This window comes from Haemorhous mexicanus, chromosome 3 (genome assembly GCF_027477595.1).
Source record: "Haemorhous mexicanus isolate bHaeMex1 chromosome 3, bHaeMex1.pri, whole genome shotgun sequence".
Lineage (NCBI taxonomy): Eukaryota > Metazoa > Chordata > Aves > Passeriformes > Fringillidae > Haemorhous > Haemorhous mexicanus.
Window position 1 is genome coordinate 117,256,210 of NC_082343.1, and position 280,268 is coordinate 117,536,477.

The 280,268-nt window shown below is 51.2% G+C and overlaps 10 protein-coding genes, 2 long non-coding RNA genes and 1 pseudogene across 25 annotated transcripts in view; 3 read left to right on the plus strand and 10 right to left on the minus strand.

Annotated features, from left to right (window-relative positions):
- Positions 1 to 5,647: 5,647 nt before the first annotated feature.
- Positions 5,648 to 30,528, plus strand: LOC132325638 (interferon-induced very large GTPase 1-like). 3 transcript variants are annotated; one of them, XM_059843176.1, is made up of 3 exons: positions 5,648 to 5,785; positions 8,411 to 8,600; positions 19,353 to 30,528. In XM_059843176.1, the coding sequence occupies exon 3, from the start codon at positions 19,355 to 19,357 to the stop codon at positions 26,711 to 26,713; it is 7,359 nt and encodes a 2,452-aa protein (XP_059699159.1). In that variant the 5' UTR covers positions 5,648 to 5,785; positions 8,411 to 8,600; positions 19,353 to 19,354; the 3' UTR covers positions 26,714 to 30,528. The 3 variants fall into 3 exon arrangements, with proteins under 3 accessions (XP_059699159.1, XP_059699158.1, XP_059699160.1); XM_059843177.1 differs by having other exon boundaries at positions 5,686 to 5,785; positions 8,499 to 8,600; XM_059843175.1 differs by lacking the exon at positions 8,411 to 8,600.
- Positions 8,859 to 17,898, minus strand: LOC132325639 (uncharacterized). Its single transcript, XR_009485995.1, has 3 exons — positions 17,005 to 17,898; positions 14,456 to 14,524; positions 8,859 to 10,611 (listed from the first exon to the last, which is right to left on the minus strand). It is a non-coding gene; the product is annotated as an uncharacterized LOC132325639 (long non-coding RNA).
- Positions 30,529 to 41,351: 10,823 nt separating the features above from the next.
- Positions 41,352 to 67,533, minus strand: SELENOI (selenoprotein I). The gene is made up of 10 exons (XM_059843194.1): positions 67,341 to 67,533; positions 52,969 to 53,037; positions 52,572 to 52,680; positions 50,276 to 50,350; positions 48,708 to 48,970; positions 46,780 to 46,888; positions 45,290 to 45,338; positions 44,720 to 44,900; positions 43,763 to 43,945; positions 41,352 to 41,485 (listed from the first exon to the last, which is right to left on the minus strand). Exons 1-10 carry the CDS (start codon positions 67,386 to 67,388, stop codon positions 41,420 to 41,422), a joined length of 1,152 nt encoding a protein of 383 aa, XP_059699177.1. The 5' UTR covers positions 67,389 to 67,533; the 3' UTR covers positions 41,352 to 41,419.
- A 2,368-nt stretch (positions 67,534 to 69,901) lies between these two features.
- Positions 69,902 to 146,681, minus strand: LOC132325644 (interferon-induced very large GTPase 1-like). Of its 4 annotated transcripts, XM_059843184.1 has the most exons (4): positions 146,563 to 146,681; positions 144,423 to 144,611; positions 92,639 to 92,818; positions 69,902 to 81,020 (listed from the first exon to the last, which is right to left on the minus strand). In XM_059843184.1, the coding sequence occupies exon 4, from the start codon at positions 81,016 to 81,018 to the stop codon at positions 73,711 to 73,713; it is 7,308 nt and encodes a 2,435-aa protein (XP_059699167.1). In that variant the 5' UTR covers positions 81,019 to 81,020; positions 92,639 to 92,818; positions 144,423 to 144,611; positions 146,563 to 146,681; the 3' UTR covers positions 69,902 to 73,710. The 4 variants fall into 4 exon arrangements, with proteins under 4 accessions (XP_059699167.1, XP_059699169.1, XP_059699168.1 ...); XM_059843186.1 differs by lacking the exon at positions 92,639 to 92,818; XM_059843185.1 differs by lacking the exons at positions 144,423 to 144,611; positions 146,563 to 146,681 and adding an exon at positions 94,782 to 94,904.
- On the minus strand, positions 124,215 to 158,984 carry LOC132325754 (interferon-induced very large GTPase 1-like; annotated as a pseudogene).
- Positions 154,252 to 172,094, minus strand: LOC132325642 (interferon-induced very large GTPase 1-like). Of its 2 annotated transcripts, XR_009485996.1 has the most exons (4): positions 171,960 to 172,094; positions 169,825 to 170,013; positions 159,978 to 168,580; positions 154,252 to 158,923 (listed from the first exon to the last, which is right to left on the minus strand). XR_009485996.1 is itself a non-coding variant. In XM_059843179.1 (3 exons), the coding sequence occupies exon 3, from the start codon at positions 168,576 to 168,578 to the stop codon at positions 161,250 to 161,252; it is 7,329 nt and encodes a 2,442-aa protein (XP_059699162.1). In that variant the 5' UTR covers positions 168,579 to 168,580; positions 169,825 to 170,013; positions 171,960 to 172,094; the 3' UTR covers positions 154,252 to 161,249. The 2 variants fall into 2 exon arrangements, 1 of the variants encoding a protein (XP_059699162.1); XM_059843179.1 differs by having other exon boundaries at positions 154,252 to 168,580.
- Positions 172,095 to 179,641: 7,547 nt separating this feature from the next.
- LOC132325643 (interferon-induced very large GTPase 1-like) lies at positions 179,642 to 198,812 on the minus strand. 5 transcript variants are annotated; one of them, XR_009485997.1, is made up of 3 exons: positions 198,742 to 198,812; positions 195,213 to 195,395; positions 179,642 to 180,629 (listed from the first exon to the last, which is right to left on the minus strand). XR_009485997.1 is itself a non-coding variant. In XM_059843180.1 (3 exons), exon 3 carries the CDS (start codon positions 193,966 to 193,968, stop codon positions 186,640 to 186,642), a length of 7,329 nt encoding a protein of 2,442 aa, XP_059699163.1. In that variant the 5' UTR covers positions 193,969 to 193,970; positions 195,213 to 195,395; positions 198,742 to 198,812; the 3' UTR covers positions 182,430 to 186,639. The 5 variants fall into 5 exon arrangements, 3 of the variants coding, with proteins under 3 accessions (XP_059699163.1, XP_059699164.1, XP_059699166.1); XM_059843180.1 differs by lacking the exon at positions 179,642 to 180,629 and adding an exon at positions 182,430 to 193,970; XM_059843181.1 differs by lacking the exon at positions 179,642 to 180,629 and adding an exon at positions 182,430 to 193,970 and having other exon boundaries at positions 195,213 to 195,308; positions 198,742 to 198,808.
- A 224-nt stretch (positions 198,813 to 199,036) lies between these two features.
- On the minus strand, positions 199,037 to 205,465 carry LOC132325640 (protein aveugle-like). The gene is made up of 4 exons (XM_059843178.1): positions 204,844 to 205,465; positions 204,113 to 204,211; positions 202,819 to 203,080; positions 199,037 to 201,794 (listed from the first exon to the last, which is right to left on the minus strand). Exons 2-4 carry the CDS (start codon positions 204,170 to 204,172, stop codon positions 201,790 to 201,792), a joined length of 327 nt encoding a protein of 108 aa, XP_059699161.1. The 5' UTR covers positions 204,173 to 204,211; positions 204,844 to 205,465; the 3' UTR covers positions 199,037 to 201,789.
- Positions 205,466 to 206,024: 559 nt separating this feature from the next.
- Positions 206,025 to 223,639, minus strand: HADHB (hydroxyacyl-CoA dehydrogenase trifunctional multienzyme complex subunit beta). Of its 3 annotated transcripts, none has more exons than XM_059843191.1 (16): positions 223,528 to 223,639; positions 221,331 to 221,574; positions 220,936 to 220,977; positions 219,936 to 220,032; positions 218,887 to 218,931; positions 217,906 to 218,005; positions 216,666 to 216,753; positions 215,039 to 215,226; positions 212,705 to 212,885; positions 210,788 to 210,909; positions 208,696 to 208,775; positions 208,572 to 208,619; positions 208,169 to 208,256; positions 208,013 to 208,087; positions 207,214 to 207,378; positions 206,025 to 206,586 (listed from the first exon to the last, which is right to left on the minus strand). In XM_059843191.1, exons 2-16 carry the CDS (start codon positions 221,395 to 221,397, stop codon positions 206,551 to 206,553), a joined length of 1,422 nt encoding a protein of 473 aa, XP_059699174.1. In that variant the 5' UTR covers positions 221,398 to 221,574; positions 223,528 to 223,639; the 3' UTR covers positions 206,025 to 206,550. The 3 variants fall into 3 exon arrangements, with proteins under 3 accessions (XP_059699174.1, XP_059699175.1, XP_059699176.1); XM_059843192.1 differs by lacking the exon at positions 223,528 to 223,639 and adding an exon at positions 223,398 to 223,520; XM_059843193.1 differs by lacking the exon at positions 223,528 to 223,639 and adding an exon at positions 223,303 to 223,404.
- A 54-nt stretch (positions 223,640 to 223,693) lies between these two features.
- HADHA (hydroxyacyl-CoA dehydrogenase trifunctional multienzyme complex subunit alpha) lies at positions 223,694 to 251,227 on the plus strand. Of its 2 annotated transcripts, none has more exons than XM_059843188.1 (20): positions 223,694 to 223,820; positions 229,431 to 229,472; positions 229,558 to 229,628; positions 230,713 to 230,846; positions 231,992 to 232,130; positions 233,342 to 233,461; positions 233,544 to 233,646; positions 237,759 to 237,881; positions 238,505 to 238,623; positions 239,468 to 239,524; positions 242,180 to 242,289; positions 242,551 to 242,685; positions 243,247 to 243,418; positions 244,731 to 244,817; positions 246,238 to 246,378; positions 247,447 to 247,515; positions 247,734 to 247,929; positions 248,266 to 248,380; positions 249,187 to 249,332; positions 250,685 to 251,227. In XM_059843188.1, exons 1-20 carry the CDS (start codon positions 223,733 to 223,735, stop codon positions 250,828 to 250,830), a joined length of 2,313 nt encoding a protein of 770 aa, XP_059699171.1. In that variant the 5' UTR covers positions 223,694 to 223,732; the 3' UTR covers positions 250,831 to 251,227. The 2 variants fall into 2 exon arrangements, with proteins under 2 accessions (XP_059699171.1, XP_059699172.1); XM_059843189.1 differs by lacking the exon at positions 223,694 to 223,820 and adding an exon at positions 226,593 to 226,647.
- Positions 251,228 to 251,853: 626 nt separating this feature from the next.
- GAREM2 (GRB2 associated regulator of MAPK1 subtype 2) lies at positions 251,854 to 258,856 on the minus strand. Its single transcript, XM_059843195.1, has 6 exons — positions 258,745 to 258,856; positions 257,219 to 257,359; positions 255,532 to 255,662; positions 253,719 to 254,813; positions 253,060 to 253,223; positions 251,854 to 252,958 (listed from the first exon to the last, which is right to left on the minus strand). The coding sequence occupies exons 1-6, from the start codon at positions 258,854 to 258,856 to the stop codon at positions 252,106 to 252,108; spliced, it is 2,496 nt and encodes an 831-aa protein (XP_059699178.1). The 3' UTR covers positions 251,854 to 252,105.
- A 5,064-nt stretch (positions 258,857 to 263,920) lies between these two features.
- RAB10 (RAB10, member RAS oncogene family) overlaps positions 263,921 to 280,268 on the minus strand; it is a 48,617-nt gene continuing 32,269 nt past the window's right edge. The window contains exons 3-6 of the mRNA XM_059843196.1: positions 274,306 to 274,444; positions 267,612 to 267,701; positions 266,499 to 266,600; positions 263,921 to 264,349 (exon numbers count right to left, since the gene is read on the minus strand). Of these exons, the coding sequence (XP_059699179.1) occupies positions 264,266 to 264,349; positions 266,499 to 266,600; positions 267,612 to 267,701; positions 274,306 to 274,444 (415 nt within the window). The 3' untranslated portion in view covers positions 263,921 to 264,265. The remainder of the gene's footprint in view (positions 264,350 to 266,498; positions 266,601 to 267,611; positions 267,702 to 274,305; positions 274,445 to 280,268) is intronic.
- The window catches only part of LOC132325650 (uncharacterized), a 50,464-nt gene continuing 36,882 nt past the window's right edge, over positions 266,687 to 280,268 (plus strand). Inside the window, exon 1 of the long non-coding RNA XR_009485999.1 lies at positions 266,687 to 266,820. This is a non-coding gene — a long non-coding RNA (uncharacterized LOC132325650). The remainder of the gene's footprint in view (positions 266,821 to 280,268) is intronic.

Here is a 280,268-nt window from a genome sequence, read left to right on the forward strand (position 1 = left end):
GTCTTTCAGGTGCCAAAACCCAGTTTCAGGTCTGTATGAGCTTTCTGCAGACATCATTATCAAAGGTCGTAGACGCTGCCATGAAATCTTAGGGCGTGATCTGTAACTATTGTCATACTGGTACAACAATGGTCATTTGAGTGGTGTTTTCAAAACAATCATGAGCTGCAATCTGCTTTCTCTTCCTTTACAGGTCAAATAGCATATCATTTACCTTCTCGTCCTATTTTGAATTTCACTAAGAGGATTCCCTTTCAGGGGAAACAACTTTCTTTGCTCTTCTGTGTCAGTGGAAGGTGAGACAGTTTTTACAGATGGATCAGGAAGAACTGGAAAAGCTGCTGTAGTCTGGAAGAAGGATGACCGCTGGGAATATGAAGTAATGGTTTGATAAAGGTCTCCTCAGTTAATTGAACTTTGTGCTGTACTCTTGGCCTTTACCTCATTTCCTAGTTCTGTAAATATATTGACTGATTATGTTGCTAATTTAGTGAAGCAGTTGGATCAAGCTGTGTTGTAGAATGTAAAGGAGAAACCATCATTTGTTACCTTGTTGAAATTGTGGACTGTTATTCGTAATCAAAAGCGTTCTTATTTATTATGCATATTTGTAGCCATACATCTCTACGTGGATTTTTTGTTGAAAGTAATGCCTGTGTGGATTCCCTTGTGGCTGCCTCAGCAGTAAAAATGGTGCCTAATGTGTTACAGCAGGCTGTTCTATCTCACCAATTTTTTCATCAGGGTACTAAGGCACTACGACAGCAATTTAAAATATCACATAGTGAAGCAAAGTCAATTATTTCTTCTTGTCCTGATGGTCATATGTCTCATGTTTCACAATATTACAGTACTAATCTAGAGGTTTACTCCTTTGCAAGAATGGCAAACAGGTGTTACAAAAATGCCTGAATTTGGCTGTCTAAAGTATGTTCACATTACAATTGACATGTCTTCTCATGCCACGGTTGCCTCAGCATTGGCAGGTGGAAGAGCTCGGGATGTTACTCGTCATTTTTGCCACGCCTTTTCCATCATAGGCGTTCCATCACATGTAAAGACAGATAACGGCCCCGTATATGTTTCAAAGAAATTGCAAGTGTTTTTTCATGCCTGAGGTGTTGGTCATTCTACTGGTATCCTTCATGCTTCGACAGGCCAAGCAGTTATTAAACGTGCTCATGGTGTGTTGAAGCGCCAGGTACAAAAACAAAAAGGGGGAATGCAGAGGGAGTCGCTTCAAGTGAGATTAGACAAAGCCGTCTCTGTCTTAAACTTTCTACGTCCTTTGCCTGACTTAGAAGTGTCTCCTATATTCTATCATTTTTTGTCTTTGAGTTCAAATAGCCACACTTTCAGAAAAGTATTAAGGTATGGGTAAAAGATTTAATCACGGGAAAGTGGACTGGCCCAGTGGAATTAGTAATATGGGGAAGAGGATATGCATGTGTTTTAACAGAAAATGGCCTTCCTTGGGTTTCTGCCCTTTGTGTTAAACCTTATTTGAAGCACACAGAAAAGGACAGGATGGGTGGTTCTACAGTGGAAGTAAAATGAGTAGGTAATTGCATTGGTTATTAGGTGGATGGAAGCATGGACCCTCAAGAAATGTATGGTAAAGATGGTAATTCGACACTGAGTAGAGGGAGTTATAGGCTTACATTGAAAATCCAAAAGTTAAGCTAGTTGGTGTTACTTTTGCTTCTTTTCCTTGAATACTCTTATAGAGAGATTGGTAGTACGCAGAAATGTGTCTTGTACCATTTCCTTTTGCAGGGCACCGACAGTCCCAAAATAGGGGAATTTGGTGTACCTAAGGGAAGAACTCGATAAGAGACCAATAAATACTTTTTCTCGGAAAGATTTAGATGTCCTGTGGCTGCTATCTTGGTGCGGTCCTCTCTTTAAAAAAAGTATCTTGCAAAGCATTGTTTCTATTTTAACATTATGTTATAAACTAAAACTATATTTAACACCCTACTTAAAAAAAAAAATACAACATAACTTTCTAACCTAACACATATAATATTCATTTTAATATTTGCAAAAGCCAATCATAGAATACACATTTTTCACAGTTTGGAAAGTATTACAACAGTTCATGGGCACTTTAGGATCCTGGAGAAAACAGGTACCTGGATTTTCTGTCATTGCTCATGAAGCTCAAAACTGGGCAAGAAGATAAAATTAGACAGCTTCAGAGCAGGTATTGGTTTATTTAGTGCTGGGACTGAGGGGGATCTCTCCGCCAAAAACTCACTCAATCTTCTTTAGCCTACAGTTACATTTTAAAAGTCCTTCCACTCAATGTCACAACTACAACATATCATTAGCATATTCATAATTGCATAAATCTGTGTCATGGTTTTACAACAGTTTGTAGCTTTTGCGCATGCGTCAGTTCCGTCTGTGGTGGTCGTCAGTCTTCTTGTGGTCTTTTGATGAAGGCTTCTGTAGTTGTCCTCACATTTGATCTTTCTAGCACTATCTTCACTGTATGCCTGGTGCTTCTTGTTTTTCAGTCTAACTTGTTTTTAGCTAATTTTGCAATTTGCAAGTTCCATTAAAACTTGCTATCTTGCTCTTGATGGCGTTTGTTATCTCCCTTGCCGTGTTATCTTGTTTGCCCTGTTATCTTGCTTTCTTTGTTATCTTGCTTGCTTTACCTGCACTTCTTGTTGCAATATTATTTGTGGTTAACCTTTTGGTACATACTTAGGTTTCAATCCCCCCTTCCTTTTTCCTTTTGTGAATTCTTTCACAAAATATCGTGTGCTTATTCTCCAGAAATATGTTCCTCTTTCTACTCTATATTTTAAGTTATATTTCTTCCAATTATCATAACACATTGTGGTTCACTGTTACACCACAAAAAGCACTGGTTAAATATAATGATTATTCTTAAAAACAAGATCCTTATAAATAATTGTTTTAACCAATTTAGATCAGGGACTCAAGATATAAATGTCTCCCATCAATGAGTTTGACCAAGATGTATCATCCTTTGTTACTTCATGGAGTATCTTTGCATGTTGCCAGAGTGTATGAATATTTGTTGTTATTTGCCCTCATTGATCTATGTAACTACAACAACTGATATTTATCAAAATACAGACTCCTCCCATTTGTTCTGTGATCATATCTACTACCATACTGCTTTGAAATACTACTCCTTTTAAAGAATTCATTTCTATTTTACACCATCCAAAGGCATCTTCTCTTGAGTTTGTAATTATTTCCACCTCTGCTGAGATGTTCACTATTGCTTTTTTTAAGTGTACAATTCCTAAAGTTGGGAATAAAGCTCTGACAAGGCTGTGAAGGCCTGTATTATATCCAGTCAGAGGATTAGAAGGTATACTTTGACTAAATTGGTTTTTCCAAATTTCTCTAACGATTCTTGTAATTAAACTAGTATGATTTATAACTTTTATAGGTGGGACGAGATATACCATTATTGGAATAAAATCCCAATATTGCTGGGTGGAACGTGCCTGGGCTCGTCCAGCCCTAGTGCTCCGAACCAAAGGCGGCAGCTGTGGTGTTTCACCTCAGAGACACCTTTGGCTGGCTGGAAGTTGCAGTTAAGCACTCAGAACAAGTCCAGGCATTGTAGAAACTCAGTTTACCTCTAGTGGAAAAGGTTCAGGCGACAGTGAAGAGGAAAGAGAGAGGATTCCGCCGGAGGGTTAAATCCAGAGTTTTATTCCAGGGTCACAGAGCTCTGAATCTTGGTAACGGCTCCAACAGAATCCCGACCGCATGGTTTCAGTGTCTTTTAAGCCCAAAGGGAGGGGGGAGGGAAAGGATAGGTGAGCCACCAACCAAGTGAGAGGGGGAGGGTCTCAGGGGACAATGACACCTGCACAGGCCAATGACCCCAGGTCTGAGAAGCATCTTTTGAACTTCTGCCAATCACACAATGCCCTTGCTGGTATGTAGAGCTTGACGGACATCACTTCGGAAAGGGGGCAAGGGGGAGGGGAAGGAAAAAGTTGGCACATCTGAGGGACAGGATACTGTTTCACACTGCAACATACCATTGTACACTGACCTCTCCAATTTCCAGGTAGCTACTCAGGGCTATTCCATTTCCACAAAGACACCAAAAGCCATCTGGCAAATCACAGCTAGTTGTGATGCTCATGTTGGAATTGTTAGCATGCCTTGCAAACAAATGGTCATGTGTTGTGGTTTGACACTGGCCCAATGCCAGGCATCCACCAGAGTTGCTCGCTCACCCTCCCCTGACACACCTGAGCTCCTGCACATGGCACATGTGCAACCCCTCATCCACAGGCCTCTAATAACCAGGGCTGAAACAAATCAAAAGTAAATTGGCTCCTCACACAGTGACATGTAGGGGTTCAGTGGACAGGGGTTCAGTGGAGGGGGGTGGTTTGTGCTGCAGTGAGACCTGGGATGCGGGGACAGATGTTCCACGAGTCTGGGAAGGGGGGATTGCAGTGAAACCTGGGTTTTGGGGTGGAGTTCCAGTGAGACATTGGGGTTTCAAGGTAGGGGGAACTCTGCAGTAAGACCCCAGTTTGGGGGTGGTTGCAGGGAAACACAGGTGTTATAAAGAGTTATGTAGTAGTTGGCTCACTCTTCAATTTCTTTGCTTTAAGTTTGAAATTGCAATTGTTTGCAAATAATTATTGTACGTTTTAAACTGCTTTTAAATATGATAAACTTTGTAATCCCTTGTGGGCAGGATAAATGGGGAAATGAGTGTAAAACTGAAAGCAAGGCTTTCACAAGATGTAAGAGGGCTTGCAAAAGATGTCTTTTAAGATATGCTTGCTATTGCAAAATGTATATCCACAACAGCATAGGCAGAGAGCAGAAGAATATAAATGGAAAAGTATCAAGCTTAAGCTGGCATCAGAAGACCAATGTCTGCAACTATTGAATTGTGGAAACAGTGCAATAATCTGGAGCAAGATTGTAGTCAACAAGCCCAAAATAAGTCTACAAAATCATCTGAGGAAGTAACACAACTGTAAAAACTGCAGACTGAAGAAGGAGGTGGGCCACTGGCTTTGCCATGCGCCCAGAGTACGCTGTAACTCTTGCTTTATGTATTATCCTTTATTATAACTTTTTTTAATTCTTAAAATTTTGAAAGAGTGATCTTCATTTTTCACACAGGGTTTGTGGGGATGGCTGCAGTGAAACCCTAGGCTTGTGGGTTGGGGGGCTGCAGAGAGACCTGGGGTTGTGTGGCAGAGGAATTGCAGTGAGTGAGAGCCGGGATTTGGGGGGCTGTGGGGGCAGCAAGGAGCAGTGTGGTGAAGGTGGGACCGTGTGTGACATGGGACCCCTCCTTGCTGGAATGATCAGGGTGTGACTGGGAGCTTCTGCGGTCCTCTGGCAGTGGAAAGCCATTCCCCCTTGTCATGTCCCTCCAGGCCTTTCTCCAAAGACCCTCTCCTCCTTTTTTTACATTTATGTGTATCCAACTATCGCAGTTTACAATATTATCACCAGCAGTCAGCACAAGAGTTAAGTGTCATTGTCTGCAACTGTCACGGCTGCAACAGTGTTGACTGTGAGCCAACTCAAACCATCGCTGTTGTGGAATTTGGACCATGTCACGTGCCTCCAAAAAGATGGTTTCACTTCCACTACTCTGCTGCAGTAAAAAGCCTGATTTCCAGGAATTACTCCGCTGGCTCTGGAACGGAGATGGGAACCCTCCACCCACTGGAGAGGCAGAGCTGGATAAAAAGGGGCTGGAGTGGGCTTCTCCCAGCCCGGGAGCTGTGGAGCCCAGAGGGAGAAGGTAGGGGATGGGGATGGGGATGGGGATGGGGATGGGGATGGGGGTGGGCATGGGCATGGGCATGGGCATGGGCATGGGCATGGGCATGGGCATGGGCATGGGCATGGGCATGGGCATGGGCATGGGCATGAGCTGCGGGGCTCGGAGCCAGGAGCAGCATCTTGTTGCTCTCCTGCCTCCTGTTCCCGGTGCTTTGCCACTGCTGAGGAGATGGCAGGGCAGGAGAAGATGAGGCTGAGGGCAGCGGGCAGGCACTGTGTGCTCCCAGCGTGGGCTGCAGGAAGCCGCCTCTGCTGGCACCGCTTTGGGGGAGCTCAGGGGAGCCGTGTGCGCTGCGGGGGCTGAGCTGGGAGGGGGTCGGGGTCAGAGCGGTGGGAGCGGAGCGACGGGGGGAGGAGGAGGGATGCGGGGGATGGAGGGGCACAGTGAGGTCTGCAGAGGTGCAAAGGCTGTCCCGAGAGCTGGCAGCGGGGCTGGCAGTGGGGCTGGCTGGGCACAGATCCCCTGCGGATCCCCTTCCCCTCCGCCAGCCCGTGCCCCTCCGGCCGGGAAACGCTCCCCGCAGGCGGGGCCGACCCTGCCCGGCCCGGGCACCCCCAGCCCCGCGCTGGGGCCGGATGGCTGCACTCCCCTGAAGGCAGGAGCCGGGGGGATCATTCCTTTCCTTGCCCATGCAGGGAGGGTGGGATTCTCCTCTCTTGCAGTCTAAGCACCACCCAGAGCGCTCTGGTCCCTGGGACAGCCCCACAAAGGCAGCGGTGTTCCCGGAGCCCCTTTCCCTGGGACAGGGCTGGGGAAAATGCTCTTGGGGGCTGTTCCTGTGAAACGGGGTGCAGGCATTCCCATGGCAGGTCCTGCTGTCAGCCTTGCTGCTTCCCTCCTTTGCTTCCAAGGAGGAATTCAGTCCCGAGTTATGCCCTGAATGTGCTCAGTGCCTCTCTGCGGGCACTGACACAGTCGCATGGGGCTTTTCCCCTATTCCTGCGGCAATGCAGGAGGCTGTGCAGGGAGTGCCAAGGGTGCCTGGGGGCAGGCTCAGGGTGTGGCTGGGCTGGAGTTAATGTTGTTCAGGGCAGCCTCTGGCTCCTGAGACTGAACCAGGTCTGGCAGTGCTCCAGTGGGACAGAATTTGGGAGAGGACAGGGCTGGGACAAGTGGCTCAAGTGGAAGAGCTCCAGCAGTGACCCTGAGCCAGCAGTTCCCATCCTGAGCAGCTCTCCTGCACTGAGGTTCTGCTGCCCAGGGAGCAACTGGACATGAGCCTCTGAAAAATGCCAATCACTTGTGTTTAGAATTTTAAAAGTTTATTAGTAAGAAAATGGGTATAGAAATAGTAATATAATTAGAGTAATAAACATTTGAACTATTGGGATTAGGACATTATGAAACAATAAAAACAAAGGGTTATGGATGGTCCGGGTGCCTTCTCCTGGGCAAAATAATCTCGAAAATGGACAATCGTTAACAGAGGATTAACCCTTAAAAGCAATAGCCTGTTGCATATTCATATACCTCATACATGATGCATAAATTCCATTCAAACACGGGATTCTCTCTGGTCTGTGTCAGCTTCTTCCTCTTAATCCTGACGGCATCTTCAGGACTGAGCAAGGTGGGAAGAAGTTCATTTCTTCTGATAACGGAGCAATAAATTCTTTTTCTCTGAAAGATTTAGGTGTCCTGTGGCTGCTCTCTGGTGCGAGTACCTCATTCCTTTCTTAAAAAGTATCCCACATACACAGCTTCTATTTTAACTGCCAAAGTTACATTTTAACTACAAAACTACATTTACCATACTATTAAAATATTAATACAGCACTACTAATCAATACAACATAATACATGTAGTAAATATCTGCATAGACCCATACAATATGCACTTTTCACATGAGCAAAGAAAACAATTGAGGTCTGACATCCCTCCTGAGCTCTGCCAGCACACGCCCAGCTTTGTTCTGCTGCTGAACTGCCCTTATCAGAAGCCAGCAGCTTTTCCTGTTTCTGCTGTCTCCCTCCTGTTCCCATCCTGCTGCTGGGAGCACAGGAGCTGCTGGGCGGCTCAGTGCCTGCTGGGATCCAAGCCCAGCTGTGCTTCTCCCCCCTCTGCAGGGCCCTGAGCTTCCCCCCAGCAGCAGCTGTGTGATGTGGGCAGCGGTGGGACCGGGCCCTGCTGCCCCATTTTCAGGGCTGTTCTCCTGGCTCTGCCCCCTCCTCACCTTGTCTGCTGCCCCCAGAGCACAGATGTTCCCTGGACAGCCTCTCACCCATCAGCACCCCCAAGTCCTTCTCCTCAGGGCTGCTCTCAATCCATTCTCTTCCCAGCTTGTGTCTATGCCTGGAATTGCCCTGACCCATGGGCAGCACCTGCACTTGGCCTTGGTGACCTTCAGGGGCTTTGCTCTGTCCCACCTCCCCAGCATGTCCAGCTTCCTTCTGGTGGGGGAACATGGATGCAGGTCCCAGGTGAAATCCTGCTCTGGGTACCTTTCCAGAAGAGTCCTGAGGAGTCTTTGCTGCCTGGGCAATCCCCAGTGGAGGAGAAGGGTTGGCCTGCAGTGCTCCCTGGAATGAATCTGCTGTGCTCATGGGGTCACCTTCTCCTGACTCTCTGCTCTTCTCCTTTAGGATTTTGGGCCTTTCCTTCCTGCTGCTCTTCCTCCTGAGTTCTTGAGGTGGCTCCCTTCTTCTTCTCCACACCTATCGTGTACCCCAGGTCTGCCACTGCCACTGTGCTGTGTCCCCTGAGCTGGAGCCCTCGGCTGCCGGTGTCTGCTGGAAAGCCAAGGCTGGGAGCAACGGGAGCATCTGCTGTGAGGTGGGTGAGGGGAACCAGAGCCCAGAGCCCTTGCACACATTGCCCAAATCTGCAGGGATTCCCAAGGGAAAGTGATGCAATCACTACAGTCTTTAGCTAGCTCTTTTAGAACACCAGCAGCCATACCAAGGTTTATGGAACAACTCCAGGACAAATTCACCAGGAGCTGAACTTCAGAGCTGCGGCTCTACAGTGGGATTAGCTTTACAAGTGTCAGGGAGAAAAGTAAAAGAGTCAACGGATCCTCTCCACCACATATTCCACAAAATCTTTAATCCAGAGATGCAGAAGCAAAAGGGAAAGAGCACAGCTCTGCAGTGGTTTATATACGGGCCAAAACTGGCGGGCAGATACAAACAGCCAGCCAATGGGATAACCTTAGGGGAGGAGTGATGGGAGTGGTTTATAGAGCCAGTTCCAAAGAGAGCAAAGGGGAGGAGAAAGGGGAGTGGTTTACATCAGGGTGGATACAATTTAGGGAGATACCAACTTGGAACAACATAGGGAGAGCTTTGGAAGCAGCCACCGTCAGAGAATCCAGATTACAAAACTGAAAACTGGGGTAACACGAACACTAACTGCAATATCTCCCCCATCTTTTTTAAGAAGAGGAAGGAACGGGATTACACTCTGATTTTGGGCATAACTCGTACCACCATTTGGTTGGGAGGCTGTCATCGGGAGAATCCTTAGTATCGGGCTTATTGGTATAGGGGTTTTCAGAGTAAGGAGCATCAGGGCTCTCAGTAACATTAATTTCAGGAGGGGAAAAGGTGAGGGGTGCAGCAGTGGAAAGGCAACATCTTGTTAAAATAGCAAAGGGTATTACAATAAGCAAAACAATTACATTAAACCAAACAATAGATTTAACAATGTAAGAGAGCCACCCAGTCAACCCCCACCCTTAGAAGATGTTCCCCTGGCAGTCCTCAGATTCTTTTTTGATATCAGTTATCCATTCTTGCATTTCTCGCAAGAATGCGCGGACGTCTGGTGCCTTTGATGTAGGTTGAGGCAGCAGAGACCTTCAAACTCTTGACATTCATGTCCATGCAGCAGCAGCAGGAAGTCAATAGCTGCCCAATTTTGTAGAGCAGCTTTCCTAGTGATTTCTTTGTCTGCTAGGAGGTCACTGATTGCGGTTGTTGTTAAACTGGCTTGTTTCACTACCCAACACTCAAGGTGGCCCAATTCACCTTGTGCTTTAGCAGCTGCAACCCATGGTAAAAATAAAGTAGCTCTTTTTAGCCTAGACCAATAAATAACAGTGTTTTTCTAAATTATCAATGCTTCACTTTTGGATTCTCAAATTGTTTTTCTGTTGTTAATTCATAATTTGGGTTTGGTTGGGAATGAACAGCATAAACAGCCCAAATGTGCACGGACCTCCGAGCAGGCAAGAGGGGATACCTGCTCAAGCTCTATCCCCACAAATGAGAAAAGTACCTTTTCCTAGCCTCTTTGGTCGGTGGTCCTCTGTGGACACCATCTTAACATACTCAATCTTATCACACCACCTGTTGTCCTGGCAATCTTTTTTATACTGGAGGACATTGGTGTACTGTTCCATGTGGTGCCTTGGTTCGTAGACAAACTGAATGCAATAGGTTGCACTTGAAGACCCTAAAACTTCAGGTTCTTGTGGTTCACTGTTCATGTCAAGCAGCTTGCCTACCCACACTCACCACAGCATGAGGGGGCTCTAAATGGTTCATAGGTCATGCTTGGTGTTCAGTAAACTATGTGGGTGCTTTCTTTGCTATTTACGGTTTTTTAATGTTCTTTCAGGGTACTCCTCGGGTTTAAACGGGACCCCCATTAGGCAGGTTGACATAGGATTTTCTACTGCTGCTGTAGACAAGTAGATGTGGTCTTGCTTAAGTGCCTCTGCCAACATAACCCAGACATTTTTCCTGGGTTGTGGAAGGATCCATGCATCAGAAGACTGGTTTAGGGTGAATCAGATGAAACAAATTCCAATGAGGGCTGGCCTGGGGAACATGGCTTCTTCCTAAAATAGTATAAAGTTTAACAAGGATTATTTAGCATTTCATAATCATCAATGAACACATTAAGTGACGGAAAATCAGGGTAGAAGGGGGAATTTGGGTCTCCTTTTCCACCCAACAGACTTTTCCTCCTTTTAGCTGCTACCACATCTTTTTCAGCGTCAGGAGGCCTGTTAAGGTGTTTGGTGACAGCATTTCAACCATTTTTGTGGGATCCACTGCAGGTCTAGTGGAGTAGACATGCAGGCATACCCACGTCCCCACGTTACCAATTACAGGGTCCTTTAGTTTTGGATGTTTGTGGGTCCTGAATGAAGATGGGCAGATGTTCTTCGTATCTGTGATCTCCATACGGCAGAGAGCATCCCCACTGGGGGATTCAGATTCTCAAAAGAACAGTTTAAAAAGTTAACAGTGAAGAGAGCTTTGCAAAGTTTGGCCTGAGGCATTTGTCCTTGGTGCCCTCCTGTTGACATTCTAGAACCTGTTTAAGTGACCAGTGTGCTTGCTCAACCACACCATGACCTGTGGGGGAGTGAGAGGTGTGAGATATCTTATGTTCAACTCCCCACACCTGCAGGAATTTGTTGAATCCCTTGGAAGTGTAGGCTGGGCCATTGTCTGTCTTAATTTCTTTAGGGACCACCAACACTGAGAAAGCCTGCAGCAGGTGTTTCTTTGCATTCTTGGCCTTCTCTTCTGTGTGGGCAGAGGCATAGGTTGCCCCAGAGAAAGTGTCAATAGAGACATGCACACGTATTTCAGCCTGACAAATTCAGATATGTGGGTGACATCAGTCTGCCACAATTCACAACTGCCCAGCCCCTGGGGTTAACCCCATCTCCTAATCATAGAATGGCGGTTGACTGCCAGTTGGGACAGGTCGCCACAATGGCCCTGGCCTGATGTTGCTTCTGGTGGAATTGGTGGACCAGCCCTGGCCCATTCTGATGGAACATCTGATGGCTCATCTTTGCTTGCTGGAAAATGTCAGGAAGCCTTGCTAGATCTACAGAGGCTATAGCCAGGGAATCTGACCTTTGATTTCCCTCCCTCAGCCACTGGTCCTGGCAGGTTGGTACGTGATCTCACATGCATGACATAAAATGGATGCTCTCAGTCAGAAACAGTATCAATTAATTTTGAGAGTATCTTGAAGAGAGTTTGGTTCAAGACCTCTTTCAAAATTGCATTCTCTGCCCTAGCTACTATTCCTGCTACATAAGCTGAGTCATTAACTAAATTGAATGGCCCAGAAAACCTCTCAAAAGCTCTAAGGACAGCAGCCAACTTAGCTATCCACAGAGACCCCTCCACATATTCTACGTCTGTTTCCCGCTGCTGAGTTTGAGGATCCTTCCAGGTCATTAGTGACTTATGGGATACTCCAGACGCATCAGTGAAAACTATCAGAGCCTTGAGTGGCCTCTGGCTCCTTTTCTCTCTAGGGATCAAATAAAACTTTTCATGAAACTATTGGTGGGCAGGAGCTTGGACAGAAATCTTTCCTACTTACCTATCCAATGCAATTTGAAGGATCTAATTTTCTCTTAATAGTTGTTCGAACATACCTGCTGTCAACTTCTCTGGAGATGCTGTATCCTCAGAGAGGCCGATTGGCAGATAAATGCATGCAAAATCACATCCAGCCAGTTCCAGGATCCTTACTCATGCTTTCCTGACCAGCTGAGCCATCAGCTCTTGTGGCCTTGTTATACTCTTGGACTGATGGTGACTGAGGAAAACCCACTTTGTGATCAAGAGAGGGTCCCTCTGGTCCTGGTCCCATTGGACTACTAAACCACGTAAGTGTGGCAATTTTCCCAAAATGATAAATTTGAATGGCAGGTTTGTTTTACAATGGTGGGACTGTCTCTCTTTCAGAGCTTTTTTACTTTCTTTAAGGCAAGCTTTGCCTCTGGAGTCAGGGTCCTGGGAGAACTTAGCTCCTCTCCCCCTTTCAATAAATTGAAGAGAGGGGCTAGGTCTTCTGTTGTCATCCCAGCCAGGGCCTGATCCAATTTAAAGACCCCCACAAGCAGTAGAGGTGCGCTAATATTTTGGGATCGCTGTCAATAGCCAATTTTTGATGAACAATGGTCCTTGCAGCAATCTGAAGCCCCAGATACCTTTAAAGGGGCACCCTTGAATTGCAAAAAAAGAAAACAAACTCCATAACTTTTGTAAAATTTATAAAGCCAGTATGTTTATTACAGCACTAGACACATGTGGGGATCACTCCCCTTAAAAAGACGTGTGTACCTCTGGGAACTCCAGATCCTTTTTTATCTCCCTTACTAATCCATATGCATGGAATTTCACAATAGCTTCATACATATTAATTTTACTGATTTCGTGTTATACTTGCAGCTAGTTTTTCATCAGAAAGTACAGAAAGAACTCCCGGGTCACCCTGCCCTGTCTCCCGCAGTCTCTCCATCTGTTTCAGAGTTCAAGGGGACCTCCCTTATCTCTGTCCTTTGTCTGAAGCAGCTTCTTAGAGCACAGGTTTTTTTGTGAGAACAGGTGGTCAGACCAAACAGCTATGTTTGCAAGCTACAGACTTAATTCAAAGATGTCACCTAAATCAAAATGGATTTCTGCTCTAGAAAATTTCCACTCTGTCTCACCCTTTGTACTTTTTCCTCCTGTAATTCAAAACTGGCAGTTATCAAAACATTGACCACTTGGTCAAGTGTGTGTTGGAGCATATTGTCACTGGGAGCACACACAAGCACAGCATCCATATAGTGCAGGATGATGGCTTCCCCCACCTTGGCATCTACAGGAGACAGCAATGAGGCAATGTACCATTGACAGATGGTAGGAGAAGCTTTCATTCCTTGTGGCAACACTTTCCAATGGAACTGCCTCATGGGAGCGTCCTGGTTTTGTGTTGGGACCAAGAATGCAAAATGTGGGGCGTCAGCTGGGTCAAGAGGAATTCTGAAAAAACAGTCTTTAATATCAAGAACTCCCGGATTCCAATTTTGGGGAAGCATCACTGGGGAGGGCATCCCTGATTGAAGGGGTCCCGTGTTGACAATGACTTCATTTATTTTTCTGAGATCATGGAGGAGCTGCCACTTGTTCTTCCCCTGCTTTCTAATAACAAAAATTGGGGAGTTCCAAGGGCTGAATGTTGGTTCAATGCTACCTCGAGCCAACTGCTCCTCCATGAGTTCATTGAGCGTCTACAATTTTTCATTGCTGAACAGACACTGAACTACCCATACTGGCTTGTTAGTGGTCCAATTCAGCTTCTGGATAGGACACTCCACAATGGCTGCTCTTAATAATCCCGAGGGTTTTTTGAGATTTCAATGGGTACCCCGCATTGTGACATGAGGCCCCTTACCCACAAGGAAACCTGGTAAACTGCAACAAATGGTCATATATTAGCTAATTGCCTGTCTGGCCCCTCAAATTGTACAACGGTGTTTGATGTTCTTGAGCGGCCCCTATGCCCTGTATTTTGCCTGCTACATTTTGTAGTTCCCAATATGACGACCATGCCCTTTCGGGGATGATTGTCACATCTGCTCCTGTGTCTAACAAGCCCTTCATCCCTATCCCATCCGAGCCTTGCTGAATGTGGCAGGGAATCATAGGCTTATCCTCACCCACCACTTCTGCCCAGTAAACTTCTAATGCTTGATCATCTACTGGGATCTTTGCTGGAATAGGAATAGCCTGGGCAATGAACTGGCCCCTGGCTAGGTAAAATAGTGGGTGGATACAACGTGCCAAGAGAAACAACACCACACAGATTTACTAAAAGCATCACCAGAACGATCTCAATCTCAGGTGGTGTGTGGTTGGTATCACCCATGACAATATACTTACCACCAGGTTCTAGAGGCATCGATGTTTCCCCCAGTGGTTTGTCATCTATCAGCATCCAAGCTTCGGGACCTGAAAAACTTTTTGTCAGATGTGAGAAGTAGCAGCAGTGGCTGAGGCAGCCACACTTTACTGCAACTGTCAATATTAGCTGAGTCTGTGTCACGTCCAGTGTGGGTGTCACGTCCAGTAATGTTATGCAGTTCAGTTTTTATTTGTCCCACTCTCCCTTGCCCTTGGGACCCTGCTGTATTTACTTTTATACGTGAAGCAGGATCTCGCTGCCCCACTAGTTTTTTTGTAGTGGGTGCCCCTCCCCCATGGTTCTCTTTTGGTTCTGTCCAAGTGGGCTGGTATGCTGGACAGGATTTGGCCAGCATCCCACCCTGCAGCAGTAACAGGTTAGTGGTCCCCATCAAAAGGGTGATGTGCTGACAGCAGCAGTGGTGGTCACTGCAACAGTCCTGCCCAACACCTGCACTCTATTCCAGTCGGCTGCTATGAAGTTCTTGGCGCATACCTCAATAATAGATGTTAGCGAGGGTGGAGGGTCAAGCAGCATCCCTCTGATGATTTGCTGGTAGGCCTCGTTGGCATTGGCCTTTGCCATTTCCAGGAGAATCACCAGTGTGACTCTGGGTCCTCCACCTGTCTTTTGATTTGCACTTCCAATCTCTTAATAAGATCTATAAAAGGTACTTTGGGCTGCTGTCTGACGGCAGCAAAGCTGACATGGGACCCATGGGAGGGAATTTGCTGGAATGCCCTCTCAGCAGCTCCCTGGATTAAATCTAAAGTCAGCACAGCCAGCACATTGGCTCAGCCCATTCCCCCTCGCTGCACAGGTGGTCCATAGTAATAACATTTCCAGTTGTGTCATGCGAATGATTTAGAATCTGCAAAAGGTCAAAAAGAATTCCCCACAACGATTTCTTCCATGCCCCCTCCCACAGCAAGTGTTCTGCTAGAGAGACAAGGCATGAAATCAAATCCTTGAGATTGTGCGGCACTAAGATATTATAGGAGAAGGTAGCTCTAAGCAAGCCTTTAAAATACTCATTCCCCCTCCCAAATTCTTTTTGTGCCTTGCAAATTTCTTTTTTACTTTGGTAGGAGAGGGGCTCCCATACTCAGAGCAAACCTTCTTGGCCATCACTAAAGGTCACTGGTGCAACAAGAGGAAGAGCCTTTTGTTTTGTGTTTAGGGGTTTTGGCCTGTAGCTTTCAGTTTTCACATTGTGGGAACCAGAAGAAGGAGCCTGGGATGCAGGGGGAGGGGCATGGGAACCGAAAGTAGGAATGGGGTGATTACAATGGAAGCTGATGCTGGGGGAGAAGGGAGGGTGAGGGGCAGGGCTAGGGGCAGAGCAGCAACATGAAGGGGCGAGGACTTTGGGAGGAGGGGCTGACGTGGGGGAAGAGGGACCTGGGGGAGGAGAAAGGGGAGGGGTTGGGGAGGATATTGGGAAAGGCTGGAAGAAAGGGGTTCTGGGGAAGGGACACATATGACTGAGACCCAACCACGTGGTCGCCACCATTTTGAGACCCGACCATGTGGTCCCCTCCATTTTGAATCGGGGTAGGGAGGGGATTGGGAAAGGCAGGGAAAAAAAGGATTGTGCGAGAGAGGAGCATATGTCTGAAAAATGACCTTGTGGTCATCACCAGTTTGTGCTCTTCAGGGCCCATTTTGAGGAGCAGAGAAAGGCTTAGGAGTTCGTGGGGAAGGGGAATAAGCTGGGGGAACTTCAAACCTAACAATTTTTGGGGTTTGAACCGGGGCAGAGGGTTTAGGAGAAGGAGCCTTGGCAGTTTGGACATTTCTGCAGAGCTGGGGTGCTGAGGGAGATGCAAAGAGCCAGGGGGAGTCAGGCTTGCCTAGCCACCCTGCTTGTCTGCTTTCTGTGACTCCCCTGGGGTAGGACAAATGGGCTGGGGAGGGGGGAGGGGATAGCTGAGGGAGATAGCTGTGGCTGTTTCTCCCTTTCCATTTTCTCAACTAAAGCAAGTCAGAATAAAACAAAAAGTGGGATCAATTTGGATAAAGAGGTGTCCCCCTGGTTCATCAAATCAGTCAATTTTCTTCCAACCTTGTTGCAAAAGGGGATGGAGGTTACATTCATGGGGGACACTCGGAGGAAGTGAAAGAACAGCCAGCAGATTATTCCTTTAAATAACCCTTTAGAAAAAGGCTTTTCCCCAGCTCTCAAGATTCCTGCAAGCTGGGTAAAAATCCCTCTCTGCTGTGCTGACAATTTAACACCCATGATAAGATATTTACTTGGGTCAGCTCAGCAAACTCTACCTTTGACTACAACAGAAATATTAACTAAAATAAAATAAAATAAAATAAAATAAAATAAAATAAAATAAAATAAAATAAAATAAATACAACAAAACTAAATTAAATTAATTTAAATTAAAATAAAATAAAAATCTAGAAGCAGCTCAGGGACAGAACACCATCCCCTTCCCATGCTTCCAGGGGCATCAGGACACAAAGCAAAAATGTCCCTCCTGGTCTCACCCATTTCCCCCCAGGGAATACTTACCACTACTGCCTGGATTAGGGGAGCTGTAGCCAAGGTCCCTCTCCTAAAGATGGTCCCTGGTGTTTTGGGGATTACCGTCTCCATCCCTGGAGCTGCTACCAGAAAGAAATCAGCCTGCTTCTTACCAGGGTAGCTAATGACCAAGTCCTTAAATGCAGTCACCTGCAAGTGACTGCACAAGTTCTTCCATGAGGTCTCAGACTGATCAGGAGGCCTCACGTTGGGCGCCAGCTGATGCAACCACTGGAGTCTTTAGCTAGCTCTTTTAGAACACCAGCAGCCGTGCCAAGGTGTATGCAACAACTCCAGGACAAATTCACAGGAGCTGAACTTCACAGCTGCAGCTCTACAGTGGGATTAGCTTTACAAGTGTCAGGGAGAAAAGTAAAAGAGTCAACGGATCCTCTCTGCCAGATATTCCAGAAAGTCTTTATTCCAGAGATGCAGAAGAAAAAGAGAGCACAGCTCTGCAGTGGTTTATATACAGGCCAAAACTGGCGGGCAGATACAAACAGCCAGCCAATGGGATAACCTTAGGAGAGGAGTAAGGGGAGTGGTTTATAGAGCCAGTTCCAAAGAGGGCAAAGGGGAGGAGATAGGGGAGTGGTTTACAGAATTAGTTCCAAAGAGAGCAAAGGGGAAGAGAAAGAGGAGTGGTTTACATCAGGGTGGATACATTTTTGGGAGATACCAACTTGGAACAACATAGGGAGAGCTTTGGAAGCAACCATTATCAGAGAATCTGGATTATGAAACTGAAAACTGGGGAAACAGAAACACTAACTGCAGCAGGAAAGCTGCCCCTGAAGGCTCTGGAAGGGTGCAGGAGCCCAGTCCAAGCCCTTGGCATCAATACCTGTGCTGATAAGAGTGTTGTGGCCTTGGTGGGACGGTGACACATGGCGTTCGTGCATCTGAGATATAACACATGACAGACCACATTGTTCATCAGCCAAACAGCCTGTTTTATTGTTCAGGGCTTGCTTTTATAAGACATTCAAAGCTCCCAGCTCTAAACCGCCACGGGTCTAATCTCCATGCCCCCTATACTATGAACCAGTCAAATACTTGTATTTTAGGAGACTTCTTATTAGTTGAAACCTCTGTCAGACAGCCCAGAGGCCGGTTTATGGGAGGTGGCTGGGTTTCTTATTTATAACTGGATTAAAACGCAGTACAAATAAGCTTGTACGGTAACAGGAGAGAAGCTGAATGCTCAGAAGGATTTTTTGCAAGGAATAAATCTCTCCAGGATCCAATTGAACTGAGACCAGGACACTTTTCAGAGTTGTGTGACAGAGTCAAAACCCCCAAAAGTTAAAAGGCAGGTGCCCAGTTGAAGGTTTGCAGGCACTTTTCCTCTTGTCACCAGAGATTTTGAACTTGGTGGCTCCGTAGTAGTTGAAGCCAAGACTGCCACCAAAGGGCACCTGCCTGACGAGACCCTCTGTGCTAATGAGCAGAAGGTCACAGAGGGCACCTCTCTGAGTTGGGTCCCAGCATTTCCAGTCTCTCCTGAAGGGCCGCCAGGATGTCCCAGGCACAGCTGTGGGCAGGGACAAGGTGGATTTTCCCCTGCACTGGGGTGGGGCCCTGAGTGTGCCAGGAAGCAGCTCCTGGGAAGAGGCCAGAGAGGGGCGAGGGAGGGGCTGTGCTGGCAGCTGGAGCAGGAGCACAGCTCAGACCCCCTGGGGGGCATGGTGGGAGAGTGTCTGGGGAGTGTGGGGTGCCCATGGAGGGAGTGTGTGAGCACTGCCTCTGGGTGCTGGCAGCAGCAGGCTGGGCCAGGCAGCGAGCAGGGCAGCCGAGGGCTGGGCAGAGGGTGCAGGATGCAGGCAGGGCTGTGGGATGGGCAGAGGGGCTGTGCCAGTGCTCCAGGGAGCCAGGAATGCCCCTGGCTATCTGCACTTGTAGATTGAGGAGTTCTGCAGGGAGGATGTGGGTGATGGTGAAGGCAGCACCTTGTCCAGGGCAGGTTGTGTGGTTCAGTGTGTGTGTGTGGATGTCTGTGTGTGTCTGTGTCTGTGTGTCGGTGTGTGCATGTGTCTCTGTGTGTCTGTGTGTCTGTGTGTCTGTGTGTGTGTTGTACATCTCTGTGTCTCTGTGTATCTGTGTGTCTGTGCAATTTCTGGGATACACAATCAGCATCAGGGTTGATCCTGCGAACAGGTAAGCAACAGGCACATCCAGGGTGCTGAGAAGGAGACCCTGCCTCTTGTGCCATCCCAGGCCTGGCTCCAGCAGCCAGGTGGGAGTAATCCCCAGGGCTGCAGCTGCTGCAGAGCCTCTGCCAGGAGCCTGGGGCCTCTGACAACACCTTAGGGAAAGTCTCTGTTCTTCCTCCACAGCCATGGCTTTGCAGGAGGACACACAGGAAGAGGATGCAAAGGCCCAGCTCCTGGCAGAGGCATTCCAGAAGGAAGGACTGGATGCTGGATACTGGCTGCCTAAAGCTTCACAGATCCTGGGAATCAAGTGCAGAGAAGCCCTGCAACATCTGGAATATAAAGACTACCTCAGGCTGGAGTGCGAGGTACGGCACCCCTGGGAGAAAAAGGCACTCCAGAAACTCCTGAACATAAGAGATGACAAAATGACCACTAAAGGGGTGCAGAAGGAGCACTTGGAGAAGACAAAACAGAGACAAGATGAGGCCAAAAAAGCTCTGAAGGATCTGACAGAAATGCACAACAGCCACAGCCACAGCCAGGATACTCTGAGGGAGAAAGCAGAGACCCTGTGGCGAGCCATGGAGATTCCCAAAGAGTTCTGGCCACCAGCAGAGAAACCCTTAGCAGATATGCTGGAGAGCATCCAGAAGCAGCTGGAGCAGCAGGAGCAGTCAGCAAGCAGGAGGGAGAACATCCCTGACACAGAGGTGCTGAGGAGGGCGTCAGGGGGACTGGCCCTGCAGGGCATCTACAGAACCAGCAGCCCTGAAGATGTGCTGGCAAAGCGAGAGCAGCTCCTCAGGGTTCCTGAGGGATTCCAGCTCGCCGGTCCGGAGCAAGGATCGCTGCTTGAGAGGAAGGAGTTCTCCTCCTCTGCAGCAGAATCCACTTTCACCAAGTCCATGGAGCAGCTGGGGTTCAGCATGAGCGTTTCTGCCAAATGCTCATTCTGGGGGTTTAATCTGGGAGGGAGTGTAGATCACAGCAGCTTCTCGCAGTCACAGGACACCCACCAGTCCCGCTCTGAGCAGAGCTACTTTTGCACCACCATGTACCAGTACATCCCTCTGGCCTCCTGCTACTTCCAAAGGCATCAGCTTCGCCTCTCGGATGCGGCTCTGCGGGAGCTGCAAGGCATGGAGCAGCTTTTGAGCTTCAGTCAGGAAGAAGACAACCGTACCTTGGTGAAGATGTGTGAGAGCTTCTTCAGGAAGTTTGGCTCCCACATAAACCAGGGTCCCCTCCACTTTGGGGGGATATTCTGGTGGAAGGTGTCTACAGAAGGATTCCAAACTAAGAAGCAGGAAGAGATAAAACGACAAACTTCTGAAGCACTGAACAGCTTTGTTGGGGCCAGCTGGGCTGGTTTCTGGGCCAGTATAGAAGGGACCCTGGATGTTTCCAAATCCAGCTCACAGGCTTCTGTCCTGGGGAGAGCCAGAGAGAGTTCTCATACAGCAATTCAACTCTATGTGGCCAACACAGGGGGCCCAGCAGACACAGCTTCCCTTCCTCAGTGGAAAACTGGGCTCGTGTCTGATAACACAACGTGGTGCGTTATCGACCGTGGCTTTCAGCTGATCCCAGTGTGGGAAGTCATCTTCTATAATCACTGCGGGGATTTTAAGTCTGTTGGCCAGATGAGCAGAGCCCTCAGGGCTGGGTACAAAGCGCTGACGAATCAGAGCGTTGGCACCATTTTTGGAGAGGAACTGGGCAGTGCAGTGCAAGAGGCCAGAGATTTCATGAGGACTGTGAAGGCCTGGGAGGTGGCAAAAATGGATGAAAGGAAGCTGCTCATGCTGATGAGGCTAAAAGATGATCTGAGTGCAAAAACCCAGAACCCCAGTGTGTGGATCAACCTGTGCCTGTCAGACAAAGCCCTGCAGGACCTCCTTGTGAACACCGTGCGGAGCTGCCAGGAGTCACCTCCAGAAAACACCACCTTTATCAAGGTAATGTTGAGGAGTCTCCTGAATCCTCATATCTACTCTGTCAAGGACTTCCCTGAGGCTTCCTTCATTATGCAATGGATCTTCCAGACTGAGCACCCTCTTCCTGGACCTCCCAAGGTCTCTGAGCTTCAAGAGCTCATCCAAACACTGCAGCAAATGAAGGAGCACATCTATGCTGTCACCTACGCACCAGGAAGCTCTGCTCCTGCTGTTCATGAAGCAAAGATAAAAGCCACCCAGACCAGCAGCCTCGCCATTTATTCCTTACTCCAGTCTCTCCAGGAACAGGCTCAGAAGGACATGGAACTGTTGGTGCTCTTGATTGTGACCAGCACAGGGTACCAGGTGGAAAGCAGCACTTTTCAGCACCTCCTTGGACACCCAGAAATTCAGTACATGGCCAAGGAAATGGAAGCGGCACATGAGGAGTATGTGAACCTGAAGGAGCAAGATGCTGACAGAGCTGAGGCCTTTCTCGTGCTGACAGGTCTGACCGTGACATCTGAAAGTCAAGAGCTGTCCCTTGAGCAGAAGAGGGAGCGTTTAGTTTTCATGGAAGATCAAATGAAAGGTTTGTGGTCCACACGGATAAAGAATCTCCTCCAAAAGCACCATGGAGATGAAGATTGGGAGAGGCTGGAACGGGACTTGGACTCCTTGATCAGTGGGTGCTTGGATGACAAATTGGATGAACAGAGGATGCAGAACATACTGAGTGACCTGGAAGACACTTTCCCAACACCTGAGCCCTCCTGTCAGTCCCAATCCAAGTCAGACAGCAGCAAATCCAGAGAAAATGAAGCCATTGCAAACCAGGAGTTCCTGCAGTTGCTCAAGCGCCTTGGACTGGAAAGTCACTATCCAAGAAAACTGGGGATGGGAGATTTCCACACCATCTGCAAGACATCTCTGCAGGACAGCCAGCCCAGCCAGGACAAGGAACTGCCATTTTACTTCTTGCAAAAGCTGTTAACTGTGGATTACCAGGTGAGGTACCTGACTTGCTGGGAAAGGAGCAACACAGGCCTTGCACCTGTGCCACAAACCACAGAACAAGCTGATGAACCGTCAGATTCCATGGCAAACTTTCTTGAAAATCTGATGGAAGCAGCCCCTAAACACGTGAGCAGGGACAGCCATGTGCACCCCATGGACCTGCAGATGGCCATTTTCCATTGTGCTGATGACTTCCTGAGACAGACCCTGGCAACCAAGCTGGCCTTCTGCCAACTGGCGCTGCCTCTGCTGGTGCCCAGCCCGAGCACTTCACGCATCGAGTTCCCGCTCTACGCCCTCAGCCAAATTCAAAGGAGCTGGGAAGAGGTGGAGAAGGTAAGAAACCAGACCAGAACCAAGAGTTTCAGCAACAAACTCATCTTTCAGGCACAGGCACCCATCGTGTCCTTCATCCGCATTGGCAGCTCAGCCTCCTCTTCCAAGTCCCAGCTCCTGAATGCTGTTCTAAACAAACACAAACACAACACTTTCTTCGACCGCCACTGCAGAGGCAGCACCAGAGAGCGTTTGCTGATGGAAGGGCTGGTGGAGATCGCCTGGTACTGCCCCCGTGGAAGCCCAAATGACACCTTTGAGCGCTGTGTGGCTTTCTGTAACCTGCATGGAGACGCCAGGGATCATGGAGCACAGCTGCAGTTCCTGCAGGAGATATCTGCTGTCAACGTGGCTCTTGTGTCTGAATGGAAGCACATGGACAACAGGGGGAAACAGCTTCTGCAGAACCTGTTGCAGTCACAAAGGCCTTTGGTTTGTCTTCTCACAGAAATAGAGAATGCTGCAGCTGGACAAGTCGGCAAAAACATAAAAATAGGGATCAAGAACAGAAACGAAGCAGAACTGATGGACGAGATGACCAAGACAATTGGGAATCTCCTGGAAGGGTCTAATCCATGCTTCAGCCTGGAGGCCTGCATGGACAAAGCTCGCCAGCACGGATTCATAGTGGATGTAGATCAACCTGCATGTGTGACAGCCAAAGCCAAGGCAAAGGAGCTGGTGGAGCTTCTGAAGAAAGAGAAGCTGTCTGAGATCAAATCCCACCTGCTGCCACTTCAAGGAAAACTGTGGTACCAGTGGTGCCAAAAGGACAAAGAACTCACTCGCTTGCAGGAGAAGAGGAACAAGAGCATTGAGCATCATCGCAGCCAAATTGAAAATGAGAAGAATGCAATAAGAAGAAAGCAACTTAAACAAGCTTTCCCTCTCAACCCACTGATGAAATCATTCCTTGGCTTTCTTCAGGCCCAGCCAGCAGATACCAAAAAATACTTCCTGCACTGGATGAAGGTCTTTATGGATGAGCTGTCCTGTGGTCGCCTTGAAGAACTGAGGAGAGATTATCACAATTTATGGTCTGAAATCCAGACAGGAAAAAAAAGCAAGAAAAAACCCAGTGGCAATGATGAGTTTCTGAGGCGCTTGGATGCCCTCTCTGATGAAATCAATGATTCATCCATTGGCCTGGAGCACCTCCTGAGAGAGGTAGGGCAGATTTATGAAGCTGTGCAATTAATGAACACAGAGAAACACTATTTCTCCAAACTGCCAGAAATTGCCGCAGATCTCATGGTTTCAGGGTATCCCATGGAGCTGATGGATGGGGACGCTTCTTACCTGCCCTTGCACTGGGTGGGAGCAATCTTTGACAGCTTAATTGAGAGGCTGGGGGACAAACGAGTGTTTGTGCTCTCCGTGCTCGGCATCCAGAGCACAGGCAAGTCCACCCTGCTGAATGCCATGTTTGGTCTGCAGTTCAACGTCAGCGCAGGGAGATGCACCCGCGGAGCCTTCATGCAGCTGATCCCAGTGGGAGAGGAGCTGCAGCAAGACTTGGGCTTTGATTTTGTGCTGGTGATTGACACAGAGGGACTTCGTGCCATCGTGATGGCCAATAAACAGTCTCTGAAGCATGACAATGAGCTGGCCACCTTTGTCATTGGTGTTGGCAACATGACGATGATCAATATCTTTGGAGAAAATCCATCAGAAATGCAAGATGTTCTCCAGATCGCTGTGCAGGCTTTCCTGAGGATGAAGCAAGTCAATCTTTCCCCAAGTTGCCTCTTTGTCCACCAAAATGTGGGAGAAGCAACTGCCAAGAAGCAGAACATGGAAGGACAAAGGAGTTTGCAGGAAAAGCTGGATGAAATGACCGTGGTAGCTGCTCAGCAGGAATTCTGTGATGTCTCCTCCTTCAGCGATGTCATTGGCTTTGATGTGAACACCCACATTCACTACTTTGCTCACCTGTGGGAAGGAAACCCCCCAATGGCACCACCCAACCCCACCTACTGCCAGAATGTCCAGCAACTGAAGAGCAAAATACTCCTGACTGCCAAGGATTCACAGCGCAGCATTTTGAGGCTCTCAGGCCTTAGAGTTCGTATTGGTGACCTCTGGAATGCTTTGGTGAATGAAAACTTTGTGTTCAGCTTCAAGAATTCCCTGGAGATTGCTGTGTACAGGAAACTGGAAAGTGCCTTCAGTCAGTGGACCTGGAAGCTGAGGAGTCACATCTTAGATGTACAGATGAGATTGGACAACAAAATTCGGAATGGGGACATGCAGAATGTCACCATAAAAGACCTTGAAGGGCTGGTGCAAGAGACAAGTGATGCCATTGAGAAAGAAGTGGAAAAGTATTTCAGGGAAGACAGAGACTGTGAGACACTGATCCAGTGGAAATCAAGCACAGAGCTGAAGCTGAAAGACCTAAAAGAGACTCTTCTTCATGAAACAAAAAAGAAATGTGAGACTCTCATTGAGCTCAAGAAGGAGCAGAGGAAACTGGATGCAAGGAAGTTGGACTATGAAGATGAGCTGCTGAGAAGGAGTCGGGAGCTGGCTGTGAGTCTGAAAGGGAAGAGCCTCAGTGAGAGAGAACTGGAGAAGAACTTTACTCTTGTCTGGAACGAGTGGATGGCTGAAGTCTCCCGTGCTGCTCGTCCTCCAGAACGGGTGGATATTGATGCAGAAATTGAAAATGTCCTTGTGGAGCGGTTTAACGAGCCGGGTATCCATGAACGGATTGCGTCTTTTCCCAAAGGAAGCGGATTTTCTTTTGATCCAGAGAAATACATCATGAAGAAAAAGTATTTACGCTATATCCCTGATCCCAGGAACTTTTTCAATGTTGGTGCAATCAACTTTCAGCACATCACAGACAACGTCATCGCACGTGTGAGAGCAAATATTGCTAAGAAAGAAGAGGAGAAACGCGATTACAGTCAAAATTTTATTCATGAAATACTCAATGAAGTAGAGGAAGCTGTCAGGTCTGTCCCCAGCAATGCACCCTGTAGTTTTAACAGAGATTACAGCATAGATTTGTCTCTGTATCTGTGCAGAATGGCAGCAGAAAGGTTTAAAGCCATGCACAAAGCATTCCAGAAGGCAAATGACCCGGTTGCGTACCTGAGCAGCAAGAGAGAAGATTTCTTCCGGTGTTTCCAGATTTCCTGCCAAGGAGCCACTTCGATCACAACTTTTGCTTTTCTCCTTTGTCACAAGATTGAACCAGCTCTTAGCCGGGCAGTCTATGAGAAGACAGCTAAAGCCATCGCTGAGGACATGCAGGGTAAATTCCCAGATTTCCAGGGCAGCAGAGCCAATCTGGAAGTTTGCATCCTGAAATACCTGGCAAAAAATGAAAATTTTGAGTATTTCAAATGTTACCTTATGCGTCCAGAGGAATGTTTTCAGAAATACATTGGAATACAAGTTCAGAGTTACTGTTTAGATGGGAGCAGGAGGCTGAAGACCTTTTTAGATGACTCCTTTAATAATCTCTATCGAAACATCCTGACAGCTATTTCTTCATCAACCCAAACTGTCAAAGACAGAAAAGACAGAAAAGACAAAGTCTCTCTTTGGCTGGATGAATTTTGTAGGCAACTGACTGAGGTGATCAACTTGCCCAGAAGTGACCTGAAGGGCATCGAGCACCAGGAGGTCACAGACATTGAGTTCCTGAGCAGTGCCATGGCAGAAGCTCTGGATAACCTGAGGGACAAGCTCATGAAAGAATTTCCTGATGCTGACCTGAGCTCGTTTTCAAGGCAGCCTCACACCATCCTGGCAGAGCATTTTTCAGGGTGCTGGGCACAGTGTCCCTTTTGTGGGGCTGTCTGCACAAACACCATGTGGAATCATGATGGAGACCATCAAGTGGTCTACCATCGACCACGAGCTTTGATGGGAACCATGTGGCATGGCACAAACAACCTGGTCATTGATATTTGTTCCAGCCTTGTTACAAGTAATCTCAAATTCCGGTTTGATAACAACAAATGGATCCCTTACAAGAGATACCGGGATGCTGGACCTCCTGCTTCCACTTGGAAAATTCTTCCTGATTCATCCATGCAGGCGTACTGGAAATGGTTTGTGTCTCATTTCAGGACACAGCTGGAAGATTTGTACAGTGGGAAATTTCAGGGCAAAGGAAAAATCCCTGAGGCGTGGGGGAGAATTACCAAGCAGGAAGCACTGTCTGCGCTGGAGAAGCAAGGATGTGTTAGGCCACATCCTTGGGGACTGAGAAGCATAAGAGCTTTGCAGTTCTGAAAAACTTTACACCAGGATCTCTGCGAAATGCAGTTACAATGATGGTGCTTTCAAGCCACATGCAGACAATTGTATCCCATTCTTACCAAATTTCATGAAATAAGGTGCTTTACTGCAGCCTTTGCTCATTTCTTCATGAGAAAGCCAGAATCGTCCTGCCTTTTTGCCATAAACATTTCCCTCAGTTTTGTCCTAGAGCCAAACCAAACCCACTCCTTGGGGCAATTGACCTCCTGGCCAAACCTAAGCCCAATGGCAGGGACTGGGCAAAGGCAGCACTCAAAGCAACCCTTGGATCAGCTGCTGTGAGACAAGAAGGGACAGTGCCCCAAAGGCAGGTTTCCTGCAGCAAGGAGCTGTCCTGCTCAGAGAGAGGCCTGCGGGACCTGAGGCCAGCTCCATGCTGGCTGCAAGCTGGGATGCTTGGCTTTTGGGTGTCATCCTTCCCTCCCTTCTTGAAGCCTCCTGGATCAACTGAGGCTGTTCTCCCAGCAAGAGCTGTTGTGCCTGCGGGCTCAGGAAAGCAGTGACGCCACCACCCTGGGGCTCAGGCAGTGCTTTCACTGCCTGTCTCAGAGGTGCTGTGTCTCTGTCCAGCGCAGCCGCTCCTGCTCAGGTGCCTGGGGCTGCTGCCCTTCCCTCCAGCCCTCAGCCACAGCAGGAGCTGCTCCTGCCCTTGGCCTCTCTGCTGAGCAAAATCCTTTGGAATGCCCCATGTGGAGAATCCTGTCTGCCAGCACCTTCTGCAGCAGCCCTCAGGGCAGTGCTGGTGCTGCCCAGGCAGTCTGGTGGCACTGGAGCTCTGCTCTGGAGAAGGTGGCACCAGCTGGCTGTGTCCCAGGGAGGTGTGGGGGCTTTTGCTGTGCAGGTACTGCAACCCCACTGGGCAAAGTGAGGGCCAAGCCCTCCTGGAAAGCTGCTGAAGGGCTGCTTCAGCCTCATCCCCTGCAGGCTCTGTGTGAAAAATGCATATTATATCATTGGATCTTTGCAAATGTTAAAATGAATACTATATGTGCTATGATGGAAAGTTATGCTGTATTAATCTCTTTGTAGTAGTGTGGTAAATCAAGTTTTTAGGCGATAGCATAATATAAAATAGAATCTATGTGATGGAAGATACTTTTCTAACTAGATCCAGGAATGGATAAGAGAATCAAGAAATTATTCTCACAGACATAATAGCAACAAGACACCAAAAATCCCAAGAGAAGAATGATTGCCTCCTTATTGGGAAGACTCAGACTTTGAGCGACCAACATGATTGATTTACAAGATGAGGGGAGGAGTTGACAATAACCAGAAAACACCCTTTGTTTGAAAATATTTTTTGCATCATGTATGAGATATATGAATATGCAACGGGCTATTGCTTTTAAGGATTAATCCTTTGTTAGTGAGGTGAGCTTTTGCTTGGCAGAAGGAGTAAAACACACCCACACGTCTGTAACTCATTACTTTTTATTGTCTTTTATTGTCCTACTCTGATTGTCCAAATTCTTATTACTCTAATTTGTTATTACTATTTTTATAACTATTTTAATTCTATGAAACTTTTTAAATTTTAAAAGAAATGATTGGCGTTTTTCACACTCTGCTAATGAAGGAGTTGATTTGGACTGCTCTGTGTCTCCTTTGTGCTCAGGGGAGACACAGCTGGCGGTGACTCGAACTCTGTGTGCTGCAGACAGGCAGGGGACAGGGGTGTGAAAAATACATATTATATGTATTGGCTTTTCACAGATGTTGAAATGAATACTACATGTGTTATGTTGGAAAGTTATACTATATTAATCTCATTTAAATAGTGCTGTGTTAATCTAAGTAGTGTAGTAAATAAAGTTTTTAAGCTATAGCATAATATTGAAATAGAAACTATATAAGATACTTTCTGTAACTAACTCAAAAATTAAAAAAGATGACCAAGAAATTCTTCACATTATCCTATCTAGATAAAAATAACAATGACACCAAAATCCCAAGAAAATAATTATTACCTGCTTATCAAGAAAAGTCAAACTTCCAAAAACCAAAAAAGTGAACTTACAAGATGTGGCGGTGGGGGGGGGAAGCTAAAATAAACAAAAACAGTCTAATTTGAAAAGAATGTTTAAATCACATATAAGATATATGAATATACTATGAACTATTACTTGTAAAGAGTAATCCTTTATTAGCAAAGTGTGCCTTTCAGCAAAATACCAAACACCCAGACACCCATAATTCTTTACTTTTTATTGTCTCTTATTGTCTTTTATGATTCTGATTTTCATTATCCTAATTTTATTGTCCCAATTTTTACTACTATTAAACTTTTGAAATTTTAACAAAAGTAAGTAGCGTTTTTAACATTAGGAAAGACAGGCACCCGATGCCCACACCACCCGTGACCATCTCCCATCTTTTCCCCTTGCCTGGGCTCCCAATCACCATCTCCCAACCACCACCTCCGGAGGGTTCCAAGCCCACTCCAGGCAACCATGGAGCTGCAGGGGAGCCACTGTGGCCCCTCTGACTCACTGGGATCCAGCAGCGCCCCCTGGAGCCGCGGGGATGTCACTGCAGCTTCCCTGCCTCGACTGAGTCAACAGCGCTCCCTGCTGGTTATGGGTGTAACTGCACCAAAGAGAAATTTATGGGTGAGAAAAGGCTGGTTTTGGTTGCTGTTTTTTTGTTCCTGTAGTTGTTGCTGTCTATTATCAATGCCTTACAAAAGGGATGGCACTACTCTCAGGCTAAAAATAATTTATTACTCAGATAAACATCAGCCTCAAAGGCCGTCAGATTTTAAAGGAGTAAATGGTCAGCCATAGCTCAAAGTAGTCACAGGTTTCTTCTTTACAAGGCAATACATAACATTCTAATCCAATGGAAAGTTGTCACAAAGTTTGTTTAGTTTTTCTAAGCTATCACCTTTCCATAATTCTGCTGCACTGTGGATACTTTTAATCCAATGGGCTACCATTACGTGTACACACTTACACTTCTATTATAACAGCTAAAGTCTTACCTTACTCTATACAATTACATTACTACACTATAAAACCCTTCACACATTTTACCCAATGCAGTTTCTCACTTACTTAAGGCATATTCTTACTTACAACTACAGAAACATAAGTTTATAATTTTTCTGCTTAATGTCTGTGTACTTTTATTTCTACATCTATCCAAGCTTCTTCCAAGGCTGCAAATCAAACCCTTCAGTGTCTGTGGTAGTTTCTAAATTTACATTTCTCACAGCTGTTGTTGCTGTTTGTCTTGTTATATCTATATCTATGTCTATATCTATGTGTCCTAGGGTGACTGTTATCGCCATTCGTGTGTGTAATTTATGCTGGATATTATGTTCTGTGCCGTTAAGACTGGCAGAGTGAGAGGATTTTTTTGGGCCTCTTATCAGCCACTCAGCGAGACATACAGATAGCACCACGACTTAGTGCTGCTTTTCTGCTTTTTGCCCTGCTTTTTGCTTTTGCGCTTGCTTCTGCTTCGCTTCTGCTTTGGTTGCTCTTGCTTTTTTCCCCCTCTTCTCATTAGTTGATTTGGCCAAACAGTCCAAATTCCTTTCTGGACTACTTCCCCTGTGTGGACCTGCCGAACCTGCTCTGGACTGGGATTGGAACCACCGATTTGGAAACACCGAGCAGCTGCCCCAGTGCCAGAGGGACTGATAACAGCAACCACTCCCCAGGAGAGACTTTCTGAATTTGTCATCTTTTTCAGAGCGGTGAAAGAGTGGTGTCATCCAGTATTGTTCATTTTGTGTGCCGGGTGGTGCTGTGCTTGTCAAGTAAACAGGTTCTTTCCACCTCTCTCCGAGGAATTCCTCCCGAACCGGTTGGGGGGAGGGGCCGTGTGGGTTTGTTTTTTGGAGAAGCCCTTTTTGGGGATTCTCTCCCAAATTTGCCTTAAACCAGGACACTATGTCTATATCTAATCGGTATCTATATCTACCTCTATCTTTCCTAGTAAAGAACACGTATTCCTTTCCCCATATCTTTGCCTAGAATTCCCAGTAATTCCAAAGTTAGACTAATTTAGAGTGAGGGGTTCATCTTTCCATTCCAGGAAGGTTCTCACCTTCCTCGGCACGTATCTCTCTGTTAAACCAGGAGACTCTATCTTTCCAGCTTCAAGACAACACTCTCCTGTAGCTCAAGCTGAATAAAATCTTTCAAGCTTTTCCCCCCAGTAACCCCATGGCATCTTTAGGCACTACACCACCATCCTTCTGCTGTACTGGATGGTGGTGCAGTGAGAAATAAATCGACATCCGGTACTGTATACCATTTTCTTTCCCAGTGACAAAACAATATTAATTATAATAAGGTGGTAAATATGAAACCATTCTTTGGCTATTTTTCTTCATCGTCTAACACACAGATTGGACACCAATAATTACACTATTCAACCAATTGTTTTCTTGCCAAGGAATCTCCACCCACCCCCTTTCATCAGCATTTCAACATACAGCCCAAAGGGAAGTTCTTTAGAATTCCCCCTTAAGTAGATTGACCTGATGCCATGATGCAAAACTACAACAATATAAAATTTACCACTCACACACCACAGAGCTTGAAACAAGGCATCTGTGTAAGCTCCCTACAAAACAGCCAGCACAGCTTTCAGCACCTTGGGAATGAGACTACAGAAACCCATAATGTGCCTTCCCTTTACTCCTCCTTTGAATCCAATCCTGTGAGGATTTTCCACCATGATTTTGGACAAGTGCACCCTTCATTCCATTTAGTAATGCTGTAAAATCCCAGGGGCCTTGCCCTGAACTCAGTAGATCCAGAAAATGGAGGATCTCCCCAAAAAAGCTTTCAGTGAGTGATGGAGTCCTCTCAATCCTGTGAGCATCAGAAGCACTGTCCCATGTGGGTCACCAAAAACTGTCACCAAAATAAACCCTCTAAACCCCAGTGTGCATTAAGAAGGAGCATCACTTTATTGCAGCGATGGGTGCAGGGGGATAACCCCACCTAAAGTGCACCTAAAGTGCCTGCCTGGCTCAGGGGGTTACCGGTGTTCATTAACCTGAAGTCTCCATATTCATTAAATAGGTGGTTATAGGATATTCCAAGATCTTCCTTATTTGTTTGGGTTTTTTGGGGTTTTTTTTCTGTTTTTTTTTTTTTTTTGTCTTGATGTCTTCTTGGGGGTCCTTGGGGTTCCTTGGTGATGTTCCATTTGTGGTGTTTTTTACCCAGGTTATGTAATGTTGCCAAAGGTGTTTCTGACCCAAATGGGTTGGGCTGGTTTGACTTGTTCCAGAGCTCTCAGCATTCCACCACTGTTACATAACTTTCCATTGGTCCTGCCTTCTGCATAAGTGATATACAATAAGGCTGGACATCAGGAGGAAATTCTTCCTGGAAAGGATGGTCAGGCCTTGGAAGGAGTTGTCCAGGGAGGTTTGGAGTCCCCATCCCTGGAAGTATTGCAGCAAGGACTGGACATGGCACTTGGTGCCCTGGGCTGGTGACAAGGTGGGAATCAGTCATGGGCTGGACGTGGTCTCAAAAGGTCTTTTCCAACCTAAATAATAATGTAATTCACTGATCCTATATATGCAGTGTGATTTCACTCAAGCTGCTCTGTTCAATGGCCTTCCTGGACACCAGCATGACGGTGACAAGTCTGTACTTCCCTGGATCCTCCTTTCAGCCCCTCTAGTAGACGGGTGTTGCATTGCCCCACCTCCAGTTTTCTGGGACCTCACTAGTGAGCCAGAATGGATAATAAATGATGGAGCATGGCTTGGGGAGCTCTTCCATCAGCTTCCTCAGCTCCCTGGGATGAATTTGATCCAGCCCTGTAGACTTTTAAGCGTCTCAGCAGGTCACCAGTTGCCTCCTCCTGGATTTCAGTGATGTGCTCTGCTCCCCATCCCTGGCTGCCTGCTCAGGGACCTGTTTGCCCCCAGGATTATTGGTCTTAATATTAAAGACTGAGGCAAAAAAGGCATTAAGTACCTCACCCTTTTCCTCTTCTTTGGTGACAATGACCCCCTCTGTGTCCAAAAAAAAGGATGGAAATTTTCCTTGGCTCTCATTCAGTTGTTGATATATTTATAAAAATGTTTTTTCTTACTGTGAAAAACATTAATCACTTGTTTTTAAAATTTTAAAAGTTTAATAGTAATAAAATGGTTACAAAAATAGTAATAAAAATTAGAGCAATAAGAATTTGGACAATCAGAGTTTGGACAATAAAAGACAATAAAAAGCAAAGAAATATGAACATCTGGATGTTTCCTGGGCAATTAAACCCCAAAAGCACACGTTAACAAAAGATTAATCCTTAAAAGCAATAACCTGTTGCATATTCATACATCTCATACATGATGCATAAATTCTTTTCAAACAAAGGGTGTTCTCTGGTTATTGTCAACGCCTCCTTAATCCTGTTGGTGCCTCAAAAACGAGAAGGAGGTGAAAGAAAATTTGTCTTTTCCAATAAGGAGGCAATAATTATTTTCTTGGGGATTTAGGTGTTTTGTTGTTGTTATCTCTGTGCAAATAATTTATTATCTCATAGCTAGTTTAAAAAATCTGACAATATATACTGTCTGTTTTAACATTATTTAAAATGCTAAAACTTTATTTACCACACTACTTAAAAAAGATTAATACAGTAATACTAATTTATACAACTTAATATCTGCAAAGAGCCAACCATATAATATGCACTTTTGACATTACCTTTCCCAGCAGTGCCCAGACTGAGCTTTCGCCTTTCTAATTTTCTCTCTGCATGACCTAACAAGATCCTTACACTCTTCCCAAGCTCCCTGCCCCTTCTTCCAAAATCATGAGTTCCCCTGAGTTCCAAGCTCCATGTTCAGCAGGCTGGTCTCCTCCCCATCTGGCTCATCTTTTGATGGGCAGCTCTCATGCCTTTAAGTTTTCCTTCTTAAAGCACATCCAGCCCTCCTGAACCCCTCTGAAGTGTCACACTTCAACAAGTCCCTGAGACTGACCTGCATTTTTGGGGCCTGGAGCACACTTGCTAAAGGAGCTAAGAAAGAAACGTGAAGGACAAGTCTTTGTTTGGAGATCTAAGGGAGGTCTACCACTTTTAAGAGGGTCCAGAAAAGACCCAGAAGAGCGGAGTGCACAGGGCTAAATATGGGGGAAAGGGGGTGGATCTGAGGGAGAAGGGCCAATGGGAGCAGGGAAAAGGGGTGCAGGGGAGGGGCAGCAAATAGAAGAACCAATGGGATGATGGGGCGGAGCACTGCAGCAAACTGGGGCCAATAGGGATTGAGAAAGGGGAGAACATTCTAGGGGATATACATATATGGTGAACAGGGGCTGGGCTGGGGTGGAACAACTGGGAGAACCAATGAAACTTGAAACATTAACATGTCCCTGCAGAGGCCCATGGGAGGGAGGCTCTTCTCACCCTAATCGGCAGGGGAGTTTTTCCTACCTTTTCTCTGCCCCTCAAGGATTGAGCTGTTGTAGGCTCAGTGGTAGAATTTTGAGTCTCCACATTTCTGAATTATTAAAGATTGTTTCAGTGGGGACTCTCTGAGTCAGTATCCTAGTCAAGGCAAAGCCTATCCCCTGGAAGTTGAAGGTTTTGTTGAAGTCCAAGGTTTTGTTGAAGCCTCTCCTTATTTCATGGAGAATTGAAAATTTCAGTCAATTGGTGGTCACTGTGCCCAGTGTGAAAAATGCATATTTTATGATTGGCTTTTTGCAAATATTAAAATTAATATTATATGTGTTATGTTAGAAAGTGATGCTGTATCAATTTTCTTAAATAGTGTGTTAAATATAGTTTTAAGTTATAATGTTAAAAAAGAAACTATGCCATGTAAGATATTTTTTAAAGAGAAGAATGAGGTACTCGCACCAGATGGCAGCCACAGGACACCTGAATCTTTCAGAGAAAAAGAATTGCTCCATTATCAGAAGAAACAAACTTCATCCTGCCTTGCTCAGCCCTGAAGATGCAGTTAGGATTAAGAGGAAGAAGTTGGCACTGACCAGACAGAATCCTGTGTTTGAATGGAATTTATGCATCATGGATGAGCTGTATAAATATGCAACAGGTTATTGTTTTAAGGGTTAATCCTCTGTTAACATGGGTTCTTTTTCGGGCTTATTTTGCCCAGAAAGAGGTACCTGGACTGTCCTTAACTCTTTGTTTTTAGTATCCTATTGTCCTAATCCTAATTGTCCAAATTATTATTACTCTAATTTTATTCCTATTTTTATAACCATTTTATTTCTATTAAACTTTAAAAATTTTAAAAACAAGTGATTGGTGTTTTTCACAATGGGCTTCCCCTGATTCTTACCTGTAGGCACTCGACCTTATGGAGTGTCCAAGGCCAGGCTGGACAGGGCTTGGAGCCCCCTGGGATGGTGGAAGGCATCCCTGCCCGTCCCTTTTCACCCCAGCCATTGTATCAATTGATTGTTCAGTGACATTCAGGAGGTGCAAACACAGGATCGCCTTCCTGCCTCCCCCCGAGCTGCAAACATCCCTGCCCAGGCAGGGCTGGAATCCATCCCTCACCTTCGGGTACCTCGATTGCTACAGCAGGATTCCTGTAGTGCTCCTGCAGCCCTGGGGCTGTCACCAGGAGGGTGGGAGTATTCCCGAGAAGGTGGGAGCAGCCCCGGGAAGGTGGGAGCAGCCCGTGGACGTTTGGAGCTGGTCTGGGAGGGTGGGAGCAGCCCCAGGAAGGTAGGAACATCCCCAAGAGGGTGGGAGCAGCCCCGGGAAGGTGTGATCAGCCCTAGGAAGGTGGGAGCATTCCCGAGAGGGTGGGAACAGCCCCGGGAAGGTGGGAGCTGGTCTGGGAGGGTGGGAGCAGCCTCAGGAAGGTAGGAACATCCCCAAGAGGGTGGGAGCAGCCCCGGGAAGCTGTGATCAGCCCCAGGAAGGTGGAAGCATTCCCGAGAGGGTGGGAACAGCCCCGGGAAGGTGGGAGCAGCCCCAGGAGGATGAGAGCTGGTCTGGAAGGGTGGGAGCAGCCCCATGAAGATGGGAGCAGCCCCGGGAAGGTGGGAGCAGCCCGAGGGCGGTGGGAGCTGGCCTGGGAGGGTGGGAGCATTCCCGAGAGGGTGGGAGCATCCCCAAGAGGGTGGGAACAGCCCCGGGAAGATGGCCTTCCCCTCCCGTGAAGGCGGGAGCATTCCCGAGAGGGTGGGAGCATTCCTGAGAAGGTGGGAGCAGCCTCGGGAAGGTGGGAGCAGCCTCTGGAAGGTGGGAGCAGCCTCAGGAAGGTGGGAGCAGCCCGCACCGCCGGCACCCGGTGCGCTGCCAAAACCTATTGTCAGTCGCAATCCCTTAATGCCATTACACCTACCGCAGCAATCCGCTTAGGGGAACCAGTGGAGAAGCTGAGGAAGGAGAAGGCATGGCTTAAATACACCTAGGCTTTATCCCGGGGAGAAGCGCACGGCCCAGGGCACGGGAGAGGCTGCAGGGCTCCTGGGCCCTGCTCAGGGCTGGCTGAGTCAAGGGGTTCAGTTAGAAATATAATTAGTAAAGATCATCTACTGTGATTAGAGCTTAACAAGAAAATCAGTCGGTACCAGGTGGGGATAACTGAAACAAGGTTGGCAATGACAGGTGAAGTATTCCAAGAGTGCAGGAGCCATAAATACCACTGGCTTCTAAGAAGGAGAAGGGGTTTGGACTGTGACAAACAAATCAAGGAGCCCTGCCAGCTTGACACGGGTGAAGAGTTTACCACGAGGAAGATGTCTTACTTCCTCCCCAGAAGTCATTGACCCAATTAAAGAGGACAACTGCACAGCTGTAATGGATATGCAGCTGATTATATTAGAAAGCATAATGATTATGTATTATGCATCCTTAGAAACCTCTTGGATATGTAAAACCTTTTCTGTATAGAGAGCAGGAGGCTGCAACTCCTCCCACATGGCTTTGGAAACGATTCCACATGCATCCAGCGCTGTAATAAATACAATGTATTACTTCTTTTATTATTAATAGTACTATTAATTAGTAACTAACAATAATACTATTTATTACTTCTTTTCAACTTTAGTTAGTTGAAAAGTCGTCTGTCTGTGCTTCACTGGCCACCAGCCTGCAGCCTCCTCTGCTGCTCTTGGGACAGCTTCACTCTCACCCCGTGTCACTGCTGTCACCTGTGTCACTCGTGCTGCTCCCCAGCCCAGCTGCTCCCCCACATCCTGCAGATGTGTTCTGAGAGCTGGAGCCCCTCTGCCATGGAACAAGGCTGGGACACCTGGGGGTGCTCACCTGGAGAGGAGAAGGATCCAGGGAGAGCTCAGAGCCCCTTGCAGGGCCCAAAGGGGCTCCAGGAGAGCTGCAGAGGGACTGGGGACAAGGCAGGAGGGACAGGAGCCAGGGAATGGCTCCCAGTGCCAGAGGGCAGGGCTGGATGGGATCTTGGCAATGAGGAATTGTTCCCTGGCAGGGTGGGCAGGCCCTGGCACCAGGGGCCCAGAGCAGATGGAGCTGCCCCTGGATCCCTTGCAGTGTCCCAGGCCAGGTTGGACAGGGCTTGGAGCCACCTGGGACAGTGGAAAGTGTCCCTGCCCATGGAATGAGCTGGTCTTGAGTGTCCCTCCCCACCCAAATCACTCTGTCACTTGATGAATCCATCTCTGCTCACTGCCCTCCAGCCCATTCCCTGCTCCACCTTTTCCTCTTCACCACGTTCAGCAGAAAGAAAAGACAAACACCAGTAAAAGGTGTGGAAAATTTTATTCTTTACTGAACTTTATTAGTTTTCTGTTTGGCTTAAACACAATAAATATTTCAGCAGTAGCATTGAACAGACTGGAATTCACACCCACTGCAGTACCTGAACCCCCAGACTCTGGACTCTGGGAAAGCCATCGGGGCCCCTGGGATCACAGCACCTCACTGTGGGCCACTGCCAGCACCAGTGTCCCCTTCAGCCCAAGGGACAGGAGGAGGAATGTGTCCCTGCTGGCAGGGAGGGATGGGGGCAGATTTTGAGGTCTCCAACCAGCTCTGACCAAACGGGCTCTGCAGGTGCTGCGGGCTGAAGCAAATTACCCCAAGAACTTCTGCTCCTGGGGCAGGGATGGATGGCCCAGCCACTTCCTTGGAGACCAACCTGGGGACTTCTCCAGACAGGTCTGACCACACCTGGATGGGCCAGAGGGTCTTTTCCACAAGCAAAGAGGTCAGCATAGCTCCCACTGTCACCATGGAATCACTGGGGTTGGAAAAGCCCTCTGAGCCCATCAAGTCCAGCCATTCCCAGCACAACCAAGGCTAAAGTGCTGTCCCATGTCCCCAAGTGCCATAAATTCACAGGGCTTTGAAATCCCTCCAAGGATGGGGGCTCCACCCCTGCCCTGCACAGCTGTGCCAGGGCTGGACAGCCCTTTCCATGAAGGAATTATTCCCAATATCCAACCTGAGCCTGCCCTGGCACAGCTTGAGGCCATTTCCTCTTGTCCTGTCCTTGTCCCACCAAGAGCAGCCTCTGTGTCACCTCAGCCACTGCTTTGACGCAGCTCAGAGGTAGAGGTGGGCAAAACCAGGAGGAGCCAAGGCTGGTTTCCCAAAAGCAGCCCTTCCCTAGGGACTTTCCAGCTCTGTCAGAAACAGGCATGGATGCTCTCAGGGAAGAGTTTAGGGCCCTCACTGGAGCCAAGATCAAACCAGCTCTAACTCTCAGCTGCAGATCCTTGACCGGCCAGGAGGTGACACCAGGCCAGCTCTATTTAAGGAGCTTAAAGATGTTCCCAGAGCCTCAGGAGCTCCCACTTCCAGTGCACTGCTCCTGGCTCTGGCAAAGCCTTGGGGCAGGGGGCTATGAGGAGAGGCAGCTGCCAAACCCCCCTGTGACCAATCACAGGCTCCAGGAGAGCTGGAGAGAGCATGGAGGGACAGGACCCAGGGAATGGCTCCCAGTGCCAGAGGGCAGGGCTGGATGGGATCTTGGGAATTGGGAATTGTTCCCTGGCAGGGTGGGCAGGCCCTGGCACCGGGTGCCCAGAGCAGCTGGGGCTGCCCCTGGATCCCTGGAAGGGTCACAGGCTTGGAGCAACCTATCCCTGGAAGAAGAGACAACACAGATCTGCTCTGAGGCACCAGGCAGGAGGAGCTGAGGAGCCAGGACCTGCCCTCTCCATCCCCAGGAGCACACCCCATGGGAAGGACAGAGCCCAGCCAGTGACCACCAGCACAGAACATCCCCCTCAGGGGCTGTTACCCAGGAACACTTTAATTCTTGAGACCTAAACCCATGGGGCAATAGAAGGGTTGGTTCTCAGCTGCCACACAGGGTTTGGTCTCTTTGTTTCTATTCCCCTCTCAGAATCCAGGAGCAGAAATCACTGGATTTCTGAGAGCCAAAGGAGAACCCCCCTCCCCAGCAGTTGACTGGGCACTGGGATGGGCTCTGCTCCATCCCTGTCCCCATCAGGTACAATCCAGCCCAAACCCCAGCGCTGATTTAAGGAGATTTTTTATACTTTCAAGGTGCAATAAATTAAGGCACCAAAGAGCCAGAAGTCCCCCAAGACAAAGCCTGTGCAGAGGAAGCAGTTCCAGTTTTGGAGAGGGATGTTCTTCCTACACACCAAGACTTAAGCTCAGACAACTTCTCCCAGCCTCAGCAGCATCCAAGTCCTCAGGGGCCAGTGATGGCCATGGGAAGAGACAGGACAAGGCAAGTGCCAGGTTTGGGAGCCCAGAGTTCAGTTGGAAGCCTGAGGGAACAGCTCAGTTCTTTCCTGCTTGGGCAAACACAAAACTAGACAGAAAATCATCCAACATACACAATTTTTCAGTGTTGCCAGCCCAGCTCTGCCATTTGCACAAGTCCCACAGGAAGCTGTGTCCCAGCTGAAGATTCCCTCTGATTCCTGTGCGAGCAGGACTTAAATTTATATCCATAATTCTATTTCATTAAATAGCAGGAGTCAAAAACTCAGGTACAGCCCAAGTCATTTGTCCATGGAGGGCTTTTTTTTTTCTTGCTGTACAACATCAGTAAAATGGATTGGAGGAAGCTACTTTATTAAATAAACTCCGAAAACCATCGGCCCCCTCTCCCAGCCCTGCCGCAGCCGTAGGGACACGTGAGATCCAGAGCCTCCCACGAGGGATGGCAGCCCTAGGAAGGGCCCAGCTTGCTCCTCACAGGCTGTACTGTGACCAGGGGCTGACCAGGGGTGACCAAGACTCACCAAGGGCTGACCAGGGGCTGCCCAAGCAACCCACGAACTCACGAGATCAACCTCAGGGCTTCCAGTCTTGGCATGACAGTGATTCCATTTCCAAAAGAAAAAGCATTAAATAGCAGTTACACGTTGAAGGCTTCCCAGAGCAGGAAGAGGCTTCCCCTGCAGAAGGAAATTGCTCTGACCAAGCTGTCAGATGCCCCACGTTGCACAACAATCAGTGTCTGAAGGAATTTGTTCCCATGGTAGTTCCACCTGCACGATTGGCTGTGCTTGTTCTCTTCCGGATGCAGCCTTTCCAGAGCCTGGGTTTAAGCTACACTCTTCATTCAAGCACAGGTCTTCATTGAATCAAGCCAACAGGAAAGAAAATCAGCATTCAGTCTTCACCACCCCACTCGAAGTCAATTATAAAAACAAATTAAAAAATAAAATCAACGCAAACACATCTCTGACAAGTGGACAGTAAACAAAGAGATGCCTGGATGAGACACGCGGGTGCTGGGGACAAAGAGAGGGAGAGCTGAAAGGTTTTCACCCCTAGGAGCATCATGAAGGTGCACACATGACCAACACAGGGCTTCAAGTGCTTCTCCCAGTGGTGGAATTGCAGTTGAGAAGGGCCAGGCTGTTCCTGGCTGTGGAAAAGGGGTTCAGGCAGCAGGAAAGGACCCACAGAGCCAACCCACGAAAGCAAATCCATGATGGCAGGAATGGGGAGAGCTTGGATCTGTAGTCTCAGCCAACTTCCATAGCCCAGACCCCATTCCCAGACTGGGAACACACATGGACACACAGGAACATGTTGAGATGTGATCCCAGGTACCACACAATGTGCAGAAGCCACATTCCCACTCCTATGGGAAACTGAGCCCTGATTTTCCAAACCCCCCATTTAGGATTGAACCACAAGCTTTGAGTGTCTTTTTTTCACCCCCCTATAAAAAAAAAAAAAAAAAGACAACAAACGTGCTAGCAAGTGTTTGCCCAAAAGCAGGAAGGCAGGACAGAATGTGGGAGAACTGTCACCATCTGCTCCCAAAGTACCAGCCCAGCACAGGGGCTGTCCAGACAGCAGCACAGGGGACAGCCAGGAACTACCCCCACCACCAGGATGTCCCCCTGCCCTTGGAGGAATCAGCTGTGTTGCTTTTGGGGTCAGGCCAAGGTGCTTTGCTCAGGTAAAGCCTTTGCATCCCCAGGCAGCTTTCCCTGAGCAAGGGCCGGAGTCAGAGGCTTCTCTGGGAACATTCAGCTGGTCTAAGGTACAGTAACGGTGACCTGAAAGGCTCCTCCTCCTCCAGCTCCACCCAAAACCCGAAGCTTGCAGGGATGGAAGAGCAGCAGGAGCCGCCCCAGCCCGGCCCCGCCCCAGCTGCAGCAGGTCCCGCGTGTCCTTGGCCCTGTCCAGAGGATAGTTTGATCTGTGGTGATGGCTGAAGTATTTACAGGTATGTGCAGCAGGTATTTACAGTCCTTCTGCAGCCCGCAGGCCGATTTTCTCCTCCTCTGCTCCCAGTCAGTCCGGAGTGGGCTTCCGTAGGGAGAAGGGCCGGATGTTGAAGTGCCTGCTCAGCTGGCTCACCTGGGGATGAGGCAGACATGGGACTGGGTTATCCTGGATCCTGGGGGGTTATCCCGGCTCCCAGGCATGAGCAGCAGAGCAGGCAGAGCCCCAGACCTGCTCCTTGTTCCCACCAAGCCCCTGCCAGCCATTGTGCCCACCTCACCCCTGCTCACAAGCCTTGCCCAGCCCCATCCCTGTCCCCAGGCACTGGTTCCTCAGGGAACAGCCCTGCTCCCTTTCCAGCCTTCCCAAACACCTGGGAGCAGGCTCACCCTCTGTTTTTCCCCTCCACAGGGGCAAGAGTTGGGAATGCTGAGCCCAGGTCTGCAGGATTTTACCCTCCTCCTTCATTATTCTGTTTAAATTCATTTGATCACCTCAGATATCTCTATAAAATATTCCTGAATCCATTCAAAGTGTGAGCTGGATAATTTACTTCCTACAAAAGGAGGCTGAGCTTGACACAGTCAGGGCAGAGGCTTTAATCCTAATCATTCTTCCCAAATTCAGAGCAGTTTGGGATTATGCCCCAATCCTAAAGTCTTTAAAGGCTCTTCAGCTCAAAGTGAAGAGGAGCTGGCACAGATGGGCCCTTGGAAAGGCAGAGGGAGGGAAAGAGGGAGCAGAGAGGAGCAGAGCACTGGGAATCTCCCAGGAGGGGATGGGCAGGAGGATTACACCACCAGCTCAGCCCCATCTCCAGCTGTGATTCCAAGACCAAATTTATTTAAGCTTCTTAGTAATTCAAATCCTTCTTGCCCAGAAGCCTCATTACACTAATTGGAAAGACAAGGCAACCTGGCTATTACTCCTTGGCTGTAATTACAGCTGGGACATGACTCCAAAGGCTCTGGGGTGGAACTGGGGCTCCCAGGGGAAGGGGCTTCCCAAGGAGGGTGTCCCCACTTCAGCTGGGACACGTGGCCCCTTGTCCTACTTCCTCAGCAGCTTCCCAGTGGGACTCTGGGCTTCTCCAAGTTTGTTCTCTCTGTCAATCCAAACTCAGAGCATGAGAAGGAAACCAATCCCTGGATTTGTGCACAGATGGACAGGAGGAAGGGAGGCCCTGGAGCTGCTGTGTTCCACTTCTCCCAGCAGCAAAATCCCCATGCCAGCCTGGCTCTCCCAGCACCTTGGAAAGCTCAGTGGGAGATTCAGAGCCCCTTGCAGGGCCTGAAGGGGCTCCAGGAGAGCTGGAGAGGGATGGGGACAAGGCATGGAGGGACAGGACCCAGGGAATGGCTCCCACTGCCAGAGGGCAGGGATGGATGGGATATTGGGAATTGTTTCCTGGGAGGGTGAGGAGGGGCTAGGATGGAATTCCCAGAGCAGCTGGGGCTGCTCCTGGATCCCTGGCAGTGCCCAAGGCCAGGCTGGACACTGGGGCTTGGAGCACACTGGGACAGTGGAATGTGTCCCTGCCATGGCAAGGGTGGCACTGAGTGGGCTTTGAGGTCCCTCCCAACCCAAACTATTCCAGCATTTTGTGCTTGGTTTCCAGCTCTTCTGACACACCCCAGGGAAGGACAGCCTGTGCCACATCCTGTGCAGTTCCCTTCAACCCAATGCAACCTCCCCAAGCCTCTCACAAAGAATCCACCCCAAATCCCACAGGTTCACAGAAAACTCAGTTTAACCCTGGCAGTGCCCAAGGCCAGGATGGACACTGAGGCTAGGAACACCCTGGGACAGTGGAATGTGTCCTTGCCATGGCAGGGGTGGCACTGAATGAGCTTTCTTGCTCCCTCCCAACCCAAACTCTTCCAGCATTTTGTGCTTGGTTTCCAACTCATCTGACACACCCCAGGGGAAGGACAGCCTGTGCCACATCCTGTGCAGTTCCTTTCAACCCCGTGCAACCTCCCCAAGCCTCTCACAAAGAATCCACCCCAAATCCCACAGGTTCACAGAAAACTCAGTTTAACCCTGGCAGTGCCCAAGGCCAGGATGGACACTGAGGCTAGGAACACCCTGGGACAGTGGAATGTGTCCTTGCCATGGCAGGGGTGGCACTGAATGAGCTTTCTTGCTTCCTCCCAACCCAAACTCTTCCAGCATTTTGTGCTTGGTTTCCAACTCATCTGACACACCCCAGGGGAAGGACAGCCTGTGCCACATCCTGTGCAGTTCCCTTCAACCCCGTGCAACCTCCCCAAGCCTCTCACAAGGAATCCACCCCAAATCCCACAAGCTCACAGAACCATTCCCAGCCATATTCCCAGTTTCACACAGAGCACTCCCTGCCCCAAGCAGCAGCACTCCCAGCCACAGCCCAGCCCAGGAGGTGTCACCTACCACGACCACTCCGTAGTGGATGTGTGCCAGGGTGAGGAAGGCTGTCAGCAGGTACAGCAGGAGCGTTTCACTGCCTGGAGCCAGCCCAGACACCACCAGGAGCAGCACGGCCGCGATGGGCAGCAGCATCCAGTTGAGGGGCTGGCATCGTGTGCTGCTCATCTGGCACACGATCAGCTGGCACTGAGGGGACAGGGACAGAGCCTGAGCCTGCTGTGGGCTCTGGGAGCAAGAGATGTTTGTCCCCAGAGCAGAGGGGATGGTCACTCATATGATTTGGCACACTGTCCCCTGTGCTGGCACTGCTGGGGCACTTCCAGTGCTGGGGGCACCTCTGGGCCCCTCCTGACAGGAGGGACCTGGAGGGGCTGGGGCATGTCCAGGGAAGGGAATGGAGCCCCAGGAGGGGCTGAGGGAGCTCAGCCTGGAGAAAAGGAGGCTCAGGGTGACCTTGTGGCTCTGCACAACTCCCTGACAGGAGGGGACAGCCAGGGGGTGTTGGGGTCTGCTCCCATGGGACAGGGACAGCACAAGGGGAAATGGCCTCAGGCTGGGCCAGGGCAGGCTCAGGGTGGACATCAGGAGGAATTTCCCAATGGAAAGGGTTGTTAAACATTGGAAAAGGCCCAGGGCAGTAGTGGAGTCCCATCCCTGGGGTGATTTAAAATCCCTCTGGATGTGGCACCTGGGGACATGGAGCAGGGGTGACCTTGGCAGTGCTGGGGGACACTTTGACTCGATGGTCTCAGAGGGATTTTCCAACCTTAACAATCCCATTATTCTACCACTAGGCAGCTAAATTAAATTTTGACCAAAAATTTAGTCCTCCCATTTTAAGTTTATCCCCAAAAGGAGGCAGGATCTCCTTTCCCATGAGCACTTTGCTGCTCACAGCACATGTGAAAACTCAATTTAACCAATTCTCCAGTCCCTCAAGCATAAAGCAGAAGCTCTTACAGAGATGTTGGCAAAGGCTGTTCCAACCATGAAATAGAAGAGCCTGGGCTGGACCTCCAGGATGTCAGTGGGGGACAGGAAGATCCAGGTGGTGCAGAGCAGGAACAGCAACACCGGGGACACCAGGGGCAGCAGGATTTCATACACAGAGTGGTGCTTCAAGGTGTTATTCTTATAGGCCCTGAAACACAAGCAAAGAAAGGAAAATACATGGAATGACTGAGAAATCCCTGGTGCTGCCTGCAGTAAGTACCTGAAGGGGCTCCAAGAGCTGCAGGAGGACTGGAGTGATAGGACAAGGGAGAATGATTTCCCACTGCCAGAGGGCAGGGATGGATGGGATATTGGGAATTAGGAATTCTTGGTTGTAAGGGTGGTGAGACCCTGGCACAGGTGTCCAGAGCAGCTGGGGCTGCCCCTGGATCCCTGGCAGTGCCCAAGGCCAGGCTGGACAGAGCTTGAAGCACTCTGGGACAGTGGGAGCTGTCCCTGCCCATGGCAGGGGGTGGCACTGGATGAATTTTCCACCCCCTTCCCACCCAAACCCTGCTGGGATCCTACAAAACTCACTTGTAGAAGTTGTACAGGCTCATGGGCAGGGTCACAGTGAGGGCACAGGCTGGAAGAGAAAAGTGCCATGTTAGTGCCCCAGGGCAGAGGGGACACCCCATGCACCCCCAAACAGGAGGCTCTGGTTGGGCTCTGCTTTAAATTCCCTGCACCAAAAATAGCTCCTGGTGCCCCAGGAATAGCTCAGCACATTTGGAAGTAGCTGCTCTCAAGTCTGGCCCAAGAGCTGTAATTAAAAGTTAAAGTCTGCTGTAAGTTGAAGGCATTTCCATTTGAAAGGGCTGCATTAAGGAGCTCGGGTTTGTGCTTTAAACAGTGACAAAGCTTAATTATAATACAACTCTAATGAGACACGAGTGCACACTCCTCAAATGACGTGGCTGGGCACAAAAGTTTTCACAAGAAAGACAATTTGCTGTTTCTCTGGCTGTGTGCAGACACTTCCAGTGTCCACATTGCCAAAAAGTTGTCATTCAACTGGATAAATGATACAAAGCACCCAAATAACTGAAAAATCCTGACCTAAATCAGAACCATCAACACTATCCATGATATTCTTGAACAACTCCTTCCCTGTTTATCCAGCAGAAGGTGTGTGAACAGAGCTGGAAATATTCCTGCTTTAATAACCCAGCTCCTCTCCCCCCTGTGGGAACTGGGCTCAATTTCTCATATAGGAAAAAGCACATTCATTATTCTTGTTAAGTCACACAGCTGTCAAAGGAGAGCTGGGAACATCTACCTGATAAAAGTGCAAGTACATTTAACACACCAATTAACTCAAAATTAAGCAATTACAAAGAACACCTGAAGGGACACAGAAAATAAACTGAGCAGAACTTGTGAATTAGGCAAATGGCATTGAACATCAGCTCAGCTCTACCCTTTGCAGTGGCTTATTTTGACTGACCACAGGAGAGTGAGGCTGGGCCTTTATTTCAATTTTATTACTATTATTATAATGATGTAATGTTCAGGTGGGTGGATGGAGGGCAGGATCCCCAAACAGCAGAGCTCCCACCCACCTGCATGGCTGCAACCTCCCTCCCACGCAGTGTTTGGGCTCTGGGGTGAGAGGGAGCCCCAGAGCAGCAAAACAAAAGTGTCCTGACCCCTCCAAGCCAGCCCAAGGCTGGGGAGTCTCTACTGAGAGCCAGGTCCCACCACCCCCTACACACTGGGCTTTATCCCCTGGAAACTCTGGGTTTACCACACTGGTTTTACCCCCAGGCTCTCACTGAGGACAAACTAAGCTTGTCTGGAGTGAAATCAGCCCAGGCAGAGCAGTGTTAAGTTCTCCAAAATAACTCTGCAGGAGACAACCCTGTTTTGAAATCCTGGGAAAGGTTTTCAGGCTGTGAGAACACCCTCAATTAGTCACTTCAACAACAGCCCGGGGCAGCAAACAGAGCAGTGTTAGCAGGTCATTAGCAGGGGGTTTGGGAAAAAGGTGAAGTTTAAAAGACAGGCTTCAACATGGAGTTTCTTACCAATAATCATTGCAGTGAATAGGTCTCTATATAAGAAATTAAACAGGAAAGGTGCATACCAGGCCTCAACTCCCACAAAGGCTGTCACTATGTAGACAATTGAAATGGTCTGAAAGAAAGCACAGGACAAGCAGGGGTGAGAAATGAGATGGGCAAGTCTGGCAGCACTTGGCTGGCAGCACCTGGGCTGGCAGCACCACAGGTGTGCCAGGCAGCTCCAGGGAAAGGCAGCTCTAAGCTATGACATGTTCAGTCCTACCCACCAGCAGGAAGGAGACAAATAAAACAAATCCACAAATATCCCACGTTACCAGGTGTAGGAAGGGCGAGCTGCTGAGCAGGGACTGGACTGGGAAGTGCCCATGCCCTGTGCTGGCACTGCTGGGGCACCTCCAGTGCTGACAGGAGAGACCTGGAGGGGCTGGAAGGGAATGCAGCTGGGAAGGGAATGGAGCCTCAGGAGAGGCTGAGGGAGCTGGAAAAGGGCTCAGCCTGGAGAAAAGGAGCTCAGGGGGACCTTGTGGCTCTGCACAACTCCCTGACAGGAGGGGACAGCCAGGGGGGGTCAGGCTCTGCTCCCAGGGAACAGGGACAGGACAAGGGGAAATGGCCTCAGGCTGGGCCAGGGCAGGCTCAGGTTGGACATCAGGAGGAATTTCTGCATGTGAAGGGTGGTCAGGCCTTGGCAGGGGCTGCCCAGGGACATGGTGGAGTCTCATCCCTGGAGGAATATAAAAACCACGTGGAAGTGGCACTTGGGGCATGGGCCAGTGGTGGCCTTGGCAGTGCTGAGGACATGGCTGGACTCGATGGTCTCAGAGGGTTTTTCCAACCTCACTGATTCCATGAGGAGGACATGACCAGGAGATGCAGGAGAGATGCCCTGGCACAGCCTTGAACTCTCGAGGTGACCAAAGCACAGGTTTTACACAAGTTGCAGTGACCCCAGAGGGGTCATTCAAGGACTCTTCCTTATCCATCTGCTGCTGGATTACAGGGAGAAGCTCACCAGGGCTATTTCAGCTTTAATAGTCCCCTGAAGCTGGGTGGAACACGCTGCTCTGCCCTCCACCCCTGCCTTTCTCCAGCAGGCAGCTCAAAGACCTGGGTTAAGCAACATTTTGGGAAAAAGGATCAGAGTACAGTCAGGGACCAGCTCTGGTCTCCTTGTAGTAGGAGAAATGATTATTCCAATTAATGCAGCTGCATTAATTGAACTCTCCTTCCAACTTGCTGCATTTCCCACCCAGCATGTGACAAACCAGAAGATAAATAAATGGACATAAGATAGTGAGTTAAAAGGAAGAAGCTTCTTTACAGTGAGGGTGATTGACCAGAGAAACTGTGGCTCCCCCATCCCTGGAAATGTCCAGGGCCAGGCTGGACAAAGCTTGGAGCAGCCTGGGCTGGAGGAAGGCACTGCCAGCAATCCAGGTGAGCTGCCTCATGCCCAGGTCCCAGTTCTCTTCAGGAAGAGCTTCCTGCAGAGAATTCCTTAAGGAGGGATGGACACACCAACATTCCAAGTGGTCCATCACCATCAGTCTCAACACCCACTGCCCAGGGACCATGGTCTGGAGGGACACCTCCCCAGGAATCTTTGCTTCAGGAACAGCAATTAACAAGCCAATTACCCCTGCTGAATTTTTGAGCCAGATCTTGGTAGTGCCAAAAGGCATCCCAAACTTCCAGGCTTTACCCACACTGGTACCACGTAGAGAACTACATAAAGCAACAATTCTAGTGGGCAAAACATGCAGGAACCAGGGAGAGGAGAGCCAAGGCCATGTCCATCCCTCAAGCCTCATCTGTCATGGAGAGTCCCTGTCCATGGACTGACTCCATGACTGACAAGGCTCTGGATCCACAGCAGAACACCCCTCAGTGGGCAGCACTGCACCCAGCAGCTTCTCAGGGCATGAACTCACCACCTGGCTGACGTCATATCCCCAGGGCAGGAAGAGAATCCCTGTGTTATACTTCTCCCAGTGGGAGAGGATGAAGGAAAACAAGACCACCCACAGCAGGAGGTAGAGCACGAAGACGCTGACGCCGGTGGAGCCCCGGCCGAAGGTGGAGTACACGGTGACCACAAAGTACACACAGGCCCAGCTGTCCAGGCCGTGGTCAAAGAGCTCTCCCAGGGGGGTGCTGGAGTTGGTCCGGCGTGCCTGCTTCCCATCAACACCATCTGGGAAGAGGGAGAGAAACATGGATGATGTGTTAGCCTTTGAGCCAGATCTTAGGAGCTCTCAGAGAAATACATCACACCTGAGATAGCCCAGCTACCCAGAATGGCATAAAATTGTCAGGATGGCTTCTGAGGTAGTGTTGGAAACAGAAAAAGGTTCAATAAAAGGCAAAATAACAAAGCTCTTACAGAGAAAAAACGAGCCAGGGGCAAGAGGTTCTTGGTCCTGCTAAAACACCCCACAAAAGTGATTATTTCCTTTGTTCTCTTCCTTTTCTAGTGAATTATGTAGGTGGGACCTCTTGGTCTCTGTCTAATCAGACAGCACCAGGTCTGAGGTGAAGTCCAAAAGGTCCTATGAGGTGTCTTTTGTACCAAACTGGGAGAGAAACTTCTGGGCTTTTTGCCTTTTTAAGCAGATAAAGAATAATTTAGTCACTCCATCAACAGGGGGCACATTCCTGCACATGGAGCTCTCCTGGACACTCCACACAAAGCAATGGGCCAGGGAACAGCAGCTTTCCCCACCTCCACCCTCAATCTGTGAGTGGACTTCCCATCCCTGCTCCATGGAAGGCTGGAAAATGCAACAGTCTGAGGAGATTTTATTTATTTCCTTTATATTCCTCAAAGCAGCCTCTTCCTGTGCCTAAAGAAGGTCCAAGAGAGCTGGAGAGGAACTTGGGGCAAGGGATGGAGGGACAGGACACAGTAAATGGCTTCAAAGTAGAAAAGGGGAAATTTGGGTGGGATATTGGGAAGGAATTCTTGGCTGTGAGGGTAGGGAGGCCCTGGCACAGGCTGGCCAGAGAAGCTGTGCCTGACCCTGGATCCCTGGAAGTGTCCAAGGCCAGCCTGGATGACGGTTGGAGCAACCTGGTGTTGGATTAGGCATGTTTACATAGGCGTGTTTTGTTTGTTTACAAACAAATACATACTATGTGAACCTTTATCAGACTTTAATAATTCTCTACAAATTCACTTCCCACATTTGGGATAGTGGAAAGTGTCCCTGCCCATAGCAGGGGGTAGAACCAGAGGGTTTTGCAGGTCCTTTCCAACCCAAACCATTCTGGGATTCTCTGATTATTTAAAGCAGACCCAAGACAGTTTCACAGTTCATCTCAAAGTCAGTCCCAGTATCCTCCTTTCCCATCAGATGCTCAGGGACAACTTCCTTGTCTCCACACTGCAAAGCAGCTCCCAGAAACTGCTCCTGGCAAGAGCACAGAATCTAAAATTTCCCACGGGGAGAGAGGGGACAACACAACCACAGCATGAGTGGGTGACCCTGAAAACTCTTACCTAACGTGTAGGCCATGAAGTTGAGGAGCCCCACCACGATCCACACGCCATTTGGAACGTGCTGGTGATCAGGAGCTGCAGGGATCAGACAGACCAGAGTCAGAACAGTTCAGGATGTGCTTCCTGAGGGTTTTTTTTGGCCCAAAAAGCACAGCCACAAGGACTCAAACAGTGAATCTGGGATGTGAGCTTTGCAGGATGTGATGGCAGAGCTGCCCCATAACAGCTCATGAAATGAGGTCAGTGAGGACTTTGCCTTTCAGGATGTATTTGTCCATTGCTCCCAGCTCTCCAAAATCATGGGGTCTGAGAACTGGGGCCAGTTCTGTAGTGCCACTGCAGGCTGTGTGGAAGTGTGTGCAGAGGACACTCCTCAGTCACTGGCTCACAGAGCATCAAGGGAGCCTCTTTGATGTGGCAACTCCCTGCCCCCGCAGGAACATGCCAGGATTCCCCGCCCAGTCTCCAGTCCCATCCTGCCAATGGAAACCGAGCTCTTCCCTAACAGCACCTCCACCTCCTCCAGCACGGCTCAGGCAGCGAGCCAGCAGAGCTGGCTGCACCTCACCCCATACCCACACTTGCACATCAAGGCTTTGTGAATTTCCTGGGATCACACCTTCAATTTCTCCTCTGGTGGACAATGTTTTATTTTGTATCATGAGAAAAACGGAATGAATGTAACCATGATCCAGATTCAAGCTACTATCCAAAATAAAACATATTTTGAGAGTTTCAGCATGCTGATTAATACCCACACTGTGTTGGTTGTGGTAGAAGCAGAGTAACAATTCATTCTTCTTGTCCAGCACCTTTCTCCCCTGTTAATATTTACTTCCTAATGGATATCATGGTAGGCTGCAATCAGGGAGCCCAAAGGGGCACTGGAGAAGGGCAGGAAGAGGCATGGATCATTGGCAGCAGGAGGGCACAGGGAGGTCTCCTGGGGGAACAGTGATCCTGTGAAATGCCACCTCCTGTTTCCTCAGGATGGTGCCCTTCCAGCAGCAAAGGGAGGGAGGGCATCACATCTGCAAAGCCATCCAAGGAGGAGGGAAGGCACAAAATTCTGGAACAGCACCAGAAAAAGTTCTCTGTCCAAGTAGGACATGCAAAACATTTATGTGAAAGGGTCCCAAGCCATGAGCTTCTCCATCCTTCCAAAGCCAATTTTTGAGAGGCTGGGAGAGTTGGGAATGTCCAGCCTGGAGAACAGAAGGCTCCAGGGAACTCTTAGAGTCCTTCCAGGGCCTAAAGAGCCTCCAGGAGAGCTGGAGAGGGTGGGACAAGGGCCTGGAGGGATAGGACAAGGGGGAATGGCTTCCCACTGCCAGAGGGCAAGGATGGATGGGACACTGGGGCCTGGAGCAACCTGGGATAGTGGAAGGTGTCCCTGCCCCAGCAGGAGGTGGGACTGGATGGGCTTTGAGGTCCCTTCAACCCAAACCATTCTGGGATTCCATGATTCTGGATGTCTGACGTCCTGGGGGTTTCCACCTTGAGCTACTGACAGCTTTTGTTCTCGTGGACCATGGACCTTAGCAGCCCAAACCCTGGCCAACAGCCACAGGTGCCACCCGAGCCTTCAACAGCTTTGACTTATCTACCAATAAAGGCAATCCCAAGAAAGCAGGTTTCTGCCATGATGGGTGCAGTTTAGAACTACACAAACTCTCCTGAGCAACCTAAACCAGACCTGGCAGGGTCTAAGGGAGAGAAAAACACAGAGGAGAAGCTCCTGAGAATTATCACACTGCATTAATCCTTTCCCTGGGATTCCTCTATGTGCAAAGAACACGACTGAACTATTGGATTCACAGACAGATGAACATGGGGACTGTTAGAAAGTTTAAAGCTGTGAATGGTGAAGCTCAGAAAGAGGATTTGAGGCCTTGTTAGTCTGATGTGGTGGTGGTTTTGCCAAGAGGTGAACGAGCTGGGATGTGAAAAACAAGGCTCTACCTGCTGATTTCAGGGAAGCAGCACTTCCTAACATTTTCCTGTTAGATTTTCAAACAAGGGCACTGGGTTGTTTGCTCTGCAGGCAGAGCCAATTCCAGCCCAAGATTCCAGCTGTCTCCTCCTCCCTGTTCCACCCGCTGGCAGCCAGAAACACCTTTCCCTGGCAGCCGGAGGGAAGGTGTCACACCCTGACAAGTCCTTGTCACAAAATCCAGCGAGTTCAATCCCCTCCTCTGTCTCAGTCACTTTGGGAAGGCCCAGACCCAGAGGCCTCACCAATCCCCAGCAGAGGAGGTGACAGATTTCCCACCTGACCAGGAACATGCAGCCTTACCAGAAGCATAAAAGTCAGGGTCGAAGTATGCCATGAGGAAGAAGTTGAAGACAAGCAGCAGGAAGCCAGAAAACGTTATCAAATTTGGGGCCAGCCAGGTAGGGAAGATCTATGGGAAAGCAGCAAAAGAACAGATGAACTCATTAAAACATGGACTGCAGAGCAGGCACTGCTCCAGCCATGGTTGCACTGTCTGGGTGTTAGACAACACTGCCAGGAGCAGCCGGAGCATCCCGGGGCAGCAGGAAGCGTGGGGCTGGGATGCAGGCATTCAGGGACTGGGGGCAGGCTGCAGGCAGCCCCTCCCTCATTAGTGGCACCACAAACGAAGCAGCTGATGGTGTTACAGAGCTGACCTGGGCTGTGCTGTCCTGCTCAGGGTGGGACAGGGACTCACCTTGACGATGGTGTTCCAGAAGGGATGCATGACATACAGGGACAGGGGGTTGCTGTCCACGGCGCTGTACTGGGAAAGGGAAACAAAAACCAACAGTTAGGGCTCCAGCAACCTGCAGAAACAGCCAGACATCTGGAACCTTCTGAGCCACATCCTGTGTGGAACCCCCAGGGAACTCCTGATGTACCCCCCACCCTTCAGAAATGCCAGCTCCAGCTGAGTGGACACAAGCAAGGAGCAAAATGCTGATTCTTTTAACTGCTTCCAACTGCTCTGCCCCACATGGATGAGGAGAAATGCTCTGGGTCGTACCCGCCAGTAGTGCCATCTGTCACCTACTCTGCTGTGACCCCTCTGTTCCCTTGCTGGTCCCAGTCTCCATCCTCACTTCCAGCACTGGGACTGGGAGCCCCTTGAGCAGGGTGGGTCTCAGAGGGCCCCTCTTCACTGAGGAGCTGAGATTTCACCAGCGGCAGCTTTGGGAATAGGGAGGGAGAGCTCTTACCCTTCACCCCATCACTTTCACAACATTTGAGGTGCTCAAGGTGTGTTTGTGGTGGGGGAAATAAAAATAGAAATAAAAATCAAAGATCTAGACAAGGCATGAAACAGCTTCCAGATAGAAAGTTAAAATTTGACATAATTTGGCTCTAGAGAGCAGCATGAGCCATTATCTACTCTCACAGCTCCTTCCAAACACAGATTACCCTGGTTAAAGTCCTCTTCTCCCAGGAATACTTTGATAAGAATCCCAACAATAATTCCACAGGCTACCAAACTCCTGGGCTCACATGCTCGGTGCTGGGCTGGGCAGAACCTGCTTGGGACAGCACCCACCTGCTTGAGACAGCACCCCCAGCTTCAGCCATCTGCCCGAGTCCAATCCCAACCACAGAATCCCAGAGTGGTTTGTGTGGGAAGGGACCTTCCAGAAACTCCAGTACCAGCCCCTGCCATGGGCACCTTCTATTGTCCCAGGCTGCTCCCAGCCCCAGGGGGATCCAACCTGATGGGGGACCAAGGCCCAACCTGGCCTTGGGCACTGCCAGGGATACAGGGGCAACCACAGCTGCTCTGGGCACTCTGTGTCAGCACCTCACCCCCTCACAGCCAAGAATTCCTTCCCAATACCCCACCCAAATCCCCTTTTCCACTTTGAAGCCATTCCCTGTGTCCTGTCCCTCCTGCCTTGTCCCCAGTCCCTCTCCAGCTCTCCTGGAGCCCCTTCAGGCCCTGCAAGGGGCTCTGAGCTCTCCCTGGATCCTTCTCCTCTCCAGGTGAGCACCCCCAGCTATCCCAGCCTGGCTCCAGAGCAGAGGGGCTCCAGCCCTTGGAGCAGCTCTGTGGCCTCCTCTGGACTCATTCCAACAGGTACCACATTTGGTTTGGTTGGTAAAAGGAAACCACTCAGCAAAGAGCAGCTCCAAGTAACCCCCCCCAGCCCACGGCCTCAAATCAGCCCTTGTCACTGCACCCATGGATTCCTCCAACCTGTTCCTCTCCTTGTCTGCATTCCCTACTTTTCCCTGGAAGCAGAGAAGTGATGGGAAAAGGCAAAGCAACACCCCCCAAGAAACACACCAGACCAAGAAGAGATAAGGGACCAAGATGGGCCTCACCGGGGTCCCATCTTACAGCATTTGCTCCCTCCTGGGTGAATCCCATCCTTGGCAAGGATTTCTGCACCCCCTCCCAGCCCTCTCTGTGCAGGGTCTGTCCATCTCCCTGGGATTCAGCCCAGTTGTGTCCCTACAGGAGCAGCAGAGCAAGAAGCAACAAAAGCCAAAGCCGTATGGAGGCAACTCTAAGCCACAAGGAATTTCCATCTCAGCTTAATGCAATTTTGGGGGGCAGAATTCCAAATGCTTTACAAGATAATAGGATTTTGAAGCACCAGTTAGGGGAGGAGGAGAGACTGATTTAATCTCATTATCCACAAAACAGCCTGGAACAAGAAAACAGATGCAAGGCTTGGAGTGAGGCAGGAGAAGAGCTCCAGAGCCTCCGTGACCGTGCTTGGAAGGTACCTCAGGGAAGTTTCACCAGACTCATGGCTTGGGAAGTTTTCCTCTCTCCCTGCAAGGACTGGGGATAATATTCAATAAACAGCTTTTCCTCATGGCCACACACGTTCCCACCTTGCTTGCAGAACTCAAAGAGCTGGCAAGAGCAGTTTCTTGGAGAAAGGGCAGCTGCTCTGCAGAGGTTTGCTGATGCAACCATGGAACCATGGAATACTCTGGGTTGGAAGGCACCCACAGGGATCATGCTGCCCCTGCCCAGACCCCCAACAATCCCACCCTGTGCATCCCTGCTAGTGCTGTGCAAACACTCCTGGAGCTCTGGCAGCCTCAGCGCTGTGCCCATTCCCTGGGGAGCCTGGGCAGTGCCCAGCTCTCTCTGGGGGAAGAACCTTTCACAATATCCAACCTAAACATCCCTGTCACAGCTCCAGTGGTTCCCTTGGGTCCTGTCCCTGTCACAGACATCAGAGCTGCCCCTCAGGAGGAAATTGTTGACATCCATGAGCTCTCCTCTCAGTCTCCTCTCCAGCTGAACAAGCCAAGTGCCATCAGGCACTCCCTATGTGGCCCCTCCAGACCCTTCCCCATTGGGTCTGTGCCCCTCTGGATGCTCTCACACAGCTTTAGATCCTTCCTATGCCCCCCAGCTCCTGCCAGGTTCCAGCCAGGACACTTGTCTGTGTGCTGAGCGAGGCCAGCCATGCTGTGCCCACTCTGGGGACACCCTGGGGCACAGGGACAGAACCAGGGCTGGTTCTGGTGCCAAGCTGGCTGCCACCCTAGGGGACAGCACTCTGGACAGCCAGGACACGGCTGCCTGCCCAGGACAGCTGCTCCCAGAATACCAATGAGCTGCCAGGCACCTTCAGGGACAGATCCCAAGAGCATCTTGGCCATGCCCAGCCTCCTCCAGCTGCTTTTCATTGTCAGGGTCTTCCTTATAAACATTACTAAAGTTGTCCCTTCCACCTCTTCATCTGTGAAGCCCCAAACCCAGCAGTGTTGGAGCCTGGCACTGGCTCCATCATTCCCTCACCTCATCCTCACTGGAAATCAGTGTCACCTTCTGCATTTTGGACCTCCACACACTGGTCTAGTGCCTCACATCCCTCTATAAATCGTTCTTCTATAATGACCAATGATTCCCACCAGCCTGGACTCTAGATTTCTGCCCCTTTGCCCCCTTTTCAGGGAAAGAAGATTAAAGGAAAAGGAGAAGTGCCCTAAGGAATTTCATACATCCCAGTCTCCTTCCCAAAGCAGCCAGGCATTTGTAAATGGCCCTGCTCTAAAATAGCTCTGTGCTCACAGACACAGCTTCTCCTCACAGCTGCAGGGAGGAGCCAACCAGCCCAGACAGCTCCCTTGGGATTGGGGTCAGAACTCCTCAGGGAAAGAGCAAAACCAGCAGCAACAATCACTGGCAGCACACAGGAGCCTCCTGTCCGTGCCAGGATGGCTCCAGGGAGCCAGAGGCACCCCAAGAGTTGGGGACAGGCCCAGTGGCTGTGGTGCCATTGCAGATGAGCTGGCTGGCATCGTTATGGGATTTACAGACACAAATGGCTTGTATGGCTTTAACCCAACATTAATCCTGCAACCAGGACACCTCTGGGAGATCCAATTACGTGTCCAAAGAGGAAAAAAGTACAGATTTATAGCCCAGATTCTACTAATGGTCTTCCTGTCCCGGAAGAAAACAATTCTGCTTTGAAGTAATCTGGTTACCCGGAGTCAGCAGCAGCCCAAACACTGCCACAGAACCCTGGAGAAATATGAGCTGGGAGGAACCCACATGGGTCACCAGGTCCAGCTCCTGGTCCTGCCAGAGGACATGCCAAAAATCCCACCATGTGCCCGGTGGGATTCACACCATCACCACTGTCTGGGCCAGCAGTGTTAGGGCGTGACACCCAGGTGGGTTGGGGCAGCACAGCACTGGTGGCACCTGTGCTGAGGACAGCAAACAAAGATGGATTTGCACATCTCATCTTGCTCCAGGCAGGATCAGGGCACTCAGCAGAGCAGCTAGAGCAAGTCCACAAGGCTGCTCCCTACAAATCTCCTTAAATACAAAGAGGGCACAAGGCTAAGAACCTTCTCCCCTCAGGCTCAAGATAAGGCAGGAGACAGAAAACTCAACCAATCCCAGCAAATGGAAGCAAGCAGAGCTGTGCCAGGCAAAACAAGGCACGTTTGCCCTATGCCCACCCTTGGCCAGCGTGTGAGGAGTCACCTCACCCTTTAATGGTACTGATTAACTCGAGCCCTGTTTGCCTTTTCCAAGGTCACTTCTCAGCTGGCACCAGAAGGGAGAGTGTTGGCAGTGCAGAGCTGCACCCACCACACGAGCCCATGGGTTTGGAAGCTGCAGGAAGGATGTGGATGTCCTGGCTGTGTGTCCCAGCTGCAGCTTCAGCATGTCCCTCCTCCTGCCTGGGTTGCACTGTGCAGGGTTCAGACATCCAGCAATGAAAGATGCTCCAAAACACAGCACAAAGTCACAGAATCACTGAGGCTGGAAAAGTTCTCTCCAAACATTGAGTCAAACCATCCTCTGGTACTGCCAAGGCCACCACTGCCCCATGTCCCCTGGTGCCACATCCGCAGGGCTTTTAAATCCCTCCAGGGATGGAGACTTCAGCACTATCCTGGGCAGCTGTGCCAGGGGTGGACAGTCTTTTCCAGGAAGAAATTGTTTCCAATATCCAACCTGAGCTTGCCCTGGCACAGCTTGAGGACATTTCCCCTTGTCCTGTCCCTGGCTCCTGGCTCCTCCCTCCTGTCAGGGAGTTGTGCAGAGCCACAAGGTCCCCCCTGAGCCTCCTTTTCTCCAGGCTGAGCCCCTTTCCAGCTCCCTCAGCCTCTCCTGGGGCTCCATTCCCTTCCCAGCTCTGTTCCCTTCCCTGGACATTCTCCAGCCCCTCCAGGACTCTCCTGTCAGGAGGGGTCCAGAGCTGCCCCAGGATCCAACCTTCTCTTCCCAAAGCTGCCTACAAGAATTACAGCAGAGAATTACCCTCTTGTTGGCAGGAGCCCAGGAGCGAACACCTGCAGGGTCCCAGCAAGGCCAGAGCCCCATTCCTCAATAAGGAACTGCCACACTCAGCAGAAGTCTCCCCAGCCCCCATAGCATGTGCTAATTCATTGGGAAAACCACATTCCTGCCCTGCCAACACACTCTGATATCCACGGCCTTGCTTCTCAGATATCAGCTGGGAGATTCATGAAATCCCAGATTGCTTTGGATTGAATGGACCTTAAAGGTCATCCAGTGCAGCCCCCTGTCATGGCAGGGACACCTTCCACTAGCCAGGGTGCTCCCAGCCCTGGCCTTGGGCACTGCCAGGGATCCAGGGACAGCCCCATCTGCTCTGGGCACCCTATGCCAGGGCCTGCCCACCCTCCCAGGGTAGAATTCAGTGTAGTCTCTCCCTCCAGCAGAGCAGCTCCAGCAGGCTGTGGCTCTGTCCTGGCACTGGAATCAGCCCGGGGTGGGATGGAGCTGACCAGGTCCTGACCCCATCCCATTGTTGTGTTGGTGCAGGGGAAGTCATTTCCCCATGGATACATCAACACTTGATGTTGATGGCAGGCTTTGGCAAGCAGCCTGCCAATTCCAGCTGCATCCAGGAGCTCTCTCAGTTTGGGAACATCAAATATCCATGAATATGGGTCAGCACTGCTTCTGCTGCAGTGGGAGGTGATCAGCTGCACAGGGCTGCACAGATGGTGAGCTCAGGGCTGGGAATGATGAACCTTCAGGGATGCAGGTAGGAGAGGATCAGTCAGCAATGAACCTCTGGAGTGGCAATGGAGGGATCAGAGTGGTGATTTGGGGGAGGGGAAAAAAAAAAAGCAGAGTCAAAATGCAGGAAAAGGAAACTTGTTACAATAACACTGGGACAGCCAGAAGAATTTCCTATGTTGCCAGAGCTGGTTTGGGCTTCAAAAAAACAGGGGGGACATACTTGAGAGGGGGATCAGACCAGCTCTGTGTGCCCAAAGAGAACAGGAGGGACCAGGAGAGCAAGGCAGTGACAGCAGAGAAGGCAGCAGTCTCTCACCATCCCCAAACTTCCACAGCCCTGTGCCCTTCCCAAGGGCATATCCCAAAACCTGCTTCCTGCAGGGTCAGTGAGCTGCTCTGGCACCTCCAGGTTGGGATGCCCCTCACAGAGGCCATGAGCCTCCAGGGAGATCAAACACTGGCAAGACTTCAGCCTCTCTGGGGAACAGGATTTGATCCCAACCCACCAACCACGAGAACAGGACAGGGAGAATGGCCTTAAGCAGAAGGAGGGTAGGTTTAGATTAGGCCTTAGGAAGGAATTATTCCCTTTGAGGGTGGGCAGGCCCTGGCAAAGGGTGCCCAGAGAAGCTGTGGCTGCCCCTGGATCCCTGGAAGTGCCCAAGGCCAGGCTGGATGGGGCTTGGAGCACCTGGGACAATGGAAGGTGTCCCTGCCATGGCAAGGCATTGGAATTAAATCATCTTTAAGTCACTTCCCATCCAAACCAGTCTGGGATTCTGTGATAATGCACAAGTCAGTGGAAGAAAAAAGAATTTCTTACAATCCCTAGAAAAAGAAATCAACTTGAACTTTTCTATTCAAGGAAGACACAAGCCCAAACACATCAGGAGATGATTCCAAGTAAAGAAAGGCACTGCAGGGAAGCAGGGGCAATGCTACCCCCAAGTTTCAATGTTTTGCAAAGGTTTTAACCTGTTTTTGCAAAGCACATTTCTGCCTCTCTCTCATCCTGTCTCACAACAAAGAAGAAATTCACAATTAACAGGAAAAACCCCACACTTGACATCCAGCTTTGTGCAAGATGTGGAGCAGAGCGAGTCACTGACACAAAGCCCTGTAACGTGGCCACTTTTGGAGCCAGCCACGGGAAGTGATACTTGAATTTCCACAATGCCCTCCCAGTTCTCTTCCAAACCCTCTGGACAGCCAAAGACTTGCTGTTCATTAGCAATGAATGAGTAACTTTTCTGATGGAATTCCCTGTAGCCAAGACTCAACAGACAGCAGTAAACATTGCAGCAAACTTTCAGTGCAATTAAAGAGCCCCAAGATGGGCTGACAAGCAGCCCACGCTCTGTTTAAGTGATAGCTCTGCACACCTTGCAACACTCAAAGCATAAACTGGGACCCAGCTCTGCTCTGCATGCCAAGGAGAGAGTGCTGGAAAAGCCACACAGCCAAAGGCACCAGCAGGCTTAGCACTTGTCACCACTTCTACTGCTCCATCCTCTCCACAGGCCCGAGGCTGCTCATCATGGCCCCTCCGTGCCCACACTGACAGCTGGGATTGGCAATGCAGCTTCCTGCTGCTCCACTGGGCTCACATCCATGAGAAAGGCACCTGCTTTTAGCAGATGTTCCCAGCCACCAGCTGGGAACAGCAACCTCCTGCTTCAGGTGGGCCCGAGGATGCAGGATGTGTGCAGCAGGCAGATGGGCACAGCAGGAGCTGTGTCCTTTACCTGCACCCCAAGGGAAGAGCCCAGTGGGCTCCTGCTGTGGGACAGGACAAGGAATCCAGGAAGATGGACAGCACCTGGCTGTGTGTGCTGACACCTGGAAGCCCCCAGTCCTGGGCTGATCCCCCAGTGTGGGCAGCAGGGGAGAGAGGATTCTGCCCCTGTGCCCAGGTGAGAGCCCACCTGCAGAGCTGCCCCTGCCCTGGGGATTCCAACAGCACAAGGACCTGGAGCTGCTGGAGAGAGCCCAGAGGAGGCACCAGAGCTGCTCCAGGGCTGGAGCCAGGCTGGGAGAGCTGGGGGTGCTCACCTGGAGAGGAAAAGGATCCAGGGAGAGCTCAGAGCCCCTGGCAGGGCCTGAAGGGGCTCCAGGAGAGCTGCAGAGGGACTGGGGACAAGGCCTGGAAGGACAGGACCCAGGGAATGGCTCCCACTGCCAGAGGGCAGGGCTGGATGGGATCTTGGGAAGGAATATTCCCTGGGTGGGTGGTGAGGTCCTGGCACAAAATGCCCAGAGCAGCTGTGGCTGTTCCATCCCTGGAAGTGTCCAGGGGAGGTATGGCAGCCAACACAACCACAAGCTGCCTGTGCCTGGGTGAGTCATTGTCTCATACAAAAACCCACAAAGGTTTGAAGTTCCTCCTGAAAACCCTGCAGGACCCAGTGGGGACTGAAGGTGCAGTAGGTCCTGACCACAAAGAGCTTCATTACCACCACTGTGTGGCTAAAATAGGCCAGTTTGGGAATCCCCCACCAAACCATGGTTCAGTACCTTTGGCACCCTGTAGAGCAAAGGCCACTGCTCAGAAACCAGCAGCACCTCAGCAGCAATTTCAGGGCTGCTCTGGGTGAAGAGATGTAAACACAGCCAGAGCAAGTGGCACCAGCTCATCACTCATCAAAACCTTCCAGCACGTCAGAAGTGTCCCTAGAAAGCAGCATAAATCCCTTCCCCTCATCTCATTGCTTAGCACAGGGGAGAAGCTCAGCCAAGGCTCGTGAGCTGAGTCGCTCCCAGTTAATCCATAAGCACTGCTGCTGTCTCCTCCAACCACGGCACTTTTCAGACCACGAGAGCTGCAAGGGACACGCTAAGCTGGGCAGTGGTTCAAACCCCTAAATTGTACCAACAGAAAAGGAGAAGAAAGAAGAAAACCACCTCTAACTTGGAAATTACAGAGTCTAGGAGGTGCTCAGCAGGTGCCAGGCAGCACCTTGGGAAGCTGCATGTGTTTAAAGGCAGGCACACACCCGGCTGTCTCAGAGCAATTAAAAGAGCCCTTGGGGAAGGAGTTAAGTGATTCCAGAGCTGGGCTCAAAGGCTTCCCCTCCTTCTCACCCTTCCTGCTGTGGAGAAGCTGAGCTGGCAACCTGAGGGGTGGCCTTTAATCACTGTGGCCTTGAGCTTCAGGGCCACAGCCCAGCAGCAAAATGCTTCCCTTCCTGCTTCCCTTACTCCCAGTGTTGTTCCATCGGTCTGAGCTGCCATCGGTGGTTCTGAACACCCTGCAGAGATCTCTTCAGGGCTTCTGTTTGCAGAGCAGCCTAGAGAATCCTGCCAGGAACAGCTTCCAGCCATCTGCTTCCCACAGCCCAGCATCTGCACAGCCCGGCTCCCTGTGGCACTCCAAGTCTGGAGGATGGGATTTCTGGTTGAGGGGCAGAGCACCCTCTTCTTCAGGGCACAGATGGGACCAGCAGCTGGGTTCCCACCTGGAAGAAGGGTGCAGGAAAGGGAAGAGAGCATCCAGAAGGAAAATGCTTTCCACAATAAATGGAAATCACTGAAGCCTGACCCTTGGGTGCATTCAGTGCCCCAGGTCCCCAAGCTCTCCTCTGAACATCCTTTCCATCTAACACTGGAAATGAGGAATAGAGTTGTTTCCCTGTAAGAAATCTCTTTAACAACTTGAATCATCAAATGTGGGAAGGATTTTCAACAGATGGGGCCTGCCAATACCATGGATCAGAGGCCCATCTGCTGCTCCCCCACCCAGGATTCCCACCATCCAAATAGATGTAGTATCCATACTTTTCCCTCCTTAGAGTGTCAGCTCTAATAAACAGCATTTCAAAGGGCATCTTTAGGTCCCTTAAGGCTACCATCAGCTCCTGCTCAGACACAAGGACACAGAATGGAAGGGTTTGAGGGTTTTTGGAGCAGCAGCTTTGCTATAAAAGGTCCTTCCCAAGCTTCATTTCAGTTTCCTCTTGCTGAAGTCCTGTTAGTCCCAGAAGCTTCTGGAGTGAGCCACCAGCATGGTCCACCTTTGGACTCAAACATGACACGTGTCATCACCTTCCCTCTCCATTTCTCCTATGCCTCAGGTAAGGAGTGGCATTCCCACCTCCTCCTTTGCTGGCACTTGCCCCAGACCAAGATCCCTGAGGAAAAGATCCCAAGAATGCCTGAGGCCCACGTGGCATCATGGCAAAGCCTCATACTTGTGCTTCCACCCAGCTTACACTGGGAGGAAACCAGGGTAGCAGACACTCACATGCAGCCAGAGCCTCCTGCACAACATTTGTCACCTTAGCACCTTCCCTTATCCTACAGGACCTGGATCAAAGAGGCACAAGGGATCACAGCCACTGGAATTGTCATCTGTGGCTCCATCACACCAGAGACACCCTTTGGGGTAGAGCTGGTCAACACAGAGCCACAAGCAGCTCAGACAAGGCTGGGAGAGAAAAGGCTACAGAGAAGGCAGGGAGGCAGGGCACGTGACTGGCATACAAAAAGACAGGGACAAACCATCAGAGCTGGCAGCAACTGCCAAGGACACGTGAAGCTGCAGAGCTGTGTCCTCACTTACAATCATCAAATCCCAGAATACTTTGGATGGGAAGGGATCTTAAAGCCCATGCAGGGCCACCTCTGCCATGGCAGGGACACCTTCTACTGTGCCAGGCTGCTCCAAGCCCCAGTGTCCAGCCTGGCCTTGGACACTGCCAGGGATCCAGGGGCAGCACCAGCTGCTCTCTCCACCCCACGCCAGGGCCTCCCCACCCTACCAGGGAATAATTCCTAATTCCCAAGATCCCATCCAGCCCTGCCCTCTGGCAGTGGGAGCCATGTGTCCTGTCCCTCCAGATACATGTCCAAAGTCCCTCTCCAGCAGAGGAAGCACAGCAGAACTGACACCTCTGTGAACACTCCCGAGGGCCCCATTTCCCCCTCTCCCATGCATTTACAGACAGAGGTTGCCCAGAAGCTGGACACAAGGCCATCTGCAGACAGCTGTTAAGAACTTGAGCTCTGGCATGCAGCTGCAAGTTTCCACTCAGAAATTGCAGTGCCTGGCTGCAGCTTTCTTTGCAGGGGACACCCCACACCTGACAGTTACAGAGCCTTGGGGTTTGGCAGGGGACATCCAAAACCCAACCAGAGCAGGGTGCCTGGATTGCTTTTCCCTTGGCATGTGGACACACAAATCCAGCTCCACGGCCTCAAAACAAGCACTGAAGTCTGGATATCGAGACCTCCAGCCTGCCAGGACCAGCCATCACCTGGGCCAGGCTGACAAGTCACAAGTGCTGGAGCAGACACAGCTGGCATTTGTCCGGCCTCAGGGGGAGCCTCAGCAGCTGCCAGGCAGGGCTGGGACACATCACCTACAGAGCATGGATTGGGTCCCTCCCTTCCCCATTTAGCTGAGCCTGTCTCCAGAAGGATCTTTCCTACATGGAAAGAATTCCCTGCTGCAGGAGTGTTACAGGCACAGAATCCCAGGATCACTGAGGTTGCAAAAGACCTCAGTCCAGTCTGTGACTGATCCCTACCTCGTCCCCAGCCCAGAGCACTGAGCGCCACATCCAGAAATTCCTCGGACACCTCTGTGTATGAGATTCCACCATGTCCCTGGAAGACCCTGCCAAGGCCTGACCACCCTTTCCAGGAAGGAATTCCTCCTGATGTCCAACCTGAGCCTGCCCTGGCACAGCCTGAGGCCGTTTCTCCTTGTCCTGTCCCTGTTTCCTGGCAGCAGAGCCTGATACCCCTGGCTGTCCCCTCCTCTCAGGGAGTTGTGCAGAGCCACAAGGTCCCCCCTGAGCCTCCTTTTCTCCAGGCTGAGCCCCTTCCCAGCTCCCTCAGCCCCTCCTGGGGCTCCATTCCCTTCCCAGCTCCATTCCCTGGACACGCTCCAGCCCCTCCAGGTCTCTCCTGTCAGGAGGGGTCCAGGGCTGTCCCCAGCACTGGAGGTGCCCCAGCAGTGCCAGGACAGGGACAGGCACTGCCCTGGCCCTGCTGCCACACCAGAGCTGGCACAGACCAGGGGCCAGTGGCCTCTGGCACACCTGAGCTCATGTCCAGCTGCTGGCACCAGCACAGCCAGGAAATCTCATCCAGCACCATTAAACCATGACCCCCTCTCTGCCAGCACTGCACCTTGTGCTGCACGGCTTCCTCGGGCTCAGGACCTCCTCAGTGTCCCTTCAGAAGCAGCCAGAGAACCGTTCCCTCTCTGTCCCTGCCAGCCTGGGACAGCAGGAGCACACTCCTGCCTCGCCCCCAGCCAGCAGGAACGTGCACACTGCAAACTGAAACCATCTGCACTCCTGACTCCATGGCAGGAGTGACCCAGCCAGGGCTGGAGAAGGCTGGGGATCATCCTGCATGAAGCTCCTCTGCTCCTGCTCTCTCAGCTCCAGGGACACCAGCTCCTCTCCAAGGACAGACTCCTTCCCTACTGGGGACAGGTTGCCTCCTCCACATTCCCTCAAATCCACTTGTTCTTCCCCAGTTTGCTGGTGTGTGGCCAGAGAGCTTCTGCCAGGCAAAGCTCAGAGGCTGAGGCACAGCCAGGCCCTGGCACAGGGTGCCCAGAGAAGCTGTGGCTGTCCCTGGATCCCTGGAAGTGTTCCAGGCCATGCTGGATTGGACTTGGAGCAACCTGTGGAATGTGGAAGGCCTCCCTGCCCATGTTGGGGGGGGAGTGGCACTGGATGAGCTTTAAGGTCCCTCCCAGCCCCATTTGTGAGCCTGACAAGGTAACCCAGCTTTGGAAGCTGCAAAGGGCAGAGCATGCCAAGCCTCAATGCCTAAACCAAGGCTGGAATACGTGACCCACTACTGAGATTTGTGCTGGATCAGCCACTTTCCCAAGGCTAAAATAGCCAGGAACAAAGCTCCCCAAGGAAACAAGACACGGAGCAAGCAAGGAAGGCAGCAGGGCAGAGACACAAAATGAGCTCAGTAGGTGCTCTTGGAGCACTAAGTGAACCCACCCACTCCTGTCCAAGTCTCTACTGACTCAGTAAAGCCACAGGCTCTGGGGCAAAGCTCCTCCTGGTCTTGGGACACTGCTCCATCAGAGCCTTGCTCCCACATTCCAGCCCTGTGTCCCCAAAGCAAGGCCAGGGAGCACCCCACCAGTGCCTAACTGGGGACAGGGAGTGGCTGATGCTTTTGTGCTGCATGGAACTTTCCTCCTCACCCTGGGTGCCTTTCAGGGTTCTGCTCCCTGATTCAACTGCAGCAGCATTTCTGTCAGAGGTGCCTTCAGGAAATAAGCTGGCAGCAGTTTTGGTCCCTGCCACACGATCCAGAAGGATGTTGAAGTTGGAGACCCCCTTGTCCCTGCACAGGTGCTGAGAGGGACAGAAGCAACCCCACCAATCCCTCCAGCAGGACAGGAAACAGGCTGAACATCCAACAGCCTCCCTCTTGGAGCAAAAGAACTGTCTTTGCGGGAGCCAAACCAGTCCCTTTGGGAGGCCTGGCTCACAGCTGAGTGTTTTGATTACCTTTCTCCAGCACCCACACAAACCTACAGTCGTTCCCTGCCTTTCTAAACACGCAGACATTTTCCTGATGAATCCCCACACAGCCAGGCTTCCACAGGGAATCTCGTGCACCCTGACACATCATCCCAAGTCACTCTCCCAAATCCATTTCTCTCCACCTCACCAGGGTGCAAGAGGACTGTGAGCAAGCCCTAGACACCCCAGCCTCCATGGATGGCTTCAGGAGGAGCTGTGCTCCCTGAAGGCCTCCCTGGACCCCAGCCCAGGCAGAGGAGAAGCTCCCAGTCACACCCTGATCATTCCAGCAAGGAGGGGTCCCATGTCACACACGGTCCCACCTTCACCACATTGCTCCTTGCTGAACCCACAGCCCCCCAAATCCCAGCTTCCACTCACTGCAATTCCTCTGCCACACAACCCCAGGTCTCTCTGCAGCCTCCCAACCCACAAACCTTGGTTACACTGCAGCCATCCCCCCAAACCCTGTGTTTCCCCCAGCCACCCCCAAACTGGGGTTCCCCTGCAGAGCTCTGTACCCTGAAACATCTCAGTGAAGCCTCACCTCAAAACCCAGTTCCCCTGCAATGCTCCGTCCCCAAACTCCAGGTTCCCCGGCAGTCCCCTGCCACCATCCCAGGTCTCACTGCAGCACCAACCCCCTGTCCCCAAGCCCCTGGGTGTCACTGCAAAGCCACCAAACCCTGCAGCTCACTGCACCTCCCACCCCTTCCGGGTGGCTTTCAGGTCTCACTGCAGCCCCCCAAAACCTCGCACACCGCTGCAAAACCCACCCCCCATCCCAAAACCCCAGATCTCACTGCAGACCCTCCCAACACTCGGACCGCCCTACACTTCCCCCTCTCTCCCTTCAAATCTCAGGTTTCACTGCAGCCCCTCCCTCCGCCCCAAACCCCGGGATTCCCTCCACATCCCCTCCCCACACCCCGGCTCTCCCTACAGCCCCTCCGGAGATCCCACTCCGGCTCCATGCCCCGCTGCAGCCTCCCCTCCTCCGTGCACCCCAACCTGCCCTCCCAGCCCCGGCCGCCCCTCAGCGCCCCCCTCACGGCGCCAGGCCCCGAGCCCGGCCCCCGTCAGCGCCGCTACCTTGTACTTGCTGAAGCCGGCGAGCTGCTCGGGGCTCACGTACTCCATGCTGGTGCTCCCGCTGTTGCCGCTGCCGCCGTTCGCAGTGCTACCGGCGCTCCCGGTGCCGCTGTTCCCACCGCTCACACTGTTCCCGGGGCCGTTCCCGCTGCTCCCGGTGCCGCCGCCGCCGCATCGGCCCACCCGGCGTGGCAGTGACGTCACCGCACCCCGCCCCGCCGCGATGGCGCCGCCTGGCGGCCGGGAGGGCCCCACGCGTGAGGGGAGCCCGAAAAGCGGGAAAAGAGATCCCAAAAAACACATCCAGGCCTGGCCTGGGTCAGCGTGGAGCGATTCTCTGTGTCCTGGCACTGCAGCCCTGCTAAGAAGTCTCTCTTGGATCTCCTTTAGGGGCCAGAAAGGGCTCAAAGGTAGCCCTGTGCCATTCTCATCTCCCTAAGTCCTCATGGATTCCATGTGGGAAGAGACCCTGAGGCCCATCCAGTGCCACCCCCTGCCATGGGCAGGGACACCTTCCACTGTCCCAGGGTGCTCCAAGTCCCATCCAGCCCGGCCTTGGACACTGCCAGGGATGGGGCAGCAACAGCTTCTCTGGGGAGGGAGGGAGAACAAGAGGAGGAAGGAAAACTAAGAGCAAAATTGGTCTTCTCAGACCTCCCCACATGCCCTTCCATCTCCGTGTTATAAATGAAGTCCCATATGTGTAATTTAATAAACCACAAACTTAAAATTTAGCAGTGGTTTTAATTTCGATAGAATAATACAATAAAATATAATCCAGTTGTTACAAAAAGAAATTTGGCAGTGGTTCGGATAAAACATAAGCAAAATCCGATCGATCAGGGTACAGGGAGGGCTTCCCACCCCGCCCACGCACAAAGGCAAAAGCATCCAAACACAACTTATATACGGTATGCTAATATATATTCATAGTGAAAAATGCTAACCAAAGAGTTAAGGACGTCCAGGTATCTTTTCTGGGCAAAATAAACCTGAAAAAGGACCCACATTAACAGAGGATTAACCCTTAAAAACAACAACCTCTTGCATATTCATATACCTCATACATGATGCATAAATTCCACTCAAACACAGGATTCTATCTGGTAATTTTCAGCTTTTTCCTCTTAATCCTGACGGTGTCTTCAGAACTGAGCAAGGCAGAATGAAGTTCGTTTCTTCTGATAAGGGAGCAATAAATTCTTTTTCTCTGAAAGATGTTGGTGTCCTGTGGCTGCTGTCTCACTGTGAGCCCTTTCTTTGAAAAAAGTATCTTACATAGCATAGTTTCTATTTTAACATTATGTTGTAACCTAAAACTATATTTAACACACTACTTAAGAAAATTAATATAGCATAACTATCTAACATAAGACATATATTATTCATTTTAATATTTGCAAAAAGCCAATCATAAAATACACATTTTTCACAAGCATAAGCAAAAACCAATTGATTGGGGTACGGGGAGGGTTCCCACCCTGCCTCACATACAAAAGCAAAAGGATCCAAACACAGCCCTTATACTCTATGATAATACATATTCATCAATATTCTCCCATAAATCTCCTCCTGTTTTCAATTCTTCAAATCTACATCACCATACCACACAGTGCATGCTCCACTTGTTTCCAAGGGGTCTTCTGGATCTTCACTGGTCTTTTCAGAGGAATGCTCATTGTCTTCCTTACTGTCCTCTGAATAACCTGGCACAAGCCCCAAGTCTTGTGTTATTGAAGCCAGTATTATATTCCAAAAATAAGGCTTATTATTTCATAGACACATGGAATAATTTCAGTTCTGTTCCAGACAATCCCACGGAGGGACACTTTGGCCAAGGAGTCGTGGCAGAGACAGGGAAAGGTGCAGAGAACAGTCTGGCTGTACTGGAGAGGGAGCTGGGACAGCTGGCACAGGTGAGGGACCCTGCACCCTCTTGATACTCCAGCCCAGGCCTGATGCCACCCTCCCTTGCTGCACTGGGTCCTTTCCACTGCCTCCCTTGTGGCACTGGGCCCCCCCACTCACTGCAGTAGCTGCACTTGGACATTCTCCACGCAGCCCAGGAGGTGACACCATGGCCAGGGGCACCTCCACTCCCTGTCTGGCTCCAGGAGCCGGCCCAAATCCCCTCCCAGCCCAGGTGTCCCCAGTCCCTGGCACTCAGCCCATGCAGCACAGGCTCACACGGCCCAGCTCTGGCTCCTCTCACTGGCTCTGGGTCTGCTTGGCCAGGGCTGGGCTTGGCAGAGTTTGGGCCCGTTCCTCTCTTGTCCGGCAGGTTCCCAGCTGAGCAGCTCCAGAGCAGAGAACCTTGCTGGGATCAACCTTCTCAGCCCTCTGTGTGTGTGACAGGCCAGGCTTGGTTTTTCCAGCCCTGCCTCCCTTGGCACCTGCCACTGACATTGGTTTCCCTGGGTGTTGTGGCTTGGGGCTTCCTGCCCTCTCTGCTGTCCCTGCAGACAGTGAAGCTGCTCCTGGAGCAGAGACCCTGAATGGAGCAGAGCCTCTGCTGCCACACCCCCTCCACCAGTGCCACCCCTGTGAAAAATGCCAGTCGCTTTGTTTTAAAATTTTTAAAGTTTAATAGCAATAAAATGGTTATAAAAATAGTAATAAAATTAGAGCAACTAGAATTTGGACAATCAGGGTTAAGACAATACAGGATAATAAAAACAAAGAAATATGGATAGTCCAGGTACCTTTTCCTGGGCAATTAAGCCCCCAAAAAGGACCCCCCACTAACAAAGAAATGCAATAGCCTCTTACATATTCATATATCTCATACATGATGCATAAATTCTTTTCAAACAAAGGGTGTTCTTTCATTATTGTCAACTTCTCCTCCTTAATCCTGTTGGCACCTCAAAGACGCAAAGGAGGTGGGAGAAACTTGGTCTCTTCCAATAAAGGGGCAATAATTCTTCTCTGGAGGATTTAGGTGTCTAGTTGCTGTTATCTCTGTCCGAAGAATATCTTGAATATCTTATCCCTTTCTTGACCTAGTTAAAAAAAGTATCCCACACTGCGCAGTTTCTACTCTAACATTACGCTATAACCTAAAATTATATTTACCACATTACTTAAAAGATTAGTACAGCACAAAAATAGATTAATACAACATAACTTTCCAACATAACACATATAGTATTCATTTTAATATCTACGAAAAGCCAATACATATAATATGTATTTTTCACACCCCTGTCCCCTGCCTGTCTGCAGCATGCAGAGTTCGAGTCACCCCCAGCCGTGGCTCCCCTGAACACAAAGGAGACACAGAGCAGTCCAAATCAACTCTTTCATTAGCAGAGTGTGAAAAACGCCAATCACTTCTTTTAAAATTTAAAAAGTTTCATAGAATTAAAATTGTTATAAAAATAGTAATAACAAATTAGAGCAATAAGAATTTGGACAATCAGAGTAGGACAATAAAAGACAATAAAAAGCAAAGACTTACAGACATCTGCGTGCATTTCACGCTTTCTGCAAAAGCCCACCTCACTAACAAAAGATTGATCCTTAAAAGCAATAGCTGTTGCATATTCATATATTTCATACATGATGCAAAAATTCCTTTCAAATGAAGGGTGTGTCATGGTTTGACCCTGGAACAATGCCAGTGCCTTTATGAAAATACTTTCTCTCTGGTGTCTACTGTGAGATGGGATCAGAAATAGAGCAAAGCAGGCTCCAGCTTAGGAATAAAAGGAAATAAAACTTTATTAACCTGCAACTATATGTAAAGAGAAACACATGCCGAACTCAGAATGAAAACCTTCCAAAAACATTCCTCCTCTCTTCACCAAATTTCTAATAAATCTGCCCCTCAGATTATCAACTCTCAGTCTATCTCTACTCTTTAGATAATCAATTCTTAGATCATGAACGACAGAGGAGTCCTTCTTGTACTATAGACTTCCCCTGGAAACACAGTTGGAACCTCTTGTGTTTCCATGTCACACATGGCACCGCCCGGAGATCATTTGCCATCGTGATATCTTCCTTCCATGCCCAGTGCTCTGACCACTGTGCATGGACCAGAGCTGCTTCTAGGGTTCCCTTTTTAAGGATGCTTTACCCAGTTCTAAAAAAAGCCCAGTCTCTCACTTTTGGGACACCTGTCCCCCCCCAAATTCACCCCCTGGGGCTGAGGGATCTCGAGAACAGAGATCATCTTCTTCCTTGAAGACAGAGGGCACCACCACCCTCCTCACCCGTCATCTCTGTTCACGCCACTCCTTCACATCACATCACTACACTCTCTTAGCTCCAAGCCATTGCCTCCCCCTAAATGCAATCTCTGTGTCACAGGAAAAATGGTTCTGTCCATGGCTATACAAGAAAAGTCCTGCAAAAGGCCACTCTATCACCTCTTCTCACCTAAGATTCTTCTCAACTTCTCTCGTGGCCCATTTCTTCTTATCTCATCTCTATCTCTCTTCTCATTCAACTCCAGGAGGATCAGCATTTGTAAGGTTCTTATCATCGAAGAAAAGGGTTAAAAATCTCAGGTTCTGCCTGTGTAGAACTCCTACAGCTGCCCTGCTGGGCACCTTCTCACCTCACCCCCACCCTTCTCTTTCTTGGCTGACTGTGCTATCAAATTTGAAGGTGGCCCAGGCACAGACACCAGCTCAGGCACAGACACCACAGGTTGGGGGCGGGGAGAGGGGGGCTGCCCGATGTCTCTCTGGGTTCCTCCACCCTTCCATCTTGCAGGGGCTTTCACCTCCCTTCTCTGTCCAAGACCCTGGCCTACCTCATCCGGCCACATGGCTTCCCCTCCCGCACGCAGGCTGCAGCTGAGCAGGGGAGCTCTGACCTCTTTCATGGATGGAACCCAAAAGAGCTTCCCCCTGGGAGTTCTCAGCTTTTAACCCTCCTGTGTTCTCAGAGGCGTATCTATGTCCTCAGTGGCCACACCAGGTGACAATATTCAAATCTGAGCACTTATTGGTTTGACCATAGCATCCCAAAAAACTCACTTCCTCTCAAACCAGGACATGGTGTTTTCTGGTTATTGCCAACTCCCCCTCTCATCTTGTATATCAGTCATTTTGGTCCCTCAAAGTCTGGTTCTTCCCGAAAAGGAGGCAATAATTCTCATGGGATTTTTGGTGTCTTGTTGCTGTTATCTCAGTGCAAAAGAATTTCTTGATTCTCTTTAACATTCCTTGAGCTAGTTAGAAAAGTATCTTCCATCACATAGATTCTATTTTATATTTTGCTATAGCCTAAAAACTATATTAACCACACCACTACAAAGAGATTAATACAGCATGACTTTCCAACATAACACATATAGTATTCATTTTAACACTTGCAAAGAGACAATGATATAATATGCATTTTTCACACAGAGCCTGCAGGGGATGAGGCTGAAGCAGCCCTTCAGCATCTCTCCAGGAGGGCTTGGCCCTCACTTTGCCCAGTGAGGTTGCAGCACCTGCACAGCAAAAGCCCCCACACCTCCCTGGGGCGCAGCCAGCTGGTGCCACCTTCTCCAGAGCACAGCTCCAGTGCCACCAGCCTGCCTGGGCAGCACCAGCACTGCCCCAAGGGCTGCTGCAGAAGGTGCTGGCACACAGGATTCTCCACATGGGGCATTCCAAAGGATTTTGCTCAGCAGAGAGGCCAAGGGCAGAAGCAGTTCTGGCTGGGGCTGAGGGCTGGAGGGAAGGGCAGCAACCCCAGGCACCTGAGCAGGAGCGGCTGCGCTGGACAGAGACACAGCACCCCCGAGACAGGCAGTGAAAGCACTGCCTGTGCCCCAGGGCAGTCGTGTTACTGCTTTCCTGAGCCCACAGGCAAAACAGCACCTGCTGGGAGAATGACCTCAGTTGATCCAGGAGGCTGCAAGGAGGGAGGGAAGGATAACACCCAAAAGCCAAGCATCCCAGCTTGCAGCCAATGTAGAGCTGGCCTCAGGTCCCACAGGCCTCTCTCTGAGCAGCACAGCCCCTTGCTGCGGGAAAGCTGCCTTTGGGGCACTGTCCCTTCTTGTCTCACAGCTGCTGATCCAAGGGGTGCTTTGAGTGCTGCCCTTTGCCCCGTCCCTGCCCTTGATCTCAGGATAGCAACAAAGCCAATTGCCCCAAGGAGTGGGTTTGGTTTGGCTCTAGGACAAAGCTGAGGGAAATGTTTCTGGCAAAGAGAAAAGAAGATTGTGCCTTTCTCATGAAGCGAGGGAGCTGTTGAGTAATGGATGCAGAAATGTGCCTTCTTTCATCAAATTTGGGAGCAATTGAATAGTATTGTCTTTTCTGGACTTGAGAGCATCATCATTGTAACTGCATTTTGTGGAGAGCCTAGTACAAACCCTGGTACAAACTTCAAAGCTGTTGTTCTTCCTCCCCAAGGATGTGGCCTAACGCTTCTCCAGATCAGACAGCGCTTCCTGCTTCGTAACTCTTCGCCACGCCTCAGGGATTTTTCCTTTGCCCTGAAATTTCCCATTATACAGAGCTTCCAGCTGTGTCCTGAAATGAGACACAAACCATTTCCAGTATGCCTGCATGGATGAATCAGGAAGAATATTCCAAGTGGAAAAAGGAGGTCCAGCATCCCGGTATCTCTTGTAGGGGAACACTTCATTGTCACGAACGCTAAATGTGCAGTCACTTGCAACATCGCTGGAACAAATATCAATGGCCAGGTGGTCTGTCTCATGCCACCTCCATCCGTTCAAACCTTGTGGGCGATGGTAGACCAGCTGATGGTCTCCATCGTGATTCCACATGGTGTTTGTGCAGACAGCCCCACAAAAGGGACACTGCTCCCAGCACCCCGAAAAATGCTCTGCCAGGATGGTGTGAGGCTGCCTTGAAAATGAGCTCAGGTCAGCACCAGCAAATTCGTTCATGAGCTTGTCCCTCAGGTCATCCAAAGCTTCTGCCATGGCACTGCTGAGGAACTCAATGTCTGTGACCTCCTGATGCTCAATGCCCTTCAGGTCACTTCTGGGCAAGTTGATCACCTCAGTCAGTTGCCTGCAAAATTCATCCAGCCAAAGAGAGACTTTGTCTTCTCTGTCTTTTCTGTCTTTGACAATTTGGGTTGATAAAGAAACAGCTGACAGGAGATTTTTATACAGAATATCAAGGGAGGAATCTAAAAACATCTTCAGCCTCCTACTCCCATCTAAACAGTAATTCCTAACTTGTGTCTCAATGTAACTCTCACAAAACTGTTTTGGAGACGTAAGGTACTGCTTGAAATACTCAAAATTTTCTTCTTCTGCCAGGTATCTCAGGATGCAAACTTCCAGATTGGCTCTGCTACCCTGGAAATCTGGGAATTTGCCCTGCATGTCCTCAGCAATGTCTTTAGCTGTCCTTTCATAGACTGCACGGTGAAGAGCTGGTTCAATCTTGTCACAAAAAAAAACAACAAAAGTTGTGACAGAAGTGGCTCCTTGGCAGGAAATCTGGAAACATTGGAAGAAATATTCTCTCTTACTGCTCAGGTACACAACTGGGTCATTTGCCTTTTGGAATGCTTCGTGCATGGCTTTAAACCTTTCTGCTGCCATTCTGCACAGATACAGAGACAAATCTATGCTGTAATCTCTGTTAAAAGTACATTTTCCATCGCTGGGGACAGAGCTGACACCTTTCTGTACTTCATTGAGTATTTCATGGATAAAATTTCTACTGTAATCCCGTTTCTCCTCTTCCTTCTTAGCAATGTTTGCCTTCACACACGCTATGATGTTGTCTGTGATGTGCTGAAACTTGATCATATCAGCATTGGAAAGGCTCCTGAAACCTGGGAAAATGCCAAAATACTTTTTCTTCATGATGTGTTTCTCTGGATCAAAAGAAAACCCTCTGCCTCTGGGAAATGATCTCAGCCGTGCAGGGAAACCTGGCTCCTTAAACTGCTCCACAAGGACATCTTCAATTTCTGCATCAATATCCACCCGTTCTGGAGGACGAGCAGCACGGGAGACTTCAGCAATCCACTGGTTCCAGACAAGAGTAAAGTTGTCCTTCAGTTCTCTCTCACTGAGGCTCTTCCCTTTCAGACTCACAGCCAGCTCCCGACTCCTTCTCAGCAGCTCATCTTCATAGCTCAACTTCCTTGCATCCAGTTTCCTCTGCTCCTTCTGGAGCTCAATGAGATTCTCACATTTCTTTTTTGTTTCAAGAAGAAGAGTCTCTTTTAGGTCTTTCAGCTTCAGCTCTGTGCTTGATTTCCACTGGACCAGTGTCTCACAGTCTTTGTCTTCCCTGAAATACTTTTCCACTTCTTTCTCAATGGCATCACTTGTCTCTTGCACCAGCCCTTCAAGGTGTTCTCTGGTGACATTCTGCATGTCCCCATTCCGAATTTTGTTGTCCAGTCTCATCTGTACATCTAAGATGTGACTCCTCAGCTTCCAAGTCCACTGACTAAAGGCACTTTCCAGTTTCCTGTACACAGCAATCTCCAGGGAATTCTTGAAGCTGAACACAAAGTTTTCATTCAGCAAAGCATTCCAGAGGTCACCAATACGATCTTTCAGGCTCGAGAACCTCAAAATGCTGCACTGTGACTGCTTCTTGGCAGCCTGAAGGATTTTGCTCTTCAGTTCCTGGACATTCTGGCTGTAGGTGGGGTTGGGTGGTGCCATTGGGGGGTTTCCTTCCCACAGGTGAGCAAAGTAGTGAATGTGGGTGTTCACATCAAAGCCAATGACATCGCTGAAGGAGGAGATGTCACAGAATTCCTGCTGAGCAGCTACCACGGTCATTTCATCCAGCTTTTCCTGCAAACGCCTTTGTCCTTCCATGTTCTGCTCCTTGGCAGTTGCTTCTCCCACGTTTTGGTGGACAAAGAGGCAGCCTGGGGAAAGATTGACTTGCTTCATCCTCAGGAAAGCCTGCACAGCGATCTGGAGAACATCCTGCATTTCTGATGGATTTTCTCCAAAGATATTGATCACAGTCAAGTTGCCAACACCAATGACAAAGGTGGCCAGCTCATTGTCATGGTTCAGGGATTGTTTATTGGCCATCTCGATGGCTCGAAGTCCCTCTGTGTCAACCACCAGCACAAAATCAAAGCCCAAGTCTTGCTGCAGCTCCTCTCCCACTGGGATCAGCTGCATGAAGGCTCCACGGGTGCATCTCCCTGCGCTGACGTTGAACTGCAGACCAAACATGGCATTCAGCAGGGTGGACTTGCCTGTGCTCTGGATGCCGAGCACGGAGAGCACAAACACTCGTTTGTCCCCCAGCCTCTCAATTAAGCTGTCAAAGATTGCTCCCACCCAGCGCAAGGGCAGGTAAGAAGCGTCCCCATCCATCAGCTCCACAGGATACCCTGAAACCATCAGCTCTGCTGCAATTTCTGGAAGTTTGTCAAAATTGGCATTCTTGGAGTTCATTAATTGCAGAGCTTCATAAATCTGCCCTACCTCTCTCAGAAGGTGCTCCAGGCCGATGGATGAATCATTGATTTCATCAGAGATGGCATCCAAGCGACTCAGCAATTCATCATCGCAACTGGGCTTTTTCTTGCTTTTCTTTCTTGACAGGATTTCAGACCATACCTCGTGATAATCTCTCCTCAGTTCTTCAAGGCGACCACAGGACAGCTCATCCATAAAGACCTTCATCCAATGCAGGAAGTATTTCTTGGTGTCTGCTGGCTGGGCATGGAGAAACTCGAGGAATGATTTCATCAGTGGGTTGAGAGGGAAAGCTTGCTCAAGTTGCTTTCCTCTTATTGCTTTCTTCTCATTTTCAATATCGCTGCGATGATGCTCAATGCTCTTGTTCCTCTTCTCCTGCAAGCGAGTGAGTTCTTTGTCCTTTCGACACCACTGGTACCACAGTTTTCCTTGAAGCGGCAGCAGCCGGGATTTGATCTCAGACAGCTTCTCTTTCTTCAGAAGCTCCATCAGCTCCTTTGCCTTGGCTTTGGCTGTCACACACGCGGGTTGATCTGCATCCACTATGAATCCGTGCTGGCGAGCTTTGTCCATGCAGGCCTCTAGGCTGAAACATGAATTAGACCCTTCCAGGAGATCCCTGATAATTTTTGTCAGCTGGACTATCAGTTCTGCTTCGTTTCTGTTCTTGATCCCTATTTTTATGTTTTTGCCGACTTGTCCAGCTGCAGCATTCTCTATTTCTGTGAGAAGACAAACCAAAGGCCTTTGTGACTGCCACAGGTCCTGCAGAAGCTGTTTCCCCCTGTTGTCCATGTGCTCCAACTCAGATACAAGAGCCACGTTGACGGCAGATATCTCCTGCAGGAACTGCAGCTGTGCTCCGTGATCCCTGGCGTCTCCATGCAGGTTACAGAAAGCCACACAGCACTCAAAGGTGTCATTTGGGCTTCCACGGGGGCAGTACCAGGCGATCTCCACCAGCCCTTCCATCAGCAAACGCTCTCTGGTGCTGCCTCTGCAGTGGCGGTCAAAGAAAGTGTTGTGTTTGTGTTTGTTTAGAACAGCATTCAGGAGCTGGGACTTGGAAGAGGAGGCTGAGCTGCCAATGCGGATGAAGGACACGATGGGTGTCTGTGCCTGAAAGATGAGTTTGTTGTTGTAACTCTTTGTTTGGGCCTGCTTTCCTGACTTGTCCACCTCTTTCCAACTCCTTTGGATTTGGCTGAGTGCGTAGAGCGGGAACTCGATGAGTGAAGTGCTCAGGCTGGGCACCAGCAGAGGCAGCGCCAGTTGGCAGAAGGCCAGCTTGGTTGCCAGGGTCTGTCTCAGGAAGTCATCAGCACAATGGAAAATGGCCATCTGCAGGTCCATGGGGTGCACATGGCTGTCCCTGCTTTCAGGTTCAGGGGCTGCTTCTGCCAGATTGCCAAAAAACTGTTCAAAGTTTTCTGACTGTTGGTCCTCTTTTGCTGTGGTTTGTGGCAGGGCTGCAAGATTTGGATTGCTGTCATCCCAGCAAGTCAGGTACCTCACCTGGTAATCCACAGTTAACAGCTTTTGCAAGAAGTATAATGGCAGTTCTGTGTCCTGACTGGGCTGGCTGTCTTGCAGAGATGTCTTGCAGATGGTGTGGAAATCTCCCATCCCCATTTTCCTTGGGTAGTGACTTTCCAGTCCAAGGTGCCTCAGCAACTGGAGGAACTCATGGTTTGAAATGGCTTCATTTTCTCTGGATTCACTACTTTCTGACTTGGACTGGGAATGACTCAGGGCCTCAGGTGTTGGAAGAGTGTCTTCCAGGTCTTTGACTATATTCTGTAACCTTTGTTCATCCCATTTGTCATCCAAGCACCCACTGATCAAGGATTCCAAGTCCCATTCAAGCCTCTCCCAGTCTTCGTCTCCATGGTGCTTTTGGAGGAGATTCTTTATCCGTGTGGACCACAAGCCTTTCATGTGATCTTCCATGAAAACTAAACGCTCCCTCTTCTGCTCAAGGGACAGCTCTTGACTTTCAGATGTCACGGTCAGACCCGTCAGCAGAAGGAAGGCCTCAGCTCTGTCAGCATCTTGCTCCTTCAGGTTCACGTACTCCGCATGTGCCGCTTCCATTTCCTTGGCCATGTACTGAATTTCTGGGTGTCCAAGGAGGTGCTGAAAAGTGCTGCTTTCCACCTGGTACCCTGTGCTGGTCACAATCAAGAGCACCAACAGTTCCATGTCCTTCTGAGCCTGTTCCTTGAGAGACTGGAGTAAGGAATAAATGGCCAGGCTGCTGGTCTGGGTGGCTTTTATCTTTGCTTCATGAACAGCAGAAGCAGAGCTTCCTGGTGCATAGGTGACAGCATGGATGTGCTCCTTCATTTGCTGCAGTGTTTTGATGAGCTCTTGTAGCTCAGAAACTTTGGGAGATCTGGGAAGTGATTGCTCAGTCTGGAAGATCCATTGCATAATGAAGGAAGCCTCAGGGAAGTCCTTGACAGAGTAGATATGAGGATTCAGGAGGCTTCTTAACTTTACCTTGATAGATGTGCTATTTTCTGGAGGTGACTCCTGGCAGCTCCGCACGGTGTTCACCAGGAAGTCCTGCAGGGCTTTGTCTGACAGGCAAACGTTGATCCACACACTGGGGTTCTGGGTTTTTGCATTCAGATCATCTTTTAGTCCCATCAGCATGAGCATCTTCTCTTCATCCGCTTCTGTCACCTCCCAGGCCTTCACAGTCCCCATGAAATCTCTGGCCTCTTGCACTGCACTGCCCAGTTCCTCTCCAAAAATGGTGCCCACGCTCAGATTCGTCAGCGCTTTGTATGCAGCCCTGAGGGCTCTGCTCATCTGACCAACAGACTTAAAATCCCCACAGTGATTGCACAGGATGACTTCCCACACTGGGATCAGCTGAAAGCCACGGTCGATAACGCACCATGTTGTGTTATCAGACACGAGCCCAGTTTTCCACTGAGGAAGGGAAGCTGTGTCTGCTGGGCCCCCTGAGTTGACCACGTAGAGCTGAATCGCTGTATGAGAACTCTCTCTGGCTCTCCCCAGGACAGAAGCCTGTGAGGTGGATTTGGAAACATCCAGGGTCCCTTCTACACTGGCCCCAAAGCCACCCCAGCTGGCCCCAACAAAGCTGTTCAGTGCTTCAGTCGTTTCTCGTTTCATCTCTTCCCGCTGCTCAGCTCGGAATCCTTCTGTAGACGCCTTCCACCAGAATATCCCCCCAAAGTGGAGGGGACCCTGGTTTATGTGGGACCCAAACCTGCTGAAGAAGCTCTCAGACATCTTTCGGAAGATGGCCTTGTCTCCTTCCTGACTGAAGCTCAAAAGCTGCTCCATGCCTTGCAGCTCCTGCAGAGCCGCATCCGAGAGGCGAAGCTGATGCCTTTGGAAGTAGCAGGAGGCCAGAGGGATGTACTGGTACTTGGTGGTGCAAAAGTAGCTCTGCACAGAGCGGGACTGGTGGGTGTCCTGTGACTGCGAGAAGCTGCTGTGATCTACACTCCCTCCCAGATTAAACCCCCAGAATGAGCATTTGGCAGAAACGCTCATGCTGAACCCCAGCTGCTCCATGGACTTGGTGAAAGTGGATTCTGCTGCAGAGGAGGAGAACTCCTTCCTCTCAAGCAGCGAACCTTGCTCCGGACCAGCGAGCTGGAATCCCTCAGGAACCCTGAGGAGCTGCTCTCGCTTTGCCAGCACATCTTCAGGTCTGCTGGTTCTGTAGATGCCCTGCAGGGCCAGTCCCCCTGACGCCCGCCTCAGCACCTCTGTGTCAGGGATGTTCTCCCTCCTGCCTGCTGACTGCTCCTGCTGCTCCAGCTGCTTCTGGATGCTCTCCAGCATATCTGCCAAGGGTTTCTCTGCTGGTGGCCAGAACTCTTTGGGAATCTCCATGGCTCGCCACAGGGTCTCTGCTTTCTCCCTCAGAGCATCCTGGCTGTGGCTGTGGCTGTTGAGCATTTCTGTCAGATCCTTCAGAGCTTTTTTGGCCTCATCTTGTCTTTGCTTTTTCTTCTCCAAGTGCTCCTTCTGAACCCCTTTAGTGGTCATTTTGTCATCTGTTATTTTCAGGAGTTCCTGGAGTGCCTTTTTCTCCCAGGGGTGCCGTACCTCACACTCCAGCCTGAGGTAGTCTTCATATTCCAGATGTTGCAGGGCTTCTCTGCACTTGATTCCCAAGATCTGTGTCACTTTGGGCACCCAGTATCCAGCATCCAGTCCTTCCTTCTCAAATGCCTCTGCCAGGACTTGGGCCTTTGCATCCTCCTCCTGTGTGTCCTCCTGCAAAGCCATGGCTGTGGAGGAAGAACAGACACTTTCCCTAAGGTGTTGTCAGAGGCCCCAGGCTCCTGGCAGAGGCTCTGCAGCAGCTGCAGCCCTGGGGATTACTCCCACCCTGCTACTGGAGTTTGGCCTGGGATGGCACAAGAGCCAGGATCTCCTTCCCAGCAGCCTGGATGTGCCTATTGCTTTCCTATCTGCAGGATCAACCCTGAAGCTGAGTGTGTACCCCAGAGTCAGCATAGACACACAGAGACTCAAACACAGGCATAGAGACACACAGACTCAGAGACACAAACACAGACACAGAGACACAGAAATACAAACACAGGCACACACAGACTCACTCAGCCACACACCCTGCCCTGGACAAGCTGCCTTCACCATCACCCACATCCTCCCAGCAGAACTCCTCAATTCTCAAGTGAAGCTAGCCAGGACCATTCCTGTCTCCCTGGAACACTGGGACAGCCCCTCTGCCCATCCAACAGCCCTGCCTGCATCCTGCACTCTCTGCCCACTCGTTGGCTGCCCTGCTGGCTGCCGGCCCAGCCTGCTGCTGCCAACACCTGGAGGCAGTGCTCATACTGAGGCAGAGTGGAAATTTTCCAGAGTAGAAATCCATTTTGATTTAGGTGAAATGTACATCTTTAAGTCTGTAGCTTGCTGCTTAGTCTGACTGCCTGTTCTCGCGAGGGGCCTGTGCTTCGAGGAAGTGCTTCAGCAGAAGGACAAGGGGGCGGGGTGGGGAGGGTGGGGGGCTGCAGACAGAGCGGGGCAACCTGACCCAGGAGTTCTTTCTCATAAAGAAGAATTAGAGGCAAGTGTCAGGAGAAATCAGTGGAATGAGTATGTATTAACCTATTGTGAAATTGGATGCATATGTATTTGGGAGGGAGATAAAAGGGGATCTGGAGTTCCCAGAGGTACACATGTAATTTCAGAATTGAGAAGTCAAGGTGGTGTTTGGACAGCAGGAGCGAGGTCCAAAGCTGGCAGAGACGCTGAAAACATCCGTCACTCCTTTCCAGAGGAAAGAGGTTCCTGAACTAACCCCTTTGGGAGGGGCTCACTGGGAGAAAGCTGCCAGTAGGGGCGGCTCAGAAAAGAAGATTTATAATACCTTATTGCAGTTAATGCTGTTTTAAAATGGGAAGGTAAATGGGATAAGGTCCCGTATGCTGATATGTTTTTCACCTTAAAGAATCACCTGGAATGGCAGAGTGACTGTGGGTTCAGGGTCCCCTCTGACCCACTGGTGTTAGCTCTTGAAAAAGAAAACAAAGCAAAGAGAAAGCAAATCAAACGTGTTGTTCAGCATTCAGCGTAAGATAGCAATGTATGAAATCAGACAAAGTTTATCATGCTGAAATGCAAAGCGATTACAACTCACAAAATGAGTACATATGATTTGTTAAAGGCTCCTCCTAAGGTAAGGGAAGAAGGATAAGGAGGACCTCCCCAAAAAGGGAAGACGACTCAGGCTCCAAAGGTATACCCACACAAACCCATCCCCCTCCTGACAGTCCAATTTCATCCAGAACTAGGAGGTAACAGACCCCTCTGCGAAAGGCAGTGAGACCAGAAGAAAGGAAAAGTGTGGAATTTTAGTTAATACAGGGGCCACATATTCAGTTTTAAATAAAGCTTTAGTACCTGTGGAGAATTATTATGTTGTAGTGTGGGGAACAACTGGCCAGTCTGAGAAGGCATACTTTTGCAAACCTTTAAAGTAACATGTCTATTTACAAGTTTTTGTATATGCCCAATTGGCTAAACATTCTAAAACGGGGAGGTTACTCTGGAGGTAAATGATCAAAAGTATATAAAGCTGTTAGGTTTAACATTAATAGCCACTGAAATTAGGAAGGAAATTAGTAAAGAGATATTAGGACAAGTATTTTCGGGGGTATGGGCCTCTGATGTACCAGGAAGGGTGAAGAATGCCCCCCACAGTAATCAAGCTTAAGGGACACAACCAGTGAAAATTAGGCAGTACCCCTGAAAAAGGAGATAGGGAAGAAATCCTGAAAGGTGCCTTCTTTTGCCTCCCTATCCATGAAGCCAGCCAGAAAGTTTTTGCATTTGAATGGGAAAGCCCTAAAAGTGGGCACAAACCACAGCTCACATGGTCCGTGTGTCTCAAGGCTTCAAAAAAATTCCCCCACTCTGATTGGAGAACAACTTGCAAAGATCCAGAGTCCTGGGAAGCTCCACAGGAAGAAGGAAGGCTACTGCAGTACGTGGACGATCTTCCAGTAACCACTCAGACAAGGGGGAAGCATGTAAGCCATTCAAATTTCCTAGGACTCCAAGGATACAGAGTACCAAAGAAAAAGGCACAGGTAGTGAAACAGAAAGTAATCTACCTGGGATACGAGGTCAGTGCTGGGCAGCAGACTTTAGGGCAGGCTCACAAGGAAGCCATGTGCCAAACCCTGGAACCCCAGACAATAAAAGAACTCCAAACCTTCTTAGGCATGGCAGGGTGATGCCAGCTGTGGGATTATAAATATGGACTGCTCCTCAAACCCCTCTATGCTCTTATTGCCAATGGAAACAGAGATCTCCAGTGGACAAAGGAAGCCACACGGGCCTTTCACCAGCTAGAGTGCCCTCATGTCAGCTCCACCCCTGGGACTTCCAGATGTAAGTAAACCATTCTTTCTATTTTCCCATGAAAAACAGGGAATTGCCTTGGGAGTACTGGCTCAAGACTTGGGTCCATACCGGAGGGCAGTTGCTTACTTCTCCAAGCTACTAGATGCAACAGCCAAAGGATGGCCAGGTTGCCTCACAGGTGTAGCAGCAGTCATGCTGAATATTTAAGAAGCACACAAGTTTACTCTGGGACAGAAAATGACTGTGCTAATGTCCCACACACTGTCCGCAGTACTGGAAGTAAAGGGCAGCCACTGGCTTTCACCACAGAGGTTCCTGAAATACCAGGCCATCATGGTAGAGCAAGATGATGTAGAGGTACTGGTGACTAATATTGTCAACCCAGCTTCTTTTCTCAGTGGAAATCAAGGAGAAGCAGTACACCACTGTAGCTGTGTGAAGTCAAAGTTTGTCTCAGGTGTCAATCACCTTTCCTCTCCCCCACCCTGATGCATGCTGGGTGCTGTCTGTCAGTCATGGCATTCCAGAGGGGCATGAAGTGATTGGCAGAGTTCAAAAGATGCCCTGCATCCCTGGGGGTCCATTGGCCCACACCGGTGTCCCTCGCACCTGAGACCTGCCCACCCTGCACCTGGTTGGTAGGTTCCCTACCCCTCCCCTCCCTCTCTCACGCAGTTGGGGTTTCTGTTAGTAGTTGTTATGGGATTCAGAAGACTGCCATCTGAATAAGGTCTGGATCGAAACTCTGGCAGAACCCACTGTTGGGGAAGATTAAACAGGAAAGCCTTACAAATATGATTGCCTGGCAAAAGATTTTGAGACTATAGAAACTATAAGCGAGATTGGAATGAAAGCAAGCTTTGAGATCCCTTAGTTACTGAACAACAGGAAAACAATGGTGTGGCCGGCTGAAGGTAATCCCCTTTTGATGATACAATACCCTCTGCAAGCAGGCAGGTCCAAGGGTCAGAGCAGACCCTGCCAGCTTGGCAGAAGGGGTCCGAAGAGTAGTTTTTAGGGTTTAAAATGTAGCAAGCACAATATGGTAATGTAGTGATTCTTATAGGCTGTATGTAAATGCTATAGGATTTGTATGTGGTACTAGACTGGTTAGTGAGAATCAGAATATTCAACACAGAAGATGATTTATTGTATTGTAACGGGAACTTCGCTCTCTTGCTTTTGCTCTTGTTCTCTTGCTCTTGCTTTTACTCTTGCGCCCTTACTCTTACTCTTGCTCTCACTTTTCTATGCTCTTAGCTCTTGCCTTTTACGTTATTAGCTTCTCATTCTCTCTCTTCTCTCAGGCCTGCTCCGAGCTGCAGCTGGCAGCTCCCAGCAGGGCCCTGTACCCACGCCCTTCGCAATAAACCGCAAGTTCCACGACTTGGCTTCAGAGATCTCTCGTCTCCGTCCATCCCGACCGTGCTAACCCCCAGTCTCGCCTACAACCCACTCCTTTCTTCACCTCGCCTTAAAGCATCTGCACAGAAGGTAAACCGGGGCTTTTGCATGTCTGAACTTGTCTCCAGGCCAGCTGCAGCATCCAGCTTAGCCAGAGGTGTCTCTGAGGTGAGTACACCGCAGTGCCGCCTTTCGGTCAAGCAGCAGAGGCTAGACAAGCCTGGGCAAGCCCCATCTGGACATATATCGGAATTTATTTCAATACAAGATTGCCTGGAGACCATTGAAGCTACCTCCAGCCATCCAGGCTTGAAGGACACTCCTCTGGACGATGCAGAGACCTGGTTCACTGACAGGAGCAGCTACGTTGCCAGTGGAAAGCGACATGCTGGGTGTGCAGTGACCACCTGCAGAGAGGTAACAGAATCCAGACCCTTACCAACCTCTGCACAGAAGGCCAAGATAATTGCACTGAGACGTGCTTTGGAAATGGCAAAAGGAAAGAGAATAAACATCTATACAGACTCGAGGTATGCATTCAGAGTTGTGCATGCACATGAAGCCACTGGAGAGAGAGGGGACTGCTGACCTCACACGGAAAGAAGAGACAATCTGGCTGCTGGAAGCAGTTCAGCTGCCTGAAAAGGTAGCAACTATGCATATTAAGGCACACCAGAGAGTGAGCTCAGAATTGGAGGAAGGAAATGAGCTGGTGGGAGGAGAGGCAAAGAAAGCAGCAAAAGGTGAGGTAATTATGGACAGATTTTCCTTGAAGGTAAACCAGAATATAATAATACTAATCAAAAGGGACATACAACACAAGGGGTGGGCTACCATTGAAAGGGAGCTGGTAATCCCTTCCCATTTGTGTGGTCACTAGTAAAGGAGGAGCACCAGAAAACACACTGGGGCCTAACTACGTAAAAGCTTTTATAAAGTGTGGCTCCTTTCCCAGAATGACCAAGGCTGCCAGTGTTACAGAGTGCTTTGAAAACAAGTGTTGACTTTTAAGTAGTAGTTTCCACAGGCTTTCTAGAACACATATATGATTGAAAGAATTGTTGACAGGAATTTATATGCCACTATTACTAAGGTAAACTGACAGTGAGATCCTTGCCTCCAGACTAACCCCAAGAATACCCCCAAACCAAAACTAGGTCAGATTGGGAAGGGTCGTGGATCCAGAGAGCAGTGGCAAACTGACTTTTCAGAACTCCCATGGAAAGGGATGTGTCAGTATTTATGAATATTGACAAATACGTTTTCAGGGTGGCCAGAAGTGTTCCCCACCTGAACTGCCAAGGCTTGAGAGATGACCAGAGTAAACAATACTGCTTTCAGAGTTCCAGCCACAATACCTATTTGGTGGCTTTAAGTAGACAGCTTGGAGAAAATGGAAAACGTGACTGGAACTCAGAGCAGGGAGCTAGATGGACCAGTACATAACATACAGCCTGGGGATTATGTATATGTTAAGTCTCTTACAGAGAAGACTTTGGAACCACAGTGGGAGGGACCATTCCAGGTGCTCCTCACCACCTTCACCGCAAGCAAGATCAAGGAGCAGAATGCCTGGATCCACCACTCTCGAGTGAAGAAGGACCCAGAAGCCTCTTGTAGAGTGACACCAGGAAACAATGAACTGAGACTAAAACTTACTCGGGCAAAATGAGTATATTGTGGCTGGGGGTAGTTTGTAATTTCATTTACAGAATTGTTTTGTATATAACTATAACTGGAGTCTTAGAATTAGAGAGTACCTCTATTCAAAGTGATGCTGAATGGCCTTGGTCCCAGGCTTTTAATCAGTATACTGGATCCATGGGAGAACCTTCTGAGATAAAAGATTTAAACCTATCCACTGTAGCGATCCACGGAGATCAGGTATATGAAGAGCAGGAGTGGCAGGAATGGGAACTGTGGACACTTCAAGGGATCAGAGGAGAAGAAATCAAGATAGGGTGCTGGGTAGTCAATGGGACCACTCATGAGAGACCAGATACAATTAGTGTCTCAACCTGTATAAAGGCACCAGGAAGTTTGTGATAGCCCAAGCAAATCAGACTGTTGGTGTAATTTCACCTTAATACAGCCTGTAGAAGTGAATTGCCTTTGGGCTCGTGATGCTGTCAGGCTCTCGTTTAAATTTAGAATAGATACTACAGTTTTTAAAATGACAGGACCTTATACAATTCACACCAGTACTCAAGCAGTTCAGACCCAACCCAAACTTGAACCTGAAGTGTATGAAATAGGACCATACCTGGTAAGGAATATGGGTGAACAACAGCTGTTGTTCAATCCAGAATGGTCTCTCAAACGTGTTGAGTTGCTAATGCAAATTAACATCTCAAAAATCCAACCAGCCTCTTCCTCTTTCCTAAGAACATCCTTTGAGGGCTGGACAACATGGTTACAAAGACAAGTATACCTCAGGAGCAGAATAAGAAAGGATCTAACTGGGATATTAGGGACAGGATTGAGTGTGTTGAATAGAATTGATTCAGAAATACTGATGAATAAGCTGGCCACTTCAACAGGTGGCCTAGCAAAATTGAAGCAGCCTTTACAGTCCTCTCTATTGGCATTAGGAACTAGCCAGTGGCAGATTTCAAAAGTCCTCCCGAAGTGGGAAAAGGCCAGGGACCAAGACCACAAGTTAATAGTAGAAGTGCTTAGTACAGTTCAAAATAATGTGTCTTTAGCTTGCAGTTGTATACTAGCACAGTTATAGATGCAAGCAACAGCAGCTCTGATCATACGGGAAGGGGGTGAAGGTAATTTTCCAGCTGAAATTCGGAAAGCTGTCTAGGATAATGCAACTGATTTTGAAAGGAAGTTTCAGTCCTGGTGGACTATGGTAAATTTCAACTGATCCTGCTTCTAATGTGGCCACTGCCTTTGTGCTTACCATACGTAATGCCACTGTTTACGTTATCCTAGTGGGTAATGCAAACAGTGGCATTTAGTATGGTAAGCACAAAGGCAGTGGCCACATTAGATGATCCATTAGTGATCCATCATTGAACATTAGATGATCTATTAGTGATCCATTAGTGATCCATCATTGCCACATTAGATGATCCATTAGTGATCCATCATTGCAAAGGCAGTGGCCACATTAGATGATCACATTAGTGATCCATCATTGCACTAGGATTAAATAATGAAAAAACAGTGCTCCACCCTTCTGAACATAGGGTGTGGGCACAAAAGGTGAATGAAAAGTGGCAAACAGTAAACTTAGAATCCTGTATTACTAAGGAACAACTAGGATTCATTTGTGAAAGCAATACTATTAATGCCCAAGATGTGTGTCTAGACACTGAATTTGCCGCTTCGAGATTCTTCCAGTCACTGATCAGAAAACTGTGCTTGTATATACTGGTAAAGGTTGTGTGTGCTTGAGAACTGCTTGTGCTATTGTAAAAATTGATAACAACGATGTTATTTTGTCTAGTAGAAATCATTCTAACTTTTGTATTTGTAATTTTGTTAAGATTATCAAGTTGGATTTTTCATACCTGGCCCCAGTGACATCCCACCTGTTGATTAAAAGAAATTACACAATGTATCACAGACTATCACCTACTCCTATTGGAATGGACCTCACATTGGTAAAACAATTAATTAAACACCAAGACCTGCTGGAGATCTTGAAGAAAATCCAAGAAAGTGGAGAGAAAACCCTAATTACTGTCCAATATGATACAAAAGAAATAACCAGAATTCTGCAAAGAATAAAACAAAATGAAGATCATCACTGGTGGGATGTAATCTTTGGCTGGTCACCAACTGCAAATGGAATCTTTAACCAGTTGTGTCATCCCATTGTAGTTTTGTTAATATTAGTTGGAGTAAGTTTAGGGCTATCTTTATATTGTTAATTTGAAATTGGAGAATACTACAGCGAGTAGCTGTGTTAACCTCCTGTGTGACTCTGTCCAAAGTTCCTCTCATCTGCCTCACGATCGTCTTTGGGGACCACTGAAGAAAAGACCGCCATCTGAAATCTCTGGCCCTGTTGGAGAAAGTTACATGCCAAGGGCCCTGAGACCTGAGCACAGTGCTAAGCTACTGTTTACAGGTGTGTTTGCTGTATGCTACCCTGAACCCAATGGAAAGAAGAAGGGGCCACCTTGCCCTTTTTGCAACAATAGCCTTGGAAGTTGTCCCACCTCTCAACCTGGCTGAACATCTCCTGAGTTTTGGGTGGTCCCCCACAGAAGACCCCTCTCACTCATTTGCAACCACAGTGACAGACAGGCTGAGATGTAAGAAGCCTCTCCATCAAAAACCGAGACATGAAATCCCTAGGTGAAAAGGGCCCCCCCCACTCTTTTCAAGGACTGGGACTGAAACCCCCAACCCAGAGGAGGTGTGCAGGGGGAGGCAAGCTGACCAAAGCAAGATGGATGTTGCAGGTACAAGCAGTGGACCCAGAAGACAACGGTTCTCGCCCACTGCTGAGAACATGGACTGTGGGTACCCTTCTCTAAACACCATTCTTTCCCCCCGAAGATACAATAGACTACCTCTGATTAGATTTCAAGATTCATCCCCTTCCCCCATCAAAAAAGAGGATATTAAGAGTTCAGATGAACTGCACTCCTGAGATCTCCCCAGACGTGACCTGGTGAACTCCATCGGCTGGACATGGAAGGACTTCACCATAATACATTTGGTAGCGATATACCTTCCTTTTTCTCTTCCTCCCTCTTTTCCTTATTTTTCCCTTTTTCCCCCAATTCCTCCCCAACACATTTTGCTGTGGTTATTCAATAAAGATGCAATTGTTTTGATTATCACAGCAAACCCACTTGTGCCTTGTCAGCTTTTTGCACCCTGAGATCAAACCCACAAACCATCACAAAACCCGTCCCTAAGGACAGATTGTGACACCTCCTTATCAAATGTACATGGTAAAGCATTAAAGCATGCTTATTGTCATAGGAATTTATACTAAGCAAAAGAATTTACTTATTCCTTTTAGGAAAGGGAGAAATGAGGCAGAGTGGAAATTTTCTAGAGTAGAAATTCATTTTGATTTAGGTGAAATGCACATCTTTGAGTTAGGTCTGTAGCTTGCTGCTTAGTCTGACTACCTGTTCTCGAGAAGGGCCTGTCCTTGGAGGAACTGCTTCAGCCTAAGGACAAGATAGAAGGGGGGAAGTGGGGGCAGACAGCACGGCAACCTGACCCAGGAGTTCTTTCTGAAGAATTAGAGGCATGTGTCAGGAGAAATCAGTGTAATGAATATGTATGAACCTATTGTGAAATTGCATACATATGTATTTGAGAGAGAGTTAAAGGGGATCTGGAGTTCCCAGAGGTATGCATGTCATTTCAGGGGAATGATTCCCACATGCAGTCCAGCACTGTAACAAACACACCAGCTTTACAACTTTCACGAAGTTGTGGAGTTTGTTTGTTTCTGCAAATCAACACACTCCCTCCATGGGCACCCCACACTCCCCAGACACTCTCCCCCCATGCACCCCACGGGCTCTGAGCTGTGCTCCTGCTCCAGCTGCCAGCACAGCCCCTCCCTCGCCCCTCTCTGGCCTCTTCCCAGGAGCTGCTTCCTGGCACACTCAGGGGCCCACCCCAGTGCAGGGGAAAATCCACCTTGTCCCTGCCCACAGCTGTGCCTGGGACATCCTGGTAGCCCTTCAGGAGAGACTGGAAATGCTGGGACCCAACTCAGAGAGGTGCCCTCTGTGATCTGCTGCTCATTAGCACAGAGGGTCTCGTCAGGCAGGTGCCCTTTGGTGGCAGTCTTGCTTCAGCCACCGCGGAACCACCGAGTTCAAAATCTCTGGTGACAGGAGGAAAAGTGCCAGCAAACTATCAGCTGGGCACCTCCCTTTTAACCTTTGGGGGTACGGGCACTGTCACACAACGGAGAATTGTCCCAGTCTCAGTTCACTTGGATGAACTGGATGAGAGATTTGTTCCCTGCAAAAAATCCTTCTGAGCATTCAGCTTCTGTCCTGTTGCAATACAAGCTGATTTTTTCTGCATTTTAATCCAGTTCTAAATAAGAAACACAGCCCAGTTCCACAAACCAGCCTCCAGGCTGACTGACAGAGGCTTCAACAAATAAAGTCTCCTCAAGTACCAGCATTTGACTGGTTCAGAGTCTAGGGGGCATGGAGATTAGACCAAGGGCTGTTTCAAGCGGGGAGCTTGAACTTCTTATAAAAGCCAGCCCTGAACAAGAAAACAGGCTGTTTGGCTGATGAACAATGAGGTCTGTCGTGTGTTGCATCTCAGATGCACGAACACCAGGTGTCACTGTCCCACCAAGGCCACAAAACTGTCACCAGCCCAGGTATTGATCCCAGGGGCTTGGACTGGGCTCCTGCACCCTTCCAGAGCCTTCAGGGGCAGCTTTCCTGCTGCAGTTACTGTTTCTGTTTCCCCAGTTTTCAATTTTGTAATCCAGATTCTCTGATAATGGTTGCTTCCAAAGCCCTCCCTATATTGTTCCAAGTTGGTATCTCCCTAAATTGTATCCACCCTGATATAAACCACTCCCCTTTTTCCTCCCCTTTGCTCTCTTTGGAACTGGCTCTATAAACCACTCCCCTTACTCCTCCCCTGAGGTTATCCCATTGGCTGGCTGTTTGTACCTGCCCACCAGTTTTGGCCTGTATATAAACCACTGCAGAGTAGTGCTCGCTCTCTTTTACTTCTGAGTCTCTGGATTACAGGTTTTCTGGACTCTCAGGCAGAGAGTTTCTGTCAGCTCTTTTACTTTTCTCCCTGATGCTGGTAAAGCTAATCCCACTGTAGAGCCGCAGCTCTAAAGTTCAGCTCCTGGTGAATTCATCCTGGAGTTGTTCCATACACCTTGGCATGGCTGCCGGTGTTCTAAAAGAGCTAGATAAAGACTCCAGTGGTTGCATCACTTTCCCTTGGCAGTCTGTGCATGTGAGAAGTGAAACCCTGAAGACAGGAGCTCTTTTTCAGAGTGGCAATTGCTAGTTGACATTGATGAAGTTGATGGGGTCTTAATTTGAAGTGTTGGTCTGTTGTTGAATATTGAATGTTAAAATTCTGGGACTTGGCTTTGGTTGCCACTGTTAAGTGTTACTATCTTACCCTGTATTTGTATCCCTTTCCATCGGGAACCACTTCCTCTGCTCCCAGAAGGACCAGAAAGACACCCGGACTGAATTTAATGAGGAACTGCTGGTACTATATGGACCCTCTCAAAAACAACAAACCAGCACGTAAACTATGATTTTAACCCAGCAGAACCACAGGAAATCACCCACCATTGACCAGAGCCGGAGTCCGTCCTGTCACCAAACCTTTAACAGCACTCAGTTTGGATGACACCCCTAAACTACAAGCCAACTGTGTCTTCCTAAGCCTCTTGTGAGGATGGAAGCTCCATGCCAAGAGACAAAGCTGCACTCCTCCTCCTCAGCATCGTCCTGTGGGAGCAGCGGAGGTGCGCGCGACCCCTCGGGTTCCCCACACAGAGCTGTTTTTAATAAAGGCCTTTATAAAGGAGCTGGTATCCTGGCCCTGTCTATTACACTGCAGATTTGGGCAATGTGTGCAAGGGCTCTGGGCTCTGGTTCCCCTCACCCACCTCACAGCAGATGCTCCCGTTGCTCCCAGCCTTGGCTTCCCAGCAGACACCGACAGCCAAGGGCCCCAGCTCAGGGGACACAGCACAGCAGCAGGCCTGGGGTACACGGTGGGTGTGGAGAAGATGGGAACCCCTTGAGCACTCAGGAGGAAGAGCAGCAGGAAGAAAAGGCTCGAAATCCTAAAGGAGAAGAGCAGACAGTCAGGAGAAGGTGACCCATGAGCACAGCAGATTCATTCCAGGGAGCACTGCAGGCCAACCCTTCTCCTCCACTGGGAATTGCCCAGGCAGCAAAGACTCCTCAGGACTCTTCTGGAAAGGTACCCAGAGCAGGATTTCACCTGGGACCTACATCCATGTTCCCCCACCAGAAGGAAGCTGGACATGCTGGGGAGGTGGGACAGAGCAAAGCCCCTGAAGGTCACCAAGGCGAAGTGCAGGTGCTGCCCCTGGGTCAGGGCAATTCCAGGCACAGACACAAGCTGGGAAGAGAATGGATTGAGAGCAGCCCTGAGGAGAAAGACTTGGGGATGCTGATGGGTGAGAGGCTGTCCAGGGAACATCTGTGCTCTGGGGGCAGCAGACAAGGTGAGGAGGGGGCAGAGCCAGGGGAACAGCCCTGAAAATGGGGCAGCAGGGCCCTGTCCCACCACTGCCCACATCACACAGCTGCTGCTGGGGGGAAGCTCAGGGCCCCGCAGAGGGGGGAGAAGCACAGCTGGGCTTGGATCCCAGCAGGCACTGAGCCCCCCAGCAGCTCCTGTGCTCCCAGCAGCAGGATGGGGACAGGAGTGGGATAGCAGAAATAGGAAAAGCTGCTGGCTTCTGATAAGGGCAGGTCAGCAGCAGAACAAAGCTGGGCGTGTGCTGGCAGAGCTCAGGAGGGATGTCAGACACCAATTGTTTTCTTTGGGCACATGTCCAGCTGCTCCCGGGACAGCAGAGCCTCAGTGCAGGACGCCTGATCAGGATGGGAACTGGTTACTCAGGGTCACTGCTGGAGCTTGTCCACTTGAGCCACTTGTCCCAGCCTTGTTCCCCCACAAATTCTCTCCCACTGGAGCACTGCCAGTGCTGGTTCAGTCTCAGGAGTCGGAGGCTGCCCTGGACAACATTACCTCCAGCCCAGCCACACCCGAACCTGCCCCAGGCACCCTTGGCACTCCCTGCACGGCTTCCCAGTGCCGCAGGAATAGGGGAAAAGCCCCATGCGACTGTCAGTGCCCACAGAGAGGCACTGAGCACATTCAGGGCATAACTCGGGACCGAGTTCCTCCTTGGAATCAGAGGGAAGCAGCAAGGCTGGCAGCAGGACCTGCCGTGGGAATGCCTGCACCCCGTTTCACAGGAACAGCCCCCCGAGAGTGTTTTCCCCAGCTCTGCCCCAGGGAAAGGGGCTCTGGGAACACCGCTGCCTTTGTGGGGCTGTCCCAGGGACCAGAGCACTCTGGGTGGTGCTTAGACTGCAAGAGAGGAGAATTCCACCCTCCCTGCATGGGCAGGAAAAGGAGTGATCCCCCCGGCTCCTGCCTTCATGGGAGCGCAGCCATCCGGCCCCAGCGCGGGGCTGGGGGTGCCCGGGCCGGGCAGGGTCGGCCCCGCCTGCGGGGAGCGTTTCCCGGCCGGAGGGGCGCGGGCTGGCGGCAGGGAAGGGGCTCCGCTCGGGATCTGTGTGCCCGGCCAGCCCCACTGCCAGCCCCGCTGCCAGCTCTCGGGACAGCCTTTGCGCCCCTGCAGCCTTCACTGCGTTCCTCCATCCCCTGCATCCCTCCTCTTTCCCCCGCCGCTCCGCTCCCACCGCTCTGACCCCGGCCCCCTCCCAGCTCAGCCCCCGCAGCGCACACGGCTCCCCTGAGCTCCCCCAAAGCGGTGCCAGCAAAGGAGGCTTCCTGCAGCCCACGTTCGGAGCACACAGCGCTCGCCCGCGTCCCTCAGCCCCCTCTTCTCCTGCCCTGCCATCTCCGCAGCCCTGGCAAAGCACCGGGAACAGGAGGCAGAAGAGCAACAAGATCCCGCTCCCGGCTCCCAGCCCAGCAGCTCATTCACATCCCCATCCCCATCCCCATTCCCAACCGTATCCCCATCCCCATCCCCATCCCCATCCCCGTCCCCGTCCCCGTCCCGGTCCCCGTCCCCATCCCACCTTTTCTCCCTCCAGGCCCTGCAGCTGCCGCGCTGCGAGAAGTCCCGCACAGCCCAAACAGCTCTGGCTCCCTTGGAGGGAGCTGCTTCCCCTTTTATCGGTTCACTGGGGGAGCAGCTCCTGCTTTCCCGTAAATCTTGTGCTTTCCTGCAGCAGTGTAAAAGTGAAACTGCTGCTGCCTGGTTTGGGATGAAAACGTTTTTGTGAGAGGTGTTTTTTGAGGATGTTGGAGGTCTTTTGAGGTCTTTTCCGACCTTAATGATTCTATGATTCCATAGATGGCAGCAGGAGCTGGGCAGAGCCTGGGGCTCCTGGCTGGAAACCACCCACACTGCTCCCCTTAGCCTGGATCATGGAATCCCAGAACTGGGCATCCTGTGCCAAGGCCTGTCCACCCTTACAGGGAGGAATTCCTAATTCCCAGTATCCCATCCTGGCACCCCATCAGGCACTGGAAGGGGCTCTAAGGTCTCCCTGGAGCTTTGTCCTCTCCAGGTGAGCACTTCAAGCTCGGAGGAGGAGAGGGATGGAAGGTGATTCTTGTTGGTTCCATCACATCAGCTCTGTGCTCTGAACAACCCAGGGACACAGAGACAACCTCCAAAGCCATCAGCCCTGGAGCTCATGCAGGAATTCTTCCTTGGGAGACTTGTGAGGGGCTGGGATGGAATTGCCAGAGAAGCAGTGGCTGCCCCCTTCCAAGACAGGGACACCTTCCACTGTCCCAGCTTCCTCCAGGCACTGTCCACTGGCCTTCCTTGGACACCTCTCCAGCAGAGGAAGCACAGCAGGAACAGAGCCTGGCCACAGCTTTCTTGGCAGGGGACACTCCACACCTGACAGGAACAGAGCCTAGATGTTTGGAGAGGACATCCAACACCCTACCCAAGCAGGGTGCCTGGATTGCTTTTCCCTTGGCATGTGGACACACAAATCCTGCTCCATGGCATCAAAACAAGCACTGGAGTTTGGATATGGAGACCTCCAGCCTGCCAGGAGCAGCCATCACCTGGGCCAGGCTGACAAGTCACAATGCTGGAGCAGACACAGCTGGCATTTGTCTGGCCTCAGGGGGAGCCTCAGCAGCTGCCAGGCAGGGCTGGGACACATCACCTACAGAGCATGGATTGGGTCCCTCCCTTCCCCATTTAGCTGAGCCTGTCTCCAGAAGGATCTTTCCTACATGGAAAGAATTCCCTGCTGCAGGAGTGTTACAGGCACAGAATCCCAGGATCACTGAGGTTGCAAAAGACCTCCCAGACCCTTGAGTTCAGCCTGTGCCTGGTCCCCACCTTGTCCCCAGCCCAGAGCACTGAGTGCCACTTCCAGGCCTTCCTTGAACACCTCCGTGTATGAGATTCCACCATGTCCCTGGGCAGACCCTGCCAAGGCCTGAGCACCCTTTCCATGGAGAAATTCCTCCTCATGTCCAACCTGAGCCTGCCCTTGCACAGCCTGAGACCATTTCCCCTTGTCCTGTCCCTGTTCCCTGGGAGCAGAGTCTGACCCCCCCAGCTGTCCCCTCTTGTCAGGGAGTTGTGCAGAGCCACAAGGTCCCCCCTGAGCCTCCTTTTCTCCAGGCTGAGCCCCTTCCCAGCTCCCTCAGCCTCTCCTGGGGCTCCATGCCCTTCCCAGCTCTATTCCTTTCCCTCCTGTCAGGAGGGGCCCAGAGCTGCCCCCAGCACTGGAGGTGCCCCAGCAGTGCCAGCACAGGGACAGGCACTGCCCTGGCCCTGCTGCCACACCAGAGCTGGCACAGACCAGGGGCCAGTGGCCTCTGCCACACCTGGGCTCATGTCCAGCTCCTGGCACAGTACACCCAGGAAATCTCATCCAGCACCATTAAACCATGACCCCCTCTCTGCCAGCACTGCACCTTGTGCTGCACGGCTTCCTCGGGCTCAGGAGCTCCTCAGTGTCCCTTCAGGAGCAGCCAGAGAACCGTTCCCTCTCTGTCCCTGCCAGCCTGGGACAGCAGGAGCACACTCCTGCCTCACCCCCAGCCAGCAGGAACGCGCACACTGCAAACTGAAACCGTCTGCACTCCTGACTCCATGGCAGGAGTGACCCAGCCAGGGCTGGAGAAGGCTGGGGATCATCCTGCATGAAGCTCCTCTGCTCCTGCTCTCTCAGCTCCAGGGACACCAGCTCCTCTCCAAGGACAGACTCCTTTCCTGGCACCTGTTGCCTCCTCCACATTCCCTCAATTCCACTTGTTCTTCTCCAAATCGATGGTGTGTGGCCAAAGAGCTTCTGCCAGGCACAGCTCAGAGGCTGAGGCACAGCCAGGGAGTGGCACAGGTTGCCCAGAGGAGCTGTGGCTGTCCCTAGATCCCGGAAGCTGTTCCAGACTGGGTTGGACTGGACTTGGAGCATCCTGGGACAGTGGAAGGTGTCCCTGCCTGTAGCAGCGTGGTGATTTAGATGGTGGATGCTGCTGGCTGCTTCCCAATGAGCATCTCCTGTGGAAAGGCCGCTTGGGGAGGCATTCAGGCAAAGCAGTGCACACACCACACTCACACTTCACTCTCAGTGAAGAGAGGCAAGAAGGGCCTTTTGTATGATAAATCCCAGTGAAGGTTTATTCTAGCACGCCAAAGGGAAATCAAGGACAAAAGACCTGGCCATGTGGTGTGCACAATGATAAGCAGGGGTCAGCAGCCAAGGATCTGAGGGCATGGGGGTGGTACAAAGGGCAGGACAAAGGGCATTGCCCTACCGGGGAGACAGGGCCGGACAGCAGGGATACCACAACAAGCGAGGAGACAGGGAAAGGACAAACCACGAGCATTTGGGACATATGGGGAAAGTAACTGAGGTGAACCACAGTGTTGGGAAGGCTCCATGGAGCAAGTCTTTTCTTTCAGCCTAGGTGGAGACTCTGTGGTATATTCTTGCAGGGCAAGGCCCTGGGGATTTCCCTGAGGGGTTCAAAGGATTCCACAAGGGGGATACCAAGGACAGCAAGTTTTCCCCCATATAAGAAGCTGTATGATTTTTCACTCCTGATTTTTAAAACAGTGTTCTCTCCCTATATACAATAAACAGTCTTTACAGAAAGCTTCCAGTTTAGTTATATTGGTGCCCATCTGATGGAGAAATTTCCCATCCACTCACAAGGCTAGCCTGTTCCTTAGCCATTGGTGACAGGACTTCCTCAACGATCCTTGAAGCCGACCTTCAAGGTATGGTTGAGAGACATTGCAGGTCTAGGATTGTTTTAGGAGATTGGAAGTCCCTGTTTGGGCATCATTTGCAACGTATAAATGGTGCAGAGTCCCCAGATGTGGTGCATTCTGAAACATTCATAAAAAGTATACATAGCTTTATATTACTTTCACTATCAGGTTAGAATAGTGCGAGCCTGGATAGCCAATAGTATAAATGTACAAATGTCTGCTAACCAATAATATCCCTGATTGATTCCCTACTAGCAACATCAGCTTTTTTCCGTATGACAAGCACTTGTATAAAAATTTACTCTGAAAAACTACCCTGCTTCTGCAACTTGTCCCATTTTAGAAACTTTATTACATCTTTGCTGCCATGACAAAAGAGTTCTTTGTTTTCTAGCTAAAAGCTCTTTGTTCTCTTATTACAGGGCCCACACAGCCCTCCATACCGTAGAGCTCCCCAGCTGGGAGAAGCCCATCCCACCCTCCTTTTTCCAGCCCTGGCTATCAGGTGGGTGCAGGGTTCCCACCTCTGTTCCAGAGGCAGCAGGGTAATTCCTGGAAATCAGGCTTTTTACTGCAGCACAGTGTGAAAGTGAAACCATCCTTTAGGAGGCAGATAATTGACTTAGAGTTGAAATTCCACACCAACTCACAGTCAGCACTCATCTGTTGCAGACCTCTGACCCTTAACTCCTGTGCTGACTGCTGGTAACAATATTGTAAACGGTGAGAGTTGGATATGCATACATGGAAAAAAAGCAGGAGAGGGACTTTGGAGAAAGGCCTGGAGGGGCAGGACAAGGGAGAATGGCTTTCCACTGCCAGAGGGCAGGGATAGATGGGATATAGAGAAGGAATTCTTCCCGGGGAGATTTGTGAGGAGCTGGGACTGAACTTCCAGAGAAGCAGTGGCTGCCCCATTCCAAGACAGGGACACCTTCCACTGTCCCAGCTGTTACTGGACGTGACATCCACACATGGTTAGGGTTTAAGAAGAAAAAAGTTTTTTATTCTGCATATTCTCTAGCTTATATACTCTTAACAAAGTGTCATCTTAAGTTATTACCTACATCTCAATAACTCATTATATTCCTCAGTGCAAAGCAATTAATGTCAGTATAATTGGGAAATGTTTTATAGAAATTTACTAAGGGGGCTCATGTGCACATTTACTTAGGCACATAGTCTAGCTTACAAAAATTTCCATGTATCTTTTCTGATTTGTTTCCATGCTGATGGCCTTGCCTTCTTCTTTGCTATGGATACACTCGAAGATCAACAATGATTATTTCTTCTATTAACTCCGCTTTGCTTGCAAGCCAGCTGTCAAGCCCCTCCATACTCAGCATCCTCCAGGCACCATCCAACCTGGCCTTCCACGGACACCTCTCCAGCAGAGGAAGCACAGCAGGAACAGGGCCTGGCTGCAGCTTTCCTGGCAGGGGACACCCCACACCTGACAGGAACAGAGCCTTGGGGTTTGGAGAGGACATTCAACACCCAACCAGAGCAGGGTGCCTGAATTGCTTTTCCCTTGGCATGTGGACACACAAATCCTGCTCCACAGCCTCAAAACAAGCACTGGAATTTGGATATGGAGACCTCCAGCCTGCCAGGAGCAGCCATCACCTGGGCCAGGCTGACAAGTCACAAGTGCTGGAGCAGACACAGCTGGCATTTGTCTGGCCTCAGGGGGAGCCTCAGCAGCTGCCAGGCACGGCTGGGACACATCACCTACAGAGCATGGATTGGGTCCCTCCCTTCCCCATTTAGCTGAGCCTATCTCCAGAAGGATCTTTCCTACATGGAAAGAATTCCCTGCTGCAGGAGTGTTACAGGCACAGAATCCCAGGATCACTGAGGTTAGAAAAGACATCTCAGACCCTTGAGTCCAGCCTGTGACTGATCCCCACCTTATCCCCAGCCCAGAGAAGTGAGTGGGATGTCCAGTCCTTCCTTGGACACCTCCAAGGATGAGCCTCCTTCACCTCCCTGGGCCGCCCCTGCCAAGGGGTGCACTGACAACCATTCCCATGGGGAAATTCCTCCTGACATGCAAACTGACCCTGCCCTGGCTGAACCTGAGGTCATTTCCCCTTGTCCTGTCCCTGTTCCCTGGGAGCAGAGCCCAACATCCCCCAGCTGTCCCCCTGCCTCCTGTCAGGGAGTTGTACAGAGCCACAAGGTCCCCCCTGAGCCTCCTTTTCTGCAGGCTGAGGCCCTTCCCAGCTCCCTCAGCTTCTCCTGGGGTCCATTCCCTTCCCAGCTCCATTCCCTTCCCTGGACACGCTCCAGCCCCTCCTGGTCTCTCCTGGCAGGAGGGGCCCAGAGCTCCCCCCAGCACTGGAGGTGCCCCAGCAATGCCAGCACAGGGCATGGGCACTGTCCTGGCTCTGCTGCCACCCCAGAGCTGGCACAGACCAGGGGCCTCTTGGCCACCTGGGCACACCTTGGGTCCTGTCCAGCTGCTGCCACCATCACCCTCAGGAAAACCTCTCTGGCTCCATGAAAGCATGGCACCCTTTTGTGGTGTCTAACAGCTGGCCTGGAGACTTCACAGTTTTGGATTACTCTAATTATTACTCATCAAGTCTACGCTGTTAGGGAAAAGAGGTAAATATCCTTAGAAGGAAGGCACTGAGAAGCCCAGGGATTCAAATTCAAACAGCAGACAGCAGCTGATCCCCAACAAGCATGGACGGAAGCAGCCTTTGGCCAGTGAGCTGGGTGGTAACCAAATTCAGCCAATTAGGCCAACTGCTTGGGGTTTGAAAACCATATAAAAGGGAAGAGCACTTAATAAAATTTACTGTTGCCACATGAACTACGGAGTGCTGTGTGCCAATTGAAACAAGGGGTGATCCTGATGGGATTGACAGCAGCCTGCTGCATGGAGAGTGGGCAGACAGAGCCCAGTGGAGCAGAGGCTGCTGAGCTCCCAGTAGCGAGTAGTACTGCAGAGAGTATGGACCACTGTAAATAGAAAAAGTGTCTGCTGGGGACTTGGAGACCTGAGTCCCAATGGAGGAAAAAGCTGTGGAACAGGTATGGACTCTCTTTTTACGTGTACGGCATAAAGTATGAAGAACAGGCTCTGCAAGCCTTGCTCGTGTGGTGCAAGAACCTTGGACTAGACACAACCAATAAACACTTTTTAATGACCTGACAACTGATGCTGGACATCTGAAAACAGATGAAAGCAACAGCAGAGGTGCTGTGGGCCCTGTCTGCTGGAACATCCAGCAAGGCTGGAGGATGAGGTGGAGTGGTAGGGGGAGTGAATGCCATCTCAGACGTGTGGGTAGAGAGGACGGGTGAGAAGCCAAGGGGGGAAGCGACCATTATCCAAGCCTATTACTCCTATGGCTCTGCCCCACCATGCTGCTGCCAGAGCTCCCCCACTTCCACCAGCATTGGCAGCATCTGCATCACCCGTGAGTGCATCTGTGCAGTGCCTGGGATTGCCTGCACCGCACCTGGCCCGTCCGTGCCAGCGACTGATTGGGCAGCCCATCCACAGCCTGGCAGGCCCACTCAGGGCATCAGCATGCAGGTGGAAGCCAGACTTGAAGTGGCAACTGGCATTGGAAGTGCTGGTGAGGAGCTGAGAACATCTGAATCCAGAAATGCTGGTGGGAGATTGTCAGCACCCGGGACTGCAGGATATCATACCATGCCTCGTACACAGCCAGGGCTCAAGAAGCCCGAGAGATGCTGCAGCAGCCAGAGCCTGAGGGGCTTGGGGATCCTGTCGACTGTGGGCAGCCCTGGGGAACAGCAGAGCAGAGCAGAGCTGCACACCACCAGGAGCTGCCCCAGGATGGGTGCTGAACCACACTGCCTAGCAACCACTGTCTGCAGTCGGATGCCAACACAGCGCCCTGAACCAACCATGGCCATGCTGAGAACCACTGTCCTGGTGTTCTGAATTGCAAGGCAGGATGTATTCTTTTACCATCTGTATGGCAGTTGCCTAGGTGTTAAGTGGGCAATTTCCCCTTATCTCTCTCCCTGAGAGATCACAATCACTCCTCCCTCAGCAGGGGGCATCCCGTGATAAGAGGCTATTGAATGTCACTGCATGGCTGATAAGAACTGTAACATCCCATTGTGAGATGCTCCGCCCAGAGGGAGGAGCCGAGCATTGCTATCCAGATATAATCAGGAGATTCTGACACACCAGCACAGCTTCTCCACTGGATTCACCAGAGGAACAGCAGCTGCTTCTACTTCCACGGATCTGCGGAGGAAGAATCACCCTTTTTCTACAGGACCCCCTGCTCCAACAGAACCACACCTGACACCTCAGGAGGACTGCAGCCACTTTTCCAATTGGACTGCTGCCAGCACCCTGACCAACAGGGTGTCAGGTTGAGTTCTGACTCTGTCATTTTAGTGTACTGCATTGTTTTTATTTTATCATTTTATGTTTTTTCCCCCCTTCCCTATTAAAGAACTGTTATTTCCTGCTCCCGTATATTTTTTGCCTGAGAGCCCCTTAATTTAAAATTCATAGCTATTTGGAGGGGTGGGGAGGGTTTGCATTCTCCATTTCAGGGGAAGCTCCTGCCTTCTTTAGCAGGCACCTGTCTTATCCAAACCAAGACAGATTTTGGCGCCCAACGTGAGGCTCGAGGGCACAGAAACAAAAAGGGAATAACAGTTCTTGAGTAATCTAATTTTTTATGCCTATACAAACCTCATCAAGTGACACCATGTGGTCCAGTTTACCCTGGTTTGGGTGACACGTGATCATGGCTGTATTTCTCCCATTTGTAGGCCCTTATCTTAACATGGGTCCTATAACCAAGGCTACTGTGGCTATTATCCGGTTTGTCTTATGGGTGGATAAGGTGAGGAATTCATGGATTTTTAACTTCCTCTGGAAGGCAGGCACATGGATTCACAGCTATCACACCTTAACTATGTGTTTTTGGGGTTACTTTAATAATGGCACCTGCTGTAAGGAAATGACACCAGGGGAAATTATCTCCCAACCCTTTAATCACCTCTTTGGGTCCACCCCACCAGTTTTTGAAGGGTTCAGATCCAATCTAAACATTAATGATATCATACAGTGGCTGGTGTTGCTGATAGGCCTGTTCTATTTAGCATTTAGAGAGAGAGAGAGACTAACCTGGATAACTACCCTGACACCTACATCAGAACCTAACACGCCACCAGAGTCCAGGGATGCTGTTGCCCCAGAGCCTACTCCTACCCCACAGCCCGCCCCAGATGTGAACTACCCAGATTGGGTGGGGGGTCTGGTGAAGGAGATACATGAGATAGGCCAGACGCTGAAGGAGTACACTTCCCCAGCTGGTGTAGAGCCCTCCCCCTGCCTTGAAGAGAGAGAATCTAATAGTGCAGCAGCAGAACCCATAGATGTTACAACTGTCCAGGTTCCAGCTGAACTGCAGAGGCAGTCACAGCCAGCAGCAGTTGCCCCTGTAGAAATAAGGAGATCTAAAACAAAAGCAGAGCACCCAGATAGGGGAGGGCCCTCACAACCCACAGGGGAGCCAGAGATTGCGACCATCACCGAGTCCCTGACTTATGAAAGTCTCCGTAATCTACACAAAGACATTGTACGACGGGGACGTGAGGCTTATACAACCTGGCTACTTCGGGTCTGGGACCTTATGGGTACAGGTGTGCAACTGGATGGTGGTGAGGCAAGGAATCTGGGACCCTTAACTCAGGACTCCGGTATCAATCAGATTTTTGTAAGGGAGCCAGGGTCCCTTTCCCTCTGGGAGCGGCTTTTAACAAGTGTCGGAGAGAGATTTGTCCACAGGGAAAGAATGCAGGAGCAGCACCACAGAATGCACTGGAAGACTCTTGAGGAAGGGATCCAACAGCTGAGGGAAGTGGCAGTATTGGAGGTACTCTTTGGGAGGGATGGACAGCATGATAATGACCCCGACCAGGTCAGGTGCACAGGGCAGATGCTGTGGAGTCTGGCAAATCTGAGGCCATCTCAATACACCACTTTCATTGCAATGATCAATGCGATACCAACCGAGAGACAGTGGGTTCTGTGGCAAACAAGCTTAGAAATTATGAAAGTATGATCAATGGCCCCATGCAAGCTCATGTCTCTGCCATGGTCCAAGAACTCAGAGAGGAGATGAGGGAGATGAGGGAGGTGGTAAGAAGGAACAATTCCCATATTGCACCAGTGCGAGTCACAGGCCCCAGAGTTAGAGCCCAACATTTCCCACCTAGAGAGAGAGGGTACACCCCACGGGCTGACTTGTGGTTCTTTCTGAGGGACCATGGGGAAGACATGGGAAAGTGGGATGAAAAACCCACTTCAGTCCTGGCAGCAAGGGTGCGTCAACTCAAAGAGGGAAACACTAACCGAGAGAACTCCAGTAAAGTGAAGGTAGCCTCAACCTCCCATGACCGAGCTGCTGAGTATGATCCGTCAGATCCCCTTGAGGGTACCTCTACCATGTATGCCCAGGGAAGAAATAATAACCAGGGTTAGGGGGGCCCTGCCTCTAGCCAGGGAGAGGCACGGGAAAATCGGATTTTCTGGACAGTGTGGATCTGATGGCCTGGCACATCAGAACCACAAAGGTACGATGCTTTAGTGGATACTGGTGCACAGTGTACCCTGATACCATCGGGACATGTGGGGGCCTAACCTGTTTCCATTGCCGGGGTGACGGGGGGATCACAGCAATTGACCCTTTTGGAAGCTGAGGTGAGCCTGACTGGGAAAGACTGGAAGAAACATCCTATTGTGACTGGCCCAGAGGCCCCATGTATTCTAGGCATAGACTTCCTCCGGAATGGCTATTACAAAGACCCAAAAGGACTCAGGTGGGCTTTTGGCATAGCTGCTGTAGAGGCAGAGAACATTAAGCAGTTGAACACCTTGCCTGGACTGTCAGAAAACCCATCCGCAGTAGGACTGTTGAATGTGGAAGAGCAACGAGTGCCAATCGCCACCTCGACGGTGCACCGCCGGCAGTATCGGACGAATCGAGACGCCGTGATCCCCATCCACAAAATGATCCGTGAGCTGGAGAGCCAAGGGGTGGTCAGCAAGACTCACTCACCCTTTAACAGTCCCATCTGGCCTGTGCGCAAGTCTGACAAAGAATGGAGATTGACTGTGGACTATCGTGGCTTGAATGAAGTGACTTCACCACTGAGCGCTGCTGTGCCAGACATGCTGGAACTCCAGTACGAGCTGGAGTCCAAGGCAACAAAATGGTATGCCACCATTGACATTGCTAACGCGTTTTTCTCCATTCCTCTGGCAGCAGAGTGCAGGCCTCAGTTTGCTTTCACCTGGAGGGGTGTGCAGTACCCCTGGAACCGACTGCCCCAGGGGTGGAAGCACAGCCCCACCATCTGCCATGGACTGATCCAGACTGCACTGGAAAAGGGTGAGGCCCCAGAACATCTGCACTACATCGATGACATCATTGTGTGGGGGAACATGGCAGTGGAAGTATTTGAGAAAGGAAAAAAAATCATCCAGATTCTGCTAGAAGCCGGTTGTGCCATCAAGAAGAGCAAAGTCAAGGGACCTGCTCGAGAGATCCAGTTCCTGGGAGTAAAGTGGCAAGATGGACGGCGTCAGATTCCCATTGAAGTCATCAACAAGATCACTGCGATGTCTCCACCAACTAGCAAGAAGGAAACACAAGCTTTCCTGGGTGCCATAGGCTTTTGGAGGATGCACATTCCCGAGTACAGTCAGATCGTAAGCCCTCTTTACCTGGTCACCCGCAAGAAGAACGAGTTCCACTGGGGCCCTGAGCAGCAACAAGCTTTTGCCCAGATTAAGCAAGAAATCGCTCATGCTGTTGCCCTTGGCCCAGTCAGGACGGGGCCAGAGGTAAAGAACGTACTCTACTCTGCAGCCGGGAACCATGGTTTGTCCTGGAGCATTTGGCAGAAGGTGCCTAGGGAGACTCGAGGCCGACCACTGGGATTCTGGAGTCGAAGCTTCAGAGGGTCCGAAGCCAACTACACTCCCACAGAAAAGGAAATCTTGGCTGCCTACGAAGGAGTTCAAGCTGCCTCAGAGGTGATTGGCACGGAAGCACAACTCCTCCTGGCACCCCGACTACCGGTGCTGGGGTGGATGTTCAAAGGAAAGGCTCCCACCACCCACCATGCCACTGATGCTACATGGAGTAAATGGATTGCCCTCATCACACAGCGCACCCGTATTGGAAACCTGAATCGCCCTGGGATTTTAGAGATAATTACAAACTGGCCGGAAGGTGAAGATTTTGGTCTTTCTGATGAAGAGGAACAAGAGCAAGTAACACGTGCCGAAGAAGCTCCTCCATACAACCAACTCCCAGCAGAGGAAACACGCTACGCTCTTTTCACTGACGGTTCCTGTCGCATCGTAGGGTTGAACCGGAAGTGGAAAGCAGCCGTATGGAGCCCCAAACGACAGGTTGCTCAGGCTATCGAAGGAGAAGGTGGATCAAGTCAACTTGCTGAACTCAAAGCTGTTCAGCTAGCCCTGGACATTGCTGAGAGAGAGAAATGGCCAAAGCTCTATCTTTATACTGATTCGTGGATGGTAGCCAATGCTCTGTGGGGCTGGCTGGAAAGGTGAAAAAAGGCCAACTGGCAGCGTAAGGGAAAACCAGTCTGGGCTGCTGAGGAATGGAAAGAAATTGCTGCTCGGTTGGAGAACCTACCTGTGAAAGTCCGCCACGTAGATGCCCACATCCCCAAGAGCCGGGCTAATGAGGAACATCGAAACAACGAACAGGTAGATCAAGCAGCAAAAATAGAGGTGTCGAAGATAGACTTAGATTGGCAACATAAGGGAGAGTTGTTCGTAGCTCGATGGGCCCACGATGCCTCAGGTCATCAAGGTAGAGATGCCACCTATAGGTGGGCACGAGACCGAGGAGTAGATTTAACCAAAGACAGTATTTCTCAGGTTATCCATGACTGTGAAACGTGTGCTGCCATCAAGCAGGCCAAGAGAGTGAAGCCCCTGTGGTATGGTGGGCAGTGGTCCAAGTACAAGTATGGGGAGACCTGGCAGATTGACTACATCACACTGCCCCAGACACGCCAAGGCAAGCGCTACGTGCTGACCATGGTGGAAGCCACCACGGGATGGTTGGAGACCCACCCTGTGCCTCACGCCACTGCCCGGAACACCATCCTGGGCCTGGAAAAGCAAGTGCTGTGGAGACATGGAACCCCTGAGAGAATTGAGTCGGACAATGGGACCCATTTCAAGAACGGCCTTATCAACACCTGGGCCAGGGAACATGGTACTGAATGGATATATCATATCCCCTATCATGCACCAGCTGCTGGGAAAGTTGAGCGGTGCAATGGACCACTCAAGACTACCCTGAAGGCACTTGGTGGGGGGACTTTTAAAAATTGGGGGATGAACTTAGCAAAGGCCACCTGGATGGTCAACACCTGAGGGTCCATCAATCGAGCTGGTCCTGCCCAGTCTGAACCCCTGCACACTGTAGATAGAGATAAAGTCCCTGTTGTACACATGAAAGGTATTTTAGGAAAGACTGTTTGGATTACTCCCACCTCAGGCAAAGAAAAACCCATCCGTGGAATTGTTTTTGCTCAAGGACCTGGTTACACTTGGTGGGTAATGTAGAAAGATGGAGAAAGCCGTTGTGTACTACAGGGAAGCCTAGTCTTAAGTGAGAACTGTGTGTAAGGATTCATTGTGATGCAGATGGAAATAGAATAAGGGGTGGATAATGTTCTGGATTGCAAGGCAGGATGTATTCTATTACCATCTGTATGGCAGTTGCCTAGGTGTTAAGTGGGCAATTTCCCCTTATCTCTCTCCCTGAGAGATCACAATCACTCCTCCCTCAGCAGGGGGCATCCCGTGATAAGAGGCTATTGAATGTCACTGCATGGCTGATAAGAACTGTAACATCCCATTGTGAGATGCTCCGCCCAGAGGGAGGAGCCGAGCATTGCTATCCAGATATAATCAGGAGATTCTGACACACCAGCACAGCTTCTCCACTGGATTCACCAGAGGAACAGCAGCTGCTTCTACTTCCACGGATCTGCGGAGGAAGAATCACCCTTTTTCTACAGGACCCCCTGCTCCAACAGAACCACACCTGACACCTCAGGAGGACTGCAGCCACTTTTCCAATTGGACTGCTGCCAGCACCCTGACCAACAGGGTGTCAGGTTGAGTTCTGACTCTGTCATTTTAGTGTACTGCATTGTTTTTATTTTATCATTTTATGTTTTTTCCCCCCTTCCCTATTAAAGAACTGTTATTTCCTGCTCCCGTATATTTTTTGCCTGAGAGCCCCTTAATTTAAAATTCATAGCTATTTGGAGGGGTGGGGAGGGTTTGCATTCTCCATTTCAGGGGAAGCTCCTGCCTTCTTTAGCAGGCACCTGTCTTATCCAAACCAAGACAGATTTTGGCGCCCAACGTGAGGCTCGAGGGCACAGAAACAAAAAGGGAATAACAGTTCTTGAGTAATCTAATTTTTTATGCCTATACAAACCTCATCAAGTGACACCATGTGGTCCAGTTTACCCTGGTTTGGGTGACACGTGATCATGGCTGTATTTCTCCCATTTGTAGGCCCTTATCTTAACATGGGTCCTATAACCAAGGCTACTGTGGCTATTATCCGGTTTGTCTTATGGGTGGATAAGGTGAGGAATTCATGGATTTTTAACTTCCTCTGGAAGGCAGGCACATGGATTCACAGCTATCACACCTTAACTATGTGTTTTTGGGGTTACTTTAATAATGGCACCTGCTGTAAGGAAATGACACCAGGGGAAATTATCTCCCAACCCTTTAATCACCTCTTTGGGTCCACCCCACCAGTTTTTGAAGGGTTCAGATCCAATCTAAACATTAATGATATCATACAGTGGCTGGTGTTGCTGATAGGCCTGTTCTATTTAGCATTTAGAGAGAGAGAGAGACTAACCTGGATAACTACCCTGACACCTACATCAGAACCTAACACGCCACCAGAGTCCAGGGATGCTGTTGCCCCAGAGCCTACTCCTACCCCACAGCCCGCCCCAGATGTGAACTACCCAGATTGGGTGGGGGGTCTGGTGAAGGAGATACATGAGATAGGCCAGACGCTGAAGGAGTACACTTCCCCAGCTGGTGTAGAGCCCTCCCCCTGCCTTGAAGAGAGAGAATCTAATAGTGCAGCAGCAGAACCCATAGATGTTACAACTGTCCAGGTTCCAGCTGAACTGCAGAGGCAGTCACAGCCAGCAGCAGTTGCCCCTGTAGAAATAAGGAGATCTAAAACAAAAGCAGAGCACCCAGATAGGGGAGGGCCCTCACAACCCACAGGGGAGCCAGAGATTGCGACCATCACCGAGTCCCTGACTTATGAAAGTCTCCGTAATCTACACAAAGACATTGTACGACGGGGACGTGAGGCTTATACAACCTGGCTACTTCGGGTCTGGGACCTTATGGGTACAGGTGTGCAACTGGATGGTGGTGAGGCAAGGAATCTGGGACCCTTAACTCAGGACTCCGGTATCAATCAGATTTTTGTAAGGGAGCCAGGGTCCCTTTCCCTCTGGGAGCGGCTTTTAACAAGTGTCGGAGAGAGATTTGTCCACAGGGAAAGAATGCAGGAGCAGCACCACAGAATGCACTGGAAGACTCTTGAGGAAGGGATCCAACAGCTGAGGGAAGTGGCAGTATTGGAGGTACTCTTTGGGAGGGATGGACAGCATGATAATGACCCCGACCAGGTCAGGTGCACAGGGCAGATGCTGTGGAGTCTGGCAAATCTGAGGCCATCTCAATACACCACTTTCATTGCAATGATCAATGCGATACCAACCGAGAGACAGTGGGTTCTGTGGCAAACAAGCTTAGAAATTATGAAAGTATGATCAATGGCCCCATGCAAGCTCATGTCTCTGCCATGGTCCAAGAACTCAGAGAGGAGATGAGGGAGATGAGGGAGGTGGTAAGAAGGAACAATTCCCATATTGCACCAGTGCGAGTCACAGGCCCCAGAGTTAGAGCCCAACATTTCCCACCTAGAGAGAGAGGGTACACCCCACGGGCTGACTTGTGGTTCTTTCTGAGGGACCATGGGGAAGACATGGGAAAGTGGGATGAAAAACCCACTTCAGTCCTGGCAGCAAGGGTGCGTCAACTCAAAGAGGGAAACACTAACCGAGAGAACTCCAGTAAAGTGAAGGTAGCCTCAACCTCCCATGACCGAGCTGCTGAGTATGATCCGTCAGATCCCCTTGAGGGTACCTCTACCATGTATGCCCAGGGAAGAAATAATAACCAGGGTTAGGGGGGCCCTGCCTCTAGCCAGGGAGAGGCACGGGAAAATCGGATTTTCTGGACAGTGTGGATCTGATGGCCTGGCACATCAGAACCACAAAGGTACGATGCTTTAGTGGATACTGGTGCACAGTGTACCCTGATACCATCGGGACATGTGGGGGCCTAACCTGTTTCCATTGCCGGGGTGACGGGGGGATCACAGCAATTGACCCTTTTGGAAGCTGAGGTGAGCCTGACTGGGAAAGACTGGAAGAAACATCCTATTGTGACTGGCCCAGAGGCCCCATGTATTCTAGGCATAGACTTCCTCCGGAATGGCTATTACAAAGACCCAAAAGGACTCAGGTGGGCTTTTGGCATAGCTGCTGTAGAGGCAGAGAACATTAAGCAGTTGAACACCTTGCCTGGACTGTCAGAAAACCCATCCGCAGTAGGACTCTTGAATGTGGAAGAGCAACGAGTGCCAATCGCCACCTCGACGGTGCACCGCCGGCAGTATCGGACGAATCGAGACGCCGTGATCCCCATCCACAAAATGATCCGTGAGCTGGAGAGCCAAGGGGTGGTCAGCAAGACTCACTCACCCTTTAACAGTCCCATCTGGCCTGTGCGCAAGTCTGACAAAGAATGGAGATTGACTGTGGACTATCGTGGCTTGAATGAAGTGACTTCACCACTGAGCGCTGCTGTGCCAGACATGCTGGAACTCCAGTACGAGCTGGAGTCCAAGGCAACAAAATGGTATGCCACCATTGACATTGCTAACGCGTTTTTCTCCATTCCTCTGGCAGCAGAGTGCAGGCCTCAGTTTGCTTTCACCTGGAGGGGTGTGCAGTACCCCTGGAACCGACTGCCCCAGGGGTGGAAGCACAGCCCCACCATCTGCCATGGACTGATCCAGACTGCACTGGAAAAGGGTGAGGCCCCAGAACATCTGCACTACATCGATGACATCATTGTGTGGGGGAACATGGCAGTGGAAGTATTTGAGAAAGGAAAAAAAATCATCCAGATTCTGCTAGAAGCCGGTTGTGCCATCAAGAAGAGCAAAGTCAAGGGACCTGCTCGAGAGATCCAGTTCCTGGGAGTAAAGTGGCAAGATGGACGGCGTCAGATTCCCATTGAAGTCATCAACAAGATCACTGCGATGTCTCCACCAACTAGCAAGAAGGAAACACAAGCTTTCCTGGGTGCCATAGGCTTTTGGAGGATGCACATTCCCGAGTACAGTCAGATCGTAAGCCCTCTTTACCTGGTCACCCGCAAGAAGAACGAGTTCCACTGGGGCCCTGAGCAGCAACAAGCTTTTGCCCAGATTAAGCAAGAAATCGCTCATGCTGTTGCCCTTGGCCCAGTCAGGACGGGGCCAGAGGTAAAGAACGTACTCTACTCTGCAGCCGGGAACCATGGTTTGTCCTGGAGCATTTGGCAGAAGGTGCCTAGGGAGACTCGAGGCCGACCACTGGGATTCTGGAGTCGAAGCTTCAGAGGGTCCGAAGCCAACTACACTCCCACAGAAAAGGAAATCTTGGCTGCCTACGAAGGAGTTCAAGCTGCCTCAGAGGTGATTGGCACGGAAGCACAACTCCTCCTGGCACCCCGACTACCGGTGCTGGGGTGGATGTTCAAAGGAAAGGCTCCCACCACCCACCATGCCACTGATGCTACATGGAGTAAATGGATTGCCCTCATCACACAGCGCACCCGTATTGGAAACCTGAATCGCCCTGGGATTTTAGAGATAATTACAAACTGGCCGGAAGGTGAAGATTTTGGTCTTTCTGATGAAGAGGAACAAGAGCAAGTAACACGTGCCGAAGAAGCTCCTCCATACAACCAACTCCCAGCAGAGGAAACACGCTACGCTCTTTTCACTGACGGTTCCTGTCGCATCGTAGGGTTGAACCGGAAGTGGAAAGCAGCCGTATGGAGCCCCAAACGACAGGTTGCTCAGGCTATCGAAGGAGAAGGTGGATCAAGTCAACTTGCTGAACTCAAAGCTGTTCAGCTAGCCCTGGACATTGCTGAGAGAGAGAAATGGCCAAAGCTCTATCTTTATACTGATTCGTGGATGGTAGCCAATGCTCTGTGGGGCTGGCTGGAAAGGTGAAAAAAGGCCAACTGGCAGCGTAAGGGAAAACCAGTCTGGGCTGCTGAGGAATGGAAAGAAATTGCTGCTCGGTTGGAGAACCTACCTGTGAAAGTCCGCCACGTAGATGCCCACATCCCCAAGAGCCGGGCTAATGAGGAACATCGAAACAACGAACAGGTAGATCAAGCAGCAAAAATAGAGGTGTCGAAGATAGACTTAGATTGGCAACATAAGGGAGAGTTGTTCGTAGCTCGATGGGCCCACGATGCCTCAGGTCATCAAGGTAGAGATGCCACCTATAGGTGGGCACGAGACCGAGGAGTAGATTTAACCAAAGACAGTATTTCTCAGGTTATCCATGACTGTGAAACGTGTGCTGCCATCAAGCAGGCCAAGAGAGTGAAGCCCCTGTGGTATGGTGGGCAGTGGTCCAAGTACAAGTATGGGGAGACCTGGCAGATTGACTACATCACACTGCCCCAGACACGCCAAGGCAAGCGCTACGTGCTGACCATGGTGGAAGCCACCACGGGATGGTTGGAGACCCACCCTGTGCCTCACGCCACTGCCCGGAACACCATCCTGGGCCTGGAAAAGCAAGTGCTGTGGAGACATGGAACCCCTGAGAGAATTGAGTCGGACAATGGGACCCATTTCAAGAACGGCCTTATCAACACCTGGGCCAGGGAACATGGTACTGAATGGATATATCATATCCCCTATCATGCACCAGCTGCTGGGAAAGTTGAGCGGTGCAATGGACCACTCAAGACTACCCTGAAGGCACTTGGTGGGGGGACTTTTAAAAATTGGGGGATGAACTTAGCAAAGGCCACCTGGATGGTCAACACCTGAGGGTCCATCAATCGAGCTGGTCCTGCCCAGTCTGAACCCCTGCACACTGTAGATAGAGATAAAGTCCCTGTTGTACACATGAAAGGTATTTTAGGAAAGACTGTTTGGATTACTCCCACCTCAGGCAAAGAAAAACCCATCCGTGGAATTGTTTTTGCTCAAGGACCTGGTTACACTTGGTGGGTAATGTAGAAAGATGGAGAAAGCCGTTGTGTACTACAGGGAAGCCTAGTCTTAAGTGAGAACTGTGTGTAAGGATTCATTGTGATGCAGATGGAAATAGAATAAGGGGTGGATAATGTTCTGGATTGCAAGGCAGGATGTATTCTATTACCATCTGTATGGCAGTTGCCTAGGTGTTAAGTGGGCAATTTCCCCTTATCTCTCTCCCTGAGAGATCACAATCACTCCTCCCTCAGCAGGGGGCATCCCGTGATAAGAGGCTATTGAATGTCACTGCATGGCTGATAAGAACTGTAACATCCCATTGTGAGATGCTCCGCCCAGAGGGAGGAGCCGAGCATTGCTATCCAGATATAATCAGGAGATTCTGACACACCAGCACAGCTTCTCCACTGGATTCACCAGAGGAACAGCAGCTGCTTCTACTTCCACGGATCTGCGGAGGAAGAATCACCCTTTTTCTACAGGACCCCCTGCTCCAACAGAACCACACCTGACACCTCAGGAGGACTGCAGCCACTTTTCCAATTGGACTGCTGCCAGCACCCTGACCAACAGGGTGTCAGGTTGAGTTCTGACTCTGTCATTTTAGTGTACTGCATTGTTTTTATTTTATCATTTTATGTTTTTTCCCCCCTTCCCTATTAAAGAACTGTTATTTCCTGCTCCCGTATATTTTTTGCCTGAGAGCCCCTTAATTTAAAATTCATAGCTATTTGGAGGGGTGGGGAGGGTTTGCATTCTCCATTTCAGGGGAAGCTCCTGCCTTCTTTAGCAGGCACCTGTCTTATCCAAACCAAGACAGATTTTGGCGCCCAACGTGAGGCTCGAGGGCACAGAAACAAAAAGGGAATAACAGTTCTTGAGTAATCTAATTTTTTATGCCTATACAAACCTCATCAAGTGACACCATGTGGTCCAGTTTACCCTGGTTTGGGTGACACGTGATCATGGCTGTATTTCTCCCATTTGTAGGCCCTTATCTTAACATGGGTCCTATAACCAAGGCTACTGTGGCTATTATCCGGTTTGTCTTATGGGTGGATAAGGTGAGGAATTCATGGATTTTTAACTTCCTCTGGAAGGCAGGCACATGGATTCACAGCTATCACACCTTAACTATGTGTTTTTGGGGTTACTTTAATAATGGCACCTGCTGTAAGGAAATGACACCAGGGGAAATTATCTCCCAACCCTTTAATCACCTCTTTGGGTCCACCCCACCAGTTTTTGAAGGGTTCAGATCCAATCTAAACATTAATGATATCATACAGTGGCTGGTGTTGCTGATAGGCCTGTTCTATTTAGCATTTAGAGAGAGAGAGAGACTAACCTGGATAACTACCCTGACACCTACATCAGAACCTAACACGCCACCAGAGTCCAGGGATGCTGTTGCCCCAGAGCCTACTCCTACCCCACAGCCCGCCCCAGATGTGAACTACCCAGATTGGGTGGGGGGTCTGGTGAAGGAGATACATGAGATAGGCCAGACGCTGAAGGAGTACACTTCCCCAGCTGGTGTAGAGCCCTCCCCCTGCCTTGAAGAGAGAGAATCTAATAGTGCAGCAGCAGAACCCATAGATGTTACAACTGTCCAGGTTCCAGCTGAACTGCAGAGGCAGTCACAGCCAGCAGCAGTTGCCCCTGTAGAAATAAGGAGATCTAAAACAAAAGCAGAGCACCCAGATAGGGGAGGGCCCTCACAACCCACAGGGGAGCCAGAGATTGCGACCATCACCGAGTCCCTGACTTATGAAAGTCTCCGTAATCTACACAAAGACATTGTACGACGGGGACGTGAGGCTTATACAACCTGGCTACTTCGGGTCTGGGACCTTATGGGTACAGGTGTGCAACTGGATGGTGGTGAGGCAAGGAATCTGGGACCCTTAACTCAGGACTCCGGTATCAATCAGATTTTTGTAAGGGAGCCAGGGTCCCTTTCCCTCTGGGAGCGGCTTTTAACAAGTGTCGGAGAGAGATTTGTCCACAGGGAAAGAATGCAGGAGCAGCACCACAGAATGCACTGGAAGACTCTTGAGGAAGGGATCCAACAGCTGAGGGAAGTGGCAGTATTGGAGGTACTCTTTGGGAGGGATGGACAGCATGATAATGACCCCGACCAGGTCAGGTGCACAGGGCAGATGCTGTGGAGTCTGGCAAATCTGAGGCCATCTCAATACACCACTTTCATTGCAATGATCAATGCGATACCAACCGAGAGACAGTGGGTTCTGTGGCAAACAAGCTTAGAAATTATGAAAGTATGATCAATGGCCCCATGCAAGCTCATGTCTCTGCCATGGTCCAAGAACTCAGAGAGGAGATGAGGGAGATGAGGGAGGTGGTAAGAAGGAACAATTCCCATATTGCACCAGTGCGAGTCACAGGCCCCAGAGTTAGAGCCCAACATTTCCCACCTAGAGAGAGAGGGTACACCCCACGGGCTGACTTGTGGTTCTTTCTGAGGGACCATGGGGAAGACATGGGAAAGTGGGATGAAAAACCCACTTCAGTCCTGGCAGCAAGGGTGCGTCAACTCAAAGAGGGAAACACTAACCGAGAGAACTCCAGTAAAGTGAAGGTAGCCTCAACCTCCCATGACCGAGCTGCTGAGTATGATCCGTCAGATCCCCTTGAGGGTACCTCTACCATGTATGCCCAGGGAAGAAATAATAACCAGGGTTAGGGGGGCCCTGCCTCTAGCCAGGGAGAGGCACGGGAAAATCGGATTTTCTGGACAGTGTGGATCTGATGGCCTGGCACATCAGAACCACAAAGGTACGATGCTTTAGTGGATACTGGTGCACAGTGTACCCTGATACCATCGGGACATGTGGGGGCCTAACCTGTTTCCATTGCCGGGGTGACGGGGGGATCACAGCAATTGACCCTTTTGGAAGCTGAGGTGAGCCTGACTGGGAAAGACTGGAAGAAACATCCTATTGTGACTGGCCCAGAGGCCCCATGTATTCTAGGCATAGACTTCCTCCGGAATGGCTATTACAAAGACCCAAAAGGACTCAGGTGGGCTTTTGGCATAGCTGCTGTAGAGGCAGAGAACATTAAGCAGTTGAACACCTTGCCTGGACTGTCAGAAAACCCATCCGCAGTAGGACTCTTGAATGTGGAAGAGCAACGAGTGCCAATCGCCACCTCGACGGTGCACCGCCGGCAGTATCGGACGAATCGAGACGCCGTGATCCCCATCCACAAAATGATCCGTGAGCTGGAGAGCCAAGGGGTGGTCAGCAAGACTCACTCACCCTTTAACAGTCCCATCTGGCCTGTGCGCAAGTCTGACAAAGAATGGAGATTGACTGTGGACTATCGTGGCTTGAATGAAGTGACTTCACCACTGAGCGCTGCTGTGCCAGACATGCTGGAACTCCAGTACGAGCTGGAGTCCAAGGCAACAAAATGGTATGCCACCATTGACATTGCTAACGCGTTTTTCTCCATTCCTCTGGCAGCAGAGTGCAGGCCTCAGTTTGCTTTCACCTGGAGGGGTGTGCAGTACCCCTGGAACCGACTGCCCCAGGGGTGGAAGCACAGCCCCACCATCTGCCATGGACTGATCCAGACTGCACTGGAAAAGGGTGAGGCCCCAGAACATCTGCACTACATCGATGACATCATTGTGTGGGGGAACATGGCAGTGGAAGTATTTGAGAAAGGAAAAAAAATCATCCAGATTCTGCTAGAAGCCGGTTGTGCCATCAAGAAGAGCAAAGTCAAGGGACCTGCTCGAGAGATCCAGTTCCTGGGAGTAAAGTGGCAAGATGGACGGCGTCAGATTCCCATTGAAGTCATCAACAAGATCACTGCGATGTCTCCACCAACTAGCAAGAAGGAAACACAAGCTTTCCTGGGTGCCATAGGCTTTTGGAGGATGCACATTCCCGAGTACAGTCAGATCGTAAGCCCTCTTTACCTGGTCACCCGCAAGAAGAACGAGTTCCACTGGGGCCCTGAGCAGCAACAAGCTTTTGCCCAGATTAAGCAAGAAATCGCTCATGCTGTTGCCCTTGGCCCAGTCAGGACGGGGCCAGAGGTAAAGAACGTACTCTACTCTGCAGCCGGGAACCATGGTTTGTCCTGGAGCATTTGGCAGAAGGTGCCTAGGGAGACTCGAGGCCGACCACTGGGATTCTGGAGTCGAAGCTTCAGAGGGTCCGAAGCCAACTACACTCCCACAGAAAAGGAAATCTTGGCTGCCTACGAAGGAGTTCAAGCTGCCTCAGAGGTGATTGGCACGGAAGCACAACTCCTCCTGGCACCCCGACTACCGGTGCTGGGGTGGATGTTCAAAGGAAAGGCTCCCACCACCCACCATGCCACTGATGCTACATGGAGTAAATGGATTGCCCTCATCACACAGCGCACCCGTATTGGAAACCTGAATCGCCCTGGGATTTTAGAGATAATTACAAACTGGCCGGAAGGTGAAGATTTTGGTCTTTCTGATGAAGAGGAACAAGAGCAAGTAACACGTGCCGAAGAAGCTCCTCCATACAACCAACTCCCAGCAGAGGAAACACGCTACGCTCTTTTCACTGACGGTTCCTGTCGCATCGTAGGGTTGAACCGGAAGTGGAAAGCAGCCGTATGGAGCCCCAAACGACAGGTTGCTCAGGCTATCGAAGGAGAAGGTGGATCAAGTCAACTTGCTGAACTCAAAGCTGTTCAGCTAGCCCTGGACATTGCTGAGAGAGAGAAATGGCCAAAGCTCTATCTTTATACTGATTCGTGGATGGTAGCCAATGCTCTGTGGGGCTGGCTGGAAAGGTGAAAAAAGGCCAACTGGCAGCGTAAGGGAAAACCAGTCTGGGCTGCTGAGGAATGGAAAGAAATTGCTGCTCGGTTGGAGAACCTACCTGTGAAAGTCCGCCACGTAGATGCCCACATCCCCAAGAGCCGGGCTAATGAGGAACATCGAAACAACGAACAGGTAGATCAAGCAGCAAAAATAGAGGTGTCGAAGATAGACTTAGATTGGCAACATAAGGGAGAGTTGTTCGTAGCTCGATGGGCCCACGATGCCTCAGGTCATCAAGGTAGAGATGCCACCTATAGGTGGGCACGAGACCGAGGAGTAGATTTAACCAAAGACAGTATTTCTCAGGTTATCCATGACTGTGAAACGTGTGCTGCCATCAAGCAGGCCAAGAGAGTGAAGCCCCTGTGGTATGGTGGGCAGTGGTCCAAGTACAAGTATGGGGAGACCTGGCAGATTGACTACATCACACTGCCCCAGACACGCCAAGGCAAGCGCTACGTGCTGACCATGGTGGAAGCCACCACGGGATGGTTGGAGACCCACCCTGTGCCTCACGCCACTGCCCGGAACACCATCCTGGGCCTGGAAAAGCAAGTGCTGTGGAGACATGGAACCCCTGAGAGAATTGAGTCGGACAATGGGACCCATTTCAAGAACGGCCTTATCAACACCTGGGCCAGGGAACATGGTACTGAATGGATATATCATATCCCCTATCATGCACCAGCTGCTGGGAAAGTTGAGCGGTGCAATGGACCACTCAAGACTACCCTGAAGGCACTTGGTGGGGGGACTTTTAGAAATTGGGAGATGAACTTAGCAAAGGCCACCTGGATGGTCAACACCTGAGGGTCCATCAATCGAGCTGGTCCTGCCCAGTCTGAACCCCTGCACACTGTAGATAGAGATAAAGTCCCTGTTGTACACATGAAAGGTATTTTAGGAAAGACTGTTTGGATTACTCCCACCTCAGGCAAAGAAAAACCCATCCGTGGAATTGTTTTTGCTCAAGGACCTGGTTACACTTGGTGGGTAATGTAGAAAGATGGAGAAAGCCGTTGTGTACTACAGGGAAACCTAGTCTTAAGTGAGAACTGTGTGTAAGGATTCATTGTGATGCAGATGGAAATAGAATAAGGGGTGGATAATGTTCTGGATTGCCAGGCAGGATGTATTCTATTACCATCTGTATGGCAGTTGTCTAGGTGTTAAGTGGGCAATTTCCCCTTATCTCTCTCCCTGAGAGATCACAATCACTCCTCCCTCAGCAGGGGGCATCCCGTGATAAGAGGCTATTGAATGTCACTGCATGGCTGATAAGAACTGTAACATCCCATTGTGAGATGCTCCGCCCAGAGGGAGGAGCCGAGCATTGCTATCCAGATATAATCAGGAGATTCTGACACACCAGCACAGCTTCTCCACTGGATTCACCAGAGGAACAGCAGCTGCTTCTACTTCCACGGATCTGTGGAGGAAGAATCACCCTTTTTCTACAGGACCCCCTGCTCCAACAGAACCACACCTGACACCTCAGGAGGACTGCAGCCACTTTTCCAATTGGACTGCTGCCAGCACCCTGACCAACAGGGTGTCAGGTTGAGTTCTGACTCTGTCATTTTAGTGTACTGCATTGTTTTTATTTTATCATTTTATGTTTTTTCCCCCCTTCCCTATTAAAGAACTGTTATTTCCTGCTCCCGTATATTTTTTGCCTGAGAGCCCCTTAATTTAAAATTCATAGCAATTTGGAGGGGTGGGGAGGGTTTGCATTCTCCATTTCAGGGGAAGCTCCTGCCTTCTTTAGCAGGCACCTGTCTTATCCAAACCAAGACATCAAGTCATAGTTGTTAAAACAAGGAAGAGGAAGTGTGGGGAAGGCCCATGAAAGCCTTGGATGTTCTTAAAATCCTCAGTCTCGTTCAACATGACCTAAGAGGCAGACAGTTACCGGATGTAGGATGTTGTCAACAATTGTAAGACAATTATTTCACTTCAGTCTGAAGAGTCAATTAATTTAAGGGCATTATTAACAAAAGGACATGTAAATTTTTAATTATACACCTGGACATGACGTGGAAGACCAAACTGCAACAAGACAGCAAAATGTTATTTCTGACAGTTTTTTGAATGTTATCTCTTACAATTTTGAATGTCACCTTTGATAATTTTTTGACTTAACCTGTTTGTAACTTTTTAAAGTTTGATAAATTCAACCATAGATATGAACAGTGTGCAGCACCCTGCAAAACTGCTCATTTTTGATAGCTCCTGGACATGCTTGCAAAATCTTCTGAAGGTATGATGTGGGATAGACCGACTGCTGGCAAGGTTAGGCTTGTTGAGTTGGGCAAAGAGCCTCGTTAGAACTGGGCTTGTAATCTGTGCCATGTTTGTTATCCTTTCTGCAAGGGGCCCTGCAGAGGGATGACAGACACTGTCTTTGTATTTAAAAACAAAATCGGGGGAAATGTCATGGCTAACATCTGGCCTGGAGGCCTCACAGTTAGAGAGAACCCTAATTATAACTTGACAAGTCTGTGCCATTAGGGAAAAGAGCTAAACATCCTTAGAAAGAAGGCACAGAAAAGCGGGGGGGGTTCAAATTCAAACAGCAGATGGCAGCCAATACCAGCAAGCAGCCATTGGCCAGTGAGCTGGGTGGTAACCAAATCCAGCCAATCAGGATCAACTGTGGGGTTTTTGAAAACCCTATGAAAAGGAACTACACTTAATAAAATTTGCTAGTGCTGCATGAACTATGGAGTATCATGTTCTGTCCATCTCACCTGCTACACCTTTTCTCCTAAACTTATCTTTAAACCAAACCACAAGGAATAAAGAATGCCCTCAGGCAGAGAGAATGAGTCCTTCAGTGTTAGAGCCGGTCCTGCAGGAGGTTCAAATTGATGTGGATGGTGCATGAAGAGGACCCAGGAATCATCCCAGCTGAACCCTGGGTTGCACTAAAGCTGGGGAATGAAGAAATAGATTTTTGATAGGTACAGGAGCAACAGATTCACTTTTGAATACATGTAAAGGAAAGCTTAGTCAGAGACAACAAATGTAGATGGTGAGACACGGAATAAGGAGAAAAGGCCGTTATTCCAACCATTCAAATTCAAACTTGGACAAAGGTGCCTAACCCAACAATTTTTGTATATGCCGAACCGTCCTGATCACCTTTACACTAATGAAAATACAGTGTGGGATCCTTGTAATAATGAACTGAGGGAAATATGATTCTTTACCTCCCTCAAGTTCACTCCCCTGGGCTGGTTAATTAGATGTGAGCTATAGTGCTCACCTTGATTTTTCTGGTTGTTTGAGGGGCGTCCCCAACAACTACATATGTCCCATGTTAATGTACATACTCAGGAGAAAAAACATTTGGGATTTCAATTGCTTTACCTTCCCCAGTAACCAATATATTTCTTTAGCTGTCATTTGGAGTTGTGGGTGCCTCCAAAGCATGGCCTACAAATACATTCTTACTCAAGGGTACAATGCCCCAGCAGGAAGTGTCTTTGAGGGAGGACATTTGTGCCCCAATATCTGTGAAAAAGGTTGTTGGGGCTTTACTAAGAGCACTAGCACAAGTGATTAGTAAATCTCCTTTTGAGTTTTTAGTAAGCCTTCTGATAAAAAGCCACCCTTCATCCCTTGGCTCACCTACTTGGGATGAAGAACCAGGTTTCCCTACATCTTTTGTTTTTGTGGATCTTCTAAGGGAGAAGCTATTGTGGGATAGGAATGTTGGCTGGTTTCTCCTTTTTCAGCCAACCTTTCACTAATAACTCCAGGCTATCTCTAAGCTGATCATCCATAAGTGTTTTCGGGATCCCCTCTTGCAAACCAGACATCCAAAGACTATTTCTTTTTTTTTTTTTTTTCTGTGTTCATCACTCCTGTTTACTTGTCTTCCCTGTCCAGGAGAAAATGCCACCTTTTTGGGAATTGTCAGGGGAATTGTTTTCCATTCACATCCATCACACAACTGATTTGGAATCAGTTTTACTGGGAAGCAACAGACCCTATTTTCTGCCATAATTCTTATTCATAATTCATCATCAATTCTTCTGCCACTTCTCTCCAGGCCCAGATTTTATGCTGTCTGTGACTATGATCAGGAGTTATAGCCCCTTGCAGGGTGGCAGCAGCTCTTTCCCCATTTGTGAGGCTTACTATCTGACCTTGGAGCTGAACACCCAAAGGTTTTTGGGATTCTGGAAGTCCTCTGACAAGTGGAGTGTTTATTTCAGAATCTACTAGTATCACCTTGGGCGATTCACGTTGAAGTTTTAATCCTCAGTCATGCATCATTTGCAAACAGGTAGCTTTTTGCACATTCTCTGCTCTTTCATCAGTAGGTCCTGTTGTCACCAGGGGATCTCCCCTTTCCAGTGGATTTAGTTCCCCAGCCCTGTAAGCTGCTCCCTGTCTAAGAGACCAGGGAGCTTGGTTGTCTCCTGCAGTCAGGAAGATTCTGAATCCCCAATACCATTCAGCCTTTTTATTTGACAATAAATGCGAACACCTCCACTGAGGGACACTCTCCAACATATTTCTCAGAGTCCTTAGAGGTTTGACCATATTAATTTATAACATAGCTAATTCAGTAGCCGTGTATGGGACATCTTCAGTTGATATTTGAGATGATTCATCCTTTGAGCTCTCAGACACATATTCATTTTTAATTACTGGCCCTTATTACCTAAATCAGTTTGAGAGAAAATTTTAAACACAGTTTTGATTATCAGAAAGCAGCCATTCATTATTGCAGCGCTGGTTACTCAGGGAATACTCCCTCTAATCGAGAGTGCTGAGCATGGGGTGACCAGAGTTGTTCTCATACCCACTGATTGCATATTCAGTAGCTATTCTGGCTTACTTGATGGATATGTATTACTTTATTTTACATATTCACACCCCTTATCAGAAGTTGGTAAGTGAGGGCTATTAGCTACTCCTTTGTGTGGCTTAATCACTGGCTATTGATTATTCCCCTCCCCAACAACTTATAATGATAACAGGAAAAAATTCACTGATAAGCTGTAAGAGATGGTCCAAAGTTTCCCTCATTTGCCTCACAACCATCACAAGGACAGAGACTGAGACCCTGAAAACCCCGACTGGAGTTCTGGCCTGACTGAGGTGGATGCTCGCCAAGTGATTGTTTGCAGGTGTGCTTGCTGTGCCACCACAGTACATTGCTTGGAGAAGGGACTGGCAAGTAGCGGCTTGCTGTGTACCCTTACACCTTTTCCACGACCCCACTCATCTCAATAGCCTATGAATCTCCCCACCTCTTGGCCAGATGCCACTTGCTTTAGAGAAAGACTGTGTAAAGTAACTTTCTCTGAGATAACTTTGGTGATCACCCATGGAATGAGGACAAATCTATTGGCTGGGCCATGAGGATTTCATCTCTTCATTGGTAGCTATATCCCCCTTCTCCCTCTCTTTTCCTTTACTTTGTTTTCCTTATATCTTTCTCTCTCTTTTGTTGCAAAACTGTTGTTGGTGCTCAATAAGAATGCAGTGTCATGATTAAACAGAAAGTCCCCTGCTGTGTATCTGTTGCACTCTGAGATGGGTAAAATGAACCGGCATGACCCCCACTTGTAGTAGTGGATAGTGACATAAGCCTAAACAGATAACTGGGACCCAGATAACTAGGAGAAATGAGGCTTGCTCTTTATAATTTTTAAAAGTTTAATAAAGGATAATATGGGACAAATGAACAGCACTGGGTGCCTGGCAATGGCCAAAAGCACCAGTTAACTTAAAACAATTTTCTTATATACCTTTTCATTACATTGGTTGAATGCATATTCTGGAGTATTATGCATATTCAAACCTTCCTTTGAGTTTACATGTTCCGGGAATTCTTTTGCTTGGTTCAACCCTTGACCCGCCTTCTTACTGTATGTTCCATACTGCAGATGAAATTTATATATTTTATTTCCTCACCAGCCCCCTGTTCCATGGTTTGACAGTTCTTGATAGCCAAAGAGTCAGTGGTGAAGTCCTTCTTGCATTCTTTTTTTCGATCTTTATTAACCTGTTCTTTTCAATGTTATCTTATCATACAGATAAAATACTCCACAAGTACCTGAAATCAATATTAGCTATTTCACACAATTATCTGAGTTATTCTCACCACTGTCAGTTAGTGACACAAATAAAAGCAATAGCTGCTTCTGCAACAGTTAATAATACACAGCACATAGTCTCTATTTTAATATTTTGCAGTAGTCTAAACTGTATTTATCACACCAAAATATATAATCTATACTGGGATTAGGGTAAAAAGGCTGACAAATTATACTGTACAAAAAGCAGTTAAGAAGTGATTACAAACTGTACTATATCAAAATAATTTGCAAAAGCCAATATGATAGGGAAGGGCAATGACTACATAGTTATTTCTTACAGACCACAGCACTCCAGTAGCAGCACACTGACCCCAGGTGTGCCAAGTCCCTGGCACTCGGCCCATGCAGCACAGGCTCACACTGCCCACCTCTGGCTCCTGTCACTGGCTCTGGGTCTGCTTGGCCAGGGCTGGGCTTGGCAGAGTTTGGGCTTGTTTCACAGGTTCCCAGCTGAGCAGCTCCAGAGCAGAGAACCTTGCTGGGATCAACCTTCTCAGCCCTCCCTGTGTAGGGAGGACATTCTGTGCTGTTCTTGTGAGCTAGCAAAGGCCTCCAGAAGATAAGGAAGCCCTGTATTTCTCCTGAAGGAAGACACCAAGGTTGTCACCATGGAGACAGGATGAAGGAGAGAAAGTTAAGAGATATGGACTCTGGCTAGCTCACAGAGTGACGTGGCTCCCCAGTTACCTACTGGGAACTTTGTTTCTCTTTTATGAGCAATGGGCCCTGTATGTGTATGCTGGATGGGTGTCAGTGTCTTGAAAAAGTATAAAAGCGATGTTGCTAAAATAAATCTTTCTCTTGCACCTTTTGATGGAGTTGTGTACTTTTGTACTGTGTCGTGCTCTATAGCGACATTCCTGTGTGTGACAGGCCAGGCTTGGTTCCCAGCCCTGCCTCCCTTGGCACCTGCCACTGACATTGGTTTCCCTGGGTGTTGTGGCTTGGGGCTTCCTGCCCTCTCTGCTGTCCCTGCAGACAGTGAAGCTGCTCCTGGAGCAAAGACCCTGAATGGAGCAGAGCCTCTGTTGTCACACCTCCTCCCCCAGTGCTACCCCCTGTCCCCTGCCTGTCTGCAGCACACAGAGCTCGAGTCACCCCCAGATGTGGCCCCCCTGAACACAAAGGAGACACAGACGAGTCCAAATCAACTCCTTCATTAGCAGAGTGTGAAAAACAGCAATCACTTCTTTTAAAAGTTTAAACGTTTGACAGTAATAAAATAGTCATAAAAATAGTAATAAAAAATTAGAGCAATAAGAATTTGGACAATCAGGGTAGGACAATAAAAGACAATAAAAAGCAAAGAGTTACAGATGTCTGGATGCATTTTACTCTTTCTGCCAAGTAAAAGCACACCTTGCTAAAAAAGGATTAATCCTTAAAAGCAATAGCCTGTTGCATATTCATATATCTCATACATGATGCAAAAATTCCTTTCAGACAAAGGGTGTTTTCTGGTTATTGTCAACTCCCCACTCATCTTGTAAATCAATCATCTTGGTCGCTCAAAGTCTGGTTCTTCCCAAAAAGGAGGCAATAATTCTTCTCTTGGGATTTTTGGTGTCTTATTGCTGTTATCTCTGTGAAAAATTTCTTGATTCTCTTATCCATTCCTTGAGCTACTTAGAAAAGTGTCTTCCATCACATAGTTTCTATTTTATATTTTGCTATAGCCTAAAAACTATATTTACCACACTACTTATAAGAGATTAATACAGCATAACTTTCCAACATACTTGTAGAATTAATTTTAACATTTGCCAAGAGCCAATGATATAATGCGCATTTTTCACACAGAGCCTGCAGGGGATGAGGCTGAAGCAGCCCTTCAGCATCTCTCCAGGAGGGCTTGGCCCTTCCGTTGCCCAGCAGGGTTGCAGCACCTGCACAGCAAAAGCCCCCACAGCTCCCTGGGACACAGCCAGCTGGTGCCACCTTCTCCAGAGCACAACTCCAGTGCCACCAGCTTGCCTGGACAGCACCAGCACTGCCCCGAGGGCTGCTGCAGAAGGTGCTGGCAGAGAGGATTCTCCACATCGGGCATTCCAAAGGATTTTGCTCAGCAGAGAGGCCAAGGGCAGGAGCAGCTCCTGCTGTGGCTGAGGGCTGGAGGGAAGGGCAGCAGCCCCAGGCACCTGAGCAGGAGTGGCTGTTCTGGACAGAGACACAGCACCCCTGAGACAGGCAGTGAAAGCACTGCCTGAGCCCCGGGGAGGTCGTGTCACTGCTTTCCTGAGCCCAGAGGCACAACAGCTCTTGCTGGGAGACTGGTCTCAGTTGATCCAGGAGGCTGCAAGGAGGGAGGGAAGGATGACACCCAAAAACCAAGCAGCCCAGCTTGCAGCCAGCATGGAACTGGCCTCAGGTCCCGCAGGCCTTTCTCCAATCAGGACAGCTCCTTGCTGCGGGAAAGCTGCCTTTGGGGCACTGTCTCTTCTTGTCTCACAGCAGCTGATCCAAGGGATGCTTTGAGTGCTGCCCTTTGCTTTGCCCTTGTCCTGGCCCTTAGGCTCAGGATGGCCACGAGGATGATTGCTTCAAGGAGTGGGTTTGGTTTGGCTCTAGGACAAAGCTGAGGGAAAAGTTTATGGCAAGAAGGCAAGAGGATTCTGGCATTCTCACGATGAAAGGAGTTATTGAACAAAAGGCTGCAGCAATGCCCCTTATTTCATGAAATTTATTAGGAATTTAATAGCATCAGCTACATGTGGCTTGAGAGCGCCATCATTGTAACTGCATTTGTGGAGACCCTGGTACAAAGTTCCCCTAAACTGCAGAGCTGTTGTGGTTCTTCCTTCCCATGGACGTGGCCTAACACTTGTCCAGCTCCGACAGTGCTTCCTGCTTGGTAATTCTCTGCCACGCCTCAGGGATTTTTCCTTTGCCCTGAAATTTCCCATTGTACAGAGCTTCCAGCTGTGTCCTGAAATGAGACACAAACCATTTCCAGTATGCCTGCGTGGATGAATCAGGAAGAATGTTCCAAGTGGAAAAAGGAGGTCGTGCATCCCAATATTTCTGGTAGGGGATCCCTTTGCTGTTACCAAACATGAATTTGAAAATAGTTCTAACAGCACTGGAACAAGTATCAATGACCAGGTGGTCTGTCCCAGGCCATGTGATTCCGATCAAAGCTTGAGGGCGATGGAAGACCACCTGATGGTCTCCATCATGATTCCACATGGTGTTTGTGCAGACAGCCCCACAAAAGGGACACTGCGCCCAGCACCCTGAAAAATGCTCTGCCAGGATGGTGTGAGGCTGCCTTGAAAAAAAGCTCAGGTCAGCACCAGCAAATTTGTTCATGAGCCTGTCCCTCACATCATCCAGAGGTTGTGCCAAGGCACCGCTCAGGAACTCAATGTCTGTGACCTCCTGATGCTCGATGGCCTTCAGGTCACTTCTGGGCAAGTTGATCACCTCAGTCAGTTGCCTGCAAAATTCATCCAGCCAAAGAGAGACTTTGTCTTCTCTGTCTTTTCTGTCTTTGACAATTCGATTTGATGAAGAAACAGCTAACAGGATGTTTTGATACAGATTATTAAGGGAGGAATCAAGATACATCCTCAGCCTCCTACTCCCATCTAAACAGTAATTCCTAACTCGTGTCTCAATGTAACTCTCAAAAAACTGTTTTGGAGACATAAGGTACTGCTTGAAATACTCAAAATTTTCCTGTTCTGCCAGGTATCTCAGGATGCAAACTTCCAGATTGGCTCTGCTGCCCTGGAAATCTGGGAATTTCTGCATGTCCTCAGCAATGTCTATAGCTGTCTTCTCATAGACTGCACGGTGAAGAGCTGGTTCAATCTTGTCACAAAGGAAACTAGCAAAAGTTGTGACAGAAGTGGCTCCTTGGCAGGAAATCTGGAAACATTGGAAGAAATCTTCTCTCTTGCTGCTCAGGTACACAACTGGGTCATTTGCCTTTCGGAATGCTTCTTGCCGTGATTTAAACCTTTCTGCTGCCATTCTGCACAGATACAGAGACAAATCTATGCTGTAACCTCTGTTAAAAGTACATTTTGCATTGCTGGGGACAGAGTTCACACCTTTCTGTACTTCATTGAGTATTTCATGAATAAAATTTTGACTGTAATCCCATTTCTCCTCTTCCTTCTTAACAATATTTGCCTTCACACACGCTATGATGTTGTCTGTGATGTGCTGAAAGTTGATCACATCAGCATTGGGAATGATCCTGAGATCTGAGAAATAGCCTAAATACTTTTTCTTAGTGATGTGTTTCTCTGGATCAAAAGAAAACCCTCTGCCTCTGGGAAATGACCTCATCCGTGCATGGATACCCGGCTCCTTAAAGTGCTCTACAAGGACGTCTTCGATTTCCGCATCGATATCCATCTGTTCTAGCGCAGCAATGGAGACTTCAGCAATCCACTGGTTCCAGAAAGAGGTAAAGCTGTCTTTCAGTGAGACAGAATTAAGTTTCATTGCTTTCAGAGACACAGCCAGCTCCCGACTCCTTCTCAGCAGCTCATCTTCATAGCTCAACTTCCTTGCATCCAGTTTCTTCTGCTCCTTCTGTAGCTCAATGAGATTCTCACATTTCTTTTTTGTTTCATGAAGAAGAGTCTTTTTTAGGTCTTTCAGCTTCAGCTCTGTGCTTGATTTCCACTGGACCAGTGTCTCACGGTCTTTGTCTTCCTTAAAATACTTTTCCACTTCTTTCTCAATGGCATCACTTGTCTCTTGCACCAGCCTTTCAAGGTGTTGTCTGGTGACATTCTGCATGTCCCCATTCCGAATTTTGTTGTCCAGTCTCATCTGTACATCTAAGATGTGACTCCTCAGCCTCCAGGTCCACTGACTGAAGGCACTTTCCAGTTTCCTGTATGCGACAATCTTCAGGGAATTCTTGAAGCTGAAAACAAAGTTTTCATTCAGCAAAGCATTCCAGAGGTCACCAATACGATCTTTCAGGCTCGAGAACCTCAAAATGCTGCACTGTGACTGCTTCTTGGCAGCCTGGAGGATTTGGCTCTTCAGTTCCTGGACATTCTGGCTGTAGGTGGGGTTGGGTGGTGCCATTGGGGGGTTTCCTTCCCACAGGTGAGCAAAGTAGTGAATGTGGGTGTTCACATCAAAGCCAATGACATCGCTGAAGGAGGAGACATCACAGAATTCCTGCTGAGCAGCTACCACGGTCATTTCATCCAGCTTTTCCTGCAAACGCCTTTGTCCTTCCATGTTCTGCTCCTTGGCAGTTGCTTCTCCCACGTTTTGGTGGACAAAGAGGCAGCCAGGGGAAAGATTGACTTGCTTCATCCTCAGGAAAGCCTGCACAGCAATCTGGAGAACATCTTGCATTTCTGATGGATTTTCTCCAAAGATATTGATCACAGTCAAGTTGCCAACACCAATGACAAAGGTGGCCAGCTCATTGTCGTGATTCTGGGACAGTTTATTGGCCATCTCGATGGCTCGAAGTCCCTCTGTGTCAACCACCAGCACGAAATCAAATCCCAAGTCTTGCTGCAGCTCCTCGCCCACTGGGATCAGCTGCATGAAGGCTCCACGGGTGCATCTCCCTGCGCTGACGTTGAACTGCAGACCAAACATGGCATTCAGCAGGGTGGACTTGCCTGTGCTCTGGATGCCGAGCACGGAGAGCACAAACACTCGTTTGTCCCCCAGCCTCTCAATTAAGCTGTCAAAGATTGCTCCCACCCAGCGCAAGGGCAGGTAAGAAGCGTCCCCATCCATCAGCTCCACAGGGTACCCTGAAACCATCAGCTCTGCTGCAATTTCTGGAAGTTTGACAAAACTCACATTCGTGAAGCTCATTAAGCGCAGAGCTTCATAAATCAGCCCTACCTCTCTCAGAAGGTGCTCCAGGCCAATGGATGAATCATTGATTTCATCAGAGAGGGAATCCAAGCGACTCAGCAATTCATCATTGCCACTGGGTTTTTTCTTGCTTTTCTTTCTTGACAGGATTTCAGACCATACCTCGTGATAATCTCCCCTCAGTTCTTCAAGGCGACAACAAGACAGCTCATCCATAAAGACCTTCATCCAGTGCAGGAAGTATTTTTTGGTATCTGCTGGCTGGGCCTGGAGAAAGCCAAGGAATGAATTTATCAGTGGGTTGAGAGGGAAAGCTTGTTTAAGTTGCTTTCTTCTTATTGCTTTCTTCTCATTTTCAATTTGGCTGCGATGATGCTCAATGCTCTTGTTCCTCTTCTCTTGCAAGTGAGTGAGTTCTTTGTCCTTTTGGCACCACTGGTACCACAGTTTTCCTTGAAGCGGCAGCAGCCGGGATTTGATCTCAGACAGCTTCTCTTTCTTCAGAAGCTCCACCAGCTCCTTTGCCTTTTCTTTGGCTGTCACACACGCAGGTTGATCTACATCCACTATGAATCCGTGCTGGCGAGCTTTGTCCACGCAGGCCTCCAGGCTGAAACATGGATTAGAACCTTCCAGGAGATTCCCAATTGTCTTTGTCAGCTGGACTATCAGTTCTGCTTCGTTTCTGTTCTTGATCCCTATTTTTATTTTTTTGCTGCCTTGTCCAGCTGCAGCATTCTCTTTTTCTGTGAGAAGACAAACCAAAGGCCTTTGTGACTGCCACAGGCCCTGCAGAATCTTTTTCCCCCTGTTGTCCATGTGCTCCCAATTGGACAGAAGAGCCACGTTGACAGCAGATATCTCCTGCAGGAACTGCAGCTGTGCTCCGTGATCCCTGGCATCTCCATGCAGGTTACAGAAAGCCACACAGCGCTCAAAGGTGTCATCGGGGCTTCCACGGGGGCAGTACCAGGTGATCTCCACCAGCCCTTCCATCAGCAAACGCTCTCTGGTGCTGCCTCTGCAGTGGCGGTGGAAGAAAGTGTCGTGTTTGTGTTTGCTCAGCAGAGCGTTCAGGAGCTGGGACTTGGAAGAGGAGGCCAAGCTGCCAATGCGGATGAAGGACACAATGGGTGTCTGTGCCTGAAAGATGAGTTTGTTGCTGAAACTCTTTGTTTGGGCCTGCTTTCCTGACTTGTCCACCTCTTTCCAGCTTCTTTGGATTTGGCTGAGGGCGTAGAGCGGGAACTCGATGAGTGAAGTGCATGGGTTGGGCACCAGCAGAGGCAGCGCCAGTTGGCAGAAGGCCAGCTTGGTTGCCAGGGTCTGTCTCAGGAAGTCATCAGCACAATGGAAAATGGCCATCTGCAGGTCCATGGGGTGCACATGGCTGTCCCTGCTTGCACATTCAGGGGCTGCTTCCTCCGAATCATCAAAAAACTCTTCAAAGGTGTCTGCGTGTTGGTCCTCTTTTGCTGTGGTTTGTGGCAGACCTGTAAGTTTTGGGTTGCTGTCATCCCTGCAAGTCAGGTACCTCACCTGGTAATCCACAGTTAAAAGCTTTTGCAAGAAGTATAGTGGCAGTTCTGTGTCCTGGCATGGATGGCTGTCCTGCAGAGATGTCTTGCAGATGGTGTGGAAATCTCCCATCCCCATTTTTCTTGGATAGTGACTTTCCAGTCCAAGGCGCCTGAGCAACTGGAGGAACTCCTGGTTTGCAATGGTTTCAATTTTTTTGGATTTGCTGCTCTCTGACTTGGATTTGGACTGACTGGTGGGCTTAGGTGTTGCAAAAGTGTCTTCCAGGTCCCTGAGTATGTTCTGCATCCTCTGTTCATCCCCTTTGTCATCCAAGCACCCACTGATCGAGGAGCCCAAGTCCCCTTCCAGCCTCTCACTAGTCTTTGTTTCCACTGTGCTTTTGGAGGACATTCTTTATCAGTGTGACAACAAGCCTTTCCTGTGACCTTCCACGAAAACTAAATGCTCCCTCTTCTGCTCAGGGGACAGCTTTTTACTTTCGGCTGTCACAGTCAGACCTGTCAACAGAAGATATTCCAGATGTTGCAGGACTTCTCTGCACTCGATTCCCAGGATCTACATCACTTTCAACAGCCAGTATCTAGCATCCAGTTCTACCTTCTGGAATGCCTCTGCCAGGAGCTGTGCCTTTGCATCCCCTTCCTGTGTGTCTTCTTATGAAGCCATGGCTGTGGAGGAAGAACAGACTTTCTCTAAGGTGTTGTCAGAGGCCCCAGGCTCCTGGTGATAGCAAAATATTTTAAAATCATAGAAAATCTGGGAAGTTAGAAAGAAAGCTAGGCTTAGTAGGCCCTGGGAAAATGTTAAAGGTAGGCCCTGGAAATTTTAGGCCTTGTATTTGCTCGATCATATGAAACTGCACCTGTGTAGTCAGTATATGATAAATGATATAATTGTTAGATGCGATTAGATATAATTATTGTTTAAAGAATCATGAGAAACTATGTTAGGGGTTTTAGGGCGATGTGAGAGTCTGTCTGAAATATCCCTCATCTTCCTCACAACTGTCATTGAGAGACCGCTCAGAAGACCCCTTTGTCCCTTTCCTAGCCACAGTGGACACGCCAAGCCAGGGGGTTTCATGACCTGAAAACGTTGCTAAGTCGTTGTTTCCACAGGTGCAGTCTCCTGCACGCTACACCGAACTCAATGAGACGAAGGAGGCACTGTATCCTTTTCACAACAATAATCTTGGACGCTGTCCACCTCTTGGCCTGGCTGGACTTTTCCTGAGCTTTTGGGTGGTCTCCCACAGAAGACCCCTTTCGTTCATCTACAACCACCATGACAGACAAGCTGAGATGACAGAAGCCTCTCCACCAGAGAAGACCCCGAGAAATCCCCATGTGATAAAAGGCCTCCCTCACACTTTCCAAGGACTGGAGCCCCCAGCCCAGGGACGGTGCACGGGGGGAGGCCAGCTAACCAAAGCAAGATGGATGACTGCATGTACGGGCACTGAACCACGAAAACAATGGCCTTCGTTCATTGCAAAGTGGACTGTGTGTACCCCCTTTCCAAATACCATTCTTTCTATAAAATAGATTTGGTTTCATAATAATCCCCTTCCCCCTCATCAAGAACAGTATAATTAGGGTCCCGAATGGACTGCCTCTTTGAGATCTCCCTGGGACGTGAACTGGTGAACCTCTTCAGCTAGACACCGAAAGACCTCCACCATTCTCACGTTTTGGTAGCTATAACCGCCCCCCCCCTTTTTCTTTCCCTTCCTTATTTTTCCTTATTCTTCCCTTTTTCCCCTAATTCATCCACAACGCATTTTTACTGTGGTTGTTTTAATAAAGTCCATTGTATTGATTAATCTGCAAACCCACTTGTACCGTGTCAGTTTTTGCACCCTGAAATCAATCTAAAAGAACCTCTATGAAGCCTGTCCATAGGGACGGCTCGTAACAGGGGATCACGAGAAATCCATGCTTGGATGAAATCAATGTATACAATAGAACAATGTAAGTTTAATAATTAATATGTAAGTTATATAAAGATAGAATATAAAAGATGTTCAGCTCGAAACCATGTTGGGTCAGATTTGCGTCTGTGTACCTCTGAACCCAGAGCTCTTTAATAAAAGCACCTGCATATAATCATTCCGTGATTATGTGATTCTGAACGCTAACATTTTTGGCGACTCTAGATGGGACCGTGTTAGTGCTGCTGAGTGAGTTTGTGACCTGATCCCGCTCCAGCCGGCACTGAGGGATTCTCGGGGAGCCCATCGGCCGTGGCCGTCTCCACTGCTCACAACATCTCCAGGAGAGAGGTAAGGTGCTTTTACTCTGGTCTCGTTGCCTGCCAATAAGACGCAGAGAAAGCTATGCTTGGTCGGGCTAAGGAATTCCTGATGGTATTGCCTAGGTGCCATCCGTTAGACAATCGCGAAAGCATTGCAACCTCGGCATTTGTGGTGTATTGAGTTGTAATATGGAGAAGCTTAAAGGGATTTTAGGTGGCAATGCCCCCATACCACAAACTTCTCCTTTGGGGTGCTTATTAGCACATTGGAAACAGGGTATTTTGGGGAAGAGTTATGTAAGGCTAAGTTGAGTGATTATTGTAATACATGGTGGCCAGAATATGTCTTGGAGGATGGGTAAAAGTGGCCAAAGAATGGGTCTTTGCAGTATAACACCATTTTGCAGTTGATGTCATTTTATAAGCAAGAAGCAAAATGGGACAAGGTTCCATATGTTGATTTGTTTTTCTATTTGCAAGGTAAGCCAGGATGGCAGGTTGAATGTGGATTAATGGTGGTTAGAGCATCTGCAAGTGATAAGTGTGGGGTTTGTGGAAAAAAGAAACGTTATCTGGAACACTTGGTGTTGAAAGTAAGTCTGAGTAGGAAAACGATACAGATGTTGATTTACAGGTAGCTTCAACAAGACCAAGAGAAACTAACCCTATCCCGCCTGCTTCACCTGCCCCTATTCCACCATCTGCTCTTACTTCACCTAATTTTATCTTGCCCGCTCCTACTTCACCCTTCTCTTTTATCCTCCTCTCCCGCTGTCACCTGATCTCTCTTCCTCGGGAGATGATCAAAATCTGTGATACAAGGAAGGGGGAGGATGTAAGTGAAGGAGATAGCAATAGTAGAGGTGAATCAGTGACACCAGTATCTCACAGGACTCAAAGTCGGTCAAAGCTTGCCCGGTCTTGGCTAGAAAAGACCTGGGCAGACAAAAGCAGACCGTGATTTCTCCCTTGCGACAAGGAGTAGGAGTGGAGGGGCCAGTGTTTGTAAAAGTGCCTTTTTCTCCTGTGGATTTAGTAATTTTGAAACAACCGGCTGGGACTTATAGGGAAAATCCTGATAAATTGGCACGGGTCCTAAAAATGGTTATGAAAACTCATAATTCAGATTGGCATGATATACAAGCAATATTACATACTTTAATGGATTCTACTGAGAAAGAGATGATACTTAAGGCAGCCAAGGAGTGGGCAAGGGAGGATATCAGAAATGGACTCATAACAGGAACTCTAGATGATAATTTTCCAACTGAGGATCCAGGGTGGGATCCTAATGCACCTGGGCATATGCGGAGGCTGAAGAAATATCAGGAGTGGGTCCAGACAGGAGTTCAGAATGCTGTACCTAAAACTGTGAATTGGTCTAAACTGTATGAAGTCTGACAGGAAAAGAAAATCCCCTACTGTGTTTTTGGAAATGCTTAAGGAGGCAGCAAGAAAATATACAGATCTCCAAATAGACACAGGACAAGAGAAGGTTCAACTCGCTCTCATATTCCTGGGCAGTCACAAGATGATATCAGAAGGAAAGTGCAAAAATTAGAAGGGGAGGAATTAAGGAATCTGGATAAACTACTTGAGGTAGCCTGGAAGGTATACAATAATAGGGAAAAGGAGGCTGGTAAAGGCAGCAGCAAAATCTTTTAGCAGTAATATAAGGAAAAGGGAACCCAGATTTCAGAGGACCTGAGAGGTGGTTGTGGACTTGGTAAAGGTGGGTTTGGCAGGGACAGGGGAGGACCAGTCATGCAAGGGTTAAGCTTAAATCAATGTGCATACTGCAAGTAGGAGGGGCATGGGAAGAGACAATGCCCAAGCAACCCCAACAACCAGCTTAACCAGGGCAATCAGTGCCAGCAGGAAGACATTGCCAAGGCTATGGTACTAGGAGAATATCACAGCTGACTAGAAATGAATCAATCCACGCAGGAACCTTTAGTAACTTTACTATTAAGTGATAGAGAGTTGAAATTTCTGGTGGATACAGGGGCCATGTATTCTATACTAAATGATTTGCAAGGGCAAATTGAGGACGAGCAAACAACAATAGTTGGGGCCACAGGGAAGGAGGAAAATCGGTCATTCTTGTAACCCTTAGATTTGTGGTTTGGGAGCAAGGTTTTAACGCATTAATTTCTTGCATGTACCTGAGTGTCCAATTCTGCTTTTAGGGAGGGATTTGCTGGCAAAGCTTGACGTAGTAATAACCTTTGAGAACGGGGAACTTTTAATTAAAATACCTGAATCAAAGACGGGACAAATTTTAATGATCAAAGAAAAAACGGTCCCCTCTATCCCTGGGGAAGTAGAAGATGCAGTGATCCCCTCTGTATGGGAAACAGACATACCAGGAAAATCTAACTTGGCACAGCCAGTGCATGTAGAGTTAAAAGAAGGGGCGAGAGCTGTACAGGTCAAACAGTATCACATAAAACCAGAAGCACGGCAAGTAATAGCAAAGGTTATTGATAAATTCTTGAAATACCAAATTCTAGCGGAATGTGAATCAGAATTTAAAACACCAATATTTCCAGTGAAGAAACCAAATGGTGAGTATGGATTAGTACAGGATTTGAGAGCAATAAACAAAATAACAAAGGACATTTATCCAGTGGTAGCAAATCCTTACACATTGCTGACATCCATAAAAGAGATATAGAAATGGTTTACCATAATTATCTAAAAGATGCCTTTTTTTGCATACCCCTTGACAAAGAAAGTAGGAAACTGCTTGCCTTTGAGTGGGAAAATCCAGGGAACAGAAGAAAAACCCAGTTTACCTGGAGACAACTTCCACAAGGCTACAAGAACTCGCCGACCCTCTTTGGATACCAAGTGGTGAAGGGGCTGGAGATTTGAACTGAGAATGGGCAAGTACCAAGAGACCAATACCTGTTGTTGCTATATATTGATGATATACTGATGGCTGCAGAAGAAAAAGCAACCTGCATAAAGGTAACAATTGAGATTTTAAATTCACTGGGAATAGGAAGTGTCCTGGTTTGAGAGGAAGTGAGTTTTTTGGGATGCTGTGGTCAAACCAATCAGTGCTCAGATTCGAATAATGTCACCTGGTGTGGCTACTGAGAACATAGATACGCCTCTGAGAACACAGGAGGGTTAAAAGCTGAGAACTCTCAGGAGGAAGCTTTCTTGGTTCTGGTCTGTGAAAAGAGGTCAGACCTCCCCTGCTCAGCCATGGGCTGGGTGGGGGAGGGGAGGCCACGAGGCCTGAGTGAGGTAGGCCAGGGCCTTGGACAGAGAAGGGAGGTAAAGGCCCCTGCAGGATGGAAGGGTGGAGGAACACTGAGAGGCATCAGGTAGCCCCCCCCCACCGGGAGAGAGAGCCTGTGCCTCTGCTTGTGCCACCTTAAAATTTGATAGCACAGCTTGGCTGAGAAGGAGAAAGGGGGGTGTGCAGCGAGAAGGTGCCCGGCAGGGTCAGCGTGGGAGTTCTAGACAGGTAGAGCCTGAGATTTTAACCCTTTTCTTAGATGATAGAAACCGTACAATTGCTGATCTTCCCGGAGCTGAATGAGAAGAGAGATAAAGATGAAGTAGCCGGAGATGGGCAAGTGTGATGCAAGTTTGTGCAAGTGAAAGATGTCCGAGAGAAGTTCAGAAGAATCCTAGGTGGGAGGAGATGATGGACTGGCTTTTGGCTGGACTTTTCTTATATAGCCATAGACAGAACCATTTTTCCTGTGACACAGAGACTGCATTTAGGGGGAGGCAATGGCTCGGAGCCAAGAAAGTGCAGTGTTGTGATGTGAAGGACTGCGTGAACAGAGCCAAAGGGTGAGGAGGGTGGTGGTGCCTTTGATCTTCAGTGAAGGAGAAGATCTCTGTTCTTGAGACCTCTTGGCCCCAGGGAATGAAATTTGGGTGGGAGAGGTGCCCCAAAAGTAAGAGACTGGGCTTTTTTTAGAACTGAGCATAGCATCCTTAAAAGGAAACCCTAGAAGCCTCTCTGGTCCATGTGCAGTGGTGAGAGCACTTGTTCCAGATTACAAGGCAAGATGTATTCTATTACTATCTGTATGGCAGTTGTCTGGTGTCAAGTGGGCAATTTCTCCTTATTTCTCTCCCTGAGTCATCATAATCACTCCTCCCTCAGCAGGGGACATCTGCTGATAACAAGCTATTGAATGTCACTGCATGGCTGATAAGAACTATAACATCCCATTGTGAGATGCTCTGCCCAGAGGGAGGAGCCAAGCATTGCTATCCAGATATAATCTGGGGATTCTGACACCCCAGCAGGGTGTTTCTCCACTGGATTCTCCAGAGGAACAGCAGCTGCTTCTACTTCCACGGATCTGTGGAGGAAGATAACACCCTTTCTCTACAGGACACCCCCCCCACCCACGCCCCGCTCCAACAGAACCACACCTGACACTGCAGGAGAAGGACTGCAGCCACTTTTCCAACTGGACTGCTACCAACACCCTGACCAACAGGGTGTCAGTTTGAGTTCTGACTCTGTCAGTGTTGTTCTAGTGTACTGCATCATTTTATTTTATCCTTTTTTATGTTTTTTTTTTTTCCCTTCCCTATTAAGGAACTGTTATTTCCTGCTCCCATATTTTTTGCCTGAGAGCCCCTTAATTTAAAATTCATAGCAATTTGGAGGGGTGGGGAGGGTTTGCATTCTCCATTTCAGGGGAAGCTCCTGCCTTCTTTAGCAGGCACCTGTCTTTCCAAAGCAAGACTGCACTTTACATGGAAGGAAGATGTCATAATGGCAAATGTTCTCTGGGCGGTGCCATGTGTGACATGGAAACACAAGAGGTTTCAACTGTGTTTCCTGGGGAAGCCTATGGTACAAGAAAAACTCCTCTCTTCCTGATGAACTGAGAATTGATTATCTGAAGAGTGGTGATGGACTGAGAGTTAGTGATCTGAGCGGTGGTAACTGAATTGAGAATCCAAGGTTTCGTCTTACTGTGATGTGTTGGAAATTTGGTGGAGAGAGGAGGAATGTTTGGAAGGTTTTCATTCTAAGTTCTGTGTATTTCTTTTATGTATTGTAAGTTAATTTTTTTTTTTTCCTTTTATTCCTAAGCTGGAGCCTGCTTTGCTCTATTTCTGATCTGGTAGACACCAGGGAGAAGGTATTTTAATGGAGGCACTGACATTGCGCCAGCATCAAACCGTGACAGGACGTTATAAAGAATCCAGAGAAAAGGCACAAATTGCCTGACAGACTGTGATCTACCTGGGATGTGAAATTTCACAAGGGCAACGAAAACTAGGTACTAACCCTATCCAGGCTATTTGTGCCATTGCCCAGCCCCAGAACCTACACGAGCTGTGAGTCTTCCTCAGGATAGCAGGATGGTGTCGCTTGTGGATCATGGACTATGGACTGATTGCAAAACCCCTGTACGAAGCCCAGAAGACGCAGCTATTCACCTGGGGCAAACCACAGAAAGAAACCTTCCTAAAATTCAAAGAAGAACTGACAACTGCTCCAGCATTAGGGTTACCTGATCTGTCTAAAGATTTTCACCTGTTTGTACATGAAGGGCTGTGCCTAGCACTGGGAGTCCTGACCCAATGTCTGGGAACCTGGAGAAGGCCGGTGGGCTACTTTTCCAAACAACTTGACAACATAAGTGCCGGGCGGCCTCCATGTCTACGAGAAGTCGCAGTCACTGTGATGCTGATATAAGAAGCCAGGAAGCTTACTATGGGAAGGCACATAGATGTCTATGTACCACACATGGTAACCACTGTCTTAGAGCAGAAAGGGGGCCATTAGCTATCTCCAAGCAGGATGATAAAATTCCAGGTAGTCCTGACTGAGCAGGATGATGTCACATTAAAGACAACTAACCTTCTGAATCCAGCTTTGTTCCTAGGTACCGCAACTGAAGAAGGCCTATTAGAGCATGACTGTGTAGAAGTAATGGAGTACACCCACTCAGCAAGAGAAGACCTGAAAGACATCCCGCTAGAGCAGCCAGAGTGGGAGTTATTCACAGATGGAAGCAGCTTCATGGAGAACAGAACCAGATACACTGGATATGAGCTCGGCTTTGGAACACCCTCACGTGGAATAGGCCGCTGACTCTCAAGAATCCAGTTCATGACATACATTCAGGAGATGAGGTGTACATTAAAAATTGGAACGAAGAACCGCTGAAAGAAAAGTTGACTAGACCCCATCAGGTACTGCTGACCACCTTTACAGCAGTCAAAGTAGCCGCTGTGGACCCCTGGATTCACTACACCCAAGTGAAGAAAATCCATACTGGATTACGAACTGTGTAAACTGTGGAACCAACAAGGCTGCAGACAAGATGTGTTTAATTGTTCCAAGAATGTTATCAGTAATTGTGCCAATGCTTATTTTATGGTTATTGATGTCTTTGGGATGTGAAATGCAAAAAGATCAACTAACCACTCTTCATTCTAGAATGAAGAGGGGAGTACTGACAGAAACACAGGTGACAAAGGTCTCCAATGCAATTTGGACCAAGAATGTAATAATTGGATTAGTCAAAGACTTTGCCAAAATGTAAAACACCAGCAGAATAACTGCCTGTCTGCCAATACCGAGAGAGAGACCCAATAAGTTGGGGAATCTTAACGTCAAAATTACCTGAAATAAAAAAGTACAAAGCAATTGTTACCAGAGTCAAAGCAAATAGTCAAAGAAACCTAGAAAGTAACAGGAGAGTGGATGAGGCCTTCTGAGGAAACGGGACTGTATTTTAAGTCATGGCAGGGTAGGACAAATCATAGAGTGGTGGGTTAAAGATCAAGACATCACAAATTGGGAATGCTTTCTGCCACACTATAAAAAGATTACAGAGAATGTTTCAGAAACCACTCTGGTATGGAAGTGTGATGCCAAAGATCAGAAAGGTCAGACAGAGCCTTGGGACAGTGCGTGGTTGTCCTAGGGTGACGTTAGGATGCTGTTATCCCCATTCGTGTGTGTGTAATTTATGCTGGATATAATGTTCTGTGCCTTTAAGACTGGCAGAGTGAAAGTTTTGTTTTGGGCCTCTTATCAGCCAGGCGAGACATCCAGATAGCACCAGGACTTAGTGCTGCTTTTTTGCTTTTTGCCCTGCTTTTTGCTTTTGCTCTTGCTTCTGCTTAGCTTCTGCTTTGGTTGCTTGTGCTTTTTTCCCCCCTTCTCATTAGTTAATTTAGCTAAACAGTCCAAATTCCTTTCTGGACTGTTCCCCCGCCCCCATTTGGACCTGCCAAACCTGCTCCGGACTGGGATTTGGAACACGGAGAGAGAGTTTACACCTTGTGACTGCAGCAGCTGCCTCAGCGCCGGAGGGACTGATAACAGCGACCACCCCCAGGAGAGACATTCTGAATTTGTCATTTTTTCAGAGCAGTGGAAGAGTGGTGTCATCCAGTATTGTTCATTGTGTGTGCTGGGGGGTGCTGTGCTTGTCAAATAAACAGGTTCTTTCCACCTCTCTCCGAGGAATTCTTCCCAAACCGGTTGGGGGGAGGGGCCGTGTGTGTTTGTTTTTTGGAGAAGCCCTTTTTGGGGATTCTCTCCCAAATTTGCCCTAAACCAGGACAGTGGTCTGTGAGTATACTTCAAAAATTCCAATATAAGGCAAACACCCTTTTGGTGTATTCAATGGGAAGGCTCTGAGAATGAAACAGACCCAGCAGTAATGAGCACTGCCACCATCAGCAGAACAAAGGCAGACAAAGCAAGTTGGTGGGCATGTAATAAAACTTATGACTGCACTTCTGATGTTATAGAGATAAAACAGATGCCACCCCTGGTAATAGCCCTACAAATTGGTTGCGCCTGCAGAGGGATCAAACATAAACAAGGTAAAGTGAATTACAAAATAGTCATAGGATGTACCAGGAGTACAATCTGAAGTCCAGGGCAATTTGTATGGACAACAAGTGATGGCACCTGGACAATACATCTGCCTTTTTGGGGAAGTAAAAGAAATTACCTTGGGCATCCCTACTTTATGTCCAATTTGGAAAAAGTCCCCTTTTAATGGAAAACATGAACTTCTACAGATAAGAACAAGACAAGAGGTTCTAGACAATGAAAATCCGGATGACACTTGGCAAGATCCCTATAGTGGAGTGAAATTTGGATGGGCCCTAGAGTCTTTGCTGGGTCCTATAGTAAACTACTTCTCTACAGAATAGAGAAATGTTGTACAAAGTTACAGGTCAGGTAGATAGACTAGCAAGAGTCACCGGGGAAGGATTTAAAGAACTAAACGTACAATTACAAGCCACCACAAAAATGACTTCACAAAATCGACTGGCTTTAGATTTGCTGCTCTCGAAAGAGCATGGAGTGTGTGGATTTTTACAGGGATGGATTGATCATTGCTGCGTCCACATCCCAAATGTAACTGCAGATGTAGAATATGACATCAATCAGTTGAAACAAATAGAGCATGAAGCACAAGAAGAGGAAAAGGATTTGACTACGAGCTGGTTAGGCAAAATCTTCAAAGGGTTAAGGTGGAATGTGAGTTCATGGATTAAATCTATCATTGAGAGTGTGATAATCTTACTAATTGTATTCTTAGCAATTTGGTTGGTTTACAGCATTTTAAAGGGAGAAATACAGAAGAAAACATCCTGGAACCGAAAAATAATAAAGACACTGACACAAGATCCACGCCCACTATCTTCTGGTTCTTCAGTTCGTGACAGCATCCATGACAATCTTTACATCAATCATGGATTTGAAGAACATCAAGTATAAACTCAGAAACAAAGGACTGTATCAAGTGAAAACATTTGCACTTATAGTGAACTGAAAATGCTTTAAAAGGGGGGAAAATGATAGCAAAATATTTTAAAATCATAGAAATATTGGGGAGTTAGAAAGAAAGGCTTAGTAGGCCCTGGGAAAATGTTAGGCCTTGTATTTGCTAGATCATTTGAAACTGCACCTTTGTAGTCAGTATATGATAAATGATATAATTGTTAGATGGGATTAGATAGAAGTATTGTTTAAAGAGTCATGGGAAACTATGTTAGGGGTTTTAGGGGGATCACGAGAAATCCATGCTTGGATGAAATCAATGTATACAATAGAACAACGTAAGTTTAATAATTAATATGTAAGTTATATAACGATAGAATATAAAAGATGTTCAGCTCGAAACCATGTTGGGTCAGATTTGCGTCTGTGTACCCCTGAACCCAGAGCTCTTCAATAAAAGCACCTGCATATAATCAATCTGTGATTATGTGTTCCTGAATGCTAACACTGGCAGAGGCACTGCAGCAGCCGTGGCCCTGGGGATTGCTCCCACCCAGGCTTGGGATGGCACAAGAGCCAGGGCCTCCTTCCCAGCACCCTGGATGTGCCTATTGCTTTCCTATTTGCAGGATCAAGCCTGAAGCTGAGTGTGTACCCCAGGGACAACACAGAGGCACAGATGCACACACACAGAGACACACACGCAAACAGAAACACAGACAGACATGCACAAACAGAGACACAAATGCACACACAGACACAGAGAGAGGCACACAGTGACTCACTCAGCTACACAGTCTGCCCTGGACAAGGTGCTGCCTTCACCATCACCCACATCCTCCCAACAGAACTCCTCAATCCACAAGTGCAGATAGCCAGGGGCATTCCTGGCTCCCTGGAGCACTGGCACAGCCCCTCTGCCCATCCCAAAGCCCTGCCTGCATCCTGCACCCTCTGCTCAGCCCTCAGCTGCCCTGCTCGCTGCCTGGCCCAGCCTGCTGCCGCCAGCACCCGGAGGCAGTGCTCACACACTCCCTCCATGGGCACCCCACACTCCCCAGACACTCTCCCCCCAATGCACCCCAGGGGCTCTGAGCTGTGCTCCTGCTCCAGCTGCCAGCACAGCCCCTCCCTTGCCCCTCTCTGGCCTCTTCCCAGGAGCTGCTTCCTGGCACACTCAGGGGCCCACCCCAGTGCAGGGGGAAATCCACCTTGTCCCTGCCCACAGCTGTGCCTGGGACATCCTGGTGGCCCTTCAGGAGAGACTGGAAATGCTGGGACAAACTCAGAGAGGTGCCCTCTGTGACCTTCTGCTCATTAGCACAGAGGGTCTCGTCAGGCAGGTGCCCATTGGTGACAGTCTTGGCTTCAGCCACCACAGAGCCACTGAACTTAAAATCTCTGGTGACAGGAGGAAAAGTGCCTGCAAACCTTCAACTGGGCACCTTCCTTTAAACCTTTTGGGTTTTGACTCTTGTACACAACTCTGAGAATTCTCCAAGTCTCAGTTCACTTGGATACCAGAGAGATTTATTCCCTGCAAAAAATCCTTCTGAGCATTCGGCTTGTGTCCCACCAAGGCCACAACACTGTCATCAGCACAGGTATTGATCTAAGGGGCGTGGACTGGGCTCCTGTTCCCTTCCACAGCCTTCAGGGACAGCTTTCCCTCAGGAATCCCTGCAGATTTGGGCAATGTGTGCAAGGGCTCTGGGCTCTGGTTCCCCTCACCCACCTCACAGCAGATGCTCCTGTTGCTCCCAGCCTTGGCTTCCCAGCAGACACGGACAGCCAAGGGCCCCAGCTCAGGGGACACAGCACAGTGGCAGCAGCAGGCCTGGGGTACACGGTGGGTGTGGAGAAGAAGATGGGAACCACTTGAGCACTCAGGAGGAAGTGCAGCAGGAAGGAAAGGCTCGAAACCCTAAAGGAGAAGAGCAGACAGTCAGGATAAGGTGACCCATGAGTACGGCAGGTTCATTCCGGGGAGCACTGCAGGCCAAACCTTCTCTTCTCCTGGCAACTGCACAGGCATCAAAGACTCCTCAGGACTCTTCTGGGGAGGTTACCAGAGCAGGATTTCACCTGGGACCTACATCCATGTTCCCCCACCAGAAGGAAGCTGGACATGCTGGGGAGGTGGGACAGAGCAAAGCCCCTGAAGGTCACCAAGGCCAAGTGCAGGTGCTGCCCCTGGGTCAGGGCAATTCCAGGCACAGACACAAGCTGGGAAGAGAATGGATTGAGAGCAGCCCTGAGGAGAAGGACTTGGGGGTGCTGATGGGTGAGAGGCTGTCCAGGGAACATCTGTGCTCTGGGGGCAGCAGACAAGGTGAGGAGGGGGCAGAGCCAGGGGAACAGCCCTGAAAATGGGGCAGCAGGGCCCTGTCCCACCACTGCCCACATCACACAGCTGCTGCTGGGGGAAAGCTCAGGGCCCCGCAGAGGGGGGAGAAGCACAGCTGGCCTTGGATCCCAGCAGGCACTGAGCCCCCCCAGCAGCTCCTGTGCTCCCAGCAGCAGGATGGGGACAGGAGTGGGATAGCAGAAATAGGAAAAGCTGCTGGCTTCTGATAAGGGCAGGTCAGCAGCAGAACAAAGCTGGGCGTGTGCTGGCAGAGCTCAGGAGGGATTTCAGATACCAGTTGTTTTCTTTGGGCACATGTCCAGCTGCTCCCGGGACAGCAGAGCCTCAGTGCAGGACGCCTGATCAGGATGGGAACTGGTTACTCAGGGTCACTGCTGGAGCTTGTCCACGTGAGCCACTTGTCCCAGCCTTGTTCCCCCACAAATTCTCTCCCACTGGAGCACTGCCAGTGCTGGTTCAGTCTCAGGAGTCGGAGGCTGCCCTAGACAACATTACCTCCAGCCCAGCCACACCCGAACCTACCCCAGGCACCCTTGGCACTCCCTGCACGGCTTCCCAGTGCTGCAGGAATAGGGGAAAAGCCCCATGCGACTGTGTCAGTGCCCGCAGAGAGGCACTGAGCACATTCAGGGCATAACTCGGGACCGAGTTCCTCCTGGGAAGCAAAGGACGGAAGCAGCAAGGCTGGCAGCAGAACCTGCCGTGGGAATGCCTGCACCCCGTTTCACAGGAACAGCCCCCCGAGAGTGTTTTCCCCAGCTCTGCCCCAGGGAAAGGGGCTCCGGGAACACCGCTGCCTTTGTGGGGCTGTCCCAGAGACCAGAGCGCTCTGGGTGCCGCTTAGACTGCAAGAGAGGAGAATCCCACCCTCCCTGCATGGGCAGGAAAAGGAATGATCCCCCCGGCTCCTGCCTTCAGGGGAGCGCAGCCATCACGCCCCAGCGCGGGGCTGGGGGTGCCCGGGCCGGTCAGGGTCGGCCCCGCCTGCGGGGAGCGTTTCCCGGCCGGAGGGGCACGGGCTGGCGGAGGGGAAGGGGCTCCGCTCGGGATCTGTGTGCCCGGCCAGCCCCACTGCCAGCCCCGCTGCCAGCTCTCGGGACAGCCTTTGCGCCCCTGCAGCCTTCACTGCGTTCCTCCATCCCCCGCATCCCTCCTCTTTCCCCCGCCGCTCTACTCCCACCGCTCTGACCCCGGCCCCCTCCCAGCTCGGCCCCCACAGCGCACACGGCTCCCCTGAGCTCCCCCAAAGCGGTGCCAGCAAAGGAGGCTTCCTGCAGCCCACGCTCGGAGCACACAGCGCTCGCCCGCGTCCCTCAGCCCCCTCTTCTCCTGCCCTGCCATCTCCACAGCCCTGGCAAAGCACCGGGAACAGGAGGCAGAAGAGCAACAAGATCCCGCTCCCGGCTCCCAGCCCAGCAGCTCATTCACATCCCCATCCCCATCCCCATTCCCAACCGTATCCCCATCCCCATCCCCGTCCCCGTCCCCGTCCCTGTCCCCATCCCACCTTTTCTCCCTCCAGGCCCTGCAGCTGCCGCGCTGCGAGAAGTCCCGCACAGCCCAAACAGCTCTGGCTCCCTTGGAGGGAGCTGCTTCCCCTTTTATCGGTTCACTGGGGGAGCAGCTCCTGCTTTCCCGTAAATCTTGTGCTTTCCTGCAGCAGTGTGAAAGTGAAACTGCTGCTGCCTGGTTTGGGATGAAAACGTTTTTGTGAGAGGTGTTTTTTGAGGATGTTGGAGGTCTTTTGAGGTCTTTTCCAACCTTAATGATTCTATGATTCCATGGATGGCAGCAGGAGCTGGGCAGAGCCTGGGGCTCCTGGCTGGAAACCACCCACGCTGCTCCCCTTAGCCTGGATCATGGAATCCCAGAACTGGGCATCCTGTGCCAAGGCCTGTCCACCCTTACAGGGAGGAATTCCTAATTCCCAGTATCCCATCCTGGAACCCCATCAGGCACTGGAAGGGGCTCTAAGATCTCCCTGGAGCTTTGTCCTCTCCAGGTGAGCACTTCAAGCTCGGAGGAGGAGAGGGATGGAAGGTGATTCTTGTTGGTTTCATCACCTTAGCTCTGTGCTCTGAACAGCCCAGGGACACAGAGACAACCTCCAAAGCCACCAGCCCTGGAGCTCATGCAGGAATTCTTCCTTGGGAGACTTGTGAGGGGCTGGGATGGAATTGCCAGAGAAGCATTGGCTGCCCCCTTCCAAGACAGGGACACCTTCCACTGTCCCAGCTTGCTCCAGGCACTGTCCAACCTGGCCTTCCTTGGACCCCTCTCCAGCAGAGGAAGCACAGCAGGAACAGAGCCTGGCCACAGCTTTCTTGGCAGGGGACACCCCACACCTGACAGGAACAGAGCCCTGGTGTTTGGAGAGGACATCCAACACCCAACCAGAGCAGGGTGCCTGGATTGCTTTTCCCTTGGCATGTGGACACACAAATCCTGCTCCATGGCATCAAAACAAGCACTGGAGTTTGGATATGGAGACCTCCAGCCTGCCAGGAGCAGCCATCACCTGGGCCAGGCTGACAAGTCACAAGTGCTGGAGCAGACACAGCTGGCATTTGTCCGGCCTCAGGGGAAGCCTCAGCAGCTGCCAGGCAGGGCTGGGACACATCACCTACTGAGCATGGATTGGGTCCCTCTGTTCTCAGTTTAGCTGAGCCTGTCTCCAGAGGGATATTTCCTCCAGCCAAAGAATTCCCTGCTGCAGGAGTGTTACAGGCACAGAATCCCAGGATCACTGAGGTTGGAAAAGACCTCTCAGAACATGGAGTCCAGCCTGTGCCTGGTCCCCACCTTGTCCCCAGCCTAGACCACATCCAGGCCTTCCTTGGACACCTCCAGGCATGTGACTTCACCACCAACTTGGGCAGCCCCTGCCAAGGCCTGAGCACCCTTTCCATGCAGAAATTCCTTCTGATGTCCAACCTGAGCCTGTCCTGGCACAACCTGAGGTCATTTCCCCTTGTCCTGGGAACAGTGCCTGACCCTCCCTGGCTGTCCCCTCCTGTCAGGGAGTTGTGCAGAGCCACAAGGTCCCCCCTGAGCCTCCTTTTCTCCAGGCTGAGCCCCTTCCCAGCTGCCTCTGCCCCTCCTGGGGCTCCATTTCCTTCCCAGCTCTGTTCCCTTCCCTGGACACGCTCCGGCCCCTCCAGGTCTCTCCTGGCAGGAGGGGTCCAGGGCTGCCCCCAGCACTGGAGGTGCCCCAGCAGTGCCAGCACAGGGACAGGCACTGCCCTGGCCCTGCTGCCATCCCAGAGCTGGCACAGACCAGGGGCCAGTGGCCTCTGCCACACCTGGGCTCATGTCCAGCTCCTGGCACAGCACACCCAGGAATCCTTCTCTGGCACAATTAAACTATGACCCCCTCTCTGCCAGTGCTGCACCTTGTGCTGCACGGCTTCCTCGGGCTCAGGAGCTCCTCAGTGTCCCTTCAGGAGCAGCCAGAGAACCGTTCCCTCTCTGTCCCTGCCAGCCTGGGACAGCAGGAGCACACTCCTGCCTCTCCCCCAGCCAGCAGGAACGTGCACACTGCAAACTGAAACCATCTGCACTCCTGACTCCATGGCAGGAGTGACCCAGCCAGGACTGGAGAAGGCTGGGGATCATCCTGCATGAAGCTCCTCTGCTCCTGCTCTCTCAGCTCCAGGGACACCAGCTCCTCTCCAAGGACAGGCTCCTTCCCTGGCACCCGTTGCCTCCTCCGCATTCCCTCAAATCCACTTGTTCTTCGCCAAATCAATGGTGTGTGGCCAAAGAGCTTCTGCCAGGCACAGCTCAGAGGCTGAGGCACAGCCAGGGACTGGCATAGGGTGCCCAGAGAAGCTGTGGCTGTCCCTAGATCCCTGGAAGTGTTCCAGACCAGGCTGCATTGGACTTGGAGCATCCTGGGACAATGAAAGGTTGCCTGTGGAAGAGGATGGGGGAGGGAACTGGATGAACTTTAAGGTCCCTCCCAGCCCCATTTGTGAGCCTGACAAGGTAACCCAGCTTTGGAAGCTGCAAAGAGCAGAGCACGCCAAGCCTCAATGCCTGAATCAAGGTTGGAATACCTGACCCAGTACCAAGACTTGTGCTCTATCAGCTACTTTCTGAAGGCTAAAATAGCCAAGGACAAGATCTGGTTTGGCACAAGTAGACAGGAATGACGTGGGTCCCATGGATATGACTGTATGAAGCAGCCAATGGGTAGGATCACAGCAGTCCTGAGCTCCATCCACGTAGTTCCAGGGCTGGCCCTGCTCCCAGGAAACCCACAGCTTCCTCTGTGGTCCTTTCATCTGGGGGACAGCCCCAGAGCTTGCTGTATGCATTGACAAGTCACCACTGCCTACCAGGACCCCAGCCCAGAAGGAGGAGAAGCTCCCAGTGACACCCTAACCCCTTAAGAAAAGGTGGTGTTCCATGTCGCACATGCTCCCACCTTTACCACACTGGTCCTTGCTGCACCCACAGCCCTCCCAATCCCAGGTCTCAATGCAAGCCCTCTGCCACAAAATCCTGGTTCTCTCTGCAGTCCCCCCAACCCACAAACCTCCGGTCTCACTGCAGCCATCCTCCCAAACCCTGTGTTTCCCTGATACGACCCCCAGTCTGGGGTCTCACAGCAGAGCTCTCCATACTGTGTTACCCCAATGTCTCTCTGGAGCCTCACCCCAAAACCCTGGCTTCCTTGCAACTCCCTGCCATGGTTTGACACCGGCCAAAAAACAGGTACCCACTAAGAAAACTACTGACTCATGCTCTTCTGCTATAGCTGAGCAGAGGAGGGGGAAGTGTGGACATCAGTAGACCAGCTGAGGAGAAGCTCACCACCCTCCCCTGGAGGGACAACCCTTAAGCAACAACCTCGTAGTCATGGTGAGGCCAAAAATCTTCCCCCAGAATGCATTTGCTGTATGTTGATTCTAAGTATCCCATTGGCCCTTCCCCTTTGTTCCAGCCCTGTGCCCTCATCTCATTCATTCTGATGTTCTGTGCACCTCCCACCACTTGCTATCCCTATATAAATCCCTGCTCTGTCTCTGCCTGGAGAGTTCTTTGTGTCTGGACCCATTCACAGTAGGAGCTCCATAAAGACTCTCCGTGGAACCCCATATGAAGACTCCGTCCCTTCCTTCTGCGTCGCTCATGGCTGAAATCACCCAAGAGCTGAAATTACTCAGCAAGAATGAGATGTGCCCGTGCACCCAGGACATCTTTTTTAAACACGCTTCTATGGGAAAGTCGGGGCATTCTACCATCTCCACCTGCAGTGACAAGTGGCACCCGAACAGGTACCCTGCTTGAGGGGTCCCTGGAGAGGCATCTCCACCAGCCTTGTGCTGCTGGACACAAGCTGCTTTCAGGACAGCCACTTCCTTGAGGAGAACCACTCACGTTCTAGGGAGTGTTATCTGAAGGGCAACCAGGACCCTCCAAAGAAGCCAGAAAAAACCCAAAAGCTGGTCGATGAGCGACCACCCACCCACCGGGTTTAGTTTGACCCAAAGAAAGACGGTGAGTTTCATATTTATTGGGGTCACCTTTTTCACTTTTTCTTTCTCCTCTTTTACTGCTGGGTGTGGGAGAGAAGCCTGAGGATAGGAAACCAACTTACTTGTCCTAAACCTAGCCTTCCTCAAAGGGATGTTTATCTCCAGGTTGTGGGTGCCCTTGTAGCAGGGAAATTAAGGTTTTCTAAGGGGAATCTTAAGAGATTTATATCCTTTACCATAAGAGTCTTCTTTCTAATTTGTTTGGGGAAGTTTTACTTTTTGTTTCACCTTATTTTTAAGTCAATGGTAAAAATGGGGAGTGTTTCGGGGAGTGATTTGGGAAAAATTTCAGGTCTCCAGTTCAAAACCCCTTCCCCTTCATCCTCTTCCTAAACCCCTAAACCCCTAAGCCCCCTTTCCCTCTAGAGGCGCAATTGGCTGGAGGGTGTTGCTACTCAGCACAGGGTTGCTACTGCCTCCCTGATGCTCCCCCATCCCCTCTCTCCCCTTGCCAGGATGACACTGGCCATGTCGCCTAGGACCTTCCCCTCAACCTTGTCCCTAGGCCCATTTACCCTGCTCCATCTCCCCATGCTGCTGTTATCCCACAAAATGGCACTGGCAACATGGCCAGCCTCACCATCTTGTCTCCTTCTCTTCCAAGTTTTCCCGCCCTCGTGTCTTAAAATGGTCACTTTCCCACCTCTCCTCTGCTTTTTCCTCTACCCTCCATTGCGCTCGGCTCCTCCCTTCCCCTTGCATCGATGGGTGTAACCATGTCAGGACCCTCCTGTGGTGGTTTCAGTTCGAAACTGGGCAGAAACACTAATTTTGTGTAGTGGTTTTGGTTCACCATTTTCAGATTTCCCCAATTTTGAGATTTCCTAACTAATGAGTTTATGAGTGTGGTGAGCTTCAGTGCTGGTTAATCACCAGTGCACTCATTTCCTGCTGTGAGACAGGGTTAGGAGAAAAAGGCAAAGTAGGCTCCAAACTTGAAAAGGGTATAAAGTAAATTTTATTAAGAGTAACTAAAAGGAAAAAAAAAAGTAGTAAGAATCAAAACAAACCCTTCAGAACCCTTCTCCTCCCCCAACAACTTTTTCTTTTCCACTGATAATGTAAAGAAACAAAACTTAAAATTTTCAGTCAGCTTACCACCTCTAAAACAGTCTTTTTTCAGTTTGCTTAGGGAGAGAAGTCCCTCTTGTTAAGGTTAAGAGACTTCTCCACAAGAGGAAAAAACAGTTCTCTTGTGGTTCTCAATTTCATCACAAATAGCAGCTGCCCAGGGACCCATGCCATTGTGAAGTCTCTCCCATTTTCCACAAGCCTTCACACAGCTTGTCTACAAGCCGTGTTAACTTATGGGGTACTGTTTTAAAGATGAGCTGTTCAAAGGCAAAAGTTCTCATTATCTATCTCTAAAATCTTCACCCCTGTGAACAGAAATCTTCTTCTTCTCCAGGAAGCACAGGACTACTCTTCTCTCTTTCTCCATTCAAACTTCTCATAGGATCACAGTTGCTATTTCAACACCTGCTTACCTTAGCATGGAGGCCTTTGCTCGATATCAATTTGAACACTTTTATCTCCCCGTAGTTTCATGCATTATAAAGAAAAAAGAGTCTTTTCTCCATAGTTTACAATAGGATTTAAGCTCCAAAAACAAGGCATCTCCTCACCCCTCCCATCTGGGACTTAACTTCTTCTTCACTGACCTTGTGTCTTCATGCAGCTCCTTTACATGCTTGCATCTTGATGGCCACCTGACCCCGGTGGAGCTGGGTGCTCTAGATGGCAGCTGGGGGAGGCAGCTTGGATCGAATCAGCCAGGCCAGAACTCAACAGCATTTCCCTCTCTTGTTCCCCATTGGCTGAGATACTTAACAGGTACAGACTCCCCACATCACCTCATACATACCCCCTTCTAATGTGTTCCTGCCCCCGCTTTCCTTCTTCCTTGTGTCTCTGTTCTTTTTCTTTAAGTCCAGGGATTTAGTACAGCCTTCAATGAATAACAGTCTGTGTCAATTAGTGGAATTCCTCTGGAATTTATTGTTCATCCCATTGCTTCATTCCCCTCTCAGTATCTGGCTTTATTCAGCAGCAGGCCCACTGTTTGTTTGTAAAGACACCTCCTTCTCATTCCTTTCACAACCAACCAGGACACGGGAATCTTTTGACCAGATATCAGAGATTAACCATTTTTGTATGAAACATGCAATTCCAAAGGCTACAATTTTGTCAGAATGGTATCACGTAATCCAAGGAAAGAATGAGTCTCCTTCCAATTTCCATCAATGAATAGTTGATACAGATGGGAAATTTGCTAGCATGGACCCTGACAGACGAGATTTGTTACAAATGGCAACCACAATTATGGGACAATTGGCTCCAGTCATTACGAGGAGGTTTGTAAAAAGGAGCCACAGGGGCTAGCTTCTTAGCTGGATAGCTGATTCCCCGTAGGGTCAGAGCGCCCCAGGCAAGTAGCATGAGGCCAGATATCTCAGCCCTTCGGGGGCTAAGTGCCCTAGCCCAGACTACTGCACAGCTGTGGCCACCTTAGCAAGCTCAGTGATTGTCAGCTCTTAGTGATATCAGCTCTTTTATGGTTTCAGCTCTTTAGCTTGCTCTAGGGGCTCTGGCTGAACGTGGCTTTCAGAAGAGCAGACTGAAGAGAGAGAGATGAGAAGGCAGGCTTCAGAGTGTTCCACAATGGTTTATTCTGAGGGATTCGCGAAGGGTCCAAATGCAGCTCTTTTAACACAATGGGCCAAGACAGCCCCTTTTATAGGGTTGGGGGGGCTTGGAAACTGACCAATTGTAAGGGTTAGGGAAACTAGCCTATGGGGTCACAGAGAGATAAACAGGCCTGGAGGACCGGAGTGAAGACTTCTGGTTCAATTCCTCTGACTTAGCATATTCTTATCTCTAAGTATTTCTCCATGGGGCCTTAGGTGGCCCTGTGCCTGCTACAGAGGTTACAGAGACTGGAGGCAGAGGACTCTAGAAACGTAAATAAATTGTTAGAAACTGCATGGAAATTATGTAATAACACAGGACTGGCTTGATGAGGTAAAGATGGAGAACTCATGGCTGCAATAATGGGTCCCAGAGGGAGAGAGGAGTTGTTGGGGAAGAGGCAGAACATGTTGAAGATGTTTTCAGTGATGACCATTAGGAAAAGATCAGTGTGCTATTTGCAAGGGAACAGGGTGTAGGGGTGATTTTATGATGATACTCTATTCCCTTATTTTCTGCTCTATGCCCAGAAATGGTGCTTTAAGGTGGGTCCAGAGAAGGGACAGTGATGCCTTAGGATTCAGCTTTTACATTTTTTCAATCCTGTTTTGCTTTAGGGTATAACTCGAAAACTCCAGTAGCCTGTCAGCTACTGTTCTCCCATTTTATTCAGACAAAACAATTCCTCTAGGCCTTAAAATCAAGAACACCCTACTGTCTCAGGCCCCAAAAATCATAAACAAAAGTGACTTGGGGAGGAGCAAACTGGGGGTAAATGACTTTATTACCTGAAGCTGTAATTGGAAGATTAACCCCTGATATGTAAATGGACCAAACTTATAACTGTATGAAAAACTTGTGACCATTGTCCATCTTGGGTGTAGCCTCTGGGAAGCTTCTGAGTGCCCATGGTGTCACTATTTAAGTCCTTTAATGTTGGCAATTGAGAGACAGGACTCCCCATAGATGTTAGCAAGAAATTGTTTATTGTTCATACAACGAAGCCATGAAGTTGTCTACTATTATCTCTAGAGCTGGGTATATATAATCTAACAGCTTTAGATAAAATTTTCCACTGCCAAGCAATAATCACATTACTAATGTTTCTTAGCTACATTGCTTAACCCCAAGCACCTGCAGCCTTATATGACTTACTTAAATCACTACATTCCTTTTTGCTTCCCCTCTTACATAACTGTTTGAACTTCCCCTGGTTTCTTCCCCACAAGAGCCAGGATGTCTGGACCATCCATCATCTCCACAGTACTCCCTGCTCCACTGCCCAGCTGCCTCCCCATACTTTAATAAATGCCTACTTTTATTTTCTTAATCTTGCCCAACATCTGTTCCAGGTAGCCCCTCCAAGGCACCAACAAGAGCCTTGGGGCTTTTGCGCAGGCTTGGTTCCAAGCCTCACTCCCTGGTGTTCTTAGATGCCCTGTGACAGCATTACTTTGTTGCTAGCTTGGTTTTTTGTTAGCTGAAGCAAGAAGTTTACATTGCTTAGCTGGCTTGGTTTTTTGTTAGCTGAAGCAAGAAGTGTTTTTTCCTTTTTCTGGTCTTGCAGAAGCTGCAGCAGCAACCCTTGAGCAGTTTTTTTTTCCTTGAACTGTTTGGCTTTGTGTTGCAGTGTGATTTCATGGTTTACCCCAGAACCACGGGTTTCTCCCCTGAAGATTCCCTCCCAGGTGTGTCAGCCACCTCTCCCTTCCCCACCCTGACCCCTGCCAAGCACTGTCTGTCAATCCTGGAATTCCAGAAGGGCATTGAGTGTTTGGGCAGATTCTAAAGATACCCTCTACCCCCAGGGGGCACTAGGCCATCCAGGTGTCCTTTGTCCCTTGAGACCTCTCCCATACCTGGTTGGTGGCTTCCTCCCCCTCTCCCCCAGGTAAAGGAGCAGCAACCACGCAGTCAGAGAGTTCTGTTGGAGGAGTTGCTGGATTCAGAGACCTGTGGGCCAGAATAAAAGCTCTGGATTTAAACCCTCCATCAGAACCAACTCCTTTCCTTCACTACCGTCTTAAAGCTTCTCCATCAGAGGTAAACCTGAAAAACGGACCCTGTTACAGGAGGAAGCTCCATCCCACAGCCACCGGAGCCCCGGCATGCCTGGACTTGTCACCATGTGCTCAGCTGCAGCATCCAGCTAGCCAGAAGTGTCTCTGGGGTGAAACACCACAGTTGCCACTATTTGGTTCAGCCACAGGGGCCAGACAAGCCAAGGAACATCCCGTCCACAATATTGGTAATACCAATAGCTTTGTTTTGGTCAAAGATCAGGCAATAAACATGAGATGCTCAGTAGGACCTGAGGGAGCTGCTCTGCCTGGCCACAGACCTCAGAAAAAGCTGAACCAAGAAAAGAAAGGACCCTGAAACTGAGAGCTGCTGCAGAAGGTGCTGGCAGACAGGATTCTCCACTCGGGGCATTCCAAAGGCTTTTGTTCAGCAGAGAGGCCAAGGGCAGGAGCAGCTCCTGCCGGAGCTGAGGGCTGGAGGGAAGGGCAGCAGCCCCAGGCACCTGAGCAGGAGTGGCTGGGCTGGACAGAGACACAGCACCCCTGAGACAGGCAGTGAAAGCACTGCCTGTGCCCCAGGGTGGTCATGTCACTGCTTTCCTGAGCCCACAGGCAAAACAGCTCTTGCTGGGAGAATGGTCTCAGTTGATCCAGGAGGCTGCAATGAGGGAGGGAAGGATGACACCCAAAAGCCAAGCAGCCCAACTTGCAGCCAGCATGGAACTGGTCTGAGGCCCTGCAGGCCTTTTTCCAAGCAGGAAAGCTCCTTGCTGCAGGAAAACTGCCTTTGGGGTGTCAGATTTTAGCCCTTTTCTCACCCAGAAATGGGGTAAATGAGAGGCATTTTAAAAACTTTTCATTCTGTTTTTCAGTTTCATATGAAGGGTGAGAATACAGATGCTCCAATTCATTCTATCACAATTAGAAGCTGACTTTTTCTTAATTACAAAACATTATAAGCGTTCTCGGCTTATTTGGTTTTGCTACACTATGCTGTAGATGTCTTAAAGCCAATTATTTAAAACTACCCATTATGGGTGCTCTTACAATGCATTTTTTATAGTTCTATTTCTCTAAGGTATCTACTCTTATTTGCAAGAGTATCTTTCAAAACTTTTTTCTAGCTCTATTTCTCTCTCAACCATATCTGTCTTATTCTATAGCATTCCTAAGTTAGCATTTCTTATCTCAAAGTTTGCATACAGATGCATACTGTGTGGGCCTTTTGTCAGGCCTTGAGAACTCTCCTCAAATCTCTTTCTCACATTTCCCCTCTCTCTTGGATAGACAAAACTTTTTTGATGGCCTTGTTCATCATTTTTCATGCACAGTGAAGTACACTAGGCACTATTACTAACATTGCTACAATAACTATGAATACCTATAAACCTATTTTGCAAAGTTCTTTTAGCTAAGGTGTAAAACTCCATCTTTCAAACAAGTCATCTATGTATGATCTATCGTTTGTTTTAATTTGATTTGTGGATGGACATTGAATGGTCAGAAAAGGTCATACAACACAGTCCTTCAAAATCTTCAAAACTATGTTTATGTGCCAGTAAAGGAAAATCCATGGCAGCTCTGTTCTGTAAGGTTGCAGGTTTGACAGCACTAACATCTGTCATCATGTTACTAATTGCAATGGAAATAGTATTGACTTCTTTGCTAAGCCAACGCCCCAATTGGTTTAATTGTTCTAATGTCGCGGTGAGGGAGGCTTGGACGATCAATATGAGTGATCAGAAAGCTTCATTTATTGATTAGAGCATCAGACATTTATGCACAACAAGTAATAAGCTCATACATATTCTGTAAGTTAGGCAATCTATTGGTCATACTATAGATACCAGTTCCCCTCTTACTTCCTCATTCCTTACGACTTACATCTTCTTTTTCTCATGTCTCTCTCTCTCAACTACAGCATCTTGTTATCATAATACAGCTATGCTCAAGGCCACAGTGTCCCTGCAGGTACAGGGACTCAGATTAGCTGGGTCCGGTACTTTTCCAATTCTTGGTCAGCTATCCAGAGCATGTCTACGTGGCCTTTGTCACGTAACCAGCCCTCCACAATTCCCCTGTTTTCTTTTTGCAGGAGCAATGTTTGATTAAATGCAGCAGATATCATTCTTTGTACCATATTTTGTAAGCACATGCAAAAACAAGGCAAAACTAATATTACTAACAAAGCTATAATGCCTACTATAATGCTAGCCTTAACAATAGAGCATAGCCATGATCTCAGGCCTAAAGATTTGAGCTATTTATCAACACCAAAGCTCGATTCTACTTGTAAGTTTCCAGTTAATCTCTGCAACTTAGAGAGCTGGGAGTACAGTCCACTCATATCTTTGGGCAGGCCTTTCTCGATTCAACACAGGCTGGGTAAAAGCAAAGCCCTGCTTATCTGCCTCATGCAAGGCGATGGTGAAGAAGCAGTCTTTTAGATCAATAATGAGGAGGGACCATCCTTCAGGGAGCATTGCAGGATTAGGCAGTCTGGGCTGCAAGGCTCCCATACTATGGATCTGATCATTGACAGCACATAGATCATGCAGGAGCCGATATTGGCCAGATTTCTTTTTGATCACAAAAATAGGAGTATTCCAAGGACTAACAGACAGCCGGCGATGTCCTTGGTCAAACTGCTGCTGTACCAGCTTGTGTGCCTGAATGAGACTTTCCCCTTGTAAAGGCCGTTGCTCAACTCACACCGGGTCCTCTGTTTTCCATCGGAGTGAGATCAGGAAAGTCCATGCAATGGCCGTCCCTATAAAGGGAGATCTGTGGTAAGGACCATTCCCAACTGTGCCAACACATCGTGGCCTAGCAAGGCGTGGACACCCTCAGGGAGCGGTATTACAGAAACTGTACAGGTGACAGTCTTTCCCTCTATAATAATCTTCAGCAGAGGGGATTTCCGTGCAAGCGGGAGTCCTCCTACTCCTGCACTACTCCTGCAACTGTGGCATTTGCCGCGTGGGTGGACCACCGGGGTGGCCATTTCTGCGTCCCGATGATACTGACGTCTGCGCCAGTGTCTAGGAGCGCAACCAGGGTGATGGTTTGACTCTGATACTGAAAGTCAATATGTTTTTTAGGACGATGCTTTAAGTCCACTGTTAACAATGCCATTGTTCCTGTGGAACCAAAACTACCTTCACCACGTCACTGCTCGCCAAGTGGTAAAGTTCGTCCGGTTAATTGAGGCAAGGGGATCAACTGAGCAATTTGTGATCCAACTGGAATGAACAATGGTGGGAATAGCGTTTGTGCCATTATTTGTATTTCACCTGTATAATCAGCATCAATTAATCCAATAATAATAGTAAGTCCCAACATGCTGGCAGACGAGCGTCCAATTAATAAAGCTCCCACTGGTTGTTCACCTGCTGTAACAGGCCCTTTGACCCCTGTTTGGATACGTTGCAGATTGCAGTCTATTAAGGTACAGTCTATTGAGGTCGCCAGGTCCAAACCGAGGCTTCCACTGCTTGCAGGGCGGAGGGAGGAGGCGCTTGTGCTGGGAAGGCGCTCGACTTCTGGGCCACCACTTGTGTCGGAGCGGGGCGACCCCTCCCGCTGGGCTTCCCGTTTCCCGAGACGTGCCTGCAAGCTGAATCATTGTGTCGGACTTGCAGCGCCGGCACCACAAAGCTCCCATTGTGCAATTCCATGGCGCATAGCCAGCAATTCCACAGCGGAAGCATCAGAGTCGTGATGGTCCTTTTTCTTTAGGCCGATTTACTGACACTTGCAAGGGGGCAAGGGCAGCCAACACCTGACTCTGCGTCGCCTGCACCTGCTTTTTTAAACTACTTCCCAATTCTCTTACTGCCTCCACAAACATAGCCTGTGGCCCCACCAGTATCTGAGCCATTTGTTCTACAGCCTCCTCAACAGTCCAGGTACCAGGGAGTGTGACAAGTATACTCTGAGTGGTGGGATTGCACATTGCTTTAGTAGTGCTCCGTGCATATAGCATGTCTGAATAGCATTCGCCACTCTGTCAATAAACAAACCAAACGGCTCTTCTCTTTCTTGTTTAATTCCCATGTATGAGGGAATACCCCCTGGGGATTTCAGCTTATCGAGCTCCACCCGGGCTAACCTCATAGCCGTTCATTAGCAATTCACACTGCCTCTGGGTCAAGCATTTCTTGTGTTCCTTCCCCACTGTCCCCTCCCGCCAGAGGGGAGGGCCAATCCCCCACTGCTAGTGGTGGCGCGGATGGGGCGGCTCGGGCAGTTGCTGCCGAGGCTGTCCCCACCAGCAAATTCACCGTGTTAATTGATGGGGGCAGGGGATAAGAGAACGTAGACGTTGAGGCCCCGCTATTCTCACTAGGAACAGGTATTCCCAGTCGAGTGGAGGCTGCTCGAGCAGCCTTCTGCTCTGCCTGGTATTGTTTTAGCGCATTAGCAACTATTCGCCAAGTTTTAGATAACTTCTTTGCAGTTTTACAATCATCTAGCAAAGCTTCCCACAACTTATCCCCAAACCTACACCACTCTAAATCCTCAAAGACCTGGTTGGGATCTGCAAAACACCCTTTTGCAACTCCATATGCAAACAATCCCGGGAGCTCTTTTCCCAGGTCAATACCTTGTAATCCCCGCTTTTCTAAAAAGCATTTAACAAGATCATACGCCACTTGTCTCTCCATTACCTTCTAATCTAGTCGTCAGCGCTGTTGCAGCCCTTGCAAGACGTCGGCAGTGCTTAGTCAGCCAAGACCCCTCTCTAGGGTCGCTTGGGGCCCGGAGCCCAGGTCTTTCGCCTCCCATGCTGCGTCGGGACCGACACGGATACTGCACCAGACTGTGGCTCGGAGGATCAAGCCCTATTTAGGGTCCCTGTTTGGGCACCATTATGTCGCGGTGAGGGAGGCTTGGACGATCAATATGAATGATCAGAAAGCTTCATTTATTGATTAGAGCATCAGACATTTATGCACAACAAGTAATAAGCTCATACATATTCTGTAAGCTAAGCAATCTATTGGTTATACTATAGATACCAGTTCCCCTCTTACTTCCTCATTCCTTAGGACTTACATCTTCTTTTTCTCATGTCTCTCTCTCTCAACTACAGCATCTTGTTATCATAATACAGCTATGCTCAAGACCACAGTGTCCCTGCAGGTACAGGGACTCAGATTAGCTGGGTCCGGTACTTTTCCAATTCTTGGTCAGCTATCCAGAGCATGTCTATGTGGCCTTTGTCACATAACCAGCCCTCCACATTCTAATGCCTCAGCTGAGAGAAGTTAAGGTAGAAATATAGCTGACATAAGTTTTTTTTGCATGGCTCTAGGGTTTGAAATTGCTATTACAGTTTTCTTCATAATGATGGGTAAATCTTTTTTCTCTATGTTTTATCTTCGTAGCTTTTTTTAACATTAAGTGCTATCACAGTGAGCTGTCCAATGCAACATGGGCCACTTTTAATTTTGGAGGGAATGCCTTGCCAGGCTCTATCTCTACAAATGGGCTAATATCTTTTTGGCAATTGCTGTGGGGACTCATCTAGGTCAGCAATTTCACCCTAAAGGAACCCTGGGGGAGTACAACTGCACCACAAGCTTGAGTTTCTGTACAAAGGATGATAGGGAGTAACATTTAATTGTGGATCTCCCTGGTACTGAAATTCAGCACAAAATTCCATTGCTAATGAACCAAGAATTTCTAATTCTTCAGGTTCAGAAGGTGCTTTAAGAAGATCAGGCAAGAAGGCAAGAGGATTCTGGCTTTCTCATGAAGTGGTGTTGCTGAGCAGCAGCCACAGTAACATTATTTCACCAAATTTGGGAAATGTTAGATGCCATTATGTGAACATGGTTTTAGAGTATCATTATTGTATCTGCATTTTGTGGAGAGCCTGGTACAAAGTTCTCCTAATCTGCAAAGCTGTTGTGGTTCTTCCTCCCCATGGGCGTGGCCTAACGCTTGTCCAGCTCAGACAGTGCTTCCTGCTTGGTAATTCTCTGCCACGCCACAGGGATTTCTCTTTTGCCCTGAAATTTCCCATTGTACAGAGCTTCCAGCTGTGTCCTGAAACGAGACACAAACCATTTCCAGTACACCTGCGTGGATGAATCAGGAAAAAATTTCCAAGTGGACAAAATATCTCCAGCGTTACAGTATGTTTTGTAAGAGATCCATGGACCACCACCAACTCTAAATCTGCGGTCACTTACAACAAGGCTGGAACAAATGTCAGTGACCAGTTTGTATCTACCACCCTTAACCATTAAGATCAATAGATTTTTCCACCATGTAAATGCCATGACAACTTGTGGGCGATGGTAGACCACCTGATGGTCTCCATCATGATTCCACATGGTGTTTGTGCAGACAGCCCCACAAAAGGGACACTGCGCCCAGCACCCCGAAAAATGCTCTGCCAGGATGGTGTGAGGCTGCCTTGAAAACGAGCTCAGGTCAGCACCAGCAAATCCTTTCATGAGCCTGTCCCTCACATCATCCAGAGGCTGTGCCATGGCACTGCTGAGGAACTCAATGTCTGTGACCTCCTGATGCTCAATGCCCTTCAGGTCACTTCTGGGCAAGTTGATCACCTCTGTCAGTTGCCTGCAAAATTCATCCAGCCAAAGAGAGATTTTGTCTTCTCTGTCTTTTCTGTCTTTGACAATTCGGGCTGACAAAGACACAGCTGACAGGATGTTTTGATAGAGAATATCAAGGGAGGACTCTAAAAACATCCCCAGCCTTCTACTCCCATCTAAACAGTAATTCCTAACTCGTGTCTCAATGTAACTCTCAAAAAACTGTTTTGGAGACATAAGGTACTGCTTGAAATACTCAAAATTTTCCTGTTCTGCCAGGTATCTCAGGATGCAAACTTCCAGATTGGCTCTGCTACCCTGGAAATCTGGGAATTTGCCCTGCATGTCCTCAGCAATGTCTTTAGCTGTCCTCTCATAGACTGCACGGTGAAGAGCTGGTTCAATCTTGTCACAAAGGAAACTAGCAAAAGTTGTGACAGAAGTGGCTCCTTGGCAGGAAATCTGGAAACATTGGAAGAAATATTCTCTCTTGCTGCTCAGGTACACAACTGGGTCATTTGCCTTTCGGAATGCTTCTTGCATGGCTTTAAACCTTTCTGCTGCCATTCTGCACAGATACAGAGACAAATCTATGCTGTACTCTCTGTTAAAACGACATTTCCCATTGCTGGGGACAGAGTTCACGCCTTTCTGTACTTCATTGAGTATTTCATGGATAAAATTTCGACTGTAATTCCGTTTCTCCTCTTCCTTCTTAGCAATGTTTGCCTTCACACACGCTATGATGTTGTCTGTGATGTGCTGAAAGTTGATCATATCAGCATTGGGAATGCTCCTGAGATCTGAGAAATAGCCTAAATACTTTTTCTTCATAATGTGTTTCTCTGGATCAAAAGAAAACCCTCTGCCTTTGGGAAATGACGCAATTCGTGCATGAAAACCTGGCTCCTTAAAGTGCTCTACAAGGACATCTTCAATTTCTGCATCAATATCCACCCGTTCTAAAGGAGGAGCAGCACGGGAGACTTCAGCAATCCGCTTGTTCCAGACAAGAGTAAAGTTGTCCTTCAGATCTCTCTCACTGAGGCTCTTCCCTTTCAGACTCACTGCCAGCTCCCGACTCCTTCTCAAGAGCTCATCTTCATAGTCCAACTTCCTTGCATCCAGTTTCCTCTGCTCCTTCTGGAGCTCAATGAGATTCTCACATTTCTTTTTTGTTTCAAGAAGAAGAGTCTCTTTTAGGTCTTTCAGCTTCAGCTCTGTGCTTGATTTCCACTGGACCAGTGTCTCACAGTCTTTGTCTTCCCTGAAATACTTTTCCACTTCTTTCTCAATGGCATCACTTGTCTCTTGCACCAGCCCTTCAAGGTGTTGTCTGGTGACATTCTGCCAGTCCCCATTCCGAATTTTGTTGTCCAGTCTCATCTGTACATCTAAGATGTGACTCCTCAGCTTCCAGGTCCACTGACTAAAGGCACTTTCCAGTTTCCTGTACACAGCAATCTCCAGGGAATTCTTGAAGCTGAAAACAAAGTTTTCATTCACCAAAGCATTCCAGAGGTCACCAATACGATCTTTCAGGCTCGAGAGCCTCAAAATCCTACGCTGCGACTGCTTCTTGGCAGCCTGGAGGATTTTGCTCTTGAGTTGCTGGACGTTCTGGCTGTAGTTGGGGTTGGGTGGTGCCATTGGGGGGTTTCCTTCCCACAGGTGAGCAAAGTAGTGAATGTGGGTGTTCACATCAAAGCCAATGACATCGCTGAAGGAGGAGACATCACAGAATTCCTGCTGAGCAGCTACCACGGTCATTTCATCCAGCTTTTCCTGCAAACGCCTTTGTCCTTCCATGTTCTGCTCCTTGGCAGTTGCTTCTCCCACGTTTTGGTGGACAAAGAGGCAGCCTGGGGAAAGATTGACTTGCTTCATCCTCAGGAAAGCCTGCACAGCAATCTGGAGAACATCCTGCATTTCTGATGGATTTTCTCCAAAGATATTGATCACAGTTAAGTTGCCAACACCAATGACAAAGGTGGCCAGCTCATTGTCGTGATTCTGGGACAGTTTATTGGCCATCTCGATGGCACGAAGTCCCTCTGTGTCAACCACCAGCACAAAATCAAAGCCCAAGTCTTGCTGCAGCTCCTCGCCCACTGGGATCAGCTGCATGAAGGCTCCACGGGTGCATCTCCCTGCGCTGACGTTGAACTGCAGACCAAACATGGCATTCAGCAGGGTGGACTTGCCTGTGCTCTGGATGCCGAGCACAGAGAGCACAAACACTCGTTTGTCCCCCAGCCTCTCAATTAAGCTGTCAAAGATTGCGCCCACCCAGCGCAAGGGCAGGTAAGAAGCATCCCCATCCATCAGCTCCACAGGGTACCCTGAAACCATCAGCTCTGCTGCAATTTCTGGAAGTTTGTCAAAATTGTCTTTCTTGCAGTTCATTAATTGCAGAGCTTCATAAATCTGACCAACCTCTCTCAGAAGGTGTTCCAGGCCAATGGATGAATGGCTGATTTCATCAGAGATGGAATCCAGCTGCTTGAGCAAATCATTGTTCACACTGCTTTTTTCCTGGTTTTTTTTTTCTGTCAGGATTTCAGACCATAACTTGTGATAGTCTCTCCTCAGTTCTTCAAGGCGACCACAGGACAGTTCTTCCATAAAGACATTCATCCACTGCAGGAAGTATTTCTTGGTGTCTGCTGTTTGGGCCTGGAGAAAGCCAAGGAATGATTTCATCAGTGGGTTGAGAGGGAAAGCTTGCTCAAGTTGCTTTCTTCTTATTGCTTTCTTCTCATTTTCAATTTGGCTGCGATGATGCTCAATGCCCTTGTTCCTCTTCTCCTGCAGGTGAGTGAGTTCTTTGTCCTTTTGGCACCACTGGTACCACAGTTTTCCTTGAAGCGGCAGCAGCCGGGATTTGATCTCAGACAGCTTCTCTTTCTTCAGAAGCTCCACCAGCTCCTTTGCCTTTGCTTTGGCTGTCACACACGCGGGTTGATCTGCATCCACAACTAATCTGTGCTGGCGAGCTTTGTCCATGCAGGCCTCTAGGCTGAAACATGAATTAGACCCTTCCAGGAGATTCCCAATTTTCTTGGTCAGCTCTTCCACCAGTTCTGCTTCATTTCTGTTCTTGATCCCTATTTTTATGTTTTTGCCAACTTGTCCAGCTGCAACATTCTCTTTTTCTGTGAGAAGACAAACCAAAGGCCTTTGTGACTGCCACAGGTCCTGCAGCAGCTTTTTCCCCCTGTTGTCCATGTGCTTCCATTCAGACACAAGAGCCACGTTGACAGCAGATATCTCCTGCAGGAACTGCAGCTGTGCTCCGTGATCCCTGGCATCTCCATGCAGGTTACAGAAAGCCACACAGCGCTCAAAGGTGTCATCGGGGCTTCCACGGGGGCAGTACCAGGCGATCTCCACCAGCCCTTCCATCAGCAAACGCTTTCTGGTGCTGCCTCTGCAGTGGCGGTGGAAGAAAGTGTCGTGTTTGCGTTTGCTCAGCAGAGCGTTCAGGAGCTGGGACTTGGAAGAGGAGGCCGAGCTGCCAATGCGGATGAAGGACACGATGGGTGTCTGTGCCTGAAAGATGAGTTTGTTGTTGTAACTCTTTGTTCTGGTCTGGCTTCCTGCCTTCTCCACCTCTTTCCAGCTCCTTTGGATTTGGCTGAGGGCGTAGAGCGGGAACTCGATGAGTGAAGTGCATGGGTTGGGCACCAGCAGAGGCAGCGCCAGTTGGCAGAAGGCCAGCTTGGTTGCCAGGATCTGTCTCAGGAAGTCATCAGCACAATGGAAAATGGCCATCTGCAGGTCCATGGGGTGCACATGGCTGTCCCTGCTTTCAGGTTCAGGGGGGGCTTCTTCCGAATCATCAAAAAACATTTCAAAGGTGTCTGATTGTTGGTTCTCTTGCTCTCTGGTTTGTGGCACGGATGCAAGGTCTGTGTTGCTTCTTTCCCAGCAAGTCAGGTACCTCACCTGGTAATCCACAGTTAACAGCTTTTGCAAGAAGTAAAATGGCAGTTCTGTGTCCTGGCTGGGCTGGCTGTCCTGCAGAGATGTCTTGCAGATGGTGCAGAAATCTCCCATCCCCATTTTTCTTGGATAGTGACTTTCCAGTCCAAGGCGCTTGAGCAACTGCAGGAACTCCTGGTTTGCAATGGCTTCATTTTCTTTGGATTCACTGCTGTCTGACTTGGATTGGGACTGACTGGGGGCTTCATCTGTTGTGAAAGTGTCTTCCAGGTCACTCAGTATGTTCTGCATCCTCTGTTCATCAAATTTGTCATCCAAGCACCCACTGATCAAGGATTCCAAGTCCCGTTCAAGCCTCTCCCAGTCTTCGTCTCCATGGTGCTTTTGGAGGAGATTGTTTATCCGTGTGGACCACAAGCCTTTCATGTGATCTTCCATGAAAACTAAACGCTCCCTCTTCTGCTCAAGGGACAGCTCTTGACTTTCAGGTGTCACAGTAAGACCTGTCAGCAGAAGGAAGGCCTCAGCTCTGTCAGCATCTTGCTCCTTCAGGTTCACGTACTCCTCATGTGCCGCTTCCATTTCCTTGGCCATGTACTGAATTTCTGGGTGTCCAAGGAGGTGCTGAAAAGTGCTGCTTTCCACCTGGTACCCTGTGCTGGTCACAATCAAGAGCACCAACAGTTCCATGTCCTTCTGAGCCTGTTCCTTGAGAGACTGGAGTAAGGAATAAATGGCCAGGCTGCTGGTCAGGGTGGCTTTTATCTTTGCTTCATGAACATCAGAAGCAGAGCTTCCTGGTGCGTAGGTGACAGCATAGATATGCTCCTTCATTTGCTGTAGAGTTTGGATGAGCTCTTGAAGCTCAGAGACTTTGGGAGATCTGGGAAGCGGTTGCTCAGTCTGGAAGATCCATTGCATAATGAAGGAAGCTTCAGGGAAGTCCTTGACAGAGTAGATATGAGGATTCAGGAGACTCCTCAACATTACTTTGATAAGGGTGGTGTTTTCTGGAGGTGACTCCTGGCAGCTCCGCACGGTGTTCACAAGGAGGTCCTGCAGGGCTTTGTCCGACAGGCACACGTTGATCCACACACTGGGGTTCCTGGTTTTTGCACTCAGATCATCTTTTAGCCTCATCAGCATGAGCATCTTCTCTTCATCCGCTTCTGTCACCTCCCAGGCCTTCACAGTCCCCATGAAATCTCTGGCCTCTTGCACTGCACTGCCCAGTTCCTCTCCAAAAATGGTGCCAACGCTCTGATTCGTCAGCGCTTTGTATGCAGCCCTGAGGGCTCTGCTCATCTGATCGACAGACTTAAAATCCCCACAGTGATTGCACTGGATGACGTCCCACACTGGGATCAGCTGAAAGCCACGGTCGATAACGCACCATGTTGTGTTATCAGACACGAGCCCCGTTTTCCACTGAGGAAGGGAAGCTGTGTCTGCTGGGCCCCCTGTGTTGACCACGTAGAGCTGAATTGCTGTATAAGAGCTTTCTCTGGCTCTTTCTGTGACAGAAGCCTTTGAGCTCGATTTGGAAACATCCAGGGTCCCTTCTACACTGGCCCCAAAGCCACCCCAGCTGGCCCCAACAAAGCTGTTCAGTGCTTCAGAAGTTTGTCGTTTTATCTCTTCCCTCTGCTCAGTTCGGAATCCTTCTGTAGATGCCTTCCACCAGAATATCCCTCCAAAGTGGAGGGGACCCTGGTTTATGTGGGACCCAAACCTGCTGAAGAAGCTCTCACACATCTTCCGGAAGATGGCCTTGTCTCCTTCCCGACTGAAGCTCAAAAGCTGCTCCATGCCTTGCAGCTCCCGCAGAGCCGCATCCGAGAGGCAAAGCTGATGCCTTTGGAAGTAGCAGGAGGCCAGAGGGATGTACTGGTACTTGGTGGTGCAAAAGTAGCTCTGCTCAGAGCGGGACTGGTGGTTGTCCTGTGACTGCAAGAAGCTGCTGTGATCTACACTCCCTCCCAGATTAAACCCCCAGAATGAGCATTTGGCAGAAACACTCATGCTGAACCCCAGCTGCTCCATGGACTTGGTGAAAGTGGATTCTGCTGCAGAGGAGGAGAACTCCTTCCTCTCAAGCAGCGATCCTTGCTCCGGACCGGCGAGCTGGAATCCCTCAGGAACCCTGAGGAGCTGCTCTCGCTTTGCCAGCACATCTTCAGGTCTGCTGGTTCTGTAGATGCCCTGCAGGGCCAGTCCCCCTGACGCCCTCCTCAGCACCTCTGTGTCAGGGATGTTCTCCCTCCTGCCTGCTGACTGCTCCTGCTGCTCCAGCTGCTTCTGGATGCTCTCCAGCATATCTGCCAAGGGTTTCTCTGGTGGTGGCCAGAACTGTTCGGGAATCTCCATGGCTCGCCACAGGGTCTCTGCTTTCTCCCTCAGAGCATCCTGGCTGTGGCTGTTGTGCATTTCTGTCAGATCCTTCAGAGCTTTTTTGGCCTCATCATTTCTCTGCTTTGTCTTCTCAGAGTTATGCTCTTGCATCTCCTCACACGTTTTGTCATCTCTTATGTTCAGGAGTTTCTGGAGTGCCTTTTTCTCCCAGGGGTACTGTACCTCACACTCCAGCCTGAGGTAGTCTTCATATTCCAGATGTTGCAGGGCTTCTCTGCACTTGATTCCCAAGATCTGTGTCACTTTGGGCACCCAGTATCCAGCATCCAGTCCTTCCTTCTCAAATGCCTCTGCCAGGAGCTGGGCCTTTGCATCCTCCTCCTGTGTGTCCTCCTGCAAAGCCATGGCTGTGGAGGAAGAACAGAGACTTTCCCTAAGGTGTTGTCAGAGGCCCCAGGCTCCTGGCAGAGGCTCTGCAGCAGCTGCAGCCCTGGGGATTACTCCCACCTGGCTGCTGGAGCCAGGTCTGGGATGGCACAAGAGGCAGGGTCTCCTTCTCAGCACCCTGGATGTGCCTGTTGCTCACCTGTTTGCAGGATCAACCCTGAAGCTGAGTCTGTATCCCAGAGACAGCACAGACACACAGAGACAGAAACACAGACACAGAGAGACATACACAGAGACACACACAGAGACTACCTTAGCCACACAACCTGCCCTGGACAAGGTGCTGCCTTCACCATCACTCACATCCTCCCTGCAGAACTCCTCAATCTACAAGTGCAGATAGCCAGGGGCATTCCTGGCTCCCTGGAGCACTGGCACAGCCCCTCTGCCCATCCCACAGCCCTGCCTGCATCCTGCACCCTCTGCCCAGCCCTCGGCTGCCCTGCTCGCTGCCTGGCCCAGCCTGCTGCCGCCAGCACCCGGAGGCAGTGCTCACACACTCCCTCCATGGGCACCCCACACTCCCCAGACACTCTCCCCCCAATGCACCCCAGGGGCTCTGAGCTGTGCTCCTGCTCCAGCTGCCAGCACAGCCCCTCCCTCACCCCTCTCTGGCCTCTTTCCAGGAGCTGCTTCCTGGCACACTCAGGGCCCCACCCCAGTGCAGGGGAAAATCCACCTTGTCCCTGCCCACAGCTGTGCCTGGGACATCCTGGTGGCCCTTCAGGAGAGACTGGAAATGCTGGGACCCAACTCAGAGAGGTGCCCTCTGTGATCTGCTGCTCGTTAGCACAGAGGGTCTCGTCAGGCAGGTGCCCTTTGGTGACAGTCTTGGCTTCAGCCACCACAGAGACACTGAACTTAAAATCTCTGGTGACAGGAGGAAAAGTGCCTGCAAACCTTCAACTGGGCACCTTCCTTTAAACCTTTTGGGTTTTGACTCTTGCACACAACTCAGAGAATTCTCCAAGTCTCAGTTCACTTGGATAGCAGACAGATTTATTCCCTGCAAAAAATCCTTCTGAGCATTCGGCTTCTGTCCCACCAAGGCCACAACACTGTCATCAGCACAGGTATTGATCTAAGGGGCGTGGACTGGGCTCCTGTTCCCTTCCACAGCCTTCAGGGGCAGCTTTCCCTCAGGAATCCCTGCAGATTTGGGCAATGTGTGCAAGGGCTGTGGGCTCTGGTTCCCCTCACCCACCTCACAGCAGATGCTCCTGTTGCTCCCAGCCTTGGCGTCCCAGCAGACACCGACAGCCAAGGGCCCCAGCTCAGGGGACACAACACAGTGGCAGCAGCAGGCCTGGGGTACACGGTGGGTGTGGAGAAGAAGATGGGAACCCCTTGAGCACTCAGGAGGAAGAGCAGCAGGAAGGAAAGGCTCGAAACCCTAAAGGAGAAGAGCAGACAGTCAGGAGAAGGTGACCCATGAGTACGGCAGGTTCATTCCGGGGAGCACTGCAGGCCAACCCTTCTCTTCTCCTGGAAACTGCTCAGGCATCAAAGAATCCTCAGGGCTTTTCTGGGGAGGTGACCAGAGCATGGTTTCACCTGGGACCTACATCCATGTTCCCCCACCAGAAGGAAGCTGGACATGCTGGGGAGGTGGGACAGAGCAAAGCCCCTGAAGGGCACCAAGGCCAAGTGCAGGTGCTGCCCCTGGGTCAGGGCAATTCCAGGCACAGACACAAGCTGGGAAGAGAATGGATTGAGAGCAGCCCTGAGGAGAAGGACTTGGGGGTGCTGATGGGTGAGAGGCTGTCCAGGGAACATCTGTGCTCTGGGGGCAGCAGACAAGGTGAGGAGGGGGCAGAGCCAGGGGAACAGCCCTGAAAATGGGGCAGCAGGGCCCTGTCCCACCACTGCCCACATCACACAGCTGCTGCTGGGGGGAAGCTCAGGGCCCTGCAGAGGGGGGAGAAGCACAGCTGGGCTTGGATCCCAGCAGGCACTGAGCCCCCCAGCAGCTCGTGTGCTCCCAGCAGCAGGATGGGGACAGGAGTGGGATAGCAGAAATAGGAAAAGCTGATGGCTTCAGATAAGGGCAGGTCAGCAGCAGAACAAAGCTGGGTGTGTGCTGGCAGAGCTCAGGAGGGATGTCAGACACCAATTGTTTTCTTTGGGCACATGTCCAGCTGCTCCCGGGACAGCAGAGCCTCAGTGCAGGACGCCTGATCAGGATGGGAACTGGTTACTCAGGGTCACTGCTGGAGCTTGTCCACGTGAGCCACTTGTCCCAGCCTTTTTCCCCCACAAATTCTCTCCCACTGGAGCACTGCCAGTGCTGGTTCAGTCTCAGGAGTCGGAGGCTGCCCTGGACAAGATTACCTCCAGCCCAGCCACAACCGAACCTGCCCCAGGCACCCTTGGCACTCCCTGCACGGCTTCCCAGTGCTGCAGGAATAGGGGAAAAGCCCCATGCGACTGTCAGTGCCCACAGAGAGGCCCTGAGCACATTCAGGGCATAACTCGGGACCGAGTTCCTCCTTGGAATCAGAGGGAAGCAGCAAGGCTGGCAGCAGGACCTGCCGTGGGAATGCCTGCACCCCGTTTCACAGGAACAGCCCCCCGAGAGTGTTTTCCGCAGCCCTGTCCCAAGGAAAGGGGCTCCGGGAACACCGCTGCCTTTGTGGGGCTGTCCCAGGGACCAGAGCACTCTGGGTGGTGCCGCTTAGACTGCAAGAGAGGAGAATCCCACCCTCCCTGCATGGGCAGGAAAAGGAATGATCGTCCCGGCTCCTGCCCTCAGGGGAGCGCAGCCATCCGGCCCCAGCGCGGGGCTGGGGGTGCCCGGGCCGGGCAGGGTCGGCCCCGCCTGCGGGGAGCGTTTCCCGGCCGGAGGGGCACGGGCTGGTGGCAGGGAAGGGGCTCCGCTCAGGATCTGTGCCCAGCCAGCCCCACTGCCAGCCCCGCTGCCAGCTCTCGGGACAGCCTTTGCGCCCCTGCAGCCTTCACTGTGCCCCTCCATCCCCTGCATCCCTCCTCTTTCCCCCGCCGCTCCACTCCCCCCGCTCTGACCCCGGCCCCCTCCCAGCTCAGCCCCCGCAGCGCACACGGCTCCCCTGAGCTCCCCCAAAGCGGTGCCAGCAAAGGAGGCTTCCTGCAGCCCACGCTCGGAGCACACAGCGCTCGCCCGCGTCCCTCAGCCCCCTCTTCTCCTGCCCTGCCATCTCCCCAGCCCTGGCAAAGCACCGGGAACAGGAGGCAGAAGAGCAACAAGATCCCGCTCCCGGCTCCCAGCCCAGCAGCTCATTCACATCCCCATCCCCATCCCCATTCCCAACCGTATCCCCATCCCCATCCCCATCCCCGTCCCCGTCCCCGTCCCCATCCCACCTTTTCTCCCTCCGGGCCCTGCAGCTGCCGCGCTGCGAGAAGTCCCGCACAGCCCAAACAGCTCTGGCTCCCTTGGAGGGAGCTGCTTCCCCTTTTATCGGTTCACTGGGGGAGCAGCTCCTGCTTTCCCGTAAATCTTGTGCTTTCCTGCAGCAGTGTGAAAGTGAAACTGCTGCTGCCTGGTTTGGGATGAAAACGTTTTTGTGAGAGGTGTTTTTTGAGGATGTTGGAGGTCTTTTGAGGTCTTTTCCAACCTTAATGATTCTATGATTCCATGGATGACAGCAGGAGCTGGGCAGAGCCTGGGGCTCCTGGCTGGAAACCACCCACGCTGCTCCCCTTAGCCTGGATCATGGAATCCCAGAACTGGGCATCCTGTGCCAAGGCCTGTCCACCCTTACAGGGAGGAATTCCTAATTCCCAGTATTCCATCCTGGAACCCCATCAGGCACTGGAAGGGGCTCTAATGTCTCCCTGGAGCTTTGTCCTCTCCAGGTGAGCACTTCAAGCTCTGAGGAGGAGAGGGATGGAAGGCGATTCTTGTTGGTTCCATCACATCAGCTCTGTGCTCTGAACAACCCAGGGACACAGAGACAACCTCCAAAGCCATCAGCCCTGGAGCTCATGCAGGAATTCTTCCTTGGGAGACTTGTGAGGGGCTGGGATGGAATTGCCAGAGAAGCATTGGCTGCCCCCTTCCAAGACAGGGATACCTTCCACTGTCCCAGCTTGCTCCAGGCACTGTCCAACCTGGCCTTCCTTGAACACCTCTCCAGCAGAGGAAGCACAGCAGGAACAGAGCCTGGCCACAGCTTCCTGGCAGGGGACACCCCACACCTGACAGGAACAGAGCCTTGGTGTTTGGAGAGGACATCCAACACCCAACCAGAGCAGGGTGCCTGGATTGCTTTTCCCTTGGCATGTGGACACACAAATCCTGCTCCACGGCATCAAAACAAGCACTGGAGTTTGGATATGGAGACCTCCAGCCTGCCAGGAGCAGCCATCACCTGGGCCAGGCTGACAAGTCACAAGTGCTGGAGCAGACACAGCTGGCATTTGTCCGGCCTCAGGGGGAGCCTCAGCAGCTGCCAGGCAGGGCTGGGACACATCACCTACAGAGCATGGATTGGGTCCCTCCCTTCCCCGTTTAGCTGAGCCTGTCTCCAGAGGGATATTTCCTCCAGCCAAAGAATTCCCTGCTGCAGGAGTGTTACAGGCACAGAATCCCAGGATCACCGAGGTTGCAAAAGACCTCTCAGAACAAGGAGTCCAGCCTGTGCCTGATCCCCACCTTGTCCCCAGCCTAGACCACATCCAGGCCTTCCTTGGACACCTCCAGGCATGTGACTTCACCACCAACTTGGGCAGCCCCTGCCAAGGCCTGAGCACCCTTTCCATGGAGAAATTCCTTCTGATGTCCAACCTGAGCCTGTCCTGGCACAGCCTGAGGCCATTTCCCCTTGTCCTGGGAACAGTGCCTGACCCTCCCTGGCTGTCCCCTCCTGTCAGGGAGTTGTGCAGAGCCACAGGGTCCCCCCTGAGCCTCCTTTTCTCCAGGCTGAGCCCCTTCCCAGCTGCCTCTGCCCCTCCTGGGGCTCCATTTCCTTCCCAGCTCTGTTCCCTTCCCTGGACACGCTCCGGCCCCTCCAGGTCTCTCCTGGCAGGAGGGGCCCAGAGCTGTCCCAGCACTGGAGGTGCCCCAGCAGTGCCAGCACAGGGACAGGCACTGCCCTGGCCCTGCTGCCATCCCAGAGCTGGCACAGACCAGGGGCCATTGGCCTCTGCCACACCTGGGCTCATGTCCAGCTGCTGGCACCAGCACACCCAGGAAATCTCATCCAGCACCATTAAACCATGACCCCCTCTCTGCCAGCACTGCACCTTGTGCTGCACGGCTTCCTCGGGCTCAGGAGCTCCTCAGTGTCCCTTCAGGAGCAGCCAGAGAACCGTTCCCTCTCTGTCCCTGCCAGCCTGGGACAGCAGGAGCACACTCCTGCCTCATCCCCAGCCAGCAGGAACGTGCACACTGCAAACTGAAACCATCTGCACTCCTGACTCCATGGCAGGAGTGACCAGGGCTGGAGAAGGCTGGGGATCATCCTGCATGAAGCTCCTCTGCTCCTGCTCTCTCAGCTCCAGGGACACCAGCTCCTCTCCAAGGAGAGGCTCCTTCCCTGGCACCCGTTGCCTCCTCCACATTCCCTCAAATCCACTTGTTCTTCGCCAAATTGATGGTGTGTGGCCAAAGAGCTTCTGCCAGGCACAGCTCAGAGGCTGAGGCACAGCCAGGGACTGGCATAGGGTGCCCAGAGAAGCTGTGGCTGTCCCTAGATCCCTGGAAGTGTTCCAGACCACCTGCATTGGACTTGGAGCAACCTGGGACAATGAAAGGTTGCCTGTGGAAGAGGATGGGGGAGGGAACTGGATGAACTTTAAGGTCCCTCCCAGCCCCATTTGTGAGCCTGACAAGGTAACCCAGCTTTGGAAGCTGCAAAGAGCAGAGCACGCCAAGCCTCAATGCCTGAATCAAGGTTGGAATACCTGACCCAGTACCAAGACTTGTGCTCTATCAGCTACTTTCTGAAGGCTAAAATAGCCAAGGACAAGATCTGGTTTGGCACAAGTAGACGGGAATGACGTGGGTCCCATGGATATGACTGTATGAAGCAGCCAATGGGTAGGATCACAGCAGTCCTGAGCTCCATCCACGTAGTTCCAGGGCTGGCCCTGCTCCCAGGAAACCCACAGCTTCCTCTGTGGTCCTTTCATCTGGGGGACAGCCCCAGAGCTTGCTGTATGCATTGACAGGTCACCACTGCCTACCAGGACCCCAGCCCAGAAGGAGGAGAAGCTCCCAGTGACACCCTAACCCCTTAAGAAAAGGTGGTGTTCCATGTTGCACATGATCCCACCTTTACCACACTGGTCCTTGCTGCACCCACAGCCCTCCCAATCCCAGGTCTCAATGCAAGCCCTCTGCCACAAAATCCTGGTTCTCTCTGCAGTCCCCCCAACCCACAAACCTCCGGTCTCACTGCAGCCATCCTCCCAAACCCTGTGTTTCCCTGATACGACCCCCAATCTGGGGTCTCACAGCAAAGCTCTCCATACTGTGTTACCCCAATGTCTCTCTGGAGCCTCACCCCAAAACCCTGGCTTCCTTGCAACCCCCTGCCATGGTTTGACACTGGCCCAAAAACAGGTACCCACTAAGAAAACTACTGACTCGTGCTCTTCTGCTATAGCTGAGCAGAGGAAGGGAAAGGGTGGACGTCAGTAGACCAGCTGAGGAGAAGCTCACCACCCTCCCCTGGAGGGACAACCCTTAAGCAACAACCTCGTAGTCATGGTGAGGCCAAAAATCTTCCCCCAGAATGCATTTGCTGTATGTTGATTCTAAGTATCCCATTGGCCCTTCCCCTTTGTTCCAGCCCTGTGCCCTCATCTCATTCATTCTGATGTTCTGTGCACCTCCCACCCCTTGCTATCCCTATATAAATCCCTGCTCTGTCTCTGCCTGGAGAGTTCTTTGTGTCTGGACCCATTCACAGTAGGAGCTCCATAAAGACTCTCCGTGGAACCCCATATGAAGACTCCGTCCCTTCCTTCTGCGTCGCTCATGGCTGAAATCACCCAAGAGCTGAAATTACTCAGCAAGAATGAGACGTGCCCGTGCACCCAGGACATCTTTTTTAAACACGCTTCTATGGGAAAGTCGGGGCATTCTACCATCTCCACCTGCCGTGACAAGTGGCACCCGAACAGGTACCCTGCTTGAGGGGTCCCTGGAGAGGCATCTCCACCAGCCTTGTGCTGCTGGACACAAGCTGCTTTTGGGACAGCCACTTCCTTGAGGAGAACCACTCACGTTCTAGGGAGTGTTATCTGAAGGGCAACCAGGACCCTCCAAAGAAGCCAGAAAAAAACCAAAAGCTGGTCGATGAGCGACCACCCACCCAGCAGGTTTAGTTTGATCCAAAGAAAGACGGTGAGTTTCATATTTATTAGGGTCACCTTTTTCACTTTTTCTTTCTCCTCTTTTACTGCTGGGTGTGGGAGAGAAGCCTGAGGATAGGAAACCAACTTACCTGTCCTAAACCTAGCCTTCCTCAAAGGGATATTTATCTCCAGGTTGTGGGTGCCCTTGTAGCAGGGAAATTAAGGTTTTCTAAGGGGAATCTTAAGAGATTTATATCCTTTACCATAAGAGTCTTCTTTCTAATTTGTTTGGGGAAGTTTTACTTTTTGTTTCACCTTATTTTTAAGTCAATGGTAAAAATGGGGAATGTTTCGGGGAGTGATTTGGGAAAAATTTCAGGTCTCCAGTTCAAAACCCCTTCCCCTTCATCCTCTTCCTAAACCCCTAAACCCCTAAGCCCCCTTTCCCTCTAGAGGCGCAATTGGCTGGAGGGTGTTGCTACTCAGCACAGGGTTGCTACTGCCTCCCTGATGCTCCCCCATCCCCTCTCTCCCCTTGCCAGGATGACACTGGCCATGTCGCCTAGGACCTTCCCCTCAACCTTGTCCCTATGCCCATTTACCCTGCTCCATCTCCCCATGCTGCTGTTATCCCACAAAATGGCACTGGCAACATGGCCAGCCTCACCATCTTGTCTCCTTCTCTTCCAAGTTTTCCCGCCCTCCTGTCTTAAAATGGTCACTTTCCCACCTCTCCTCTGCTTTTTCCTCTACCCTCCATTGCGCTCGGCTCCTCCCTTCCCCTTGCATCAATGGGTGTAACCGTGTCAGGACCCTCCTGCGGTGGTTTCAGTTCGAAACTGGGCAGAAACACTAATTTTGTGTAGTGGTTTTGGTTCACCATTTTCAGATTTCCCCAATTTTGAGATTTCCTAACCAATGAGTTTATGAGTGTGGTGAGCTTCAGTGCTGGTTAATCACCAGTGCACTCATTTCCTGCTGTGAGACAGGGTTAGGAGAAAAAGGCAAAGTAGGCTCCAAACTTGAAAAGGGTATAAAGTAAATTTTATTAAGAGTAACTAAAAGGGAAAAAAAAAGTAGTAAGAATCAAAACAAACCCTTCAGAACCCTTCTCCTCCCCCAACAACTTTTTCTTTTCCACTGATAATGTAAAGAAACAAAACTTAAAATTTTCAGTCAGTTTACAACCTCTAAAACAGTCTTTTTTCAGTTTGCTTAGGGAGAGAAGTCCCTCTTGTTAAGGTTAAGAGACTTCTCCACAAGAGGAAAAAACAGTTCTCTTGTGGTTCTCAATTTCATCACAAATAGCAGCTGCCCAGGGACCCATGCCATTGTGAAGTCTCTCCCATTTTCCACAAGCCTTCACACAGCTTGTCTACAAGCCATGTTAACTTATGGGGTACTGTTTTAAAGATGAGCTGTTCAAAGGCAAAAGTTCTCATTATCTATCTCTAAAATCTTCATCCCTGTGAACAGAAATCTTCTTCTTCTCCAGGAAGCACAGGACTACTCTTCTCTCTTTCTCCATTCAAACTTCTCATAGGATCACAGTTGCTATTTCAACGCCTGCTTACCTTAGCATGGAGGCCTTTGCTCGATATCAATTTGAACACTTTTATCTCCCCGTAGTTTCATGCATTATAAAGAAAAAAGAGTCTTTTCTCCATAGTTTACAATAGGATTTAAGCTCCAAAAACAAGGCATCTCCTCACCCCTCCCATCTGGGACTTAACTTCTTCTTCACTGACCTTGTGTCTTCATGCAGCTCCTTTACATGCTTGCATCTTGATGGCCACCTGACCCTGGTGGAGCTGGGTGCTCTAGATGGCAGCTGGGAGAGGCAGCTTGGATCGAATCAGCCAGGCCAGAACTCAACAGCATTTCCCTCTCTTGTTCCCCATTGGCTGAGATACTTAACAGGTACAGACTCCCCACATCACCTCATACATACCCCCTTCTAATGTGTTCCTGCCCCCGCTTTCCTTCTTCCTTGTGTCTCTGTTCTTTTTCTTTAAGTCCAGGGATTTAGTACAGCCTTCAATGAATAACAGTCTGTGTCAATTAGTGGAATTCCTCTGGAATTTATTGTTCATCCCATTGCTTCTTCCCCCTCTCAGTATCTGGCATTATTCACCAGCAGGCCCACTGTTTGTTTGTAAAGACACCTCCTTCTCATTCCTTTCACAACCAACCAGGACACGGGAATCTTTTGACCAGATATCAGAGATTAACCATTTTTGTATGAAACATGTAATTCCAAAGGCTACAATTTTGTCAGAATGGTATCACGTAATCCAAGGAAAGAATGAGTCTCCTTCCAATTTCCATCAATGAATAGTTGATACAGATGGGAAATTTGCTAGCATGGACCCTGACAGACGAGATTTGTTACAAATGGCAACCACAATTATGGGACAATTGGCTCCAGACATTACGAGGAGGTTTGTAAAAAGGAGCCACAGGGGCTAGCTTCTTAGCTGGATAGCTGATTCCCCGTAGGGTCAGAGCGCCCCAGGCAAGTAGCATGAGGCCAGATATCTCAGCCCTTCGGGGGCTAAGTGCCCTAGCCCAGACTACTGCACAGCCATGGCCACCTTAGCAAGCTCAGTGATTGTCAGCTCTTAGTGATATCAGCTCTTTTATGGTTTCAGCTCTTTAGCTTGCTCTAGGGGCTCTGGCTGAACGTGGCTTTCAGAAGAGCAGACTGAAGAGAGAGAGACGAGAAGGCAGGCTTCAGAGTGTTCCACAATGGTTTATTCTGAGGGATTCGCGAAGGGTCCAAATGCAGCTCTTTTAACACAATGGGCCAAGACAGCCCCTTTTATAGGGTTGGGGGGGCTTGGAAACTGACCAATTGTAAGGGTTAGGGAAACTAGCCTATGGGGTCACAGAGAGATAAACAGGCCTGGAGGACCGGAGTGAAGACTTCTGGTTCAATTCCTCTGACTTAGCATATTCTTATCTCTAAGTATTTCTCCATGGGGCCTTAGGTGGCCCTGTGCCTGCTACAGAGGTTACAGAGACTGGAGGCAGAGGACTCTAGAAACGTAAATAAATTGTTAGAAACTGCATGGAAATTATGTAATAACACAGGACTGGCTTGATGAGGTAAAGATGGAGAACTCATGGCTGCAATAATGGGTCCCAGAGGGAGAGAGGAGTTGTTGGGGAAGAGGCAGAACATGTTGAAGATGTTTTCAGTGATGACCATTAGGAAAAGATCAGTGTGCTATTTGCAAGGGAACAGGGTGTAGGGGTGATTTTATGATGATACTCTATTCCCTTATTTTCTGCTCTATGCCCAGAAATGGTGCTTTAAGGTGGGTCCAGAGAAGGGACAGTGATGCCTTAGGATTCAGCTTTTACATTTTTTCAATCCTGTTTTGCTTTAGGGTATAACTCGAAAACTCCAGTAGCCTGTCAGCTACTGTTCTCCCATTTTATTCAGACAAAACAATTCCTCTAGGCCTTAAAATCAAGAACACCCTACTGTCTCAGGCCCCAAAAATCATAAACAAAAGTGACTTGGGGAGGAGCAAACTGGGGGTAAATGACTTTATTACCTGAAGCTGTAATTGGAAGATTAACCCCTGATATGTAAAGGGACCAAACTTATAACTGTATGAAAAACTTGTGACCATTGTCCATCTTGGGTGTAGCCTCTGGGAAGCTTCTGAGTGCCCATGGTGTCACTATTTAAGTCCTTTAATGTTGGCAATTGAGAGACAGGACTCCCCATAGATGTTAGCAAGAAATTGTTTATTGTTCATACAACGAAGCCATGAAGTTGTCTACTATTATCTCTAGAGCTGGGTATATATAATCTAACAGCTTTAGATAAAATTTTCCACTGCCAAGCAATAATCACATTACTAATGTTTCTTAGCTACATTGCTTAACCCCAAGCACCTGCAGCCTTATATGACTTACTTAAAGCACTACATTCCTTTTTGCTTCCCCTCTTACATAACTGTTTGAACTTCCCCTGGTTTCTTCCCCACAAGAGCCAGGATGTCTGGACCATCCATCATCTCCACAGTACTCCCTGCTCCACTGCCCAGCTGCCTCCCCATACTTTAATAAATGCCTACTTTTATTTTCTTAATCTTGCCCAACATCTGTTCCAGGTAGCCCCTCCAAGGCACCAACAAGAGCCTTGGGGCTTTTGCGCAGGCTTGGTTCCAAGCCTCACTCCCTGGTGTTCTTAGATGCCCTGTGACAGCATTACTTTGTTGCTAGCTTGGTTTTTTGTTAGCTGAAGCAAGAAGTTTACATTGCTTAGCTGGCTTGGTTTTTTGTTAGCTGAAGCAAGAAGTGTTTTTTCCTTTTTCTGGTCTTGCAGAAGCTGCAGCAGCAACCCTTGAGCAGTTTTTTTTTCCTTGAACTGTTTGGCTTTGTGTTGCAGTGTGATTTCATGGTTTACCCCAGAACCACGGGTTTCTCCCCTGAAGATTCCCTCCCAGGTGTGTCAGCCACCTCTCCCTTCCCCACCCTGACCCCTGCCAAGCACTGTCTGTCAATCCTGGAATTCCAGAAGGGCATTGAGTGTTTGGGCAGATTCTAAAGATACCCTCTACCCCCAGGGGGCACTAGGCCATCCAGGTGTCCTTTGTCCCTTGAGACCTCTCCCATACCTGGTTGGTGGCTTCCTCCCCCTCTCCCCCAGGTAAAGGAGCAGCAACCACGCAGTCAGAGAGTTCTGTTGGAGGAGTTGCTGGATTCAGAGACCTGTGGGCCAGAATAAAAGCTCTGGATTTAAACCCTCCATCAGAACCAACTCCTTTCCTTCACTACCGTCTTAAAGCTTCTCCATCAGAGGTAAACCTGAAGAACGGACCCTGTTACAGGAGGAAGCTCCATCCCACAGCCACCGGAGCCCCGGCATGCCTGGACTTGTCACCATGTGCTCAGCTGCAGCATCCAGCTAGCCAGAAGTGTCTCTGGGGTGAAACACCACAGTTGCCACTATTTGGTTCAGCCACAGGGGCCAGACAAGCCAAGGAACATCCCGTCCACAATATTGGTAATACCAATAGCTTTGTTTTGGTCAAAGATCAGGCAATAAACATGAGATGCTCAGTAGGACCTGAGGGAGCTGCTCTGCCTGGCCACAGACCTCAGAAAAAGCTGAACCAAGAAAAGAAAGGACCCTGAAACTGAGAGCTGCTGCAGAAGGTGCTGGCAGACAGGATTCTCCACTCGGGGCATTCCAAAGGCTTTTGTTCAGCAGAGAGGCCAAGGGCAGGAGCAGCTCCTGCCGGAGCTGAGGGCTGGAGGGAAGGGCAGCAGCCCCAGGCACCTGAGCAGGAGCAGCTGTCCTGGACAGAGACACAGCACCCCTGAGACAGGGAGTGAAAGCACTGCCTGTGCCCCAGGGTGGTCATGTCACTGCTTTCCTGAGCCCAGAGGCACAACAGCTCTTGCTGGGAGAATGGTCTCAGTTGATCCAGGAGGCTGCAATGAGGGAGGGAAGGATGACACCCAAAAGCCAAGCAGCCCAACTTGCAGCCAGCATGGAACTGGTCTGAGGCCCTGCAGGCCTTTTTCCAAGCAGGAAAGCTCCTTGCTGCAGGAAAACTGCCTTTGGGGTGTCAGATTTTAGCCCTTTTCTCACCCAGAAATGGGGCAAATGAGAGGCATTTTAAAAGCTTTTCATTCTGTTTTTCAGTCTCATATGAAGGGTGAGAATACAGATGCTCCAATTCATTCTATCACAATTAGAAGCTGACTTTTTCTTAATTACAAAACATTATAAGCGTTCTCGGCTTATTTGGTTTTGCTACACTATGCTGTAGATGCCTTAAAGCCAATTATTTAAAACTACCCCTTATGGGTGCTCTTACAATGCATTTTTTATAGTTCTATTTCTCTAAGGTATCTACTCTTATTTGCAAGAGTATCTTTCAAAACTTTTTTCTAGCTCTATTTCTCTCTCAACCATATCTGTCTTATTCTATAGCATTCCTAAGTTAGCATTTCTTATCTCAAAGTTTGCATACAGATGCATACTGTGTGGGACTTTTGTCAGGCCTTGAGAACTCTCCTCAAATCTCTTTCTCACATTTCCCCTCTCTCTTGGATAGAAAAAACTTTTTTGATGGCCTTGTTCATCATTTTTCATGCACAGTGAAGTACACAAGGCACTATTACTAACATTGCTACAATAACAATCAATACCTATAAACCTATTTTGCAAAGTTCTCTTAGCTAAGGTGTAAAACTCCATCTTTCAAACAAGTCATCTATGTATGATCTATCGTTTGTTTTAATTTGATTTGTGGATGGACATTGAATGGTCAGAAAAGGTCATACAACACAGTCCTTCAAAATCTTCACAACTATGTTTATGTGCCAGTAAAGGAAAATCCATGGCAGCTCTGTTCTGTAAGGTTGCAGGTTTGACAGCACTAACATCTGTCATCATGTTACTAATTGCAATGGAAATAGTATTGACTTCTTTGCTAAGCCAACGCCCCAATTGGTTTAATTGTTCTAATGTCGCGGTGAGGGAGGCTTGGACGCTCAATATGAGTGATCAGAAAACTTCATTTATTGATTAGAGCATCAGATATTTATGCACAACAAGTAATAAGCTCATACATATTCTGTAAGCTAAGCAATCTATTGGTCATACTATAGATACCAGTTCCCCTCTTACTTCCTCATTCCTTACGACTTACATCTTCTTTTTCTCATGTCTCTCTCTCTCAACTACAGCATCTTGTTATCATAATACAGCTATGCTCAAGGCCACAGTGTTCCTGCAGGTGCAGGGATTCAGATTAGCTGGGTCCGGTACTTTTCCAATTCTTGGTCAGCTATCCAGAGCATGTCTACGTGGCCTTTGTCACGTAACCAGACCTCCACAATTCCCCTGTTTTCTTTTTGCAGGAGCAATGTTTGATTAAATGCAGCAGATATCATTCTTTGTACCATATTTTGTAAGCACATGCAAAAACAAGGCAAAACTAATATTACTAACAAAGCTATAGTGCCTACTATAATGCTAGCCTTAACAATAGAGCATAGCCATGATCTCAGGCCTAAAGATTTGAGCTATTTATCAACACCAAAGCTCGATTCTACTTGTAAGTTTCCAGTTAATCTCTGCAACTTAGAGAGCTGGAAGTACAGTCCACTCATATCTTTGGGCAGGCCTTTCTCAATTCAACACAGGCTGGGTAAAAGCAAAGCACTGCTTATCTGCCTCATGCAAGGCGATGGTGAAGAAGCAGTCTTTTAGATCAATAATGAGGAGGGACCATCCTTCAGGGAGCATTGCAGGATTAGGCAGTCTGGGCTGCAAGGCTCCCATACTATGGATCTGATCATTGACAGCACATAGATCATGCAGGAGCCGATATTGGCCAGATTTTTTTTTGATCACAAAAATAGGAGTATTCCAAGGACTAACAGACAGCCGGCGATGTCCTTGGTCAAACTGCTGCTGTACCAGCTTGTGTGCCTGAATGAGACTTTCCCCTTGTAAAGGCCGTTGCCCAACTCACACCGGGTCCTCTGTTTTCCATCGGAGTGAGATCAGGAAAGTCCATGCAATGGCCATCCCTATAAAGGGAGATCTGTGGTAAGGACCATTCCCAACTGTGCCAACACATCGTGGCCTAGCAAGGCGTGGACACCCTCAGGGAGCGGTATTACAGAAACTGTACAGGTGACAGTCTTTCCCTCTATAATAATCTTCAGCAGAGGGGATTTCCGTGCAAGCGGGAGTCCTCCTACTCCTGCACTACTCCTGCAACTGTGGCATTTGCCGCGTGGGTGGACCACCGGGGTGGCCATTTCTGCGTCCCGATGATACTGACGTCTGCGCCAGTGTCTAGGAGCACAACCAGGGTGATGGTTTGACCCTGATACTGAAAGTCAATATGTTTTTTAGGACGATGCTTTAAGTCCACTGTTAACAATGCCATTGTTCCTGTGGAACCAAAACTACCTTCACCACGTCACTGCTCGCCAAGTGGTAAAGTTCGTCCGGTTAATTGAGGCAAGGGGATCAACTGAGCAATTCGTGATCCAACTGGAATGAACAGTGGTGGGAATAGCGTTTGTGCCATTATTTTTATTTCACCTGTATAATCGGCATCAATTAATCCAATAATAATAGTAAGTCCCAACATGCTGGCAGACGAGCGTCCAATTAATAAAGCTCCCACTGGTTGTTCACCTGCTGTAACAGGCTCTTTGACCCCTGTTTGGATACGTTGCAGATTGCAGTCTATTAAGGTACAGTCTATTGAGGTTGCCAGGTCCAAAACGAGGCTTCCACTGCTTGCAGGGCGGAGGGAGGAGGCGCTTGTGCTGGGAAGGCGCTCGACTTCTGGGCCACCACTTGTGTCGGAGCGGGGTGACCCCTCCCGCTGGGCTTCCCGTTTCCCGAGACGTGCCTGCAAGCTGAATCATTGTGTCGGACTTGCAGCGCCGGCACCACAAAGCTCCCATTGTGCAATTCCGTGGCGCATAGCCAGCAATTCCACAGCGGAAGCATCGGAGTCGTGATGGTCCTTTTTCTTTAGGCCGATTTACTGACACTTGCAAGGGGGCAAGGGCAGCCAACACCTGACTCTGCGTCGCCTGCACCTGCTTTTTTAAACTACTTCCCAATTCTCTTACTGCCTCCACAAACATAGCCTGTGGCCCCACCAGTATCTGAGCCATTTGTTCTACAGCCTCCTCAACAGTCCAGGTACCAGGGAGTGTGACAAGTATACTCTGAGTGGTGGGATTGCACATTGCTTTAGTAGTGCTCCGTGCATATAGCATGTCTGAATAGCATTCGCCACTCTGTCAATAAACAACCCAAACGGCTCTTCTCTTTCTTGTTTAATTCCCATGTATGAGGGAATACCCCCTGGGGATTTCAGCTTATCGAGCTCCACCCGGGCTAACCTCATAGCCGTTCATTAGCAATTCACACCGCCTCTGGGCCAAGCATTTCTTGTGTTCCTTCCCCACTGTCCCCTCCCGCCAGAGGGGAGGGCCAATCCCCCACTGCTAGTGGTGGCGCGGATGGGGCGGCTCGGGCAGTTGCTGCCGAGGCTGTCCCCACCAGCAAATTCACCGTGTTAATTGATGGGGGCAAGGGAAAAGAGAACGTAGACGTTGAGGCCACGCTATTCTCACTAGGAACAGGTATTCCCAGTCGAGTGGAGGCTGCTCGAGCAGCCTTCTGCTCTGCCTGGTATTGTTTTAGTGCATTAGCAACTATCCACCAAGTTTTAGATAACTTCTTTGCAGTTTTACAATCATCTAGCACAGCTTCCCACAACTTATCCCCAAACCTACACCACTCTAAATCCTCAAAGACCTGGTTGGGATCTGCAAAACACCCTTTTGCAACTCCATATGCAAACAATCCCGGGAGCTCTTTTCCCAGGTCAATACCTTGTAATCCCCGCTTTTCTAAAAAGCATTTAACAAGATCATACGCCACTTGTCTCTCCATTACCTTCTAATCTAGTCGTCAGCGCTGTTGCAGCCCTTGCAAGACGTCGGCAGTGCTTAGTCAGCCAAGACCCCTCTCTAGGGTCGCTTGGGGCCCGGAGCCCAGGTCTTTCGCCTCCCGTGCTGCGTCGGGACCGACACGGATACTGCACCAGACTGTGGCTCGGAGGATCAAGCCCTATTTAGGGTCCCTGTTCGGGCGCCATTATGTCGCGGTGAGGGAGGCTTGGACGATCAATATGAGTGATCAGAAAGCTTCGTTTATTGATTAGAGCACCAGGCATTTATGCACAACGAGTAATAAGCTCATACATATTCTGTAAGCTAAGCAATCTATTGGTTATACTATAGATACCAGTTCCCCTCTTACTTCCTCATTCCTTACGACTTACATCTTCTTTTTCTCATGTCTCTCTCTCTAAACCACAGCATCTTGTTATCATAATACAGCTATGCTCAAGGCCACGGTGTCCCTGCAGGTACAGGGACTCAGATTAGCTGGGTCCGGTACTTTTCCAATTCTTGGTCAGCTATCCAGAGCGTGTCTATGTGGCCTTTGTCACATAACCAGCCCTCCACATTCTAATGCCTCAGCTGAGAGAAGTTAAGGTAGAAATATAGCTGACATAAGTTTTTTTTGCATGGCTCTAGGGTTTGAAATTGCTATTACAGTTTTCTTCGTAATGATGGGTAAATCTTTTTTCTCTATGTTTTATCTTCGTAGCTTTTTTTAACATTAAGTGCTATCACAGTGAGCTGTCCAATGCAACATGGGCCACTTTTAATTTTGGAGGGAATGCCTTGCCAGGCTCTATCTCTACAAATGGGCTAATATCTTTTTGGCAATTGCTGTGGGGACTCATCTAGGTCAGCAATTTCACCCTAAAGGAACCCTGGGGGAGTACAACTGCACCACAAGCTTGAGTTTCTGTACAAAGGATGATAGGGAGTAACATTTAATTGTGGATCTCCCTGGTACTGAAATTCAGCACAAAATTCCATTGCTAATGAACCAAGAATTTCTAATTCTTCAGGTTCAGAAGGTGCTTTAAGAAGATCAGGCAAGAAGGCAAGAGGATTCTGGCTTTCTCATGAAGTGGTGTTGCTGAGCAGCAGCCACAGTAACATTATTTCACCAAATTTGGGAAATGTTAGATGCCATTATGTGAACATGGTTTTAGAGTATCATTATTGTATCTGCATTTTGTGGAGAGCCTGGTACAAAGTTCTCCTAATCTGCAAAGCTGCTGTGGTTCTTCCTCCCCATGGGCGTGGCCTAACGCTTGTCCAGCTCCGACAGTGCTTCCTGCTTGGTAATTCTCTGCCACGCCACAGGGATTTCTCTTTTGCCCTGAAATTTCCCATTGTACAGAGCTTCCACCTGTGTCCTGAAACGAGACACAAACCATTTCCAGTACACCTGCGTGGATGAATCAGGAAAAAATTTCCAAGTGGACAAAATATCTCCAGCGTTACAGTATGTTTTGTAAGAGATCCATGGACCACCACCAACTCTAAATCTGCGGTCACTTACAACAAGGCTGGAACAAATGTCAGTGACCAGTTTGTATCTACCACCCTTAACCATTAAGATCAATAGATTTTTCCACCATGTAAATGCCATGACAACTTGTGGGCGATGGTAGACCACCTGATGGTCTCCATCATGATTCCACATGGTGTTTGTGCAGACAGCCCCACAAAAGGGACACTGCGCCCAGCACCCCGAAAAATGCTCTGCCAGGATGGTGTGAGGCTGCCTTGAAAACGAGCTCAGGTCAGCACCAGCAAATCCTTTCATGAGCCTGTCCCTCACATCATCCAGAGGTTGTGCCATGGCACTGCTGAGGAACTCAATGTCTGTGACCTCCTGATGCTCAATGCCCTTCAGGTCACTTCTGGGCAAGTTGATCACCTCTGTCAGTTGCCTGCAAAATTCATCCAGCCAAAGAGAGATTTTGTCTTCTCTGTCTTTTCTGTCTTTGACAATTCGGGCTGACAAAGACACAGCTGACAGGATGTTTTGATAGAGAATATCAAGGGAGGACTCTAAAAACATCCCCAGCCTTCTACTCCCATCTAAACAGTAATTCCTAACTCGTGTCTCAATGTAACTCTCAAAAAACTGTTTTGGAGACATAAGGTACTGCTTGAAATACTCAAAATTTTCCTGTTCTGCCAGGTATCTCAGGATGCAAACTTCCAGATTGGCTCTGCTACCCTGGAAATCTGGGAATTTGCCCTGCATGTCCTCAGCAATGGCTTTAGCTGTCCTCTCATAGACTGCACGGTGAAGAGCTGGTTCAATCTTGTCACAAAGGAAACTAGCAAAAGTTGTGACAGAAGTGGCTCCTTGGCAGGAAATCTGGAAACATTGGAAGAAATATTCTCTCTTGCTGCTCAGGTACACAACTGGGTCATTTGCCTTTCGGAATGCTTCTTGCATGGCTTTAAACCTTTCTGCTGCCATTCTGCACAGATACAGAGACAAATCTATGCTGTACTCTCTGTTAAAACGACATTTCCCATTGCTGGGGACAGAGTTCACGCCTTTCTGTACTTCATTGAGTATTTCATGGATAAAATTTCGACTGTAATTCCGTTTCTCCTCTTCCTTCTTAGCAATGTTTGCCTTCACACACGCTATGATGTTGTCTGTGATGTGCTGAAAGTTGATCACATCAGCATTGGGAATGCTCCTGAGATCTGAGAAATAGCCTAAATACTTTTTCTTCATGATGTGTTTCTCTGGATCAAAAGAAAACCCTCTGCCTCTGGGAAATGATCTCAGCCGTGCAGGGAAACCTGGCTCCTTAAACTGCTCCACAAGGACATCTTCAATTTCTGCATCAATATCCACCCGTTCTAAAGGAGGAGCAGCACGGGAGACTTCAGCAATCCGCTTGTTCCAGACAAGAGTAAAGTTGTCCTTCAGATCTCTCTCACTGAGGCTCTTCCCTTTCAGACTCACTGCCAGCTCCCGACTCCTTCTCAAGAGCTCATCTTCATAGTCCAACTTCCTTGCATCCAGTTTCCTCTGCTCCTTCTGGAGCTCAATGAGATTCTCACATTTCTTTTTTGTTTCAAGAAGAAGAGTCTCTTTTAGGTCTTTCAGCTTCAGCTCTGTGCTTGATTTCCACTGGACCAGTGTCTCACAGTCTTTGTCTTCCCTGAAATACTTTTCCACTTCTTTCTCAATGGCATCACTTGTCTCTTGCACCAGCCCTTCAAGGTGTTGTCTGGTGACATTCTGCCAGTCCCCATTCCGAATTTTGTTGTCCAGTCTCATCTGTACATCTAAGATGTGACTCCTCAGCTTCCAGGTCCACTGACTAAAGGCCGTTTCCAGTTTCCTGTACACAGCAATCTCCAGGGAATTCTTGAAGCTGAAAACAAAGTTTTCATTCACCAAAGCATTCCAGAGGTCACCAATACGATCTTTCAGGCTCGAGAGCCTCAAAATCCTACGCTGCGACTGCTTCTTGGCAGCCTGGAGGATTTTGCTCTTGAGTTGCTGGACGTTCTGGCTGTAGTTGGGGTTGGGTGGTGCCATTGGGGGGTTTCCTTCCCACAGGTGAGCAAAGTAGTGAATGTGGGTGTTCACATCAAAGCCAATGACATCGCTGAAGGAGGAGACATCACAGAATTCCTGCTGAGCAGCTACCACGGTCATTTCATCCAGCTTTTCCTGCAAACGCCTTTGTCCTTCCATGTTCTGCTCCTTGGCAGTTGCTTCTCCCACGTTTTGGTGGACAAAGAGGCAGCCTGGGGAAAGATTGACTTGCTTCATCCTCAGGAAAGCCTGCACAGCAATCTGGAGAACATCCTGCATTTCTGATGGATTTTCTCCAAAGATATTGATCACAGTTAAGTTGCCAACACCAATGACAAAGGTGGCCAGCTCATTGTCGTGATTCTGGGACAGTTTATTGGCCATCTCGATGGCACGAAGTCCCTCTGTGTCAACCACCAGCACAAAATCAAAGCCCAAGTCTTGCTGCAGCTCCTCGCCCACTGGGATCAGCTGCATGAAGGCTCCACGGGTGCATCTCCCTGCGCTGACGTTGAACTGCAGACCAAACATGGCATTCAGCAGGGTGGACTTGCCTGTGCTCTGGATGCCAAGCACGGAGAGCACAAACACTCGTTTGTCCCCCAGCCTCTCAATTAAGCTGTCAAAGATTGCTCCCACCCAGCGCAAGGGCAGGTAAGAAGCGTCCCCATCCATCAGCTCCATGGGATATCCTGAAACCATCAGCTCTGCTGCAATTTCTGGAAGTTTGTCAAAATTGTCTTTCTTGCAGTTCATTAATTGCAGAGCTTCATAAATCTGACCAACCTCTCTCAGAAGGTGTTCCAGGCCAATGGATGAATGGCTGATTTCATCAGAGATGGAATCCAGCTGCTTGAGCAAATCGTTGTTCACACTGCTTTTTTCCTGTTTTTTTTTTTCTGTCAGGATTTCAGACCATAACTTGTGATAGTCTCTCCTCAGTTCTTCAAGGCGACCACAGGACAGTTCTTCCATAAAGACCTTCATCCACTGCAGGAAGTATTTCTTGGTGTCTGCTGTTTGGGCCTGGAGAAAGCCAAGGAATGATTTCATCAGTGGGTTGAGAGGGAAAGCTTGCTCAAGTTGCTTTCTTCTTATTGCTTTCTTCTCATTTTCAATTTGGCTGCGATGATGCTCAATGCCCTTGTTCCTCTTCTCCTGCAGGTGAGTGAGTTCTTTGTCCTTTTGGCACCACTGGTACCACAGTTTTCCTTGAAGCGGCAGCAGCCGGGATTTGATCTCAGACAGCTTCTCTTTCTTCAGAAGCTCCACCAGCTCCTTTGCCTTTGCTCTGGCTGTCACACACGCGGGTTGATCTGCATCCACAACTAATCTGTGCTGGCGAGCTTTGTCCATGCAGGCCTCTAGGCTGAAACATGAATTAGACCCTTCCAGGAGATTCCCAATTTTCTTGGTCAGCTCTTCCACCAGTTCTGCTTCATTTCTGTTCTTGATCCCTATTTTTATGTTTTTGCCAACTTGTCCAGCTGCAACATTCTCTTTTTCTGTGAGAAGACAAACCAAAGGCCTTTGTGACTGCCACAGGTCCTGCAGCAGCTTTTTCCCCCTGTTGTCCATGTGCTTCCATTCAGACACAAGAGCCACGTTGACAGCAGATACCTCCTGCAGGAACTGCAGCTGTGCTCCGTGATCCCTGGCGTCTCCATGCAGGTTACAGAAAGCCACACAGCGCTCAAAGGTGTCATCGGGGCTTCCACGGGGGCAGTACCAGGCGATCTCCACCAGCCCTTCCATCAGCAAACGCTTTCTGGTGCTGCCTCTGCAGTGGCGGTGGAAGAAAGTGTCGTGTTTGTGTTTGCTCAGCAGAGCGTTCAGGAGCTGGGACTTGGAAGAGGAGGCCGAGCTGCCAATGCGGATGAAGGACACGATGGGTGTCTGTGCCTGAAAGATGAGTTTGTTGTTGTAACTCTTTGTTCTGGTCTGGCTTCCTGCCTTCTCCACCTCTTTCCAGCTCCTTTGGATTTGGCTGAGGGCGTAGAGCGGGAACTCGATGAGTGAAGTGCATGGGTTGGGCACCAGCAGAGGCAGCGCCAGTTGGCAGAAGGCCAGCTTGGTTGCCAGGATCTGTCTCAGGAAGTCATCAGCACAATGGAAAATGGCCATCTGCAGGTCCATGGGGTGCACATGGCTGTCCCTGCTTTCAGGTTCAGGGGGGGCTTCTTCCGAATCATCAAAAAACATTTCAAAGGTGTCTGATTGTTGGTTCTCTTGCTCTCTGGTTTGTGGCACGGATGCAAGGTCTGTGTTGCTTCTTTCCCAGCAAGTCAGGTACCTCACCTGGTAATCCACAGTTAACAGCTTTTGCAAGAAGTAAAATGGCAGTTCTGTGTCCTGGCTGGGCTGGCTGTCCTGCAGAGATGTCTTGCAGATGGTGCAGAAATCTCCCATCCCCATTTTTCTTGGATAGTGACTTTCCAGTCCAAGGCGCTTGAGCAACTGCAGGAACTCCTGGTTTGCAATGGCTTCATTTTCTTTGGATTCACTGCTGTCTGACTTGGATTGGGACTGACTGGGGGCTTCATCTGTTGTGAAAGTGTCTTCCAGGTCACTCAGTATGTTCTGCATCCTCTGTTCATCAAATTTGTCATCCAAGCACCCACTGATCAAGGATTCCAAGTCCCGTTCAAGCCTCTCCCAGTCTTCGTCTCCATGGTGCTTTTGGAGGAGATTGTTTATCCGTGTGGACCACAAGCCTTTCATGTGATCTTCCATGAAAACTAAATGCTCCCTCTTCTGCTCAAGGGACAGCTCTTGACTTTCAGGTGTCACAGTCAGACCTGTCAGCAGAAGGAAGGCCTCAGCTCTGTCAGCATCTTGCTCCTTCAGGTTCACGTACTCCTCATGTGCCGCTTCCATTTCCTTGGCCATGTACTGAATTTCTGGGTGTCCAAGGAGGTGCTGAAAAGTGCTGCTTTCCACCTGGTACCCTGTGCTGGTCACAATCAAGAGCACCAACAGTTCCATGTCCTTCTGAGCCTGTTCCTTGAGAGACTGGAGTAAGGAATAAATGGCCAGGCTGCTGGTCAGGGTGGCTTTTATCTTTGCTTCATGAACATCAGAAGCAGAGCTTCCTGGTGTGTAGGTGACAGCATAGATATGCTCCTTCATTTGCTGTAGAGTTTGGATGAGCTCTTGAAGCTCAGAGACTTTGGGAGATCTGGGAAGCGGTTGCTCAGTCTGGAAGATCCATTGCATAATGAAGGAAGCCTCAGGGAAGTCCTTGACAGAGTAGATATGAGGATTCAGGAGACTCCTCAACATTACTTTGATAAGGGTGGTGTTTTCTGGAGGTGACTCCTGGCAGCTCCGCACGGTGTTCACAAGGAGGTCCTGCAGGGCTTTGTCTGACAGGCACACGTTGATCCACACACTGGGGTTCCTGGTTTTTGCACTCAGATCATCTTTTAGCCTCATCAGCATGAGCATCTTCTCTTCATCCGCTTCTGTCACCTCCCAGGCCTTCACAGTCCCCATGAAATCTCTGGCCTCTTGCACTGCACTGCCCAGTTCCTCTCCAAAAACGGTGCCAACGCTCTGATTTGTCAGCGCTTTGTATGCAGCCCTGAGGGCTCTGCTCATCTGATCTACAGACTTAAAATCCCCACAGTGATTGCACAGGATGACTTCCCACACTGGGATCAGCTGAAAGCCACGGTCGATAACGCACCACGTTGTGTTATCAGACACGAGCCCCGTTTTCCACTGAGGAAGGGAAGCTGTGTCTGCTGGGCCCCCTGTGTTGACCACGTAGAGCTGAATCGCTGTATGAGAACTCTCTCTGGCTCTTTCTGTGACAGAAGCCTTTGAGCTCGATTTGGAAACATCCAGGGTCCCTTCTACACTGGCCCCAAAGCCACCCCAGCTGGCCCCAACAAAGCTGTTCAGTGCTTCAGAAGTTTGTCGTTTTATCTCTTCCCTCTGCTCAGTTCGGAATCCTTCTGTAGACGCCTTCCACCAGAATATCCCCCCAAAGTGGAGGGGACCCTGGTTTATGTGGGACCCAAACCTGCTGAAGAAGCTCTCAGACATCTTTCGGAAGATGGCCTTGTCTCCTTCCTGACTGAAGCTCAAAAGCTGCTCCATGCCTTGCAGCTCCTGCAGAGCCGCATCCGAGAGGCGAAGCTGATGCCTTTGGAAGTAGCAGGAGGCCAGAGGGATGTACTGGTACTTGGTGGTGCAAAAGTAGCTCTGCTCAGAGCGGGACTGGTGGGTGTCCTGTGACTGCGAGAAGCTGCTGTGATCTACACTCCCTCCCAGATTAAACCCCCAGAATGAGCATTTGGCAGAAACGCTCATGCTGAACCCCAGCTGCTCCATGGACTTGGTGAAAGTGGATTCTGCTGCAGAGGAGGAGAACTCCTTCCTCTCAAGCAGCGAACCTTGCTCCGGACCGACGAGCTGGAATCCCTCAGGAACCCTGAGGAGCTGCTCTCGCTTTGCCAGCACATCTTCAGGTCTGCTGGTTCTGTAGATGCCCTGCAGGGCCAGTCCCCCTGACGCCCTCCTCAGCACCTCTGTGTCAGGGATGTTCTCCCTCCTGCCTGCTGACTGCTCCTGCTGCTCCAGCTGCTTCTGGATGCTCTCCAGCATATCTGCCAAGGGTTTCTCTGGTGGTGGCCAGAACTGTTCGGGAATCTCCATGGCTCGCCACAGGGTCTCTGCTTTCTCCCTCAGAGCATCCTGGCTGTGGCTGTTGTGCATTTCTGTCAGATCCTTCAGAGCTTTTTTGGCCTCATCATTTCTCTGCTTTGTCTTCTCAGAGTTATGCTCTTGCATCTCCTCACACGTTTTGTCATCTCTTATGTTCAGGAGTTTCTGGAGTGCCTTTTTCTCCCAGGGGTACTGTACCTCACACTCCAGCCTGAGGTAGTCTTCATATTCCAGATGTTGCAGGGCTTCTCTGCACTTGATTCCCAAGATCTGTGTCACTTTGGGCACCCAGTATCCAGCATCCAGTCCTTCCTTCTCAAATGCCTCTGCCAGGAGCTGGGCCTTTGCATCCTCCTCCTGTGTGTCCTCCTGCAAAGCCATGGCTGTGGAGGAAGAACAGAGACTTTCCCTAAGGTGTTGTCAGAGGCCCCAAGCTCCTGGCAGAGGCTCTGCAGCAGCTGCAGCCCTGGGGATTACTCCCACCTGGCTGCTGGAGCCAGGCCTGGGATGGCACAAGAGGCAGGGTCTCCTTCTCAGCACCCTGGATGTGCCTGTTGCTCACCTGTTTGCAGGATCAACCCTGAAGCTGAGTCTGTATCCCAGAGACAGCACAGACACACAGAGACAGAAACACAGACACAGAGAGACATACACAGAGACACACACAGAGTCCCTCAGCCACACAACCTGCCCTGGACAAGGTGCTGCCTTCACCATCACTCACATCCTCCCTGCAGAACTCCTCAATCAACAAGTGCAGACAGCCAGGGGCATTCCTGGCTCCCTGGAGCACTGGCACAGCCCCTCTGCCCATCCCACAGCCCTGCCTGCATCCTGCACCCTCTGCCCAGCCCTCGGCTGCCCGGCTCGCTGCCTGGCCCAGCCTGCTGCTGCCAGCACCCAAAGGCAGCGCTCACACACTCCCTCCATGGGCACCCCACACTCCCCAGACACACTTCCCCAATGCCCCCTATGGGCTCTGAGCTGTGCTCCTGCTCCAGCTGCCAGCATAGCCCCTCCCTCACCCCTCTCTGGCCTCTTCCCAGGAGCTGCTTCCTGGCACACTCAGGGCCCCACCCCAGTGCAGGGGGAAATCCACCTTGTCCCTGCCCACAGCTGTGCCTGGGACATCCTGGTGGCCCTTCAGGAGAGACTGGAAATGCTGGGACCCAACTCAGAGAGGTGCCCTCTGTGACCTTCTGCTCATTAGCACAGAGGGTCTCGTCAGGCAGGTGCCCTTTGGTGACAGTCTTGGCTTCAGCCACCACGGAGACACTGAACTTAAAATCTCTGGTCACAGGAAGAAAAGTGCCTGCAAACCTTCAACTGGGCACCTTCCTTTTAACTTTTGTGGTTCTGACTCTGTCACACAACTCTGAGAATTGTCCCTGTCGCAGTTCAATTGGATACTGAGGAGATTTATTCCTTGCAAAAAAATCCTTCTGAGCATTCGGCTTCTGTCCCACCAAGGCCACAACACTGTCATCAGCACAGGTATTGATCTAAGGGGCGTGGACTGGGCTCCTGTTCCCTTCCACAGCCTTCAGGGGCAGCTTTCCCTCAGGAATCCCTGCAGATTTGGGCAATGTGTGCAAGGGCTGTGGGCTCTGATTCCCCTCACCCACCTCACAGCAGATGCTCCCGTTGCTCCCAGCCTTGGCTTCCCAGCAGACACCGGCAGCCGAGGGCCCCAGCTCAGGGGACACAGCACAGCAGCAGGCCTGGGGTACACGGTGGGTGTGGAGAAGAAAATGGGAGCCCCATGAGAACACAGGAGGAAGAGCAGCAGGAAGGAAAGGCCCAAAATTCTAAAGGAGAAGAGCAGACAGTCAGGAGAAAGCAACCCATAAGCACAGCAGATTCATTCCAGGGAGCACTGCAGGCCAACCCTTCTCTTCTCCTGGCAACTGTTCAGGCAGCAAGGACTCCTCAGGGCTCTTCTGGGGAGGTGACCAGAGCAGGGTTTCACCTGGGACCTGCATCCACATTCCCCCACCAGAAGGAAGCTGAACATGCTGGAGGGGTGGTGAAATAAACAGGGCAGGAGATCTTTCTCCTTTTTTAATGCCTTTATTAAAAGTGATCAGCTCAGGATGGGGGGGGGGGGGGGGAGGTGGGGGTGTGGCAGGTCCACGCATCCCTGCTGCCACTCTCAGCAGTGATTCAGAACAAGAGGAATGTGCAGCTCTGTCCCCTTGGGAGCAGAGCTCAGAGTGGGGGTACACCCTGGGTTCAGTTCGGTTTGCCGGTCGAGGGGTCCTGGGTCCGACTGACTTCTCTTACTGGGGCGAGGAGTGACCGAGGTTTTCAGCATCTCTGCCGGCTTCGGACCTCACCTCTGCTGTCCAAACACCACCCTGACCTCTCAATTCTGCTTTGGCTCGTCTCTTTTGGCTCGTCTCTATTTTCCAGGATTTGGTTGGGGTCTTGTCCCAATGCAGTCTGGGTTTTGAGATAAATTTGCATGTCTCCTGAGATACAAATTCCCCCTCCCTCCCCACCGTCTGGGGGGGGGGGGTTGGGGGGGTGGGGTGTCATCCTCTTGGCAGCAGGTGAGGGTGGTACTGAAAAAAAGAATTCTCCACCATAGAGGGTTAACGATGATACCCAACAGGAGATTACAACATTTAACCAACAAAAGAACTCTTGGCCAGCGATCAGTTCCCAGCTTAACTTTAAACTCTGCAACCCTTTCCCTAAAAAATAAAAAAACGGGTAACTCTTTTCTTATTCATAACAGGTGGGACAGAGCAAAGCCCCTGAAGGTCACTCTTATGAATAAAAAAAGGCTGCCCATTTTTTTTTTAAGTTGCAGAGTTCACAACTTAAACCAATAGCTGCCAGGTTGGAGTTCTAACTATTTATTGTTAATAATTTCATGTTGTAATCTCCTGTTAACAGTTTCTTTTTCATTACCTTCTTAATAGTGCCCTGAGCCATCCAACCGCTGCCTGGTGACCTGGGAGTGGCCGGGCCCCCCCACCCCTCAGGCACGGTCCCGGCGGGGCTTTTCTCAGAAGGTGAAAGGAGAGAACCTTGGAATTGACGTGCAAATAACCTTGGAGCCAGGATGCAGCGGGGTAAGCCCCCCACCAAACTCAGCAAATAAACCCCCAAAAACAACGAGCCAACTCAGAATTAAGAGATCAAAATGATGTCTGGATGAGAAGGTCAAGGTCCGGAGCCGGCAGAGATGCCAAAAAACCTTACTGGCCCCTCACCATAACCTCAGAAGGTGTCGGTCGGAGCCAGGACCCGATACTGTAAACATGTCAATGGGATGTAGGTGTATGTAACCCATTTGCTTTCGGGGGGACAGGGTCCCTAGCTCTGCCCCAGTGGAGGAAGCTGCATTTTCGTCCTCTTCCGAGCCACTCCTGGGAGCGACAATGGTGAGACTGAACTCGTTGGGCCTCCCAACCTTGAGCTCATCACTTCTAATAAAGCCATTAAATGGAAAAAGATCTCCTGCCCCATTGATTTCAGTCACCAAGGCCAAGTGCAGGTGCTGCCCCTGGGTCAGGGCAATTCCAGGCACAGACACAAGCTGGGAAGAGAATGGATTGAGAGAAGCCCTGAGGAGAAGGACTTGGGGGTGCTGATGGGTGAGAGGCTGTCCAGGGAACATCTGTGCTCTGGGGGCAGCAGACAAGGTGAGGAGGGGGCAGAGACAGGGGAACAGCCCTGAAAATGGGGCAGCAGGGCCCTGTCCCACCACTGCCCACATCACACAGCTGCTGCTGGGGGGAAGCTCAGGGCCCCGCAGAGGGGGGAGAAGCACAGCTGGGCTTGGATCCCAGCAGGCACTGAGCCCCCCCAGCAGCTCGTGTGCTCCCAGCAGCAGGATGGGGACAGGAGGGGGACAGCAGAAACAGGAAAAGCTTCTGGCTCGAGATAACGGAAGTTCAGCAGCAGAAGAAATCTGGGTGTGCTGGCAGGAGGGATTTCAGACAGCAATTTTTTTCTTTGGGCACATGTCCAGCTGCTCCCGGGACAGCAGCGCCTCAGTGCAGGACAGTTGATCAGGAAGGGAACTGCTGGTTCAGGGTCACTGCTGGAGCTTGTCCACTTGAGCCACTTGTCCCAGCCCTGTCCTCTCCCACATTCTCTCCCACTGGAGCACTTCGAGGACTGGTTGAGCCTCAGAAGCCAGAGGATGCCCTGAACAACATTACCTCCAGCCCAGCCACACCCTGAACCTGCCCCCAGGCACCCTTGGCAGTCCCTGCACAGCCTCCTGCATTGCCGCAGGAATAGGGGAAAAGCCCCATGCGACTGTGTCAGTGCCCGCAGAGAGGCACTGAGCACATTCAGGGCATAACTCGGGACCGAGTTCCTCCTTGGAATCAGAGGGAAGCAGCAAGGCTGACAGCAGGACCTGCCATGGGAATGCCTGCACCCCGTTTCACAGGAACAGCCCCCCGAGAGTGTTTTCCGCAGCCCTGCCCTAGGGAAAGGGGCTCCGGGAACACCGCTGCCTTTGTGGGGCTGTCCCAGGGACCAGAGCGCTCTGGGTGGTGCTTAGACTGCAAGAGAGGAGAATCCCACCCTCCCTGCATGGGCAGGAAAAGGAATGATCCCCCCGGCTCCTGCCTTCAGGGGAGCGCAGCCATCCGGCCCCAGCGCGGGGCTGGGGGTGCCCGGGCCGGGCAGGGTCGGCCCCGCCTGCGGGGAGCGTTTCCCGGCCGGAGGGGCACGGGCTGGTGGCAGGGAAGGGGCTCCGCTCAGGATCTGTGCCCGGCCAGCCCCACTGCCAGCCCCGCTGCCAGCTCTCGGGACAGCCTTTGCACCTCTGCAGACTTCACTGTGCCCCTCCATCCCCTGCATCCCTCCTCCTTCCCCCGCCGCTCCGCTCCCACCGCTCTGACCCCGGCCCCCTCCCAGCTCAGCCCCCGCAGCGCACACGGCTCCCCTGAGCTCCCCCAAAGCGGTGCCAGCAAAGGAGGCTTCCTGCAGCCCACGCTCGGAGCACACAGCGCTCGCCCGCGTCCCTCAGCCCCCTCTTCTCCTGCCCTGCCATCTCCGCAGCCCTGGCAAAGCACCGGGAACAGGAGGCAGAAGAGCAACAAGATCCCGCTCCCGGCTGCTCCCGGCTCCCAGCCCAGCAGCTCATTCACATCCCCATCCCCATCCCCATCCCCATCCCCATCCCACCTTCTCCCTCCGGGCCCCGCAGCCCCGTGCTCGGAGAAGCCCAGCACAGCCCAAACAGCTCTGACTCCTTTGGGGGGAGCTGCTTCCCTTTTTATGGGAGCAGTGATTAAGCAACTACTGGTTTCCTGTAAATCTTGTGTTTTCCTGCAGGAATATGGAAGTGAAACTGCTGCTGCCGGGTTGGGGGTGAAAGATTTTTGGTGAGATGTGGACTTGAGGGTGTTGGAGGTCTTCTGCAAGATTTGGTTTTGGTTTTAGAGAAGGAAAATAGGAAGAAAAAGATTAGAAGTCGCTGTTTAACATGTAGCATGGGATGTCTGCCATTCTTTATTGCAGCACTGGTCATTTGGGGGGTACTTCCTCCAATCAAGTCTGACAGTGTTGGATTCTCGGTGTCTCTAGCTGGTCAGAGTGACCCCAAAAAATGTTAAAAAGTCTTTTTTCCCAGCCTGGCACTTGATGGAGGAGTCAGGGCTCTTCAGTTCTCGGTCTCAAGGTTGTTTATTGCATCTTATCTATAAAATTCTTTCTCTTGTCCAGCCGAGGTCTGCTCAGCAGGACAGCCCAAGGCACTCTGCCTGCCCATGGGGCAGTGTTATCTTTTGTACTAAAAACTACATGTACAATATTTACAATTATTTCCAATACCTATCACCTCTGTTAGACAGTGAGCTTCTACTCTAAACCAATCTAAAAGTGCCTACATCACCAAGAAGATGGAGGCCAAGAAGGAGAAGGAGAAAGGTTGGACACACCCAGATCCCTCCATCTTGCCCCCTGAACCCCCATTCTAAGAACCCCAAAATCTACTTTTTCACCCTGTGATAAATTCACTATCATTCTACTTAAACTTTTGTGGCTTGTAATCCTTCACATAAAGGTTGGTAATTGTTTTTTCCAAGGGCTAAATCAAAGGCACAGGGGTCTTGGGCTCTGTGCAAAGGCCTCTGAGCCCCCTGGGCAGGGTCTCGAGGCCTCCAGGGCAGCCAGAGGAATTTCCTAGGTTCCCCCATTGGATGAACAGAGCTGCAATGATACACACTGGCTGCATATTCATTAGCTTATCCCCACTTACTTGACTTTATTTTACACAGTCACACCCCTTACCAGGAGTCCTAACGTGGTTCCTTGGGGTCTGTCTTTAATATCCCATGTCCTTTTTAGGGGCATGTTCCTTGACCCCCATTTTTGAGTAAGGGAAATATCCTTGTTTTGCATAACTTCTGCTCTGTCAGCCCTGCAGAGGTGAGCTGACATCCTGCTTCCATTTTTCATGACTTCTGCTTGCCTGAGTTACATCCTTTATGTGTTTCTCCAAGGCTCTGCTGTTCTCCTGTCCTTATCAAATCCCTCCTCTTCCTGATTCTAAGTTCCTTAAGGAACCAGTCTCTTAAGATTTTTATTTCCTTTCAGAGTGTAAGGCATTAAAACAGCTGCAACACTGAATCTTGATGCTGGCTAAAGCCATACAGCAATTATTAAGGTGGTGATTATAAACAGATGTTTCACCAAGTCCAGCTGGGTACCCATGAAGGACGTTTGGTCCAGATTTCTTCAAATCCCCAGGAGGTGGCATCTTGAGCTGTTGGTTTTGAAATTTGGGGTTGTTTCCGGATTTCCTGGATATCTGTAGGCACTCTACAGTGTCTTTTGGTCAGTGAATCCACAGCAACTGGAGTTAATTACAGTCCATATTCCTCCTTGTGATGCTAAAACAAGGTCTAGTGCCATTTGGTTTTGTGAAACAGCTTGTGACAAGCTCTTGACTTCTTCCCAAGGGGCTTAGGCCCTTTTAATTCTGGAACAAGGTATCCAAAATTGTACTTTGTGCAGTTTCAACACAGTAAAAGTTGTCAGCAGTGCTTGGAAAGGTCCCTTCCACTGTGGTTGGAGTGGAGCAGTTCCCCAGTCGTTCAAACAGACCCAATCTCCTGGCTGGGACTCATGCCCTGGTGTGTCCAACCACTGCAAAGCCTGAAAGGTTTTACTGAGAGAAATGAGGTAATTATTCAAATCAACCCCTCCTTTTAACACGTGTGTTTCCTGGAGTGTGACACTTGGTAGGGTCGACCACAGAGCAGCTCACAGGGGCTGATTGTGCTGGTGCCCCATGGCTGAATTCTGCTTTGAAGCAGAGCACCAGGTAAGGCTTGGACCCAGGTCAAGGAGCTTTCATGATGTATTTTACCCAGCTGCAATTTGATTGCATAATTCACTGCCTCCACTTTGCCATCAGCCTGGGGTCTGTAAAGAGTGTGAAGATCCCAAGCTATTCCCAAGGCTTTCCTAAGTTGTTCCATTCCCAATTATTCCAGTTATTCCCAAATTATTCTGTTCCTAGTTCCTTCTGCAATCACATGGGATTCTGTGTCTGATGACATTCCCAAAGGTACCCCCAATTTTCATTTATTGTATTTTTGGTTTTTTGTATTTATTTGATTTGCCAGTACTTGAGTCACCTCCCTAACCTGGTTGGTGTGACAAGGGAAGGTTTCTGGCCACCCAGAAAAGGTATCCACCACAACTTTATAGTTCTGGATTTCTACCCCCCTTGTCTGGGCAATTCAGTAAAATCAATGTCCCAATGTTCACCCTGAACATTTCCAGGTTTTATGGCTCCCAGCATTATTTCGTTAGCCTTGTTAGTGCTGTTTCTTTAGCAAACTACACTTTTTTGGATTCTTGATTGCACAGTCTGAGCCATCTTAGACCCAATTATGGATTTTTGCAAACACTTCAAAAGTTTTTCAGCACTCCAATGAGTGTCTCTGTGTTTGTGACCCCCTGTTTCACACCAGATCAGTTCTGGGACTGCTTTCTGCCTCCTTGGGGTAACTGCCCAGCCTCGTGGATCACATTTTGCTCCTAAGGTTCTGCTGTCCTTATCAACTCCTGCCCTGGGCAGGCTCTGGATGTTTTGGAGGGGTCACAGTGACCTTGGGGCTCCTCCAGCACTGCTCCTGCATGTGTTGCTCAGTCCCAGCTGCTTTGTCCTCACATGCCATCTCTGCTCCCACAGGCTCTGGGACATCCACAGGGACATCATCTTCACTCTGGGGACAGGGGGGAAGGTGACACTGTTATAAATAACTATGCAGTTGTTGGCTTTTGCTATTATATTGGCTTTTGCAAATTATTTTGTGTGGTTTGTAATCGCCTTTTAACTTTTCATATAATATAATGTAATATAATGTAATATAATGTAATATAATATAATATAATATAATATAATATAATATAATATAATATAATATAATATAATATAATATAATATAATATAATATAATATAATATAATATAATATTTATTACTCATTTTCATATTTATTTCATAGAATATATTTTTATCAGCCTTTTATGTTTAATACCCTAATCCCTGTGTAGATTATATATTTCAGTGTGATAAATATATTATAGTTGAGGCCCTCACAAAATATTAAAATAGAGACTATGTCCTCTGTATTGTAACATTAACTTTTGCAGAAGTTATTGTAGTTGTGAAATAATAACTAATGCCTTTATTTTTGTTGCTGACTGACAATAGTGAAATAATTAATGTTGATTGAAAGCACTTGTAAAAATGGCTAAAATGTCTGTGTGGTAAGAAAACATTGAAAAGAACCATGCAAAAAACACCAAAAGAGCAAGGAGGAACCCACCACTGACCCTTGAGCTATCAGTAATTACCAGACCACAGACCAGGCGGCCTTGTGAAGAAATAAAATACAAAACTCTCACTCACATCTGCATTGTGGCACATGCTCTAAGACAAGGTCAGGGGTCAAACTAAGCCAAAGATTTCCAGGAACAAATAAACTCAAGTGAATGTTTGAATATGTATAATCTTCATGAATATGAATTTGACCAATGCAATGAAAAATCTCTAAGAGTTGTTATAGTTAATAGTCCATGTGGCAATGGCTGCACATCCAGCACTGTTATTTGTGCTTTATCCCTTTTATCCTTTATTAAACTTCTAAAAGTTTCAAAGGGTGAGCCTCGTTTCTTACAGCACCATCCCCCGGGGTGTGCAGCCCCTGCCCGCCCTCCCCCCGCCCCCTGCTCGGGTGATGCTCACCTCCAGCGATGCTCCGCAGCTCCTGCATCTCCTGCAGCAGCCGCAGCCGCAGCAGCTCCCGCAGCAGCTCCCGGCGCCGGCTCCGCGGGGTGACCCCCATGCGCCGCAGGGAGCCCTCGGTCAGGCGCAGCAGCGCTCGGCCCGTCAGGGCGTGCTCCCGAGCCAGCTCCGCCAGCCCCGTGGCCCCGCCGTGCGCCGCCAGCCACGAGCCCACCTCGGCCCGCGACCACTGCCCCGCCGGCCGCTGCGGCCCCTCGGGCACCTGGGTGGGAGGAGAGGGAGCTGGCTGTCCCGTCAGGGAGCCACAAGGTCAAGCTGCCACCTCTGAGCCACAGTGTCCCCTCCGCTGCCCAAGCACAGCCCTTTGTCGCATCCGTGCACTGCACCCTCATCCCTGTCCTCAGCCCATGGGGGTCCCCAAATCCCTGCTGGTGTCCACCCCCGGGGATCCACAAATAACTACCTGTAGGATTCTACCTGTAGGAATCCCCCCTCCTTCACCCATGGGGATCCCCCATCCCCTTTCCATGGGGGTCCCTGAAATCCCCACCCATGGGGGTCCCCCATCCCCTTTCCATAGGGGTCCCTGAAATCCCCACCCATGGGGATCCCCCATCCCCTTTCCATAGGGGTCCCTGAAATCCCCACCCATGGGGGTCCCCCATCCCCTTTCCATAGGGGTCCCTGAAATCCCCACCCATGGGGATCCCCCATCCCCTTTCCATGGGGGTCCCTGAAATCCCCACCCATGGGGGTCCCCCATCCCCTTTCCATAGGGGTCCCTGAAATCCCCACCCATGGGGGTCCCCCATCCTCTTCCCATAGGGGTCCCTGAAATCCCCACCCATGGGGGTCCCCCATCCTCTTCCCATAGGGGTCCCTGAAATCCCCACCCATGGGGGTCCCCCATCCTCTTCCCATAGGGGTCCCTGAAATCCCCACCTATGGGGGTCCCCCATCCCCTTTCCATGGGGGTCCCTGAAATCCCCACCCATGGGGGTCCCCCATCCCCTTTCCATAGGGGTCCCTGAAATCCCCACCCATGGGGGTCCCCAAACCTCCTCCTGTGGGGTTTCACATCCTCCCCCCATCTGGATACCCAAACACCTACCCATGGGGTCTCCCATCCTCCACCTGTGGGTATCCCACACCCTTCATTCATGGGGGTTCCCAAACTGCCACCTGTGGGGGTCTCACATCCCCATCCATGGATTTCCCCCCTCCTCACTACTGGGGTTCCCTGGCACCCCACTGCAGCTGTCCAGGGGGGTCCCCAGCCCCTGCCCACTCTCACCTCAGCCTCGGGGCTCCCCTCCTGGGGTGCCTCAGCCCCGTCCTCCGCCGGGAGGTCCATGTGGAGCCGGGGGCAGGGCACGGGGGCAGTTCTGGCTCCCTGCAAACAGGGCTCCATCAGCGGGGGGGTCCCCAGATCAGCCCCTCCATATCCTGCCGGCCACACTACCCCCCCCAGTCCCCACCCTGGCAAACCGGCATCCCACGGTCCCTGCTGGGGACACACAGTCGGGGACTGTCGCGCTCCTCGATGCCACCCGCCCCCTGCCCTCCCAGCACAAGGGGCTGCTCCCGGGGTCGCGGCCGCACCTCCCGTCCCGCCGTGACACTCCGGTGACATCGGCCCCGGCTCTGCCGTGCCGTGAGCCCGCAGGGGACACTGGCACCGCCCGGCTCCCCCGCCCGGCCGGGACCTCTGACTCCCTCCTTCTTATCCCCCCCCTCCTCCTACCTCGCTCCGGGTCCGTGCCCAACACGGGGAGAGCCAAAGGAACCTTTGCCCGGGCGCTGGCTCCACGGGCACAGCCCCGGGCGTGCCCCGACAGCCCCGAGCTCTGCCCCACAAACGGCACAAGGGACCCCTGGCATGCCGGGGGGCCGAGGCACGGGGCCGGGCGGGGTTCGAGTGGGCTCCATCCGGACCGGGAGGCTCCCGCAGCCCTCCCGGGTCGCTGCCCCCAGCCCACCCCGCTACCCTGAGCACCTTCCACGCCACACGGGCACGGGACGCACCTGAGTAGCTTCAGCCACGATGGTCACGATGGCAGCGAGGGTCCCACAGGCGGCGGGGACACAGGAGAGGCACCGGCGGAGCAGGGGAGGAGCGGGATGAGCCTCCAGGATGAGTCACATCCGACGGGCTGCAGCCCTGCCCGGCCGAGCGTGTGCAGACCAGTCCCGCCTGCAGCTCCCCAGGGCGCTGCTCTGCCCCCGCAGCCTGCAGGGGGTTAAACCCCCAGATAACACCTGCAGGGTGGGCAGGGCACGGCTGGAGTGCCCATCCCGGGAGGGATTCGACAGCCGCGTGGATGTGGCACTTGTGGGTCAGTGGTGGCCTCGGCAGCGCTGGGGGAGTGGCTGGACTCGATGAGGAGTTTTCCCAGTTTTCTTTTCCACCCTGAACGATTCTGTGATTCTAAAGCAATCCCGGCCCTTCTCTGGCCCTGGCAGTTCCCCTCTCCCCCTGGAGCAGTGCTCTTGCACAAGATTTCCAAGGAAGAACAAACAGGACAGCCCGGGCGCTGCACCCATCCCTTATCTCAGCCGAGCGGGGCCAGGCAGCAGCTGGTGGGTGGCAGAAACTGCTTCTGTCAGAAAGAGGACTCGAAGGTGTTTGTGAGGTGCTTTAGGAGAAACTCTGCTCCCTGGCAGGTAAGGGCAGCCACCCTCAACATCACAAAGCCAAGAGGAAAATAACAGGAGATTAAACAAAAGAACAATGATCTCATTTCCCAGTGCTTGGGAAGACAGCCCTGAACACTTGAAGTTTGTCAACACCTTAGTCCCCTTCCAGGGCCTGAAGGGGCTCCAGGAGAGCTGAGAGGGACTGGGGACAAGGCCTGGAGGGACAGACACAGGGAATGGCTTCCACTGCCAGAGGGCAAGGCTGGATGGGATATTGGGAATTGTTGTGCCCTGGCACAGGGTGCCCAGAGCAGCTGGGGCTGCCCCTGGATCCCTGGCAGTGCCCAAAGCCAGGCTGGACTCTGGGGCTGGGAGCACCTGGGACAGTGGGAGGTGTCCCTGCCATGGCAGGGGTGGATTAGGTGACCTCTGCAAGCCCCTGCCCACTCCCACCAGCTGTGATTCCATGATTTCAGAGAGCCAACACCTGGTGTCAGCTCACAGCCTCCACCACAAAAACAGTCCCCAAAGCATTTCAGGTGAAGGGAGGGAAAGAAAACAGCCAGAACTGGGTTTTGTCCTGATTTATTGCAGTTCCATCAGTGACATTCATTCCTCAGATGCAATTTGCTCATTCCATCAGCACTTGGACAGTGTGGAGCAAACTGCCCCCTCAGAGCCCAGCTCGGCCCCTGGGACTGAGCCTGCTGCCCCACAGAGCTGCTCCTCCCCACAGCATTACCTCCCCTCTCAGCCCCACCACCTCCACTGCTTCACATGCTCCTGATCTCCAAACCTAATTCTCCATCCAGAGCTTTGGAATAACTTTTGTTCCTCCGTGGGAGATATCCTGAAGGGTTACCAGAGGGATCAGACAGTTACAAGGAGCCTGCAGAGACTCAGAGCTGGTTAACTGTTCCTCTCCTGGAAGTGGAATAGAGCGTGCTCATTAGATAAAAATTACTGGCTGAGTAGCTAAAAGGGATTGACAAAGGCCACAAATCCCCTCTCCAAGAAGGATTGGGTGTAGGATTTATTAGTGCATTGAAATGGCATCGCCAGGCACAGGATGGAGGGACAGCACTCCCGGGGCTGTTACTGGGGGTAGAGCTCCACGATCATCGCGTGACCCTGGGAACAGACAGAGACAAAACATCACAGAAATGGCTCATTAACAGAGACAAGACTAATTACTGCTGGCACAGACTCCTATCAAGAACATGAGCCACAGCAGCTGGACACGAGCCCAGGTGTGCCCAGGTGTGCCAGAGGCCACTGGTCCCTGGGCTGTGCCAGCTCTGGGGTGGCAGCAGGGCCAGGGCAGTGCCCGTCCCCTGTGCTGGCACTGCTGGGGCACCTCCAGTGCTGGGGGCAGCTCTGGGCCCCTCCTGCCAGGAGAGACCTGGAGGGGCTGGAAGGGAATGGAGCTGGGAAGGGAATAGAGCCCCAGGAGGGGCTGAGGGGGCTGGGAAGGGGCTCAGCCTGGAGAATAGGAGGCTCAGGGGGGACCTTGTGGCTCTGCACAACTCCCTGACAGGAGGGGACAGCCAGGGGGGGTCGGGCTCTGCTCCCAGGGAACAGGGACAGGACTGAGTGGTGATGGGGGCAGCCAGAGGTGCCTGAGGGAGCTCTGAACACGCAGCACCCAGAGCTGGGGTCACCAGGCAGGATTGCAGAGTCCCAGCAGGACCAGCCCTGCTCTTCCTGCCCTCTCCCAAGGTTCCTCCCTCTCCCCAGGCTGGGGCACAGCACCATTACCTGCCCTCCTGCAGCACAGGCAGCCACCAGGCCGAACTGGCCCCCCTCCTTCTTCAGCCTGTGGGCAGCAGTGATGACCAGGCGGCAGCCGGTGGCCCCAAAGGGGTGTCCCAGGGACAGGGAGCCCCCCCAGGTGTTGAACTTGTCCAGGGGAGGGGCTCCAACCTGCAGGGACACAGAGGGACACACCCCATGTCACCTGGCTGGAAGGGGTGACACCCAACACCCAGCCTAAAGCAGCTCAGGATGGCACATGCAGGTGGCTGATGAGGGGATAAAACCACCCCAAAGGAGGGTCCTGCTTGACCTGCAGCCCCTCAGGGGAGCCCTGCACTGTGCAAGGACTGAGCCCCTCTCACTGTCCTCACACCCTCCTCTACAGGGATTGTGGCTCTGGATCTCCACCTCCTGCCGACAACGGGAAGAGCAGCCCAAAGAAATCTCATGTCCCAAAGAAACTGCATAAACTGGGATTTGCTAAGCCAATTCAAAGAGCATCACTGCCCCTCACAGGACAGAGCCAGAGCCTGGCTGTGCAGCACCAGCACTGGCAGGAGAGAGCCCAAGAACCCCAAAGTTTCACTGAATTGGCGAGAAAAGTGGGTCCAGAGGATACAAGGAGCTGCTCCCAGGGCTGGAGCCAGGCTGGGAGAGCTGGGGGTGCTCACCCGGAGAAGAAAAGCATCCAGGAAGAGCTCAGAGCCCCTTGCAGGGCCTGAAGGGGCTCCAGGAGACCTGGAGAGAAGACAAGGGCCTGGAGAGGCAGGACAAGGAGGAAAATATCCTGAGTGTGCCTTACCTTTGACTTCCTGCCCATGTAGTTCTGTGCAAACCAGTCCGAATCCATGGCTTTCAGGTTAGCCAGGATCTGGCCCTGCAAGGGAGGAGAGGGTGACATTGGGACTAACCCGAGGCAGATGGCTACAGGGAGCCATCCCAGCTTTAGAGCACTTACAGCAAAGGCCTCGTGGAACTCAAACACATCGATGTCACTCAGGCTGAGCCCGGCCTTCTCCAGCACTTTGGGAGTGGCATAGGTGGGGCTGAAGGAGGGAAGACACACCAGTCCTGCATCTGTGTTCTCTGTGAGCCCCATCCCCCCTTTCCACAGTCACATCCTTCTCTCTGGGCTCATGGCCCAGCTCTGCCCATCCCTGCCCAAGGGAGGCACAGCCCCCAGAACTATTGCTGAGGTGCCCCAGCAATCCCAGGGTGTTCCTGCCACTGCTGCTCTCCCACCTCCTGAAGGCCTGGAGAGATTCAACATCTCCTGAGGCACTTCCCAAAAACACATCGTGGCAGGAGAAGGCTGTTGTGGGAGCAGGGGCTGTGGGGGGATGCTCTCCATCTCCACCTACCCCAGGAGCAGCTGGTCCTTGGGATCCTGGGACACATACACAAAATCCCTGTGGAAGAAAAGGGCTGTCAGTGCCAGGGAGAGAAGGAAGCAGGAGCAGAGGCCACTGGAGCAGCCCCTCCTACCTTAGGTAGGCCTTTGGTTTGTAGCCCATGGCCAGGGCCTTCTCCTCAGACATGATCAGCATCGCCGACGCTCCGTCGGTCTGGAAAGGCAGGGAGAAACCAGGTGAGGAACCTGCACACAACAACCCCACAGCCCCCAGAAAGAGAGGGCCTGAACACCAGCAGAGCCTCCAGGACACCCCACTATGGTAGGGACCAAAGGACAAGGCTGCTGGATTGAGTGGGTGGAGGGATGGATGGTCACTGGTGATGCCAGCACACAGTGCTGAAGCACCTCCTTGTCACTGACATGTATTATGAAAAATCCTTTCCTTAAGATTTTTTTTCCTGAGAAGCTGAGAGGCCTCAGGAACAAAATGTAAACAATTCTTATCTGCTGCTGTGGAATGCAACAGGTGGATCTGGGATTGGTCTCATCTGGTTGTTTCTAATTAATGGCCAATCCCAGTCCAGCTGTCCAGACTGTCTGGGTCAGAGACAAGCCTTTGTTATTCATTCCTTTTCTATTCTTAGCTAAGCCTTCTGATGAAATCCTTTCTTCTATTCTTTCAGTATAGTTTTAACATATTATGTATCATAAAATAATAAACCAAGCCTTCTGAACATGGAGTCAAGATTCTCATCTCTTCCCTCATCCACGACCCGGCGATCACTGCCACACCTCCTCACAGCCCACAGGCACAATTCCCTGTGTCACCCAGGACAGAGGAGCCTGAGAGCCCTGCTAGGCCTGGGACAAGCTGGTGACCCCAAACACTCAGCTGTCCTCCCAGTTCCATCCCAAAAATGAGAATAATTCTGGGATGAGACAAGCCCCAGGCTCACCCCATGACAAAAATGTGGGTTATTATTAAACCCACATATTGTGGGTTTGGCACATCAAATCATGGAATGGTTTAGGTTGGAAGGGACTTTAAATCACATCCAGTTCCACCCCCCTGCCATGGGCAGGGACACCTCCCTTTGCTCCAAGTGCTCAGAGTTTTTACCTTTTATGTATTCTCCATGTATTTGTAGCTTTGCAGACTGTTAAATGCTTTGCTATAACTTCCACTACTTTTCCAGCAGTGAATAAACTCTTACTGATGCATTCCTAAAATATTGTTCAGTCTTTCCTGTTACTCCTCCAAGAACTTCTTATTTTGCACCATGTAATCACAGACATGATAAAGGTAAAGTAGGAGATGGGGGGAGAGCTCCCATGGGGCAGAAGCCAGGAGGGAATCCAGCTGCTCCTCTAATGGGACAGTATTGGCTGGATATTCTAACTGCCCCACCTTGTATGAAATGGTACAAATCTAATTCAGGATGTGGATTTTTTGCCACATTCTGTACCTGAAGGCTTTCAAGGAAAGGTTTGTTTTTATTTGTCATTCTAATGTTGTCTGGAAAAGTTTGTGTTCTATTTCCAGGCATCATAAGCCCCAGTGTGCATCCTGGCCTTGGGCACTGCCAGGGATCCAGGGGCAGCCCCAGCTGCTCTGGGCACCCTGTGCCAGGGCCTGCCCACCCTGCCAGGGAACAATTCCTCATTCCCAAGATCCCATCCAGCCCTGCCCTCTGGCACTGGGAGCCATTCCCTGGGTCCTGTCCCTCCAGAGCTCTGGCTACCCCTGGATCCCTGGCAGTGTCCAAGGCCAGACTGGATGAGGCTTGGAGCACCCTGGGACAGTGGGAGGTGTCCCTGCTCATGGCAGGGGGTGGCACTGGATGAGATTTAAGGTCCCTTCCAACCCAAACCATTCCATGAATCTGTGAAGTTCAGACTAAACCCACTGACTTCAGTTGTACAACGTGACCAACCCCATCCTGGGACAGAATCCCTACAAGGGCTTTTCAAGGATTGACCCTCATGAAGCAGCTACAGAGAAGCAAACAGGTCAAACATCCCAAAACTTCAGGGATTTTGATATGGATTTGAAAATGAAACAATCCAATACCCAAATCCACCAGATTATAACAGGGTTCCAAGTTACACCTGGAAAAATCTGGAAATTAAAAGGGTCAATCCCAGATGACACCAGCTAAGGGAGGCAGAGGGTCAGGTGCACAGTCCTCCCCTCTGGCTGACAGTGCTGGGAACAGGAATTACCAGGAAGGAGGAGTTGGCTGCTGTCACTGTTCCATAGGGCTTGACAAAGGCTGGCTTCAGTTTTCCCATCTGCTCCAGGGAGGACGGGCGGATCCCGTTGTCTTTGGTAACTGTGTCTTTGCCTGGGGAAGGGAAAAAAGTACATTTCAACTACAAAAATCAGCCATGCACAAGGATTTCAGCATCAGGACTCCAGGGGGGGAAAAAAAAAAAATCAGGAAATTGTGGGGTTCAGGACTTGAGTGAGGAGGGAAAAAAGGAAAATGTGCTTGTGGCATCAGGACACTTAACATGGCTAAAAATAGCACTTAAAAATTGAAGCTACCTCACTTTTCCTCAGATGACAGCAAAAACAAAGTGCTGCCATCTGTTTACCACATGGGAAACCCAGTTGAGAAGAGAATTTAAATTTAGGTTAAAAAGCCTAAATGGAGAGCTGGCCTTAAATCAGTTTACATTTACATGCTGAGTTTGAGGAATAAAGAGCACTGGGAAAACCCAAATATATCCAACTGCTAAATAAGCATGTTAAGAAAAAGTACTGATTTTATCATAAAGACCACATGGAACCATGGATCTACAAGGAAAATTTCTCTAGGACACCAATTAGAGTTCCCAAATGAACAGGTATTGCAGCCAAGGGTGTCCCCTGGCTCCTGGGGGGTGATGGGGACACCATCACAGGTTTAAAGGCTCTCCCCAGATTATTTCACCTCCCAGCAAGGAGTGTGAGGCCTGGTGAACTGGAACCTGCCACATTCCAGCTCTTCCCATCCAGCACCTAAGTTACCACACTGGGATTTTGTTGGGCTTGTGTTTGCTGTGATATTCTGGGGTATAAAGGTGGTTTCTCTTGCCTGGTGGAAGAGCAGGGGGATGCCATGTCCAACTGTCCTGATTTTCCCTGCTCTGTCACCTCATTAGCACAGATGTGGGTTTGGCAATAAAAAATTTAGATTTGTAAAAGTAGGACAGACCAGGGTTAAATGGAGATTTTTGAAGGAGTTTTGAATGAGTTAGAGAGGGGATCTCTGAGCTTTTTAGATGATGTGGTTTATTTTTCTTATCTTCTGCATAGGCAGGAAGGGTGAGTTCTGCTCACATCTTTACTGCATGGCTCAGAAGGTCACAAGAACTTCTAAGGAGTTATTAACCAATAAAACACTGCCAACAAGGATATTGATGTTTTTGACCCAATCCTTAAATATTTCATCTTTTGGACTCGTGCTTCAATGTAAGCTTCCTTAGCCAATCATGTTATGACACACAAACCTACAGTACTGCATTCTAAACTCCTTGTTTACCTTTGCAACTACTTTATTTTTTCTATATCTTGAACTCTGAAACTCTAAACTTTCCTTTACTTAGCTTAACGTGTCTCTGCTTTAAACTATAAATCCACATTCTCACTTTTCAAGTTCAGAAGCCTTTTCTAAGGTTTCAGATCAAATCCTGTGTTTAATTCTCATATTTGGCTAACAGGCCCGAAGTTCTGAGAATTTTTTGCATTTCAGGTTCCAACAGGGTTAGATGGGATATTGGGGAGGGATACTGGGGAGGGATACTGGGGAGGGAACTCTTCCCTGGGAGGGCGGGGAAGGACTGGGATGGAATTCCCAGAGCAGCTGTGGCTGCCCCTGGATCCCTGGGAATATCCAAGGCCAGGCTGGACATTGGGGCTGGGAGCACCCTGGGATAGTGGAAGGTGTCAGGGCTGAAACTGGGTGATGTTCAATGTCCCTTCCCACCCAAACCATTCCACTCCTCTGTGTTTCCACCTTCAGCTATCCCCTTTACAAACACCTCCCCACGCCAGCAGTTCTCCAGCAGGGACAAACATCCTGACAAAACCCACCCAGACCCCCAGCACTGGCTGGAGCTGCCCCCAGCAGTGAGGGCTGGCCCTGGCACTGTCACCTGGCACTTTGAAGGACACCACATCCTGCAGCAGCCCCTCGTCCTGGGCTCTCTTGGCCAGCGTGTGGGAGCGCAGCGCGTACTCGTCCTGCTCCAGGCGGGAGACGCCGAAGGCGGCGGCCAGGCGGTCGGCAGAGTGACCCATGGTCTCGCTGGTGGAGAACTCTGCCACAGCTGGGAGCTGCCAGCAGGGAGGGAGAGTCAGCACAGGTGGGAAAAAACCTCCTGGGAGCACACAGAGCTGAGCCCCACGCTCAGAGGGAGACCCTTCCCTTCGTTAATTCAAGAGCTACACAATTAGCACACAGCAATCAGATCGCGACAGACTCAGAAATGTGTCAGAGAGACCAGCCCTTTCCAAGATTTTGGAAAAAAAACAAGTTCCAGCCTGCTGCTCACTGCAGGGGTTCCAGAACTGTGGTGAGAGCAGCTGCCTGTACATTTAACAGGGTGTCTTAGGTAGGAAATGGGGGTGTGTACTCTATTCCTGTTTGTGGAGCAGTTATCTGCTGTTCATTGAGCAGTTTTCCTTATCTCTTCCACAACCAATCCTCCCTCCAGGAGATATCTGCTGTTAACGGGCCATAATTATTAATTATCTCCTGTTCATGGGCCACTGCATGCCTGATAAAATTCCATCATCCCACTGGGAGATGCTCCGCCCAGGGGAGGAGCCAAGCATTCCTACCTGGGTACAATCTGAGATTTTGGGATACCACAGCAGCCTTTGCCCACTGCATTCCCAGAGCAGCTTTCTGCTGCCCTGCATTCCCAGAGGAGAGCAGGCCCATCTCCAGCAGCCCTGGAGCTTCACAGGAAAACTCCCCCTTGTGCTGGATCCCTGCTCCAGCAGAACCACAGCTGGCACTGCAGGAGGGCTGAGCCCCCCTGGGATGGGACTGTGCCACCACCCTGAGCCCCCCTGGGATGGGACTGTGCCACCACCCTGAGCCCCCCTGGGATGGGACTGTGCCACCACCCTGAGCCCCCCTGGGATGGGACTGTGCCACCACCCTGGGATGGGACTGTGCCACCACCCTGAGCCCCCCTGGGATGGGACTGTGCCACCACCCTGAGCCCCCCTGGGATGGGGCTGTGCCACCTCCCTGAGCCCCCCTGGGATGGGACTGTGCCACCACCCTGAGCCCCCCTGGGATGGGACTGTGCCACCACCCGGACCCACAGGGGGTCAGATCCTATTCTGACTCTCTAAGTAGGGTTTTTTTTGTTGTTGTTGTTGTTTGTACTGTTACATCTGTATTTTTTTTAGTTTTCCTAGTAAAGAACTGTTACTCCTACTCCCACATATTTGCCTGAGAGCCCCTTAATTTCAAAATTATAATAATTTAGAGGGAGTGTGTTTGTATTTTCCATTTCAGGGGAGGCTCCTTCCTTCCTTAGCAGACACCTGTCTGTTCAAACCTAGACACAGAATGGTGACAAAGGGTGACCAGACCTTTTGGGTTCAGCTCCAACACCACATCCTGGGACCTCAAAATTCCTTGTCAGACACCTCCTCATCCAAAAGCAGAGCTCAGAGGTGATCTTGGCTTAGTTTTAGTTCTTCCAGCAGCACTCAGGAAATCTCTGCATGCATTCAGTCTGAGAAATTTTTGTACTTTTTGTACCTTATGTGGATTTGGGATGTCAGCTCTGCCACACTTAACCTGGGCCTCGCTGCACTCACATTAAAGGAAATTACATGGATGAAGTTTCCATGTAGAGAGCTCATGGGGGGAAGGAGGGAAGTGCTGCCCCTTTCCATCCTCACCACCTTGTAATCCACCCCCCTTTGCCCCCAGGACAGAGCAGTGGCTCACTCTGCTCCTGACATGGCCTTGTGGATGCTCTTCAGGGGAGCTGAACACATCCAGCCCCTGGCAGGATTTGGCCAGGAATAGAAATCATAAAGCATATTTAATTAAATTAATCAAATTCATATACTGAGGATATTCCTAATACTAAGGTGTTTACTGCTATTATCTAATAAAAGTTCTCTGACCCTGGAATTCTTCTGACACTTCAGAATAACCTTTCTATTTATGGGGAAAAACCTTCTATTCCTGTTATCTGCAGCACAGTTTGTCCAGAAGTTGCAGAAGGAGGTTTAGCACTCAGTTGGGTTTACTGAAGATGAACATGTGGGAAGGAAAAGCAGAGGCCCAAATGCTGTGAGATGCATTAATCAGTGTTTTAACCCAAAGCAGAGGACAGAGATTGATCATGATGAACCCCAGGAGCCACCTCACCCATCTTAAATCCTCCCCATCAAGGCTGTTCACACCCTCTAAACCAGTTCACTAAACATCTAAAAGACTGAAAACCAAAAAATACCTCGGGAGCAAAGTAGTCAGGGCGAATTTTGGAAATGAGGGAAAGCTTCTGGCCCAGGGTCTTGGCTCTGTTCAGGGTCAGCATGGTCTTCCTCATCTTCCTGCTGTGGCGGATGGGGACGTCGGACATGAGCTCCACACCGCCGGCCACCACCACGTCACACTGGCCAGCTGCAATCATCCCCACCCCTGCAGGGACAGAAACACTGCCAGGGCAGGGCCACTCACCCCCGTGGTGGAGTTGTGGCTGCTGAGAAATTCAGGCTTTCTGTGCTGACAGACTCTGACTCCCAGGAGAGCACTGCATTTGACCTGAGGCCGTGGAGAAACTTCCAGAATTGAGTGACAGCACTGGGATTGTGGGTGTGGAGTTGGGTAGAGGTGTGTGATGTCACAGGGTGGGAAACTCAGAGTTTGGGGTTTTAGAATATGGTAATAAATATGGGGTAAGATGGAGGTTTTAGGGTGAAGGCAGGTTGTCCTTCTTTACCACCTTTTTCTTTCTTCTCCATGGGTTTGGGTGGAATTTTGTAATTGGACAGAAAAGCCCACCCTGCAGACTTTGAAGGATTAGTTACTGGGTTAAAAGTGAAAATAATTTAGGTGTCAGTACTTAATTGGATAACTTGGCCTTAAAAGACCTTGTACCAAGAGATAGTTGGCCATTTTGTGCCTTGTTAGTGAAGAACTGCAGAACTCACCGCTGTGAGACTGTAACACAGGTATGAAATAATAAACACCTGACTCTGAATGTGAACCATCCTCTTGAGTGCCTTCAATCCTGACCTCAACAGGGAAAAAGGAAGCTGAAAACCAGCACCCCAACAGAGTCCTGGCCACTCCTGTACTCCTCCTGCAGCCCCTGGCCATGGCTAGGTTACACATGAGCTGCTGTCACTTGGCTGCCACTTGTCCTTGTCACACAGAGCAGGGAGGGAAGGACAGCCCCAGCAGTTTGAGCTGTCTCTCCATTTTTTAGCCCTGGTTAGGCTAAGTCAAAGATAAAAGGAGCAACTTTCTCACCATGGTCAGTCTTTACCTCCCAAATAAACACAGACACTGGGCAGAGATGCTGCTGCAGGCCTACAGCAGACACTCAGGTCATGCTGTATTTTGTTGGCTAAAAAACTTCCACAGAATCACCGAGGCTGGAAAAGAGCTCCCAGACTATCAAATCCAACCTCTGACTGATCTCTTCCTTGTCACTAGCCCAGAGCACTGAGTGTCATTCCAGGAATTCCTTGGACACTTCCAGGGATGGGGCCTCCACCACTCCCTAGGCAGCTCCTTCCAGTGCATGACCACCCTTTCCAGGGAAAAAATTCCTCCTGATGTCCATCCTGACCCTCCCCTGGTACAGCCTGAGGCTGTTTTCCCTCTCATCCTGTCCCTGTTCCCTGGCAGCAGAGCCCGACCCCCTGGCTGTCCCCTCCTCTCAGGGAGTTGTGCAGAGCCACAAGATTCCCCCTGAGCCTCCTTTTCTCCAGGCTAAATCCCATTTTTCCTTCCATCCCATCATTTCTTCAGTTGTTTTTTTACATTCACAAGCAGTGCCAGTTGAATAAGGGCTATAAAAGAATTCCCAAGCTCCCTCTCAACCCCACAGCTTGTTCTTGCAGCCCACATACCTGTGGTCATGGCCTGGTTTGAGGAAATGCAGGCCATGGTGACGGTGTGGGCCGGAGTTTTGTCGGAGAACCCCGCTCCCAAGGCAGCCTACAACAACAAGAGGGGCTGTTAAACCTACAGCCAGAGCTGCCCCTGCCCAGCATACACTGCCAGGTGGAGCTGAAGACAAAGACATGGAGTTTTCATCCAGTAATTAAGGCAGCAGCTCTTCTCTTCCCCAGACTCTGGAGCAGGAGCTGAGGCCACACTCAGAACAGTCACAGCTCCTCCACGTTTTTTTAATAGAGACACAAACTAATCACACCCCACATTTAAAAAAAACACATCAAAAGAGCCTCCAACTACTCAACATCAACTTTGCTTCACCTTATTGGCACAGGCAACACATGAAAAGGGTGATTTAGACCACTCAGCACAAGGCTGAGTGGCTTCACAGAGAGCAGCAAACTGCAGAGCAGTGACTCATCTGAGCAGCCCAGAGACCTTCCCTACTTGGGATGTGGCCAACTAGTTGAAAGTTCAGCAGTTGTTCCCAAGTTAAAATTACCCTGCAGCCCCATCTGACTGGCAGGTGACCAAAGGCAGGCCTTGAGCTCACGAGGCTGAGGCTGCACAGGCAGCCCAGGTTACATCATGGATTTATCCAGGTGCAGAGGCTCCAGGTTAGCAGAGATCAGGCTGCCTGGCACACGACTCCTGAGGATCAGCTGCTCTGGGGATAATGCAGGAATTGTGTTTTCTGGCTGCTGGAACAAAGGGCAGCAAAGCTGCTCCACTTCAAATCATATGCTGTGTCTGAGCTGGCAGCTCAAATAAATAAATAAATATCACAAGAAAGCAAACCCTCACTGCATACTCTGTTCCTCCCAGGATATTGGGGAAGGCAGTGCTCAATCCAACTGGTGTTTAGGAGCTGAGGGATCAGCAATCATCAACAACACTTCCCCTGGCAGGGAAGAATCAAGCAGGGGCTTCACAGCATTGAAATATGAAAATCTGATAAAAAATGATGCTAAATGAAACCTGTGGCAGATTTCAACAGGAGGCTGAGAATCACAAAATCATTTTCCTTATGGTCCCAGGAACTCACTTAACAGACAATACTACATAACTACTTCATACTTTCAAATCATACATAAACAAACAATAATGATGGGAAATCATTTTTTAGAAAGGATTTGTCATTTTCAGAGCAGTTGCAGAAATCAGACTCCCAGGGGAATGCTGCACAGAACCCACCTCTCTGGCAACATTGCTGGTTTTCACCTCCTGGATAACTGTGCCATAAACAATGTAATCAACAACATCCCTTGGGACACTGGTCCGAGTCAGCAGGCCCCTAAGGACAGGATCAAAACAAAGGAAATAAAAACCTCTCCAACATCCCCTTCCTGCCAGCTTGGCTGTAGAACAGGGCAACAGCAGAGGCACAGCTTCTGTCCCCCCCTTCAGAAAAAATCTCATGTGCATGTGGGTCTGTGGGAAGTGCAGCTGATTATGGGCTGCAAACAATCTTGGTGATAATTTCACTATAAATCATTACAGAACTTCATTAATGCAATTACTTCATAGCCCTTACACCTCTCCTTCCACAAAATAGCTCGCAGAATCATCAAATCCCAGAATGGTTTGGGTGGGAAGGGATCTCAAAGCTCATCCAGTGCCACCCCAGACATGGCAGGGACACTTCCCCTGTCCCAGGGTGATCCCAGCCCCATCCATGTGGCCTTGGGCACTGCCAGGGATGGGACAGCCATCTCCAGGCTTCTCCAAGCCTTCTCTCTTCTCCAGAGCACTTTGCTCTGCCTCTCAACAGAACAAACCCACTGCTAATGACCCTCAGAACAGGAGGGTTACAGAATTAGCTCAATATCCTTGTTGTCACTTCATTTCCTCTGTGTTGCCCAGGTTGGTTTTCCCACCAGATGTGAGCACACCTCAACAGCAGCTCTGATGTCTGTGTCTGGAAAGCTACAGCTGGAAATCAAATTCACTAAAATTTGTCACCACCAGCATCTCTTTGCATCAACACCAACCTACTGAAAACCCCAACAACATCACAAACCCCACTGCTTAAGCCACCCACTACTGTGGAGGGAGGCCAGGAAAAATAAAGCACCTGAGCTGTTCAGAGGCAAGGCCAGAGCCTTGGCTCTGCAACCCTGAAGCCTTAGCAGTTTAACAAGAATTCTGATCCCTTCCAGTGCTCCATTTACTTACTGCAGTGCTGCTCTGGCTAAGTCATGGGGCATCAGATCAGCATACCTGAAGGGTGAAGAGCAGAGGAAAAAACTCAGAGGTGTGAGAAATCAGTGCAGAATTCTCAATAGAGAAATCAGGACAGAATTCTCTTGTGAGCAGCCAGAACTGGGGATGGACCAGAAATGCTCCACTGAGCTTCTGAGCAAACACTTCAAGGAATCACAGATTACTTTGGGTTGGAGGAGTCACTAAATCTCATTCAGTGCCACCCCTGCCATGGCAGGGACACCTGCCACTGTCCCAGGTGCTCCCAGCCCCAGTGTCCAGCCTGGCCTTGGGCACTGCCAGGGATCCAGGGGTGGCCCCAGCTGCTCTGGGCACCCTGTGCCAGGGCCTGCCCACCCTGCCAGGGAACAATTCCCAAGATCCCATCCAGCCCTGCCCTCTGGCACTGGGAGCCATTCCCTGGGTCCTGTCCCTCCTGCCTTGTCCCCAGTCCCTCTCCAGCTCTCCTGGAGCCCCTTCAGGCCCTGCAAGGGGCTCTGAGCTCTCCCTGGATCCTTCTCCTCTCCAGGTGAGCTCTCCCAGCCTGGCTCCAGAGCAAAGGGGCTGCAATCACTGCACTAAACCCACAGAAAAGCAGCAGGGATGGAATAAAGAAATCCCTTCTCCATCCTAACAGTCAGGTGTGGTTCTAGTTCAGCTGTGGATTTGGTGGCACAACAATCCAGGAAGAGCCTACAGCAGATTCTTGGCCTCTGTCCTGCCAGTTTTGTCCAACTTGTTGCTTCATCTGCTATAAATTCTCCAACTGCTTCCTCTACTCATGCTCCATAAATCCTTACTCTTCCCAGGATTCAAACACAGGAACAACCTTCTTCAAACCACATTCCTGCACTAAATAAATTGGAATAACTGCAGCAGCCCAACTCAGGGCACCTCCTGAGCCTTTAGATCCCAAGAATAACTACATTAAAAGGAACAAGTGAGATTTTTTTCACAGAAAGAGTTGAGTTTTAACCAAGTCAGGGGGTGTTTTCTGGGTTTCACTGCTCTCTGATACTCACGTGGTGCCAGACTGCAGAAAGGGAATGCGGACACCCTCCACCACCACCACGTTCTTCACCCCACTTTTGCCCAAGCTCTTCTTAGTCTTTGGCTGGGCTGTGAAGTGAGAAGTGATGGTGACAACAATATCAGAAATTTTCATATAGATCCTGCAAAACTTCTAGAAAATAAAGGAAATTGTCCTTTTCTGGTGAATAAGTGAAAGGCAGGGAAGGTAGGACACCTGAGTTGGAATATTGGAATGGTTTGGGTAGGAAGGGACCTCAAAGCTCATTCAGTGCCACCCCCTGCCATGGGCAGGGACACCTTCTGCTATCCCAGGTGGCTCCAAGCTCCATCCAACCTGGACTGGAACACTTCCAGGGATGGGGCCTGTGCCTCATCACCCTCACAGCCAAGAATTTCCTCCTAATGGGAAGAAATTCTCTCCCCAGTGGGAAAGGTTCAAGACAAGGGATATCATGACCCAGCATCATTCCACAGGCCTGTGCCAGGACAAAACTCCAGCACTGTCTGGAGATTCCTTCAGGCTCTCCCAAAGCCCAGGGGATGACAGGGAGCTGCTGTCCAGGCCTGTTCCCAAAATCCCAAAGCCTGAGTCACCTGAGCAACCCTCACAGTGAACCCAGAGCATGGCTCATCCCAACCACTCACTGTGAACTGTGACTAAAAACTGAGAAGGGCTGCTGGGAGCCAGGGCTAGACTGGGAAGGGCTGCTGGGAGCCAGGGCCAGACTGGGAAGGGCTGCTGGGAGCCAGGGCCAGACTGGGAAGGGCTGCTGGGAGCCAGGGCCAGACTGGGAAGGGCTGCTGGGAGCCAGAGCACTCAGGGGATGAGAGGACTCTACTGCAAACACCGGTTTGGTTGAAGTTTTCCTTGCTTGCAGCTTTTCAGGAACACCTGAACCACTCTGCATTCTGCACCATTTCTAAGATTTAAGCTTCCAAAACAGCCCTGTGTAGCACAGACCCACTGAGATTCTGGTGTTTTCTCCTTACCTGAAGATTGGAACTGCGAGGAGCAGCTGAGTGATCGAGTAACTGGAAAATAAGAAAGGGGGAAAAATGCCAAAAAAAAATGTTAGAAACAGTTCTAATCTCTGCAAGAAGGGTTAGAAAAGCAAATAATGTCACTGTAAGACACCTGACCAGCTATGTTGGGTGGTTTACTTCATCCAGAAACCTAACTCACTTTCTGTTAACTCTTAACTCAAGACTCCTCCCCATATGATGCAGGAAGGGACAAACAAGGCAACAATGTAATTGGGATTAAAAACTAAACACTGTCAGCCTTTTAAAGGTGAGAATGGGACAGATTCAGACCCAGCATCCATTCCAAACCCAACACTTCAGCCAGAGGTTTATGCCCACCAATGAAAGCCAAAGATACTCACAGGCCCCAGCAGCCCAGGCTGAGGACACGGGGAGGTTCCGCAGGGCAGAGCTCAGCATGGAACTCATTTTGGGATCTAGGGAAAGGCTGGGCTCAGTCCAAGCTACTCTGTCCAGAACAATCCCAAGGGAAGAGTCCTGCCTGCCTCACACAGAGCCAGCAAGGTGAGGGGCACACACTCCAAGGGCAGCAGCAGCAGCAGCACAGGGAATCAGCTCCCACCACGCTCAGAGCCTGGCTTGTGCCTGTGAATAAATACTGCCCAGTGAGCTTCTCAATTCCCTCCCAGGAACTGCTTCTCTACTTCCCACTGGAAAATTGTCCCAGTGCCCAGGCAGCCCTGCTGCCAGCACCTCCTGACACCAGCAGTGTCCTTGGCACCCTTGTCCCCTGTCAGACCCTGGTGCCAGCCTGTGGAGCTCCTGCTGTGCATCCCCGTGGCAAACAGAGCAAGTTCATATCCTCCACCATTAAAAACCCCTCTGCAGCTTTCCCAAATCGGGTTTCCCTCCAAGCAAACCCTCATCTGCAGGTTTTATTGCCCAGGGATGGCCCTCACACCTCCAGGATTTGTTTGATCCATGACAAAATTCATCTCCCTCTGTCACACTTTGGGGGTTCAAATCTTGGCACTTTCTCTCCCAAGCACAAAGTTTTTCCATGGAGGGGCACAGGAACACCCACAGTCCCAAAGCCAGCCTCTGCAGCTCCCCAAAACTCAGCATAAGCTGCCAGTCACCCCCTTTGACACCTCCCAGCTGCAGCTCCACACCTGGAACGTGCCCCTTCCCAGCCTCAGGCTCCTCCTGCCAACAAAGATCCCAAAACCAAACCTTCCCAAGGCATCCTGCTCCTCCTCCACCTGTGCCAACCTCCCTCCCCACACCTGATTGAGGCTTTTCCCTAAATTTTCCGTGCCCAGCTGACAGAAGTCTCTCCCAGGTGTAACCTCCTCCTCCCTCCCACACTGCACAGCCATCTCCTCACGATGCACCCCCGTTCCTGCCCCCCCAAACCCCTCATTTTCAGTACTCCCCTGGCACCCCAAGGGCTCAGCCCTGCCTGCACAAATCACCAGGGCAAAGCTCCTTGCAGAGCCGGGATTTGCCTGAATTCCACAGCTGAGCCGGGCTCTGTGACCCTCAGGGATCCCTTCCAACTCAGGATAATCCCCAATTCCATAAACAGCCCCTGCTCCCTTCCCATCCCCACACACCCCTGACACTTTGACAGTGCAACACCGCCCCCCTGGGACTCCCAGCACCCACCCCAAACACACCCGTGCTGCTCTTAGCCACCTCCAACCCCCCCCTCGTCCATTCAGGACCAACTCCCGACCCCTCCCGTCTGCCCAGGACCAACCCCTCGGGCCCTTCACCCACCCAGGACCAACCTCCCTGGCCCTCCTCAGCTTTTTCCAGCCCCCCTATCCCCTCCTTCCACAACGAACCCCCCGACTCCCCTCACTTCCATCCAGAACGAGCCCCCCGCGTCCCCTCACTGCTCCCTGTCTATCTAGAACAAACCCCCCGACTCTCCTCGTTTTCCTCCAGAACAAACACCCCGACTCCCCGCACTGCTCCTCGTCCATACAGAAAGAACCCCCCAACTCCTCTCACTTCCATCTGGAAAGAACTTCCCTATTATTCGGAACGAGCCCCCCCGACTCCCCGGACCGCTCCCCGACTCCCCTCACTGCTCCTCGTCCATCGGAACGAGCCCCCCGACTCCCCTCACGTCTCCCCGTCCATCTGGGACCACTCCTCGACTCCCCTCACGTCTCCCCGTCCATCGGAACGAGCCCCCCGACTCTCCTCACGTCTCCCCGTCCATCCGGCACCGCCCCCCGGCCTCCCTTCATCCTTCCCCCGCCCACCGAGGACCGACCCCCGACCCTCTGTTCCAGCCCAGACCGAGCCGCCTACCTGTAACCCCCACCCCTTTCCCCGGGACTGACTCCCGACTCCTCTTACCCTTTCCACACTCCCGTCCACCCAGGACGGAGCCCTTGACCGCCCCGTGCCCTCCTGTCCCTTTCTGTCCCCTCCCGTCCGCTCCCGCCGCTCACCTCCGCCCTCACCCGCTCTGCCGCCGCCGCGCCGCCACTCACCAAGGGCCCCGCGCCCCCCTCACCCTCCGGGCTGCCCTCCGCACGCCTGACCCACACCGCTCCCTCCACCGCCTCTCCGCACCCCTACTCCGTCTTCTCCCGCAATCCTCTCCGGCTCGGCGCGATCGAAAACACCCGAGACACCGCGGAGAGCGAAGAAGAATGAGGTAGCGTTGTGTTGGCGGCGGTGAAGCGCGCGGGCAGCGCGGATGGCGGGCGCGGGCGGGGCGGCGTGGGCGGGGCGGGCGCGGGCAGGTCCCCGGCGGCCTCTCCCTCATTCGACCTCGGCGAAGATGGCGGCGGCGGTGCGAGCCATCGGCAGCCTCGGCCGCCTCCCGGCCGCCGCCAGGGCCGGCCCGACGCGGCACACCCCGCCCCGCGGTGAGCGAGGGGACGGCGGGGAGCGGGAGCGGTTGGAGTGCGGTGTCCCCCGCGTGAGGGGAGCACCGGGGGATGGGGGCAGTGAGGGGTAAGGGACGGAGATAGCGGAGGGGCACTGAGGGGACACTGAGGGAAAGGGAGCGCTGACGGGCAGGGGATACCGAGGGAGCACTCAAGGGTCGGGGAGCACTGAGAAATCGAGGACTGGGGTGGGATGGGGCCCACTGAGGAGTTAGTTTTGGTGGGATGAGGACGGTGAGGAGGCACTGAGAGGTGAGGGCAGGGGGGGCGCTGAGGGACAGAGGGGCACTGAGGGGGTACGAAGAGCTGGGAAAACAGGGCAGTATGTGGGCGAGGGCCGGAGTGGTGTTGAGAGGATGAGGAACAGGGTGTCCCAGAGAGGATTTCCTGGTGCTGGAGCAGGGGTTGGGGTGTCCGGGTGTCCCGAAGGGCTCCTCGGGTGGTGTGGCCGTGAGGGCTCTGGGGAGTTCCCAGGGAAGGGTCTGTGAGGACCGGGACTGGGACAGGAGATCCTCGGGGTAGCTGTGAGGTGGGAGGTGTCCCTACATGTGTCTGTGCCCTGTGGGGTTTGTCCCCGTGGCCTGGGAGTCACCCAGGGGATCCTCGGAAGGTCCCCAACATCCCCCAAGATGTCCTCCCCATAGCCTGTGGTCTCTGGGAGTTATGTGCTCCCATGGGGGACATCCTGCCATCCCAGTCCTTGCACAGGGACATGCTGCGGCAACCTCTGAGCAGTTCTGGGGTGTCCCTGTGACCTGGCACTGAGGGGGGGACGACACACCCTCCAGTCAGGATGGTCCCTGCATGTGAGCTGAGCCACAGGGAGAGAGTGTCCTTGTGCCCTGACACATGTGCCTGTCCCAGTGCCCCAAGAGCATGCTTGGAAAGGAGAGGGTGTCCCCGTGCCCTTGGGAGTCTGGATCCTGTGGCTGCTCTCCAGGCAGGAAGGGGGATCCCTGTCATCCCTGTGACCCTGTAATCCCACTTGCCTGGGGGAGGGTGTCTGCAGGTGATCCATGATCCCTCAGCTGAGAGAACTGGGATTGTTCAGCCTGGGGAAGAGGAGGCTCTGGGGAGAACTTAGAGCCCCTTTCAGGGCCTGAAGAGGCTCCAGGAGAGCTGGAGAAGGACTGGAGAACAAGTGCTGGAGGGACAGGACCCAGGGAATGGCTCCCACTGCCGGAGGGCAGGGCTGGATGAGATCTTGGGAATGAGGAATTGTTCCCTGGCAGGATGGGCAGGCCCTGGCACAGGGTGCCCACCCTGGATCCCTGGCAGTGCCCAAGGCCAGGTTGGACACTGGGGCTGGGAGCACCTGGGACAGTGGGAGGTGTTCCTGCCATGGCAGGGGTGACACTGGGTGAACTTTATTGTTCCTTCCCACCTTAACCATTCTGGGATTCAGTGATTCCCTGATTTTGTGTGGGGCATCTCCCTTGCCAGCTCAGGCAGGGCTGTGGCTCTCTCCTGCCTCTTCACAGAGCTGCCTTGGTGCTTCCTGCCTACCAAGGCAGGGAGTCTCCAGGAGCCCTGGGAAATCCAAAGGGCCTGGCTGGGAAGCTCTGGAAACCTCCTATTTGAGCACTTTGAAGGGCCTCAGAGTCTGGTGTTGATGTTGACCCAAAATCCAGCTGTGTTTCATTTAAACCCAAACCTGAGCTTGGTTCAGAGCTAGACTCAGTGCTCTGAGAGCTCTTTTCCAACATGAGCAATTCCATGGTTGTGGGATCGTGGTGAGCAATTCCATGGTTGTGGGATCGTGGTGAGCAATTCCATGGTTCTGGGATCGTGGTGAGCAATTCCATGGTTCTGGGATTGTGGTGAGCAATTCCATGACTGTGGAATGTTGGTGAGCAGTTCCATGGTTCTGGGATCATGGTGAGCAATTCCATGGTTCTGGAAGGACGGTGAGCAGTTCCATGGTTCTGGGATCATGGTGAGCAGTTCCATGGTTGTGGGATCATGGTGAGCAGTTCCATGGTTCTGGGATCGTGGTGAGTGAGTCCATGGTTCTGGAAGGATGGTGAGCAGTTCCACGGTTGTGGGATCATGGTGAGCAGTTCCACGGTTGTGGGATCATGGTGAGCAGTTCCATGGTTGTGGGATCATGGTGAGCAGTTCCATGGTTCTGGGATCGTGGTGAGTGATTCCATGGTTCTGGAAGGATGGTGAGCAGCTCCGTGGTTCTGGGATCATGGTGAGCAGCTCCATGGTTCTGGGATCGTGGTGAGTGAGTCCATGGTTCTGGGAGGATGCTGAGCATTTCCATGGTTGTGGGATCACAGCTGTGTTACGTGCAGCCTTGGAGCAGGTCTGTACGTGACAGGGTGCTGCAATCACTGAGGAGGAGACTTGTGGCAACTCCAGGGAGTTCTCAGGCTGCTGCTGGTTGGAATTCTTGTTCTAACTGGTAAAGCTCTTCACAATAAACAGCCCTGGAGCTGCTGTGAGGACGCTGTCCCTGTTTGTAGTGAATGAATACCCTCGTTCTGCCTTGCAAAGCGTTTGGGAAGTGGATGCAAAGCTCTCGGGGGCAGCCCAAAGGCAGGGAGCAGTCAGGAGCCAGGTGAGCTCCAGGGCTGGCTGTACCTGCTGGGCCACATCCCTGTGCCACCAGGTTCCCAGGGTGGCTTGGGAAGCTCAGTCTGCCAGGAGCTTCCCATCTCACGGGTCACTGCTCCGTGCTCAGGTGGCCTGAGCTTCATCCTGTCCAGCCTGCTGGGACTCAGGGGGCTCCAGGACTGGAAAAAGGCTTTTCCCTGAGCCATGGAGGCTGTTCCCAGTTCAAGCCGTGTGCCACGTCCTGGTGAGTGGAGGGGTGGGAAGTGCTGGGCAGGGAGGCAGCTGAGGTAGGAACAGGGAAAGGAGAAAGTGGGAAGGAGCAGGCTGGGCTGTGGGGTGGCTGTTGGCCGTTCCCTGGTGCATCCAAAGTCCTGAGGGCACCTGAAGTTTTGGTGTCCTGGTGCTGGACAGTCTTAGAGCTGAGGAGTGAGGCTGGAACTGATTTTCAGGGTTTTGACTCTGGCATGAATGATGGGACATGGTGGGAGTCTGAGGCTGGGCTTCTGCTTCCTGCAGCATTTTGGAGGAATTTTCTGGCTCTGATCTTGGCACGTTCCCATTGCAGTGCTGAAGGGATCAACACCTAAAGCAGATGTGCAGGGACCAGGACAGAGAGCTGCTTTTGCTTCCTGGCAAAAGATGTTTTCCACAAATATGCTGGAGTTGAAATAAACCACTGTCAGGCTGCAGAAACCTCACTCCAGTGTTCACCAGCTGGAGCAGTGCTGACAGCACCTCTCCCAAAAGAGTTTGTATTCAAGTGGAGTGAGATTTGTGCAGTCATGCCCTTGATTTATTTTTTTTCCTACTTCATCTCTTCTGTTTTGTGAGAATGGAAAGGCAGAGTGGAGTTGAAGGCTGAAGGTTTTCATGGAAGGAATCTGTTGGGGAACCGGTGTGGAAAAGGAAAGCCATGTAAAGAACAAAAAACCTGGAATCCCAGACTGGTTTGTCTGGGAGGGATCTTAAAGCTCATCTTGTTCCACACCCCTGCCATGGGCAGGGACAACTTTCACTGTCCCAGCTTGCTGCAAGGATTGAGTGAATTAATTCAGGGAGACAGTTCAGCTCTTGGCTTCTCTTTAAAGAGGCTGCATGGCTTTTATTGGGTTAAAATACTGCTGTTAAAGGTGCATGGTGTTCTGCTGGGCAGCATCCCTTACCAGAGTAATTGTTGTCAGCCCACACTTGGTTTGTGGGAACTGAATGTTGGTGCTTATTTTCAGGAGTACACAAAGAGTTTAGGGAAATTATTGCTGGGTGGAGCTATCACATGTGGGTATTAAATATTGCTGAGGAGCTTTGGAGTGGGAACTGCTTCGCTCTTTGTTTATAAAATGCTGCTGTGGGCACATGACACACACATAGGCACCCCAGAGCTGTTTGCTGGGACAGCCTGACACAGAATTTCCATCGCCACGCCATCACACTCCATATCCTGGGCTCAGGAATGGGAGCAAAGGTCAGTCCCTACTGCCAGCACCCCAGACAAGGTGGAAAGGAGGCCAAAGTGCAGCCCTGAGCCCATGTCACGGGGCTGTGGCAGGGGGAGACACCTGTTGGGGAGGCACAGTTTATTCTCCTTGTCTTGGGTTATTCTCCCTGCTTGCTGCTGGGAATGGGAATGTTTCATTCCTGAAGGCTTTATCAGTGTTGAGCAGAGCCCTCCCCTGGCTAATTGGCTGTGTACTGGCTGGTGGACAGATGCATGTGGAAGTAAAACTTTTACTGGAATTCAGGCTTAAAGCAGCTTTGGCAGGGATTCAGCCTGGATCTGAGTTTGGGGATCCTCAGGGTCAAGATCTAGGTTGCTTGAATGGAGCTGGGGTTCATTCATGGGCTGAGAGATCGTGGAGCCAAACACAATTTCTGAACAGAAAAAGGAGATTTACAAGTCAGAAACTTGTGGGCAGAACTTGTTCATTTGTGGTCTGAGCTTTCTGAGGGATCTGGAAGATGTTTGTGTGTGCTTTGCATGTCATTAGTGGAGGTCAATCCAAGAGCTGGAGGGAGATCCTGGACAAGGGCCTGGAGGGACAGGACAGGGGAGAATGGCTCCTCACCTGCAAAGCTGCCCCAACCCTGGGGATTCCAACAGCACAAGGACCTGGAGCTGCTGGAGAGAGCCCAGAGGAGGCACCAGAGCTGCTCCAGGGCTGGAGCCAGGCTGGGACACCTGGGGGTGCTCACCTGGAGAGAAGAAGGATCCAGGGAGAGCTCAGAGCCCCTTGCAGCACCTGAAGGGGCTCCAGGAGAGCTGCAGAGTGACTGGGGACAGGAGCCAGGGAATGGCTCCCACTGCCAGAGAGCAGGGCTGGATGAGATCTTGGGAATGAGGAATTGTTCCCTGGCAGGGTGGGCAGGCCCTGGATCCCTGGCAGTGCCCAAGGCCAGGCTGGACACTGGGGCTGGCAGCACCTGGGACAGTGGAAGGTGTCCCTGCCATGGCAGGGAGTGGCACTGGATGAGCTTTAAGATCCCTCCCACCCAAACCAGTCTGTGATTCTGAGTATTTTGTTGATAGATGGAGGCAAGAATAAATATTTTGTGTGGCCCTCTAGTTGTGCCCCCTGAGATCTGTGTGGTCACACTTGGACTGGCCCCATTTGCTGGCACCAGAGTGTGTTTTTACAGAAATACCCTGGACAGTTATGTTTGCTTTGCAGGGAATTCACCTTGAAGTTCCCCAAAGTGCAGCAAAGTCCCTGGTTTAGCACGTGAAGAGGTTGGATTGAGGATGATCAAGGCCAAACTCTGTGCCACCTGCTCCATCCCTTGCCAGCTGCTTGGGAAGAGGGATTTCATTTTGCTGCTCTCAGTTGGGCACTGCTGCTGCTGCAGTGTGGGGTCTGTGCTGGAAGGTCTCTGCTGTGACTGCTGGACTCTGGCTGGACACAGATCAGGCTGTGAGGGGAGGGACTGGCTCGTGCCCAGGGTTTCCAAAATCTGTCCTTGGCAGGCCAGGGGAGCTGGGGGAGGCTGAGGCTGCTGAGAATTCCTTTAACACCTGTGCCATCTTTTCCTTAGGTTATGCCTGCCGTAACATCTCCACCTCCAGTGCCCTCCAGAGTAAGTGTGAAGCTTTTCTATAAATGCATTTTTTCCTTCAAATCCCTGGAGCAGAGGCTGAGCCCACCCCTGTGTTTGCTTGCAGACAGAACCCACGTCAGCTGTGATATCAAAGGGGATGTTGCTGTCGTGCGCTTCAACACACCAAATTCCAAGGTATTGAAAATTCCCATTTCAATACTAAGAACTTCCCTAACCTGCAGCCTTACAGAGTTGGGAGCAAAGGAGAAGTAGGAAAAGAAGATTTGGGGATTTTGGTGAGACATCTGGAGATGTCTCTTGGAGTACTTTGTGTGTGCTAAGCTAATTTGTCTCTTTCCCAGGCACAAGGTCCTGTTGAGTTCCAAATCTTTAGGAGAGCTTTAAAAAAAATTAAATCTTGCTTAGTTCTTGTATTCAAGTCAGTTAAAGAATGTGTCCCTACTTCAGTAATTTGGAATCCATGAATGCTTTTGATTCTGTTATCATGAACACAGTATAAATAGAACCTAATTCTCATTTTTTAGGTCAATATAGCTGCAGTTGTTCAGGTATCAGGAGGCAGGAACTCTGTAAATGGCATCTAAGGAAAACATCTAAAAATGCATTTTGGAGTGAATTTCAGGTGTCATCTCACAGATGGAAATGCTCTTTATGAGCAATGATAGAGCTTGCAGTAAAAACCTGGTCTTTAAAGCAAAGCAGCTGAGCTGCTCTGATATTATACAAGATATAAAGATTGAACTACTACTGCTATGAAAAATCTTGTATTAATTGTAGCAGACCAGAGAGGTTTTTATATACTCCTTTCATTTGAGGAGCAACAGCAGTCTCAGGTTTGAAATATTTCATTTTATGTGAGAATTTGGTGGTACCTAAAGAACCCAGGATGGATTTGTCCTGCTTTTTGCAGCCTTTCAGTAAAGCTGGAGGGATGTTGTCAGCCTGGTCTGGAGAAGGTGTCCCTGCTCATTGCAAGGGGTTGGATGAGATGACCTTGAAAGATCCCTTCCATCCCAAACCACTCTGTGATTCTATGATTATATAACAAAGAAAAAACAAACCAGTTTACAAGTTCATAAAATCAATGTTTGGGGACACAAACCCACTGTTGGGAAGGTTAAAGAGGTACTCCCTAATTAAAGATGACCTGCTGCAGGGTTTTATCCAGGAGTGGGTTTGTGCTGGGGCAGGGCTGAAGTAACTTGCAGCAGGTGTGGGCTCCAGGTGAGCTCCTGCTGAGGTGCTGCTCTGCTCCCAGGTGAACACCCTGTCCAAGCAGCTGAGTGCAGAGTTCACCGACGTCATGAACGAGATCTGGGCCAACGAGGCTGTGAAGAGCGCCGTGCTCATCTCCTCCAAGCCAGGCTCTTTCATTGCTGGAGCGGATCTCAAGTAAGCACAGGGCTTCAGGACCTGCTGGAGCTGTCCTCCAAACCCAGCAGTTTGTCCCTGACACCTCCCTGGGGTGAGGCACGGGCTGGGAGTGAAATCTCCATGCTCAGGATTTCAGAGTTGCTGGATTGAAGTGAGGATCTGAGCAAAGAGGGACATGGCGAGTCCCTAAGCCCCTCCTGGCTGTGGCACTTGGTCACTCCTTCCTGCAGCCAAGGAAACCCATCCTGGCTCTGGGCTGGGCATTGTCCTTGGGCACAACAAGAGGGGATAATTCACATGCAGGACTCGTTTGAGCTGGGTTGGAGAGCCTGGCAGCCTTCCAGCCTGACCCCTCATTTGGGCAGGGTTTGGCACTCTGCCCTGTGCTGAGCAGCCTCCCAGGCTCCCTGGGTAACTTTTCCAGGGCGTGGGATGATCCTGTGGGTGCCCACTGGGACCTGGAATGTCATTGGCTCCTACTCTTGACACTGACAGGACAGAATAATTGCTTAAAGACATTAAAAGCCAGAATGCTCTGAGGAAAGAAGGTAAATGTAAAATAGACCCTCCAAAACTGTGTTGCAGTTTTGGCTGGCTTTGTCCAGGGACAGAGACTCGTTCCCTGTTCAGGAGAGAAGGAGGTGAACAGAGCAAAGGGCAGGCTGTGGTTAAGAGGTGTCTCCTGGCCTCAGCACCTCCAGCATCCCAAATTACTGCTGCCTGGCAAAGGCTGTGAGCCTCCAGGAGAATAATTAACACAGGGAGGCTCTAATTGGCACTGTGGCATCAGAGCCATCTGCTCCTCTTAGAGTGATTCTGGGCTCTTTCCTCCACCCTTCCTGGCAAGTGATTTGAGGCTTCCTCTGACTCTTCCTCCTCTCCCAAAGGCTTCCAGAGCCCTGGGATCACAAGGGATCCCATTCAGTGCCTCAGGAAAACCCCGTGTCAGCGTGCAGGGCCTGACCCTACTGGGTTTAGTGAGTCTCCCTGTGTGGCCTGATCCAAAACTGGGGCCTAAACAGCTCTTGCCTGCCTGTCAGGCACTGGAGATTGTGGGAGAACAGGGACAAACTCATCAAAACCTCTCATCTTCCTGCTGTTTTGTCAGGAAAACTGACAAAAAATACTTTTCCCATTCTCATCCACCTCTCTCCTTCTCTCAGCATGCTTGAAGCCTGCAAGACAGCTCAGGAAGTGACTCAGCTCTCTCAGGATGGACAGAAGATGCTGGAAAAGATTGAGCAGTCTCCAAAACCTGTCGTTGCTGCCATCAGTGGCAGCTGCCTGGGAGGAGGGCTGGAGGTACTGGACCATCCTGGGGCTCACAGCAGGAGTGGGAGCTGACACTGCTGCTGCTCTGGTTCCCCAAATGGTGCAGGCAGGACTGGTACTGTGAGACGAATTTGGGAGCTGATGAGGGCTCATTACATCATGTAAATGAGTTTGTGGCAAGTTAATGGCTTGCTTGTGCTTCAGGGCTCTGCCATGCGAGTTCTGCTGCTGCTGTGGAAAGAGAGCAAATCAAATCTGAACCTGTGTGGGCCAGGCTAATATTTAGATGAGTGTCCAAGGGCAAACTGGCTGTTTCCAGCAGGCACTGGATCTGCATCAATGCTGCTGGCAGAGTGCAGCCTGGAAATTGCTGCTTTGCAGATGAAGTGAGCCTTGTATCCCAGCAACTTCCATTCTTTGTGGGGCTGCTGTGAGAGGGGTGAGTGTGGGGACCCAGCCAGGCTCCACCCTGCCTGCAGCTCCTCTCCAGCACCTTGGCTGGATCTTCTGCCTTGTAATCTCCATCCAGGGTTTTGTAAACTGCCTGGCTCTGCTAATTCCTGGAGCAGAGTTGTTACTAAAACAGTGTAATCTTGGAATGGACTCTCTTCAGTTTGTACTGATTTCTCAGTACTTTTTTTTATACCCATTGTGTTGATTCATCTGGACTTAGCAGTCCAGAGATAAACCAGCAATCATGGCTGATCTGTAGATGGGACTGTGCTCTTGGTGAATTAGTGAATTGATTAAGCCCTTGGTGGTCTAGGTGAGATTAAAAATCAGCTTGGGAGTTTGATGTTCATCTCAGCAACCTGGGCTCCTTGCAACTATAAACAGCCACATTTGCTAACTCTTAAAAAACAATTCACTTCTAAGCAAGTATCAAGTGGGAAAGTTTATCCAGGCAATTTTAACTCCAGCCTGAGAACCACAGATCTGTTTTAGAGGAATGAATACAGATAAGCTTAAAGATAAGCTAAGGATATCTGGGTATCCTGGGCTGATCCCCCAGTGTGGGCAGCAGGAAAGGGAGGATTCTCATGACCTGGTGACACTCCTGCTTGCTGTCATCCCCCAGAAGCCATCAGTGAGCACAGAGGGAGTTTGGGCAGTTGGTGAAGGAATTGGGGCAGGGTGATGAGGAAAGCTGAGGCAGTGTGTGGGAGAGAGCTGTGTGATGGGTGCCTGGTTCTTCTGTTGTTTTTCACAGGGAAACTTTTCCTTGTCTCTTTCGTTTTAAGGTTGCCATTGCCTGTCACTACAGAGTAGCAACAAAGGACAGGAAAACAGTCTTGGGAACACCTGAAGTGTTGCTAGGTCTCCTGCCTGGGGCAGGGGGTACTCAGAGGCTGCCAAAAATGGTGAGTAAGAGGAAAACTTAACCCCGTGGCCCTTTCTGCCTGGCAAATTCCCACTCTGGAATCTTCTTTCTGCCCTTTCTAGGTGGGACTTCCTGCTGCCTTTGACATGATGCTGACTGGGAGGAACATCCGTGCAGACAGAGCCAAGAAGATGGGGCTGGTTGACCAGCTGGTGGAACCACTAGGTCAGACACAGAGTCCCTCAGTTCCTTGATTTGCTGCTGCCTGTCAGGGAACCTCTCCTCTCACCAAAATGTGTGGAGAGGTCTTGTCCTGCTGTGCAGGGGAGCAGAAATCCCTGTTCCAGCCTTACAAGCACAGGGACCTTGAAATGTGAGGCTGCTGCAGAAGCTGAGTGAACAGGAGAGGTCAGCACGGAGGGCAGGCCTGCTGGCTCTCCTCCTTAAGCCAATTATCCAGATAAGAGCCCACATTGCTCATTTATCATGTCAGAGGACAGATTGCAGCCCCTAATGGAAGGACAATAGATGAGTGATGGCTGTGTTTCTGCAGCCTGCAGATGGTAATCCCTGACAGGAGCTGCAGCAGGCACCCCCCATGGCTTAGGCACTCAGAATTGCCAGCTGGCTGCCAGCTGGGGGGCGAAATTCCCTGCAAACTGCAGGATTCCAAGTGTTGCTGAATCATGTCTTGCTCCCAGAGTTCTTTCACTAGGGCAGCTTTCTTGGAAGGTGACTAAATGGAGGAGCTTGAGAACTAAACCCTCCAGAGCCTCCCAAGAGGAGTCATCAGCCCCTCTCAGGAGTTAGAATGGAAGCCACTGCTTCAGCTGGCTCTGACATGGAGTTAGAGGGTGCTGGGCATTTTTTACTCTGGCACAGCATAGCCAGAACACACTGGTGGTGCTGAAGAAAATAAAATAAATGAAAAGCTGCTGCCCACCCTGAGCAGTGCCAGGGAAGTCCTGGTGTCTGTTCTGTCCCCCAGGCCAATGCTCAGCTGGATCATGGGATGGTCTGGGTTGGAAGGGACCTTAAAGCTCCTCCATGGAAAGGGACACCTCCCACTGTCCAGCTGCACCAGCCCCAATGTCCAGCCTGGCCCTGGGCACTGCCAGGCATCCAGGGGCAGCCCCAGCTGCTCTGGGCACCCTGTGCCAGGGCCTGCCCACCCTGCCAGGGATCAATTCCTCATTCCCAAGATCCCATCCAGCCCTGCCCTCTGGCACTGGGAGCCATTCCCTGGGTCCTGTCCCTCTGTCCCTTGTCCCCAGTCCCTCTCCATCTTTCCTGTCAGCTCCTCCAGGTGCTGGAAGGCTGCACTTGGGTCACCCCAGAGCTTTCTCTTCTCCGAGCTGAACAATCCCAATTCTCCCAGCCTGTCTTACAGCAGAGCTGCTCCATCCCTCTGATCACTTTGGAGCTTTCTCTGGGCTCTCTCCAGCAGCTCCACATCCTTGTGCTGCTGGAATCCCCAGGGCTGGGGCAGCTCTGCAGGTGGGCTCTCACCTGGGCACAGGAGTCACAGGGGCAGAATCCCCCCTTTCCTGCTGCCCCCACTGGGGGATCAGCCCAGGATACCCAGATATCCTTAGCTTATCTTTAGCTGTATTCTTTCCTCTAAAACAGATCTGTGGTTCTCAGGCTGGAGTTAAAATTGCCTGGATAAACTTTCCCACTTGATACTTGCTTAGAAGTGAATTGTTTTTTAAGAGTTAGCAAATGTGGCTGTTTATAGCCACAGTTAGCTCAGTTTGCTGAAAGGGAACGTGAGCTTTCTGAGGAGCTGCTGGGAATCCTGGCTCAGCCCAGAGAAGCACGTAGGAGGAACACAGAAATACAAATTACATGCAAACATTGGATGTGTTCCTTGTTATCCAAACAGCAGCCAGTGCCAGGAGGGCTCCTGTTCACTCTGTCTCTAGGGAAAGCAGCTCTACCTGGGGTGATGCTTTAACTGATGACAGAAAGCTTGCAAGGAGACACACACCATCAATCAGGAGGCAATTTCAGGGCATGCAATCAGTTCTCCTTCAGCAGGGAGCTCTGCAGCATTCCCTGGATCCAATTCTGGCATGTGCCATTTATAAAAGAAAAGAAAGCAGATGGGAGTGCACAGCTCAGGGCTCCTGGGTTAGGACACAGCAAAACTAGGAATTAACTGCAGGTAAAGCAAACCCACATATGTGGGGTCAGCCACTCAGTGTGAATGGTTCTCACAGCTCAGACTGGGAAACAAACAGCAGTTTTCTTCAGCTGGAGTATCAGAATCCAGCTCTTGTTAATGTATCCAAGCTACCAGAAAGATGAAATCAGGGATTGACATCTTGTAGCACATCAGGTTATAAAGCTGAAGGTCTCAGCCTGGAATGGTGAAAAGAGAATTTGTAAGCTGGTGAAATCTGAGCTCTGAAATCCCAAATATTCTTGGGTTTCCAGTGAAGTCTTTAAAATCCCCTGGGCACTGCTGAAATGTAAATTATGCAGCAGCTCCGAGCTGTATTTTGTCTGCTGCCTGTAAAATCAACTGTGTTTTGCTTGGCCTGTTTTTCCTTGGACTGGCTCTGACATTCTGCCAGGGCAGAAGGAAAACTTCCACAGGGAGCTTCCTTGAGCTGTCAGAGTGTTTGTGCTGCTTTATCTCCTTCTTGCTGCGAGACTCCCTGAGCAGGGAGCATCTTCTGGGGTTTGCTGGGTGAAAACCCTCACGTTGTTACATAGAGAGGTGAAACAAAGAGGCCACGGAGCTGCTCCAGGGGCTGGAGCCCCTCTGCCATGGAGCCAGGCTGGGAGAGCTGGGGGTGCTCATCTGGAGAGGAGAAGGATCCAGGCAGAGCTCAGAGCCCCTGGCAGGGCCTGAAGGGGCTCCAGGAGAGCTGCAGAGGGACTGGGGACAAGGCAGGGAGGGACAGGACCCAGGGAATGGCTCCCAGTGCCAGAGGGCAGGGCTGGATGGGATCTTGGGAATGAGGAATTGTTCCCTGGCAGGGTGGGCAGGCCCTGGCCCAGGGTGCCCACCCTGGATCCCTGGCAGTGCTCAAAGCCAGGTTGGACATTGGGACACCCTGGGACAGTGGCAGTGTCCCTGCCCATGGCAGGGGAGGATTATATGACTTTTAACATCCCTTTCCCAACCAAAAAATTCTGAGTTTCTGTGATTAAAACCTTACAGCTGAGGGCTTCAGCCTTTTGTGAAGGAGGAGAATAGTGGGAGATGAAATAGGAGGGAGTTTCTGATTTTGGATTTTACCTGTCTCCTCTGTTGGGGTGTCTGTGGGGTGTTTCCTTAGCTCTGAGGGCTCTGCAGTATCTGGGTGTATTTGGAGCAGTTTGGGTGAAGGTGAATGGCCCTGCCCAACTGCAGGGTTGTAGTCTCCCCAGGTTAGTTCAGCCTAAAGTTGCATGTTTAGCTCCAGGGTCTGCTTGGTGTCCCTGTGCAGCTCCACAGCCACTGCTCTGTCATTAATGACTCAGAGTTTGCCTCTGGCAGCCTCTCACAGCTGCCTGATCAGCCCTGCACTGTGTCCTCCTGTCCTAATGATGCAGTTGTCTGGAAATGAGGATTCCTGTGCTTGGAAATTGTGCAACCCACCCTCAGAGGCTGCTAAAACTGGTTTTGTGGTGGCTTGCTTCATTGTGGGGCAGCTTTAAGTTGAGCCAGGTGTTACAGTAGCTAAAGCAAGAGGGAGGTTTTGTGCACTGAGTTCAAAGGTTGGGGTTGGTTGGACATTGGCTCCAGTACAGAGATTTCCAGGGATTCAGCACTCCCAAAATGCTGGCTGTGTGTTTAACAGCTCAGTGTTGGCACAGTGTGGTGGGGCACACGTGTTCCACAGAGGAGAGGGAGGGGAGGCAGAACACCTCAGCTCCCTCAGGATTCGGGGTGCCTGCAGTTCTGTCAAGTGGAAGGTTTGAGAAATAAAGGGCACAGGTGGCAAAAAGATGGTCAGGAGCTGAGGACACCTGCAGAGAGGTCATGGAACCTCTGTCCTTAGAGGTGTCCAGAAGGTCCCTGAACCTGATCCAATTGCAGAGTTGGATGTAACTTGGCCCTGCTCCCACAGGGAGCTGGCATTCCAGCATTTCTGCACAATGCCCTCTGTATAAATCCCTTGGAGCCCTCATATGGTTCCTGCTGAGCCTTCCCACTGTTGGTCATAACCCAGAAAAGCCAAACAGGAGCAGGGAATGGAGTGGGAGCAGTTCAAAGGCCCATCATGTTGTGTCTACTTCTGGTTTCCCTGCATCCAAAGGCCCATCACATTGTGTCTGCTCCTGGTTTCCCTGCATCCTCATCCCTCAGGGATAACCTGTGCTGTGTTCTCTGCTCTCCCCAGGGCCAGGACTGAAGACTCCTGAAGCAAGAACAATTGAGTACCTGGAGGAGGTGGCCGTTGGCTTTGCCAGGGGACTGGCCAACAAGACTGTGTCTGCCAAGAGATCCAGAGGGCTCATGCAGAGTAAGTCAGCATGGAGAAATCCCAAGGGATAGCAGTGAGTGTAATCCAGCTTGGCTTCTCCAGGATGTGTTCATGCTCCTACTTAATTCCATTTAAAAGCAAGTTATTTCACGTTGGAGTCATCTCTTGAGCAATGTGGGGTGGTAGAGAAAACATTGCCCTGCAGATCTGGGCTTTGGCAAAGCTGGATGTGGTGGCTCCTGAGGTTGCTGGAAGGGAGGCAGGCCCTGAGGAGTGAGAGGCAGCAGGTACCTCCAGGGACTGTCCATCTGCAAAGTTTTGGTGGCAAGTTCTGTACCAAGCTGGTGAATTCAGGTGGGAGGAGGTACAAGGGACTGCTCCATGCTGATCCTTGATAGCACAGCTCAGAAATGGGGACATCTGGGGAATTCTGCTTCCCAGGGCTCAGGGTGTCACCTGTTGTGTTAGGAGGACACTTTAGCCCTCAGTGAGACTTGTCCATGGAATAATCCATGGAATCCCTCTGGGCAGCCCCTGCTGCCTGTGCCTGGGTTTCAGGTGCACGTTTCTAGTGCAGATATTCACATTTGTATTCCTTTACCATCCTGGCAGGCTGGCAGTGCACAGCACTGTGCTGACCCCTGTTCTCTCCCACCTTGCAGGGCTGACAGACTATGCCATGGCTCTTCCCTTCGTCAGGCAGCAAGTTTACAAGACAGTGGAGAGCAAAGTTCAAAAGCAAACCAAAGGGCTCTACCCTGCTCCTCTGAAGATCATCGAGGTAACTCCCCTGTGAGGTGGGAGGAGCTGCAGGGCAGGTGGATCTGTGGGAAAATGTGGGACAGGCAGAGGGAAGGTGATCCTTCCTCTGAGTCAAGCCAACATCCTGATCCTCACAGAGATCAGTCCCGAGGAGTGCTGGCTGTGGGGTAGAATTCAGAATCACTGCTCCAAATATGATCTCCAGTTTATGGGTACTGGTACCAGTGAGGGGTAGAGCAGGAATCCCAGCTGAGGGAAGGCTTAGCTGGAATATTTTGTCCATGAGATTTTCAGCTGCAGTTTTCCCAGGTGTTCTATACAGTCTCTGAACAGTTCAGGAGACCTGTTTGACACCATAAAAATAGAAATTGCTATAATTTTCACAGCACTGACTACATATTAGTATACATAAAGTATTCACTTTAATACTTTAGCTTTATAACTTTATCATTAATACTTTATTACATAAAGTATTAACTTTATTAGTCCCCTCTGTTACACAGACTTCCTGTTACACTCTGTGGATGAATTCTTACTGTAAAATGACTTTTCACTACTGAATTTGTTGCCAAAACTTCTCTAAAACCTGTGAAGGATTTGGAGAGCAGTGACATTACAGGAGCACAGTTCCTAAAACCACAGGGAATGGCTAAAATTTAACCTGGTGGTTAACTCCTCACCTGTCCTGTGCTAGAAGGACAGGGTGACACAGCTCTGCTAAGAGCAGCAGGGACAGAACTCAGGGAGTCTGAAATATGCCTCAAATTTTGGGAAAGGGTTACTGGAGACAACAGGGAATCCTGTTAAATTGTGTGTTTGCAGCATGACTGAACTGTGCTGTGTCTTTTCTGCTTTTGGATTAGGTCGTAAAAACTGGTCTGGATCAGGGGAGAGATGCTGGATACCTCATTGAAGCCCAGGTAAGGAGAGGAGATCCTGGCAGGGATCAGGTCCTGGTGTGGTGCCTTAAGGAGCTGGAACAGAGGCTAGACAGAGTTAAAAGGAATAAAGAGGATATTTATTGAAGTGCCTTCTAAGGCCACGCCCTGGCAGTACTCAGATGGCTCCAAGATGGGAGCAGAAGAGGACTTGGTCATGAGATCTCACACTTTTATAAGTTTTAGTCCGTTTGCATATAGGAGTTGACTGCCCAATTAATAGCTTCAAATGATGAAGTTTCATCCTCCTTGCTTGCTTGCCTGCCCTCCTCTTTTCATGTTGTTTATGCTTTGGGCCTGAAGTTTGAAGAGATTGTCCTTGAATCTCCAGCTGGAACAGGATTGTTTTGTCTTCACCACCCTATGAAAAGATCCTAGTGACACTTAATATAAAAGCTAAAAGCTGCACACCAAAACAGAACAGAAAAACTTAAAACCGAGATATCAGGTGTGATCAGGACCTGTGTTTACCCCACTAAGGGTTCATCACAGCCTGCTGCTTATCCCATCTCATCCCACCCCCTGCCATGGGCAGGACACCTTCCCCTACCCCAGGCTGCTCCAAGGCCCATCCAGCCTGGCCTTGGGCACTTGCAGGGGTGGGGGAGCCTCAACACAAAGCACTCACAGGCAGGGCCAGTGTGGGTGAGTGATGCTGCTCCTCCTGGATGGGCAGAGCTGAGGTTCCACACTCCCCTCTAGGAGCTGGCTGGAGATGTTTCATCTCTCACTCATCTGACCATGCTGCACATGGGCCTCATGTCCTAAACACCATCCAGTCCTGCTTGATCTTTGCTGGGACACAGGGAAACTGGATTAGAGTTTAATTGAGGGTGTAGGACAGACTCTGGTGGGCAGGTCCAGGGCTGGAGCAGGCAAGTGTCCTCCCCAGCAGCTTGTGTGTGCCCCCTTTATCCCACACACACACAGAGTCTTTGTTTTCCTCAACCATCCTCATCCCTCCAATTCTCTGCCATAATAAACAACCTATCCCTAATTATTTTTTCCTCACTGGTCCTTGTTTTGCCACACTTGTGCTCAAATTTGTTATTTCTGGTGCCACAGAGGCAATTCTGGCTGTGCACAGAGTCACAGGTGGGCTTAGCTGGGCACTGCCAGCTCTGCAAGATTGAGTCCCCAGCAGCCCCACGTGTCCATCTGATTATCTCTGTATTTGGGTCATCCCCAAGGTCATTGCCCCTTAAATGCTGGTGATATCCATCCATCTCCCACTTCCCTGATGTGCTTTGTAACTCCTTTTGCTCCCTTCTGGTGCCAAGGCCTGAGCTGTAGCTGTCACCTTAGCAGTGCCTTCCTGGCTGTGCCCCATCCCTGCTGGTTGTGCATTCCAGCCACGTTTGGGCTGGTGCTGAATAAAGGCCTTGGGGTACTCTGTTCCTTACAGCAAAGAATGAATGGGTTTTTTCCCCCAGAGCAGCAGCAGGATGGAGATCTTCCCAGAACTCCTGAAGAATAATAAGTGTCAGTGTTGTGGCTTTTTTACTGCCTCACTTTCTCCCCCAGGACAGGAGTTTGCAGATTCTCTTCTAGGCTTTGTTTTAGGTATTTTTAACTGGCAGGCCAGTGGTGAAGGAAGGTGCAGCCTGCTCCAAACCTCATTCCCTGATTTTTCTTAGCAGACTTGGCTCAGACAACTTTTGTTTTGTGTGTGCTTATGCTTTGTGTTCCTCAGAACATTCCTGCTGAGTGCTGGGAGGTTATGCAGGCCTTTGATTTTGTTGCCTCTGATCCTCTGAAAATAGGATCAGGCTGCTGCTGTCAGAGAGAACTGACCTGTTTGTAAGAATTTTGGTTAAAGCCTGAGGATGGGGTGCTTCCACCTGGATCTGTGGGAACAGGGACTCTGATTAATGTGGGATGAATGCGAGGGAGGAAGGGTCCCATGTCAGGGGAGTCCAGTCCTGTCACTGAGGAGCTGGAATCACCACATCCCAGAATGGTTTGAGTGGGAAGGAACCTTAAAGCCCATCCAGTGCTACCCCTGTCATGGGCAGGGACACCTCCCATTGTCCCAGGGTGCTCCCAGCCCCAATGTCCAGCCTGGCCTTGGGCATTGCCAGGGATCCAGGGGCAGCCCCAGCTGCTCTGGGCACCCTGTGCCAGGACCTGCCCACCCTGCCAGGGAACAATTCCCAATTCCCAAAATCCCATCCAGCCCTGCCCTTTGGCAGTAGGAGCCATTCCCTGGGTCCTGTCCCTCCAGGCCTTGTCCCCAGTCCCTCTGCAGCTCTCCTGGAGCCCCTTTAGGCCCTGCAAGGGGCTCTGAGCTCTCCCTGGATCCTTCTCCTCTCCAGATGAGCACCCTCAGCTCTCCCAGCCTGGCTCCAGAGCAGAGGGGCTCCAGCCCTTGGAGAATCTCCATGGTCTCCTCTGGACTCTCTCCAGCAGTTCCATGTCCCTGTGCTGTTGGGGAGGAGGAGGTGGTGCAGGGTGGGCTGTGCTGAGCCCAGAAGGTGCCTCTCCTCAGAGGTGACCTGGGCCCTTGTCCCTTTTCTGTCCAGGTTGCTCACCTGTGCAGTCACACAGTGCCTGTCTCCCCTTTGCCATGTTTTTATGTGCTGGCACTGAGAGCTGTTTAATGCCACCACCTCAGATTCCATCTTTCCTTTCTTCCAGAGCTTTGGCCAACTTGCAGTGACCAAGGAATCCAAGGCTCTGATGGGGCTCTACCACGGGCAGGTGCACTGCAAGAAGAACAAGTTTGGGACACCTCAGAAAGAGGTCAAGTAAGTGCCAGTGTGGGATGCCTGAAGGAGCAGTTGGAGGATCTCTGAAAGGCTCCTGGGACTGAGTGAGCTGGAGAGCTGTGATCAGAGCAGAGGTTTCCAGCCTCCAGAGGCTGACCTACTGCACTTTGGAGGTCTCACTGCTGTGTGGCCTCGCTCAGGTGGTGCCTGGGTGGATGACAGGAGCTGTGTGACTCTGCCAGCAGCGATGGGAGTTCTCCATGTCCATGTTGAAGGTGTCCCCTTGGTCCTTCCCTGCAGGACTCTGGCTGTGCTGGGAGCAGGGCTCATGGGAGCCGGCATCGCCCAGGTTTCCGTGGACAAGGGCATCAAGACCATTCTGAAGGACACGGCACAGAAGGGTCTGGACAGAGGCCAGCAGCAGGTCTACAAGGGGTATGTGAGTTCAGGGGGTTTGCTCTGGTGGCACTGGGCTGCCTTTAGTCACAGTTCTCCTCTGCTATCAGCATCAACAGCTCCTGACACGGCTGTTCTGCTGGAGGAGCCACAGGATGTCACAAAAAAGCTTTATTTTAATGTTGTCCTCTGTAGAATGCTGTGATACTGCTGTGGGATAGGCCCAGCCTTAGCTCCTTAGGTAGGCAGAGACATAAGATTCAGCAGTAACTTCTAGAGCTAAGGAAAGAGTGATTCTGGCTGCCTGAAGGCCCATGGCAGGGAAGGCATTCCAGGGTTTTCTTCCTGGGTTCCTTTCCCTGTTCTCCTGGCTCTGCAGTAATAGTACTGAGCTGTGTGAATGTCAGTGACCAGCCTTCAGCTGAGCTGTGGGAGCAGGACTCTCCTGTTCCCACGTGGAAGGAAGGGTCACAACACAGAGTGACAGTCCTGCAGGGTCAGAGATGGAGTTTTGGGGGGAGACAGGAGGGATTCCTGTGGTGCACCTCCAGCAGCCTGGCTGGTCCACTCAGGAGCTGTGACAGAGCTGTCCCTTCCTAGGCTGAACGGCAAAGTGAAGAAGAAGAGCCTGACATCATTTGAGAGGGACTCCATCCTCAGCAACCTGATGGGCCAGCTGGACTACAAGGGCTTTGAGAAGGCAGACATGGTCATCGAGGCCGTGTTTGAGGACATCAACGTCAAACACAAAGTGCTGAAGGAGGTGGAGGCTGTGAGTATCAGTCCTGAGCAGCCCCTGGCTGGTGGAGGGAATGAGACATAAAAAAGTGCTCCAAAAAAAGCTTCCATTTGTCTGAGGACGCTGATGTGACAGTGATGTCCTCTGGTATCTCCACACCTTGCAGTCCTTTACGTGTTGTCCCTCTGTTCTGTCCAAGGGCACACTGAGGGAAAGGGTTCCCTGCAGTGTCTCCCGTGGCTGCAGAGGCCTGCCAGAAACATGGGAGCTCTGGGACTGATATTGCAGACCTGGCAGAGTTTGGGGCAAGTCAGAGCTGGCTGACTTGAGCTACTGCTTTCCAATTAGTTTCTAATGAGCAAACCCAGTTTGCCTCGTTAGCCAGGGCTCCCTGATCTCCCAGGGCTCTGCATGGTCCTGTGTGCTGACACAGCCCCTTGTCCCCACCTGGGTCATCCCTGCTCACTGTGTTGTGTCCCTTGTCACCTCCAGGTGATCCCTGCTCATTGTCTCTTGTCCCCTCCAGGTGATCCCTGCTCACTCTGTCATGTCCCTTGTTCCCTCCCAGGTCATCCCTACTCACTGTATGGTGTCCCCTCCAGGTGATCCCTGCTCACTGTCTCTTGTCCCTTGTCCCCTCCCAGGTGATCCCTGCTCACTGTCTCTTGTCCTTGTCCCCTCCCAGGTCATCCTTGCTCACTGTGTCCTGTCCCTTGTCCCCTCCCAACTGATCCCTGCTCACTGTCCCTTGTCCCCTCCAGGTGATCCCTGCTCACTCTGTCATGTCCCTTGTCCCCTCCCAGGTCATCCCTGCTCTCTGTATGGTGTCCCCTCCAGGTGATCCCTGCTCACTGTCTCTTGTCCCTTGTCCCCTCCCAGGTGATCCCTGCTCACTGTCTCCTGTCCCTTGTCCCCTCCAGGTGATCCCTGCTCACTGTCTCCTGTCCCTTGTCCCCTCCAGGTGATCCCTGCTCACTGTCTCTTGTCTTTGTCCCCTCCCAGGTGATTCCTGCTCACTGTGTCCTGTCCCTTGTCCCCTCCAGGTGATCCCTGCTCTCTGTGTCCCTTGTCCCCTCCAGGTGATCCCTGCTCACTGTCCCTTGTCCCCTCCAGGTGATCCCTGCTCTCTGTGTCCCTTGTCCCTTCTCAGATGATCCCTGCTCACTGTATGGTGTCCCCTCCAGGTGATCCCTGCTCACTGTGTCCTGTCCCTTGTCCCCTCCAGGTGATCCCTGCTCTCTGTGTCCCTTGTCCCCTCCCAGGTCATCCCTGCTCACTGTCTCTTGTCCCTTGTCCCCGCCCAGGTGATCCCTGCTCACTGTCTCCTGTCCCTTGTCCCCTCCAGGTGATCCCTGCTCACTGTATCTTCGCCAGTAACACCTCTGCCCTCCCCATCAGCCAGATTGCTGCTGCCAGCAAGAGGCCTGAGAAGGTGAGTCCCCAAGGCCATGTGCCCTGCACAGAGCTGTCCTTGGTGAGGTGGCTTTTAGAGACCTTCTGCTCCCTCCTCAGGACATGGCACAGCTCATCCTCTGCTCCCAGTGCCAGCTTTGAGCAAAGAGCTTGGGGCCAGGAGGGAAGGAGGGGAAGGTGGATGCACCCCAAGGGTGATGTTGGTGGGGCAGGTCAGCACACATCAGAAAGTGTTGGGAGCAGAGAGGCTGTGGAAGGTTGGAGCCAAGTGGGGCTTGGGCTCTGCTCCCAGGGAATGGGGACAGAACGAGAAGAAATGGCCTCAAGCTGTTCCAGGGCAGCTTTAGCTTGGATATCAGGAGGAATTTCTTTCCAGAAAGAGTAGTCAGGCATTGGAAGAGGCTCCTCAGGGAGGTTTGGAGTCCCCATCCCTGTGGGTGTCCAGGGAATTCCTGGATGTGGCACTCAGTGCTCTGGGCTGGGGACAAGGTGGGGATTGGGCACAGCTTGGACTCAGTGATCTTGCAGGGCTTTTGCAGCCTCAGTCCATCTGAGCAGGAGCACTGATTCCTACAGCCCTGAGGCAGCAGGGGACTGCCCTGCCAGGTACCTGTGGTGCCTGTGAGTGTGAGGTGACCTGCTGGAGGTTCCTGTCTCCCTGCTGAGCCTCTTCCTCATTTGCTGTGGGACCTCTGTTGCATCCAAATTGCCAACTGAGCCTCATTTGTTCATCCTTGCAAATAACATCCTCTTGCTGTTTAAATTGCCTGTACAATGGCTCTTAGGGGGAAACTCATAGGAAGTCAGTTAACTAATTAGCACATTTTCTTTAATTAGTTTTGCAGCCTGCAACTCAGCAAGGTGCCTCTGACTTACACAGGGCTTGGTGCCAAGTGTGGCTGCCAGGAGGCATGAAGGTGACACGCTGATGGCATGGTCACATTCACACTGAGGCACACTGAGATAATCTGCACTTAAACACTCTTCCCAGGGGAAGGCTGCACTTCCCTCTGTAATGAGTTCCTGGATAGAAGCCTTCTCATCCTTAAATTCACTTCCTCACCATTCACAGGCAGCACACAGGGACTCCCTGAGTGCTGCTCCAGTCTGAGCCCAGCAGACTGGGTGGGGCTGCACTGCCAGCTCTGGTGCCCCTCCAGGTCACACCATGCCCTTCATTTCCCTGGGGATGAGCTCAGGGATTCCCAGGCAGATTTGGCTGAAGTGGTCCTGTAAAAGTTGTACCTTTATCCTCGAAGGCAGGAGCTCCTGGGCATGTGCTGTGTCCTTGGGAAAACCAAAGAGAGAAGGGAATTGGAGAGCACTCTTTTCATAAAGGGATATAAAGTGTGTTCAGGGCCTTCCCTCTGCACTCAGCTCACCCAGCTGATTGCTCTGGGAGCCAGAATCCATCTGAACCCAGCTCTTCTGTCTGCCAGGTGATAGGGATGCACTACTTCTCCCCTGTTGACAAGATGCAGCTGCTGGAAATCATCACCACAGACAAAACCTCCCAGGACACAGCTGCCTCTGCTGTTGCTGTTGGCCTCAAACAGGGCAAAGTGGTCATCGTGGTGAAGGTGAGGGGACACTGCTGGGGCTGGGTAATAAATAAAAGGGTTTGTGCACTGAGGGGAGGGTGAAACATGTCTGTGGACACATTGGCTACTCCTCTGAGAAGTGAGAAGGGAATTTAGAAAGGGGCAAGTGCCCAGGTGATCCTCACATGTCCTTCAGAGCAGGCATGGAAAGCCACCAGGCACACGTGCAGGGCCAGCACGAGGAGCTGGCACTCCTGCCCCACACAGCTTCCAGGGCATCCCAGACAGAGCAGTCTGCACAGGACTGTCACCACCTCAGCTCCCTGGCAGGCTGCAAGGACAGAGGGCCAGTGAGCAGCAACCCTCCTCTGCCTGGCTTAGATCTTGAGGGAGAGGGGCAGGAATACATGGAAAAATGGATTTAGATTGGATTTTGGGGAGAAATTCTTCCCTGTGAGGCTGGGGAGGCCCTGGCACAGGTTGCCCAGAGGAGCTGTGGCCAATTCCTGGAATTGTCCAAGGCCAGGTTGGACAGGGCTTGGAGCAACCTGGGACAGAGGAAGGTATCCCTGTCTTTTTCCTGATTCCTGAGGTTGCCAGAGTGCTGAGCATGTCTCCCCTGTAGTGCTGGGAAAACTGGCTTGTCAGAAAGTGTTCTGGGCATCTCCAAACATCAGTGCTGCTTCCCTGAGCCTTATCCCCACCTCAGCTGCCTCCCTGAAGGGCAGTTTGCAGCTCATCTGTTGCTTCCTGACTTTGTGGGGAGCAGCAGAAGTGGAACAACTGGCTTATGCTGGTTTCCCTTGTGCTGAGCACCCTTTTCCTCACCAGCCTGTTGGGCTTGGTGAAGCAGCAGCCTGCTCTGGACCTGCAGGCACTAGTTCAAATAAAAACACTGGGATGGGAACTTCCAGGGAGTAGGTTCATGGAAGCCTGCAAACACTGCTGAGCTTTACAGGGGGAAAAAACCCCAAACCTATTCTAGCAGTCAGTACCATAGTGTAGGGGATGGGGTTTGGGGTGTCTGAAGCGCAGCCTGGGCTGTGAGCCACAGTTCTGGTGCTGCCAAGAACTCACCTGCCTCCCTGCTGCTCTGCTTTTCCCCAGGATGGGCCTGGATTCTACACCACCAGGTGCCTGGGGCCAATGCTGTCCGAGGTGGTCCGAGTTCTCCAGGTGAGCATCCCCCAACAGTCATGGAAATTGCTTCTGCTTTGGCCAGGGCTGGGGTGGGCTCAGCCTGGATGTGGACAGGAGAGGATGTGTGTCACCAACCCTGGGGTTTGTGGCTGTCCCCAGCCTGCTCTTGGCTCCTGTTTGCAGTCAGTTAATGGGGCTGGGCTCTCTGCCCCACCTCATCCCGAGATCCCATGGCTTCCCCTCTTATCCTGCAGGAGGGCATTGACCCAAAGAAGGTGGATGCCATCTCCACGGCCTTTGGCTTCCCGGTGGGAGCGGCCACGCTGATTGATGAGGTGGGCGTGGACGTGGCCACCCACGTGGCTGAGGACCTGGGCAAGGCCTTTGGCCAGCGCTTCGGAGGGGGCAGCATCGAACTCTTCAAGCTCATGGTGCAGAAAGGCTTCTTAGGTGAGCTGCTAAGGTGTGCTCAGCTAAAGGGTGTCCCCTCTGCTCCGGGGAAGGCAACAGCAGCAGGAGAACAGCCCTGGGAGTGGGGCAGGAATCCCTCTCACAGAAGCAGTGGTGCTGTTGGTCCTGTGGAACCAGAGAAAGGGCCTGGCACAGTGGCAGCATCTTGCCAAGGTGGAGCTGGGTCCCTTCCCTGTGCTCCTGCTGAGGCTGCAGATCTGTGCTCTGAGGTGCAGAGTGCTGGGAGCAAGAGGAGCAGGCACAAAACAAAATCCAAAGTGTCAGGAGGAAACAGGACACGTGCAGGAGCTGACTTGTCTGCTGTGATCCCCTCAGGTCGCAAGGCAGGGAAAGGCTTCTACGTGTACCAGGAGGGAGTGAAGAACAGGAGTGTGAATTCTGGCATGGATGAGATCTTGGAAAAGTTCAGAGTGCCAGCGAATCCTGATGTGTGAGTACCTGTGTGGGGCTGGTTCCTGCCCTGCCCAGCTCCTTGTGCTCTGAGCAGCAGCACGAGGTGTATCAGGTGGTGTTGAGGGACATGGTGCTCCAGGGCTGGAGCCCCTCTGCCATGGAGCCAGGCTGGCAGAGCTGGGGGTGCTCACCTGGAGAGGAGAAGGATCCAGGGAGAGCTCAGAGCCCCTTGCAGGGCCTAAAGGGGCTCCAGGAGAGCTGCAGAGGAACTGGGGACAAGGCAGGGAGGGACAGGACCCAGGGAATAGCTTCCCAGTGCCAGAGGGCAGGGCTGGGTGGGATATTAGGAAGGAATTGTTCCCTGGCAGGGTGGGCAGGCCCTGGCACAGGGTGCTCAGAGCAGCTGTAGTTGCCCCTGCATCCCCTGAAAGATCCCTGGGGGGGAGCATCCTGAGATAGTGGAAGGTGTCCCTGCCATGGCAGGGGTGGCACTGGCTGGGCTTTGAGGTCCCTTCCAGCCCAAACCATTCTGTGACTCCATGACATTGCTGAAGACAGAGGCTGATCAAGCCCTTGCTTTTATTCCCAATCCACCTGGACACAATCCTGAGTGCCATGTTCCAGGAAACCCTGCTTGGGCACGGAGGTTGGACTAGAGGAGCCCCAGTTGTCCCTTCCAATCTCAGCCATTCCCTGGTTCTTAGTGCCTGCTTCAGGACACTCCCAGAGCTTAGCCCCGATCCCCACGTGGACTAGGACAGTCCCAGGGAGGCCATTCCGTGGCCTGGCTCTGTGTCCCACCTGTGTGCTGTCCCTGCCCAGCTCACAACCTCTGTCCCACAGCTGCTCTGACGAGGACATCCAGATGCGCCTGGTGACACGATTTGTCAACGAGGCCGCCATGTGCCTGCAGGAGGGCATCCTCAGCAACCCCGTGGAGGGGGACATCGGGGCTGTGTTCGGCCTGGGCTTCCCCCCCTGCCTGGGAGGTGAGTGCTCTGAGCTGGGCTTTGGGCTCCAAAGCTCCCTGTGGGCTGCAGCCACGTGGCAAGGCCAGGCTTGAGCTGCAGCCTGAGGAAATGGCCTCAGGCTGCATCAGGGAGGGTGTAGGTTGGAAACTGGGAATAATTCCAGGCTGTCCAGCCCTGGCACAGCTGTGCAGAGGAGGGCTGGACTCCCCATGCCTGGAGGGATTTAAAAGCCCTGTGCATGTGTCCCTTGGAGACATTGGTTAGTGGTAGTCTTGGCACTGCTGAGATATGTTTGGACTCAATAGTCTCAAAGGGCTTTTCCACCCTAAATAATTCCATGACTCTGGTGCTGTTTCTTGACACTGCTGCTGGAGTTCACCAAGGGCTCTTGGACCTGAGGTGGTGCTTCTGCCCCGTGCCTGGTGCTTTCCCTCCTTGAGCCATGTTCAGACTGAGGGAGCGGCCCCAAGGGATTTCCTACAAAGGCCTGGAGGGACAGGACAATGGGGAGTGTCTTCCTGTGGCTGGACAGGATATTGGGAAGGAATTCTTGCCTGGGAGGGTCGGCAGGCCCTGGCACAGGGTGCCCAGAGGAGCTGTGGCTGTCCTTGGATCCCCGGAAGTGTCAAAGGCCAGGTTGGACTGGGCTTGGAGCACCCTGGGACAGTGGGAGGTGGTGAGACTTGGCAGGGTGGGAATGGATGGGCTTTGAGGTCCCATCCCACCAAAACCATCCATGATTCTATGATTATCCATGTCCCAGCTTGTCCCCAGCCTTCCCCAGCTCAGGTGAGCAGGGAGCAGAGTCCCTGTTGAGAGACTGGGGGGTCTCTTGTGGAGAAGGATGAATGGGACAAAGCAATTGCTTCTGGGTGCTGGGACCCTTCCAGGCACCTTGGTGCTTCTTCTTCCCTGTCACAGCTGTGTCCCTGTCACAGCTGTATCTGTGTTCCTGCCATGTCCCTCTGCCCACTGTGTCCCTGTCCCAGCCGTGTGTCCCTGTCACAGCTCTGTCCCCATCCCCACTGTGTCCCCATCCCCATCCCAGATGTGTCCCCATCCCCACCATGTCCTAGTTGCAGCCATGTCCCTGCCATGTCCCTGTCCCTGCTGTATCTGTGTCCCCGCCTTTTCCCTGTCCCCACCATGTTCCTATCACAGCTGTGTTCCTGTCCCAGATGTGTACCTGTCCCCGCCATGTCCCTGTCACAGCCGTGTCCCTGTCCCTGCTGTATCTGTGTCCCCGCCTTTTCGCTGTCCCCACCATGTCCCTATCACAGCTGTGTGTTCCTGTCCCAGATGTGTACCTGTCCCCGCCATGTCCCTGTCACAGCTGTGTCCCTGTCACAGCCGTGTCCCTGTCCCCACAGGTCCCTTCAGGTTCGCCGACTCCTACGGCGCCCGGCAGCTCGTGGACAAGCTGCGCAAGTACGAGGCCGTGTACGGCAGCCAGTTCACACCGTGCCAGCTCCTGCTGGACCACGCCAACAGCCCCAGCAAGAAATTCCACCCGTGAGGTGGCCTGGTGACACCCCGACAGCTCCTCCAGCCGGGCCCCGGCTCCCCGCAACACCCCGTTCTCCGTAGGTTAATCTCCAAAGCTCCCGGGGGAGGAAGGGAAGAAAGGAAGGAAGGAAAAAAAGAAGAAAGGAAGGAGGGGGGCAGGAGCTTGCCTCATGGCTTGTAGTCATTTCAAGTGCCTTACCAGCCACTGTGTGTTGGGTACGTCCGTCCCATGCCGGCCTGGGCCTGGGGGCTCTGTGCTGGCGGAGGGAATTCCTGCTGCCTTCGCCTTCGTGCCGTGGCCTCCAGAGCTCCCAGTCTGGCCAGTAGCATCCAGCTTGTGGCTGGAGTCGAGGCCTTGCCTTTCCACCAACATCCACCAAAATAAAGCCCCATCTCCTGGGTTTGGACTCCTGCTTCTCCTCCCATATCCCTGAGGGAACAGCTTGAGTGGGATTGACTGGTTCGGGCCCTGGGGTCCTGTCCATGGTGTAGTGGGTCCATGGAGGGGCAGGATGGCAGCAGTGCAGGGCAAAGCAGTGTCACCTCTGCCATCACTCAGGGGTTGTGAGGAGCCTCCAGCTCTCTCTGCCACGGGGTGATCCTGGCAGGTGATGCTGGCAGATGGACCTGCCTGTAATTGCAGATCGAGCAGCCAAAGGCCAGAGGGCCCCCCCGTGGGGAGAGATCGAGTTAAACTAAAAGGCTTTAAATCTCTGGGCACCTGTCACTGGCCTGCCCCCCCTTCCCTGGCTTCCTTTCCAGCTTCCAGCCATTTTCCTGCTCCCTGGCAGGCCCTGGGCCATGGCTGAACCCTGCTGGCTCTTCATGTCACCTCTCCGTCTTTCAAATTTCCCAGAGCAAAACTGGGCCAAGGCATCATCTCATCTGCCTCTGCTGAGTGCTGGGGGAGGCACGGGGCTGATAATCCCTTCCCAAGAGATGGGAAGGGTCTGCCAGGAGGGGAGAAACCTCTCAGAGCATCCGTCCTCCCCACTTCCCCTCTCCCCGAGCAAAGGCCTTCTCTGGGGGCTCATTACTCTCCCATACATTTATTATGCTAATCCACAAGGATTAAGTTAAACCAGTAGACGCGAAATCCAGTGTTTTCCAGCCCTTTGGGGCCAAAATTACTGTCCAGTGTTAAAAGGGAAGGGGGGGAAGGGCTGGGCAATGGGAGAGGAGAACCTGCAGCATCAGAGAGGGACGGGAGTGGGGCCACCCAGAGCCGTGCTCCAGGTGACTTGGGGACCCCCCCCGGCCCGTGCAGGGGGCCCCCGGCGTGGCACTAGATCTTGGGGCGCCAGCCCTTGATGAACTGCATGATCTTCTTCACCTGGAGCTTGGTGAGGCGGAAGTCGTCGGCCAGGATCTCCTCGCTGAGCTGCACGAAGATGCTGCCGTCGATTCTCTCGCGGGCGAAGAAGCTCACGACGTCCTCGGAGAGGCCGATGAAGCGCAGGCACTTGGACACCTCCTCCAGCGACAGCGCCGACAGGTCGGCGGGGGGCAGCCAGGCCGGGCTGTCCCCGCTGGGCCGGGGGGCGGCCGGCGGGGCTGCCCCATCGCCCCTCGCCGCCGGCGGCACCTCGATGACCCCCTGGGCCAGGTACAGGCGGGTGACGCCCTCGGCCCCGCGCAGGACGGCGGGGGACAGCGGGGCCGCCCCCCGGATGACGATGCCGTCCCCGTCCAAGCCCTTGGGGGGCCGTGGGGGGGCCGCCGGCTCCTCGGCGGGGGCGAAGGGCTCCGGCGAGGAGGAAGAGGAGGGAGCGGCCGGGGCCGAAGGCGCTTTGGACCACTCGGGACTCTCCGGCCACTCTGCCGGGCCGGCGAAGGGGTTGAGCGCGCCGAAAGGGGCAAAGCGCTTTTGGGGGTGAGGGGGCTTGAGGCGGGGGCAGCTGCGGAAGGGCTTCAGGGGGGGCTCGGTCCCCAGCAGCGGCGTGGAGCAGCCGCTGCCCGCCCCGGCGCTCGCCTCGGGGAACGCCCAGGGGTCGGACCAGGAGCTGGGCGCGGGCTGGGCGGGGGGCAGCGGCCGCCCCGGGGGCTCGGCAGCCTTGCAGTCGGCCCAGGTGCAGGGGTAGCAGTACAGCGAGTACGCGTCCGGAGAGGGCGAGGCGCTGCCGCTCCGCGGGGCCGACCTGCCGGGGCGAGGGCAGGGTCACCATCACCCCGGCGCGGTGTCCCCATCCCCGGGTTTCCGGTACCCCCCACCCTCCCCGATGTCCCCGGAGCCACTCACCCGTCGTGGAGCCCCGAGGAGTAGTAGGAGAGGCTGGGGCTGGGCGAGGGCGCGGGCGCCAGCTTCGGGCAGCGCAGGGGGGCCGGGGGGCTGCAGGGGGCCGGGGGGCGGCTGCCCCGGGGCGGCACCGGGGGCGCGTTCAGCAGCCGGCACTCCTCCTTCACCTGGAACGGGGCAGCGCCGTCAGGGGCCCGGGGGGACCCGGGAATCCCCGCTGCTGGAGGGGGTGATGGGGGCTCGGGGACAGCCGGTCCTGCCCGGTGACAAAGCTCTGGGTGCAACTGGGGAGACTTGGGGCCCTCGTACCCCGTGGTGCGAGGAGACCAAAATGTTGGGGTACGCCGTGGTGAAGGGGAGCCTGAAATTTTGTGTAGGGAAGGCCAGGGGATCGGGGTACCCCACGGTTCCGGGCAGCCCAAGAGCTTGAGGTACCCGATGGCCCAGAGAACCCTGGGGAACCGAGGGTCGGTGATGGGCAGCCCTGAGGAACCGAGGTCTGAAGGTTTGGGTGACCAAGCCGTGTTGGGGAGGGACCCCAGGGCCAGGGGACAGGGAGGGGGTCGGGCTGCCCTGCCATGGGGCTGGCCTTGCCACGGATTGGCTGACAGGACCCCGGCGGTGCCATTCCCCATCCCCTGGGGACGGGAGCGGGCTCTTACCGCCTCCGATTTGGGTGGCACCGGGGGCGGGGTGTCCCCGCGGGGCTCGTCCCCGGGGCGATGCGGGGAGCCCAGCGGGGTGACAGCCCCGAAGGAGACGAGGTCGGGCCGGGCGCCGCTGCTGCCCAGCTCGCAGCAGCCCTCCGGGCTGGGATTGCTCCACAGCTCCTCGTAGGGAATCTCCAGCGGCTCCTGAGTCCTGAACTCGGGCTCGGCCCAGTCGGGCGTCATGTACTCCCGCTCGGGGTCGGGGAAGTCGGGCAGCGGCGGGCGCGGGGTGCCCCGCGGTCCCTGGCAGCGGGCGGGGGGCTCCCGGGGACCCCCGGAGCCGCAGGCACAGAGCGAGAGGCGCTGCAGGGGCTGGCTGAGCTCCTCTCGGGCGCAGGCGGGCAGGCAGAGCCGCAGGCGCCGCGGGCTCGCACATTCCTCCAGGAAGTCCGGCTTGGCCTCTCGCACGGCCCGCGAGTACTCGTCGGGGTTGAAGCGGTCGTGGCAATACGCGGCGCTGTCCCGCAGCAGCTTCTCCAGCTGCGGGTCCCCGGCCAGCAGCCCCTCGGGCAGCTGGAAGCGGGGCATGTCGGTCAGCAGCAAGAAGTGGAAGGGCACCAGCTCCTCCCGGCGCAGAATGCAGCACAGCACCACCGTCTTGGAGATGATGCTGACCAGCTTGTAGCAGTGGCCCTCTCGGATGGCGTGCAGGTCGTAGGGGTTGCGGGCGGGCCGGCTGGGCACGGCCACGTTGACGGGCAGCCGCACCTTCTCGATGATGCTGCGGATGGTGTGCTCGCCCTCCTGCAGGCGCAGCTCCAGCGGGCTGCGGGTGCTGAAGCGGCCCTTGCACTGGAAGGGCAGGCTCAGGCTCTCGTTGGTGCGGTGGTTCATGCAGATCAGACACGGCATCTTGCCCTTCACCTGCCGCGCCCCCGCCGCCGGCGCCGCCTTGCCCAGCTTGCGCAGGAGGGTGTTGAAACGCGACTTCTCCTTCACCGTCTTGGCGCACAGGATCTCCGCTTGCCCCATCAGCGTCAGCTCGTCCCCCGCGTTCAGCGTGAAGTTGTAAACCTCGCTGTCCTCGCTGAACTCCCCCGACACCACCTGCCCGCGACAGCCCCAACGTGGCACCCGCTGCCCTGCCCTGCGCCTCCGACACCCCAACACGACCCCTGATGTCCCACCAGCATCCCCTGATGTCCCACCACCATCCCTGAAATTCCACCACTATCCCTGATGTCCCACCAGCGTCCCTGAAGTTCCACCACCATCCCTGAAGTTCCACCACCATCCCAGACATCCCACCACCATCCCCTGATGTCCCACCACCATCCCTGAAGTTCCACCACCATCCCAGACATCCCACCACCATCCCCTGATGTCCCACCACCATCCCTGAAGTTCCACCACCATCCTGACATCATCCCACCATTAATTCCTGATTCCCCACTACCATCTCAAAGTCCCACCACCATCCCTGATGGCCCATCACCACTCCCTGCTGTCCCACTGTCCTCTCCTGATGTCCCAGCCCTGTCCCCTGCTTCCCCACACTCCCCCCTTTATTCCCCCCACCCTGCAGTGGTGTCCAACCAATATCCCCAATATGCCACCACTCACCCCTGGTGTCCCACCCCCAACCTTTGCTGTCCCACCATCCTCTCCTGATGTCCCACCAACCCCCAAAGTCCCTGTCCCCTCACCCCCGCTCCCCTCCTGCCCCACCACTGTCCTCGGTGTCCCCAGCCATCCCACCACCCCTCCCTGCTGTCCCACCAGTGTCCCCTGCTGCCCCAGCCCCGTTCCCCGCTGTCCCCAGGACCTTCACGCTGAAGGTGATGGCCTCCATGACGAAGATGCGGTCTGGGAAGATGCTGGCCACCTCCTCCACGCTGTTGAAGTACTGCACGGGCTCGCGGAGGTCCCGGTCCTGGTCCAGCAGCTTGAACTTCCCTGCGGGACCCCCGAGGTGAGAGGGGCCCGAGTCCTCACAGGGACCTCCTGTCACCCCCCTGGGGCCTTTCACGGGGGACAGCCACCCCTGAGGCAGCCTGGGGTCCCCACCACATCTTTGGGGACACTGCTGTGGGCTTTGCCAGTGGCCAAGTGCTGCAAGGGGACCCCAGAGCAGCCCCCGGGGGGTTTCTGGGTGGGACAAGGCACGGGGTACACGGGGTGTCCCAGCAGTGCCACTCGGCATCCCCAGAGCTGCAGGGACCCCTCACAAGCGTTCCTGGGAGTGCCCAGAGCAGCCCAAATTGCCAGGGGTGCCCAATACCCCCCAAAATCCCATCGCAGCCCTGCCGGGGCACAGTGACCCCACGGCTCGGGTGGGAGAGACACCGGGAAGGGAACCGGGCAGGGGAGTGGGGAAAGGCAGGAACGGGGAAAGGCAGGAGCGGGAACGGGGAAAGGAGGAACGGGAATGGGGAAAGGAGGAACGGGAACGGGCAAAGGCAGGAACGGGAATGGGGAAAGGAGGAACGGGGAAAGGAGGAGCGGGAACGGGGAAAGGCAGGAACGGGAACGGGCAAAGGCAGGAACGGGAACGGGGAAGGGCAGGAACGGGAATGGGGAAGGGCAGGAACGGGAATGGGGAAGGGCAGGAATGAGAACGGGGAAGGGCAGGAACGGGAATGGGGAAGGGCAGGAACGGGAACGGGGAAGGGCAGGAATAGGAGACGGAAAGGGCAGGAACGGGAACGGGGAAAGGCAGGAACGAGAGCGGAAGAGTTGCAGCCCCAGCGAAGCCGCCTCCACCGGCATCGGCTGCCGGGCACGGACCTGAGGGGAATATTAATTCCCCGCCCGGCCGGCGGAGCTGGGACACCAGAGCTTCTCTCTTGGCTCTGGAGGCACCCGAGGCTGGAGCCGGCTCAGCCCCACATCCCGGGGCAGCGCTGGGCACGGCCGACCCCGGAACGCTGTTAACACACTGCCCAGCCCCTGCAGCCCCCGTGGGACGGGTGATTAACCCCTCCCCCGCTCCATTTCCCATTATTTATTTATTAGCAGGACTCATTACCGCCGTGGAGCACTTAGAGGGGTCATTAAGGCTCTGGCGGCTGCCGGCAGAGGCAGCTCTGCACCTTCGTCTGCACTGCCGGCCCCAACCCGGCCCCATCCTCATCCTCACCCTCATCCTCATCCTCATCCCAGCCCAGCTCATCCCTGTCCCTTTTCCCCATCCCATCCTCATCACTCTCCCTTTTCCAGATCTGTCCCATCCTACCCCATCCTCATCCCTGTCCTTGTCTGCATCCCATCCCATGGATCCCATCCCATCCCATGCCATCCCAATCCCAATCCCCGCCAGTCCCCTCTGCAGCTCTGCCAGGGGTGGGGGCAGCCCCCAAACCAGAACATCTCCTACCCCAAAACTGGACCTTACTGGACCTCACTGGAGCAGCCCCAGCAGGTGGAGGCGGGGGGGGGGGGGGGGACAGGTCCCGGCTCTGCTGGCCCAGGGACACCATTCTCGTTGTCACCATTGTCCCCAGCCCCCCCACCTGGGTACTGGAGCGGGATGTCGATTTTGGGCCCGATGACGTAGTGTCCCTCCTCCAGGCTGTGCGCTGTCACCGTCGTCCACTGCCGGCACGAGTGGACCAGAAGCACGTCCTGGGCTGTCACCCCCTCCACGCGCTCACCTGCGGGGGACAGGGTTGTCACCACTGCCAGCCCCCCCCGCCCCGCCCCCCCGCGCCGCTGGACGGACGGACGGACGGACGGACGGACGGAGCGAGGGATGAGCAGGTGCCGCTGCCAAGAGGCGCCAGTTGCCCAGGAAACAATTTCTTTGTCCCCCCTGAAAAGCTGCAGCCGCCGCAAACAAGAAGTTTATTGAATCGGGGCCGGTGCAGGCTCCCCCGGGAGCCCTCCAGAACCGCGGCACCCCGACACCCCCAGGCACCCCCTGCAGCCGGGATGGGCCCTGCCCCGGGGGGGACACGGCCAGGCCGGGGGTCCCCACAGCCCCTGCTCCCCACATCCCTGCTCCCCACCCAGCCTGGGCTGGGGGGCTCACAGCCAGGCCCCCCCAGCCAGGCCGTGTCCCAGCGAGGGTGGGGAGGGGACACGGTGGCTCCCGGCCCCTGCCAGCACCTCCAGAGTGTCACCCGGAAGGGTGACAGTGGGGAAAGTGCTGGGCCATGGCTGGGTGCAGTGGGAGCAGCCTGGGCCCCACAACTTCCCCTCCTCACATCCCTGAGGGGCAGCCCAGGGACCCCCCTGAGGGGCAGCCCCCGGCCCCCCCCTGCCCCAGCCCCCCCAGCCGGAAGGACCCCACCCGAGCAGCCCTGGAGCCGGAACAGCAGCTTGGGCTCACCTGGCTCCAGCCTTCCTCCCTCCCTCCCTCCCTCCTCCTCCTCAGCAATCCAGGCTCCTTCCTTCTCCTGGTCCCTCCGCTCTTTCTCCTCCTCATCCCTTCAGCCTCTTCCAGCCTACTCTTCACCCCTCCAGCCTTCCTCTCTCCTTCCACCTCCTCCTCACTTCTCCAGTCACCATTCCTCCTCCTCCTCACCTCTTCGTCTTTCCTCCACTCTCCATCCCTCCACTCTCCATCCCTTCCTCCGAGCCTTTCGCCCTTCCTCCTCCTCACTCTCAAGCCTTCCTCACTCCCCCTACCCTCCACTGCTCCCTGCTCCTCATCGCTCCAGTCTCCCTCCCTCCTCTTCGTCTGCCCAGACTTCCTCCCTCCCTCTTCCCGGTCCCTTCGTCCTTCGTCTCTTCCTTTCCCTCATCACTCCAACCTCCCTCCCTCCTCGTCCTCACTCTCCAGCCTTCCTCCCTCCCTCCCCATCCCTCCGCCTTCCACCCCTCCCTCCTCCTCATCACTCCATCCTTCCTCCCTCCTCCTCATCACTCCAGCCTCACTCTCCGTCCCTCCATCCTCCCTCCCTCCCCTGGTCCCTCCAGCCTTCCTCCCACCCTCCTCCTCCTCCCCATCACTCCAACCTCCCTCCCTCCCTCCTCCTCCTCCTTCTCGTCCCTCCAGACTTCATCCCCCCCTCGTGTCCTCCCCCGCCGGGCTCACCCTGCCCGAGGCAGACGAGGGTGGGCAGGCGGCACTGGCTGACGATGGCGTCGAGGGGCAGCGCCGCGGGGCTCCAGCGGAGCCGGGCCAGCCCCGCCGCGAGCTTCTCCATCGCATCGCGGCTCAGGCCGGCCCCGGGCCGGGCTCCATCGCCGCCGCCGCCGGGCCGGGGCCGGGGCGGGGGGCGGGGGGCGGCGGGAGCGGGGCAGGAGGAGCCGCCCCCCGCCCGCCCCCGGCCCCTCCTGCCCGCCCGCCCCGGCAGGCGGAACCCCCCCGGCGAGGGCGGGGAGGCAGCGGCGGGCGGGGACCCCCGTGCGGGGCACCCCCTCGGGACCGGGCACCCCCTCGGGACCGGGCATCCCCTCGGGACCGGGCATCCCCCCCCCGGGCCGGGCATCCCCCGGCGGGGCCGCTCCGGGGGTGTCCCGGGGGGGACGCGCTGCCCCGCGGGGTAGGGGGCGGCTCCGCCCGCGTCCTCGGGGTCCGGGGGGCTCAGCCCCGGCTCGCCCCGGGGTCCCGGGGGTTCGGCTCTCTCTGGCCGCCGAGGGAACGGGGCGGGGGGCGCCTCGGGGACCCTCCCCCGTCCCGTCCCGCTGCTGGAGGCGCGGAGTCGCCGGGAGCTGCCGGGGGTCCCAAGAGAGGGCTGCGGGGGGCACAAGGGACCAGTGGGGCACCGGGGGGACCCCGATACCGCCCCACACCCCGATGTCCCAGCCGGGACCCCCCGGCCCGGCTCTGCCGCCCAGGCGCGGAGCTCAAAGGGCACCGGGAGAGGGGCCGGGGACATCACAGCCAGCGGGGACCCTCGGCAGCGACATCAGCGTCACCCCGAGCGGGGACTCCGCACCCTGCGGACTCCTGGCCACCCTGAGCGGGGGACACCGGAGCCGGTGGGTGCCAGCACCCCTCGGTCACTCAGCCCGGGGGTCGGGGAAGCTCCGGTCCCGCTCTGCAGCCTCTCGTCCGGGACCCCCCTCCCCGGTCCTTTGCCGGCTGCGTCCCCACTCCGCTGGAGACTGGGCTGAGGAGGATGAGGGAGTGGAGGAAGCCGCACGTGCCCGGCCCTGGGGAGGTGTCACCGTGTGCTGTCCCCTGCCCCCGTCACTGTCCGCCGGGCCAAGCACAAGGGGAGGCCGCTGGACCGGGCGGAGCAGGGATGGGATGGAGCAGGGGTGGAACAGTGAGAAAAAGGTGAAGCAGGAGCGGGGAAGGAGCTGGAATGGGATGGAGCAGGGATGGGGAAGGAACAGGGAAAACGACGGAGCAGCATTAGGGAAGGAGCAGGGATGGGGAAGGAGCAGGGAAAGGGAGGGAAAAGCTGTAGGAAAGGAGAGGAAGGGCACGTATGGAACAGAGTTGGGATGGGGATGGAGCCGGGATGGGGATGGAGCTGGGATGGGGATGAAGCTGGGATAGGGACAGCAAGGAGGATACAACTGCAGGAGGAGGAGGAGGAGGATGGGGAAAGACCCAAGCCTCACTGCCGAGGGTGTCACGGACAAGCGGGACACTGGATAGCGTCCATGTGGGAAAGGTCCCTGCCAGGTCCCCCCCCGCCCCCCGAGGCTCCCTGGGAGTTCCCCCCCCAAAATCCCCCACCCATGGGTGGCTGTGCGGGGCTCTCCCACGCCGTGAGCCCCCGGGATGGGAGGATTTGGGATCGCTGAGCTGCTCCCCACGGCCTCGGCCCCTGCCAGGGACTGCCGGGCACCGCGGCCATGACACACTCCCGGCTTTATTCCCAGCAGCGGCACAAAAACAGCCTCTCCCGGATACCGGCGCCATGGGAACGGGGACACCATGGCAGCAGGGACACTGTGGGAACAGGGACACACTGTGGCAGTGGGGACACCGCGGCATGGGGACACTGTGTCAGCAGGGACACCATGGCAGCAGGGACACCGCGGCATGGGGACACTGTGGGAATAGGGACACTGTGGGAACAAGGACACCACGGCAGCGGGAGGGCAGCAGCAGCAATGGGTCCTCTGCTGTCCCTGGGACGGTCCCTCACTGGGCTTTGCTGGAGGGGACATCCCCGGCCGCAGAGGCTGCAGGGAACACCCAGCTCCGGGGGCTGGAGAGCTGGCAGAGGGGACAGGGTGGGGAAGGACAGTGACACAGCAGTGGGAGCTCTTGGAGAGCTGGAACAGCCACCCCTGATTCCCACCCCAGACAGGGGTGCAGAACATGGGGTGGAACAGCTGCTTCCCAAAAAACACCCAAAGGGCCTCCCCAGCAGGGCCCCGGAGGAGACCTCACACCCCCAAGCTGGTGTCCCCCCCCCCGGGGGCTCCACGTCGGGATGGGGCAGCCTCGGAGCCTCCGCTGCCCTTCCCACCCTCCTGCCCTCGGCAAACGCCACCGGCAGCGTCGGGAAAGGCGGCAGGAACAGCTCCACCCCAGCCAAACCAGTCCTGGAATTCTGGGGGACTCATCCCACCTCCTCCGGGGCTGGGCTCACTCCCACCGGAGCCAGAGGGAATTCAAAAGAGCCAGGAATTCACCAGTGCAAGTTTATAAAAGCTTTTATTTGCTCTTGGTACGACCAAGAATGGGACAGTGATCTTTTATACAATTTGATACAGTAAGTGGTACAAAAGAATGTGTTTTAAATAAAAAGCCAGAGTGGAGTAGCAAAAATATTAAAAGATTAAGTAAAAAATTGTCGGCATGGGAATTAATCCAAGACCTTGATGCTGTTTTATTCCACCGTCCGAGGGCACGAAGCGCCGCGGCGACCCCGGCGTGTGACACGGCCGTGGGACAGAGCCAAGCTCGGGTTTGGTTTAGCAGGACCAATTTCATCGTTTAACACTTTTTTGGTGACAAAAGGGCAGCGCTGAGCTCCCTCCGCGGGCGGGGCGGGGCACGGAGGGGCTGCTGACACCTCCCGCTGCCCTTCTCTACTCCACAGGGCTGGGCTGGGGTTCCAAGCAGAGGTTTCACAAGCAGTTAGTTTGGAACTAGCAGGGAGTTGAGATACCAGCAGACATCAAGTTACTGCAAACTCCTCCGACATGATCATTATTATTATTATTATTATTTTTAGGGGGTTTTTATCTGTTTCAGCATCGGCACCGACTCGTGCTGCTCCCTCCTCCCGGCCCCGCCCCGCCTGAGCCCGCGGGTGCGGCTGGAGCTTGGACAGGAACAGAAACAGACCCGATAGAAACAGCTCGGTTTTATTGACGGGGAGGGACGAGGGGGCGGCGGCGGCAGCGAGTGGCACCAGCGAGTGGCACCAGCGAGTGGCACCAGCGAGTGGCCTGGGCTCCACCTGTGCCTGCAACGGGCACAGCGTCTACAAAGGGGTCACACACAGGGAGCCGAGCCCCTGCAAGCAAATAAAAAGCTCACGTTTAAAACAAGGATTATAAAAAAAATAAACCCCTTGATGTAGATTTCGCCTTTTTTTTTTCCCTTTTTGATCACGTTAGAAAGTGCAGATTTAGCCGAAAGTGGCCGGACTCTGTACAACGCTGAGCCCGAGCTCACCAGCCACTCGCCTGGGAAGGGTTAACACACACGGGGACAAAATGCCAAATACAGAGGGACAGGGAGACACCTCGGTGAGTCCCCAGGCGGGAAGGAGCCGCTCCGGACCAGGAGTTCCGTGTTTAAACACCGTCATTTCATTAAAATTCACTCAGCGTTAGCGGCTGCGGCGAGGGCGGAGCGGAGCCAGTCCCGGTGCCAGTCCCGGTGCCAGTCCCGGTGCCGGTGCCAGTCCCGGTGCCAGTCCCGGTGCCGGTCCCAGTGCCGGTCCCGGTGCCGGTCCCGGTGCCAGTCCCGGTGCCAGTCCCGGTGCCGGTGCCAGTCCCGGTGCCGGCCCCGGTGCCAGTCCCGGTGCCAGTCCCGGTGCCGGTGCCAGTCCCGGTCCCGGTGCCAACGCCGCGGCCAGAGCGAGGCACAGGCGGGGCCCAGGAGCGGAGCGGGGCTCGGGGCGGCTGCGGAGTGTCCTCCCCGCCGGGGCCGGGATTCACCGCCGGGGATCCACGCGGGGCAGCGTCCGCGCAGACGCTCCCGCGGGGGGAGCGCTCGGCAGCGGGAGCGGCGGTGCCGGGCCCCTCCTGCGGCGGGACAGGGCCGGCAGGGCCGGGTGACAGCGGCAGGAGCGGCAGGACAGGGCCGGCAGGGCCGGGTGACAGCGGCAGGAGCGGCAGGGAGCGCTGGAACGGCCGCTCCATCCCGGCCGGGATCGCCCGCCGGGATCCGGGGCGGGGCTGGCCCGGCACGGCCGGCGCGGCTGCGGACACTGGAGAGTGGAAAGTTTCCAGGGAGGTAATAAATTAAACTGCCCTCTGGCTGGTTTGTTTCCTTTCCTTTCCTTCTCTTTCCATCCAGTTCCGCTCAGCCCGGGCCCGGCCCCGCAGCCCTCGGAGCGGCCGGCGGGGGACAGAAGCTGGGAGCTCGTGTTAATGATCTGCTGTCAGTTTGGGGATCCATGTTATATTCATACACAGAAAGTAGACAACCACATCACCCTCCATAGAAACTAGTGCATGCAAATAACTCTTCCATATGGGGGGAAAGGCCGGGGCTACGCGGGAGGAGGGAACCACTAGTGACGGACAGGCCTAGGGGGGTTAGTAGGAATCTCAACATTTTTACCTCGGAAGCTAAATCAGTGCTTTGTATTAAATTTTTGGCAAACACACCGCGTTGCCATCCTTTCCATTAACACATCACACCATGGAGAAATGCAAATCAAAGCAGCATGCAGGCAAAAAAAAAAAAAAAGAAAGAAAAAGAAAGAGAAAAAAAAAAAGAAAGGAAAGAGCGGCAAACTGAGAAAAAAAAAAATGGCAGCAGGAAGAGTTGGGAACGGCAGGATTGGCAAGAGGAGACACAGCAGGTTACATGGAGTTTGCTTTTGTTTTGCACCACCCTTTGTCCTCGATGCATGACACCAACGTTACAGAAAGCAACCACTACAGAGGTCAGGACTCAATGGCACGGGGGGATGGGATGTCTCCTGCACATGCTTCCACCAGAAAAGAGAAAAGAAAGTGAAAATAAAAGTTCCTTTTTCCACATAAGGCACAGGACAAAGAAACCCCACTCACGGACTCAAGGCGAAAATGAGTTTTTCCTGGCTCTTGCCTGATGCATCTAGAGAATGTGGTGACTCAAGCACATGATCCATGACAGAAAATTCCACTGTTGTACAAAATCAATTGTTAATTCTAACCTTTATTCTTATACAATTTGCAGAAGAGAGTTGAGAATGATTGCTCTGGGGTTTAATGGCAGGAGGGACGGGACTATAATACAACCCAAACGTAGTGGTGAGCTGAGCAGGGACATGGAAATGAAGTCACGGAGATGAATTTCCTATACATGTGTTGAGAAAACTGGAGTAGGCAAAGCTGTCCTAGCCAGAAAACCAAGGGGAGGCAGGAGCTCGTTAAGATGAGGAACAGAACCATCGGTTTCAGGTTAAAAAACGGGCAGAGTGGTTTGTTTTGCAGCGAGAAAAAAGGGGCGGTGGATGGCGATTGGTGAGAGAGGAGAAGGTTCAGCAGCACTTGCTCTTCCAGCCCGTCACCCCACTGCCACTGCTGATATCTACATTTTCACTGTTGGGCTCTTTTACAGGGGTCTGCAAGGAAACAAGTGAACACAGTTAGATGGCTCTGGAGATTCCCCAGGAAAACACCCAGAGCTGGGGGCCGGCATCACCAGAGGGAACTGGGATCAGCTGGGCACAAAGAGCTCCTCAGAAAGGCAGGGAATCCTCCCCCCACTCCAGCAGGAATGTGCAAAACTAATTTAAGGGTTGTTTTCTGTTGTTTGGTTTGTTTTAAATAAATGGAAAGCTGGGAAAGAACCCAGTGCTTGAAGTGGGACCACCCAAAGTCAACTGAACTATTTTATGTTCTGCACGCAGAGCCAACGCTGGGTTTGGTGGAGTGAGGAAACCCCAGCCTACAAACACCACCAGCTGAACTCAGACAATGTGAACTAATGACCTCCAAAACCCAGAGCTTTTATGGATAAACTGGGCTTGTTCCCAGCCTCTGCTCCCTGCTCCTGGGACAGCTCCCAAGGAAGGACACACAAGCTCCTCCTTGTCACAGGACAGAACTTGGTGACACCAAAGCCAAAACCCCACGCCAGTGGGTTTGATCCAACACCAACATCTACTTCCAGCTGGCTGGAAAGGAACCTAAACCCTCACCACACTTCACTCCCCACATTCCTTTTTTAACTCTCTTTGTCACAGCCTTGCAGAAGAACCCCAGGAGGCCAAAAATGAAGATTTAAGGCCCAAAGGTTGGTATGGTTTGTAGCCTGACCTCCTGCTCACCAATGTTTTCACCCCATTTATCACACAAATCTTGTCAGAAACTGATTAAGAAATGCCTGAGGACTGCAGTGACAACTGGGTGACACTATCCACAGAATTAGCACACAGGAGAGGGAGGAAGGCAGGGCTGAGACAGGCTTGGGATGGGGTTCATTTGTGTAGGAACAGCAGCAAGGGCCAGGGCTGGCCAACCCAGGTGTCTGGAGCTCCAGAGCTCCCATGAGCTGCTCCTAGGCAGGAATGTTCCAGCACAGGGGTTTCTGTGTACACTGAGCCCCTGCCAGGGGAGTACATCCCACAGAAATGGTCCCAGGGCCACGCAGGGATCCAGCCCAGCTCAGTCCTGGATCACCTCAGTGGCACCTGCAGGAAGCTGATGGATTCTGTACTCCTGACAGAGGTCAGGGCACAGGTACAGCAGCTCTGGGCACACAGGATCTGCCACAGGCCATGGAGACAACCCAGGGTGGCAGCAGGGCCAGGGCAGTGCCTGTCCCTGTGCTGGCACTGCTGGGGCACCTCCAGTGCTGTGCCAGCTCTGGGCCCCTCCTGCCAGGAGAGACCTGGAGGGGCTGGAGCGTGTCCAGGGAATGGAGCTGGGAAGGGAATGGAGCCCCAGGAGGGGCTGAGGGAGCTGGGAAGGGGCTCAGCCTGGAGAAAAGGAGGCTCAGGGGGACCTTGTGGCTCTGCACAACTTCCTGTCAGGAGGGGACAGCCAGGGGGGGTCAGGCTCTGCTCCCAGGGAACAGGGACAGGACAAGGGGAAATGGCCTCAGGCTGGGCCAGGAGGGTTTAGATTGGATTTAGGGAAGAATTTCTTCCTGGAGAGGTTGTCCATCCCTGGAGGGATTTAAAAGCCCTGTGGATGTGGCACTTGGGGACATGGATCACTGGTGGCTCTGGCAGTGCTGGGGGATGATTTGACTTGGTGCTCTCAGAGAGCCTTTCCAGCCTCACTGACTCCATGGCTCCATGGCTCACTGCACCTCTCAGAAGGGGAGCCAAGCACCCAATGGAGCCCCCAAGGAAATGCCATGGCTGGCAGCACAGCTGGGAGTGGCAGAGCTCGTTCCTGCCCCACCCTGCACACCTGAACTCTCCCCAACAGCCCCTCAAGAGCTGGCAGTGCACTGACAGACACAGTGGCAGGAAAGGACAATTCTCTCCACACCAACAGAAACATTTAACCCCAGCACAGGCACAACAACCATGAGGGTAAGGGCCAAACAAACAGGAATTTCAGTTCTTGGCTCTGATGGATGTAACTCCCTGCAGGCAGGCCCTCTACAACAACAAAACATCAAACAAGCTACAGAAGTGCAGCCCTGCTCCTTCAGAGCTCAGCACAGCCAAGTCCAAGTGCAACCACACGGGTGAACAGCACAAGAGGAGAGCTGGAATTGCAGGATATTTGTTCCAAAGGAATGCTGTGAGCACCTACCTTTCGAAGAATGTCTTCTGCTAATGTGAGGAATGCCTTCTCAATGTTTATATTTGCTTTTGCACTAGTTTCAAAAAACCTAATACCGTGCTCCCTGGCAATCTGCAGCAAACAGAGAGAGGGAGGTTAGAGGTGCTGGGGATGTTCCAGTGGTGTCACCACCACTTTGGGAGCAGCAGCATTTATAAAGCAGGGAATACTGGACTGGACATGACCTCAGGTGTGCCCAGATGGGGAAGAGGCCACTGGACCCTGGGCTGTGCCAGCTCTGGGCCCCTCCTGCCAGGAGAGACCTGGAGGGGCTGGAGCCTGTCCAGGGAAGGTAATGGAGCCCCAGGAGGGGCTGAGGGAGCTGGGAAGGGGCTCAGCCTGGAGAAAAGGAGGCTCAGGGGGGACCTTGTGGCTCTGCACAGCTCCCTGACAGGAGGGGACAGCCAGGGGGGGTCGGGATCTGCTCCCAGGGAACAGGGACAGGACAAGGGGAAATGGCCTCAGGCTGGGCCAGGGCAGGCTCAGGGTGGACACCAGGAGGAATTTGTGCATGGAAAGGGTGCTCAGGCCTTGGCAGGGGCTGCCCAGGGAGGTTTGGAGTGCCCATCCCTGCAGGTGTCCAGGGAAGGCCTGGATGTGACACTGAGTGCCCTGGGCTGGGGACAAGGTGGGAATCAGGCACAGGCTGGATTCCTGCTCTGGGAGCTCTTTCCCAGCCTCAGGATTCTGGGATTCTGTGACTCCCTCCCAACTGGCACCAGCAGCACCAGCCAGGTGAGGTGGCTCAGAAGATTCAGAATGTCACAATTCAGAACAATTAAAATCTACTAAATAATCCCCACTCTGTGTCTGGGCCTAAGAGAACAGGCACCACACACTGTGACACTGTGAGGAACTTCTGGGATGTCTGGGAATTTTGAGTTATCAAAGGAAGCAGAAACTGCAGCTGAGCTCACCCCATTCATGGCAGTTTCTGAGCAAACATTCCCAGGATTCACATCCATCAGCTCCTGCATTCATTCCCTGGCACACCCCACTGGGGCATCCCAACCCCCTGGAGCAGGCAGAAGTCTTGGCAGTGATTTGCTGACTTGGATAAAGAAGTTTTTGTTTGATACTCACCTGTTCACCTTTTGCTTTTGGGACAACTCTTTTATCTTCCATGTCACACTTGTTTCCTAACAGCATCCTCTCCACATCCTCGTTGGCGTGCTGGAAGGACACAGGGACAGGGTTACAGGTCACACATCTCCCTCACACCCAAAATATCTGCTTCACTTTGATGTGGCCAGGCCACCACCTGCACCTGCACTTTGGGGACATTTACAGCTGCCCACGATGGAGCTTCATGCACTCAGTGGCAGAGGAAGGAGCTGTTAATTAACCCCAGCCTCTAATGACTTCCTAGCACTGGTTAATGGTTTTCTCCTCCCCACTTTGTCACTGCACAATGTGAGGGATGAGCCAGGGGAGAAAAAGGGACTGGGGAGGAACACAGGGGGCAGGACCCAAAGAGAGAAATGAGAGAAGGGAACCAGAAACCAGAGAACAGGGCAGGGTCTCCAAAGGGAGAGGAGGGGAGGGGGTGGTGTTGCCTGCACGGTGTGGGGTCAGAGGATGCAGTGTCAGCCTGGCAGGGATGAGCAATCCCAGATCCAGCCCCTCCCCTGCAGCACAGGCCTCTCTGGAGGGGGAATAGGGATCATTTCTCATCAGTCCTGGGGAGCTGGGGAGGTCCTGTCTCCCTGCAGGTTGGCCAGTGTGATGCCAGGCTCCTGGAAGTACTGAAGGAGGATCCAGGAACTCCAGGAGCTGGGGAAGGTCCTGGAGCAGGTCACCTGGGCTGTGCAGGACAAGCAGGAGACCAGGCCCAGCCAGTCTGGCTTGGTGACAGGTCCTGCCTGACCACCCCGATCTCCTTCTGTGACAGTGAGACCTTAATGGAGGAGGGAAAGGCTGTGGATGCATCTGCCTGGGCTCTGCTGAAGCCTTTGGCACCTTTTCCCATGGCATTCTCCTGGAGAAACTGCTGGTCCTGCCTTGGATAGGTGCACCCTGCTGGGATAAACCTGGGCATGGAGGCCCATCCAGCTGGGCACAGGCACCAGGGGGCTCAGGGGATGTTCCTCCTGGGTGAGGATGCTCCTCCTGGGTGAGGATGTTCCTCCTGGGTGAGGATGTTCCTCCTGGGTGAGGATGTTCCTCCTGGGGGAGGATGTTCCTCCTGGGTGAGGATGTTCCTCCTGGGTGAGGATGTTCCTCCTGGGTAGCTGGATGTGGAGCAGCCTCTCCAGGCTGATCTCCTCAGGCACCTTCAGTGCCTGGAGCAGAACTGCTCCATGGGGCTTTTCCAAACACCAGAGGGTGTAAAGAGGGAATTGGAGTGGGTTAATTGTTTATTCCTGGCTGGAAAAACCTGGGCATGGAGGCCCATCCAGCTGGGCACGGGCACCAGGGGGCTCAGGGCTGGGTCAGTCCTGCCCAACACCTCCAGGGCATGGAGGGCACCAGCCTGGCTCAGCTCAGGGACAGCCCCAGGGGGTGGGAAGTGCCTCTGCTGGGGGCTCTGCAGAGGGACCAGGACAGCCTGGATCCATGGCCTGGGGCCACTGGGGTGAGGGACAACAAGGCCAACAGCTGGGTCCTGCCCTGGGGTCACACCAACCCCAGGGAACCCTGCAGAGGGGTTGGAAAACTGCTGGGCAGGAAAGGACCTGGGAAAAATTCATTCCCCACAGCTGCCCAGGCAGGGCTGGAGTCCCCATCCCTGGAGGGATTTAAAAGCTGTGAGGATGTGGCACTTGGGGACATGGGGCAGTGGTGGCCTTGGCAGTGCAGGGGATGAGGAAAATCCTCCAAAGGATTTTTCCAGCCTCAGTGCCTCTGTGATTTCTGCAAAGACACTCCACTTCTGAGCTTCTCCCATAACAAAAACAGCTCCCTAAGGTGTCAATGTCCCTTTGACAGCCACAGCCCCTGAGCAGCCTCCTCAAAACACCTGAAACCACCTGGAAACACCTGCCCACATTGGAAACACGAGGGACCAAAAGCCCTGGAGGTACCAATGACATCCATCACTCACCTGGGACACCTCAGAGTTTTTAACAAAGCAACTGCAGAGTCCAAAGGCCTCAGTTTCAGGTTTATTCCAACCCACTGCTGAGTCTCCTCCTGTGCTGCCTTATCCCCTCTCCTGTCCCCACCACACAGGGCACTTCTCCATAAACACCATCGTGTCCCACTTCTCACGCTGGGAAATTCAAACCCCAACATCTCATTTTTGCTGTGCTGCTTTCTCCAGCCTCAGGGCTCCACTGAGCAGTGCCTGACAGCCCCTACCTGTGCTCAGCTCTACAGGGCCACCTCTGTGCTTTCTGGGAAAATCCAAACATTTATTCCACTTGGGAGCAGCATAACAAAACCAAGAACTACCAGTTGTGCTGCTCTCTTGCCATCTCAGAATTCATAGAGGATGAACTCGTGGGGATCCAAGCACTTAATGCTTCCACATCTCTTTTCTTCTGCTTCACTTGACCTTGCCAGAAATTTTCCAGCCTCCCTAGTTCTCCTCTGCCCAGGGCAATGATCAGCTACCAGGAGCCAGGCTACCTGCACCAGCCATGAGAAACCTCCAAATATTTCATGACATGATTAAGAGGGAGTGGAAATGTTGATGTTGAATTACCCTGGAGGATTTCCATGCTCACACTCAGTGTCTTAGGTTGGAAATGGGGGTGTGTGTATTTCCCATCTGTCAGAGGTGGGGCTGTTATCCTCTGTTCTTAGGGCAGTTTTCTTTATCTCTCCCACAACCAGTCCTACCTCCAGGAGATCTCTGCTGTTAATGGGCCATTGATTATTAATTATCTTCTGTCCCTGGCCAGTGAGTGCCCCTGCATGGCTGATAAAATTCCATCATCCCACTGGGGAGATGCTCTGCCCAGGGGAGGAGCCAAGCATTCCTACCTGGATACAATCTGAAGTTTTGGGATACCACAGCAGCCTTTGCCCACTGCATTCCCAGAGCAGCTTTCTCCTGCCCTGCATTCCCAGAGGGAGAGCAGGCCCATCTCCAGCAGCCCTGGAGCTCCAGAGGAAAACTCCCCCCTTGTGCAGGATCCCTGCTCCAGCAGAACCACAGCTGGCACTGCAGGAGGGCTGAGCCCCCCTGGGATGGGACTGTGCCACCACCCTGAGCCCCCCTGGGATGGGACTGTGCCACCACCCTGAGCCCCCCTGGGATGGGACTGTGCCACCACCCTGAGCCCCCCTGGGATGGGACTGTGCCACCACCCTGAGCCACCCTGGGATGGGACTGTGCCACCACCCTGGGATGGGACTGTGCCACCACCCTGGGATGGGACTGTGCCACCACCCTGAGATGGGACTGTGCCACCACCCTGGGATGGGACTGTGCCACCACCCTGGGATGGGACTGTGCCACCACCCTGAGCCCTCCTGGGATGGGACTGTGCCACCACCCTGAGCCCTCCTGGGATGGGACTGTGCCACCACCCTGGGATGGGACTGTGCCACCACCCTGACACACCCTGGGGTGGGACTGTGCCACCACCCTGAGCCCCCCTGGGATGGGACTGTGCCACCACCCTGAGCCCCCTGGGATGGGACTGTGCCACCACCCTGAGCCCCCCTGGGATGGGACTGTGCCACCACCCTGAGCCCCCCTGGGATGGGACTGTGCCACCACCCTGAGCCCCCCTGGGATGGGGCTGTGCCACCACCCTGAGCCCCCCTGGGATGGGACTGTGCCACCACCCTGAGCCCCCCTGGGATGGGACTGTGCCACCACCCTGAGCCCCCCTGGGATGGGACTGTGCCACCACCCTGAGCCCCCCTGGGATGGGGCTGTGCCACCACCCTGAGCCCCCCTGGGATGGGACTGTGCCACCACCCTGACACACAGCGTGCCAGGGCCTGCTCTGACTGGCAGTGCTGTTTTGGTTTGTTTGTACTATTGCATTTGTATTTTTAATTTCCCTAGTAAAGAACTGTCATTCCTCCTTCAATATCTTTCCCTGAGAGCCTCCTAATTTCAAAATTATAATAACTCAGAGGGAGTTTGTTTAAATTTTCCATTTCAAGGGAGGCTCCTGCCCTCCTTAGCACACACCTGTCTGTTCAAACCAAGACACTCAGGAGCAGCTACTGTGAGTAGTAACACACAGTGTAGCTACTCTGCAGCTCCTCCAGGCTGTGCTGCCCCTCTGCCCTCACTGTGAGGTGTGAGCTGCTCCCAAACCTGCCCTTCTCAGCTCCCAGTGTGCTCCTCACTGCCCACCCTGCTCCAGCACAGGCACACACTTTGCTCATGCTCACAGTGGATATTTCAGGACACCACAGGCTCCTGCTTAGTGTCCAGCTCCCCTTGTTGGATTTCTGGTTGTGAGAATTTCAGGCTTTCAGTGCTGACAGACTCTGGCCCCCAGGAGAGCACTGCATTTGACCTGAGGCCGTGGAGAAGCTTCCAGAATTGATTGACAGCACTGGGATTGTGGGTGTGGAGTTGGGTAGAAGTGTGTGATGTCACAGGGTGGGAAACTCAGAGTTTGGGGTTTTAGAATATGGTAATAAATATGGGGCAAGATGGAGGTTTTGGGGCAGTGGCAGTAAATTGCTCTAATTTACCTTCTTCTTCATGGGTTTGGGTGGAATTTTGTAATTGGACAGAAAAGCCCACCCTGCAGACTTTGAAGGTTACTGGGTTAAAAAGTGAAAATAATTTAGGTGTCAGTTTTTAATTGGACAGTTTAGCCTTAAGTAACCTTGTACCAAGAGATAGTTGGCCATTTTGTGCCTTGTTAGTGAAGAACTGCAGAACTCACTCCTGTGAGACTGTAATATTGATAAGAAATAATAAACACTGAGTCTGAACCATCCTCTTGAGTGCCTTCAAACCTCAACAGAGGCAGGAAAAGGAAGCCAAAAAAAGCACCTCTTGGCAGAGCTGAGCTCTGGGGACCCTGGGCTTCTTCTTCATGCTTCTTCATGGGTTTGGGTGGCATTTTGTAATTGGGCAGAAAAGTCCACATTGCGAGCTTTAAAAAATGAGTTATTGGGTTAAAAGTGAAAATAATTTAGGTGTCAGTTTTTAATTGGATAGTTTAGCCTTAAAAAACCTTGTACCAAGAGAATGTTAGCCATTTTGTGCCTTGTTGAACTGCAGAACTCACTGCTGTGAGGCTGTAACTCAGGTAAGAAATAATAAACACCTGACTCTGAATGTGACCCATCCTCTCGAGGGCCTTCAATCCTTGACAGAGGCAGGAGAAGGAAGCCCAAACCAGCAGCCCTGGCAGAGCTGAGCTCTGGGGAGCCTCTGGGGGAGCACAGGAGTCAGAGTCATATTTTCTGGAAAAATCCCTTACCCAGGATTTCTCTCCTAGGAAGGTGAGAAGCCTCAGAGAAAAATGAAAACAATAATGATCTGATTTGCTTCACCTGTGTTTTGCTGCTCTGGAATGGGGTTTGGAGATTGTTTACCAATATTGTTTGTTTGATTGGTTTCATGTGAACTGTTTTGACTTAATGACCAATCACCACCAGCTGTGTTGGGACTCTGGAGAGAGTCACGAGTTTTTCATTAGTATTTTGTTAAGCCTTCTGTAAGAATAGAATAGAATAGAATAGAATAATAAATAATAAATTAGCCTTTTAAGACCATGGAGTCAGATTCATCATTCCTTCCTCCTCCGATGGGGGACTCTGAAAATACCACACACAGGAGCTCAGGTGAGGGATGTCTGGCTCAGGTGTGGGGTGTCTGGCTGAGGTTTGGGGTGTCTGGCTCAGGTGTGGGGTGTCTGGCTCAGGTTTGGGGTGTCTGGCTCAGGTGTGGGATGTCTGGCTCAGGTGTGGGATGTCTGGCTGAGGTTTGGGGTGTCTGGCTCAGGTGTGGCTGTCTGGCTCAGGTGTGGGTGTCTGGCCCAGGTGTGGGTGTCTGGCCCAGGTGTGGGTGTCTGGCTCAGGTGGTCTCTGGCCCAGGTGTGGGTGTCTGGCCCAGGTGTGGGTGCCTGGCCCAGGTGTGAATGTCTGGCCCAGGTGTGGGTGCCTGGCCCAGGTGTGAATGTCTGGCCCAGGTGTGGGTGCCTGGCCCAGTTGTGGGTGCCTGGCCCAGGGGTGGGTGCCTGGCCCAGGTTCAGAGTGCCTGGCCCAGGTGTGGGAGTCTGGCCCAGGTGTGGGTGTCTGGCCCAGGGGTGGGAGCCTGGCCCAGGGGTGAGTGCCTGGCCCAGGTTCAGAGTGCCTGGCCCAGGGGCGAGTGCCTGGCCCAGGTGTGGGTGCCTGGCCCAGGGGTGGGAGTCTGGCCCAGGTGTGGGAGTCTGGCCCAGGGGTGGGTGTCTGGCTCAGGTGGTGTCTGGCCCAGGTGTGGGTGTCTGGCTCAGGTGTGGGATGTCTGGCTCAGGTGTGAGTGTCTGGCCCAGGGGTGGGAGTCTGGCCCAGGTGTGGGAGTCTGGCCCAGGGGTGGGTGCCTGGCTCAGGTGTGAGTGTCTGGCCCAGGTGTGGGTGTCTGGCCCAGGTGTGGGTGTCTGGCCCAGGGGTGGGTGCCTGGCTCAGGTGTGAGTGTCTGGCCCAGGTGTGGCTGTCTGGCCCAGGTGTGGCTGTCTGGCCCAGGTGTGGGTGTCTGGCCCAGGTGTGGGTGTCTGGCTCAGGTGGTCTCTGGCCCAGGTGTGGGTGTCTGGCCCAGGTGTGGGTGTCTGGCCCAGGTGTGGGTGTCTGGCTCAGGTGGTCTCTGGCCCAGGTGTGGGTGCCTGGCCCAGGTGTGTGTGCCTGGCCCAGGGGTGGCACTCCCAGCACTCACCTCGTCGATGTTCCTGAGCCACTTGCTGATGTTCTCGAAGCTCTTGGCGTTGGTGATGTCGTAGACCAGCATGATGCCCATGGCCCCTCGGTAGTAGGAGGTGGTGATGGTGTGGAAGCGCTCCTGCCCCGCCGTGTCCCTGCGGAGACACCACAGGCCTTGCAGCTGGGGCAGCTACCTGGCTTTATGCACAAGAGCTTCATTTCTAAATACATTCTTTTGTTAATTTAAATTTTTAAATTTACATGGTTTTGATAAATTAAGAATTTTTTACATAGTTTAAATAATTTTTTAAAAAATTCATTTACATAGTTGTAATATAATATTTGAATTTTTATTTACATAGTTGTATTATAATTTTAAAAATGTTTATTTACAGTTATAATATAATTATTAAAACTTTTATTTACATAGTTCCAAAATAATTATTTCAATTTTTAATTACAGTTTTAAGATAATTTTACTAAAATTTAATTTTTAAAATTTTTATTTACACAGTTGTAATATAACTTTAAATTTTTTATTTACATGGTTTTAATAAATTTTTAAAAAATTAATTTACATACTTTAAAAAAAGTGTAAAAAATTTTATTTCGTTTTAATATAATTTTAATAATTTTTAAATAGTTTTGATAAATTTTTAAAAATTTTATTTACAAAGTTTTAGTATAATTTTTAAAATTTTTATTTACATAGTTCTGGTAATTTAAAAAAATTATTTACAGTTTAAATAATTAAAAAACATTTATTTACATAGCTTTAATATAATTTTCAAAAAAATTTTTTACATAGCTCTAATATAATTTTTTAAAATTTTATTTAAATAGTTTTAATATAATTTAAAACATTTTTATTAAATATTTTAAAGATAATTTTAAAACTTTAATTGTTAAAATTTTTATTTACAATATAAATTTTTTATTTATATAGTTCTAATAAATTTTAAAAAAATTAATTTACATAGTTTTAAAAGTATTTAAAACAAATAAACTAAATAAATAATTTTTTAAAATAATAAAATTATTTACATACCTTAAAGATAATTTTTACCATTTTTATTTACATAGTTTAAATATAATTTTAAAAATTTGTATTTAAATAGTTTTAATATAATTTTAAACATTTTTATTTACATAATTTTAAGATAATTTTTAAAAATTTAATATTTAAAATTTTTATTTACATGGTTTTCATACATTTTAAAAAATTAATTTACATAGTTGTAATAGAATTTTAAAATCTTTATTAACATAGTTTTAATACACTTTTAAAGAAGTTTATTTACATAGTTTTAATACAATTTCTAACATTTTTATTTACATGGTTGTAATATATTTTTTAAATTTGTATTTACATAGTTTTAGTATAATTTAAACATTTTTTATTTACTTTATTTAAATTTTTATTTATTTCACTTTTATTTTAATACTTTATTTTTATTTTAATAGTTCATATTTATAGGAATATTAGACGGTTCCGTGTTTGAATGTAACTGGTTAGTAATTTATTAAAACTTATTTTATTTATTTATTTATTTTACTTATTGGTTGGTAACAGTGTATATGTTTATTAAAATTTTTTAGGTAGATTATATTTTTAGTTCTTAGGGAAGTGAGTGCTTTATATGGGTAGAATTTTCTTTTGTATGGGTGTGAGGGATTTTTTATAAGAATAGATTGTTATATAAATTGATTTTTATTTTTATGATTTTTTTTTTTTAACAGGAACTTTTTAGGTTAGTTGTTATTTTAGTTGAAATAGTAAGGCTTGATTTTAGAAGGAGTTTGTTTTAATAATGTTTTCCTTACAAGTAACAGCACACACGTCACAGACACAGCAGGGTGGATCCACAGAGACAACCCAACATTTCTGGGACTCACACTTAACCCTGAGAGGAATTTTGTTCTCAGATCAGCCTGAGAAAACTTTTAAAACTTTTTGTTTGTTTAACTTGATCCTGCAAATGTAAATTCTGCCATTTCTGCTCCAAGTCTGGGGACCACCACTCAAGCTGAGCTGTTAAATGTTGGTGTGTGAGCAATATTCTGAGAAGTGATCACAAAACATCAGAGACAGCCTGGAAATTCCATCTCCTGCTGGCACCTTTGGCTCAGGTGTGCTTAAAGAAACCTGGAAGGTGGCAATGAGCTGAATATTGAGAATAAACAGAATTAATGGAGAAGAATCCACTGCACATCCTGCAGCGTGTTTGAGGCCACAACCCCCAGAGGCTGGAGCTTTCCAGGCAGGTTGCAGTGACCTGGTTCATGGCAGAGGGCAGGGAGCTGCTCCAGGGCTGGAGCCAGGCTGGGACACCTGGGGGGGCTCACCTGGGGAGGAGAAGGATCCAGGGAGAGCTCAGAGCCCCTGGCAGGGCCTGAAGGGGCTCCAGGAGAGCTGCAGAGGGACTGGGGACAAGGGACAGAGGGACAGGACCCAGGGAATGGCTCCCACTGCCAGAGGGAGGGCTGGATGGGATCTTGGCAATGAGGAATTGTTCCCTGGCAGGGGGGGCAGGCCCTGGCACAGGGTGCCCACCCTGGATCCCTGGCAGTGCCCAAGGCTGGGATGGACACTGGGACACCCTGGGACAGTGGCAGTGTCCCTGCCGTGGCAGGGGTGGCACTGGATGAACTTTAAGGTCCCTTCCAACCCATGATTCAGCGATTCCATGTCAAGGTAGACTCCAAGGTGTCTCCAAATTTAAACTGGTCTAAACCAAGGTTCCACACTCCATAACCCCTCCAGAAAGGCCCAGTGTCTCCCTGACCCCCAGCTCGGGGCTCACAACCCAGCACACACAGCCACTGGTGTCCATCTGCTCTGGTGGCACCAGGATGAGGCCAAGGAGCAGAGCAGGGGACAGGCAGGTCCCAAACCCCAGCAGCCCCTGCCAGGGATGCTCTGCCAGGCCTGGATCTCTGCCTGTGGCCTCAGGAGGTCCTGACTCCACTCCCAGCTCCACAAAGCACCCAGAGATCCCACACTGTGCCTGAAATGTCTGCTGTGCTGCTGGAACCTTCCCCAGCCTGCCCTGACTGGCCAAAGGGCTCAGGTATAGCTCCAGCTCCCACTGCCTCTGGACTCTTCCCAATGCCCATGTCCCAGAAAAACCCAGGACAGGCAGCTGGAGCCTCACCAGCCCCACACTGGGACATTTCCAGGTTTACTCACCCCACTCCTGGCCCCCCGAGGAGCAGACTGCTCTGACATCCCTCTGAACTCCAGGACTTGGCATTTGGCTACACTGAATTTCACAGGACTTTTTCCAGTGACATTTCCCCAGCTGGCTGAGAGCAGCTGGAATTGTCATTAGTTTAAATCCACTCCTTGACTGGATTTAAACTTTACAGCTTCACCTTTCCTGGCTTATCTTCCATACCAGCCCCAGAGTCTCTCCCCTTGTCCCAGCTGTTCACTCTTCCCTGGCAGGGTGGCAGGCCCTGGCACAGGGTGGCTGGCCCTGGATCCCTGGCAGTGCCCAAGGCCAGGATGGACATGGGAGATTGGGGCACCCTGGGACAGTGGAAGGTGTCCCTGCCATGGCAGAGGTGACACTGGGTGAGCTTTAAGGTCCCTTCCCACCCAAACCATTCTGGGATTCTGTGAAGTAATTTGGGGGAGTTTAATTCTTTAATTGATGCCTTTCCTAGCATGTCCCAGAGAGTGAGTGGGATCCTTTCCTTCACTCAGGACAATCTCCTGCAAAGCATCTCCACTCACACCCTCATTATTTTCTCTCTCCCCAAGCTCTGTACCCACGTGCCAGCACCTTCCCCCAGGCCACTCCCTCCCACTGGCTCCTACCAAGCAGGACAGTGCTGGAGCAGCCTGACCAACCCCACCAGACCTTTGGGATCTGTGATTCCTCCCTCCTGCCACGGCCAGCAGCTGTCACAGGATCAATTCTGAGTGGTTTAACACAACTTGGAGTTGGCAGCACGAGCTGCTACTCACTGCTTGTCACATCCTACAGCTGACTCCCTGGTTAACTCCTCCACTGCTTTTTCTGGCAACTGGAGCTCAGCTAATGGAAGAGAAGAAAGCTGGGGAGGGAAGAAGTGAAGAACCTGGAGTGTTTCCCTTTTTATTTTTTTTTAATAAATGCTATAGCTGCCCTTTCCCCTGGTTAATGGAGTCTCCATTCATTATTCAGAGATAACTCCTAATGGCTGCAGATTAGAGCTGGCTGAGGCAAAGAGGAAATGAGTTATGGCTCTCTGGGTGCCCACGAGGGCTGGATCCACCCTGGGCAAACTGCAGCAGACACTGGGAGCACGCAGGGATGTTTGCTGCCCTGGCTCCCCAGCCCTTTGAACAAAGCTCTGGGTGTAGGCACAGCCTGGCTCACCCTCCCAGCTCCCCTGAATGTGGGCAAGGATGACTGAAACAGCCAAGGAGAACGAAACAGGGCAGGACAGGGAGGGAGCTGGGATGTTCAGCTTTGTGAAGACAAAGGAGGCTGTCCTGTGGGACTGGGGAAAGGAGATGCTCAAGGAAAGTCAAAAATCTATTTGAATTATTCTCATGCCAACATTAAAATATGCATAAGCTGTATCATATTAGAGGTTTAACCTGGAGAGAAAGGAATTTCTGGGACAGCTTTCCAGCTGACCTGGCAGAGACTAAAGAAACCTTAAAACGTATTATGATTTATTGATGAAAGATTTACATGGCTGCAGCAAGAAGAGATTAGATCTGATGATTTGTGAGCATCCTGCCAGTCCACGTGGCTCCAAATGAAGCTCTTCAACATATTAAAGCAAGTAATTCCTGGCAAAATAATCCCAGGAATTGTATTACTGTCCCAATGTTGTTACATTTGCGCAACTGTGCAGCCCAGCGTGTCACTGGAGAGACTGGGGAACACCAGGCTGAGCATTTCCCTTCCCAAAGGGAAAAGTGTCCCTGGCTCAGCACTCCTGGCTGGATAAACCTGGGCATGGAGGCCCATCCAGCTGGGAAGGGGCACCAGGGGGCTCAGGGATGGGTCAGGCCTGCCCAACACCTTCATGGATGGGCTGGGGGGGCACTCAGGGTACCTTCAGCCAGCCCCTGGATGGGAGGATGTGCTGGAGGGCAGGAAGCTCTGCAGAGGGATCTGGACAGGCTGGATCCATGGAAAGGGTGCTCAGGCCTTGGAAGGAGCTGCTGGGGGGGGGGTTGGAGTGCCCATCCCTGGAGGTGTCCAAGAAAGGCCTGGATGTGGCACTGAGTGCCCTGGGCTGGGGACAAGGTGGGCATTGGGCACAGCTGGACTCCATGGCCATGGAGGGATTTCCCCACCTCAGTGATCCTGAGGTTCTGTGCTCTGTCAGGTATTTCATGACTGGCAAATTTTAGCTTTTCTGAGTAACACTCAGCCAGGAAAAAATTCCCAGAATTCCCAGAATCACTGGGTTGGAAGAGACCTTCAAGACCATTGAGTCCAACCCAGCCCCAACCCCTCAGCTGAACCCTGGCACCCAGTGCCACATCCAGGCTTTGTTAAACACCCCCAGGGATGGGCACTCCACCACCTCCCCACTCCAGAACTTTGTCACCCTTTCTGTACAGAACTTTTTCCTGATATCCAACCTGTATTTCCCTTGGTGCAGCTCAAGGCTGTGTGCTCTGGTTCAGTCAGTGCTGCCTGGAGACAGAGCCCAGCCCCAGCTGAGCACAGCCACCTTTCAGGGGGTGTAGGGGGTGATGAGGGCACCCCTGAGTCTCCTTTTCTCCAGGCTGAGCACCCCCACCTTCCATAACAAGAGAATTCTCCAACTGTTTTACAGGACTGCCATGCCAGAGGAACATCTTCCACCTCGAGTCCCAAAAGCCCTCAGCAAACAGAATTAACTATTAGACATTCTAGGGCTAATTGCAGAAATTAATGAGGCTGATGGCACTGGGGAGGAGAGCTCTGTGCAGCTCTGGTCACCACCATGCTCCCTGAACAGCAGAACCTGCACATCCCAGGGAAC

What these genes read in the sequence shown, in the direction of transcription:
- LOC132325638 (XM_059843175.1), top strand. Translation starts at nt 5,689, where the DNA reads ATGGGAACCCTCCACCCACTGGAGAGGCAGAGCTGGATAAAAAGGGGC. An exon ending in GTGGAGCCCAGAGGGAGAAG is followed by an intron (nt 5,786 to 19,352) that starts GTAGGGGATGGG and finishes CTTCCTCCACAG; the next exon opens with CCATGGCTTTGCAGGAGGAC.
- SELENOI (XM_059843194.1), bottom strand. Translation starts at nt 67,388, where the DNA reads ATGGAGTACGTGAGCCCCGAGCAGCTCGCCGGCTTCAGCAAGTACAAG. An exon ending in CCGGCTTCAGCAAGTACAAG is followed by an intron (nt 53,038 to 67,340) that starts GTAGCGGCGCTG and finishes TCCCTTTCCCAG; the next exon opens with TACAGCGCCGTGGACAGCAA. An exon ending in TCCACTACGGAGTGGTCGTG is followed by an intron (nt 41,486 to 43,762) that starts GTAGGTGACACC and finishes CCTCATCCCCAG; the next exon opens with GTGAGCCAGCTGAGCAGGCA.
- LOC132325644 (XM_059843186.1), bottom strand. Translation starts at nt 81,018, where the DNA reads ATGGCTTTGCAGGAGGACACACAGGAGGAGGATGCAAAGGCCCAAGTC.
- LOC132325642 (XM_059843179.1), bottom strand. Translation starts at nt 168,578, where the DNA reads ATGGCTTTGCAGGAGGACACACAGGAGGAGGATGCAAAGGCCCAGCTC.
- LOC132325643 (XM_059843180.1), bottom strand. Translation starts at nt 193,968, where the DNA reads ATGGCTTTGCAGGAGGACACACAGGAGGAGGATGCAAAGGCCCAGCTC.
- LOC132325640 (XM_059843178.1), bottom strand. Translation starts at nt 204,172, where the DNA reads ATGGACCTCCCGGCGGAGGACGGGGCTGAGGCACCCCAGGAGGGGAGC. An exon ending in AGGGGAGCCCCGAGGCTGAG is followed by an intron (nt 203,081 to 204,112) that starts GTGAGAGTGGGC and finishes CCTCCCACCCAG; the next exon opens with GTGCCCGAGGGGCCGCAGCG.
- HADHB (XM_059843191.1), bottom strand. Translation starts at nt 221,397, where the DNA reads ATGAGTTCCATGCTGAGCTCTGCCCTGCGGAACCTCCCCGTGTCCTCA. An exon ending in CTCGCAGTTCCAATCTTCAG is followed by an intron (nt 220,033 to 220,935) that starts GTAAGGAGAAAA and finishes CTCACTTCACAG; the next exon opens with CCCAGCCAAAGACTAAGAAG. An exon ending in CAGCCAACTCCTCCTTCCTG is followed by an intron (nt 208,776 to 210,787) that starts GTAATTCCTGTT and finishes CTGCCTTTCCAG; the next exon opens with ACCGACGGAGCGTCGGCGAT.
- HADHA (XM_059843188.1), top strand. Translation starts at nt 223,733, where the DNA reads ATGGCGGCGGCGGTGCGAGCCATCGGCAGCCTCGGCCGCCTCCCGGCC. An exon ending in CCAGCTGGTGGAACCACTAG is followed by an intron (nt 233,647 to 237,758) that starts GTCAGACACAGA and finishes TGCTCTCCCCAG; the next exon opens with GGCCAGGACTGAAGACTCCT. An exon ending in ACACCTCAGAAAGAGGTCAA is followed by an intron (nt 242,290 to 242,550) that starts GTAAGTGCCAGT and finishes CCTTCCCTGCAG; the next exon opens with GACTCTGGCTGTGCTGGGAG.
- GAREM2 (XM_059843195.1), bottom strand. Translation starts at nt 258,856, where the DNA reads ATGGAGAAGCTCGCGGCGGGGCTGGCCCGGCTCCGCTGGAGCCCCGCG. An exon ending in CCTCGTCTGCCTCGGGCAGG is followed by an intron (nt 257,360 to 258,744) that starts GTGAGCCCGGCG and finishes TGTCCCCCGCAG; the next exon opens with GTGAGCGCGTGGAGGGGGTG. An exon ending in TCCTCGGGGCTCCACGACGG is followed by an intron (nt 252,959 to 253,059) that starts GTGAGTGGCTCC and finishes TCGCCCCGGCAG; the next exon opens with GTCGGCCCCGCGGAGCGGCA.